Here is a 288358-nt window from a genome sequence, read left to right as displayed (position 1 = left end):
TGAGCATATAGTGATATGGTTTGGCTGTGTTCTCACCCAAATCTCATCTTGAATAGTAGTTCCCATAGTCCCCATGTGTCTGTCTTGGGAAAGATCCACTGGGAGGTAATTGAATCATGGGGGCAGTTATCTTCATGCTGTTCTCGTGATAATGAGTGAGTTCTCACAAGATCTGTCAGATTTATAAGTGCCTCCCCGACCTTCACTCTGCACTTTTCTTTCCTGCTGCCATGTAAAGAAGTACGTGTTTGCTTCCCGTTCTGCCCTAATTGTAATTTTCCTGAGGCCTCCCAGCCACGTGGAACTGTAAGTCAATTAAACCTCTTTTCTTTATAAATTACGCAGTCTTGAGTATGTCTTTATTAGCAGTGTGGGAATGGACTAACACATATAGTAAGCTCTTTGTTGAGACAAAGGGTGAAAGGATCAGTCCCGTTCCACCTTGATTTTGAACTCTTATTGAGCCAGAGCTATATATACTATGTAATTAGCAACAAGGAAAAGTTGAAACACAAACACCAGTTCGTGTTGAAGCAGTGGTCTAAGAATATGCTTCCATCTTCCCTCCTCCTACTTTCCTGACTTTTCAACTTGGTTCTGCCTGTGACTGCTAAATGTTGACTCTATTACTCTCACCTCAATCTCATCTGGCTTCTTTTACCATTTGTTCATTTTTCTCTATTATCTGGACTTTGGGCTGCCTTTATGAACCTTTTCTTAATTAAGCCATCCAGTTCTGAGCACCCCTTATAGTCTTGGGTAAATAGAGATTCCCCAATCTAGCCTTGGCCTAGGAAGAACCTAACCACCCTTCCCCAGTCACACTACAAGACAACTCAGTAGAAAATAGTAACAGTCATTTAACTAAGCTATTTAGAAAACACTGACAGGGTTGTTTCTGCTTTAATTACTTAAAGATAGAATACAAAATCCAAGGCTTTGGTTCCTGCGGTGGTATTTTGAAAAATAATTTACAACATTTCAAAGTTTACAATCTTTATTGAATCTCCAGTATGTAGGGCACATTAGTGCTTAACAGAGTGTGGGAGAGTACAAGGCTTCAAACAGGGCACATTCGTGCTAAACAGTGTGGACGGGTACGAGGTTTCAAATATAAAAGCATATATGAATAACTTTCACCTCTCACCTCTTTCCACAACCCTTTTTTCATCCTTCCTTTTTGCCATCAGCTGTGCTCTCTGTTGGGTGATGCAGGAGCTGGCATTCCCCCAGAATGGAAATGGACAAAATAAGAAGGCAGTGGAGGACGAAATATTGGAGGAGGAGCAAAAGGAAGAAGCATAGCAATAAATGGATTGAAAATCGGAGGTCGAGGAGGGATGAAACAATGAGCAGCAGAGCAAGGAGGTAAACCTGGAGTACTGGAAGACAACGGGATAGGCCTTGGCCAATTATGTATGGGGTGGCATGGGTCCCCGAGTGGGAAAGAAACATGAGCCAGCTTTCCTCTGCAGGCTATTCGTGTATTTCTGGGAGGCACCTCCATTACTATCCCTGATCTAAGGGTGGTAATATGTGAAGGGCCTCTCACTTGTGGGCCCCTGGGTGAACAGAACCCTTTACCTCGTGGCAAAGCCACATACAACCTTGCATTATTACTCCCTCTCTCAGTGCCCTCATTGTTGACCTTTGTGCCCCCTACTATCAGCGCAGGAGGGCTGCCAGAGACTTCCCAGGACACATTAATAGCATCCTGTCCCTCCTGCCTCCAGCCTGCCAGTGCATCAGAGCTATTTACTTCTGCTGTTGCTAGGGACTCTTCTGCAACAGCAGGTGGTGGCCCATAGGGGTGTCTAAGAGCTCTCAAACTATGAACAGGAATGCAGGATCCTGTTCTCTCAGAGGGGCACTCCGGTTGCTCGCTAGCCAGATCAGTCAGCACATTGACGGAAGGTCTCAGCAGTACTTGAGGTAGACCCCAGGGCTCTGTGTCATCCTCCGGCTTGGAACTCAGACATTGCAGGGGCATATCGAGGTGCAGCTCCTGGTTCCCATTTTTGTCCACAGCTACTACCAAGGGTGAAGGGGCGTGCCCTCCAAGGCTTGCAAAAAAAGAAATCAAACAGCTAATAAAAATGGAAATGCAGTGACCAGAAAATAGATAAAATATGTAATTGACTGAGCTCACTAAAATATACCAGGGAAAAAGGGAGTGCCCTCTCCCCTATGTGTAGCCAAATACTTGCTCAGTGCACTGGCCTCTTCCCAGGTGGCTTCTTTAGTACTAGGCTACAAGATTACCCTTCATGACTACTCAGTGACCTATTTCCTCATTTCCCCACCTCCACAAGGCAGCAAGGAAACTTAGAAGACGCACATAACTCAATAGTAAGCATATAATAGAAAATACCAGCTTTTTCAATTCTCTCTAGGATCTATGATTCACTAATCCTGGCATTCAGATTCTGGCAAGATTGTTCTGGTATGTCTTCCAAAGTAAAATATATTTTTCTTCACAGAAGTCAAAGAAAAGTTAATTATGTTAACAAACACAAGTTTCTCTTCTTGAGGTATCATTCAACACTCACACCAAATTTTGTTAAAAATTCCTTTCATTCAACCAACACCACACCCTAGAGTAACAATTTCCTCATGTTTAAACCCCACTGTTTAGACTAGGGCTTTGCAAATTTTCTTTCAAAATTACACTTCAAAGTTGCCACTCTTAAATCCAGTATTCTTCGTAACTAAATTTATATCCTTCAAGTTTTTGTCTCTGATTTCCTCCCACATTTCCTCCAATCCACTCATCCCTGTCCCAGTTACACAATAAAGCAATTCAAACTGACTTTGCCTTCAAAATTAAACAGTTGTACTCGGTTTTGTACTTACACGTTTTCAATACAAGCCATGCAGAAATTTGATCAGGATAGCTTTCCTGAGGTGGTGGAGATAACCCGCTGAACAGGCCAGAAATGACTCCTGCTTCTGCCTTAGAGGCTTGGCAACTCGAATGAAGCCAGGGACCAACTGCTTCTTTCTAGATTTGGAGTTATCTTTCTGGGGTTACCAGTTGCTAAGGAAGGGAGGGAGAAAAGGAGTGGGGAGGGGTGGGGATGAATCTGTGACACGCCTTTGAACTTAAATGTGGGACTGGTGTTTGCACAGTAGTAGATGGATGGTAAAGCCATTCACTACAATAATTCTGATGCAGGGCAGTTGGAAAGACAAATCGTTTCAAGAAAGATTTAGAAGAATCATGGAAGCGTGATATTTTTTAAAGAGCTATTTATGAAGTTTTAGTTTATACAAGGTAGTTGTCAAGTCTCCTCAAATCTGGAAACGCATTCAGCAGAGGACTGTGCCTAAAATTGTAATTTAAACTTCCAGTTTGGGGATGCATATTATTAACTTGATGGGGAACGAAAGTTTGGGGGCTAAATTGCTTTTCTATCTGTGAAGATGAAACAAGAACTCTTCTAAGAATCATTGTGACATTATTTTTTAGCCTCTCACGTTGCAGTTATATCCTTCATCTTGCCTATTAGTTTATAAACTCTCTTTCTGTCTCTGTCTCTGTCTCCCTCTCTGTCTCTGTGTGTGTGTGTGTGTGTGTGTGTGTGTGTGTGTGTGTGTGTGTATTTCCTGTAATACAGCTCTGGAAGTTTCTCTCAAGTTGGGAGGGTCAGAATAAATGGCATAACAGTTATCATAAATTTATAAATATTAGCTCAGATTTGGCCTTTTAACTTTTTTGGCTAGGGAACTTTCTGTTTGTCCTGCCTAAATTTCATCCACTTCCCTTACTTTAAGCAAGTGTACTTTCCCAGCTTTCTTTTCTGCCATTGATCTACAGATTAATTGCTCTGAAATTACAACAACCATTCCATCATCCAAGATAACTAACGTTGCTCCAGGACAAAGCCATAAACTTGGCAAACCTGCCTAAATTTACATAAAATTTATGCTGTGCAGGCTAGACCTGGGAGATTGTGTCTTCCTTATTTTCAATATTAGCATATGCTGCTAAAGTTCAACAGTAATGTATATTTCTTTTCTCTTAAGGAAATATAACAGACTCAGACATCATGTGCTTCAATTTTTAGATATGTGGTGTCTGTGTATCTGTGAGAGAGAGAGAGAGAGAGAATAATGCATAAGTACAAAGTACTAATGTAAAGGAATGGTCACTATTGCAAATCAACACAACTCATATAGAAGTGACCTTTGGGGTCTCCAAGTTCACATCTTCCTGTCAGAGTGTGTTTTCTCCATCTATACAAGAAAGTGGCATGTTTCCATCACATTTTCTAGAAGAATCAGTTCACTTGCCTAGCGTGGTTCACTATTAAGTAATCTCTTGATTCCCCAGATTCTGTTTCTATTCTTGCTTCAGTTTATTATGCACCTTGTCCTCATGTAAAAATAACAGTATTATTAGCAATATTATTGCTGTGGAGTGCTAAGGCTCTTTTACTTCTTGTCGTATCAGAGAGGAAATTGCAACTTGGGTTAATGCCTGCTAATAGTTGGCAAATCACATTTAGATAAATAGTTTCAGTATAATAGGTTGCATATTTTTTTCCTGATAATAGCAACAAAGCCTGAGGAATGTCTTTTGTTCTTATCAAATTATTATAATAATAAACTGTTTTTTACCTAGAAATAGCTGTTTGGTAAGATATCATCTTAATTGGATTACATAAGAGTACAGTGTAATATAGGAACCAAATTGCTGGGGACAATGACAATGACCATGGCACTAAGAATTTTCCAAAGCCATGAAGTGTATAATTTATGGATATTACCTCATATTTTGTTTGTAACTTGTTTTCTCTTGTGCAAATAGTCCATATTTATTGAATTCCTACTGCATGCATTCACTAGTGTGTTAAGTGTTGATTTTACTAAAAATGTTAAATACTCAATCCATATTGATTTCAGGGAATGTTCTAATTCTCTTGGGAGGCAAAGTTACATCTATAAAATTATTGAAAAATTGTATAATTGTATAAAAAATAGACACAGACCATTAGCTGCATGGTATAAGCTAAGACTGCAATAGAAATTCAGAAGAAGGAACTATAATTGTGGTTTAAAGTAGTTGTGACACAGTTTATGTGGGATTAAAACTTCAACTGTGTTTTGAGAAATGGATACAATATACATGGGCAAAAAAGGAGATGCCATTCTATGGGAAGAACAGTTATCAAAGTGGAAATAAAGAAAAAAATTTGGCATTTTGTAGTTCATATTTTAAATCAAAACTAGGGCTCATATTTGGCAGAAATAGAAATATAAAGTACCAATTAGACCCCTTAGAGATAGAGATCAATCAGATAATTCAAGAAGTTTTACCCATAAATAAATATTTGAAGACATTCAAATTTCAAAGTTAAAGAAAGCTATCTCAAAACCTACCTTTTTGCAAAAAGCTGTCAGGCTAACTCAATCATCCACCGAGCATTGAAAATTCAGTAATAAAGTATATGCCTTTTTCTTTACTTCATTTAAATAACAGCTTTGGGGAGGGAAACATGGGTAATGAAGGTTGAAGATTTGCCAAAAAGTAACCTAGTTGGCAAAGCAGCTGTTTTAGTCCATCTTCTGCTGCTATAACATAATACTTGAGACTGGGTAATCTATAAACAAAAGAAATGTATTTTTCACAGTTTTAGAGGATGGAAAGTCCAGTATCAAGGAGCTGGTTTCTGGCAAGGACCTTCTTGCTGTGGCATCCCATGACAAAAAATGGAAGCACAAGGGAGTGAGAGAGAGCAAGGAAGAGAGGGCCAAACTCACTTTCATACCAACCCACTCTAGCAATACCAAACTCACTACTGCGTTATCAACATTAGTCTATTCATGAGAGTGGAGACCTCATGGTCTGATTCATCTTAATAGTCTCACCTCTTAATATTGTCACAGTGGCAATTAAATTTCAACAAGAGTTTTGAAGGGGGCCTAAGAAGTAGCTAAGGTATAAAGTCCTTTCATTACCCATAGTCTCTTTATTCATGACACAGTTCCAGATACCATTGATGTACCTCTCAAGAAATTTTGATGACTGTATTGAAATACTAAGTAAGGTCTGTAGAAAGATATATTCACTTTTCCACAGCAATTATGACTTTAATAGAAATGTGATTGCTGGGCATGGTGGCATACACATGTAATCCCACCCACTCAGGAGGCTGAGGCAGGAGGATGGATTGAGCCCAGTTGTTGGAGACAAGCCTGGGAAATATAATGAAACCCCATCTTAAATTTTTAAAAAAGTGTGATTGATCTACCAAAATTATGTTACTGTGGGTTTTCTAAAGAAATTTTGCAGATGTGTAAATGAAGGCAAAGTATCATTTAAAATACATCCTTTCTCTTTTGCTTCAAATAAGAATTTAGGATATAAAGACATAAAGATGAATTTCTCTGTTTCCATCTAGCTTATAAGGAAATTGTCATGTTGTCCTCTGGGGAGACAGTCATCAGAAAATCCTATCCATTTGCTCACTTTCCAAATGTAATTTGGTTATGCATGTGAAAAACTCTCTAAGTTTATGATGTCCAAAAAGTGCTTCTGGCAGATATACCAGGTTTTTGAGGAGTCTGTAGCCATTTATTCCATGTATTAAAGCATGAGAATCGTGAAAGCATGATACTTTCCAAAAATGGGCCAGGCAGCATTATTCTATTACACAGTTATAGGCAGTAGTCCTGTCTTCTCTGCCCCCAGCTGTCCTGCAAACTCTGTGTGGTGATTGATGAGAATGAACAGGTGAGAGTGTGGCTATTTCACCACCAGTACTGGCAAAAGCAACTAACAATATATGCTTCACTGCTGGATCTAGCTGTATGAAGTTCAGTAGACTATTATTGCTTTTATGGAGTTTTTTGTTTCAGATTTAAATATTTACATATTTGTTTTAAGATGGGTAACATGGCAATTACTTCCAAATAGGTTATTTCCTTGTACAAATCAGAAGCTATCGGAAGTTTCCTCAACATATATCACTCATTTTTCTTACTCTCATGGGGGTCAAAACCAGAAATTTAGTAGCAGCAGGGCAAGTGAGATGAAAATAAAAAAAGGAAGAAGCAAAAGAAAATCTATTTTTTAACCGCTTACTGTATACCAGACATTTGATATGCATTGTCGCATTTAATGGTCACAGTAAACTTTTAAGGCAGCTATTATTATTATACTCATTTTATAAATGAGGAAGAAGAGAGTCAGGGAAAATAAGTAGAAGTTTCCCATGGTAGTAAATGACAAACAATATTCAGATACAGTCAATTTGACACCAAAGCCAATATTTCATTCATTTAACCACGTGGCCTCCAAATTATAGTTCTAGGTCAATCACAAAAGTGGATCAGATAAAAACATGTGTACTAAATATAGGTTTAGGTTTTTTTTTTAATGCATGGACTCGTTGACACTCATCCAAAGGTAGTTCTGCAATGAAGAAATCATCCAAGCTATAATGCTCACATCCCAGAAAGTCTGCCTCCGCAGGGATGTGGCAGGTGATTGAAGTGTTAGTTAATAATGCAGCAAGGTGGTGAGGACTGAAAACACTGTCTTGGAGCAATTGGGGTGGGGGACAGATAATAAGAATTAGTTATAGGACAGCATCAAGTGACCATTACTGAGGAACTAATAGCAATATGAGCCCAACATTATCGATATTAAGATTTAATTAATGTTGAGCTCTTGAGCTGAACATATAGAAGATATGGGGTTCCCCATATTATTTCCAGGGTACTGTGTGTGTGTGTGTGTGTGTGTGTGTGTGTGTGTGTGGTGAAAAGGGGGCAGGGCTTGAGTCGTCCAAGTGAGATATTAATGATAACCCTGGAGAATACCCTTCTGAATTAGATAAATATATAAATTAAAACATAAAAGCAATATGTTTATGTTCATAGATGGCATATAATATAAATTAAGATGCAAACATGGACTAACAAAATGAGAAGAGTTAATGAAAACAGGTTAAAGTTTACAGAAAACGTCAGGCCATACGTTTATAATGGTGTCATATATGTATTTGCCATGTCAGATTTAATTGCTGGGCCCAGAAGTTGAGGGCACGCTTAATTTCTTGAGCACTTGGTTTGAAAAACAAAATATATTTCAGATTAATTTCATCGTGCTTATAAACAACACACTGGAAATTCATGTTGGAAACCTTTTATTGGTTTAATAAAAATGAATCTGTTTTTCAAAATTGTTAAGAGCTTTGACTCTGGAATCATAAGGGCACAAATCTGCGTTCAAATCTCAGCTTTACCACTTATCAACTGTGTTATCTTGGATAGGTTTCTTAACTTCTCTGAACCTCACTCTCCTTATCTGTAAAATAGGATTAGAGAGAGAATTATGTTAAGTAATGTATGAATAATAACTGTCACATACTAGGTGGTTTAAATATAATAATTTCCTTGTATATATTAGAATCAGTGTTTTTTATGTAAAATAGAGATGATAATGTCCTTCCTAACTATTTCAGAACTGTTGGGAAAATTAAATATAGTTATTTGAAATTGTTCTGCAAACTGTAAGTCACTTCACACATGTTAGTTTCATATAACTATGGGTGATATTTCTAGAGCAAGAAGACTTCTTGGCACAAATTAATTAGCACTGTGTAGGTGGCCACCTATCCCTCCTACATGTAAGGTCGTTTTTCTTTTCCTAAATCATTAAGGTGGTGAGGCTTAACCACACTATTAAAAAAACCCCATGGCGTATAATGCTTTAAACTTTTCAATTGGCACTACATAAATCACCCATTGTTATATTTAATGTAGTAGCTGTGTTCAAATAAAGAGGGCATTTTTGTATTTGACCACATATTTAATTGGGCTTTAGAATCTTGTGTTTCACAACAGAAATCACTGAAAGTGTGTGATGATTAAAGAGAAAGGGCTGGGGAAAAAAGAATGTTGCATGGTTTCCTGATAGTGAAGATTTGATTGATGGATTCTCCAAACGATTTGTTACTTTAGAGGGAAAAAAAATTTCCCACCCAGAAGCCCTCCCTACATCCCTCTCAAGTGGTCAAATAAATAGCTTGCTGGAGGAAGTGTAACACTTTTATAGACTATATTTCAGTGTGCAGGAAAATTTGCTGATGAAACTCAAAATTAAAATAATAATAAAGCCTATCTAGAAAGACCATTCTTAATTCTTGTCTAAATTATGCTGTATGCCCATGTTGCTGACATAAGTGTTTGTTTAAAGGTCCTGGATAGTTGCAAGTGCTATATAGTCATCTATTTGCCTTATTTTTGAACTATTTCAGATCTTCTACCTCTAGTTCTTAGAGTAATGAATTGATATGTGTGTTTACTTAGTGTGGGAGTTCAACGGGATGAAAGATCAGATTGTTGAGGGCAAGGCAATAAGAGAGGGCCTCTTAGAAAATTTCTACAGGAAATTTCTAAAGGAATATCATTCAGGTAGCAAAGTCTGAACAGCCCTATAATAAGATCTGAGCCAAAGTGACGAACCTTTATAGAGGTACTGGGTCTTTTGGCACATGGTCAAATGAGAGCAAATAAAGGTATGAAGCATTGTACCACTTCAGGGTGAACTGAACACTTGGTTATTTCTGTGGTTTCTAGGTTTATTGAGCAACAGACTGACCTGGGTATCTTATTAAAATAGCAGATTCCTTGGCTCCACCCCTGAGATTCTGATTCAATTGATCTGTACTGGGGCCCAGTTATCTGTAGTTTATTTACTGATTCTAATGAGGTGATATTCTGACCACATCAGAGAAATACTGACAAGGTGATGTAGCCTTGTAGTCTAGGCTTGAGGGGTTAGGCCTGGAATTCTAGTGGGCACTATTTTTTCACTAGCTCTAAACCACTGACTAGATAGAGGGACAATAGAACATAAAATCTTTTTGACTACATGCCACATTCCAGTTCCGTTTTGTTCCATAGACCTCCAGATATCATGATTAGTTTTTTAAAAGATAGGTAACATTTAGTTCATTAAGAGTAGTAGTTCTAAAATTTGGTTTAGGGAAAAATGACACCCTCCCCATATCCTTTCAAAGGGCCCACAGAGTCAAGATATTTTCATTATTATATGATTATATTATTTGACTGATTCAGTCTAATTCTCTCCTGAGGGTGCAGTGGGAGTTTTTCTCAGGCTACATTGTATGTGGTGTCATTGCTTTAATGATCAATGGAATACGTGCTTGTATATTCCTGTGTTTTAAAATTTTCCCAGATTTAATTTCTAATATGGTGTTGGGCTCAGAAAACAATGCCCCCAAATTAAATCCTCAGAAGTAGCTTCAGAAGCAAAAGATTTTCTCTGATCTTCCCCTGTTCTCCTGTCTCTCCGTTCCAGTCTTCTCTAAGGCTAGGCATAAAAACTGGGGTCCCTCTTCAAGGCAGGGAAAGGAATTAGTGAGATTCGAGACAGGCTATTTGAAAATACAAAGTTAGAGGAGACAAAAGAAAAAAAAATTCATGCCTTGGTAAATAGCCTCAAAACAGCGTATTTAAGTTATTGGCCATAAATAGGAGTTAGAGAGAGAGAGGGATGGAAAGTTCATTCAATGGGATAATAACAACTTTGCAAACCTAGAGAAAGAGATAAATAACCAAATACTAAAAGGATGTAGAACACCAAGCAGATTTAGCCCTAATAAGACCACCTCAAGGCATTTAAAAAGCAAATGCCAAAAGGTTAAGGATAAAGAAAGGATTCTAAAAGCAGTAAGAGAAAAGAACAAATACCACATGATGGGGCTGCAATATATTTGGCAGCAGACATTTCAGTAGAAACCTCACAAGTCAGAAGAAAGTGGCATGACATATTTAAGGAATTAAAAAAAGGTATTCTATGAAAATGAAAAACAAGAAAGACCAGGAGAAGCTATACTTAAATTATATTTTGTCTGAAAAACTATAGAGACAAAGAGGGTCATTATATAATGATATAGGGTCAATTCTGAAAAAGGATGTAACACCTGCAAATATAATGCACCCATCACTGGAGTACCTTGATATGTAAAGTGAATACATAGGACCAAATGGACCTAATAGATATTTGACAGAACACTTCATTCAACGAGTGTGGAATATACATTCTCCTAAGCACATGGATGATTCTCAAAAGTACACCATATGTTAGGCCACAGCACATTTTAAGAAATAAAATAATAAGAAATATCTTCTCTTAACAAAATAAACTAAAATCAGAAATCCATAGCAACAGGAATTTTGGAAACTATAGTAACACATGGAAATTAAACAATATGCTCCTGAATGATCAGTGGTCAATGAAAAGATTAAGAGGTAAATTTTAAAATTTCTTGAAACAAATTATAATACAAAAACGACATTCTGAAAGCTATGAGATATAGTGAAGGCAGTACTGATAGGGTAGTTTATAGCCAAAAGTGTCTACATCAAAAGAGAAGAACAGCTCAAATCCATAACCTAATCATGCATCTTAAATAAGTAGAAAAAGAAGAGCAAATTAAGCTCGAAATTAGTAGAAGACAATAAATACAAAGGTAAGTGTGAAAATAAATAAAATTAAAATGAAGAAAATAATATAAAAGACCAATAAAACAAAAAGCTGGCATTTTGAAAAGGTAAACAAAATATACAAAATGTTAGCCAAACTGAGAAAAAAAGACAAAATGCCCAAATAACTAAAATAGAGATGAAAAGGGAGACATTACAACCAGTACTGCAGAAATACAAAGGAATACAAAGTTGCTATGAGCAACTATATGCCAATGAATTGGAAAATAAAGAATAAATCAATAAATTCCTAGGCACATATAACTTACCAAGATTGAGCCATGAATAAATTGAAAACATAAACATAAATAACAAGTAATGAGATCAAAGTCACAATAAAAAGTATTTCAGCCAAAAGTGACTGGGTCTGATGGCTTTACTACTGAAGTCTACCAAACATATAGAGAAAAAGTAATATGCATTCCACTTAAACTATTGTAAAAAATACAGGCAGAGGGAATACTTTCAAACTAGTTCTAAGAGTTCAGTATTACACTGATACATAAACCACACAAATACAAATAAAGAAAGAAAGAAATTACAGGTCAATATATCTGATGAATATTGATGCAAAAATCCTCAACAAAATATTACTGAACTGAATGTAAATTTATATTTAAATGATTGTTTATCATCACCAAATGGATTTAATTCCAGCAATGCAAGGATGGTTCAATATACGCAAATCAATGTGATACATCATGTCAAGAAATGAAAGATAAAAATCATATGATCATTTCAATTGATGCTGAAATAGCATTTGATAAAATTCAGCAATGCTTCATGATGGAAACTCTAAAAAAACTGAGATAGAAGGGACATTTCTCAACAAAATAGGAGCCATATATGACAGACCCACAGTTAGTATTATACAGAATGGGGACAAATTAAAACCTTTTCTCCAAGATCTGAAACAGGACAAGGATGCCCACTATCACAACTGTTATTCAACAGAGTACTGGAAGTCCTAGCTATAGCAATCAGATGAGAGAAAGCAATATAATACACCCAAATTTAAAAAAAACAATGTGTCCTTGTTTACAGATATGATCTTATATTTGGAAAAAACTTAAGGATTCCACCAAAAAAAAATTAGAACTGATCAACAAATTCAGTAAAGTGGCAGAACACAAAAGCAACACACAAAAGTCACTAGCTTTTCTATATGTCAACAGTGAACAATCTGAAATAGAAATAAAAAGTAATCTTATTTTAATAGCTGTAAATAAAATTACATACCTAGAAATTAACCAAAGAAGTGAAAGATCTCTATGATTAAAACTGTAAAACAAAGTAGTAAGATATTGAAGAGAACAAAAAATGGAAAAATATTCTATGTTTATAAGTTGGAAGAATAAATATTGTTAAAATATTCATACTTCCCAAAGGAATCTACAGATTCAATGTAATTCTTATCAAAATATTAATGACATTCTTCACAGAAATAAAAAAAGCAATCCTAAAATTTAGATGCAACCACAAAATACACAGAATAGCCAAAGTTATACTGAGCAGAAAGTACAAAACTGGAAGAATGACAGTACCTGACCTCAAATTGTCCTACAGAGTTATAGTAGCCAAAACAACACGGTACTCAATACAAATAGACACATAGACTAATGGAAAAGAATAGATAACTCAGAAACATATCCAGACGTCTGCAGTGAGCTCATTTTTGACAAAGGTGTCAAAAACATACTTTGGGAAAAGGACAGTCTTTTAATAAATGCTAAGAAAACTGGATGTCTTTAGGTAGAAGAATGAGAGTAGATTCCTATCTCTCACCACATACAAAAATCAAATCAAAGCAAATTAAAGACTTAAATATAAGCACTCCAACTATGAAAGTTCTAAGGGTAACACTGGGGTAACTGTCCAAGACATTGGACTTGTAAAAGATTTCTTGATAATACATCAAAAACACAGTCAACAAAAACAGAAATAAACAAATGGGACTACTTCAAGATAAAAATCTTTTGAACAGCAAAGGATATAACCAACAAAGTAAAGAGGCAACCCACACAATGGGAGAAAATATTTAAAAACTATCCATCTGACAAAGGATTAATAAGCAGAATATATAAGGAGCTCAAACAACTCCATAGGAAAAAATCTAATAGTACAATTAAAAATGAGGAAAAGATCTGAATAGCTATGTCTCACAAGAAGAAATACAAATGGCAAATGGATATATGAAAAGATGCTCAACATCATTGATCATCCAAGAAATGCATATAAAAACTAGTATGAAATGTCATCTCATCACAGTTAAAATGGCTTATCTCCAAAAGACAGATAATAACAAATGCTGGTGAGGATGTGAAAAAAAATAGAAGCCTTATACGGAGTTGGTGGGAATCTAAATTAGTACAATCACTATGGAGAAAAATTTGGAGGGTCCTCGTAAAACTAAAAATGGAGCTACCACATGCTTCAGCAATCCCACATTATCTATTTATCTGTTGATGAACACTTAGGTTGCTTCCAAATCTTGGCTATTGTGAACAGTGCTGAAACAAAGATAAGAGCATAGATACCTCTTCAGTATATTGATTTCCTTTTATATGGTTGTATATACCAAGTTGTGGGATTGCTGGGTAATATTGTAGCTCTATTTTTGGTTTCTTGAGGAACCTCCAAATTGTTCTCAGTAGTGGTTGTACAATTTACATTCCCACAAAACAGTGTGTGAGGGTTCCAGTTTCTTCACATCCTTGCCAGTATTTGTTTTACCTATCTTTTGGATAAAAGTCATTTTTGCTGGGTGAGATGATATCTTATTATAGTTTTGATTTGTATTTCTCTGAAGATCAAGGAAGTTGAGCATCTTTTCATATGCATGTTTGCCACATGTATGTCTTCTTTTGAGAAATGCCTATTCAAATATTTTGCCAATTTTTCAGTCAAATTATTAGGGTTTTTTTTTCCCTATACAATTGTGTATTAGTCTTTTTATGCTGCTGATAAATACACACCTGAGGCTGTGTTATTTACAAAGAAAAGGAAGTTTAATGGGCTCACAGTTCCAAATGGCTGGGGAGGACTCACAATCATGGTGGAATAAGGAGAAAGTCATGTCTAACATGAATGTTGGCAGCCAAAGAGAGAGAATTTGAGCAGGGGAACTCCTTTTTATAAAACCATCAGATCTCATGACACTTATTCACTATCATGAGAACAACATGGGAAAGACCCATCCCCGTGATTCAATTACCTCTCACTGGGTCACTCCCATGACACATGGGAATTGTGGCAGCTACAATTCAAGATGAGATTTGGATGGAGACACAGCCAAACCATATTATTTAACCCCTAGCCCTTCCCAAATCTCATGTCCTCACATTTCTAAATCAATCAATCTTGCCTTCCCAATAGCTCCTCAAAGTCTTAACTAATTTCAGCATTAACTCAAAATTCAAAGTCCAAAGTCTCGTCTGAGACAAGGCAAGTCCCTTCTGCCTCTAGGCCTGTAAAATCAAAAGCATCAACTAAACTTACTATATTATTTTTGTCTTTCATTGTGTTGATAGGATGTGTTTCATTGATTGATTTGTGTATGTTGAACCATCCTTGCATCACAGGGATAAACTCCAGTTGATCATGATGAATGACCTTTCTAATGCATTGTTAAATTTGATTTACTAAAATTTTGTTGAAGATTTTTGCCTCAATATTTATCAGATATATTGGGCTGTACACTTTTTTTTTTTAAATGTGTGTTTGTCTGGCTTTGTTTTCAGGATAATACTGGCCTCATACAATGAGTTGGAAAGTAGTCCCTCCTCCTCTATTTTTAGGAATAGTTTAAATAGGATTGCTATTAGTTCTTCTTTAAATGTTTGGTAGAATTCAGCAGTGAAGCCATAGGGTCCCAGACTTTTCTTTAGTGGGAGACTTTTTATTATGACTTCCATCTCATTACTTGTGATTGGTCAGTTCAGATTTTGGATTTTGTTACAGTTAAATTTTGATAGGTCATATGTATCTAAGAATTAATCAATTTTTTTCAAGATTTTTCAATTTATTGGTGTATAGTTGCTCATAGTAGTCTCTAATGATCATTTGAATTTCTACAGTATCAGTTGTAATTATTATGTCTCTTTTTGCATTTCTGATTTATTTATTTGAATTTTTCTCTATTTTTTTCTTAGTCAGGCTAAACTACTTCCTGTCTACTGCCTATGTTTGGTCAAGGCCCTGGGGCTCTACGTTAATCAGGTGGCAAAGCCAGCTAGGCCTATGCCCTTCCCTTCAGGGCAGAAAGGTCTCTTAGGCTTTCGGTGGGTCCAGAAGTGCTAATCAGGAGTCAGGGATAGAACTAAAAACCTTATAACTCTACCTGGTTTTCTATTGTACTGTGGCTGAGTTGGCACTCAAACCCCAAGATGCACTTCTTCTCTTGCCAGACTACCACCAGTGTTCCCTTAAGGCCCAAGGTCTCTTATGTCACCTTTTGTGAATGCTGCTTGGCCCAGGATTCACTCTTCAGGGCAGTGGGCTCCCCTCTGGCCCAGGGCAGGTCCAGACATCTCATCCAAGTGTGAAGTCCTGGAAACAGGAACTGCCAAAGCCCTCTTGGCGCTCTACCCCTCTGTGGCTTTGCTGGTACCGGATGTTCAAGACAATGTCATATTCACTTTCCCCTCTGCTTCTCTCAAACAGAAGTTTTGTCTGGTAGCCACTACAACTGATAATTTTCTGAGTCTCACCTGAAGCCAGCAAGTCTCAGAGTCTCACCCAGGTTTCTCAATGTAGATCTGAGTACTGCTGTGGATTACTCAGGGCCCAAGGGCTCTTCAGTTAGCAGATGATGAATGCTACCAGGATTGAGTCCTTTTCTTCAAGGCAGTGAGTCTGCTTCTGGCCCAGGTTGTGTTTAGGAATGTCATCTAGGCACTATGGCCTGGAACCAGGGCCTCAAAACTCTGACTGGTGTCCTATTCTGCTGTGACTGAGCTGGTATTCAAAATGCTAGACAAAATCCTCCCCACTCTTTCCTCTCCTTTCCTCAAGCAGATGGAAGGGATATCTTTTGGAGCCATGAGCTATGCCACCTGCTGTTCGGGGAGGGTTGATGTTAGCATTTCCCTGGCTGCCCCAGCTGGTGTCTCAGTATGTTTCATGACCCCAGTTCACTGTCTCTGGGCCTATTTCAGCACTAGAACTTATATAAATGTTGCAGTCATTATAGCTTAGACTGCCTTTCAAGTTCATTTAGAGACTTGGAGCACTGTAGCCCTTGGTGGTGAAATTTGTAGGAACCTAAGTTCCTGGAATTGGTGATTCTCTTCTGGCTAGGGATCCTTTAAATGATCCCTCAGTGCGGGGGTGGTGGGGGGGTGTCAGCTCAGTTTAGTTGGGTTTTCCTTTCTGCTCTTACAGGACAACACTGAGTTCAGTGCCTCACAATTGCTGTGTTCTTCTTTCACCAGCACCCAGAGATTTTGTACGTACTAGTGCTCTGCTGCCAAGGGAGGGGAATGGGTGACCTCTGTGATTCAGGCCTGTTTTCTTTCTCTTCAGTGCCTCTTTTAGCAATATGAAGTTAAAATCAGGTACTGTAAGTGCTCACCTGATATTTTTTCTTATGAAGCTGTTTTTGTTTTGTTTTTGTTGTTGTTGTTTTCTGTGTAGATATTTTTAAACCTAGTGTCCTTCCTGTAGGGCAGGATTGGTAGAGCTTTCTATTCCGTCATCTTGCTCCACCTCTGCTACACACAAACTTTTAAATTAAAATAAAAACATTGAGCGTGAGCGACACAGAAGACCGGTGATTTCTGCATTTTCAACTGAGGTACTGGGTTCATCTCACTGGGGACTGCCGGACGATCGGTGCTGGTCAGCTGCTGCAGCCCGACCAGCGAGAGCTGAAGCAGGGCGAGGCATTGCCTCACCTGGGAAGCGCAAGGGGGAAGGGAATCCCTTTTCCTAGCCAGGGGAACTGAGACACACAACACCTGGAAAATCGGGTAACTCCCACACCAATACTGCGCTTTAAGCAAACAGGCACACCAGGAGATCATACCCCACACCTGGCCGGGAGGGTCCCACACCTACGGAGCCTCCCTCATTGCTAGCACAGCAGTCTGTGATCTACCGGCAAGGCAGCAGCGAGGCTGGGGGAGGGGCGCCCGCCATTGCTGAGGCTTAAGTAGGTAAACAAAGCTGCTGGGAAGCTCGAACTGGGTGGAGCTCACAGCAGCTCAAGGAAACCTGCCTGTCTCTGTAGACTCCACCTCTGGGGACAGGGCACAGTAAACAATAACAAACACAGCAGAAACCTCTGCAGACGCAAACGACTCTGTCTGACAGCTTTGAAGAGAGCAGTGGATCTCCCAACACAGAGGCTGAGATCTGAGAAGGGACAGACTCCCTGCTCAAGTGGGTCCCTGACCCCTGAGCAGCCTAACTGGGAGATATCCCCCACTAGGGGCAGTCTGACACCCCACACCTCACAGGGTGGAGTACACCCCTGAGAGGAAGCTTCCAAAGCAAGAATCAGACAGGTACACTCGCTGTTCAGAAATATTTTATCTTCTGCAGCCTCTGCTGCTGATACCCAGGCAAACAGGGTCTGGAGTGGACCTCAAGCAATCTCCAACAGACCTACAGCTGAGGGTCCTGACTGTTAGAAGGAAAACTATCAAACAGGAAGGACACCTACACCAAAACCCCATCAGTACATCACCATCATCAAAGACCAGAGGCAGATAAAACCACAAAGATGGGGAAAAAGCAGGGCAGAAAAGCTGGAAATTCAAAAAATAAGAGCGCATCTCCCCCGGCAAAGGAGCGCAGCTCATCGCCAGCAACGGATCAAAGCTGGACGGAGAATGACTTTGACGAGATGAGAGAAGAAGGCTTCAGTCCATCAAATTTCTCAGAGCTAAAGGAGGAATTACGTACCCAGCGCAAAGAAACTAAAAATCTTGAAAAAAAAGTGGAAGAATTGATGGCTAGAGTAATTAATGCAGAGAAGGTCCTAAACGAAATGAAAGAGATGAAAACCATGACACGAGAAATACGTGACAAATGCACAAGCTTCAGTAACCGACTCGATCAACTGGAAGAAAGAGTATCTGCGATTGAGGATCAAATGAATGAAATGAAGCGAGAAGAGAAACCAAAAGAAAAAAGAAGAAAAAGAAACGAACAAAGCCTGCAAGAAGTATGGGATTATGTAAAAAGACCAAATCTACGTCTGATTGGGGTGCCTGAAAGTGAGGGGGAAAATGGAACCAAGTTGGAAAACACTCTTCAGGATATCATCCAGGAGAACTTCCCCAACCTAGTAGGGCAGGCCAACATTCAAATCCAGGAAATACAGAGAACGCCACAAAGATACTCCTCGAGAAGAGCAGCTTCAAGACACATAATTGCCAGATTCACCAAAGTTGAAATGAAGGAAAAAATCTTAAGGGCAGCCAGAGAGAAAGGTCGGGTTACCCACAAAGGGAAGCCCATCAGACTAACAGCAGATCTCTCGGCAGAAACTCTCCAAGCCAGAAGAGAGTGGGGGCCAATATTCAACATTCTTAAAGAAAAGAATTTTCAACCCAGAATTTCATATCCAGCCAAACTAAGTTTCATAAGTGAAGGAGAAATAAAATCCTTTACAGATAAGCAAATGCTTAGAGATTTTGTCACCACTAGGCCTGCCTTACAAGAGACCCTGAAGGAAGCACTAAACATGGAAAGGAACAACCGGTACCAGCCATTGCAAAAACATGCCAAAATGTAAAGACCATCGAGGCTAGGAAGAAACTGCATCAACTAACGAGCAAAATAACCAGTTAATATCATAATGGCAGGATCAAGTTCACACATAACAATCTTAACCTTAAATGTAAATGGACTAAATGCTCCAATTAAAAGACACAGACTGGCAAACTGGATAAAGAGTCAAGACCCATCAGTCTGCTGTATTCAGAGACCCATCTCACACGCAGAGACATACATAGGCTCAAAATAAAGGGATGGAGGAAGATTTACCAAGCAAATGGAGAACAAAAAAAAGTGGGGGTTGCAATACTAGTCTCTGATAAAACAGACTTTAAACCATCAAAGATCAAAAGAGACAAAGAAGGCCATTACATAATGGTAAAGGGATCAATTCAACAGGAAGAGCTAACTATCCTAAATATATATGCACCCAATACAGGAGCACCCAGATTCATCAAGCAAGTCCTTAGAGACTTACAAAGAGACTTAGACTCCCATACAATAATAATGGGAGACTTCAACACTCCACTGTCAACATTAGACAGATCAACGAGACAGAAGGTTAACAAGGATATCCAGGAATTGAACTCATCTCTGCAGCAAGCAGACCTAATAGACATCTATAGAACTTTCCACCCCAAATCAACAGAATATACATTCTTCTCAGCACCACATCGTACTTACTCCAAAATTGACCATGTAATTGGAAGTAAGCACTCCTCAGCAAATGTACAAGAACAGAAATTATAACAAACTGTCTCTCAGACCACAGTGCAATCAAACTAGAACTCAGGACTAAGAAACTCAATCAAAACCGCTCAACTACATGGAAACTGAACAACCTGCTCCTGAATGACTACTGGGTACATAACGAAATGAAGGCAGAAATAAAGATGTTCTTTGAAACCAATGAGAACAAAGATACAACATACCAGAATCTCTGGGACACATTTAAAGCAGTGTGCAGAGGGAAATTTATAGCACTAAATACCCACAAGAGAAAGCAGGAAAGATCTAAAATTGACACTCTAACATCGCAATTAAAAGAACTAGAGAAGCAAGAGCAAACACATTCGAAAGCTAGCAGAAGGCAAGAAATAACTAAGATCAGAGCAGAACTGAAGGAGATAGAAACACAAAAAACCCTCCAAAAAATCAATGAATCCAGGAGTTGGTTTTTTGAAAAGATCAACAAAATTGACAGACCACTAGCAAGACTAATAAAGAAAAAAAGAGAGAAGAATCAAATCGACGCAATTAAAAATGATAAAGGGGATATCACCACTGACCCCACAGAAATACAAACTACCATCAGAGAATACTATAAACACCTCTACACAAATAAACTGGAAAATCTAGAAGAAATGGATAATTTCCTGGACACTTACACTCTTCCAAGACTAAACCAGGAAGAAGTTGAATCCCTGAATAGACCAATAGCAGGCTCTGAAATTGAGGCAATAATTAATAGCCTACCAACCAAAAAAAGTCCAGGACCAGATGGATTCACAGCTGAATTCTACCAGAGGTACAAGGAGGAGTTGGTACCATTCCTTCTGAAACTATTCCAATCAATAGAAAAAGAGGGAATCCTCCCTAACTCATTTTAGGAGGCCAACATCATCCTGATACCAAAGCCTGGCAGAGACACAACAAAAAAAGGGAATTTTAGACCAATATCCCTGATGAACATCGATGCAAAAATCCTCAATAAAGTACTGGCAAACCGGATTCAGCAACACATCAAAAAGCTTATCCACCATGATCAAGTGGGCTTCATCCCTGGGATGCAAGGCTGGTTCAACATTCGCAAATCAATAAACATAATCCAGCATATAAACAGAACCAAAGACAAGAACCACATGATTATCTCAATAGATGCAGAAAAGGATTTTGACAAAATTCAACAGCCCTTCATGCAAAAAACGCTCAATAAATTCGGTATTGATGGAACGTACCTCAAAATAATAAGAGCTATTTATGACAAACCCACAGCCAATATCATACTGAATGGGCAAAAACGGGAAAAATTCCCTTTGAAAACTGGCACAAGACAGGGATGCCCTCTCTCACCACTCCTATTCAACATAGTGTTGGGAGTTCTGGCTAGGGCAATCAGGCAAGAGAAAGAAATCAAGGGTATTCAGTTAGGAAAAGAAGAAGTCAAATTGTCCCTGTTTGCAGATGACATGATTGTATATTTAGAAAACCCCATTGTCTCAGCCCAGAATCTCCTTAAGCTGATAAGCAACTTCAGCAAAGTCTCAGGAGACAAAATTAATGTGCAAAAATCACAAACATTCTTATACACCAGTAACAGACAAACAGAGAGCCAAATCAGGAATGAACTTCCATTCACAATTGCTTCAAAGAGAATAAAATACCTAGGAATCCAACTTACAAGGGATGTAAAGGACCTCTTCAAGGAGAACTACAAACCACTGCTCAGTGAAATAAAAGAGGACACAAACAAATGGAAGAACATACCATGCTCATGGATAGGAAGAATCAATATCGTGAAAATGGCCATACTGCCCAAGGTAATTTAGAGATTCAATGCCATCCCCATGAAGCTACCAACGAGTTTCTTCACAGAATTGGAAAAAACTGCTTTAAAGTTCATATGGAACCAAAAAAGAGCCCGCATCTCCAAGACAATCCTAAGTCAAAAGAACAAAGCTGGAGGCATCACACTACCCGACTTCAAACTATACTACAAGGCTACAGTAACCAAAACAGCATGGTACTGGTACCAAAACAGAGATATAGACCAATGGAACAGAACAGAGTCCTCAGAAATAATACCACACATCTACAGCCATCTGATCTTTGACAAACCTGAGAGAAACAAGAAATGGGCAAAGGATTCCCTATTTAATAAATGGTGCTGGGAAAATTGGCTAGCCATAAGTAGAAAGCTGAAACTGGATCCTTTCCTTACTCCTTATACGAAAATTAATTCAAGATGGATTAGAGACTTAAATGTTAGACCTAATACCATAAAAATCCTAGAGGAAAACCTAGGTAGTACCATTCAGGGCATAGGCATGGGCAAAGACTTCATGTCTAAAACACCAAAAGCAACAGCAGCAAAAGCCAAAATTGACAAATGGGATCTAATTAAACTAAAGAGCTTCTGCACAGCAAAAGAAACTACCATCAGAGTGAACAGGCAACCTACAGAATGGGAGAAAATTTTTGCAATCTACTCATCTGACAAAGGGCTAATATCCAGAACCTACAAAGAACTAAAACAAATTTACAAGAAAAAAACAAACAACCCCATCAAAAAGTGGGCAAAGGATATGAACAGACATTTCTCAAAAGAAGACATTCATACAGCCAACAGACACATGAAAAAATGCTCATCATCACTGGCCATCAGAAAAATGCAAATCAAAACCATAATGAGATACCATCTCACACCAGTTAGAATGGCGATCATTCAAAAGTCAGGAAACAACAGGTGCTGGAGAGGATGTGGAGAAATAGGAACACTTTTACACTGTTGGTGGGATTGTAAACTAGTTCAACCATTATGGAAAACAGTATGGCGATTCCTCAAGGATCTAGAACTAGATGTACCATATGACCCAGCCATCCCATTACTGGGTATATACCCAAAGGATTATAAATTATGCTGCTATAAAGACACATGCACACGTATGTTTATTGCGGCACTATTCACAATAGCAAAGACTTGGAATCAACCCAAATGTCCATCAGTGACAGATTGGATTAAGAAAATGTGGCACATATACACCATGGAATACTATGCAGCCATCAAAAGGATGAGTTTGTGTCCTTTGTAGGGACATGGATGCAGCTGGAAACCATCATTCTTAGCAAACTATCACAAGAACAGAAAACCAAACACTGCATGTTCTCACTCATAGGTGGGAACTGAACAATGAGATCACTTGGACTCAGGAAGGGGAACATCACACACTGGGGCCTATCATGGGGAGGGGGGCGGGGGGAGGGATTGCATTGGGAGTTATACCTGATGTAAATGACGAGTTGATGGGTGCAGCACACCAACAAGGCACAAGTATACATATGTAACAAACCTGCACGTTATGCACATGTACCCTACAACTTAAAGTATAATAATAATAAATAAATTTAAAAAAAAAAAAAGAAAGAAAAGATTACGTTGAAGTCCTAAAAAAAAAATAAAATAAAATAAAATAAAATAAAAACATTATTCAATATGGAATTTCAGGGGATTTTTATTTTTGTTCTTGTATCTTTCTATATGGATTTATTTATTTTTTACAGTGAGCATGTATTATTTTATAAGAGTAGCATAATTTAAAAATAAAAATATGTTATCTAAGTGACTGATATGGTCTAGCTCTCTGTCCCCACCCAACTCTCATTCTGAATTGTAATCCAAATTGTAATCCCCACATGTTGCAGGAAGGACCTGGTGGGAGGTGACTAGATCAGGAAGGCAGTTCCCCCATGCTGCTCTTACAATAGTGAGTTCTCACAGGATCTGATAGTCTTATAAGGGGCTTTTCCCTTCTTTGCTCTGCACTTCTCCTTCTTGCTGCCATGTGAAGAAGGATGTGTTTGCTTCCCCTTCTGCCATGACTGCAAGTTCCCTGAGGCCTCCCCAACAATGCAGAAATGTGAGTCAATTAAACCTCTTTCCTTTATAAATTACCCTGTCTTGGGTATGTCTTTGTTAGCAGTGTGAGAACAGATTAATACAGTGACCTAAAGTAATAACCAGATAATTTGTGCCTAAAACAAGCTCAAAATTTGACTCAGGTTCTTACAATTTAAGGAGGGATAAATTTTCCAATATAATTAACTCAGATAATTGTCATGTAAATATATTCAATTAAATATATTATATATATCAATATCATAACATATAATATATAAAAATAAATATTAAAATATTTCATTATTACAAAACATATAAATATATAATACATAAAACATTATAATAAATTCAATATTAATTAAAAAATACCATCACAACAAAAGGCTTTTGTTTTCACCTCTAGCCTTTGACTAGAGTTGTATAGAGAATTTTCAACAAAGCATGGCTTTGAAATTAGCCTTTGCCTCTGTTTTTAACTTTGTGTGGCCACCTCATTTTCATACCCTATGGGTATTTTTACTGTTGTTTGGGTTTATTCCCTCTTTCATATATTTATATCTAGCCAGATTATTTTGCACTGATGGTCATTTGCTAAGATTCAAGCACTGTCTAGGGAGCTTCAGATAACCTTACTTATGGAATGCCCAGTTGTTGGATTGCTGGAGCTGAGCTCTTTCCTGAGCTATTGGATGCTTTGCCAATTGCTCCAGAAAAGGAGCCAATGTCTTTTCTCTATTTAATGCTGATACTTATTTGCAATTTGCTTCAAATTTTCCTCACAAAGATCCTTAATATTAGAGTAAATGAAAGCTGTAATTCCCGTTTTTGCAAAATTTATCACACTTTATTTTTGTAATGGGGGAAAATAATCACCCTTATTTCTACATCTGGATTCCTTCAGCCTTGTTAAGAAAGGTCCTGAAAGTGGAATTTCTTAATGATCTCTGGCTATCCAGTTAAAAGTATACTGCTTTGCTGTGTTTACTGTGCATGGCATTGCACAACTGTGAAGTTTCCATAAGATTACAACAACAGCAATTTTTATTTTCTGTCTCATAACTCTTGTATTTACAGGAAATTTCCACCTTGATTTCACTGAACTTAAGGAAACAATAGGAAAATAAATTTTTAGTTATGCAAATATAAAATTTATCAAAGGAGGATGCATACCAGCTGGATTTGATGAAAGCTCAGACTGGTTTTCAATATTTACTGCTTGTCACCAAATTAAATTTCAACTTATATTTAGTAAGAGGATTACAACATTTAAACAAATAATAAGTTTACACAGCAAAATCTAATTATGTTTGTTTAGCCTTGTGCTTTGGATCACTCACAGGAAAGGGGTTTGGAAGAGCCAATATAAAGTGCTCAGTATTCATTATCTCACACACTGTATTATTTGATCAAAGGCCACATTTTAGATTCCACTACCTTCTAGACCCAAACTAAGAAGCAATAGATCTGCTTACTCATTTTTCTTCCAATGACTTAGGTGAATTCACAAGAGATACTATTTTACTTTTTGTATTAACAATATTTCAGTACAAATTAACTTCAAGATTTCATGATAATGTAATGTAGTTTAACTAAAAATGTATTTCATGGCCATTACTTGACAACATATTGGAATACACCGCTACAATACTCAAGAAATTACAATAAAAAGAAAATTGATGTGATAGCATCTTTGAAACTTAAAGGGACACAGAGAACTTATTAAGCAAATGTGCCATTATATTTCTCTCCTGTAAGCTTAATATTTGCATGAATTTAGGCATAAACACAGTCCATATATCTTTCAAATATCAAAATGTTATGTTGAGTACTATCTCATTGTTTGAATTTTTGGAAGATGTCCAAAAACATTATATATACATGTTTTATCTAAATTTTAGAACCCAGAAGCAGTGATATGAAAAAAATATACAAACACCTGTTGTCTAGAAAGCTAAACATATAAAAAGAGATCTTCCCAAGATTATTATAGAATTAAGCAATAAGCATCCTAAGACATTTTCTTTGGAGAATGTAAAATAGTGTAAGTTATACCATGACTAGGAATATAACAGAAGTCTTGAGAGTTGCAAGGTGTGCTGATAAATAACTTACATACTTCCAAATCAAGGAACAAAATGTTATTGTCATTTTTTATGAAAATTTATTTTTTAACCGAAGTCTTTGAAATTGCCTGCTCCCTCCCACCCTCACCACTGACACCACACACACACACACACAAACTACTGGAAGTTATTTTAAAAACCGGGCTACTGACCTTTTAAATATCACACACTACTTTAAGAACAAGTGAGAGAGAAGGAAATGAGCTACTGATGTTGAAAGTGATAGTCAGTGTAAAAGCTCCTGCCTTGTGCCAATCCTATTCTAAACATGTACCTATTGTTTTCTCTTTGGTGTGTGTGAAATCAGGTAGGACCTAGAAGACAGGAGGTGAATATGGTAAGAAAAAGTGCAGAGAAAAACAGAGCCTGCTCAAAAGAGAAAATGGCAGATACTTAATTTGTCTAAAAATGTTGAGGAAGACAAAAAACTAATAGAGGTTACAGGGCAAATTTAAAAAAATGTTTATTCTGTTATTTATATGAATATGAATAATAGAATGTAGGACATTCTCACAGTTGGCATAGAAATAGCAATATTGTCAAAGGGAGGATGCTTCTTAGTAATTCATAAATGTTTCCACAGTTATGAGAATTAAAGTGCTATGCTCAAGATGATTTCTTGATTGGAGGCATACTAACATGGGTGTTTTTCCACATTTGTTTATTCATCAAATATTTATTGAATACAGGGTATGAAACTGTCATTTTTCCTGAGACTGGATGGCGAACAAGTCTGACAAACTCCCTGCCTTCATGAAGCTGCCAATTCATGAATATGGATGATTGTTTACAAGAAGCAGAACCAACGTAGTTGGTGTTATTTCAGTAACTCATTCCTTTTTATTGCTGAATAGTACTCCATTTTATGAAGGTAGCACTGTTTGTTTATACCGTCTCTTGCTGTTAGACTTTCGGATTACTTTTAGTCTGGGTTATTATTTACAAATGTGTATGAAAGACTGTTGTACCAAGCTTGTGTATGTACATATGTGTATGCATTTGTTTTAGAAGCCCTGAAACTGCTGCTGGATGAGGAGGAAGTATGACTGATACCATGTGTAACACTAACAGTAATACAAAGAAAGTAGGTCTACTTATATTCATTTTGGACAAAGAAGACATTAGAAAGAAGAAAATTACCAGAGATAAAGGAAAAAAAATACATAATAATAAAATGTCAATTTGCTGAAACATAACAATCCTTAATATGTCTGCACCTAACAAGACAGCATGAAAACATGTGAAGAAAAATCTAATAGAACTGTAAGAAAAAAAATAGACAAATCCATTATTATAGTTGGGGACTTCAACAACATTAATTCAGTTACTGATAAATCAGGCAGGCAGAACATAAGTAAACACATATTTGACCAGAGCACCACTATCAGTGAACTTGATCTTAGCGATATTAATAGAATACTCCATCCAACAATGGCAAAATACATATTCTTTTCCAGCTCACACTGAACATTCACCATGACAGATCACATATTTGGCCATAATGTTCACATTATGAAATTTAAAAGAAATTGAAGTCATACAAAGTTCTCAAAACACAATCGAATTAAACTATTAATCAATAACAGAAAGATAAAAGGAATATTGCCAAATATTTGGAAATTATGTAACATTAATTATTTCAATCAAGTTAATTAATTAAATAACACATGGCTCAAATATTTCTCAAAAGAAATTAAAATTATCTGAATTAAATGAAAATAAAGGTTATCAAAACATGTGGAATATAGTAATAACAATGTTTAGAGATAAATTTATGACATTGAATACATGTGTTAGAAAATAAGAAAGATCTAAGATCAATAACCTTAGCTTTCACCTTAGGAAACAAGAGAAATAATAGCAACTTAGGACTAAAGTAGCCAGAAGAAAAAATTTAATAAAAATTAGAGTAGAAATCAATGAAATTGAAAGCAGGAAAATGATGTAAGAAATCTAGAAAACCAAAACCAAATGCTAGTCCTTTGAAAAGATCAATACAGTTCATAAGCCAGGAGCCTGCCTAACCAGGAGAAAGGAGAGAGAGAAAGAGAGTGAGAGAGAGAAAGCGAGAAGTTACAAATACTAGTATCAAAAAGCAGAGTCATTACTATTGATGAAAGGACCTTAATATTATAACAAAAAGTTCTATAAACAACTCTGTGCCCACAAATTTTATGATATGATGAAATTAACCTATTCCTTGAAATAAATAAATTGGCAGCATGCACAAGGAAAAAACAGATAATCTAAACAGGTACATATCTATTTTTAAAAGTTCAATCAATTATTTATAAATTACAAAGAGAAAAGTCTTAGTTCAGATGGTTTCACTGAGAAATTCTACCAAATATCATGAAAGAGATATATAAATTCTCCATGACTTCTTCAAGTAAATAGAAGCAGAGGAGATATTTTCTAACTTATTCAATGAGGCCAGCATTACCACATTTGGAAAACATGTCTGGTAAAGAGCTTGCATCAAAAACACACAATTGAAGGAGTTAAAACTATACCATTGGGCCTATTGACTATTTAAGTTAAAGGCACTTGAAAAACAGTAGGTGCAAAAAGATCACTGTGACCTTAATGCTGTTTCCTAAAAGCAGATGAAATTATCATGTGAAAAACATCCTTCCTATATGAAAAGAAATAACATCATTATCTTCAAGAAGAAGTTGAGACCAAAAGAATTCTATATAGACCTGGTTAAAATAACTCTTAACTTTTCATCATCATGTATAACACATCAAGTAATTTATTTTTATTGTACATTTTGTTCTTAGGTTGAACTTATAATTTCATAAACTTAAACGTACCTATGGTTTTTGATTAGTAAATCCAGGTAGAACAAGCTGTATGTCCACAGTATAGATAATGATTACAACTCTGAAGATATGCCTGCTTTAACTAAATCAACAAACTTAAACTAGCTTTTTATTTACTAATGATTTTCCTAGATCATTTGAATAATTTGAGTAACATTTAAATTAGTTTTGATTTTTCAGAAATAACACTTAATTTTTATAAGTGCTTCTTTTCTTTTTTTTTTTAAGTCAAATCTTCTCATAGGACCAATAAGACAGCTGCTTAGGATGAAAGCTCTTTAAAAAAGACTTTTAGATACAGAAGTCCAAATTTTCAAAGGTTTACCTACTTCTGTTGTGACACAAAACCAATAAGTCTTTTTTATGGCTTAAAACTAATAAGTCTTTTGTGGCTTAACCATGGATGTATGAAGTGTGCCTAAAGAGGGTCCAAAAGACCCAATCTCCCTGAAGATCTATAGAAGTGGAGGTTGCAGTGAGCTGAGATTGCATCACTGCACTACAGCCCTGGTGACAAGGCAAGACTCCGTCAAAAAAGGAATGAAGGAAGGAAGGAAAGAAGGAAGGAAAGAAGGAAGGAAGGAAGGAAGGAAGGAAGGAAGGAAGGAAGGAAGGAAGAGAGGGAGGGAGGGAGGGAGGGAGGGAGGGAGGGAGGGAAAGATAATTACTATGAAGAGAAAATCTGAGAAAAGATAAAATGCTCAAAATATATCCAAATCTAATGTCTCAAGAATGCAAAGACTCTCTTCCAGCTTACTCGTGTTCCCAGAAGAGCAGCAAGAATACATAAAGGATAACATGGCTTAAAGCATGAGTTGCACAACAATGTGGTGATCAGAAAAGTGTCATACATCAAGAAGCTAAAAGCAGATGGCAAAGGTTAGCGGTTATTAAGCAGTGACTGTTACATCTGCTGGAGAATACTATAGCTTATTCAAGAAAAGTTATTTGAAGCATTCTGCTTAAAGTATTAAAAGGACATCTATTTCCTTCCCGTAAAACAGTGTCATTTTAAACACACAAGTGCTGTTGGAGATGTCTCACCACTTTTAAAGACAAGGCCTAGACTAGGGTGAGGCAAGTGAGGCAACTTGCAAACAAAATTGAAGAAAGTGCTTGCTCTCAGAATCAGGGTCTTCTTAAATTTGCACCTTACACACCTCCTTTGCCTCTCTCTATGCCTGGTCAGATTTAAAGAGTCTTCCTCTTTGTGCTAGACATTATCTGACAACTTAAGAGAAAAAATATTACATGGCTTAATATTTCAAAGTCAGTTTGTGGTCTTTCTTGTGAATGTTTTGTACAATATGCTACTAAATGCTTCTGAAGTGCTATAAAATGAAGAAAATATATGTTCCTTCACAGAGTGTACATTTAGAGGAACAAAGCATACATACGAAACATAAAGCATCTAGGAAGAAACATCTAAATATTGTATAACACATTCAGAACAATAGGAAATTTACATCTGTATACAGGCAAACTAAAACTTCAAACAACAGAGCTTGAGAACGGAGACTCAGTGAGTGAATGGGGATTTGAAATTTGTATATCAGCTTATATTTGTGTGTATTTTATTTATAAAGAAGCTTATGAATGAGTATGGAACTTCAAGTGAATTTCTTGTTTTAGGAAAGCTGCAGGTTCATTTGCTTTTTAAAAATTTATGTATGTATGGCTTTGACTTGCTATAGGTAGAGTTGAATTGTTTAAGTATGATTCCATGAGAAACTGCTCTACTACACAAACAGTGAAGAAATAGTGTATTAGTTTCACTTGAGACTGATATTCCTTTATTTCCTATGCAGGACCTTGAATACAAGTCATTTTTGGACACTATATGCCTACTAAGAATTTCAGTTACAACCATTTTACAGTTCTTAGGCTGTGGTTTTTTTGAAATAAATTACTGTTTGAAGTCAGGTAGCATGATGCCTCCAGCTTTGTTCTTTTGGCTTAGGATTGTCTTGGCAATGTGGGCTCTTTTTTGGTTCCATATGAACTTTAAAGTAGTTTTTTCCAATTCTGTGAACAAAGTCATTGGTAGCTTAATGGGGATGGCGTTGAATCTATAAATTACCTTGGGCACTATGGCCATTTTCACGATATTGATTCTTCCTATCTGTGAGCATGGAATGTTCTTCCATTTGTTTGTGTCCTCTTTTATTTCATTGAGCAGTGGTTTGTAGTTCTTCTTGAAGAGGTCCTTCACATCCCTTGTAAGTTGGATTCCTAGGTATTTTATTCTCTTTGAAGCAGTTGTGAATGGGAGTTCACTCATCATTTGGCTCTCTGTTTGTCTGTTATTGGTGTATAAGAATGCTTGTGATTTTCACACGTTGATTTTGTATCCTGAGACTTTGCTGAAGTTGCTTATCAGCTTAAGGAGATTTGGGGCTGAGATGATGGAGTTTTCTAACTATACTGCAAGGCTACAGTAACCAAACCAGCATGGTACTGGTACCAAAACAGAAATATAGACCAATGGAACAGAACAGAGCCCTCAGAAATAATACCACACATCTACAACAATCTGATCTGTGACAAACCTGACAAAAGCAAGAAACGGGGAAAGGATTCCCTATTTAATAAATGGTGTTGGGAAAACTGGCTAGCCATAAGCAGAAAGCTGAAATTGGATCCCTTCCTTATACCCTATACAAAAATTAACTCAAGATGGATTAGAGACTTAAATGTTAGACCTAAAACCATAAAAACCCTAGAAGAAAACCAAGGCAATACCATTCAGGACATAGGCATGGGCAAGGACTTCATGTCTAAAACACCAAAAGCACTGGCAACAAAAGCCAAAATTGACAAATGGGGTCTAATTAAACTAAAGAGCTTCTGCACGGCAAAAAAAAAAAAAAAAAAAAAAAAAAAAAAAAAAAAAAAAAAAAAAAAAAAAAAAAAAAACAATCAGAGTGAACAGGAAACCTACAGAATGGGAGAAAAGTTTTGCAATCTACTCATCTGATAAAGGACTGATATCCAGAACGTACAATGAACTCAAACAAATTTACAAGAAAAAAACAACCCCATCAAAAAGTGGGCAAAAGATATGAACAGACACTTCTCAAAAGAAGACATTTATGCAGCCAACAGACACATGAAAAAATGCTCATCATCACTAGCCATCAGAGAAATGTAAATCAAAACCACAATGAGATACCATCTCACACCAGTTAGAATGGAGATCATTAAAAAGTCAGGAAACAACATGTGCTGGAGAGGATATGGAGAAATATGAACACTTTTGCACTGTTGGTGGGACTGTAAACTCGTTGAACCATTGTGGAAGACAGTGTGGTGATTCCTCAAGGATCTAGAACTAGAAATACCATTTGACCCAGCCATCCCATTACTGGGTATGTACCCAAGGGATTATAAATCATGCTGCTATAAAGACACATGCACACATATGTTTATTGCAGCACTATTCACAATAGCAAAGACTTGGAGCCAACCCAAATGTCCATCAATGACAGACTGGATTAAGAAAATGTGGCACATATACACCATGGAATACTATGCAGCCATAAAAAAGGATGAGTTTGTGTCCTTTGTAGGGACATGGATGCAGCTGGAAACCATCATTCTCAGCAAACTATCCCAAGATCAGAAAACTAAATACTGCATGTTCTCACTCATAGGTGGGAATTGAACAATGAGAACACTTGGACACAGGAAGGAGAACGTCACACACTGGGGCCTGTTGTGGGGTGGGGGGAGAGGGGAGGAATAGCATTAGGAGATACACCTAATGTAATTGACGAGTTAATGGGTGCAGCACACCAACATGGCACGTGTATACATATGTAACAAACCTGCATGTTGTGCACATGTACCCTAGAACATAAAGTATAACAAAAAAACTTTATTTAAATTTTTAAAAAATTATTGTTAAAATTCCAACAGAATATGAAGAACATTAATTGATATCTTTCCAGCAGAATAGTTGTAGAAAATCAAGTAAAATATTAAAGAAACAATGTGCAAATAAACACTAGAAAGAACAGAAATATGTATGTTTAGATATATATATATAGAGAGAGAGAGAGAGAGAGAAAGAGAGAGAGATAAGACAGTGAGAGATTGACAATCAGAGAGACAGACAGAGAGACTGCATTTAATTTAAATACAAGTTTCCTTTCCATTCACGTCAGATACCTCTTGTTTTGTCACCTCTTCGGGGGCCTAGGTTTCCAAATGTTCCTTCCTTTTGATCCTGCCCTTTATTCATAGATAATTGCAAGCAGTATTTATCCTTTAGAGATTTGGAATTGAGTGTAGTTCTGGGTTTGTTATCTCTGCTGAAATCTCCCTGATTAGTCTCTTCCTGTTCTTTCAATGCCAAATCTTCAATTCAGTATTAACCCTAATTTGGAACTGTATGATGCTTGTTATTGCAAGGCTTTGCTAGACTATTTTACTTACCAAAGTAACCCTTTGAAGTAAGGTTGCCAGATAAAATACAAAACAGCCAGTTATATTTGATTTCCAGATAAATTTGCCCTCCTTCTGCCCCAAATATTGTAGGGGACAAACTTATACTAAAAATTAAATCATTTACCTGAAATTCAAATTAAACCAAGTTTTTTTTGGTTTTGTTTTTTGTTTTTTTGCTTTTCCATGGATTTTTAATTATTTTAAATTTTTGACTAAATCAGACAACTTCACTTCCGGGTAAAATAAAGGAGCATTTACACAACACTCATATGCTAGTCCCACTTATACAAATCTTCTATTTAATCCTTACAGCAGCCCTATGATGTACAAATACCCATCCCCATTTAACAAATGACAAAATAATCTCAGAGATTCGTAAGAGGCCATAAAGCTAGTGGCTGACCCATGTAAAATCCAACCTCTGCTCTGGTATGAAACACAGTACATCTTTCCTTACACAACGCTGTCTCTCTGCCTTTTCTGTTTCTTCTTGCAGAATAGAAAACGGGTTAAAAGAAAGGTTACAGCTGCTTATACCACATATTTTAAATTAATTATATTTTTGCTTCAAACTTTAAATTATGAAAATTTTCAAGCATTCATGACAGAAGCATTTGAACAAGAGCAACTTCATCTTGAATAGGCGCTGGGTAAAATGAGGCTGAGACCTACTGGGCTTCATCCCAAGGAGGTTAGGCTTTCTAAGTCTGGATGAGATAAGAGATTGGCATAAGATATACGTCAGAAAGACCTTGCTGATTAAACAGACCATGGTAAAGAAGCCATCCAAAACCCAGCAAAACCAAGATGGTGACAAAAGTGATCTCTGGTCATCCTCACTGCTCATTATACACTAATTATAATGTATTAGCATGCTAAAACACACTCTCACCAGTGCCATGACAGTTAAGAAATTCCATGTCAACATCAGGAAGTTATCATATATGGTCTAAAAAGGGGTGGAACCCTCACTTCCAGGATTTGCCCAACCTGTATCCCAGAAAACTCATGAATAATCCACCGTTTGTTTGGCATATAATCAAAAAGTGGCAACAAGTATAAGCAGCTGAGTGGTCCATGCTGTTGCTCTGCCTATGAAGTAGCCATTTTTTATTCTTTTACTTCCATAACAAACTTGCTTTCACTTTACTCTATGGACTTGCCTCAAATTCTTTCTTGCACAAGATCCAATTACCTTCTCTTGGTATGTGGATCGGGACCCCTTCCCAGTAACATTCATGTAGGTAAAGAGAATAGTGTAGAGCATTCCCATCTATGCATCACCCAGTCTCAACAATGATCAACATGTTTTGTCAATTTTTTTTATGTGTCCATCATCCCTCTATTTTTTTCCTAGAGTACTTTAAAGCAATTCCAATATATCATGTTATTTGAACTCTTACCCTATCATTTTCCCACACTTGGTTCATAACAAAATAGTTGACTAAATTACCATTCATATTCACCTTATACTAACAACTTCTTTACTCCCTGTTACCTCATTTTCCCTTCTGTCAGCCTAATGATTTCACTAATTTGGAATTTGTTCTTTTTGAAACCAGTACACTTTAGCAGTTTCAACTATCTAAACTACTACCAAGACTTTACTATAGGTTGCTTTACTTTTTAAAATTATAATAAAATTAAACATATAAAACCGCACTGTATTAATTCATTCTCTCATTACTATAAAGGACTTCCCAAGACTGGGTAATTTATAAAGGAAAGAGGTTTAATTGACTCACATTTCCACAGGGCTGATGAGGCCTTGGGAAACTTACAATCATAGTGGAAGGGGAAGCAAACACTTCTTTCTTCACATGTCGGCGGAGAAAAAGGGGGAAAAGCCCCTTATAAAACCATCAGATCTCATGAGAACTCACTCACTATCATGAGAAGAGCAGCATAAGGGTAACCATCCCCATGATTCAAGTACCTCCCCACCAGGTCCTTCCCATGACACGTGGGGATTATGAGAACTACAATTCAAGATGAGATTTGTGTGTGGATACAGCCAAACCATATCATTCAGACCCTGTCCCTCCCCCAGTCTCATGCACTCACATTTCAAAACACAACCATGCCTTTTCAACAGTCCCCCAAACTTTTAACTCATTCCAGCATTAACCCAAAAGTCCTAGTCCAAAGTGCCATATGAGACAAGGCAAATCTCTTCCACCTGTGAGCCTGTAAAATCAAAAGCAAGTTAGTTATTTCCTAGATACAATGGGGGTACAGGCATAGAGTGAATACACCTATTTCAAATGAGAGAAATTGGCCAAAACAAAGAGGATAAAGGCCCCATGCAAGTCCGAAATCCAATAGGGCAGTCATTAAACCGTAAAGTTCCAAAATGATCTCCTTTGACTCCATGTCTCACATTCAAGTCATGCTGATGTAAGAGGTAGGCTCCCATGGCCTTGGGCAGCTGCATCCCTGTGGCTTTGCAGGGTACAGCCCCCTTTGCAAGCTTCCTTCACGGGCTGGCATTGAGTGTCTGCACCAGGTGCATGGTGCAAGCTGTTGGTGGATCTACCATTCTGGGGGCTGGAGGATGGTGTCCCTCTTCTCACAGCTCCACTAGGCAGTGCCCCAGTGGTGACTCTGAGTGGGAGATCCAACCCACATTTCCCTCCTGCACTGCCATAGCAGAGGCTCTCCATGAGGGCATCACCCCTGCAGCAGACTTTTGCCTGGATATCCAGGCATTTCCATACATCCTGTGAAATCTAGGAAGAGGTTCCCAAACCTCAGTTCTTGGCTTCTGTGCACCTGCAGGTCCAAAACCATGTGGATGCTGCCAGGACTTGGGTCTTGCACCATCTAAAGCCATGGCCTGAGCGGCACCTTGGCCCCTTTTAGCCATGGCTGGAATGCAAGGCACCAAGTCCCAAGACTGCACAAAGCAGCAAGACCCTGGCCCAGCCTATGAAACCATGTTTTTCCTCCTAGACCTCTGACCCTGTGATGGGAGGGGCTGCCGTGAAGACCTCTGACATGCCCTAGAGACATTTTTCTCATTTTCTTGAGGATCAACATTTGGCTGCTCATTACTTAAAATTTCTGCAGCCAGCTTGAGTTTCTCCTCTGAAAATGGGTTTTTTCTTTTCTATCACATTGTCAGGCTTCCTTTTACACATGAGTTGCAATTCCAAACCATATCTTTGTGAATAAATAAAACTGAATGCTTTTAGTAGCACACAAATCACATTTTGTATGCTTTGCTGCTTAGAAATTTCTTCTGCCAGACACCCTAAATCATTCCTATTAAGTTCAAAGTTTCACAAATCTCCAGGGCAGTGGCAAAATGCCACCAGTGTATTTCCTATAAGAGTCACCTTTATTTCAGTTCCCAACAAGTTCCTCATTTCCATCTGAGACCACCCCAGCCTGGACTTCATTGTCCATATCACTGTTAGCATTTTGGTCAAAACCATTCAACAAGTCTTTAGGAAGTTCCAAACTTTCTCACATCTCCCTGTCTTCTCCTGAGTCCTCCAAACTGTTCCAACCTCTGCCTGTTACCCAGTTCCAAAGTCACTTTCACATTTTTGGGTATCTTTACAGCAGCAGTGCCTCACTACCTGGTACCAATTTACTGTATTAGTCCATTGTCACGCTGCTATAAAGGACTGCCCGAGATTGAGTAATTTATAAAAGAAAGAGGTTTAATTGGCTCACAGTTAGCCAAGTCTGGAGAGGCTTCAGGAAACTTACAATCATGGCAAAAGGGGAAGTAAACACGTCCTTTTTCACATGATGGCAGGAAGGAGAAATGCCAATCAAAAGGGGGAAAAGCCCCTTATAAAACAATTGGATCTTATGAGAACTCACTCAGTATCACGAGAAGAGCACCATGGGGGCAGGATTCAATTAGCTCTCCATTGGGTCCCTCCCACCACACATAGGGATTATGGGAACTACAACTCAAGATGAGGTTTGTGTGGGCACACAGCCAAACCATATCACACACAAACTAAAACATAGTTACTGTTTTTTCCAAATTGTTTTTTTCAAATTATGACAAGACGATTTATATAGAAGTTGGTTTTGGGCTACCTCTGTACTTGCAGAAGCTATTGAACACTCTAGGTTTGAAAATAGGTTTCCACCTTTCAAAAAGTGATGAACTGGATTCCTTTCCTTTTCTCTTTACAGAAATAAACTCATCAGAAAAATAAATGGTATATAAAATTTTGGCCTTAAATATAATGTGGGAGAATTTTACCAGCAACAGAAAGTAGAAGCATGGCCTGCAAAAATTGTCTCCACCCTTAGTTTAGTGATACTAGAGAATCATTAGACTGATGGTAAAGAGGAATGAACTTAAACATTGTATAACATGTATAGTATATAACCTGCCACTGCACTTAATCAGATAAAAAAGATGGGGGAGGGATAAAATGTATATTTTGCAAAATGCTTAGACATTCTTTAATAAATAAAGTTAATGCTATCATTAGTGGCAGCTCTAAGCAAAACTTTTATCTTTTTTCCCTATGAATAAGCACTCTTTGGGGAGATGAATATTGCTGCAGTCATATTGTGCTTTCAGTTAATGAGATATGGGTTCTATTTGTTAGAGTTTTATGGTAATGAAGCTTATAATTTACTGACAAACTGGCTTGCTTTCAAAACATTCTCTTATTGCACTGAATTTTTTTTTTTTCATCAGAAACATTGATGTGCTAATTTGTGTGTTTATGGCAGCAGATGTGCACCTTCACTAAAAGGCTGCCAGAGTGAGGGAAAGGACAGGAGAGCAAAGAAAGAAGGGGAAAGGTGTTCAGAGCTTTCAATGGGTGATAAACTATAGACATAAATGAAAAAATGGCACAGTTTGTTTGAACATTCATGAACTCATCAAGTATGTTATCTGAAGTATCAAATATTTATCACTAAAATCTGGTTGAGTTACAAATATGCTGAGTGTCAAATCCCTTTATCCAGTGTGAAAACTGAAGGACAAAATTTTTCATTTAAAATTTAATAGCTGTAACAGAAAGCTGTTAAATTAAAAGTAGGTGAAAACCACTTTTCTCCCCTCAAAGAGAAGATTTTTTTTTTCTAAATAAGAAACATTGTAATTATTAGCGATGACTTTCCTGCACAGACCTTCTGAGTTCTGTTTTTTCTCCAGCTCTAAAATTTTATGGCTCGTAGGAGGAAAAACATTGTGCCCACGTTTCAACACTATCTTTGTTAATGCCAGCTAAGTAAGGTGTGTAACAAAAATCACGGTATCTTGATATTTCCTTTCATAGGAAATTGAAATATTCTAATCACAGGTCTATAATCTGTAATGGAGGACATAAAACCTTGATGATTTTGCAGACACTCTCATTAAACACAAAACAAAACACAGATCTCTATGCAACACATGTAATGAGAAAAAATGAAGGGAGGGTAAGCTGTTTATAGTGCTTTTTATCTTACCAGGGTTTAAGAAATACGTAGGAGACACAGATGGAAAACATGAATTCACTCATGGCTAGACACTGTAGGTTGAGAGGCAGTTGTTGATAATATCAGTGAGTTGAAAAGTAGTTTCCAGAAGGTGCATCATAGTCACTTGAGGAAATTAGACACAGAAATCTCAGAAAAGAGTATTCTGTTTTATCTTTATGCTTTGGGGTAAATGTGCAACCATATACTAACCTCTTATTTTCAGCAAATGCCTGGACATTTAAAATCAATAGAAAACAGTTACTAAATAGTTCCAAAACATTTATAGTAGGCATTATCTCTACCCTCAAACACCTTGCAATCTAACTGGAGAGAATATATATTTGTATAATAAGTGCACATAAGGAGAGCAATAAATACTAAAATTTGAACAAATAATTGCTTAAATAAGAATATAATTTAGGCAAAGTAGGGCATTTGAAAACACAAACAATTTTTATTTTTCTTGTGCTCCAGCATCAATTTCTTCTTCTTAAGACTCCATTCAGGCCGGGCGCGGTGGCTCACGCCTGTAATCCCAGGACTTTGGGAGGCGGAGGTGGGTGGATCACTTGAGATCAGGAGTTCAACACCAGGCTGGCCAACATGGCAAAACCCTGTCGCTACAAAAATACCAAAAAAGAAAAAAAAATAGCTGAGTCAAGTGGTGGGCACCTGAACCCCCAGCTACTTGGGAGGATGCAGCAGGAGAATTGCTTGAAACTGGGAGGTGGAGGTTGCAGTGAGCTGAGAGCATGCCACTGCACTCCAGTCTGTGTCCAAAAAAAAAAAAAAAAAAAGACTCCATTCAAACATGTATTAATTGCATAACCTTTTTTGAGATTCTATTTTATACGGTGTCTGGCAGACAATAGGCACACAACATATGTTTATTAAGTGAATAGTATTATCTAGATGTTGGAGATACTCAAAAGAGAAGACACCAATCCAATACTTAAAGCACCTTGGTTTAAAAAAAAAAATAGAGAGAAAATGTTTCTGCCCTCACAAACGCTAGGCAGATGAAACTTTTTGAATGTCGTATCTCTTTGCTGCTGTGCTGTGAAAGTATTTTCTTCCTCCTCCTTTCACTCTTTCTTTTCTCCCTTTTCTTCCTAAAATGTTTATCTTACCACCTTGAGCAGGAGTAGAGACTTTCTCTACCCCCATCTCCCCCTTTAAAGATTATCGATTGCAAGAGAAAAACAAATTGTTACATGGACTAATTAATTTAATGTTGTGTTCACTTTCTTAGCTTCATATTACGGATTTAACATATGGAGTTTTAAAGTAAAAAATAGAAACCTGAACTTAGATGTAATGGGTAAAATAAAGATAAAATCTCAATTTTTTTGTTATATATCATGCTCATTTAGGGATTAATGGGAAATAATAATAATTATGTTACTAATGATAATATACTAATAACAGTTAACATTTATGGAAAACCTATTATGTGAAAGGTGTTTTTCAATGTGATTTTTTAAATTTCCATATATTTTTGGAGAACAGGTGGTTTTTGGTTACATGAGTAAGTTCTTCAGTATTGATTTGTGATATTTTGGCGCACTCATCACCCAAGCAGTGTATACACTGTACCTAATTTGTAGTCTTTAATCCCTCACACCCCTCTGATCCTTTTCCCCAAGTCCGCATACTCCATTGTATAATTCTTATGCCTTTGCATCCTCATAGCTTAGCTCCCACATATGAGTAAGAACATACCATATTTGCTTTTCCATTCTTGAGTTACTTCACTTAGAATAATGGTATCCAATTCCATCCAGGTTGCTGCAAATGTCATTATTTTGTTTCTTATTGTAGCTGAATAGTATTTAATGGTGCATATATATATGTGTGTGTATATATATGTGTGAGTGTGTGTATCTACATATATATATATATGTACACACATCACAATTTCTTTATCCACTCAATGATTGATGAGCATTCGGGTTGGTTCCATATTTTAGCAATTGCAAATTGTGCTGCTATAAACATGCTTGTGCGAGTATCTTTTTTCGTAAAATGACTTTTTTTTCCTCTGGGCAGATACCCAATAGTGGAATTGCTAGATCAAATGGTAGTTCTACTTTTAGTTCTTTAAGGAATCTCCACATTGTTTTCCATAGTGGTTTTACTAGTTTACATTACCACCAGCAGTGTAAAAACGTTTCCTTTTTACCTCATCCCCGCCAACATCTATTTTTTTTTATTTTTTGATTGTGGCTATTCTTGCAGGAGTAAGGTCAAATCACATTGTGGTTTTGATTTGCATTTCCTTGATCACTAGTGATGTTGAACAATCTTTCATATATTTGTTGGCAGTTTGTATATCTTCTTTTGAGAATTTTCTATTCATGTCCTTAGCCCAGTTTTTGATGAGCTTGTTTTTTTTGTTTTGTTTTGGTTTTTTTTTGGCTAATTTGTTTGAGTTATTTGTAGATTCTGGACTTTAGTCCTTTGTTGGATATATAGATTGTGAATATTTTCTCTCACTCTGTGGGTTTTCTGTTTAGTCTGCTGATTGTTTCTTTTGCTGTACAGAAACTTTTAGTTTAGTTAAGTCACATCTATTTATTATTGTTTTTGTTGCATTTGTTTTTGGGTACTTGGAATATGAATTCTTTGCCTAAACCTTTGTCTAGAAGGGTTTTTTTCAATGTTATGTTCTAGAATTTTTATGGTTTCAGGTCTTAGATTTAAGTATTTGATCCATCTTGTGTTGATTTTTGTATAAGGTGAGAAACGAGGATTCAGTTTTATTCTTCTACACATGACTTGCCAATTATCCCATCACCATTTGTTGAATATAGTGTTCTTTCTCTACTTTATGTTTTTGCTTGCTTTGACAAAGATCAGTTGGCCCTAAATATTTGGCTTTATTTCTGGGTTCTCTATTCTGTTCCATTGGTCTATGTGCCTATTGTTATACCAGTACCATGCTGTTTTGGTGACTATGACCTTATAGTATAGTTTGAAGTCAGGTAATGTGATGCCTCCACATTTGTTCTTTTTGCTTAGCCTTACTTTGGCTATACAGGCCAATTTTTGGTTCCGTAAGAATTTTAGGATTGTCTTTTTTAGTTCTATGAAGAATGATGCTAGTATTTTAATGAGAATTGCACTGAATTTATAGATTCCTTTTGGCAGTATGGTCATTTTTACAATATTGATTCTACCTCCCCATGAGCATGAGAAGTGTTTCCATTTGTTTTTTTTGTATATCATTTCTTTCAGCAGTGTTTTTTAGTTTTCCTTGTAGAGGTCTCTCACCTCCTTAGTTAGGTATATTCGTTTTTTGTTTTTTTGTTTTTTGTTTTTTGGGTTTTTTTTTTTGCAGCTATTGTAAAAGGGATTGAGTTCTTGATTTGATTCTCAACTTGGTCACTGTTGGTGTATAGAAGAGCTACTGATTTGTGTACATTGAATTTGTATGCTGAAACTTTGCTGAACTCATTTATCAGTTCTAGGAGTGTTTCGGAAGGACCTTGAGGGTTTTCTACGTTTGCAATCATACCATCAGCAAACAGTGACAGTTTGACTTCCTCTTTACTGATTTGGATGCCTTTTATTTTTTTCTCTTGTCTGATGGCTCTGGATAGGACTTTCAGTACTATTTTGAATAGAACTGGTGAGAGTGGGCATCCTTGTCTTGTTCCAGTTCTCAGAGGGAATACTTTCCACTTTTCCCCCTTCAGTATTATGTTGGCTGTGGATTTATCATTGATGGTTTTTATTACATTGAGGTGTGTCCCTTGTATGCCGATTTTGTTGAGGGTTTTAATCATAAAGGGATCCTGGATTTTGTCAAATGCTTTTTCTGCATCTATGGAGATGATAATGTAATTTTTAAAAATTCTGTTTGTGTGGTATATAAGATTTATTGACTTTCATGTTAAACCATCCTTGCATCCCTGTATGAAACCCACTTGATCATGGTGGATTACCTTTTTGATATGCCATTGGATTCAGTTAACTAGCATTTTGTTAGGGATTTTGGCAATGATATTTGTCACTGATATTAGCCTGTAGTTTTCTTTTTTTGTTACGTCCTTTCCTAGTTTTGGACTTATGGTGATGCTGGCTTCATAGAATGATTTAGGAAGGATTTCCTCCTTCTCTATCATGTGGAATAGTGTCAATAGGAACTGAACCAATTCTTTGAATGCCTAATATAATTTAGCTGTGACTCCATCTGGTCCTGGACTTTTCTTTGTTGGCAATTTTTTTATGACCACTTCAATCTCACTGCTTGTCACTGGTATGCTCAGGGTTTCTAATTCTTGCTGGTTTAAGCTAAGAGGGTTGTATATTTCCAGGAATTCATCCATCTCAGCTAGATTGTCTAGTTTTGTACATAAAAGTGTTTATAGTAGCCTTGAATAATCTTACATATTTCTGTGGTGTCAGTTGAAAAATCTCCTGTTTCATTTTTAATTGAACTTACTTGGATTTTCTCTTTTTTTCTTGGTTAGTCTTTCTAATGATCTATCAGTTTTATTTATCTTTTTCAAAGAATCTACTTTTGTTTCATTTCTCTTTTGTATTTACTTATTTGTTTGCTTCAATTTTATTTAATTCTGTTCTGATCTTCATTATTTCTTTTCTTCTGCTTGGTTTGTGTTTAGTTTATTCTTGTTTCTCTAGTTCCTTGAGGCGTAACCTTAGATTGTCTCTTTGTGCTCTTTTAGACTTTTTGATGTTGGCATTTAAGGCTATAAACTTTCTTCTTCACACTACCTTGTCTGTATCCCAGAGATTTTGATAGGTTGTGTCACTATTATTGTTTTAAATTTAAATAATTTTTTATTTGTATCTTGATTTCATTGTTGACACAATGATCATTCAGGAGCAGGTTATTTAATTTCCATGTACTTACATAGTTTTGAGGGTTCCTTTTGAAGTTGATTTCCAATTTTATTCCACTGTGGTCAGAGAGAGTACTTGATGTAGCTTCAATTTTCTTAAATTTTTTGAGACTTGTTTTGTGGCCTATCATATGGTCTATCTTGGAGAATATTCCATATGCTGATGAGTAGAATGTATATTCTGATGTTATTGGGTAGATAGTTCTGTAAATATCTGTTAAGTCCATTTGTTCTTGGATATAGTTTAAATCCATGTTTCTTTGTTGACTTTCTGTCTTAATGACCTGTCTAGTGACGTTGGTGGAGTACTGAAATACCTCAGTATTATTGTGTTGCTGTCTATCTCATTTCTTACATCTACTAGTAATTGTTTTATAAATATTGGAGCTCCAGATGTGTATATATTTAGGATTGTGATTTTTCCTGTTAGACAAGATCTTTCATCATTACATTATGTCCCTCTTCATATTTTTTAATTCCTCTTGCTTTAAAGTTTGTTTTGTCTGACATAAGAATGTCCTGCTTGCTTCATATTTTTTAATTGCTCTTGCTTTAAAGTTTGTTTTGTCTGACATAAGAAACTCCTGCTTGCTCTTGGTGTCCATTTGTAGGGAATTTTGTTTTCCACCACATTACCTTAAGTTTATGTGATTCCTTATGTGTTAGGTAATTCTCTTGAAGGCAGCAGATACTTAGTTAGTAAATTCTTAACCATTCTGTCATTGTGTGTCTTTTAAGTGGAGCATTTGGGCCATTTACATTAAATGTTAGTATTGAGATGTGAGGTACTATTCTATATATCATGCTATTTGTTGGCTGAATACCTTGTTTTTTTAAAATATATTTTGTTGTTGTTTTATAGGTACTGTGAAGTTTGTGCTTTAAGGAGGTTCTATTTTAAAGTATTTCAAGGATTTGTTTCAAGATTTAGAGTTCCTTCTAGCAGTTCTTGTAGTGCTGGTTTGGTAGTACATATTCTGTTAGCATTTGTTTGTCTAAAAAAGACTATATCTTTCCTTTATTTATGAAGCTTAGTTTCTCTGAATATAAAATTCTTGGCTGATAATTGTTTTGTTTAATGAGGCAGAAAGTGGGGCCCTAATCCCTTCCAGCATGTAGGATTTCTGCTGAGAAATCTGCTGTTAATCTGATAGGATTTCCTTTATAGGTAACCTGGTGTTTTTGCCTCACAGGTTGTGATATTTTCTTCATCTAGACTTGGGATAGCCTGATGACTATGTGCTTAGGTGATGATGTTTCTGGGATGCATTTCCCAGTTGTTCTTTGAGCTTCTTATATCTCAGTGTCTAAACCTCTAGGAAGGCCTGGAAAGTTTTCCTTGATGATTCCCCCAAATATGTTTTCCACACTTTTAGATTTTTCTTCTTCCTCGGGAATGCCAATTATTCTTTGGTTTGGTCTTTTAACATAATCCCAAACTTCTGGGAGCCTTTGTTCACTTTTTAAAAATTCTTTTATCTTTGTCTTTGTTGGATTTGGTTATTTAGAAAACCTTGTCTTCAAGATCTGAAGTTCTTTCTTCTGTTTGTTCAATTCTATTGCTGTGATTTTCGGGTGCATTTTGCATTTCTATAAGTGTGCCATTGATTTCCAAAAGTTCTGATGGATTTTATTTATGCTATCTATTTCCCTGAAGATTTCTCCTCTCATATCTTGTACCTGTTTTTTATTTCGTTGAATTGAACTTTACCTATCTCTGGTGCCTCCTTGATTAGCTTAGTAACCCACCTTCTGAATTTTATTTCTGGCAAATCACGAATGTCTTCACGGTTTGGTTCCATTGCTAGTGAGTTAGTTTGATTTTTTGAGGGTGTTAAAGAGCCTTGTTTTGTCATATTACCAGAATTTTGTTCTGCTTCCTTCTCATTTGGGTAGTCTATGTTAGAAAGAAGATCTCGTGCTCAAAGTTTGCTGTTCAGATTCTTTTGTCCCATGGGGTGCTCCTCTGATGTATTACTCTCCCCTATTTCCTAGGGATGTGGCTTCCTGAGAACCAAACTGTAGTGATTGTTATTTCTCTTCTGGGTTTAGCCACCCAGTGGGGCTAGTGGGTTCTGGGCTGATACTGGGGGATGTTTGCAGAGTTCTGTGATGTGAACAATCTTCCAGTCTCTCAGTCATAGATAGCAGCACCTGCTCTGGTAGAGGTGACAGGGCAGTGAAATGGACTCTGTGAGGGTCCTTCATTGTATTCTTGTTGTTTACTGCACGGAGTTTTGTGCTGTTTGGCCACCTGCCAGGAGGTGGCACTTTCAAGAGAGCACCAGCTGTGGTAGTATGGGGAGAATGAGGCAGTGGGCAGAGCCCTAGAACTCTCAAGAGAATATGACCTTTGTCTTCATCTACTAGTCTGTGTAGAGAAAGACCATCAGGAGGGGACAAGATTAGGCATGTCTGAGCTGATTCTCCTAGGGTGGGGCTTGCTGTGGCTGCTGTGAAGGATGAGGTTGTGGTTCCCAGTTCAATTATTTTCCCAGGAGGATTAGGGCTGCCTCTGCTGTGTCATGCAGGTCACCAGGGAAGTGGGGGAGAGCTGGCCTCACTCAGCTCCTTACCCCATTGTGATTTATGCTTAATCCTAATGTCAACTCTATGGAATAGGTATCGTTATGGTCATACCCATTTTACAGATTAGAAAATTGAGGTACAGAGAGTTTAAGTAGTAAATTTAGAATTGTTGAGGAAGATAAAAGAAAATAAATATTTTAGGTTGAGCATAGTATATATAAGAAGGAAGAGAAAAGGGAGATCATTGAAGTCTAAAGTGAATACTATGGATGTATACTTCAACTGAGAAATTCACGGTGCTGTCACTCAGTGTCCTGTGTTGTATTATAAGTAGTAAAAGCCAAAGGTATTCCTTGAATGTTCTTAATGGTTTCTGTTAGCTACCTGAGATTGCTTGAGTTCCTCATGTCACTTCAGGGTTAGCCAAGATAGCTTCATTTGCGGGTAAGCATACCCTCTCCTGGAGAGTGTTGGAAATGCACTAGACTTTATGATGCTCAAGCAAGAGAAAAGCCAGGGGACAGAGAGGGGCAAATCGTAGAGGCATTTGAATTTAGGTACAGAGGAAAAATTAAAAGTAGTATCCCAAAAACTGGGTTTTAGGAAGATGAATCTGACAGCTAAATTCAGAAACAAAAAGAAATTAGAGGCAGTGCGATTGGTTAATAAACTATTGCAATTACAGTGAAAAAAAAATGTGAGAACAGGAGCAATAATCTTGGGAAAATTTTTAATATTATCTAGCTATTATACCTCATGTTAAACATCAGAAGCATGCATGTTCCTGGTTATGAACAGATGCAAAGTATGTGACAATTCATTTTAGTTATTTTTACTAGGTTGTATTCCATAACATAAAACGATTTTAGATAATGCAAAGTAAGTTAAATCATGTTGATTGCTGCAAGAATACATGAACATAATCTACCCAATCAGAAATTGGGATCTTTATTTAGAGTTGAACATTTCATCTTAAAAGGGTTAGAGTTTTAAATGTTAAATTTATAGGTCATATGTACACAAGGTTGCTATTCATATAATTATTGAGAAATAGTTCATACTGACATGTTCTGATAATCACAAATGCATCAAATGAATCCCCAATGCTTTTACATTAAGAGCATCAACTTGATAGTGACAGAATTAGAAAATATAAGAATGTAATTTACAATGAAAATAATGTTATTTTTTCTAGTGAAAAGGACTCTGAATTCATTTAATCACTCTATTTGGGTACTGACTTTTTCATCTATCATTAATCTAATATTTTATATTAATATATATTTTTTGTTCAAACCTACATGTTGCAATAGCATGAGGAAAGATTTGGATGATCTGATGGAAAGAGACTTGATTGGCATATAAAATAGCAGAATTATATTTCCAGCTATACTGCTAACTGTGTGAACTTGGGCAAGTCACAGCACCTCTGTACCTCATTTTCTTTATTTGTAGGTACTGTTTAAATCCTCTTCCAACCCTAATATTCAAGACGCACCTTGAAACTCTGCCTAGTGTTAAAAACAACAACAACAGGCTGATATGTCTTGGCAAAGAGATAAAATTAAATGAGAAATTCTGTCTAATCTGTTTGGCCAGTCACTCAGTTGGGCTTTATTACATGCATCATTGGTACTGTGAAATTTGTCAAAGTGATAAGCCTAGTAATATATCCTTGTCTGGCCTGTAAAAGAGAATTGACATCAATTTCAAGGTTTTAAGCCCTCCCAATCTTATTCTTCAGCTCATTAAATTATTATTTCTTAATGGTATATAGGAAAGAATCAGTAGTCTTGGAGTCAGAAGACCTGAACTTAAGTTTTCTCTCTGCCGCCTACTCACTAGGCTCAAATTTTCTCATCTGTAAAGTGGAAACAGAGATGACAAAATGAGCCTTGCCTACTTCACAACATTGTGGTAAGGAAGAAAGTGTTTTATAAGCCATAAAGAAATATAATGTAATATAGTAGAAATCCACATATTATGAGTAAAGGGACTATGCCCTAACTATATGACAGACCACAAAATCTCTCAACAAAATGCTTTGATTTTCTTGTAAGAAACAAATTGTTGAACTATCACTATTTGATATAAATCACCTCTGAAGAATTCTATATCTCTCCGTGAATTTTCTAGCATCCTAATATTTAGACATTTACCTGGGGATTATTTAGTGTGTAAAACATAATCCTGAAAGAAGGCAGGTTTAAAATTTTGGAATAGAGCGTTCAAAGATTTTTTTTCCCAACAACCACCCTGGAGTCATATATTCAAGAAAGGTTTCCTCTTTCTTGTTAAGGAGCTACTTTTGAATGACCATATAATAGCATGCACATTAGACAAGAAATATGAGTAGTCTGCATAGTTTACATTCTTCCATTAGTTTTCCAACCTCAGGACAAGTTGCAGATGAACAGAACATTATTGGTTTGGAAAAATATATTGATGCAGTCAAGTAGAGACAGAATGTGTGTATTTACAAAGGATAATATTAGGATATAAATTTTTTTCCTTCTAATTATGAACTTAGCACTTTCTAAGACAAACATCTTCTAATTATCTTATTTTATGCTTCATCCATTATACAATTCTGTCAAAAAAGCTCTCTGTTCCTCCAACTGATTGACATTTACCAGTTTTTCCTCACTTTCAGTTCAAAGTAATGTAATAAGATTAACAACACAATTATTTGCAGTGGGTTGAATCTGTTATTTAATTAAAATAAAAGTTGTCCAAGAGGAACAACTTGTTTGCACAAACACAACAGACTAGAACTTATTCTTTAATTACAATTTATGGAGAAGCAATTTTATGCATTTTATTTTTATTTTTTGTAGTTTTAAATATTTTTATTGTTTTTTTCTGATGGAATCAGGGGAAGATAGGGTAGTTTTGCTTCATGACCTTTTTTGTAAGAGAGAATTTGCTAACTGACATGGTAGTAAAAGCATAACATTTCCCTAAATAATCGTGATGTGAGCCTGCAGTACCTAATTATTTGTTTAATCATTCCGCTACAAATTGCATTCTGCATTCGTTGAGGAAAAAACGGGGGCAAGGGGAGGATAAAATAAAAAAGAATTCACTAAAAAGAAATATCTTTAACTACAATTTCAATTGCCATTCTGTTACTAAAATCAAATTAGCATTTCTGGAAACAGTGTTTTTACCCCTCCTCTAAAGCCACCCTAAAAAATCTGAATGTTAATTATGTTTGCACATGTTTATCTTTAAATGCGAATAGAAAGAATATGTACAGCTTCCCAGAAAGTGGACAGATTCCAGAAGGTTTTAGTGATGCTTTGATAAGGTTTCCTTCCCAGAAGTTACATTTGCACTTTAATTATATTTCTTTTATAGAAATGCAATCACACACGAGCAATGAGGGTCTAACTGTTTGAGGGGAAATAGTGCTTTACAATAACTGCCTTTGGTTGACAAGTTAAGCAATTGATACATTTTTAATTATAACACCTTGGAGCTTTTAAAGAGGTATTGTAGCTGTAAGCAATGAGAACCTCTGAAGCAAGACCTTCTATTGCTTTTGGTCAGGTTGATATAAATTTGCCTCAGGTAGTGCTAGTGGCCAAAAAATACTTTGAGTAGATTAAAAACCAAGGCAGATGGGAGTCTATAAATTGAGAGTGATCAATTTGTAGATAGTTTCCACTGTAACTAGTTTTGACTGTAATTTAAAGTATAATGTATTATTTAACTAAACTCTTTTTTATTAGTGGCTCATTTTTATGAATTCCTTATTAACGGTTCAGGAAGAGCTGGATGATACTACAGAGGAGTTACTATTAACAAGTGAAAATAAATCCTAAGGTTTATTTGCTAACTCACTCACTCTCTCCCTGTCTGTGTGTGTAAGATATGTGTGCATGTGTATATATAAATATATACATATGTGTGTATTTAACTATATTTAAAAGGTATGCATACAGCAAGTGTCTATTTTTCTACCAGTCAAATGCCACTTTATGGCACAACCCTGATTGAATCCATAAACTTTCTTAAAAGCCCTGGGGACTGTAAAAACAATGTGGAGAAAAGGAAAAAAAAAATCCAGTTTAGTAATAAGGAGGCAGTCATGCTCCAGTGATTTCCTTAAAATATGGATACTCCCTGGATATACCAGAAGGGATAGCTCATATCTTAAGAAACGTTAAGAGAAAGAGAGCTGTGTCACAAGGAGTGTAATTATAATTGGAACACCATTTATTAGGGGAGTAAATCATAATGTATACCTCGATCTTAATTTGGTGTCCTACCACTAAGAAAAATTACGAAGTAAGCAAAGATTGTCTTTAGAGCCTGCAGCATCCTTTTCTAGTATCTCTTCCAGATACTCCAGAATAGCCCCTTTCCCATATCCTCAATGTATAGCCAACATTCTTAAGCATTTAAACTTAAGCCCAATCCTTACCAAAACTTGCTATTAAGGAAAAATCTAACAAATATTTTTATCCCAAAGTATTTAAGGTATTTATTCATTTTAAAATTATTTCATTAAAAAATATTTATTGAGGGCTCATGAGGTACCAGGCACTAGATGCTAAGCTGGGGTTTAGTGAAGTCTAAAGCTTACACAAACTTGATAGACCCACTTAGGAAAGTAAACTGCAAATCATAACTACAGTATTGCATGCAAGGCCTTGAAAGGGTCCTATACAAGTAAAAGCCCCTGGAATGTAAGTTTCATTAGCTTCATAGCAGTAATTCCAAATCTGATGTTAGTGATACAAGTTGACACAACAGACAGAAAGCTCTGTCTTCATGGAGCTGATATTCTAGTAAAATAAAAAACATATTCAATAATGTCTTATACAAAGAAAAAACTGATAAGGTGCTATAGAAAAAAGGGGGTGCTGTCTTTGATAGGGTTTCAGAGAGGTTATCTCTGAGAAGGTGACATTTGAACACAGACTTTAATACTTTAGTGAATTAAGGGAATGAGCCATAATTGCAGGCAAAGAGGACAGAAAGTCTGAAGGCCCAGAGATGACACTGACTTTAGCATATTCCAGGGAAAATGCAAAAGGCAGTGTAAGGATGAGGTTAGTTTTAGTAAACCTTGTAAGCCACGATAAGGAGTTTAGATTTCATTCTAAATATGAAGGAATACAACTGGAAGTGTTCAGTAGGGGAGTGAAATGCCTTGATTTCCAGTTACAGTGCTCACTCTGGCTGATTTTGACATAAGGCATACATTCTGATGAGTTTTCAAGTATTACTTCAGAAATAATAATCCTCATGTTACCTGGATCAGAAGCCATTTATCTTTGCCATTAGAGTCCTCTCTGACCTGACTAAAGGCATAGTCCCTCTTCGGACGTGAGACTGCCCCCTGCTGCTCTATCGGCCACCAGTTGTCACTATGCATTAATCATGGACTTTTTGACACCTCAGCTCTGAGATGCTAAGTGGGGCCTTAGCGTTCCACTTCTGTATACCATATCTTATTGAGTTTCATTGCTAAGTGGGGCCTTAGAGCTCCACTTCTGTACACCATATGTTATTGAATTTCATTGTCTACTCATATGCCAAGACCTTTCAACACTAACTATTCACCTTAATGAACCTTGCTGTTACTCCTGATACTTGCATCTACCAATGTTAACTGTCTAAGTATGTGATCTATCTTAATAAGAATCTCTGCCACTGCCTCTTACTGTCACTAATATTCACAGTCTATGAAATTCAAATGCTGATATAATTGGCTGAAAAATGGGAGACCTAAAAATGGGAGACAAGAAGAATGCATGTGCTTGTGTGTGTGAGAGAGACAGAGAGCAGGATATGTCCTTGTAAATATTAATAGTAATCAATTAGCACTATGTATGCTAACTACTTATATTTTTGCCTAATTATCCTGCAAACAATTCATGACTGCCATTATATACATTAGATTAACTGGGTTATAAGTGTTATTTGATTACAACAGTAAGTAGCATATATGCATGGTCAGATTTCTTAGTTTCCTATTCAGGTACTAAAGTCGTTTGTCAACAAGTTAAAAAATAAAGGAAATAATGATATTAAATAGTATCAACATAACTGAAGGACAGCACGTTTTTTTTTTAGGAGCCAAGACTGGAATATGTTGTTTCTTGCAGTGAATAGAGTGAGTTCTATATTTGATTTGTGATATTCTTTCTTTAGTCCTTACAAAATCTTTTAAAAAAGAAAAAGGTCACATAAAAAGTATACTATTTTCTTTTTCTCAGGGGTGGTTTTCTGGAACCAGCTTTATGTCTTTGTTTCAAGCTGTTTTACATCTTATGCGGAGATTCTTTTCCTTATAAGTGCAATAATTACAGAAATAGCTCTCGGGATCTTGTTATGTTAATTGCATTATTGATTTGTAATGAAAAAGAAATAGAAATGCAATTATTATCTGAAGTGAAATAATAAAGTACCAGTATCTACTGCCATCACTGAAGCAAAATCTAAATTGCCAAAGAAGGTGAATATTATGTTGAGTCAAATAATGTGAAAGGAATATGACAACTTTATGCTTTTGTGCATGAGATATCTATAAAATATTGCATGGAACCCATTTTAAATAACGAATATTTGGTGATTCTAGCCAAAATAATCAGATAGATACTTTTCTTTTACTTTTTCTGAATTTATTGAACAGTTTCAATCATCCAGTGTATTGGGTTCCTGCAGACATAGACATCAATTTGGTATAAACCAGGAAGCATACACTTGGACATATCAGTCTTCTCTGAGTCTGACAGGGGAATAATAGATTGCTTTTCAGATCTGGGCTGTCTTAAAATGTAATTAAGAATAGAATCATTATATAACTGTAAGAGTTACATGTGCTGTTCTGTGAGCTATTTAAAAGCCGGGCGAGGTGGCGGGCGCCTGTAGTCCCAGCTACTCCGGAGGCTGAGGCAGGAGAATGGCGTAAACCCGGGAGGCGGAGCTTGCAGTGAGCTGAGATCTGGCCACTGCACGCCAGCCCGGGCTACAGAGCAAGACTCCGTCTCAAAAAAAAAAAATAAATAAATAAAAAAAATAAAAATAAAAAAATAAATAAAATTAGAGTATTTTAAATTGGATTAGGCAAAGCAGGTAAAAACATTTTCTTAGGAAAACACAGTATTGTGGTCTTAGAATAGGTCTGGTTTCTAAATCTAAGTTGGCATGACTTATTCTATTGATTAGCATGTAGATTAAAAAGGTAGTGGGGATGTAAAACTGAGAATTCCTTAACATATCAATTCTTATGTCTTAGAACCAGTAATTATGATCTAATTATTAATAATGCTAGAGAGAAAATCAATTATAACACATAACATGCTGAACCAATGTAATGCTAGTGTTTAATGCTACATTATCTTAGCATTCAGACCATCTACATAGATGATTTTAATGTATTGAAATTACTAGTGACCTCAATTTATTACATTTCTCCAAAAATTAGATTTCAATTACAACATCTGTCTAAACAATTGAAAAATATTTCTGTCCACAATCAAATTTATCATAAGTCTCTATGAGCTTCTTTTGTGTTTGGCCTTTTACTTTATTGTCTTGTAACAATTGGGCAACAAATTGATCATTTGCTAGTACAGGATTTGATTTTCCAAGAGAAATATGATACTTGATTTTTTTGAGGTAAATTTTAAAAATAATGATTAAATGATATGTTGCAGAGCTTGACTCATTCTTCCGTATGTTTGAATCCCAACTGAGCTCTGTTTTGTTGAAATTTCTGTTAAGATAGTGCCATATCTGTCACTGTGTGATGTTGTTTCTTGTAAGCTCCGGGACAAATAAGTGTTACAGAAAATGAAGAGGAAATGGTAGTTCACCCAGTATGAGCCAAGGCAGTACTATGCATGAGAAAGTTAGGCAATGAAACTAGGTGCCTAATTATTACTAAGCTTGAAGTTTTACTCCCAAAACTTTTCCTGCTCAACTTTTGTTCTGTTTTACGTTCAGCAAATTGCTTTATCTCCTATATCATATTCAGTACTGGAAAACAAGGACAGCAAGTATTTCATTCTGAGGTGCAGGGCTAAGAAAAACGAGTGTCTTTCAAACCTTTTATTTTATGCCAAACAAAGCAGACTGAAATCCTTGCTATGTTGTTATTAATTATAATAAGTAATTATTTTCAGTAATCACTAGCCCTAACCCATGATCCTAAAATGTGCCTGTGTAGTCAACATGCAAAGGATTGACATTCAGCTAAAATATATGGAGGTTTCAAATCTGGCAATAGGAAGCACATGTATCATAGCTCTTCTATAGAAAATGACCTGTTTGTTCAGAGTCTGGTCTAATGAAGACCAATCAGTCTGCTCTTAATGAAGAGAGAGCGTTAGGGTCATAGAAAACCATTATTACTGTTGGCTCTGATTTCAAATGAACAAGGAAAACAAACCCCTGTCCAAGTGGAAATTAGTTTTTCTCTCTTCCTTTGCCTTTTAAATAATCAAAACCGAGTCCCCAAAGACTGACTGTTTCACAAGTACTTTCACAAGTACTTTGTTGTGTTTATTGGAAGTATAGCTTCACATTTGTTGGAAGTATAACTTCACATTTGTTAGACAAAGCATGTTGTCAATTCATGTATATAGATGGAGTCTCGCTCTTGTTACTCCATGCTGAAGTGCAGTGGCACAATCTCTGCTCACCGCAACCTCCACCTCCTGGGTTCAAGCGATTCTTCTGCCTCAGCCTCCTGAGTAGCTGGGATTACAGGCACCCGCCACTGCGCCTAGCTTTTTTTTTTTTTTTTTTTTTTTTTTTTTTTGTATTTTTGGTAGACACAGGTTTTCACCATGTTCTCCAGGCTGGTATCAAACTCCTGACCTCAGGCAATCTGCCCACCTCGGCTTCCCAAAGTGTTGGGAATACAGGCGTGAGCCACCGCACCCAGTCCATAAGGTTTTAAAATGAGTATTTGCATATGAGATGCCCCCACATCATTGAGGCCCATTCAGATTGCTCACCTGGTTGTATGCATACTAGCTTCAATGCAGTCATCTTAAAATGAACACTATCAGTCTCAGAGACTAATTTTTCAACGTGCGAATTGTTCACAAGACTGCTAGCAAAATGTGTGGATTTTGCAAATGCATTATCGTACCACTATGTTTAAATTAGCAATGATAAAATGTCCTTACCTTACAAATGCTACTCTTTTTTTATTTTTTTTTTATTTTTTTTTCAGATGGAGTTTTGCTCTTGTTGCCTACGCTGGAGTGCAATGGAGCAATCTCAGCTCACGGCAACCTCCGCCTCGGGGATTCAAGCTGAATTCTCCTGCCTCAGCCTCCCGAGTAACTGGGATTACAGGCATGCGCTGCCATGACCGGCTAATTTTGTATTTTTAGTAGAGATGGGTTTTCTTCATGTTGATCAGGCTGGTCTTGAACTCCTGACCTCGGGTGATCTGCCCGCCTCGCCCTCCCAAAGTGCTGGGATTACAGGTGTGAGCCACCGTGCCCGGACTCTTTAGCCTTACTTCCACTCCTCTTTCTGACCTCCCCATCTCCCATAAATACTCTGCAAGGGAAGAGATAAAATTAAGGGACAGATGTGGAAATGTGGGAATATCCATGAAAGATATTTGAAAAGCTTGTACCACGGAGTGGCTGACACCATATGAAAGCTCTGCTCCATCTTACAGCAAGCTCTGAATCACTGTATTATTACTACAAGAACTTATATAATTGTTATTGCTTGAATGTCCTAAAAAAGCATTCACTGTGTGACTTTTCACTCAGTGTTAAACTTAATATACCCATTATTGGTAGTTTTATTAATTTAAGGTCCAAGATGATACATTTACAAAGGAAAAGGGACAAAGATAGTATTGCAAAAAAGTCTAAACTTTCTCAATCAAAAATTGTCTAATGAACTTAAATAATAGCAAATAGGAAATAGAGTATGAACTCACGAAGTCAACGGGGTCTTATAGTGACTAGCCTCATGGAATCTTTTTTTTTTTTTTTTTTTTTTTTAGACAGAGTCTCTATGTGTCGCCCAGGCTGGAGTGCAGTGGCGCGATCTCGGCTCACTGCAAGCTCCACCTCCCAGGTTCACACCATTCTCCAGCCTCAGCCTCCCGAGTAGCTGGGACTACAGGCGCCCGCCACGACGCCTGGCTAATTTTTTTGTATTTTTAGTAGAGACGGATTTTCACCGTGTTAGCCAGGATGGTCTCAATCTCCTGACCTCGTGATCCGCCCGCCTCGGCCTCCCAAAGTGCTAGGATTAGAGGCGTGAGCCACCGCACCCGGCCACCTCATGGAATTTTTCTAAAGAAAGAAATATTCACTACATGTTCAGAAATTTTGAGTAGGTGTTTGGGTTTGGCAAAGGGAGAGTTGTTCTAATCTAGTGGCTTCTTAGGTTTTTTAAAATTTTTGGACTTCTAAGAGCATTACTTCCAAATTGTTATTCAAACCTTTTATAATTAATTAGTAAACATATTTTAACTAAAGCTTTTAATTATCTATACTGTTTTTAGTTCACTTACATGAATCCTTAAGAAATTAATTTATATTTATTTTGCCATAGGAAGATTTCCATACAGATAGTGATATTTGACTTTTGAAATCTTCATAGTAACCGTTTTTATTTGCATCAGTATTATCTCATCATCACTACCTTTGGATGTTTTGGTATCAAATATGTATAGAATCTCACTAGTTCTATACCTCTGAGTTATTAATAACCCACACATAAGTTAGAAGATTACTTTTTTAACTACCTATGTAGAAAAATATTTCCCAAGTAAATTATATAAACTGGATTGTTCGAGTTTGTTTAAAATAGTCAAGAAAATTTCCAAAGATTCTCAGGTATGTCAGTGTGCTTTTGAGCATCAAACATATTAATTACAAAGAGTTCTTATGTATTCACTAAAATCTCACGCAGTATATAATAGCCAAATTTTTACTAGCTTTTTTTCCTGACAATGCAAGTACTTTTTTATTGATTAACATGACAGCTTTAATGCCTGCAGTTCATGAGACCAAGCTAGATTCTCTGTAAGAGGCTGTGGATGATACAAAGGCAAATAAGACATAGTCCCTAGACTCAAGGAGCTTGCGGCCCAAAAGTGAGAACCAACAGACAAACAAAGCTTCTCTAAACACAGAGTTCATTGTAATCTCCCTCTGGCCACATATGTTGTGTTCCTTGGTTGTTTAACAGCTGAAGACTGAAACTAATTAATAGTTACAATAATACAAGAACAAAGAACAAGTCCATGGTTTTTTTCTAGATTTCTCTTTTAAAATCTAACTTTATTTAAAAAGATCATCTACCCTGATTGAGAACACTAGTGCATGCAATGAGTGCGTGTTTTTGTTTTTTTTTTAAGTTGGCCTTAAAAGTTTTTTCTGTTCAGGGTCCTAATGCCAAGATCAGCAAACACAAAGTCCTAATAAGGCAGAAATTCTTACATAGCCAAATATTTCTTCTATTTCAGTGCATCCTCTTCTGTTTGTGTGTATGACCTTCCAATCTTCATCTTGCTTCACTGAATTATTGAATCTCTTTCCATTAATTATGATTACCCAGTTATCAACTGACTATAATACAGCAATCTGCAGTGCCTTTTATTGCAGGGAGGAGCAAAGAGTTATTTTTTTGTAAAATATTAATAGTACAGAATTACTATTCTATTTCCTATGATGAGCTAATTGTTTCTTCAAAAATTCCATTTTATTCTGGTTTCTTACCAATGTTTTGCTGTTTGTTTTGCTTCTAATAGGACTTGTTACTTCTCCAGGCTATTTCTTTGACTATAGCATGGACTTTGCTATTATTTTTAACAGGGTCAAAGGATCATAGAGCTCTGTATCTAGAAAGACCATAGAGATCATCTAATTGATTCCCTTTATTTCACAAAAGGTGAATCTGAGACCAAAAGGTGAAACTGAGACCGAGAGAGAGAGAGAAGGGAGGGAGAGAAGGAGGAAGGAGAAAGAGAGAGAGAAAGAGAAAGAGGGGAGAGAGAGAGAGAGAGAGAGAGAGAGAGAGATTGAGAGGATTGCTGAAGGTCACACATGTAGTTAATGGCAGAGGAAGGACCAAAACATAAAGTCCTGATTTATAGTTCAGTGCAATTTTCCCCAGTGCATGGCTGACTTCTGTTTTGCTATGTAATTCATTAATAATAGGTAAAACTTAGCTTCACAAACATTTTTAATATGACTACTGAGGTCTGAGTTACAGTTATTTTTTGGGTAAACAAAATGATGGGATAATGGATTGAATGGGGATTTTAGAAAGGCACTAAAAAGTAAAAAAAAAAAAAAAAAAAAAAAAAAAATTCACAAGGATCTAACCTTAAGGTAGATGTTATGTAGATTTGTTTAGTTGTTATATTTATTGGCACACAATAGAAAATAGGATGTGATTAGTTCTGTAAATTTGTTTTTGTTTGTTTGTTTTTTTGTTTGTTTGTTTGTTTGTTTTTTTGAGATGGAGTTTTCACTCTTGTCACCCAGGTTGGAGTGCAATGGCATGGTCTCAGGTCACTGCAACTTCTGCCTCCTGGGTTCAGCCTCAAGTAATACTTGTAAGCCTCCCAAGTAGCTTGGATTACAGATGCTTGCCACCATGCCAGAATAATTTTTGTATTTTTAGTAGAGACGGTGTTTCACCATGTTGGCCAGGCTGTTCTCAAACTCCTGACCTCAGGTCATTTGCCCGCCTCAGCCTCCCAAAGTGCTGGGATTACAGGCATAGTTCTATAATTCTAAAATATAAAGATCAGCTTCACCTCTCGCTGTTTATTTCTATTCTAGATATTACAAATTCTTTGTGACCCATTCCATTTCCCCATAAATTTCTACTGATATTATTACATAGCTCTAGCCATGTAACAGGGTTCTGGGGAATCTGTTCACTGAACTATTTTCAAATGCCAGTCCAAGGACCTGCCTCTCCTACCTACAGAATTTCTAATAAGCTAAAGCTAATTTTTGAACCATTTAAATTAAAATAGGTGCTACAATGCAAAGACAAATTTTACATGAAGTATTTGAATGTCCCATTATGATCATGAAAGCTTTCTTAGATATGCTGTGTTAAAATAAAACCTACCACTTAACCATCAGAACAGTACAAATGCTTTTATCCAATTACCACACATTCCACGTTTCCCTTCTCTACTACTAGCACTTTCAAATTGCATTCTACCTGCTAAAAGAACCTCATTCCACCAGGAAATCCTTCTGTAGATAATTTGGGGCTATACTAATATACATTGTCCAAGAGGCTTACACCTTGTTTTCTTTACTAATATTCTGCTTTGGGAAAATCTATTATGAGGTGTTTCCTTTTGGAAATTTTCAGACTTAGCTGTTTTTAAATCTTATAAAAGGAAATATGTTTCAATGGCTTACGAAGGGCCAACCAAGGGAATTACTGACCAATTTCTATGCATCTCCAGAGAAGAAGTAGCTGGACAATGCTCCTCTGTGTTGTGCAGATGTAAAGAGTGAGGCTATAAACATCACTGTCAATTATAACAGTACCCCAGAGAGAACTACATGCAAACTGAGGGACAGAAGTTCTTCTGACTTTTCCCAAGACTCAAACTGAGTCTTACCTAAAATATTTATTGGAATGGTCTTTTTACTTTGCTATTTTATTTTATTTTATTTTATTTTATTTTATTTTATTTTATTTTATTTTTTGAGACAGAGTCTCGCTCTGTTGCCCAGGCTGGAGTGCAGTGGTGCGATCTTGGCTCATTGCAAGTTCCGCCTCCTGGGTTCACACCATTCTCCTGCCTCAGCCTCCCAAGTAGCTGGGACTACAGGTGCCCACCACCACATTCAGCTAATTTTTTTGTATTTTTAGTAGAGACGGGGTTTCATCGTGTTAGTCAGGATGGTCTCGATCTCCTGACCTCGTGATCCACCTGCCTCAGCTTCCCAACGTGCTGGGATTACAGGCGTGAGCCACCACACCCAGCCACTTTGCTCTATTCTTAATAGAAAAATCAAGTTAAGGCTTTTCTATCACTCTTTCTCAGTCTGAAATTTTAAAAATGGAGTGTAAAGATTCAGTCCTTGAGATCTAGTTTTTTTTCCCTCCCTGAACAAATGAGGTGGACTTGAACAATTAAAGAAAAAATGGAATGGAGCAGGGGGTGAGGGGAAAGTGTCATCCCTTCTGAGTTATCAAGGAGATGGGCTCAATTTACCAATCTAGTTGCCCTAGTATTTACACTGCCATGAGCATCAAGATGTATGTAATAAGGTGGGGGCAGGCGAGTTGTGTGAATTTATAACATGCTCGTGCTTAAGGTTCTGGCCCATGTTTAACATTCCTAACACGGACCATGGATGTGGAATCCTGAGCTAGCTGGAAATTTTACTGAGAAACAGAGACTTCAGTCTTATATTAAAGATTTAGTAGTATAGCCCTCATATGCAGCTATTATTGCTACAATTTTTTTATTTCGGAGGGAAATTTCGAAAATAGGGCACCTCTTTTATTGAATAACATATGTTTGTTAAAATTTACACTATACTAAGAGCAAGAACCCTGTTTGGGGTTTGGAGCTTTAATCCCAGTTTCAGCACTTACTAGCTGAATGCCCTTGGTCAAACCATTTGAGTTTCTGAACCTTAGTTTCTTATTTGTAAAAGGGGATTGTACTTTGCAGTAACCAGTTGAGAAAATTAGCATGATATTTCTATATGAACTAAAGTGTGTCAGGAAAATAAGAGGAATAGTATATGAGAGGGGTAAATACCTTTCTGAGACTCCAAAATGTTTAACATTTGTGTAACATTTGTCACTTACTCTGCTACCTCTGTAAGAGCCAGTCTCAGATTAATTTTTTTGAAAAAACTGATATTTTAAAAAAACTAACAGAGTGACTAACATATATCATCACTTAATATGGTAGATCATTAAGAGTAACACTCAGATTAAAAAAAAAACTAAAAACTAAAAAATTGACTGAGGAATTGGAAATGCATGAAGAAAACCAGGATATTATTACATAATGAGCAGAAAGATACTTAAGAATATCTTTACAATCATGCATAGCCGCACAATTTAAGAACTTACTATGAGAAGATCACGTTATGTAGTGTTCTGCAGAGTTTCATTGGAATGAGTTCCTTTGGGGGATGTGTGCTTAACAAACTTAAAGGGTGATGAAAACAAGCAGCAATCCAAATAAGAAAAATAAACTAAATATAAATAATTGATAATAATAAATAGAATAGAGAATATGGAATTAATTACAATGGGAGAGTGCAACAGGTAAAATTTATTGAGCACATACTAAGCTAGGCACTAGGATGTATGTTTTCTCACTGGTCTATCTTACAGGAAAACCTTTTTTGAATTCTACAAATAACAGTTTATTTTTTTGTGTGTAGGTCCTTTAAAATAAACCATTTTTTTTCTTTCATCTAATATGGTTCCAGATTCCAGGTATATGACCAATAAATAAATGTCAAATTGGATCAACAGAGATCTTAGTGATAGGGACAGGAGGCAGAGAAATTCTAGGCAGAAAAAGGTGGGGTCCCTGGCAAAGCCCCACCATCAAGCCTAGAAAAACTGCCCAAAGTGAGACCATCCCCATTTTCCCACTTGAATGCTGCCTTTTCCAAAACCACCCTGGCCCACTCCACCTCCCGTCCTGTATCCATAAAAACCCCAGGCCACAGTGGCAGAGGAGCGGCAGAGAAGGAGAGAAGAGAAGAAGCAACCAGACGTCAGACAGAAGCAGCTTGACTTCAGAGGGATGGCTTGACGGTGGGTCTTCAGAAAAGAGCCTGGCTGGGGATGGCCAGATTCCAGGAGAAGACCACTTTCCCACTCCTTCCCCTTTCTAGCTCCCCTTCCCAGTGAAAGCCACTTTAATTGGCACCAAAAATCTCCATATTCATCACCCTCCAATTCATTAGTGTGACCTGATTCTTCCTGGACAAGGAACAAGAGCCTGGGAGCCACGGGTTTAGATGCTTGAGCTGTTTAACACTTAAGCTATTCACAGATGGCAAAGCTAAAAGAGTAACACATGCCGTCTGGGGCTCCAGGGGCTGTGGGGGTACCCTGTCCTAGACACTGCCATGGGGCTGCATGGAGTTCTGCTCCTACCAGCACCCAGAAGTACTCGTACCAGCTCCTGCACCCGCTCACCTGCACCTGCTCACCTGCGTGCTCCCCGTCCCATGAGGGGTTAAGATCTATGGGCTGAGTAAGCGAGGCATCCCTGTCAGGAGGACCAGGAAGGGGTCAGGAAAAATTTCTCATTTCATCAGCAAATGCAAATTTCACATACAAAAGAGGGGAGCAGACAGATTAAATGCATCAGAAAGGGGATTATAAGGTAGAAACAAGAAAACATACAAGAGTCCCTGTCTACATAGGAAAATATCTAATGTTATATGTGGATGAAAGCAAGGTTTTGTGAATGCATGGCTTTTATATTATATCTACATTATTCTCCAAATTCTTATAAAAGGCATAACAACTCTAGATATAATGATTTTTTAAATGTTTCACAGTTCTACAGTAAGATTGGAGATACTTGATGAAAGGACTCTCACCTGGAGGATTTCAGGTACTATGACTCACTTTGAAATCTAGGCCAAATTTAGGGAAAAAGCAGCAGCCTAAGATTACAGTCCCTAAAAGTCATTTTTTAGGTGCCTAAAAATAATGGATACATGTCAAGATATGCTGCACATGCAATGCTATATATTTATTCTCTGATATACTCTTTGGTAATGTTAAACACTTGAGGATTTCAATCACTACAATGGAAGCTATTTAAATACACTATAGTAAGTATCAACAGCTTTTCCCTAAACTGTTAGAGGAGATAAATAAGATTTAGAAAATACCATTCCTGTAGTGACTAGAGGCTGAAACAACGTCGTAAATAATTCATTCATAAGAATAAATTTCAAATTGGAGTGAATTTAAGAAATAACTAAAATATAGAGACCACAATAGAGAGTGGTCTCTAATGTGTAGTATATTGAGCACCTTGCATATGTTATCTCATTTAATACTCACGTTAACTCTAATGTAGGTATTATTCCCTCCCACAAGCTTCCATCCCACATTATATGGATGACACTGAAGCTTAGGTTAAATGATTTATCTAAGTTTTTTCATGACCAAATTGGATTGAATCCAAGGTCTAGTATGATACCAAAGCTTGTGCTTTGTCTACTACACTGACTGCTGAAACACTGTAAAAGCAATCTCGCTAAAATGAATATGGAGCACTACATTGGCACCCAAAGGATGTCAGAGTTCCCTCACTCTAGGCTGTTTTTTATACCATCCTCTCCCATACAGTATACACATAAAGTACCCAAATTATCACATATGAAATCTCAACTCTTCTGTCTGTGTAATAGTTTAATGAAAGCCGGTTTATAGTTTGTAGTTTTTATTAGAGTAGTGTCCTTCATAGGAAGAGTGGTAAGAATTTTAGATAATAGAGGTGTCACCCATCTACTTGGGCCAACAAAGAGCAGTGAGTTTTATGGGCACCACAATAGAAAAATTCCTCAAAAGGACATTGCCGAAGCTAAAAGTTCAATGTTTACTTTGGCAATTCAAAATTATTTAACAGCAATCTCTATCACTGGTATTTTACTAGCTTAAAATCTCACTTTAGTGAGCAAAATATTTTAAAAACTTGCTAGATTATTCTGCAACAGCTTATATTATTTTAATAAAAGGTGACTAGCTTCTTCATACCAATGGTATAGTTATCTTAAAACTGGGATAAGTTGGTGTTGAGATTCAAAAGTAAATCCCTTTGAAGTCACCATATTTCTTTTTTATGTAGTTTTTATTTTTATAAATAACACATGACCACTGCATTAAAAGTCAGAGAAAGAAAAGCAGCAGTCTACTTCGGTACCCCATCTCAATACTCAGTACAATTCCCCAGGCTAATTGCTTTCAACTCTTTTAGTTATTTTATTGATATTTATTTTGTTACTTTGAAATAACACACATATTTTTATTTCTTAATTTTTAGTTTTACATATTATATCCTGACTTTTTAGTTTGAGACATAAGAAATTTTCTTAAGCATCATTTTTAGGTTTGTGTTTGCCTCATTCTTCTATTTCCTGGATCTCCATTCTCTCTCAATTCCATGGAATACATATTCAAGTAGCTCCTTGAGAGACCCTGTATTTTTTTTTTTTAAGATTTTTCATGACTGAAAAGGCATTTACTTTCTTTTTTTGATACTTTAACTAGATATAAATTTTTATGTTGCAAACAATTATTCAATTATTTCTTTGAATTTTGAAGGCAGTTTTCAAATACCGTCTACCTTCCAGTGTTCCTGTTGATTAATGTCATTTTTGTTTTTGATCCTTTGCATGATACTTGGTTTGTTTGTTTTATTTTCTCTAGGGAAGCTTTTAGAATCTCCTATTTGCCCCAGTTCTCTGAAATTTCACAATAATGTGCCATTGTGTAGGTTTTCTTCATTTGGGAAGCTCAAGTCCTTCATTTATGAGACATTCGATTTTATGATTTTATTGATAATTTCCTCCTCTGTGATTTATTGTCATGCTTTTTCAGAAATTATATTCTGATGGAGTAGGACCTTCTGAACTGATCTGCTTTGTTAACTCTTCTATTGTTTCCAGGTTAGATATTTTATCTATTTTCTGTGTAGTTTTATCAACTTATTCTTCCAAACATTCTATTGATTTATTTTATTATGATGTGATCATGATGACCATGATGAAGATGATGATGTTGATGACATTCACTCTTGCTCCTTGTACTATCTCCGTTTCCTCTAAATTCCCCTTTTTGTTTGTTTTGGTCTATTTTTTGTTTTAGAAGTTTTTCACAAACTTATTCTTGGTAGTTTCTTCATATTTAGGGGTGACACTGAATTGCTGATTACAATCTCTGCATGTGCATTATCTTTTCTAGGTTAGCCAATCTTCCCAGGTAGAAATGTATCCAACAATCACTTTCCTGAGATTTTTAATCTTGATTGCCAGTGCTCTAGAAATTGAAAGACAGAAAGAGCTGAGAGGATTTTATCACTCAGCATGTAGATTCTCAGATTGTATCTTAGTTTTAGTTGTGAAATCCTCATTCTAAATTATGCAGTAATCCCCAGGTCCAGAATCCCCTCATTTTAATCTCTGTCATTTTTTCTTTTTTGAGTCAGAGTCTTGCTTTGTCACCAGGCTGAAGTGCAGTGGTGTGATCTCAGCTCACTGCAACCTCCACCTCCCAGGTTCAAACGATCCTCCTGCTTCAGCCTCCCGAGTAGCTGAAACTATAGGTGCGTGCCACCACATCCAAATAATTTTTGTATTTTTAGTAGAGACGGGGTTTCACTATGTTGGCCAGAATGGTCTCGATCTCTTGAACTCATGATCCATCCGCCTTGGCCTACCAAAGTGCTGGGATTACAGGCGTGAGCCACCACGCCTGGCCTAATCTCTTCCATTTATAGTGGGTCTGGAGGTCTAACTACTCCTACACAGACTGTTAAACAATCTTCTTGTTTGTGTGCTTGTTTTCTTCAACCATGCCTGCATCCAGACTTTCAGAGCTACCAGGTAGTTATAACTTCTGAGAATTCTCTAGGTCCTAGAAACAAACATGTGCCTGCTTCATTGTTATCCTCCATCTCATTCTCACATTCCTTTTGTGGCTGGCCATGTCTCACTAACAGCTGAACAGGCAGGCCTCCATGAAAACTGGTTCAGCAGTGACTGGATGGTTAAGTTAAATATTAAAAGCTGATACAGACAGTGCCCTTATATCAAGGCTGGAATGTAACGAAAGCCCACCAAGAGTTTTGCCTAGGCCTTTCCCGGGCCTTGAAGCATGACAAGATAATGAAGGAATTCTTAACAGGACCCATTGAGGATTAAGCAAGTTTTATTGGGGGTCTGAAAAAACTCTCTAGCCTTCCACAAACAAGTTTTATTGGGGGTCTAAAGGAACTCCCCAAGCCTCTATGATTTAGCAGGAGACAAGATAAGTGCAATCACCTCAGCACCCAGACCCATTTAGATTAAGTAAATTTACTGAGGCTCCAGAGGAAGGTCTTCAAGACTGCAACGTTAGTTATAGATTAGAAGAAGTTAATCACCTGTGTCCTTAGATGAATGCACACTTACACATAGTCATATGGCTTAGGAGGTATATAAGCTCTGACAAACTTTTTAATTTTGAGTTGGTCTGGTGACATTTTCCTGGCCTTCTCCCTGTACCCAGTTGCAGAAATAAATATTCTTATTTCCCAATTCATCTGCATCTCGTTATTGGGCCCTGCAAATAAGCAGCCCAACTCTCGGTTTGATCTGGGAACACTCTCAGGCATTTAGCTTTCAACTTTCTATCTGCCACTGCTCTCCCATCTTATTTGCATGTCTCCTCTGTTGTTGTCGTTGTTGTTTTTTCCTTCCATATTTTTTGATCAAATGATTTTTATCTAATTTTCATGATTTTCAAAGAATTATTGAAGGGACCAAAGGTACATCTTCAGTGCACACCTTCAATCTTCCATGCTTAATGAGAAGTCATCATCATATTTATTTTTCCTTTTTAAAGCACAAATATTGCACCTTAGCTGTTTTAAGAAAAAAATATAAATCTTTGAAAACTTAAAAAATAAAGTTATTTCACTTCTGCCATAATTTCAGTATTTCTTATGTTTTCTTTAAACCTTAAGCATCATATCCCTCTAATATATGCAATGGGTCTTCTCTTCATATTTTCCAAAAACGAGACTATCAGAGAAGGTACTGCTGACTTAAATGATTTCATTTTAGAACCTATAAGAAGCAGGTGCCATGTAGACCAGGATATGATCTGTTTTTAAAATGCTTGACATTTCTAAAGTAAAATTAGAGATGCTTAATGAAGGGAGCCTCATCTGAAGGGTTTCAGATACTAAGATTTACTTTGATATTTCACTATAGTAATTTATACCTTAACTAGCCAGAAGAACTTAAGAATCAACATTTATTGGTATTTATTCCAAACACTGCTCTGTATGAGGGGTTTGGTTTGAAAGCTTTCATGTAGAAATGATGGAGTACAGAGTTTACCATGAAAGTTCCTGGCTATATCAAATTGTAAATCCTTTTCCTAGAAGATATTCACTCTTCACTCCAGCAAAAACAATCTGGACAAAATCCTGTTAGTGGTCTGTATATATAATTGGAGAGGAAGCCATAGATACATTTGGCATTCCAGTTGAGAAGATGGCACATTCAGAACCTAGTTCTTGTGACAGAAGATATTTGCTTCTTACCAATAGGAGAGATATTTTACTGTGCAGCTTTTCAAAGGATAATGAATTCACAAAGACATTAATAAGACACAGGCAGTTTAGTAGCCCATAGGTATGGAAGCAATGCAGAAGCATTTTTCCAAATAGGGTACTTCAAGCTTTAGGGCATTCTTATAGATGCAGAAAGAAGACTACTTCCAGAGAATGTCAAAAAAAGTGTGAGTGGCAGTTATCAACATTAAATATAATAATATAATATATAATATCCATCTTTCTTTTTTTTTTTTTTTTTGAGACAGAGTCTCCCTCTGTCACCCAGGCTGGAGGCTGGAGTGGAGCGGTATGATCTTGGCTCACTGCAACTTTCGCCTCCTGGGTTCAAGTGATTCTCCTGCCTCCCCCTCCCGAGTAGCTGGGATTACAGGTGTGCACCACCACATCCGGCTATTTTTTTTTTTTCTCGTAGAGATGGGGTTTCACCATGTTGGCTAGGCTGGTCTCGAACTCCTGACCTCAAGTGATCTGCCCACCTGGACTTCCCAAAGTGCTGGGATTATAGACATGAGCCACCGCCCTCAGCCTATAATATCCATCTTTTTATGTATGTATGTATTAAAGATGTATGTATGTGACTATTCATATATCTATCATCTATCTATAGCACAAGTTCATCAACTATGAAAAATATTTTTTAAAAATTGGGTGTAAGAATACTTCTGTTTGTTAACAAACAAATACAATGTTTAGTAATATCAAATTTGTCCTTTCCTTGGCTCCACCTCTGCCTGAGAACACATTTGGCCTAAAATAAGGAGACAGCTGAACAGATGAATGTCTTTATGACAATCAGCTGTAGGCCAGAGACAGCTTTGATTAGAATAAATACTGACATCTGCAGATGAAATGAACTGCAGGGCAATGCTTAATATATCTCAGCTTTTCTTGGTTAGCATTTATTGAAATTGGACAATGTGCTGGCAGCTTGTGGAAAGTGAGCAAAATGTGGTTCTTTTCTTTAACGGTGGAGTTAAAAACTATCCCCTGGTTAAAGAGAGGTTGATGTGTACATCACTTGTATGCCTTTGCCTGCTGAATTCAAGAAGCCCACCTTTATAAGATAAAATGAAGTTAAAAAGTAAGTGACCACCCCCTGTGTTCATAGTATAATGATAAGGTTTTTTAAAAAAAATACTTAGTCTTATTAAGAAAACAAGAATAGTTTATATGAAATAATAGGAGAACAATGTATCAAGTAAAATAGAAACTGGTATGTCAGTCAAATGCTAAATTGTAGAGGGATTTAATAAGACCAATGTTAAAGGATGTCAAAGAAGCAAGAGGTAACTGTGAGCTAGAGTATTCAAGAGAGATTTATACTGGAAATGAAAATAGATTGGCCTTCTAATGTGCAACGTATCACAAATAGTCTTAAATTCTATAATTTAGAACATAAAAAGATATCTAAGATGTATTATGTAAGAAAAGTTTTCAAAGAGTGTATTCGCTATGCTATATTTCTAGAGAAATAAATACATGAATAATATTTGGGAAGAATATATTGCAAATTATTAACAGTGGTTAAACCTAGGGCAAAGACAGTAAGAAACTAGAACTTTTAAAATTATGTACCTTTATATCACTTATTTAAACAAAAATAATTTATTTTTGGAATCAGAAGAGAGTGAGGTTGCACGAGACTTTCTGATAATTCATTTCTTCCTCAATTTCCAACATACCTGCAGTCCAGGACAGAGCTTTACCTAGATGTACACTGGAAACAAGTATTCCTGGATCAGAGATATATTATTAGAAAATAAGAAGAGGCATAAATATGAATCCAGCTGATATTAAAAGATAAATGGATTATCCTAATAATTTTGAAAACATTTGAAATGGAAGAAAGAAATCAAATGAAACCGATGCAAGAAAATACATCTTATTTGTCTTCTAAAATTATTAATGGAATTAAATCAGTATTTAAAATTTCTACACAGAAAGACTATTAAACCCAGGCAGTTTTAAGAATGTGTTATATCAAATATCAAAAAATAGGATAGTCTAACCTTTAAAGGAATAGGAAAAGAAGAAATATTTCAAACTAATTTTTGAAGCTAGTATAACTTTATTACCAATATAAGAAAAAAATAAAATGAGAAGCTATAAATACCTTATTCATTAACATTAATGTAAAAATTCCAACTAAGGTATTTACAAACTGAATTTTGGACATGCATAAATAAGTCAAACCATAATAGTCTAGCTGTATTTATCCCAGGAATGATGGCTTGATTCGGTATAAGAAATCTGCTGATGAAATTTACCACATTAAAAAATTGAGGTGAAAAAAATACATATGATTACTCAATAAATGCAGAAAAGTGGTAAAATCCAACATGCATTCATAATTTTAATATAAATGACCAAAACTAGAAGTGGAAAGAAATTTATTTAACTTAATGAAAGCTACTTACAAAACTACAGTGCAACTGCTTTGGAAAACAGTTTGGCAGTTCCTCAAAATGTTAAATATCGAGTTGTTATGTGACCTAGATATACAAGTGAAAAAATTGAAAACACAAAATTTCTATGAGAATATTTAAAGCAGTATTTTTCAAAATAGCCAAAAAGTAGAAACAACCAAATTGGCCATAAACTGTTGAATTTATTTTTTAAAGTAGTATGTTCATACAACCAAGTATTATTCAGCAATAAAAACTAATGAAGTACTGATAGTTCCTACAACATGGATGAATCTTGAAAACCTTATGCTACGTGAAAGAAGCCAGATACAAAAGGCCTCTGGCTATTGTATGATTCAATTTCTATGGGATGTCCAGAATAGACAAATCTATACAGACAGAAAGTAGATTACTGGTTGCCAGGGGATAAGAATGGGGAAAGTGAGTAGTGAGTGCTAATGGTTAAATAATTTATTTTGGGGGTGACAAAAATATTCTTGAATTAGATTGTGATGATGGTTGCACAACTTTATGAATATGCTAGAAATTGCTGAATTGTACACTTTAAAATGGTGAGTTTTATGGCATGTGAATTATATAGCAATATTGTATTTTTAAACCTAATTTAAATATATTCAATGGTGAAATGTTAAAAGTATTCAGGAATAACATAGGATTCACTCTCTCACATCAATCCAACAAAGTACTGGAGGTCCTAGCCAGTGTATTGGGAAAATATATAGAAAGAACATAGAAAGTTAAAAGAGGAGAGACAAACTCTTGTTATTGCATGACGACATGACTATCCATATAGAAAACTCAAAATATTCAAAAGAAAAAGCTGAAAAATTGTTAATATATGCAGAAAGGTTTTCATCAAATGGTGCTGAGACAACTGACTATCCACATGCAAAAGAAAGATCTAAAGACAAAACTTAGCAGCTTTTATAAAAATTAACTCAAGATGAATTATAGACTTAAGTATGAAAGGCAAAACTATAAAACTCTAGAAAGTAATGTAGGAGAAAATCCAGGTGTTCTTGGGTTTGTTGATGACTTTTTAGATACAATGTCAAAAGCACAATTTGTAAAAGAAAAAATTAAAAATTTAGATTCATTAAAATTTACAATTCTGCTCTGCAAAAAATAATTTTTATGTTAAAAAATTATTTAAAAGATAAGCCATAGACTAGGAGCAAAAGACACATTAGATAAAGAAATAGTATTCAAAATGTACATTTTTTTTTTCTTGAAACAGCCACGCTCTGTTGCCCAGGCTGGAGTGCAGTGGTATGATGTTAACTCACTGCAACATCCACCTCCTGGGCTAAAGCAATTCTCCTGCCTCAGCCTCCCGCGTAGCTGAGATTACAAGCACATGCCACCGTGCCCAGCTAATTTTTATATTTTTAGTAGAGATGGAGTTTCACCATGATGGCCAGGCTGGTCTGGAACTCCTGACCTCAGGTGATCCGCCTGCTTCAGCCTCTCAAAGTGCTGGGATTACAGACATGAGTCACCACGCCTGGCTGATAATTCTTAAAACTTAACAATAAAAACAAAATGATGAAATGAAAAACAATTTAAAATTGATCACAAGATTTGAACAGAAATCTTCCCACCCCAAAGATATACAAATGTCAAACAAGCATATAAAACGATGTTCTCAACCTCATATAACATTAAGGATTGCAAATTAAAACAATAAGATACTACTACTTACCTATTGGAATAGCTAAAATTCCAAACACATCACCAATGTTATTAAGGATGTGGAGTAACAGGAGGTCACATTCGTTTCAGGTGGGGATGCAAAATGAGACCATCAGTTTCAGATGACAGACTGGCAATTTCTTACCAAGCTTAATGTAGTCTTATATAATCTAACAGTCGTGCTCCTTAGTATTTACTGTAATGAATTGAAAGTTTATGTCAACACAAAAACCTGCCCATTAATCCATTAATGTTTATAGCAAGTTTATTCATAATTACCAAAACCTGGAAGAAACAAAGATGTTCTTTAATTGGTGAATGGACGAACAAATGCGATATTTCCATTAAATGGAATATATCATTCACCAATAAAAATAGATGAGCTCTCAAGCCATGAAAAAAATGCGGAAACCTGAAATACATATTGCTAAGTAAAAGAAGTGAATCTGGAAAGGCTACCTACTATATGATTCTGATTATATGACATTCTGGAAAAGACAGAACTATCAAGAGAGTAAAAAAATCAGTGATCACCAGAGCTTCAGGGCTGGGGTGGGGGACAGCAAAGAGGGAAGTATAGGTGAAGCCTAGGGGATTTTAAGGCAATTAAACTATTCTACAATGGTGGATACATGCATATACATATATATACACACACACACATTCTATATGTCAAAACTCATAGAATTTTCAACACAAATACTGAATCCTGATGTAAACTATAGATTTTAGTTTATGATAACATATTAATATTCACCTATCAATTGTAAAAAATTCATCAATTAGTGCAAGATGTAAACAGTAGGAGAAACTGTGTGTTTATGTGCCTGTGTGTGGGTAATATGAAAACCCTAATTTCTGCTCAATTTTTCTGAAAATCAGTAAATACTCTAAAAAATAAAGTATATTAATTTCAAAAATATTATGGTAAAAGAAAAATATAAGGAAATTTTTAGCAAGAAACCAGATATAAGATCACTGTAAAAGTTATATTTCATTTATATACATTATCAACAAATAGAAAATGCCATTTTAAAAGATACTATTTTCATTTTCAATGACATTACTAGAGCCTAGGAACAAAGATAACAAATATATACATGGCCTTTGTGTGTAAAATGATAAAAATTTTATTTAAAGGCATTAAAGGTAGAGAACTCAGAGTCTTAAATTTATCAATTATCATTGAAAATATCTAGCCATGTTTCTCAACTCGGAGTGCATAAAACATTTCCTGAACGTGTTAAAAATCTCTATGTTTGACCACCTCTCAACCTCTCGAGATTAAGCAAATACGATAATCTCATAGATAAAATTTAATTGAAACACAGCCATCCCAACAGACTACAATTAGAAGTCAAAATATATAAAGCACTATGATTCAAAAAGAACAGACAAAAATATCAAGTTTTAAAATAAATATTTGAAGGACAAAATAAGCATTTCACAGAACAGAAAGCACAACATCCATAATCCTGAAAATATGGTTAACTGAGAAATTCAGAATAAAACCACAATAAAATACAGTTTTTATGATATCATATATCTCTTCATTTAAATGTATATATTTAATGCTTCTTATTACCTTTAATGTTTACAGAAAAATTAATGTAAATGTATCCTAAACTGTTTGGATTACCGCTTTTTATAAAATATTCCAATAGTTTTCGGAGTACAGGTGGTTTTTGGTTGCATGGATTAGTTCTCTCGTGGTGCTTTCTGACATTTTAGTGAACCGATCACCTGAGCAGTGTACACTGTATCCAATGTGTAGTGTTTTATCCCTCACCCCCAACCTTTCCCTGAGTCCCTAGAGATTATTATATCATTCTTATGCTTTTGCATCCTCATAGCTTAGCACTCACTTATCAGTGAGAACGTATGATATTTTCTTTTTCATTCCTGAGTTACTTCACTTAGAATCATAACCTCCAGCTCCAAGTTGTTGCAAAGTACATTATTTTTTCTATATCAACCAAATTGAAATAAAGTTTAAAATCCAGAGAAAGATAGTGATGATGTTGAGAAACTGGAATTCCCTTCCACTGTGGGAATATATATTGTTATACCAACTCTGGGAAATAATTTGACATTACCAAGATGAACATATCCTGCAACCTAATATTTCACCCCTTAATATATTCCTTCCCTGGAGAAACTCCTACATTTTAACTAGGAATCATGTAGTAGAATGCCAAGAGAAACACTCTATTACAAACATACACACATACACAGAGACACACACACAAACACACACAGTCCTATCAATAGTAAAACAAATATACAAATGGTGGTCTCTTCATACAATAAAACAGTGTGTTGAGAGAAGGATGACAAGTTTCCTGTTAATGTGGAGTGTGGTAGTTAGAAAGTATAAGCATGAGGTGAGATTGGAAAGGGATGTTGGAGCCAGATAATGACTGACTTTGTTAAGAAGTTTAACATTTTTCCTATAGGTGAAGGGCAGCTTTGGATATTTTTAAGCAAGAGACAAGATCCAGTTGTATTTGAAAGGTTGCTCAGACAACAGTGTTTAAAATGACTGGGAAAAGGGGACAAGAGTACTAGTTAGAAAGGTGTTACAATTAATCAGTAAGGAAATACTTTTGCCAATAGGGACTTATTCACAACTGTTACCCTAAAACAAACAAACAAACAAAAAAAACCCTACTCTGTCTTGGGATGCTAAAGGGCTACACTCTAGAATAGTGAGTGGATACTATTCCAGCACCTTCATGCATTGGTCTTGGACCATTGGTGACCACAGGTGTTAGGCAGGATGAAAAAATTACCTGAACCTAGGACATCCATGGGCATTTTCTCCACCTGGTAAACTCATTCCTTAATAGCCTACTGAAATTCCTGTCTTTTGAAAAATCTGCACTAGTATTCCAAGCAGAATTAATGTCTCCCACTTCCAGGCTTTCATCATAGTACAATAAAATTAAAACAAATTATTTTTAAAAGACATTTGGGAAATATTTTTCAAACTGTTAAATTGGCATAACCTGTGATACAAAACTTCCACCACTAGGAAGGTATGTGCACAATGATGAATACACAATTTTTAAAAATTAGAATATTCTTTGTTTGCTTTGTAATAGCAATCTCCTGGAAACCACCAAAATGTACATGAGGAGGCTGGTTAAGTAAATGTGGCTACATCCATACAATAAAATGTCAATTAGTTATTAAAGACAATGAAGAGTGAATACCGATTTGGAAAAAAATATCCAAAATATACCCAATGACGGAAGCAAGATATAGATAAAAGGGTGCAATGTGTGAGCGTTTACATATCTGTAAAGAAAACTTCTGGAAAGAAATACAAGAAACTGTAAATAGCATTTGCCTTCAAGGAGGGCAACTGAGCATTTGGAGTGGTAGTGTCATTTCTTTTTCATAATGCTTTTTGTATTACCTGGATTTATTTCATTACATGCATTATTTTATTTTAAATAACAAGCTTTTTAAAATGGAAATTATTGTACTCTTTAAAAATGAAAATCCTACTTATGTACCACATCTATTACACTGTAGTTTATTTGTTAATATGCTACATTTTCTCACTTGACTATGAGCAACTTAAGGACAGAACCTGTCTTATTGGTCTTCATATCCACAGTGCCTAAGCACAGTGCCTGATAGTAATGGACACCCAAGCAACTGAATAAAAAGATGAATAGATATTGATTGAATGAATGAATGGATACAGGAATCAATGCATGAATAAATAAATAAATGCATTAGTGAATGAATGGCAGATAGTAAAGTCAAGTTCAGTAAAGGACAACAATTGTAGTCCTTCACAAACTCATCTATGGCCCTTCATCTATGTTTTGAGGATTCATTATGAGAAGAAATTCAGGAAAAACACAATTGCTTTACATTCACAGGTGACCTAACTGATCGAGTACAGAATCATATTAATTATGCACGAGAGCAATGAAGTACATTTTATCCTAGGCTGCATCAAAAGCAAGTCACTGTGAAATGAACTGAATGATTTAACAACATCCAATGCATAAAAGGTCCTCCTCACCTTAAAGGTCTTCAGGACAGCCTCTTAATTTGATTTCTGTTTTGTTGTGCTATCTTCATTTTATGGTCTTTAGTTCTCCTTATTACAAATGTAATTTTTAAGGGTCAAATTAATTTAATTTCACTTTGGCTTTGGGATGGTTGAATGCAAGGTTGTGAAAACCACTAGCTTAAAACAGGTGCTCTGCAAAACTTTCTGCCAAGCCTCCCTAAGTCAGCAAGACACCAATAGAAAAAAGTGTAAACTGGAGAGTTCACAGCTATTCTGTAATAGTAAGGAGAAATGATGGATGTTCCAAACATTGTATCAACGCCAGAGGGTGGCATTGTCATTGCTTACACCCCGTCCCCCATCCCTGAAGCCCGAAAGGCTTGCCTTACACTTTTCTACAAAAGCAAACTGAATGGATAAATGTGCAAGTGCACAAAGTGAAGCTTTCCAGGGGATTTCAAGGGTGCATGATATTACATCTAGCTCGGGTTCAATTAATATTGACTAAAATTAGGGAGGTAACATCATCTGCACAGATGAGCTTGGAGTTAAATCCCTTGGTTTTGTATGTCAGCTCTGCTGCTTACTAACTAGGTGAATTTTGACAGTTTACTAAATCTTTCTGTCTCTTGGTATACTCTTCTGTGATATGGGAATAATAATAGCACCTTCCTCTCAAGATTATTAAGAAGACTGAAAAAGAATATCAATTTAGCATAGCACTTGGCTTTTAGTATGCACTTTATTAATGACTTTATGTTTTTTCCACATTCATAAAACTAAATACGTTGTGGAGCCAAGATTTGAAGCAGGTTTTGTCTGACCAGAACAAACTGGAGCCAGGCAGATAAGGTACAAATACAGGCTTCATCAGTTACTAACCATTTTACTTTGGTCAAATCTATGGGATGGTCTTTAATATAATGCATATTCTGGCCAGGCTCAGTGACTCATGCTCGTAATCCCAAAACTTTAGGAGGCTGAGGAGGGAGAATTGCTTCAGGACAGGAGTTCAAGATCAGCCTGGGTAACATAGCAAAACCTGATCTCTACTAAAAAAAGATAGCCAGGCATGTGACACTCACCTGTAATCCCAGCTTCTCAGGAGGCTGAGGTAGGAAGATTGCTTGAGCCTTAGAGGAGATATATATACATATAAACACATTATATTATGTACATATGTATATATGTATATACGTATATATACATATATATGCATATATGTGTGTGTATATATATATTACACATTCCTTCACCTAGCACATCTAACATTTAGTATCTTGTTGAATATAGATAAAAGTAAGGAAAGTGTCTGAGTAAACAAGGAGAGAAGAAGGAAGGCATAGGCTTTATCCTCAATGATTTTACAATCTTCTAGGGAGAAGATAACATTGAAGCGATAAATAATAAGTAAGGTTTAATAAGTGAAGTGTAAATGACTGGTGAAGGCTGTAGCTTGAGAATCAAAGGAAACAGAGGAGGAGATCTAAAAAGCCTAGCTGGGCTGATAAGGGGCAGGCAAGGCTCTCTCTCACACTGGTCATTTCACTACATCATTATGCATTCAGGACTTATTTTCTCACTTTATCCACTTATTTTCAGATTTTTGGTGTCGCTTTCATTGTTAGACTCTTATCATGTTTTCATTTGATTGTACTGATTTTTTGAGACTGCTGCATAGGCTCAAAGCTGAGTAAACTGCTACTTCAGCATGTCACCACAAAACATAAAGATATATATTGACTCTGTGTCAAACATCAAACTGATCTTTTAAATTGCTTTGATGACTTACAGGGCTATGCTTAGTGTAGGTCTAGTTTTATTGTACAATGACTATCTCAGATTGCCAAGATGAATTATACAGATTTTCCAGAATAAGGTGAGATATTTCACCAGTTGTAAAGAAACTAACTCCCTATTTGACTTCTGTCTTGATTAGAGAAAAAAAAAAATACATCTGTCAATCAACAAAAACAATATCCGGAGGCCAAAGAGATTGGGGTAGCATGGATGAACCACAATGTATAAATGGGGATATTTTCTATTCCCATTTGTGTTATTGTCCTTGGACAGTGAAATAAATTATTAAAACAAGGAATTGGAATCACAGCCCTTCAGAAAAATAGAGGTTATTATAGGGTAAACATTGTCCAAAAGAAGATTTGGATTATCCGCATAAACTCTAATCTTTACTCAAATAAAGACTAATTTTTCCTGGGTGACTTTGCTAACTTAACCCAGCCAAAGTGCTGTTAATTCAGTCTACAAATGTGTCCTCTTTTATTGTCTTCATACATGCTACTCCTTGTGCCTGGAATTCTACACCCTAAACTATTTGCCTATGTAACTCCTTCTCACTCTTCACCCCTTGGTTCAATCAATATAGAAACCTTCCTTGATCCACATGACTATATCAAATATATCTATTATAATCTCAACACATAATTTTTTTCCACAACACATGGAAGCATTGCAACTTATAATTTGCCATTTATGTTTATGCAATTATTTTATTAGTATCTTCCTTCTTTCACTTTAACTATAAGTGTATAACAGCAGGAACCAGAGCATATAGCATAGTTCCTGGCTTACAGTTGGTGCATAATACTAATATAGTGAATAAATGAATAAATTTCAGTTTTACCTAATTAGATTATGTTATACCTAAAGGTAAATGCTTTGCTTTAAGAAAACTCAATATACATAGATTTTAAAGTTTCACTTGTGAAATTAAGAGCTAGCTAAGAATGGAGGTATATTTACTTGTTGAGGGCAGAATTAATCAGATTCCCACGTTTAATTTATGCTTCAAAGAAAGTTTCTCATCCTGTGACTTACCATTCTGCTCTGTGCTATATGAGAAGTATCAAATCAGTATTTGAGACACTACAGCAGAGTACGAGTCTGAGGCGGAGGGAGTCATGGCAGGACAAGCGTTTAGAAAGTTTCTTCCACTCTTTGACCGAGTATTGGTTGAAAGGAGTGCTGCTGAAACTGTAACCAAAGGAGGCATTATGCTTCCAGAAAAATCTCAAGGAAAAGTATTGCAAGCAACAGTAGTCGCTGTTGGATCGGGTTCTAAAGGAAAGGGTGGAGAGATTCAACCGGTTAGCGTGAAAGTTGGAGATAAAGTTCTTCTGCCAGAGTATGGAGGCACCAAAGTAGTTCTAGATGACAAGGATTATTTCCTATTTAGAGATGGTGACATTCTTGGAAAGTACCTAGACTGAAATAAATCACTATTGAAATGGCATCAACATGAAGCTGCCCATTCCACTGAAGTTCTGAAATCTTTCATCATGTAAATAATTTCCATAGTTCTCTTTTATAATAAACTAATGACATCAAGTGTCTCCAAAATTATTTCCTTGTGCTGATATAAACATTTACAAATAAAAATATGTAAATGAAAAAAAAAACAAATCAGTATTTGAGTTTTTAAATCCAAGAACCGAGTAATTCCAGAAATATAGCCCTTATACTATTCAGAGGTCTTTGGAGAGACATAACCAACAGGATACATATGGATAGATAGATACAGATATAAATGTAGATATATGAAAGGATACTTGCTAGGAGAATTGGCTCACACAATTACAGAGGCTGAGAAGTCCCATGACAGAACATCTGCAAGCTGGGGACTCTGGAATGTCCATAGCATAGCTTAGTTCAAGTAAGAAGGCATCAGAATCATGGAAGTTAAAGGTATCTCTCTCAGTCTGAGGTTGTGGGTCTGAAAATGTAGGGGGGCTGCTGGTGTATGTCTTGGAGTCTAAAGTAAAGAGAGCTTGGAGTTCTAATGTCCAAGGTCAGGAAAAGAAAAGTGTTTCAGCTCCAGCAGAGGAAGGGAGGGAAGGAGGGAGGGGGAGAGAGAGAGAGAGAGAGAGAGAGAGAGAGAGAGAGAGAGAGAGAGAGAGAGAGAGAGAGAGTTTGCCTTTCTTTTACCTTTTGGTTCTATCTAGGTCTTCAGCTGATTAGATGATGCCCATTCACATTGGGTGAGTGTCAATCTTCCCCACTCAGTCCACTGACTCACATGCCAATCTCCTACAGAAACATTCTCACAGACACACCCAGAAATAATGCTTTACCAACTCTCTAGGTATTCTTCAATCCAGTCGGTTTGACCTCTAAAATTAACAGCCACAGTCCCCTACTTTTAATAATTTTATGTCAGTGTTTGGAATCTCAATTTCATAGTAAAAATAGTATTAGAAATTAGAGACTGATAATGAAATATTTTTTAGAGACCCTAAAAATAAGCTGTCTTCACAACAAAAAGAAATGCCTAAATTCAAATATAAAAATCAGACTGTCTTTTCCCATACTTCTTTGAGGACAGAGAACGATTTATTCATAAATATAGCTAAAGCAAATTTCAAAGTTCCTGGCCTATAACAACTGACCCCCCTTCATGTGTATTTCTATCTCTTCATCTGTCTCTATCTCTCTGTACATATGAAATTAGACACACCGATATGACTTGGATGTTTATCCCCTCCAAATCTCATGTCAAAATGTGATTCTCAATGTTGGAGGTGGGGCCTTGTAAGAGGTGACTGGATTATGAAGGTGGATTCCTCATAAATGACTTAGAACTATCCCCTTGGTGATAAGTGAGTTCTTGTTCCAAGTTCACATGAGATCTGGTTGTTTAAAAGAGTATGGCATCTCCCCACTCTCTCTCTCTTGCTCTAGCTCTCACCATGTGATGTGCTGACTCCCCCTTCTCCTTTCACCATGATTTTATAGTTCCTGAGACCCTCCCCAGAAGCAGATGCTGGCACTCCACTTCATACAAAGCTAGCAGAACCCTGAGCCAATTAAAAAAACTCTTTTATTTATAAGTCATGCAGCCCCAGATATTTCTTTATAGCAATGCAAAAATGGCCTAACATGGAAAATTGGTACCAAGGAGTGGAGCATTGCTATAAAGATTCCTGAAGATGCGGACGTGGCTTTGGAGCTTGGTAATGGGCAGAGGTTGGAAGACTTTAGAGGGCTCAGGAGAATACAGGAAAACAAGGAAAAGTGGAACATCTTAGAGACTTGTTAAGTGGTTGTGACCAAAATCCTGGTAGAAATATAAACAATGAAATTCTGGCTGATGAGATCTCATATAGAAATGAGGAAGAGATTGAAAACTGGATATAGAAATGAGGAAGAGATTGAAAACTGGATCAAAGGTCAATTGTGTTACACCTTAGCAAAGAGCTTGGCATAATGCTCATGTCCTAGGGATCTGTGAAAGTTTAAATTTAAGAGTGATTACCTAGGGTATCTGGCAGAAGAAATTTCTAAGCAGAAAAGTGTTAAAAAATTCTGTGTAGTTGCTTCTAACAGCCTACAATAAGACATAGGAGCAAAAGAATGACGTAAATTTGGAACTTATGTTTAACAGGGAAGCAGAGCATAAAAGTTTGGAAAATTTGTGGCCTGTCCATGTGGCAGAGAAAGAATAAACTTTTTTGGGAGAACAATACAAGCAAGCTGTGGAGCAGCCACTCACTGGACGGAATAGCATGACTAAAAGGCAGCCAAATGCTAATAGCCAAGAGAATAGGAAAAAGGTCTCAGAGGCATTTCAGAGATCTTGGAGACAGTCTCTCCCTTCAGAAGCCCAGAGTCCTAGAAGGAAAGAATGCTTTTGAGGGCCAAGCCCAGGGCACCAATGCCCTGGGCCACCTCGGGACACTGCTCTCTGCATCCTAGCAGCTCCAGCTCCAGTCTCAGCTCAAGGGGCCCCAGGTAGAGCTCATGCCACTGCACTGGAGGGTACAAGCCATAAGCCTTGGAGGCGTCCATGTGGTGTTAAGTCTGTAGGCACACAGAATACAAGCATGAAGAAGGCATGGCAGCTTCCTTCTAGATTTTAGAAGATGTATCAGAAAGCCTGGATGCCCAGGTAAAAGTCTGTTGCAAGGGTGGAGTCCTCACACAGAACCTCTACTAAGGCAGTGTAGAGGGGAAATGTGGAGTTAGAGCCTCCACACAAAGTCTCCAACAGAACACTGCTTAGTGGAGCTTCAGGAAGGGGGCCACTGCTCTCCAGACTCCAGAATGGTAGAGTCACAGGCAGCTTCCATCCTCATCCTGGAAAATCCACTGGCACTCAGCTTGAACTTGTGAAAGCAGCCATGGGGGCTGCAATATGCAAAGTCACAAGAATGTAGCTCCCCAAGGCCTTGGAAGCCCACCACCTGAACCAGTGTACTCTAGATTTGGGACATGGAATCAAGATTATTTTGGAACTTTAAGATTTAATGATTGCACTGCTGGGTTTCAGACTTGTGTGGGGCCTATTTCCCCTTTCTTTTGGATGATTTAATCCTTTTGTAATGGGAATGCATGCCCAATGTCCGTCCCACCATTGTGTCTTGGAAATTAATAACTTGTTTTTGATCTCATTGGCTTATAGATGGAAGGAACTCAACTCTACATGAGACTTTGGACTTAAGACTTGAGACTGAAGACTTTTCAGGTAATGCTGAAACCAGTTAAAACTTTGAGGGACTATTGCCAAGGCATGACTGTATTTTGAAATGTGAGAAGGACATGAGATTTGGGGGGCTGGGATGGAATGATACGGTTTAGTGTTTATTCCCTCAAAATCTCATATTGAAATTTGATTTCCAGTGTTGGAGGTGGGGCCTGGTGGGAGGTGATTGGATCATGGGGGTGGATTCCTCATGAATGATTTAGCATCATTCTCTTGGTGATAAGTGACTTCTCACTCTGAGTTCATGCACGATGTGGTAGTTTGAAAGAGTGTGACACCTCCTCACCTTGTTTCTGATCTTCCCATGTGAATATACCTGCCCCCTTTTGCCTACTGCTATGATTTTAAGCTTCCTGAGGCCCTCATCAGAAGCAGATGCTGGTACTATGCTTCATGTAAAACCTGCTGACCCATGAACGAATTAAACTCCTTTTCTTTATAAATTACCCAGCTTCAGATATTTCCATTTTTGTTTATTAATTTTTTATTGACATCTTCTGAATAAGCGTTTTCTCTTGGTTGGTTTCAAAAGGAGTCTATTCTTGAATATAATTAGAGGCAGTTCACATACTATGGGCTTATTAAGACCCAAATTTTTTTTTTAATTTTAGCCTGTCTGATATCCCTTTTTGATTTCACTTAAATTTGCATTACTCTAAATATAATCTGAGCATATTGACTAGGTATTTCTTTGTAACAGTGCAAAAAGGGCCTATTGTACACGTAGACAGTATGTGCATTGAAAATTTCATAGACTGGAAGTCAAGAAACCTTGATATTCTTCTAGCCTCAACTCTATCAATAATTAACTATAGGATTTTAGAAAAGTTACTTAATCTCTCTTTGCCTTATGTTCTTTATCTTTGAATTTGGCTAATCATACATGTCCTGCATACTTAATCATTGTATGGAGAAGAATAAATGAAATGGCAAATGTGAAAAAATTTTAAAAAGTATTATTCAAATACAAGTGTGATTGAGGGTGTGTGTTATGTGTAGCAGAGCATATAACTAGGGTACCGAGAGTGTTAATCTCAAACAGAGTGAAGAGACTGAGATTCATTCTCTGGAAGCTCAGCACACATAGGCTAACTTGCATAATCACCCTTTTATTCATCAGCATGGCTCTATCCAGTATTGAAGGAACCCTATAAATCTCTCACTTCCCCTCTTACTTCACATGCTGAATCAGCCTTTGTGAACGTATCCCCTCCAGTGTGTAATATTTTGAAGAAACTTTCAAGAAAACTCTGTGCTCAGAGAGTGCTGATTCAGCACAGTGAATGAGGTGACCAAGATGTATTTTGGAACGTTTCATTGGCATTTTCAACACCAACTCTACACAAATAAGGAGGTGCCTGTTTGGTCAAAGGAAACACATTGCTTACAAATCACTATATATGTTCCTGAACTTGAAGGCACATGGCAAATGGGAAAAAAAAAATATATCACCATGTTTTAAAGGCACCTTCCTGTGCATTCACATAGTCCATATTTAATTTATGGTATGTAGTAATCCCTTTCCTTCTTATACCTCCATACATAATACAAAAGCTTCTAGAAAATGTACCCTCCAGTGTGATATGTCACTGTCCCACAGGACATGAAGTAAGAAAGTATCCTTTTCTATAATATATAAAAAATAAATCAAAATTATGCATAAGCATGATTGAAGACAAATAATTCTATCTGGCTTAAAATAATCAGTTGCTGTAACTGCTTTACTCACACACCTGGAGTTTTGACTGGCAGAAACTTACATTTTGGTGATTCTAATTTTCAGTAACACAGAGCTTTCCTGACTTTTGTTCACACTTATTAGCTGCTGGAAGCAAGACACAGAAGATGATTTAAAGTATTATTTCAAAAGATTTCACAACATGATAGAAAAACATGTGTGCCAGTAATAGGTGGTAGATTGTGGATGATAGTGTTGGGATTTAGTTGAAATGATACTTCCTCAAACAAACTTGCAAAAGAAAGCCACTCAAACTAACTAGACTACATACATGAATTACTTGCACTCTTCCTGGATGCGACAGGTATTTATCTTTTATATAGCAGGCAAGCAAAATACAATCCAGTTAATCATTTAAGTGAAATAACACATCAGTTTTTTATTAGCATCAAATCTGAACTTTTCCACTGGTTTCTGGTTGAAAAGAAAGTAAATAATTTTTGCTTTAAAATAATATTTCCATGTCTTTCCTTTTCAAATCATTCATTTTTACATGGCATAGAGATAACAGACTTACTAAAAGTAATCTAAGGAAAATAAGGGGAAGCTCAAGGAGAATAGAGGTAAACACCTTTACTAATTATACTTAAATATACATTGAATATGTGTAGTTTTTCTAATGAGTTGATTTTCACGTGGGCTTCAAAAGTCAGCCAATATTTAAAATCTGCCAGAGCTAATAGAACATTTGATTGTCCAGCATTCCATCTCTGTTCCCGTCTGTCTGTGAAGTCTAATGATTGTTGTGAATGAGATCTCAGTTGTTTTTCATCTTTATTTTGAGTAATATATTTTTATTCAGACTTATTAATATGTATTTTCACTTCCTGAAGTTATAGCAGCAACTTAGATGGAGCTATTTGCAGCTGGAAGGGCAGCACTTCTTTCTTCTGAGGCACAGCTGAATGATATGAAGTCTGTTTACAAGGTCATACTTCGATAACTGGCATATAGCTGGCCTATTTTAATTTAATTTATCCTTATCTTAATTTTCAGTGCTCCTTTTCTCAACCATCCCACCCCGCAATCCTTGTCAATTAAATGTCTTTCCCAGATTTGCCATTTCTTGACTGTACCCATGTTACTCTTAGGTTGATACAAAAGTAATTGCAGTTTTTGCCATTGGCAGTAACGGCAAAAACCACAATTACTTTTGCACCAACCTAATGTAATCCCTCTTCTGCTACAATCTCCCATCATAGTTTACTATTCCTACAACTCCGTGCTCTTCACGCTCATTGCCACAGATTATGTGAATTAGTCCATACTATAAATTAGCCAATACTATAAATTGTGCAAAGATTGCTAGTATAAGTGATAGGTTACTGCATTCTTTTTCCCAGGAACATTGCATTTAAACATTTCCTAATGTAGCTACCTCCAAATCATGAAATATTAGGACTCATTGTCAAATATGAAGGATTATACCACTAAAAAATAAATGTTCCTAAGAGACAATTTGGGTGAACATCCTAATAAGAAAAATAGTTTTTCATAAATGGTTACTGTGTTCTACAGATTTATGACTTTAAAATCAGAATGCAGGATATAATTTAGAACAAGTAGCCATATGTAGCAAATTGACAGATTTTTCTGATGGAGAAAATATCAACTGCCTCATCATTTTTCTGGATTTAATTCTGTCATAATTAGTTCTAGTAGAACAAAGTATGTAAGTACCTTAAAGACTATCTACCCTTTTTCTTGATCTGTGCCTTCACTGCATCACAAAACATGTATTTTTTTAAACTAACATCATTTCTAGGTGCTTGCATGTGTAATCTTACTAAGAGCTAATAGAAAGGCCAGGACCAAATCTATTTGTTTATGGGGTTGTGCAGACCCATCTAGACATTTTCAGTGTCTTGCTTTGAAATAATTAAGCTACATTAACTGTATAAATATTTAAATGTAGAATTAAAATATGAGAAAGAAAGAGAGAGAGGAAGGAAGGAAGGAAGGAAGGAAGGAAGGAAGGAAGGAAGGAAGGAAGGAAGGAAGGAAGAAAGAAAGAAAGAAAGAAAGAAAGAAAGAAAGAAAGAAAGAAAGAAAGAAAGAAAGAAAGAAGGAAGGAAGGAAGGAAGGAAGGAAGGAAGGAAGGAAGGAAGGAAGGAAGGAAGGAAGGAAGGAAGGAAGGAAGGAAGGAAAGGAAGGAAGGAAGGAAAGAAAGAAAGAAAGAAAGTCTTACAGTTCTGGGAATTCAGGATTTTAAAGTTGAATTGGCAGAGGTTGAGTTTAGAGAATTACTCGTAATTAGAGTATAATTTATTTAGGATATAATATATGGGGTAGCGCTTTCAGAGGGATATGCTCAACATGTTATATTAGTATTAGGGTGGAAGTTTAGTTATTGTATTTACTATATAAAATGGAGGTTTAATTTAGTAGAAGGGTCTTAAGATTTTTAGAAAAATTACATCAATCGAGGGGTAGCCGTTGGGGTATTCATGGTTAGAATATGATTTCTGAGTTCTGACTGGGTTGCATTTTAGTCTCTTGTCTTTGGGGTTTGGCAAGAGTACATTTACCTAGGTTGATGGTAAAGTCAGAGATGGGGGCAGAGGGGTTGCAGATTTAATCAGAAATAGTTCTTGAAAGCGAGCGCACGTGCGTGAGCGTACGTGCCTATTGATTAATTGTTATGTCCTCCAAGCATGGATTAATTAACACCTTATGCTTATTATTCTAGCTTAAAATATTCAATATAAGCTCAGATTCTACAATTGATTTTGCAGGAATCAAATCCAAGTTCGTCTACAGCAGATTCGGAAGGGACCAGACCTTCCGCGATGGTGAGTGATAGCATCCCCCAAAGTAAAAAGTACCAAATGCACGATAGTACTCCTGTGACTGGTTAATAGGGTGGTAGTCATTAGTCCATCGAGATGTCTTATTTAAGGGGAACATGTGGGCAGTCTTAGTTTTATGGCCCTGAAGTAAGAACTAGATACCAGGTATAATTTCAGGATAGTCATCCCTAAGTTTTATGGGCCCAGAGCGAGGAGGGTAGCACTCCCTAGCGGGATGATGATTTCTCGGACATTGGTAGATTAAGAGACCAAAATTTGGTAGGCGATATCCATGTTGACAAGGGGTTTTTGGACTAAAATGTGCTATGTCTGGTGAACGAATGCATGTACTATGTGATATTAAGGATTTATAGTATGGATCAATATTTGTATGGATTAAGTCTGTGTTGTATGGTCAATAATAGTAGATGTGCAATAGTTGATTAAAGAGTTGTTAATACGTGCTTATATGTATGTGGACTGGATTTGTAATGTACTTTAATGTATGAATGTACTATGTATGAATAAACAACTATAGTACTATATATTATTCATGGGGACTAGCAGTAATGCATGAATTACAGAAGAGTACTAATGTATTAGTGCTAATTGATTAATACTGACATAGTAGTTAAAGTATGTTTTGAGAAAAATTCAGGGAGTAGATTAATTAGAATTTCAGCTTTGGGTGTTGACAGTGAAGCGGAAATGCTTTTTCCCTGAGTTGTGCCAGCGAGGGGATTCTCCATTTCTGGTTTACAAGGCCAGAGTATTGAATTGTACTACAAGAACATTGTCATTTAAGTAATTTATTTTCAATTAGGGTAGTGTGTGGTATAAGGGTGAGGATGGTAGAAAAGTACGTAATAGACATTGTCTGTCTGATGGCAATAAAATGGTATTCGACTGGCTGCCCTCTGATTCATGTGAGTGTAAGCAGGTCAGCCGCTAGGACTCACAATAGGCGTTGGCTTAATGGCTGGAATATTATGCTTTGTTGTTTAGACATGTGAAGTACAGGAAAAACTTGCAGAATGAGGATGGAAGATATTAGGGCTAGTATGCCTCCTAATTTGTTAGGGATAGATGGTAAAACTGTGTATGCAAACAGAAAGTACCATTCTGTTTTAATGTGGAGTGGGGTATTTAGGAGACTGGCTAAAGTGTAATTATCTGGGTCGCTCAGGAGGTCAGACGAAAATAGTATCAGAGTTATTAGAAGGAGGAGGAGAAAAATTAAACCTAGACTATCTTTGGTTGTATAGTAGGGGTAGAAAGTGATTTTGTCGGGGTCTGATGAAACCGCTGAAGGGTTGTTAGATCCTGTTTCATGTAAGAATAAAAGGTGAACAGTTGCTAGAGCTGTAATGATGAAGGGTAAGATGAAATGGAAGGCAAAAAATCGTGTAAGGGTGGCTTTGTCAACTGAGAGTCTTCAAAGGATTTATTGTACAAGGCCGGCTCCAATATATGGGATGGCTGATAGTAGATTTGTAATTACTGTAGCACTTCAGAATGATATTTGGCCTCATGGGAGCACATAGCCTATGAATGCTGTTGCTGTAGTTGTTAAGTAGGAGGATAATGCCAATATTTCAGGTTTCTAGAAATAGGAATGACCCATAGTATAAGCCTCAGCCAATGTGTAAGAAGAGGCAGATGAAAAATATTTAGGAGCTATTAGCATGAAAATAGTGGACGATTCAGCCGTAGTTTACATCTCAGCTCATATGAGTGACTGAAGAGAAGGCAGTTAAGGTGTTGGATGTATAGCGTATGGCCAAAAATAATCCTGTGATGATCTGAGGAATTAGGCAGGCATCAAGAAGTGAGCCAAAATTTCATCATTAGAAATGTTAGATGGTGTGGGAAGATCAATGAATGAGTAGTTAATAATTTTTATTAGTGGGTGTGTTTTGTGGGTATTGGTCATTGGTGTTCTTGAAGTACAACAATGGTTTTTCATATCAGTAGTCATGGTTGTAGTCCATGTGATAGCATAAAATTTTAATACTAACAAAGACTTTATTGGCATGCACTTTTTTTCCCACTTTTAAAAATTAGTCCTCTGTTTTTTGATTGTTCCTTTTTTAAAGATGGATTGATGGTTATAAGGTAAGAAGTTACTTTGCTTTCTAAATTAAGATCATGTAATGGGCAAATGGAGACAATTTTGCTTCTTCCTTTCCTATTAGGATTCTTTTTAAATTTCTTTCTCATGCCTAACTGCTTTGGCTACAACTTCTATTACTATGCTTAAAAAAAAAAAAAAAGCAGTGGTGAGAGAGCATGCTTGTCTTTTTTCTTATCTTAGACAAAAAGTTTTCAACTTTTCTCCATTATGTATGATGCTAGCTATGGGTTTGTCATATATGACTGTTTTAGATGTTGAGATACATCCCCTCTATACCTAATCTGTTGAAAATTTTTAATCATGAAAAGATATTGAATTTTGTCAAATGATTTTTCTGTATATATTGAGATGATTTTATGACTTTTGTCTTTAATTCTGTTTAATATGGTGTATCACATTTAATCATTTCCTTTTGCTGAAACATCTTTGCATCCCAGGGATAAATTCCACTTGTATGATTCTTTCAATGGGTGCTCGAATTCAGTTTGCTAATATTTTGTAAAATATTTTTGCACTTACATTCAACAGGGATTTTGGTCTGTGATTTTCATTTCTTGTAATGTACCTGTATGGCTTTGGTAGCAGGGTAATGCTGGCCTGATAAAATGAATTTTGAAGAATTACTTCCACTTCAGTTTTTTGTGAAGAGTTTGAGAAGAATTGGTATTAGTTCTTTTTTAAGTGTTTTTTTAGAATTCAGTAGTGAAGTTTTCTGGTCCTGGGCTTTTCTTTAATGGGAGAGTTGTATTATTAATTGGATCTCCTTACTCATTATTAGCCTCTTCAGATTTTCTATTTCTTCATGATCCAGTACTGGTAGGTTGTATATTTCTAGGGATTTATTCATTTCTTCTAATTTATCCAAATTGTTGACATATAATTGTTTACAGTAGTTTTTAATGATCTTTTGTATTTTTGTGGTATCAGTTTTGATGTCTCTTCTTTCATTTCTGATTTTATTTATTTGAGTCTTCTTTTTCATTCCTGGTTAGTCTAGCTAATCGTTGGTTGACTTTGAAATATTGCAATTTTGTGACAGTTAATGTATATTAGAAATACTTATATTACAACTTTTCTATCTAGGACAGATAGTAACCATAGATGCAGGGTCAAACTATGTTTTTGGTGGGTTTTTTGACCTTAGAAAGTATGCTTATTAGCATCTAAATTAGTATACATTTAAAGTTAGTTTTTTTTGTATAGCTATGTGTATTTCAAAAACATTAAATACAAAAAACATGTGTGATCATTTGATTTTGATGTGCTAGTGCTTTACGTTTTCAAGGCATCAGAGAAGCTATTTACGGAAAGATGTTGAAATAAGCTAGTGGTTAAATGGAACATCTTCTGGGTTTGAACTTAGACTTTTGTTCAAATCTCAGATGACATATTTTCTAACTGTTTGACTTTGGAAATAATTTCCATTTCTAAGCATATTTTCTCTTCTTTAAAATGGGAAGGATGATGACAACTAAATAACCTTTTATGTACATTAATGGAAAAATATATATTAAATATATGTAATAGGGTGATTGATGGGTAATGAACTCTAACAATATCATTACTTTATAACTTCACCATTATTTCTATGAGCTTATCAAAGCAGAATAGGATTCTCACATCATTATCTGAGAGCTTTAGGCTCAGATTTTCTTGCTATATTCATCTTAGCCCATTTTCTGCTCCCATAATATATTACCACTAACTGGGTAATTTATAAACAACAGAAGTTTATTTAGCTCCTGGTTCTAGAGGCTGGGAAGTCCAAGAGCTAGGTGTCAGCATCTGGTGAGTATCATCCCATGATGGAAAGCATCACAAGGCAAAGAAGCACAAGGGGGAAATATAAAGAAGAAACTGTGCCAAATTCATTCTTCTATCAGGAGTGCACTCTCAAGACAACAAATTCACTGCTGTGATAATGGCATTAAGCCATTCAGAAGAGTAGCCCTTATGATCTAGTCATCTCTTAAAGTTTCTACCTCTCAAGAGTACTGCATTGGAGATTAAGTTTCCAACATATAAATGTAGTAGGACATAACAATATGCAAGAAATAGACTATTTTAAGTCCAACAATAGCAAAAACACAAAGAGACAAAATAATCCACAACAGGATTTTGGGTAAATGTAGTAAATTTCAAGTCAGCTTGAGGGTCGGGACTGGGGAGGTATATGTCGTTGGAAACCTCTCTCGAGTGTTTCCTGGATGTGGTATCTTTTATTATTATCTGCCAAGTATATTAGCCCTTTATTGAGCTGACATTGCACTGACCTTAAAGAGACAAATCACATGCTGGATGAATAGAAGGAAAAGTATAACAAAAATGTGGCCTAGTGATAACTTGGCTCAAGTCAGAGATTCAGAACACTTAGAAAAACCACATTGACAGAGCAGTCAAATGAAAGCATAATCTAACACTTATAAAGTAGTTCAGGGTGGCAAATTTTAGTTTACTTTTTATTAATATGCTCTTTATGGGCCCCAACTATTTAAAGAAATTAATTCCTAAAATAAGGTTTTAAGTTCAGCCTCCCTGACTTACAATATGTGACATTTTACAAAGAGATTTTAAAAAAATGATATACAGCTGTTTTTCTGTGTTGTTGGATCAAACTTTGATTTTTATGGATGCTACTTCCTCCAAGGGCTCTTTCACCATAGGAAGGTAACACAGCCCAGGAGCAGGTTTCCGAAAGATTATAACCAACTGTTACATATTTAGGAAGCAAGCTCCAAAACAAACCCTTATTCTGTTTTTCCCATCTGCTGAAACTGGTTTGTCTAGTTACATAGATTTTTCCCCATTCAATAAGATTATTGTACATATTGCATGTGTCTATGTAAACGTGTACAATATATTATGATATGCAATGCAGGCAACTATTGGTAATATTGGAATGTGATTAAAAAAAAAAACCTATCCCTTCCACCTAGGTAACAGAGCTGACATTATCCTTTCACCATACTCACAATATCTGATAACCCTCATTTTCAATGAGTACTATACTGAGATATAGGCTATAGGAAGTTAGTTTCTAGCCTTGAGTTAAAAAAAAAAAAAAATCTTCATCTAATATCCGTGGCATTGAGATCACTAGTTCACCTAATACTTAGGGATTAATAATAATGAAGCTGATATCTCTTTAGCTTAACTAGCTTCTAGGATACTTTAGGATATAAATATACTTATTTTAATGCTGGAAATATAAAAAGTATTAACTTATATATTAATTTTAAAGGTAGTTTACCATGTGGCTGGTGAATGGATTTGCTATTTGAATTTTGTCATAATTCTAGCAGTATGAGAGTAACAATAAAGCCCTAGGCCTTACTAGGAGTTAATTTAAAAGTTTATATATTTCATTTCCTGCTCAGAGTCCCATTGCACCTTCAACCTCTGCCATTAGAATGATTTATGGGCACTGTTAGACCTCAGAGTGATTCCCAAAAGTTAAAACTGAGCATAGTACTTCAATAAACCACTATAATAAGATATTTCATTATTATGGTTATAAATGTCCTGCGGTGTATGTTAATTTAGATATAAAATAATTAAAGACAATTAAAGCCAATTATACTAAGGATTACTTTGTGCTAATGATACAGAGATTACTTGCTTCAAGGAAGAATTCCCTCTGAAATCATTCAGAAAAGAAGCTGAAGTAGGTGGTGCTAGAAGAAAGGGATGTGTGTGAATGTATTTATACATATATGTATGTACACACACACATATACACACACATACATACATATATACATACACACATTTAGGAATAGGAAATGCTTTCTATATCACTTCTGTGTGCGCGATACAGATACACACACATACATAAGTGATATAGAAAACATTGACAATTCTGAGAATACAATGACTTTATAAATTATTTTCATTAATAGTATCTCAAACTGCTTTTCACCGATGGTCTGAATAAAGTGCATACTGTGGTCTAGTGAAACAAATGAGATTAAGAAAAACATTTTCCATGGAGCCCTCAGGTCTCAAGGAGACCTAGAGATGGTGAAGATGAGCTTTCTCCCTCTTTCATGGGTCTGGAGTAAGCCACACCTACACCTAGACAACCATGAGCAGGAAACCACTCATTTATCAACATATTTTTTTTAATTAAAAACTTACTTATTCCAAATCTCATGTTAAAAGCTTTTTAGCGTATTGATTGAGAGGGTGAGCTTTCAAGATAGGTAGTCTAGCTTTGAATACTGGTCTACTAATTGGGGGAAAAAAACTTAATAGAAATAATAATAGGAAATCAATTTTGAACATGTTATTCTATGTTTTTTTGCCTCTACTTCCTAGTCTTTAAACCGAGTTATAGTAATATCGAAACGGGAAAAACTCCCTTATCAACCTCACAGGGTGGTGCCCGCTGCTCAAACCCCTAGGGGTAGTATGGCCGTGAAGCAGACGGGCAGGTTGTGGGGCTCCAACCCCACAGCAGTGTCTAGGGGTGAATGTTTACAGCTGAAGCCCCAGTGGGCGTCTGTTACAGGGTGCTTTTTCAGTTTAGCCATCCATAAGCAGCTTGTGTTACCCTTGTCAGCTCAATTACACTCTCTGCCTTATTGCAAGGATAGAGGGCTTTCTGTACCCTGGGGGTTCTTGGCTTGGTGTACCGGAAGAATGGATCGCACCTGGGATTGGAGAATGAGTGCAAGGTTTTATTGAGTGGAAGTAGCTCTCAGCAGATGGGGGACCCAGAAGGGAAATGGTTTTATCCTGGAGTCAGGTCGCTTGGCACTGCAGGCTCTTCTGCAACCGTCCTGGCCAAACTCCACATTGTTCCGCCAGTCAATGACCTGCCGGCAAGCAGGCGTCTGTCGGTGTGCTCTTCCTGGGCATGCTCTCTTGGACGGCCTCTGGACATCTGGCTGCTTGTGTATTATTCCGCGGACGTGTTCCTCTTGACGTCCAGCTGCTTGTGTCTCTTCCCGCTTGGGTCATGGTTTTCTTTTTTCTTTCTTTCTTTTCCTTTTCTTCTTTTCTTTTTTCTTTTCTTTTCTTTTCTTTTCTTTTCTTTTCTTTTCTTTTCTTTCTGACACAGTCTCGCTCGCTTTGTCACCCAGGCTGGAGTGCAGTGGCACGATCCTGGCTCACTGCAAGCTCTGCCTCCCGAGTTAACGCCATTCTCCTGCCTTAGCCTCCCGAGTAGCTGGGACTACAGGCGCCCGCCACCATGCCTAGCTAAGTTTTTGTATATATATATATATATATTTTTAGTAGAGACGGGATTTCACAGAGTTAGCCAGGATGGTCTCGATCTCCTGACCTCATGATCCACCCGCCTCGGACTCTCAAAGTTCTGGGATTACCGCACCCAGCCTGGGTCTCATAGTTTTTACAAGCACAAGATGGCACGTGGTGGGTCAGGGTGGTCTTGGGAAATAAAACATTTGGGTGTGAAGGCAGGAGTACTTGTCCTCACCCAGGTCCATGGGCACAGGCCCAGGGGTGGAGCCCTCGCCAGGGACCCATCGTTCTCCCAGCACTTTCCTGCCTCCCTTCCATATCAAAACCTCACTCATAGAGTTATTGTGGCATTAAGTAAATATATGTAAAACATTTACAACAGTGTCTGCTATAATTATGTTCTCCATAAATTTGAACTGATATTCTTTTTACAATATCCAAATGCCTACTCCCTTACGAGAACCTTAATTACAGGGACACATCTATTTGAGAGACTGAATCAGAATATTAATCTTTTCTTTCTGCAAGTTTTTCATCAAAATGCATTCATTTAACCACCAGATATCTATTGAACTCTAACTAGATGAGTGCCAAGCACTCATCTAGGTTTAAGAACTGAATATTTAATGGTGAACAAAACAGACAAGGCCCTTGTTCTCACGGGTTTTACATTTCAGTTGAGGGAGTTACAAAATTTAAAAAAAAAAGAAAAGCAACAAGTGAATGTGATAATTACGGTCAATGATAAATGCTGTAAAGTGATAAGTGTTATGAAGAAAAACAAAGAAGTTAACAGGATAGGGAATGATCTGAGTAGGCATAATATTAAGTCAGATGGTAAACGTATACGTTATTATATTTAATTCAATCATTGGATATTTACACTGTGCAAAGTACTGGTCTAGTTATGGAGATACAGCAGTGAGTTTGGCAAACAACATCCTTGCTGTCATGGAGATTACATTCTCATGTTGAGGCACGCATTAAAACAAATAAAGGAATAAGCATTTTGTACGAGGACAGTAATACATGTTATAAAGAGTGGGAATGGGATGAAAAGTGACTGGGGACTATTTAAATTAGGTGGCCAGGAAATGACTCTCGAATTAGAGGTTGGTTACCTGAGATCTTACAGACGAGGAGCTGTCCTTGCAAATATCTAAATGTTACAGGCAGAGAGATGGCTAAGTGCATAGGCCCTTAATTGGAAATGAGATTTACATATTCAATGAAAGAAAGAAAAGCATGGGTAGATCAAACAAAGGCTTTGCCAGGCATGATTTACAGTTTAGAATTTATCCTTGTTGTAATAGTCATTGGAACACTTCTCAGCCTAGGAGCAAAGGAACTATTTTACTTTTAAAAAATCACTCTGGATATTGGGTGGAAAACGTAGAAGATTTTCCAATGGGACCAGGGGAATACATTAGCAGACTATTGCAGTGCTATGAGTAAAATGTGACCATGGCTTGGATGAGGTTGGTAAGAGTGGGAGTACAAATAGTAGATAGATTCGAGTTATATTTTAGAAGAATCAACAGCATTTGATAATGGACTAGAAAGTTTAGACATTAGTGAAATACAATAATCAAGAATATTTCCTGGATTATTTAGCCTGAATAAGTGGGAAGATAGTGGAGATATTAAATTTGAGATCCAACTAGAGTTGTCAAATAAGGAAAAGATAATTGTGTATATAAGTCTGGGGCTCGGGAGCGATTTCAGAGCTAAAGGGAGACTTGAAGGTCACTGGTATATAGACTCTATTTTAAAACTTGGGGTTGGATATGATCATCTAGGTTTAGATAGTATAAACCTATTCCTATTTTATACTTTATTCATACAGGGCATTGATTATTGACTGACCAGTGAATGTCATAAAACATACTAAAGTACAGATGTCCATAAAACTCTTCATACTAAGTGATTAATGATTATAGACCAATCCTTTTTCCTTTCAAATTTTTGTTGCAGCAAGAAGTATACCAAAGAAGCTATTTAGATGCTGAGATTTTCCAGCCCAGCATCACACAGATGGGCTTTAGTTCATGGCTGGGATGTGCAAGGCAGTAGTGGTGGATTTGGCACCTCTATAATCCAGCTGCTTGTGTTATTCTGCTGATCCACAAAGGTCCAATCTCACAGAAAACTGCTGGATAATTTGTTTCTGGCTTTCTGTTTAATTTGGGGCCTTTAAAAATTCTCTCTGTTGCTATTTTATTTTCATATTCCTGCCTTGATCTTGCTGTCTTTCCTTGTTCCTAAACTGAAGCCAATTGTCAGGCAACCTCTGGATGGCTCACCAAGATTGTATGCTTCTGTGAGGTTCTTCTTGTTTTTTAATATTGTGCCTCAGGCATTAGTGTCTTGTCATAGTTACAGTTGTCACCTTCCTGATTGCCTCCTTTGAAATTCATCAGTATGTCACTTGTTAATTTATTTATTTTCTAATACTTGAACTGCTGAGGTTATGTTTAGAATGAATTGAAAGTAGACACGTAGCTATTCATTTCTCCTCACCCTGTGAAAATTTCCAAATTGAGAGACCCAGTTCTCTCTGGGATAGGATTTTTGTATTTATTTTTTAATTTGGAAAGTGAGAGTGTGAAGTATCCAGTCTCTCACCTGTATGCTCCCAGAGTTTTGCTTTACAATGTGATATATAATTATTCAAGTAGAGAAGGTCAGTGGTCCTATTAAAGAGAGAGAAAAGAGAGAATAAGAGAGAGAGATTTAAATACAGAGTTCTCTTAATGAGACTATATCAAAAGAAGATGTTTCAGCTTATTTTATTTTAAAAAGTGTCTGTAGTTTTCATTTTAACTATATACATCTTACGTTTGGCAGTTTGACATCATTGATATTGTTTAAAGATAGGTTTTTATATTCAATGTGAGTCTTTTCCAGTCAGAGACATCAGCTGGAATATGAAAAATAGCTTCTCTCATTTTTCTTTTTTTCTTCTCCCAAAATAAATTTCATTACAAAGTGTGTCTGTAATTGAATTCTTTTGGTGGGTGATGATATAAAACCTATGTTTCTTCATTGAAAATTTGATCCAATAGGTCCACAGGGTTTTGCGCCTTCTTGGTGGCAAACATCTCTTTGGTTAATGCTGAATTCTGATATAATTATAGAGAAACTGGGATGGCAGTGGCTAATGATGTTTGCAATAGGAGTAGCTAACAATGTAAGAAATGTCATTCTGTGAAGTTACTACACACTAATACCAGAGAACTGGGTTGTGTCTCTTCTTCATCCTTCCCAAAACTTCATCTGTGATACAAAAATGTCCTTCTTCTGCTCTGACTTTTCACAGTGATTCTTAAATGATGAACACGCCTAATCTCTGAATCTCTTATGTGACACTGACAATCACCCCACTGAAACCAAAAAGAAGATACAAATTGAAAATGCAGTGAGACATGCACTCAGAAGGTGGGCTTTTCAGGAAAAGCCAATGTTGCAGTTCCTTAGCCTTGGTAGCAAACTTCTCTCTGACTAATGCTGAATTCCTAAATAGTTAAAGGGACATGGGGATGCAGGCGGCTACTGAGGTTTGTAATAGAAGTAGCTGCCAGGGTGACAAATGTGATTCCAGAAATTACTATACACTAACCCCAGAGAAATGACATTAAAGGGAAATAATTTTTGTTTTATTTTTGGTCCCATATTTGGAGAAATAATAGAGCTACAAGGCCTAAAAGGCAAAGATTATTCTACTGATGGCTCGGTGGATAATGTACAGATTCCTAAGCCTGTTTTTGCAATATCTATAGATGTCTTCAGTGTCATCAGGGAGTGTTATGATATCCTTAAAACATTCCGAAATCTGTATTCATGTTACTAATATGTGGGGAGGACTTTCACAGAATCCAGTGATAACAGCACTCTAACTTCAAGAAGATTGGAGTTCAATGAATTTTTTTAAAATGATATATTTATCTTTCCTTTTGTTACCCATTTTCTCCACAGTAATCCCCTAAAAATGGTCTTATCTGAGCTTTACTGTTCTCACGAAAGAATTCAATTATATATTAGTTTGGTTCAAAAGTAATTGCGGTTTTTGCCATTACCTTTAATGGCAAAATAACTCTGCAAGGTTTCTCTTATGGTTTAGTATTAAAGGCCTTTACTTTAGAGAAATAAAATAATCATTGGCCAGAAGATCTCATGAAGATTACCTGTAATGGCAAAACCGCAATTACTTTCACATCAACCTATATAATAAGCCTTGCTTCCATCTAATATGAAGTATTTTACAAATTCAGTATCAAAATACACAAACTATGTACCATCATTATCTAAGAGATAACATGCATTTTTGTAGAAAGGTGTCTAATTTTGTAATAATCTCTCTACCTCCAAACCCAGTCTGACACTAATACAGTTGACCCTTGCACAATACAGGGCTTAGGGGCATTGACCCACACAGTTGAAAATCCACATATAACTTTTGACTTTCCAAAAACTTAACTACTAATAACCTACTGTTGACCAGAAGTCTTACTGATACCATAAACCTTCGATTAGCATTTTTTTGTGTTATAGATATTATATACTGTATTCTTAAAGTAAGCTAAATAAAATGTAATTTTAAAAATCATAAGAATGAGAAAATATATTCATTATTCCTTAAGTAGAAGTAGGTCATGATAAATGTCTTAATCTTTGTCTTCAAGTTGAGTAGACTGTGTAAGAACAAGAGGAGGGGTTGGTCTTGCCATCTCAGGAATGGCAGAGGTAGAAAAATGTTCACATATAAATTAACTTACACAGTTCAAGTTTGTGTTGTCCAAGGGTCAACTGTACTTAGTTATATATTTTTAAAATATATATGTGTCCGGCTTGGGTTTTCATTCTACAAATCAAGACACTTGTGAGTTTTATCTCTTTTTTGGATGATCTAATTTTCTGCCTCAATAAAACTGTTCCTACAGTTGACAAAGACTTTGTGTTAAGGTCTTTTCATGCAAGGTTTTCATCTATAAAGTGGTAGTCTTAGCTAATGTTAGCCTATCTATTTTATCTTACATAAGTGTAATCTGAAATTCATTTATGCGTTTAGGAATAAGGTGACAAAATAGTTGTATGCGCTTTATAAATCTCACATACAGTATGGCAGCCTATGAGTCATTGTTATAAGTGGTTTAGACTTTATTGTCTTTCATGACTTATGTTTATAGCCATACATAAATCACACAGAACCACCAGAGGAATTTTAGTGTTTAGTCATCATAAAAGAAGGGATTTCACAGATTGTCTCTATCAAGTCTGAATGAGGTCTAAGAAGAAAAGGATCACCAATAAATAATTGGTTTCAACTTGATATCAGCTAATAATGACTATTTCTATAGAAAATAGCAACAAGAAAACTTCATTTTGCTTTACATTTCCTTCAAGTCTGTGAAATGAAGCCTCTGAAGAACTCTGCAAGGTTTCTCTTAGGGTTTAGTATTAAAGGTCTTTAGAGAAATAAAACAATCATTGGCCAGAAGACCTCATGAGGATTTAGTTTAGTATAAGTTCAGCCTAATAAAGAATTCATTATTTGTTTAACAAACATTTACAGATAAATACTGACAAATTTTGCATGTCAAAATATAAACAAAATCAAGTAAACTAAAATAACAAATTTAGAAAATAGTAGAAATTGTTCATTCATCCTTTCATTTTTTAAAACACTTAATAGAAAGAAACCCATAATTTTTATAACATGTAAAGGCTTTCTACAAATGTCTAAGTAATGGATAACTCAGGTTTATTAATTGCTAAAGAATATCATACAGCTCACAGAAGCTTAATGTTAATAAATGAGAAAAATACAGAACTTCACAAATAATTTTCAACATTGAATATTAAAACAAAACCACACATTTTTACCTATCAGATTGACAAATGTGAGAAAGTCTAAAAATATAAAATGCTCAAAATGTAGTTCAATTATAAACTTCTTTGGAGAGCTATGTTGCAATATCTATGTTTATACCCCTACTATTTGATTCAGCGAAGTTTACTCTGGGAATATATCCTACCAATGTATTTGCACAAGCTTGAAAATGTAGGCATTTAAAAATATATGTCTTTGTATTTTTTATTTTTTTAATTTTTGTCAGTACATAGTAGGTGTATGTATTTATAAAGTACATGAGATGTTTTGATACAGACATGCAATGTGAAATTGAGCATGTCGTGAATAATGAGGTATCCATCCCCTCAAGCATTTATCCTTTGAGTTACAAACAATCCAATTACACTCTTCAAGTGATTTTTAAATGTACAATTAAGTTATTATTGACTGTAGTCCCCCTATTGTGCTATCAAATTAATGGGTACCAAAAAAATAGAAAGAATGAATAAGTCTTTGTTTCTAAATGAAAACAAACAACATGCCCCTTAATAAGTGAATGAGAACCTAAATGCTTATGGTACATCCACACAATGGATACTGTAACATTGTTTTAAAAATGTGTTATATCTACATTTGCTTTCAAAAGAATGTTAAATCTATCTGTGCTGATATGAAAGGTCAAAATATATTAATTAAAAAATCCAAAGTGCAGTATTGAAATTGAATTATCTTGTTAGTTTTAAATGGATACAAATGCATTCTTATAGGATATATATTCATATACTATATTGGAGATTTAAAAGTGAGATTAGGGGAGAGAAAGAGGTATTTTTGCTTTCAATTTGAAGAATTCAGATTGTTTGAAATGTTCACCTTGTGCAAAATAAGTGTGACATTTTGAGAAGTTAGAACAATTAAATGAGAAAATAGAGAAATTGAAGTAAGATTTATTGAACAATCATGAAATTTTAGGTATTGTGTTTCTTGCCATATATCTGTCTCTACTTTCATTCTTTCAACAACCTTTCATGGTGAATATTAATTTAACCACTTCACAAATGAGTAAACTGACATTGAAAAAGTAAAAAGGGAAACCTGGTGAAATAAATTAATGTTAATATATGTTATTTAACTATTTAATCCAAAATCTTATTTTTTTAACTTTTCATCAACATAGAAAATTAATAATGAGCTGTTTTATATATCTTTCGTAATAAATCGTCGAAATCTGGTACGTATTTTCATACTTATAGCACATCTAAATTTGGATTAGTCACATTTCAGTTGCTAAATAGCCACAACTGGCTAATGGCTACAATACTGAACAGTACCCACTAGACTGTAAGCTCCTTAGGTATCCTCAAAAGCTACCATGTAGGTACTCACTTCTGGATCGCCACTGCCTAGCTCAAAGCTTAGCACATAGCAGTTACTAAAAAAAAGTTTGATGAATAGGAAATGTATTTTGTGATAGTATGGAATAGACTTTTTACATGTAAGAAGGTCAGTTTTAGATATTATGGAAAGGAATAACAATGAGGAAGGGAGACAGGAAGCAGTATTTCATTTATATATGTGTGTATACTATAAGGTGTGTGTGTGTGGGGGGGGTGTGCGGAAAGGTGTTTACCTTTGTCTTGTTGCTATTGCATTGGCATTTAAATCTTCAGATTGAAAATCCCCTTTAGAATATTCCCCTTTTGTTAATGCATGGTATGTTCATGCAGCTTTTTCATCACTTCTACTGGATAACAGGAACATTCAAATGCAATCTCTTTTTCTCATTTATCTTGTTACCCACCACAGTACAGGTAACAGAACACTCACTCCATAAAGAAGTATGCCAATCTTTACAGTAGATTTCCTCAGGTCTGCCTTCCTCCCTACAGTTTATTCACCAAAACCTATGAGGAGTCAGCCTGCTGCTGGCATAGTTTTCAATGATGACATATAGAGGTAACCTCAAAGAAGGTGGCATAGTGCAAAAATGATAATTTTCATACATAATCAAAGTGTATGTAAATGAAAGTTATGAGAGAAGGTTTTGGGTAAACTGGATTGTATACTTTGTACCCAATAGGTAATTTTTCATCCCTCACCTGCCTTCCACCTTACCACTGTTTGAAGTCTCCAGTGTCTATGATTCCACCCTCTATATTCAGGTATACACATTGTTTAGCCACCACTTATAAGTGAGAACATATGATATTTTGCTTTCTGTTTCTGAGTTTTCACTTGGAATAATGGACTCCAGGTTCATCTATGTTTTTGCAAAGGACATAATTTCATTCTTCTTTATGGCTGAGTAGTATTCCACAGTGTATATGTACCACATTTTCTTTACCCAATCGTCCACTGATGGATATTCAGGTTGATTACATAACTTTGTTATTGTGAATAGTGCCGCAATAAACATATGAGTGCAGGTATCTTTTTGATATAATGATATATTTTATTTTGGATAGAAGCCCATTAGTGGGATTCTTGGGTTGAATGGTAGTTCTATATTTAGTTATTTGATAAATTTCCATAATGTTTTCCATAGAGGTTGTAATAATTTACATCTCCACCAACAGTGTTTGAGAGTTCCCTTTGCTCTACATCCAAGAAAGTTATTTTAAATGGTAGTGTTACTTTATTCATTCACAAATTAAAATCTAAGTATACTAATTATAACTCAGTTGACATTATAAAGTAACTTACATTATGGGGCTCAGGGTATACCAGTAATGTGGGCTTATGAATAGAAGGACCTATGTAATAGCTTAATCTTATTAAACATATTATTGCCATCATACCTTTGGTTTGAAAAATAAACCTAGTGCTTATGATTTAGATGCAACCATTTGAAGACTAAAAATAATTGCTTTTTTCCCCAGGTGCAGTTTGAAAACAAAGTTAATTGCCAAACTCCAGAAAGTGCAAAATACTCTAGCTTTTAAGCTTTTTCTTGCCACCAACATAGGATGTTGCATTCGAGTGACAAGCAGGTAATAGAAAATAAAATTAACGTGGAATTTTATTCTTGAAATTTAGAGAAACTTCTTTTAGTATTCCATGCATACTTTTTTATCTTGCTGTTCAGGTTGTCCATTTTGGATGGGTGGTATGCTATCAGTACATGTCATATACTGCTAATAAAATACCTCAGAGGCTCTTTTTTTCTCTACAATTTCTACCTTATGGTTGTGAGACTGTGTAGAACTTTAATTTGAAGATGACTCACTAACATGCAATTCTCTTGGCAAGCCTCCAAAGTAAAAATTATGTTTAACAGAGTCACAATTTGATCTTTAAGAAATTGTTGTTTTGGCAATGAGGTCCTTTTCAGGATGCAAAACTTAAAAAGGCACTTTACATTTTACCAAAATAATTGTTATAATCTTTACAAATGTAAGGGCATAAGAAATGTGAAGGAATACTAGTAATCAAAAATATCTCAGCTTTTGTCCTCCATTAAAGAACTTTTAAAGCAACACAGTTATCTCAGGAGATCCATTTTAGTTTAATGCAAGAAATAATATTGGTTAAGATAGAATAGTATAAAAGAAATGGAAGGAAATAACATGTGAGCTAATAAGATATGAAGCCATTAAAAAAATTAACTGTACTGTATCTTCATAGGTGTTTCCAGACAATAATGCCTTGTAATTTCCTTGTGTTTACAAACAAATACATCAATCATTTGCCAGTGCAGCATGCAGCTACCTCTAGGATAAAATTTGGGAGAACTGAAGCTGCATAAAGTAACTCTGTACAATATTTAGTCAGAGGCAATAAAAGAATACCATAGACAATTAGAGCACACTAATATTCAATTGTCGCACACAACCAAATCCATCATCATTTTGTTTTGTCTCTGAAAATACTGCCATTGAAATACTTACAATTCAACTGCAGATTTATGCAGCCTAACAACTCATTAATTTTAAAGATTCTATCATGGAAAATATATAAAATCAGAAATATCTGTCTTCAAACCAATAATTTTGAATTGAGTGTCATTTTGTTTTAAGTTGCTAGAGCTTTCTTTTCTTTTCTCTTTCTTTTTCTTTTTCTTTTTTCTTTTTTTTTTTTTTGAGACGGAATCTCGCTCTGTTGCCCATGCTGGAGTGCACTGGCGCAATCTTGTCTCACTGCGACCTCCGTGTCCCGGGTTCAAGCCATTCTCCTGCCTCAGCCTCCTGAGTAGCTGGGACTACAGGCATGCGCCACCATGCCCAGCTAATTTTTGTATTTTTAGTAAGGACGAGGTTTCACCATATTGGCCAGGGTGGTATTGAACTCTTTACCTCGTGATCTGTCCGTCTTGGTCTCCCAAAGTGCTGGGATTACAAGCGTGAGCCACCCCACCCAGACGCTAGAGCTTTCTTCTCTTCAAAATGTGTTCAAGTTAGGCTTGATATAGTGTGGGTGGGGAAACATAAAAGATTCAAGAATACATTTTAAGCTTGTAAAAGTGTAAGTTTTTTTCTTTTAATATTACTTATATATGTGAATGTGTGTGTGGGCAATTTTGTTTTTAACTGAGTTAGTTTAGTTATAGCAGTTTAAGAATATACATGTGTCTGTTGGCTGTATGAATGTCTTCTTTTGAGAAATGTCTGTTCATATCCTTTGCCCACTTTTTGATGGGGTTGTTTGTTTTTTTCTTGTAAATTTGTTTGAGTTCTTTGTAGGTTCTGGATATTAGCCCTTTGTCAGATGAGTAGATTGCAAAAATTTTCTCCCATTCTGTAGGTTGCCTGTTCACTCTGATGGTAGTTTCTTTTGCTGTGCAGAAGCTCTTTAATTTAATGAGATCCCATTTGTCAATTTTGGCTTTTGCTGCCGTTGCTTTTGGTGTTTTAGACATGAAGTCTTTGCCCATGCCTATGTCCTGAATGGTACTACCTAGGTTTTCCTCTAGGATTTTTATGGTATTAGGTCTAACATTTAAGTCTCTAATCCATCTTGAATTAATTTTCGTATAAGGAGTAAGGAAAGGATCGAGTTTCAGCTTTCTACTTATGGCTAGCCAATTTTTCCAGAAAGGATGAGTTTGCGTCCTTTGTAGGGACATGGATGCAGCTGGAAACCATCATTCTTAGCAAACTATCACAAGAACAGAAAACCAAACACCGCATGTTCTCACTCATAGGTGGGAACTGAACAATGAGATCACTTGGATTCAGGAAGGGGAACATCACACACAGGGGCCTATCATGGGGAGGGGGGAGGGGGGAGGGATTGCATTGGGAGTTATACCTGATGTAAATGATGAGTTGATGGGTGCAGCACACCAACATGGCACAAGTATACATATGTAACAAACCTGCACGTTATGCACATGTACCCTACAACTTAAAGTACAATAATAATAAATAAATTAAAAAAAAAAAAAGAATATACAACATTCTTGCATACATCAAATTTCTTTGTTGCGTTATATCTGAAAATGAATAGACTTTAAAATACTTCTTAAATTGATAATGGCAGAATCTCTAGTCAAACTCCAACTTCTACTGCCTTATACTTGATTTGCTTTAATATGGCTTATGGGAAAGAAAAACTATTGGGACTCCATTTAGAGCTGCCTCGCAACAGATAGGTAGAAAGGACTTCAAATTTCTACTTTTCATTACCGGAAGGCCCCTTAGGACTACATTGGAAAGAATTCGATCTACTCCAGAAAAGAGTCTCCTAGCAGTTTAATGTGCTGATCAGTTGTGCTCAGCAGCCCAGAATCATCAAATTGCAGCTATTGAATAGTTCCAGATGAGATGATATGTTTCAAAGGATAGAGAATGCAATATGTGACACATTTCTAAAGAATGGTGATGAACAGCATTAATATGCTGATGAAGGAAAAGTGGAAATGAAAGGGACTGAGTTGTATGGGATCAACAGTGACTTGGGATAGAAAAAAATATATATATAAGCAACAGGCACCTCACGAAGTCTTTGATTATATGTCTGCTCCAGCCATATTGTTCATTCAACACTAAATTGCACAGTTCCTCTTCCTTTCATCTTTAAACAGCATCCTTTGGAATAGTAGAACACACAAATACACTAAAGAAAGACAGATGATAGAGACTAGTAGCTTCTCTAACAGTTCAGATTCAGTACATTTTATGTCCTGTGGAGTCACCTTTAAAGTAAATCTAGAATAAGATTAACTACAGTCTGATTAGTATCTGTAGTTACCACCAATTTAAAAACACAAAACAAGATCCTGAATATGATAGCTTTAAAATAAGGAAGTGAGGGAGGATATGTATTTAAGGGTCCCCGTCTTGTAAGATAAGGAAATCAGCATTATTCATTTTAAATGGCTAAATAAAATGCATGTTGTATACCTATATGCACTTAGCATGGAACATGCTTTTTAAAAGAATGATGACAGTTTTAGGGTAAGAGTAACATCTTTTCTTTTTATTTTTTATTATACTTTAAGTTCTAGGGTACGTGTGCACAACGTGAAAGTTTGTTACATATGTATACATGTGCCATGTTGGTGTTCTGTAAATGACGAGTTCATTATGTATATCTCCTAATGCTATACCTTCCCACTCCCCCCACCCCACAACAGGCTCCAGTGTGTGGTATTCCCGTTCCTGTGTCCAAGTGTTCCATTGTTCAGTTCCCACCTATGAGTGAGAACATGCAGTGCTTGATTTTCTGTCCTTGCGATAGTTTGCTCAGAATGATGGTTTCCAGCTGCATCCGTGTCCCTACAAAGGACATGAACTCATCCTTTTTTATGGCTGCATAGTATTCCATGGTGTATATGTGCCACATTTCCTTAATCCAGTCTGTCATTGATGGAGTAATATCTTTAGAGATCTAAATCAATAAAAACACAATAGTTCCTACTTCCATTCCTAGGTGCAGCAAACCACCATGGCAAACATTTACCTATGTAACAAACATGCATGTCCTGCACATATATCCTGGAACTTAAAATAAAAATTAAATCAAATAAAGTAAGTTTAAGGAAGTCTCATGGTGACTACTTTGATGACATCGAATTACTTTTTAAAAATGTTTTGGTGACCCTATATTGCTGGTGCTCTTAGTATGTATGTTCAGCATATAATTACCAATGTTACAGCTCTGGTTAAGGGATAGAGTTGAAACAGTAGGGTAGAAATATTTTCCTTAGGATGTATATGTACACCTCTCTGGTGACAAGAGAATTAAAAGAAGTGAGGAAGTTTGCCATGTGGGTAGCTGGGGAAATTTCCTAAGCATCAGGAACAGCAAATGCAAATGTCCTGAGCTTGGAGCATGTTTGATTTGCTTAAGGAACAGCAAGTAGCTATAGCAGAGTGAGCAAAATGAGTGCAGGAAGGGAATTAAGGTTAGAGAAACAATAGGCAAAATACTCGAGGGTAACAGATGGCTCTCCATCACCAGTATTATTTCACTTCTGGAGTGAGACAGCCATCATTAAATGCCACACAGAATCCGGGTATGTAGCTAAATCCATGTCAAGTATTAACTGCATAACTATGGCTTCTTTGCCTCTCTGAAGGTCGCTGAGTAGATTGGGAACACCAGGGAACCCGGATGGCTAACATAAGTGGCATAAGATTTATAAGAAGGAGATAAATGGACAAAAGTTTGAATTCTGGAAACAAGACAAATTTTTTAAAAAATAATTTTTTTCTGCTTTTTAAGTACATGACAACAAATGCTGTGTTATTAGTTCAGAAATCTCACAATATGATCATAAATATCTAGAAGATATATGAAAATTGATAGTTCTATTAAAGTACAAAAACATGGAATAGCCCACAAAGGAGACTTAATGAATAGTAAAACCACATTGACAAAGATGGCAGCTGACACATCTTTATTATCTCACAATGTTTTGTGAGTGCAATGACATATGGACATGGTCAAAAGCTATAAAGCCAGAAAAGAGCACAAAATGTCAGCTGAATATATGGTATAACCACAGAGGGATACTGAATTTATCATTTTAAAATATAATCAAATAATTACTTTGTACAATTTTTGTCTTAACTGGAGACTGAATAGACCATATTAACTAATAGTTTGGATTGCAGGTACATGAAAGAGCATTATATCAATATTAATCAAGTCAGGTTCAAACAATTGGTGAAAATTGGTCAAGAAAATGATTTTTAAAAGTCTAATTGATAGTGTGAAGTTATAATCAAAATATTGTCTTCTATAATACCTAATATATTTTAATGAAAATACTTACCCACCAGTGCAAATATTAGCATATTGATTTAATTTATCTTCTTAGATCAGGAGTCTAGAACTGTACTATAGCATCATCTTAGGTTCACATATTATTCTCATGTTTTTACAATACTTTTATATATATTCACCTTGTTTATGAGATCTTTATATTCCCCTATTTAAATTAAAACTCTTCTCACCTTTTCCTTTCCCTGTTCTATGCCTTGAGTCCCCTAATTGTGATCTTTTCACTGACCATATTTTAACATACGGTATCAATTACATTTTTAATTTTTATTGTCTGCATCTCCTCTTTAGTATGTAAGCTCCACGGCAACATGAATCTTTTTTATTTACTGATGTATCTCAAATACCTGGAATAGTGCCTAACACATAGCAAAGAAACAGTATTTATTAGTTGAATGAATAATAAATAACTGTTTCCCAGTTTGAACTTCAGGTGTGGTAAACCTCAGTTATATGTAAATAGGGTAGATATTAAAATTTACATACAAAAGAGATAAGAAAACCAGAGTGGCAAGATGACTTGCAGATGTCACAGGAAAAACTAATAGAGAACTAAAGTAAGGTCTCCTGGACCAATATATTTCCACTTGGAGAATCTCATTTCCCTTTTTAGTCATTCTCAATTCTGGCTACACCCTGGAATCACTTTTGGCACTTTAAAAAGTTATAATGCCTGAATCCATTCCTCAAAAAATCCTGATGCAAATTTGGCATGAGATTTTTATTACTATCTCCTGTTTCAATAAATTAAGTTAGGTTTTCCAAAAGCACTTAAACAGCATAGTAAATGGGATCAGAAACACCTGGGTTCAAATCCTAGTCTCTGTTTTATTATGGCAAGTTTCCTGAGCTCTCAAATAGGGATAATAATACCAAACTTGCAAGGAAATGAAAGGATCAAATAAGATAATGTATTTGAAATAGGCTAGCACATAGTAGATACTCAATAAATATTATGTTTTGCCTCTTTCCACTTTTGTTACTTTCTTCCTGACTGCAAAGTTTTGACTATTTCTACTGCACATCCACGTAACACTGTAGAGGTAAGATTCGTTAATTGTTGATGTTGTCAATGTGATTTTATTATTCTTCAGTCTCTGTTACAACAATGTTTGAGATTTTATTTTAATAAGAACTACAAATTCTCTCATGCCTTGAGTATAACTATGCTAGGGTGTTCCCAACCCCTGGGACAGAGACAGTGCAGGAATCTGGCTGTACAACAGGAGGTGAGCAGTCAGTGAGCAATGGAAGCTTCATCTATGTTTACAGCCACTCCCCATCACTCACATTACCGCCTGAGCTCCACCTCCTGTCAGATCAGCAGGGGCGTTAGGTTCTCAAAGGAATGCGAACTCTATTGTGAACTGAACGTGGAAGGGATCTAGGTTGTGCACTCCTCATGAGAATCTAAAGCCTAATGATCTGTCACTGCCTCCCATCACCCCCAGATGGGACCATCTAGGTTCAGAAAAACAACCTCAGGGATCCCACTTGATTCTACATTATGGTGAGTTATATAATTATTTCAACATATATTGCAATGCAATAATAATAGAAATAAAGTGGACAATCAATGTAATATGGTTGAATCATCCCAAAACTATCCACCCCCACACCATGGTTTGTCTTCCATTAAACCAGTCCCTGGTGTCAAAAAGGTTGGGGATTGCTGATTATGATCATATACTGAATTTTCTGAATCAATAGCACAGCATTTATTTTCACAATTTAACAAATAGTAAAATGTTTGTTCTGTATGCTTGATTTCATTTCCCTACTTGCATCTTCTTTCATAAATTATTTCCAGTATTAATACCTATTGTGAGATTACATTAAGGTGTTTCAAACTTTTAATATGAATTTTAAAAATCTCTAGGACTAACATTGATGAATAACATTTGGTGCTGTTACAAGATTGGCATATGTTTATGTATGTCTTTCTAAAAAAATATGTGACTGCATGAGATAGTTAAAATTATGCCTCTTAGATTGATTGGAAAGGTTCATCAGAGGAATACCTACAAAGTGATAGTGGCTAGAAAGTGGAATACATGAGTCTTGTTATTTCTTTTTATCTTAAACATCATTATTTAGGAACAATTATATGCCAAAAATTCACCTCTTTTTAAGTGTATAATTCAATAAGGTATAGCAACTTTACAAACATGTGAAAACAATTCAGTTTTAAAACACATCTTTCACCACAATGAAAATTAGTCATACTCATTGCAGTGAATCCCCGTGGTCACTTCTAGGTAACCACTAATATGCTTCCTGTCTCCACAAATTTTCTGTTTCTGGATATTTCATATAAGCAGATTCTAAAATATGTAGTCTTAGATACATCTTTTAAAATGTAGCATACTCTTTTTGAGGCTCTCCCATGTTGTAGCATCTATCAATATTTTATTCCTCTTTATTTCTGAAAAAGGTATAATAATTATATGGATATATAACTGAATTAGTTGCTCAGAAAGACAGTAAACATTACCATATACATGGTGTCTTAAAACAACAGAAATGTATTCTCTTACATTCTGGAGGCTAGAAGTTCAAAATCAAGGTGACTGTAAAGCCATGCTCCATCTAAAGATTCCAGAGAAGAAATCTTCATTGCTTCCTATATTGTCAAATAGTCTATCTTCAAGCTCACTAATTCTTCTGCTCATTCAATACTGCTATTAAAGAACTCTGATGCGTTCTTCAGTATGCCAATTTCATTTTAGAATTTCTGATTTATTCTTAATTATTTCAATGTCTGCTAAATTTATTTGATAGAATTCTGAATTATTTCTTTGTGTTATCTTGAATTTCTTTGAGTTTCCTCAACACAGCTATTTTGAATTTTCTGTCTGAAAGATCACATATCTCTGTTTCTCCAGGATTAGTCCCTGATGCCTTATTTAGTTCACTTGATGAAGGTCTTTTTTGAGGAATGATGTTGATGCTCATAGACGTTATTCAATGTCTGAGCACTGAAGAATTAGCTGTTTAATATGGTCTTTATAGCCATTTATAGCCATCTTTTTTTGGTGAGGGTTTCCAGATACTTGAAAAGACTTAGGTGTTGTGATCTAAGCTGGTTCTGCTTTCAACACCTCTCCACCCCCACCCCCAAGCCTAGCAATGCTGTGGTTTATGCAGACTTGTAGAGCGAACATCTTGATTATTTTGGACAAGATCAGGGAGCATTCTCTGGATTACCAGGAAGAGACTCTTGTTCTCTTCCATTACTTTCTCCTAAACATACAGAGTATCCCTCTGTGTTCTTAGCTGCCTAAAGCTAGAGATGGAGTGGCAAAAGCACCCCTGTAACCACCACCACTATGACTGTGCCGAGTCAAACTTGAACCCAGCACAGCACTGGGTCTTGCCCAAGGCCTGCTGTAACTATTCCCTGACTACTGCCTATGTTTACTCAAGGCATTGGGGTTCCACAATCAGCAGGTGGCAAAGCCAGCCAGGCATGTGTCCATCCCTTCAGGTCAGCAAGACTCCCTATATCACGTGTGGGTCCAGAAGTGCCTTTCAAGAGTCAGGGACTAGAGTCAAAAACCTTAGAAGTCTACCTGGTATTCTACTGCATTGCTGCTCACCTAGCACAAATCACAAGAGGCAGCTTTTCCTACTCTTCCCTCTCCTTTCCAAAGGAAGAGAAGCCTCACCTCATGGCCACCATGACCTCTGGTCATGACAAGTGAAGAATGTCATCAGTATTTTGATAGAGATTAAATCTATAAATTGCTTTTGGTAATATGGACATTTTAACAATGTTGATACTTCCAATACATGAACATGGAGTATCTCATTTTTTGGTGTCCTCCTCAATTTCTTTCATCAGTGCTTTATAGATTTTATTTTAGAAATCTTTTACTTATTTGGTTAATTTCTTGGTATTTAATTTTATTTGCAGCTATTATAAATGGGATTAATTGTATGATTTCTATTTCAGATTGTTCACTGTTGGCATATAGAAATGTTGCTGATTTTCATATGTTGATTTTGTATCCTGAAACTTTACTGAATTTGTTTATCAGTTCTAATTGTTTTTTGCTGGAGTCTATAGGTTTTCCCAAATGTAAGATCATATCATCTGCAAACAAGAATATTTTAATGGCTGGTTGCAATGGCTCACACCTGTAATCCCAGCACGTTGGGAGGCCAAGACAGGCAGATCGCGAGGTCAGGAATTCAAGACCAGCCTGTCCAACGTGGTGAAACCCTGCCTCTACTAAAAATAGAAAAATTAGCCAGGTGTGGTGATGTGCTCCTGTAATCCCAGCTTCTCAGGAGGCCGAGGCAGGAAAATCAGTTGAACTCGGGAGGCAAAGGTTGCAGTAAGCCAAGATCACACCACTGCACTCCAGCCTGGGTGACAGAGCAAGACTCCATCTCCAAAAAAAAAAACAAAAAAAAAAAAAAGAAAGAATAATTTAATTAATTCCTTTTTAATTTGAAGGCCCATTATTTCTTTCTATTTTTTGATTTCTCTAGGTAAAACTTACAGTATTATGTTGAATAACAGTTGCGTAAGAGGGCATCCTTGTTGTGTTCCAGATCTAAAGGGGAGGGATTTCTGTTTTTCCTCCTTCAGTGTGATACTAGCTGTGAGTCTGACATACATGTCTTTTACTATGTTAAGGTATGTTCCTTCTATACCCAATTTTGTGAAGGTTTTTTATCATGAAGCAGTATTGAACTTTATCAAATGCTGTTTCAGCACCAATTGAGATGATCATATGGTTTCTCTTCTTCATTCTGTTGATATGGTGTGTCACATTGATTGATTTGCATATGTTGAACCATCCTTGCATCCCTTGGATAAATCCCACTTGGTAATGATGAATAATCTTTTTAATGTATCATTGATTTCTGTTTGCTATTAACAGTATTTTATTGAAAATTTTGCATCAGTATTCATCAGAGTTATTGGCCTGTAATTTTCTTTTTTTTTTTTAAATGTTTCTTCGTCTGGTTTTGGTATCAGTGTAATACTGACTTCATAGAATTAGTTTGGAAGTACTACCTCTTACTCTGTTTTTCAAAACAGTTTGAGTACAATTAGTATAAATTATTTAAATTTTGGTGGAACTCAGCAGTGAAGCCAGCAGAATCTGGGCTTTTCTTTACTGGGAAACTTTTTATGAAATATTCTATTTCATTACTTGTTATTGGTCTGTTTAGGTTTTAGATTTCTTCATGATTCAGTCTTGGTAGGTTGTGTGTATCTAGGAATTTATATATTTATTTTTGCTTTTCCTAATAATGGGCATATAGTTGCTCATACTAGCCACTAATGATACATTGAATTTCTGTGACATCAGTTGTAATGTATCTTTTGACTTCTGATTTTATTTATTTGGTTCTTCTCCCTTTTTTTTCCCTGAACTAGTCTGGCTAAAAGTCTATCGATTTTCTTTATCTTTTCAAGAAACAATTTTCTTTCATTCATCTTTGGTATTGCTTTCTTAATTTCAAATTCATTTATTTGTACTCTGATCTTTATTATTTCTTTTCTTCTACTAATTTTTGGTTCAATTTGTTCTTTCTTTTCTAGTCCTTTAAGATACATTATTAGATTATCTATTAAGTTTTTCTTTTTTGATGTAGGTACTAATTTATCTTTTTGTACTGCTTTCCCTCTATTCCACAGGCTTTAGTAAGTTGTGTTTCTCTTGTCATTTGTTTCAATAATTTTTTTCAATTGTATTTTTAATTTGTTTATTGACCCACTGGTCTTTCAGGAGCATTTTGTTTAATTCCTATATGTTTGTTTAGTTTCCAAAACTTCTCTTGTTATTAATTTGTAGTTTTCTTCCATTTTAGTCAGAGATAATGCTTGATATTATTTTAATTGTTTTTAATGTTTAACACTTGTTTTGTTACCTAACCTATGGTCTATCCTTGAGTATGATCCATGTGCTGGTAAGAAGAATGTGTATTCTGCCACCATTAAATGAAATGTTCTGTAAATATCTATTAGGTCCAATTGTTATGTAGTGCAGATTATGTCTGATTTTTCTCTGTTGATTATCTGTCTGTGAGATCTGTCCAAAGCAGAAAGTTGAGTGTTGAAGACTCCAACTGTTGTATTGGGACATATCTCTTTCTTTAGCTCTAATAGTATTTGTTTTATTTATCTGGTGTTTCAGTGTTCAGTGCATATATATGTGTGTTTATATATAGATATAGATATAGATAAAAGCATTATATCCTCTTGATGAATTTACACCTTCATTTTTATATGGTAACCTTCTTAATCTCTTACAGTTTTTGTCTTTAAATCTATTTTGTCTAATATAAGTAAAGATTCTCCTGCTCTATTTTGGTTTTCATTGGCATCTAATATCTTTTTCTGCCCTTTGATTTTCAGTATATATGTATCTTTATAGGTAAAACATGTTTCCTGTAGGCATCAGATCTTTGAATCTTGTTTTTCATTCATTCATCCACTCTATGTTTCTTGATTGGAGAGTTTAGTCCTTTTACATTCAATGTTTTTACCAATTAGTAAGGACTTACTTATCAAGAAAACTTATTTTCTGGTTGTTTTTCAGTCTTCTTTCTCTCTCTTTTCTTTCTCTTTCTTTCTTTCTTTCTTTCTTTCTTTCTTTCTTTCTTTCTTTCTTTCTTTCTCTCTCTCTCTCTCTCTTTCTTTCTTTCCTTCCTTCCTTCCTTCCTTCCTTCCTTCCTTCCTTCCTTCCTTCCTTCCTTCCTTCCTTCCTTCTTTCTTTCCCTTCCTTCCTTTCTTTCTTTCTTTCTTTCTTTCTTTCTTTCTTTCTTTCTTTCTTTCTTTCTTTCTTTCTTTCTTTCCTTTCTTTCTTTCTTTCTTTCTCTCTCTTTCTTTCTTTCCTTTCTTTCTTTCTTTTTCTTTCTTCGTTCCTTCCTTCCTTCCCTTCCCTTCCTTCCTTCCTTCCTTCCTTTCTTTTCTTTCTTTCTTTCTTTCTTTCTTTCTTTCTTTCTTTCTTTCTTTCTTTCTTTCTTTCTTTTTCTTTCTCTCTTTCTCTCTTTCTTTCTCTCTTTCTCTCTTTCTTTCTTTCTTTCTTTTCTTTTCTTTTCTTTTCTTTTCTTTTCTTTTCTTTCCTGTCTGTCTTCTTTCAGTAAAGGTGAGTTTCTCTGGTTTCCTTTAATTTCTTGCTTTACATTTTTTGTGTATCCATTCTATATTTTTCTATTTAAGATTACCACAAGGCTTGCAGATACTATCTTATAAACCATTGTATTGAGCTAATGATAATTTAACACTGTTTGCATAAAAAACTCATGAACAAGCACATGTAAAGAAAGCTAATAAAAACTCCATACTTTAACTTAATCCTCCCACATTTTAACTTTTTGTTGTTTCTCTTTATGTCTTATTGTACCACCTGTTTTAAAATGTTGTATTTTTTGATTCCTTCCTCACTCTTTCTACTTAAATCAAGAGAAGCTTACATACCACAATTACACTGTGATAATACTCTGCTTTTCTGTGTGCTTGCTATAACCAGTGAGTTTTGTACATTCATATGATTTCTTCTTGCTCATAACATCCTTTTCTTTTAGATTGAAGAGCTCCCTTTAACATTTCTTACAAGACAGGCCTGCTGTTGGTGAATTTCCTCAGCTTTGATTTGTCTGGGAGGGTCCTTATTGTTTCTTCATGCTTGAATAATATTTTCACAACATATACTATTCAAGGGAAAAGTTTTTTTCCTTTAGCACTTTAAATATGTCATGCCACTCTCTCCTGGCTATAAGATTTCCATTGAAAAGTCTGCTGCCAGACATATTGGAACTCCGTTATATAATGTCATTTATTTCTTATCTCTTGCTGCTTTTATGATTCTCTCTATAACTTTGATCTTTGGAAGTTTGATTATTAAATGTCTTCAGGTAGTCTGCTTTGGGTTAAATCTGCTTGGTGTTCTACAACTTCTTGAACTTGAATATTGTTATCTTTCGCTATGTTTGGGAAGTTCCCTGTTTTCCCTTTGAATAAACTTTCTACTCCTATCTCTTTCTCTAACTCCTCTTTCAGGATAATAACTCTTAGATTTGCTCTTTGAGGGTATTTTCTATGTCTTATAGGCATGCTTCATTGTTTTTTGTTATTTTTTTCTTTCATCTCCTATAACTGTGTATTTTCAAATAGCCTGTCTTCAGGGTCACTAATATTTTTCTTCTGATTCATCAGTTTTGCTATTGAACAACTCTAATGCATTCTTCAGCATGTCAATTACACTTTTCAACTCTAGAATTTCAGCTTTTTAAAAACTATTTCAATCTCTTTATTAAATTTACTGATAGAACTCTGAATTCCTTCTTTGTGTTATCTTAAATTTCTTTGAGTTTTCCCATAACAGCTATTTTGAGTTATCTGTCTGAATATTCATATATCTCTGTTTTCCAGTATTTGTCAATGGTACCTTATTTAGTTCATTTGATGAGGTCATATTTTCCTGTATGGGGTTGATGCTTGCAGATGTCCATCAGTATCTGGGCATTGAAGAGTTTAGTATTCGCTGTAGTTTTCATAGTCTGGGCTTGTTTGTGCCTATCCTTCTTAGGAAGACTTTCCAGGTACTAAAAGGGACTTGGGCCCTAAGCCCAAAAGCACTGTGGTTTTTGCAGCCTCATAGCGGTTCCACCTTGGTGGTCTTGGATAAGATCCAGAAGAATTATTTGAATTAGCAGGAAGAGAGTCTTGTTCTTTTCCCTTGCATTCTCCCAATCAAATGGAGTCTCTGTCTCTGTGCTGAGCTACCTGGAACTGGGGGTGTGGTAATGCAAGCATGCCTGTGACCACCACCAGTGGGACTGTGCTGGGTCAGACCTCAAGCAAGCACAGCACTGGGCCTTGTCCAAGGCCCTCCTGTTCAGTGTGTTGAGGTTCCCTAGGCTCCAGGTGGGTCTAGAGATGCTCTCTGGGAGCCACGGATTGGTATAACAACCTTCTCAATTTACCTAATGTGTTATCCTACTGTGGCTGTGGTTGCACTCAAATCATAATACAAAGTTCTTTTCACTCTTTCCTCCCCTTTCAACAGGCAGAGGAGCCTCTTGCTATGGCTACCACCAACACTGGGTCATGGGGAGTTCTACCAGACCACCACCAATGTTCACTTAAGGCCCAAGGGCTCTTCATTCAGCTTGTAGTGAATGATGCCAGGCCTGAGACTCACCCTTTAGGACAGTAGGCTTCTGTCTGTCCCAGGCCAGGTCCATAAATATTATTCAAGAGCCTATCCCTATACTCAAGGGCCCCAAGAGTCTGTTTGTGTCTCTACCCCCCTGAGGCTGAGCTTGTACCTAGAGTACAAGATAAACTCCCCTTTACTTTTCCCTCTTCTTTTCTCAAACAGAAGGAGCCTTTCACCATAGCCACCACAGCTGGGAATATGCTGAGTCACCCCTGAAGGCAGCACATCTCAGAGCCCACGGACTGTGGCATACATCCTGGATACTGCTGGTGGTTATTCAAGGCTCAAACGTTCTTTAGTCAGCAGGTGATTAATCCTGCCAGGACTAGTTCCTTCCTTTCAAAGTATTCATGTCCCTTTTGGCCCAGGTGTGTCTAGAAATGTTGTCTGGAAGGCAGGGCCTCACAACTCTGCCTAGTGCCTTGTCCTACTGTGGCTGAGTTGTTATCCATAATTCAAGACAAGGTCATTGTAGTCTTTGCTCTCCTCTGATTAAGTAGAAGGAAAGAGTCACTTTCGTTGCTGTGAGCTGCACTGTTTGAGGTTGGAGGCAGGTATCAATCTAGCATTCCTTTAGCCACACAAGCTGTTATCTCCATAGGTCACATGCCACCTTAGTTCACTGGCTCTAAGCCCAGCTAGCAGTAAGAGTTTCCTAAAAATCATAGTCCTTGCACCTAGACTGCTTTTCACATTTACCTAGGACCTCAGAGCACTTCAGCCTGCAGTGGCTGAAACTCATGTTCTGACTGCTGGGATGGGTGACTTCCCTATGGCTAGGGCTGGTCCAATTCCTCTCTCTGTGAACCCAGAATGTCTTTATTCTCAGTTGTGACAGGGCAACACTGAATTCAATGTAAAGTCCCCCAGTCACTGTGTTCTCCCTTCCCAAAGTGCAGAGATTCTCTCTCTGGACGTCGTGGCCACTGCCAGGTAATGGAAAAGGATTGGTGTTGCTGATTCAAAATTGTCTCTCCTACTTTCCTCAATGCGTCTTTTCATGACATGAAGTTAAAATCAAGTACTGTAATCACTCACCTGATTTTTTGGTTCTTGTAATGTTGCTTTTCTATATGAAGATAGACTTTTTATTTTCCTCTTACACATTGACTATGACAATGTAAAATAATAATAGGCCTTCTGGTGTCTGTTGTTCCCGATTAGAAGTCAACTGTTAATCTTCCTTTATTTCTATTTTATGTAATGAGTTATTTTTCTCTTGGCGCCTTAAGATTTTTTCTGTGTCTTTGTCCTTCAACTACTTGTTTATGATGTGTCTCGACATGGGTCTTTTTATGTTTATCCTACTTTGATTTTATTGAGCTTCTCAGATATTCAGATTAACATCTTTCTTCAAGTTTGGTAATGCTTTCTTTGGCCATGATTTCTTCGAATATTCTTTCTGCCCCCCCTCTGTCACTGTTCACATTTTAGGAATTCCAAAATGCATGATACTGATGCTGTGTTTCATGTTGTCCCCAGGTCTCTGAAACTCTGTTCATTTCTCTTTTGTTTTACTTATTCTTCCAAGTTTGTAATCTTTATTGTTTTATCTTCAACTTCATTGATGTTTCCCTCTATCCGATAAAATCTGCTATTGAGTCTAGTGAGTTTCTCATTTCATTTATTGTTTCTTTCAACTACAAAATTTCTATTTAGTGTTGTTTATTAAATAAATTAAGTCTCTATATTGATACTCTCTATTAAGTGAGTCATTTTCCACACATGCACCTTTAATTCTTTTTGCACTATTTTCATTATTTCTTTGAGCACCTTTAAAATGAATACTTTGAAGTCTTTTTCTACTAAGTCCAACACCTGGACACCATTAGAGACAGTTCCTCTTGACTTCGTTTTGCTTTTACTTATGTATGGGCCATATTCCTGTTTCTTGAATATCATTTTTTTAATGATCATCTTAAATAATTTAGTTTAGTGTCTATGGATCTGGATTTCCTTCTATGGATTGTTTTGTTACTATTATGTTTTTGTTTGACTTATTTGATTGGTCTTACCTATACTAATTCTGTAGAGTCTGTTTCCCATGCAGTGTATGGCCATTGATGTCTCTGCATTCGTATCTTTTGTAAAAGATAATTTTATTGTTTATATTGTTAAGACTGGCTTCACAGGGTTTACCTCAGGGTCAGTATAACTTAGTAGTAAATCCGTCATTGATCAAAGTTTGCACATAAACTCTTAAAGTGAATAAGGCTTCCACTCTTTGTTAATGGATCTTTGTGTGGATTGGGGTACACATTCAAATCACTCAGTGGAAGTTTTTCATGGGTATTTCTTTCTGGATGCACAAAGTCCTCATATTCAGCAGAAGATGAGAGGCCTTTCCTGAATGTTTGTCAGCAAGACTACTCGGACCGGGTGTGGTGACTCATGCCTGTAATCCCAGCACTTTGGGAGGCTGAGGCAGGTCATCACGAGGTCAGGAGTTCGAGACCAGCCAGGCCAACATAGCGAAACCCTGTCTCTATGAAAAATACAAAATATTAGCTGGGCGTGGTGGCGGGCACCTGTAATCCCAGCTACTTGGGAGGCTGAGGCAGGAAAATCACTTGAACCCAGGAGGCTACCACAACATGGAGGTTGGACTTGAGAATGAGAGTTACCTCAAGTTACACTGGCCACACATTCCCATTGTCCTTGCTAAGGTTTGATTTTTCTTGAATATTTTTTGTCAATTTGTTGTAGGCCTTTGGCTAACTTCCAACTTTGAGATATATATATATATATATTTGATAAATTGAACCAGTTGTATCATTTTTTTTTTCTTTGATACGAAGTCTCGCTCTGTCGCCCAGGCTGCAGTGCAGTGGCGCAATCTCGGCTCACTGCAAGCTCCGCCTCCCGGGTTCACGCCATTCTCCTGCCTCAGCCTCCTAAGTAGCTGAGACTACAGGCGCTCTGCAACATGCCTGGCTAATTTTTTGTATTTTTAGTAAAGACGGGGTTTCACCGCCTAGCCAGGATGGTCTGAATCTCCTGACCTCGTGATCCGCCCGCCTTGGCCTCCCAAAGTGCTGGGATTACAGGTGTGGGCCACCGTGCCCGGCCCGTATCATTTCTTTTTGCTGAGTTCCTTACTTTGCCATTCCAAAAGTTAAGTAGCATCATGTCTTCCTGCTCTTTTGAAGGACAAAGTGATGAGTTATTAGCAAATGTATATTTCAATTGAGTGGACATAGTTTAATGGAATCATTTGTCATAGGAATTAAGGGTTAGTTTAACAACTGATTTTTATATTCTCCATTTCTGTACAGGAATTTCTAAAATCATCTTACTATTTCACACATTTTAGACCTTTAATATCTTATATTCAAAGGAAGTTTTTTTCCAACAAATATGACATATAGGACTTTATAAAATTATGCCTCATTTCCCTGAATTTCTAAGATTTTGTTTGTTTGTTTTGATTTCTGCTGTATTGCTGCAGGCTTGGGGAAATATCTGATGTCCTAAGAATATATAAATATTTAGTCAAGTCTAAAAAATGCAAGGTTTTTAACAAGTTTTGCTAAATTTTACCACCTTTATCTATAAATAACTTAAAATACCAACTAAATAATAATACTTATGTAAAGCTAAAAAAGATCCTACTGTATTTAAAGCTTAATAAGTTACTTCTGTTAGTAAGACATTCTAACTTGCTAAACATGAACTAGAAGGTCTTATTGTAGATACCTTTCCACACAAAGATGGGAATGGTGTGAGGACAGCTTGTAAATAAATCTAGAAGCAAAGATTAAAAGACTAGAATTATTTAGACTCTTCCGATATTGCTTCAGGATATTTCCACATAGAAATAGCCTAGTTATATACAGTTGGGTTCTTTAATCTTGAAAGTCCACACTTATTACTTCTGTTGTGCAGTGAAAAACTGCTCTAGAATTACTGAAATATTATTTGCAGTGGAAAATGCCTCACAGAAAATAATTTTTAAAATAATGGTTGTAAAAAGAAAAACACAATCAACCTCAGTTTGTATTGCCTGCCAAAACTGATGAAGCCAAATCAAGAAAGATCATATGGATTTTAATTTGAACTAATTAATAGTAGTCCATTTCTGTTCCCCTTAGTTCTTTTTGTATTCCATATTATTAATGTGACTATAATTTTTACTTGTGGGTGCTACTTTTATAATTGTGAATAAATGAATCATTGAACTTTAGAATTACAGAGGAACCCCTCTGTCCATCTAGTTAGGAAAGCTACCATATGTAAAACTTTATGCCTTACACAACTGATAATTGTAAAATAATATTTTGTTAGGAGAATGGTACAAATAAGATTTCTATTTTCATTCCAAGTGAGTGCCTTTTAATCATATATAGCACCTTGAATAATATATCAGGTAATTATGACTATAGATAATTCTGGCACTTTATAAGTTTCATAATTCAAAATTATCAAGCTAGAACATAGAAATTTTTCCTCCTCCTCCTCCTCCTTCTTCTTCCTTATCTCTCTGTCTCTTTCTCTCTCTGTAGGATAACGTAGGGACTAACAATTTAGCCACTGTCTACACTGTAATCCTGACTTTTCTTTCTCACCAGCTGTGGGAACTTCTGTCTCAGTTTTTTTTTTTTTTTTCTGTAAAATGGGTATAATAGAACCTCACTGATAGAGTCATTACCAATATATGTAATCCACTTAATAGAGTTTCTGGCCCATGCTAAGTGCTTATAGAAGGATATATTGTCTTTGTCAAACATTTCCTTCAATATGATGCTATTTACACTAGAGGTGAAAGCACGTTTTGCAAATATGATTCTTAAAATACGTAAATACTATGTCGACATTAAACTCAGATATAGGAAGCATTTTTTAGATTAAGCAGGCAATTTGGATTTTCAGTAAATTTGACCAAGCCACGTAATCAAAAGTCTACTTTAAGACATAGGCAACACATAGTTCTCTGTGTTGAATATACGAATTAAAATTTACCAAATATCGGCTGGGCGCAGTGGCTCACGCCTGTAATCCCAGCACTTCGGGAGGCCGAGGCGGGCGGATCACGAGGTCAGGAGATAGAGCCATCCTGGCTAATGCGGTGAAACCCCGTCTCTACTAAAAATACAAAAAAATTAGCCAGGCGTGTTGGGGGGCGTCTGTAGTCCCAGCTACTCAGGAGGCTGAGGCAGGAGAATGGCGTGAACCCAGGAGGCGGAGCTTGCAGTGAGGTGAGATCGCATCATTGCACTCCAGCCTGGGCAACAGAGCGAGACTCCTTCTCAAAAAAAAAAAAAAAAAAAAAAAAAAATTACCGAATGTCCATCCAACATTGTGCTTTGGTTATTTAGACACAGTTATGTCCATTTATCCATTACATAGAACTTAAAACATCAACTTAACTGAGCTGTTTTTCCAATTGTAAAAGCTGTTACCCTGGTACCTAGAGGAGTTACTAACAGATAGCATGCACTCAATAGTTACTGAATAGATGGATGGAAAGATGAATAGGATTCAAAATCATGGAGAAACATTCAAAGTTTTACTTAAGTCAACATGCTATTGTAAATTTAAAATTGTCTTCCGAAGTACATATTAAACCAAGTACATAGTAAACCAGTGCTAATTCATCCTCCTAAAAGTTAGGTATATGACAAATATGTAAAACATCTGGTAGATTTTTGTGAGTTCAGTGCAGGTTTTTGGCACAGATGACATCAAGGGGATAAGAAACAAGACTGTGATTTGACAGAAAGTTTCACTTTCTGAAAGGTTATATCGCAATCTTTTAGATGTGGTTGATCGAACATACTACAGCTGTTCTTACCCTTCATTGTCTGTCTTCCTTAAATCTGAATGTCGCTTAAAGATTCCTATTTTAGCAGCACTCTAAAGGGAGAGTTGTCGTGGGGAATTTGAGTCAATATACTGTATCAAGGATGTCATCAGATATTTGACCACAATTCTGTGTGTCTATAGTGATGTGAATGTGACATCTCTTAACATACTTGCAATTATCTATTTCTCTGGAACACATAGCTTCATAAAGCCCTGAATTAATCTTCAGGGAGAAGAATGCCTAATAAAGGACACAATAATGTGCAGCAACTCTGGCAATAAATTTGATGAAGGGTTTCCTGAAAGCCACAGCAAAGGATAATATGAGTCCACTTATTAGCTCTCTGTTAGTGTTATTTATGTTCTGTGACCCACAGGGAGATGAGAGATTTTATTTTGCTGCCTGGCCCTCCTCCCCAGTATTTCAGCACTTGGTGCTTTGGGACCAGTGTTGGTATACTGACTGGGACATATTTGACATCTTGGGAGATATGCTTTTTTCTTTACAAAAGAATCTTACAGGATTTCTGTTGTTGTTGTTATTATTGTTTGTTTTTTATTTTAGTTTTGGTATCTTGAAGTTTTGGAACTGTTATGCATTTCTCTGGCTTGAGGGTTTTGTACAGAGTTATAAGAGAAAATGAGTTTATGATGCACGGACCCTGCAATAACTCTGGGAAGCATATTTTGGGAGCGCAAATTCAAAGTTCATAAAGTGCCTGTTTTGTTAAACGTCTCTATGAATATTTTGTTTTGGTTTTATGTAAATTAAATGTCTGATAAGTATATAAAATATTTAGTATCTTTTTTACTAATGACTTTTGGAGACTGTGGTATGTATTCAAAATTTGGCATTTATATTTTACAGTTTATTTTCTAAATGGATAGTTTTCAGAGTCGAGGGGATAACTATGTTTCATTATGCTTTATGCTTACAATTGACTTCAGTTCATGGCACAGGTGAAAAAAGAGAACAGTGACTCAGGAAAACCTTGTCCTTAGATCCCTTATACTTTTAGAAATATTGCATTGATCCGTTTTCTTCACTACCAAACTCTTAGATACCTGAGGTCATTAATACATTTCCCTGAATATTGTGTTCTTTATTCTCATTACTGTCAGCACTGCCTTTAACCCATTGTTTGTGGCTTGTTGATGTTGTTATTGTTTTTGTTGTTCATTCTTTTGAGAAAATAAGGAAGATAATGTGTAGTAGAACTTTACTTGAGTATTTGAGTATTTGAACTTATATTATTATCTTCTGATACTACATTTTAATCATGCAGAATTGTGAGCCGAGGAAAAAGAAGGGGAGAGAGACATTAAGAGGATGTAATTTCTATTATTGATCATTACGGGTCAAGGTTTTAATTTTTACATTAATGTCTTATTTATCCTACCTATTCCATGCCAGTATTCATTTCATTTGATAGTACAAGGAAAGAAACTATCCATAAAACACAGACAAGGAGAATCTGGTGCTATTTAATTCAAAATATAATTCAATTAAAGGATCATCGAGGGAATATTTGGAAAGAAAATACATTAACTTTTTCTAGAATAACAACTCAGGGTTGTGAAGATATACAGCTTAAATAAAGAAAGGTATACAACCTAAAGACAGAGCAATATAGGTTGGAATAAATTTAGGATTTTATTACTCCAAAAATTTAGAAATTAAGTGTGTGTCTTTCTGCACTGGAGTAAATAGATCTCACTTCAAATTTAAATTTACTGACATTTGCTCGATCAACAAATGAATATTTAATATCCAGTTTGTGGAAGGAACTGCTCTACATAGTATAGAGAGTAATTCATGTTCTCCTGTTCTCAAGAGGTTTATGGTCTATAAACACAGGAAAAACAATTTTAATAAAAGTTAAAGTTAAACATGGGTTTAAGCAGAACTATTATAGATGTATAAGCAATATTCTATGAAAATGCAAATAAGTGAGGGATGTATTAAAATAGAAATTAGGAAATACATTTAAGAGGAGATGTTATATATGAAGCAAACTGAAAAATAAGTTTTATGTTAATTCAAAAGGTGAAAAATGGGGAGATGTGTTCTTTCTAGAATGAACAGAAGAAATTGAGGCACAGATGTGTGAAAATTTTTAAGGAGATACAAGTAGACTATCTAAAATAGGCTTGATGGGATTATCAGCCAATTGACAGTTTGGCAGTGAAATGAAAATGAGAGATAGAACTCTTGTGGAGAGTGGAAATAGGGACAAACAAAGGAATTTCAGAATAAATGAAAAACTTTATTATTAAACTGGCAAACTGGCGTGATGGAGGCAGTTGTTGCCTGTTTTAGTATCCCTTTATGTTTTCTTGAATCAACACGAAACTGTTACCTTTTGAGGGGAAATAGCATTTTTTACAACATCACTTTTCTAAAGAAAAAGTTCATGAATAATAAATTAGTTTGGAGATAGGGGAAAAAACTCAGTTTTTGAAATGGGCACTGGCCTCCTATTTTGGTTTAGGAAAAAAATAACTGTTTCCATCAACATTTTTCATAATGAATTCTTCAGGACTAATAAATAAAAGTCACATTGTGTGGGTGAGAGGAATGTTATGTTAGACAAACACATTTGATGATCTCTGGGATCAGTGAGTTTAGATGTTTTATTATTGCTGTTCTTGGGTTTGTCTTTAATACACTAGTATCAATGTAAATCTTCTAGAGAAGAATGTCCAACTCAGGATCCCTTGCAAATAGAATTTGACAGGTGGACTTTTTTTTTCTTTTTTTCCTACATAGCATCTCACAGAACAAGTGATCCACAGGAAAATATTTTGGGAAACATGACCTTGTAAAAATGATGGAAAAAAGCAATCTGCCTAAAATATTCAATAGCTATATGATAGTCTTTAATTTGAAACATTTCATTAAAAAAACACAATGTGCAAAATACTTTAATTCCCACCTGAAAGTTAATATATTGTCTTTTGCTTTGCTCATTTTATGCCTAGCAGGTATAGCATTCTTACTGTATTCAGGCTATTTAAAAGCTCCTGAAGAAGAATTGGAGGTAAAATGATTAAAGTTCTCAGATCTACAAAATATGATGGCTCCCTGGTGGAATTTATTTCCAATGAGTCTGGATGTCTGGTATCATCTGACTAGCAATTTAGAAATATCCAGATTAAAAGCCCATCAAAATGAAAAATTGTAGGAGGAGGAAGATAGACAATATTTATGTAGAGACTGTATTTTTAAATTTGATTTTTGTAGCAAAGGGAACTGTGCTTAAACATCTATATTTTTCTTGTTCTTGAGTGTTGGTTAATGTTTTATTTTCTTTAGATACCTATAGTTGTATCCTGCTATGGTTTCAAGTAGGCTTAACACAGACTAGTATGCTACTGAAAGAAAGAAATGTTAAGTTACATTATTGTTCTTGATTTATGGTAAGAAGTAGAAGATTTTAACAAGAAAGTAGGATAGGCCGGGCATAATGGCTCAAGCCTGTAATCCCAAGGTGGGTGGATCATTTGAGGTCAGGAGTTCGAGACCAGCCTGACCAACATGACAAAACCCCGTCTCTACTATATACAAAAAAAAAAAAAAAAAGTAGCCAGCCGTGGTGGCACATGCCTGTAATCCCAGCTACTTGGGAGGCTGAGGCAGAAGAATCACTCAAGCCCAGGAGGTGGAGGTTGCAGTGAGCCGAGATTGCACCACTGAACTCCAGCCTGGGCAACAAAATGAAATTCCATCTCACACACACACAAAAAGGAGGATTACAAAAGACAATGTATGTCTATTCTCAATACTCCTAGCAAAAAGTTGAATATGGAGCCCTTCATGAAACTGAGCTCACAAAGTATTTAAAATTACTTGCTCTTGGCACAGTGAAGATTTTGATGTCAGGCTATCTGCCTAGCAGGACTAATACACTATGTGGCTTTAATTTTATCTTGGAACCAAAAAATACAGCCATAACGACTTCCTGGGTGCTAATAAATTAAAATAATTGATTAAAATGTTGAGTTTTAGGGCGGAGCAAGATGGCCGAATAGGAGCAGCTCCAGTCTCCAACTCCCAGCGCGAGCGACACAGAAGACCGGTGATTTCTGCATTTTCAACTGAGGTACTGGGTTCATCTCACTGGGGAGTGCCGGACGATCGGTGCTGGTCAGCTGCTGCAGCCCGACCAGCGAGAGCTGAAGCAGGGCGAGGCATTGCCTCACCTGGGAAGCGCAAGGGGGAAGGGAGTACCTTTTCCTAGCCAGGGGAACTGAGACACACAACACCTGGAAAATCGGGTAACTCCCACCCCAATACTGCGCTTTAGGAAACAGGCACACCAGGAGATCATATCCCACACCTGGCCGGGAGGGTCCCACACCCACGGAGCCTCCCTCATTGCTAGCGCAGCAGTCTGTGATCTACCGGCAAGGCAGCAGCGAGGCTGGGGGAGGGGCGCCCGCCATTGCTGAGGCTTAAGTAGGTAAACAAAGCTGCTGGGCAGCTCGAACTGGGTGGAGCTCACAGCAGCTCAAGGAAACCTGACTGTCTCTGTAGACTCCACCTCTGAGGACAGGGCACAGTAAACTAAGACACACAGACACCTCTGCACAGACGCAAACGACTCTGTCTGACAGCTTTGAAGAGAGCAGTGGATCTCCCAACACGGAGGTTGAGATCTGAGAAGGGACAGACTCCCTGCTCAAGTGGGTCCCTGACCCCTGAGTAGCCTAACTGGGAGACATCCCCCACTAGGGGCAGTCTGACACCCCACACCTCACAGGGAGGAGTACACCCCTGAGAGGAAGCTTCCAAAGCAAGAATCAGACAGGTACACTCGCTGTTCAGAAATATTCTATCTTCTGCAGCCTCTGCTGCTGATACCCAGGCAAACAGGGTCTGGAGTGGACCTCAAGCAATCTCCAACAGACCTACAGCTGAGGGTCCTGACTGTTAGAAGGAAAACTATCAAACAGGAAGGACACCTACACCAAAACCCCATCAGTACATCACCATCATCAAAGATCAGAGGCAGATAAAACCACAAAGATGGGGAAAAAGCAGGGCAGAAAAGCTGGAAATTCAAAAAATAAGAGCGCATCTCCCCCGGCAAAGGAGTGCAGCTCATCGCCAGCAACGGATCAAAGCTGGACGGAGAATGACTGACTTGACGAGATGAGAGAAGAAGGCTTCAGTCCATCAAATTTCTCAGAGCTAAAGGAGGAATTACGTACCCAGCGCAAAGAAACGAAAAATCTTGAAAAAAAAGTGGAAGAATTGATGGCTAGAGTAATTAATGCAGAGAAGGTCCTAAACGAAATGAAAGAGATGAAAACCATGACACGAGAAATACGTGACAAATGCACAAGCTTCAGTAACCGACTCGATCAACTGGAAGAAAGAGTATCAGCGATTGAGGATCAAATGAATGAAATGAAGCGAGAAGAGAAACCAAAAGAAAAAAGAAGAAAAAGAAATGAACAAAGCCTGCAAGAAGTATGGGATTATGTAAAAAGACCAAATCTACGTCTGATTGGGGTGCCTGAAAGTGAGGGGGAAAATGGAACCAAGTTGGAAAACACTCTTCAGGATATCATCCAGGAGAACTTCCCCAACCTAGTAGGGCAGGCCAACATTCAAATCCAGGAAATACAGAGAACGCCACAAAGATACTCCTTGAGAAGAGCAACTCCAAGACACATAATTGCCAGATTCACCAAAGTTGAAATGAAGGAAAAAATCTTAAGGGCAGCCAGAGAGAAAGGTCGGGTTACCCACAAAGGGAAGCCCATCAGACTAACAGCAGATCTCTCAGCAGAAACTCTCCAAGCCAGAAGAGAGTGGGGGCCAATATTCAACATTCTTAAAGAAAAGAATTTTAAACCCAGAATTTCATATCCAGCGAAACTAAGTTTCATAAGTGAAGGAGAAATAAAATCCTTTACAGATAAGCAAATGCTTAGAGATTTTGTCACCACTAGGCCTGCCTTACAAGAGACCCTGAAGGAAGCACTAAACATGGAAAGGAACAACCGGTACCAGCCATTGCAAAAGCATGCCAAAATGTAAAGACCATTGAGGCTAGGAAGAAACTGCATCAACTAATGAGCAAAATAACCAGTTAATATCATAATGGCAGGATCAAGTTCACACATAACAATATTAACCTTAAATGTAAATGGACTAAATGCTCCAATTAAAAGACACAGACTGGCAAACTGGATAAAGAGTCAAGACCCATCAGTCTGCTGTATTCAGGAGACCCATCTCACACGCAGAGACATACATAGGCTCAAAATAAAGGGATGGAGGAAGATTTACCAAGCAAATGGAGAACAAAAAAAAGCGGGGGTTGCAATACTAGTCTCTGATAAAACAGACTTTAAACCATCAAAGATCAAAAGAGACAAAGAAGGCCATTACATAATGGTAAAGGGATCAATTCAACAGGAAGAGCTAACTATCCTAAATATATATGCACCCAATACAGGAGCACCCAGATTCATCAAGCAAGTCCTTAGAGACTTACAAAGAGACTTAGACTCCCATACAATAATAATGGGAGACTTCAACACTCCACTGTCAACATTAGACAGATCAACGAGACAGAAAGTTAACAAGGATATCCAGGAATTGAACTCATCTCTGCAGCAAGCAGACCTAATAGACATCTATAGAACTCTCCACCCCAAATCAACAGAATATACATTCTTCTCAGCACCACATCATACTTACTCCAAAATTGACCATGTAATTGGAAGTAAAGCACTCCTCAGCAAATGTACAAGAACAGAAATTATAACAAACTGTCTCTCAGACCACAGTGCAATCAAACTAGAACTCAGGACTAAGAAACTCACTCAAAACCGCTCAACTACATGGAAACTGAACAACCTGCTCCTGAATGACTACTGGGTACATAACGAAATGAAGGCAGAAATAAAGATGTTCTTTGAAACCAATGAGAACAAAGATACAACATACCAGAATCTCTGGGACACATTTAAAGCAGTGTGTAGAGGGAAATTTATAGCACTAAATGCCCACAAGAGAAAGCAGGAAAGATCTAAAATTGATACTCTAACATCGCAATTAAAAGAACTAGAGAAGCAAGAGCAAACACATTCGAAAGCTAGCAGAAGGCAAGAAATAACTAAGATCAGAGCAGAACTGAAGGAGATAGAGACACAAAAAACCCTCCAAAAAATCAATGAATCCAGGAGTTGGTTTTTTGAAAAGATCAACAAAATTGACAGACCACTAGCCAGACTAATAAAGAAGAAAAGAGAGAAGAATCAAATCGACGCAATTAAAAATGATAAAGGGGATATCACCACCGACCCCACAGAAATACAAACTACCATCAGAGAATACTATAAACACCTCTACGCAAATAAACTGGAAAATCTAGAAGAAATGGATAATTTCCTGGACACTTACACTCTTCCAAGACTAAACCAGGAAGAAGTTGAATCCCTGAATAGACCAATAGCAGGCTCTGAAATTGAGGCAACAATTAATAGCCTACCAACTAAAAAAAGTCCAGGACCAGATGGATTCACAGCTGAATTCTACCAGAGGTACAAGGAGGAGTTGGTACCATTCCTTCTGAAACTATTCCAATCAATAGAAAAAGAGGGAATCCTCCCTAACTCATTTTATGAGGCCAATATCATCCTGATAGCAAAGCCTGGCAAGGACACAACAAAAAAAGAGAATTTTAGACCAATATCCCTGATGAACATCGATGCAAAAATCCTCAATAAAATACTGGCAAACCGGATTCAGCAACACATCAAAAAGCTTATCCACCATGATCAAGTGGGCTTCATCCCTGGGATGCAAGGCTGGTTCAACATTCGCAAATCAATAAACATAATCCAGCATATAAACAGAACCAAAGACAAGAACCACATGATTTTCTCAATAGATGCAGAAAAGGCTTTTGACAAAATTCAACAGCCCTTCATGCTAAAAACGCTCAATAAATTCGGTATTGATGGAACGTACCTCAAAATAATAAGAGCTATTTATGACAAACCCACAGCCAATATCATACTGAATGGGCAAAAACTGGAAAAATTCCCTTTGAAAACTGGCACAAGACAGGGATGCCCTCTCTCACCACTCCTATTCAACATAGTGTTGGAAGTTCTGGCTAGGGCAATCAGGCAAGAGAAAGAAATCAAGGCTATTCAGTTAGGAAAAGAAGAAGTCAAATTGTCCCTGTTTGCAGATGACATGATTGTATATTTAGAAAACCCCATAGTCTCAGCCCAAAATCTCCTTAAGCTGATAAGCAACTTCAGCAAAGTCTCAGGATACAAAATTAATGTCCAAAAATCACAAGCATTCTTATACACCAGTAACAGACAAACAGAGAGCCAAATCAGGAATGAACTTCCATTCACAATTGCTTCAAAGAGAATCAAATACCTACGAATCCAACTTACAAGGGATGTAAAGGACCTCTTCAAGGAGAACTACAAACCACTGCTCAGTGAAATAAAAGAGGACACAAACAAATGGAAGAACATACCATGCTCATGGATAGGAAGAATCAATATCGTGAAAATGGCCATACTGCCCAAGGTAATTTATAGATTCAATGCCATCCCCATCAAGCTACCAATGAGTTTCTTCACAGAATTGGAAAAAACTGCTTTAAAGTTCATATGGAACCAAAAAAGAGCCCGCATCTCCAAGACAATCCTAAGTCAAAAGAACAAAAGCTGGAGGCATCACGCTACCTGACTTCAAACTATACTACAAGGCTACAGTAACCAAAACAGCATGGTACTGGTACCAAAACAGAGATATAGACCAATGGAACAGAACAGAGTCCTCAGAAATAATACCACACATCTACAGCCATCTGATCTTTGACAAACCTGAGAGAAACAAGAAATGGGGAAAGGATTCCCTATTTAATAAATGGTGCTGGGAAAATTGGCTAGCCATAAGTAGAAAGCTGAAACTGGATCCTTTCCTTACTCCTTATACGAAAATTAATTCAAGATGGATTAGAGACTTAAATGTTAGACCTAATACCATAAAAACCCTAGAAATTATTCTCAATAATTTTCCACAGCTTAATGAAAATAGTTCTTTTAGAATTCTATGCATGGTATCCTGATCACTGGATCAATAAAGTATAAATTTATAGGAAGACTTAGGAAGTTCCTCATTCTCTTTCTCCAACCTCCTCCTATTTTACTTTTTTCCTCTTTTCTTCTTCTCTCCCTCTTCCCTTCTCCTTCTTCATGCTCTTCATTTAATAAAACTTACAGCTACAATTTATTGAGCATAATCATTGTTCTAAGTGCTTGTATCCATTCTTTTTTCATTCCATAAATATGTATAGAGCACTCCTAAAACACAAAACTTTTCTAGGACTCTTGTGATATTGCAATAAATAAAAGAAGCGACATCCTTGCTTACACAGAACTTACATTAGCTTATATTTTACTCAATGAAACAGATAGCAAACACATGAATGAATGACAACTACATTACATTAGGTACTCTAAAGGACATCAACAGGGTAATCAGATAGTAAAACTAGAAAGGAAGAGTTAAGAAAGGCCTCTGAGGAGATGACATTTGAACTGAGATGAAAAGGAGTCAGCCATGAAAGGATCTGGGGTCAAACCATTCCAGTAATAGGTTAGAAAGGAGTTTCAGATGTTAGAGCAGAAAAGGGGGCCTGTTTGGCTAAAGTTCAGTAAGAAAGGAGGAAAATGACATGAGATGAGGATGGAGAGGTGGCCAGGAACTAGATCATTTAGAAACTCTAAAGTCCAAGGTAAGTAATACGGATTTTATCCTAAGAGCAACAAGACTCCCTTGAAGTGTTCTAAGCGGGGACAATAAATGACCTGATTTGCATTATAAAAATTTTCTTCTGTCTACTGCAGGGAGAATGGATAGTAAGAGTAAACAATGGCATTAAGGGAGCCTATTAGGAGGCATTTGAATCAGTCCCAGGTGACAATAGATGTAGGATTGGATAACGATGATAGTATTGGAGATAGAAGTAAACTGGGAACTTGTTTTGGAGATAAATCCACAGGATTTGGTGATGCATGGACTTGCAAAATGGAGGAAAGAAAGTAATCAATTATAAATTGTAGGCTTTCAGTTTGAAAAACTGGGTTTACAGTGGCACAGTTAGTAAACTGAGGACAATTTAGTAAGCAACAAGTTTTTTGTTGTTGTTAGTTGAAAATCAAGTGTTCTTTTTCTTTTACATATTAACTTTAGGATGCCTATGAAATGTGATGTCAAAGAAACTATAACATACAAATCTAGACTCACACTATAGGTCTGGAGTTTCAGTAAATATTTTAGAATTATCAAAATATAAATGTCATTTAAGGTTATGATGCTAGAATTGATTTACCTAGAAAGTGATTATAGATGACCAAAGAAGAGAGGGGAGAAGGAAAAACTAGGATCTCAAGATTGTACCTTCAGTCAATCTTGAATACAAGGATTCGATACTGCACAGAGAAGGGTGAGCTCTCAGATGTGGCTGAGAAGTATCATGAAATGGTATACAGGCAAATGTCGTGACTCAAAAGTAAAGAGAGGAGAATGCTTCAGGAAGACCCTGTCAATCGGGTTGGATGTTGCTGAGAAGGCAATATGGAGATCATTAATAACCTTGACAATAGTTTATTAATTTATTTATTTTTACTTTTTTATTTATGGGGGCACATAGTAGGTGTATATATTTATGAGTGACATGAGATATTTTGATACAGGCATGCAATATGTAAAAATCACAATAGAGTAAAAGGAGTATCCACCACCCCAAGCACTTATTATTTGTGTTACAAGCAATCGAATTATACACTTTGTGATGGTTAATGTTGAATGTCAACTTGATTGGATTGAAGGATGCAAAGTATTGCTCCTGGCTATGTCTGTGAGGGTGTTGCCAAAGAAGATTAACATTTGAGTCAGTGAACTGGGAAAGGTAGACCCACCCTCAGTTTGGGTGGGCACAATCTAATCAGCTGAAAATACTAGACTGGCTTAGTCTCCTGGCCTACATCTTTCTCCCATGCTGGATGGTTTCTGTCCTCAAACATTGGACTGCAAGTTATTCAGCTCTGTGACTCTTGGACCTTTGACCACAGACTGAAGGCTGCAACTGTCAGCTTCCCTGCTTTTGAGGTTTTGGGACTCAGACTGGCTTCCTTGCTTCTCGGCTTGCAGACGGCCTATTGCGGGACCTCACATCATGATTGTGTGACATAACACTCCTTAATAAACTCCCCCTTATATATACATCTATGCTATTAGTTCTGTCCTTCTAGAAAACCTTGACTAATACACTCTTTTAGTTATTTTAAATACAAATAAATTACTTATTTACTGTAGTCATTCTGTTGTGCTAGCAAATACTAGATTTTATTCATTATTTCTATTTGTTTTGTACCTATTAACCATTTCCACTTCCTCCGAAACTCCTCGCCCCGCCCCCCGCCACTACTCTTCTCAGCCTCTGGTAACCACTTTTCTACTCTTTATTTCCATAACTTCAATTGTTTTAATTTTTAGCTCCCATAAATAAGTGAAAACATACAAAGTTAGTCTTTCTGTGCCTGATTTATTTCACTTAATATGATGAAGTACAATTCTATATATGTTGTTAGAAATGACAGGATCTCATTCTTTTATGGCTGAATAGTACTTCATTGTGTAAATGTATCACATTTTCCTTATACACTTATCTATTGATAGACACCTAGTTTGATTCCAAATCTTAGCTGTTGTAAATAGTGATAAACATGGGAGTGCAGATATCTTTTTGAGATACTGATTTCCCTTCTTTTGAGTGTATAATTAGGAGTTGGGTTGCTGGATCAATGTCAGCTCTGTGTTTCATTTTTGAGGAACCTATAAATAGTTCTCTATAGTGTCTGTACTAATTTACATTCCCACCAACAGTGTGCAAAGATTCTCTCTTCTCCACATCCCTGCCAGCATTTGTTATTGCCTTAATTTTGGGTAAAAGCCATTCTAACCAGGGTGAGATGATATCTCATTGTACTATTTATTTCCATTTATCTTATGATCAATGATGTTGAGCAACTTTTGCTATAGATGTTTTCCATTTATATATCTTCTTTTGTGAAATTTCTATTCTGATATTTTGCCTATTTTTAATCATATTGATAGATCGTTTTCCTATAGAGTTATTTGAGCTCCTTATATGTTCTCGTTATTAATCCCTTGTCAGATAGGTAGTTTGCAAATATTTTCTCCTGTTCTGTGAGTTGTCTCTTCACTTTGTGGATTTTTTCATTTGCTGTGAAATAGCTCTTTAACTTGCTGTGATTCCATTTGTCCACTTTTGCTTTGACTGCCTGTGCATGTAGGATGTTAAGAAATCTTTGTCCCCAAATGTCCTGGAGAGTTTCTCCAATGTTTTATTTTGGGAGTTTTAGAGCTTGAGGTTTTAGATTTAGGTCTTTAATCCATTTTGATTTGATTTTTACATAGAGAGAGATAGGGGTGCCGTTCCATTCTTTTGTATATGGATATCCAGTTTTCTCAACACCATTTATTGAAGAGACTGTCCTTTCCCCAATGTATGTTCTTGACACTTGGACAATAGCTGTTTTATAGGAATTATAGATTCAGAATATTGGAATATATAGACCAGTGAATTGTAGAAGGTAATATGAACTCAAACCTTAAAATAAGCCTGAGGATTATTACTATTTATTAATAACATGAAAAAATTGAGGTTCAGGGAGATTATTTGCTAAATGTCACAATAAATTGGTGGAAGGACAATTCAAACAAAGATCTCCCTGACATCAAAAATTCCTGTCTTTAATCACCACATATCAGTAATTTAGGTTTTGGGGGGAAATACTGACAACTTGAATAACTTTAGTCTATTGAATCAGTGCTACTCACGTTCATGTAACAAAATTTATAATGTACCTATTCCAAAAGAAAAAAATGGATCTTTAAGCTGTCTTTAAAAATAGATGGGATTCAAGAGAGTGCTATCACTATTCAATATATCAATTTTATTTTATTAAAGTCAGCTTCTGTTGAGCTACAGCCTACTTGGGTTGTAGGAGTGGTGTTGCCTGATATTCTATGGTATTAAATTTCCAGTGTTAGGTTTTCCTGGGGACTAGTCAATAGTTATTGACTTTTGAACTTGTGCTGGTATACTATAGAGAACATAAATCTCTGTTTTTTTGCAAATGATGTTTCACCTTATGCTTTTGGACATGTGTCTATCAACAAAATACAAGATGATGTTGAAGTACGTATTGCTAGCTACTCAAGGTTAATGTCATGCACAAAATAGAAATAAATAGAAATTGATAAAATAAGTCCTTCCTATCGTTGTAAATCTCAAGACATTCTGTAATGTCATCAATGGCTATGTGTTCACATTTTGTAATAATTATAAGTCTCTCTGGAGATTCTTTATAGAGTAAATATGCGATGTCAATTATGCCACCATAATGGTAGTACCCGAGTGTTTTAGACAAAAGAGTCTGCCACTGCATACCTCAGATGATTATATGTCACCTCTGTAGAAGTGTTGATGTTGAAAGATCTTTCTGACTCACACCTTTAGGCTAATCAAATTGCACAGATAATGGAATTTCATATTAGGCATGGTTTTAATTTAATTAAGGAGTAGGTGTCCCTTAGAGGAACTTCCTGACATTAAAGCTGTATCTTATAGTTGGTCACATGGCTATTGCAAAAAAAAAAAAAATAGTTGATACAGTTGTGTTTTGGCCACATAAACTTAGTATGTCTGTAAATTGTCTATATGAAAACAATGGCAAAAAGATGAATCTAGCAGTCTGTATTTTATTCCTATATTTAAAAACAATTGTACTGGCATGTAGTACACGGGAGAATACCTGGTCTAAACTGCTAAAGGTGGGTGGGATGTCTTAGTAACTAATATTGATTGAGTGCCTGTTTGTGTCAACCTTGTGCAGGAGTCTTTCATATTTACCTAACCTGTTCACCACCACAACCATATAATCGTGGTATTATTATCCTCATTTTGCATAGGCAGTTAAATAACTTGTGCAAAGTCTCACAGTTGGTCACTGTCAGAAATAGAATGCACAGTTATGGACACTAAAACGTAGATCGTATTCACATTCTTTGCCAAAATGCAGATTGGTTTCACTGGATTACTACTAAGTGGCTAATAACAGGTTCTTGTCTCAAACCTTATCCAAACCCAAATTACAAAATCCACAAAATGAAAGAATGTATAAAACAAAGATGTCACTAAAGTTATAAAGTTATATCTTTGTAATATAACATTCTTCTGATAGTAAAAGAACATATGCTTATTGTAAGAAATTGAAAAAATTTTGAAGAAAATAATAGCTAACAGTGACTGGGCACTTACAATGGCTTAAATATTCTACTAATTGTCTTTCATGCATCATTTTGTTCAATGCTCATGGAAACCAGAGGTATACAATGCTATTATTTTATTTTTACAAATGAAGAAATAGAGACATAGTGAACTTAACTATTTTTCCTAATGTTTCACACAGGTAAGTGTGAAAATCAGGATTCAAAACAAGCAGACTAGCTTGAGAGCCTACACTTCTCACCACTATGCTGCCACTCATGATCCCAAGGTCTACAGACATTGTCGATATTTTGATCCCTTTCCTTATCTGTGCTCATTTTCTGAAGATTGATACTAGAATTGGCTTTCATTTTCTTACTCCCAAAGCTGACATAAAATAATAAATATTTCATGAAGCCTACCTTTTCTAACCTCCGATATATATACCAATGTATATATGGAGAGCACAGAAACAGACTCTAACATTCAAGGTTTAAAAACTCACAAGTCAAGTTTTCTTTTTTTCAAAAAGTGTATATACTACATTACTGTATTACAATAAGAGTGCCTAACATTTGTAAAAGGCAAAAAGTTCGTGGCTGCAAATTCCCAGTTTCCAATTTTCTGCTCTTCTCTCCGTATTTTTGTCATCCTATAGAAAGCCCAAGGCTTTAATTAGCCCTGTGCTATCCCTCTGCTGATGCTTCACAAGCTTTTGCCTTTCCAAGGTCATTCACCATGATATACATTCTTCCAGAAACCACAATTTCACCAACAAGAAGCACTAGTCAAAAATGTTTTCTTAGTGCAAGAGCCTTGATCCCCATATGGGACTTTGTCTACAAAAATGCAACTTCACTAACAGTTTGAAGTCACAAATGAGTTTGCCCTGGACTATCTTTGTTAATATCAGATATTTTGGTGCTTGTGAGAAGTTACCAATAGCAACTGTAAAATGTGCTTTCAGTTTAAAATAGTGACTCTAAAATAAATTACTCCCCAGAATAGAAACACACACATTTTTTTCCAGGCAAAACATTGCACTCCAAATCTCAGTTTTGTGCTTGTATTCCCTCTATTGTATCCATTGAATATTAATTTTGGTGGAAATCTGAATTTTTATGTATCGCAATTTCAAAGGAACTGATAGTCCTAACCATTCTACATTCATTCCATCCTCTATGTGTTAGTCTGTTAGGGCTACTATAACAAAGCACCACAGCCTGAGTAGCTTAAATAGAAATATGGTTGCTAATCTAAGATCAAGGTGCCAGACAATTCAGTTTCTGGTGAGGGCTTGTAAATTGCCACCTTCTTGCTGTGTCCTCACAAGGCAGAGAGAAAGACAAAGAAAGACAGACAGAGTGAGAGAATGAGAGAGTAAGAGAGACAGAGCGAGTACTTTCTGGTGTCTCTTCTTAAAAAGACATCAGAATTCTACTATATGATCTTATTTAACCTTAATTACCTCCTTATAGGCCCTTTTTCCAAATACAGTAACATTGGAGTTTAGGCTTGAGTATATGGATTTTTGTGAGTCATAGCTCAGTCGTTAGCACTCGCAACCCCACCACCCCAAACTACTTACTGATAAGAGTTTACACCCATGTACTCTAGAATATGTTGCTCAGGTCTTTTTGCCCTGGCCCTCTCATCCTCCCCTTTCCTTCTGCTTCTACTGGTCTGAATGCCAAAGATCTGTATTTTACAGGACACAGATATCTTTACAAGTGACCACTACTAATGCCCACATCAGCTTCATGGAAGGGACATATTTATCTTCATGTTTGGTGTACGCCGTTATCTATCACAACTTGCCAGTATGGTCAGATTTCAGATATAGATTCTTGAAGCTAGAATACTTCATAACTGCTGCCAACATATTGGCTATTGGCTGCTCTTCAAACTGTCCACTTTCTTACACTTTTCGTTCTGCCACTAGTTCTGCTACTTCCACTGAAACTTATATCAAAACATGTGTGTCCAGGAATGACATTTTATTTTCTGTGATTGCACATAATTGAGGAAGCTCATATGTGTACACTGGAATCTAGATTCTGAGATGGGAGTTAGGTCCCTACAATCAGTTGAAAAGGCCTATTTTATTTTATTATCTAGGATTAGTCAGTGCTCTTTAGAAGAAAAGAGTTTTCCAGTCGCCTGATTGTGGTACTGCTCCTGTGACCAACTACACAAACAAAAAATATTACATTGGTATGTGTCCAAGATTGGAATTTTCCTGTTTTGTTCAAGGTCTCTGTATTATACACAACATTTTTACTAGCTGTCTACAATGTCTGCAGCCAATATAGAAAAACAGACCCAAGGCTCAGGAAGGTAGAAATGATAATAATTAGTATAGTGTAATGACTAAATTTGCTCTGGTACTTGGCTCTTTTTCCCTACATATCTTCCAGGGATGCAGTGAGTTGCAACAAAAGATACCTATTGCCAACTCCTTTTCCTAGACAGAGAGGCACCAAGTGTCTCAGAAAATGCCTCCTATCCCCTGGAACTCATCCTGGTTTCAGTTTGGCCTTTCCAGGGAAGGTGCTGTGGTACCAAACACAGAAGACTTGGGCCTGATTTGGAAATAATTTGTTATTTCAGATGTCATTAAGGATACTTGTGATTCATGGAAGGAGGTCAAAATATCACCATTTTAATAAGCATTTGGAGGAAGTTGATTCCAACCCTCATGAATGACTTTGAGGGGTTCAAGACTTCAGTGGAGAAGGTTACTGCAGATGGGGTGGAAATAGAAAGAGAAATAGGATTAGAAGTGGGACCTGAAGATGTGACCACATTGCTGCAATCTCATGATAAAACTTAAATAGATGAAGAATTGCTTCTTACAGATGAGCAAAGAAAGTGGTTACTTGAGATAGCATCTACTGCTGATGATGTTCTGAACATTGTTGAAATAACACAGAGTTTAGAATATTCCATAAACCTAGTTGATGAAGCAACGACAGAGTTTGAGGAAATTGATTGCAGTTTTGAAAGAATTTCTACTGTGGGTAAAATGCCATCAAACAGCATCTCATGCTACAGAAAAATCTTTGGTGGAAGGAAGAGTCAGTCAATGTGGCATTCTTCATTGTTGTCTTATTTTAATAAACTGCCACAGACACTGTAAACTTCAAAAACCACCTGACTGCTCAGTTAGAAGCCACCATCATGGAAACAAGACATTTCATCTGTGAAAGGTTGATGACTAGTTAAAATCTCAAATAGTTGTTACCATTATTTAGCAATAAATTATTTTTAATTAAAGTAGGTACATTGTTATAGTAGACATAATGCCATTTCACACTTAATAAACTATAGTATAGTGTAATAATAACTTTTATATTCACTGGGAAACCAAAAAATTCAAGTGATTTGCTTTATTGTCTGGAATCAAGCCTACAATATCTCTGAGGTATGCCTGTATTTAGAGAAGACTTTTTTCTTTTTTTTTTATTCAAAAAAATAGCTGTTATATTTAGCAGTGCAATTGTTCCTCACATTGGTTTCTACTTTTGTCTTTATTGTTCCTTTCATTTGCTTTTCCTTTTGTATTTGGATTTTTTGTTCACTTTGCTAATTTAGTTGAATGCTTAGCTTATAATTTTCATTTTCATTAGTAAGTAATTAAAATATTTGCAGGTTACTTCCAAGAACATTTTTTTAACCACATCTTACAACTTTTGATATGCACTGTTCCTCTTTTCTTCATTTTCTAATTCATTGATTACAAACATGTTTTCTCCTAATCTTCAGCACACTAAAGGACATGGCTTAGGCCCACCAGTAATGCTGGCATAGCACACTAGAGTAGTAATTTTCAAAGGGATTAGGAATGAGGGGGATAGAAGGAGGCTATATTTCAACTGAAGTGGATTTCAAGATGTCTTTGATAAGCTCACTCTCTCTATAACCAACAAAACTGGCAATCTGCTAATGAAAATTATTTCTATAAATACTCTGTAATCATGCATTTTTTTATCCTCAACTTTTATTTTAAGTTCATGGGTACATGTGCAGGATGTGCAGGTTTGTTACATAGGTAAACGTGTGCCATGGTGGTTTGCTGCACAGACCATCCTATCACCTAGGTATTAAGCCCAGCATCCATTAGCTATTCTTCCTGATGCCCTCCCTCCCACTACTCCCACCCCTGACAGGCTCCAGTGTATGTTGTTCTCCACGAATGTGTCCATGTGTTCTCATTGTTCGGCTTGATTTATAAGAGAAAACATGTGGTGTTTTGATTTCTGTTCCTTTTAGTTTGCTAATGATAATGGCTTCTGACTCCATCCTTGTCCCTGCAAAGGACATGATCTTGTTCTTTTTCATGGCTGCATAGTATTCCATGATATATGTGTACCACATTTTCTTTATGCAGTCTATAACTGATGGGCATTTGGCTTGATACAATATCTTTTCTATTGTGAATAGTGCCGCAATGATCATCTGCATGCATGTATCTTAATAATAGAATGATTTATATGTCTTTGAGTATATACCCAGTAATGAGATTGCCAAGTCAAATGGTATTTCTGCCTTTGAGGAATTGCCACACTGTCTTTCACAGTGGTTGAACTAATTTACACTCCCACTAGTATAAAAGCCTTCCTTTTTCTACACACTCTCACTAGCATCTGTTAATTTTGACTCTGACTTTTTAATAATCACCATTCTGACTGGCATGAGGTGGTATCTAATTGTGGTTTTGATTTGCATTTTTCTAATGATCAGTGATGTTGAGCTTTATTTCATGCTTGTTGGCCACATGTATATATATTTTTTGAGAGGTATCTATTCATGTTCTTTACTTAATGGGGTTGTTTGCTTTTTTCTTGTAAATTTAAGTTCCTGGTAGATTCTGGATATTAGACCTTTTACAGATGGATAGGTTTACAAAAATTTTCTCCCATTATTCAGATTGTCTGTTCACTCTGATGATAGCTTCTTTTGCTGTGCAGAAGCTCTTTAGTTTAATGAGATCCCATTTGTCAATTTTTGCAATTGTTTTTGGCATTTTCCTCATGAAATATTTGCCTGTGCCTATGTCCTGAATGGTATTGCCTAGATTTTTCGTCTAGGGTTTTTATAGTTTTACATTTTACATTAAAGTCTTCAATCCATCTTGAGTTAATTTTTGTAGGAGGTGTAAGGAAGCAGTCCAACTTCAATTTTCTGCCTATGGCTAGCCAGCACTCCAAGCACCACTTATTAAATAGGAAATCCTTTCCCCATTGCTTGTTTTTGTCAGGTTTGTTGAAGATCAGATGGTTGTAGGCATGTGATCTTATTTCTGACTTCTCTATTCGGTTCCATTGGTCTATGTGTCTGTTTTGGTACCAGTATCATGCTGTTTTGGTTACTGTAGCCTTGTAGTATAATTAGAAGTTGGATAGCATGTTTGTTCTTACTGGTTAGGATTGTCTTGGCTATTCATCCTCTTTTTTGGTTCTACATGAATTCCAAATTAGCTTTTATTCTAATTCTGTGAAGTATGTTAATGATAGTTTCATGGGAATAGCATTGAATCTATAAACTACTTTGGGTAATATGGTTATTTTTACAATATCAATTTTTCCTACCCATGAGCATGGAATGTTTTTCCATTTGTTTATGTACTCTCTGATTTATTTGAGCAATGGTTTATAGTTCACCTTGAAGAGGTCCTTCATGTCCTTTGTTAGCTGTATTCCTAGGTGTCTAATTATTTTTGTTGCAGTCTTTAATGGGAGTTCATTCTTGATTTAGCTCTCTGCTTGCCTGTTTTTGGTGTATAGGAATGCCAGCTATTTTTGCACATTGATTTTGTATCCTGAGACTTTTCTCAAGTTGCTTATTAGCTTAAAAAGTTTTTGGGCTGGGGCAATGGGATTTTCTAAATATAGGATCATGTCATTGGCAAACAAAGATAATTTTACATCCGATTTTATTATTTGAATATCCTTTATTTCTTTCTCTTGATTGATTGCCCTGGCCAGAATTTCCAATACCATGTTTAATAGGAGTGGTGGGAGAGGGCATCTTCATCTCTTTCCAGTTTTCAAGGGGAATGCTTCCTGCTTTTGCCCATTCAGTATATTGGCTGAGGGTCTGTCATAGATGGCCCTTCTTATTTTGAGTTGTGTTCCTTCAATGCCTAATTTATTGAGAGCTTTTAACATGAAGGGATGTTGAATTTTTTAAGGCCTTTTCTGCATTGATTGAGTTAATCATGTGGTTTTTGTTTTTATTTCTGTTTATGTGATGAATCATATTAATTGATTTGTGTATGTTGAGCCAACCTTGCATCCCAGTGATGAAGCCAGCTTAATTGTGCTGGATAAGTTTTTTGATTTGCTGCTAGATATGGTTTGCCAGTAATTTTAGGATTTTTGCATTAATGTGCATCAGAGGTTTTGGCCTGAAGTTTTCTTTCTTCTTTTGTTGTATCTCCACCAGATCTGGGTATTGGGATGATGTTTACCTCATAAAATGAGTTAGGGAGGAGGCCTTCCTTTTCAATTGTTTGGAATAGTTTCAGTTGAAATCCCAGCAGCTCTTCTTTGCACCTCTGGTAGAATTCAGCTATACATCCATCTGCTCCTGGGCTTTTTTGGGTTGGTAGGCTATTTATTACTGCTTCAATTTCAGAATTAACTGTTAGTCTATTCAGGGATTCAATTTTTTCCTGGTTCAGTCTTCGGAGGGTGTATGTGTCCACGAATTTATCAAGTTTTTCTAGACGTTCTGGTTTATGTGCATAGAAGTGTTTATAATATTCTCTAATGGTTGTTTGTATTTCTGTGGGGTCAGTGGTGATATCCCTCTTATCATTTATGATTGTGTTTATTTGATTCTTCTCTTTTTTTCTTCTTTATTAGTCTAGCTAGTGATCTATTTTATTAATTTTTTCCAACATCCAACTCCTGGATTCATTGATTTTTTTTGAAGGGCTTTTTGTGCCTCTATATCCTTCAGTTCTGCTCTGATCTTGGTTATTTCTTGTCTTCTGCTAGCTTTGGGGTTTGTCTGCTCTTCGTTCTCTAGTTCTTTCAGTTGTGATGTTAGGTTGCTAACTTGAGATCTTTCCAGCTTCTTGATGTGGGCATTTCTTGCTATAAATTTCCCTCTTAACGCTGCCTTAGCTGCATCCCAGACATTCTTGTACATTGTCTCTTTGTTATCATTAGTTTCAAATAATTTCTTGACTTCTGCTTTAATTTCATTATTTTCCCAGGAGTCATTAGGGAGCGGGTTGTTCAATTTCCATGTAGTTGTGTGATTTTGAGTGAGTTTCTTAATGCTGAGTTCTAATTTCATTGCACTGTGGTCTGAGAGACTGTTTATTATGACTTCACTTCTTTCGCATTTGTCGAGGAGTGTTTCACTTTCAATTATGTGATCAATTTTAGAGTACACTCCATATGGCAATGAGAAGGATGGATATTGTGTTGTTTGGGGGTAGAGAGTTCTGTAGATATCTTTCAGTTTCACTTGATTCAGAGCTGAGTACAGGCCCTGAATATCTTTGTTAATCTTCTGTCTTGATGATCTGTCTAACATTGACAGTGTGGTGTTAAAGTCTCCCACTATTATTGTGTGGGATTCTAAGTCTTCTTATAGGTCTCTAAGAACTTGCTTTATGAATCTGGGTTTTCCTGTATTGGGTGCATATATATTCAGGATAGTTAGCTCTTGTTGAATTGAACCCTTTACCATTATGTAATGCTCTTCTTTGTCTTTTTTGATCTTGGTTGGTTTAAAGTCTGTTTTGTCAGAAACTTGGATTGCAATTCCCGCCTTTTTTTTTTTTTCTGTTTTCCATTTGCTTGGTAAATTTTCCTCTATCCCTTTATTTTGAGCCTATGTGTGTGTTTGCATGTGAGATGGGTCTCTTGAAGACAGTATGCCAATGGGTCATGGCTCTTTATCCAGCTTGCCAGTCTGTCTTTTAATGGGTCATTTAGACCATTTACATTTAAGGTTAGTATTGTTATGTGTGAATTTGATCCTGTCATTATGATGCTAGCTGATGATTTTGCATACTTGTTTATCCAAGTATGCAGTTTTGTTTTTGTAGTGACTGGTAACAGCTTTTCCTTTCTATATTTAGTGCTCCCTTCATGAAGTCTTAAAAGGCAGGCCAGGTGGTGATGTATTCCCTTAGCATTTGCTTGTCTGACAAGCATCTTAGTTCTATTCACCTATGAAGCTTAGTTTGGCTGTATATGAAATTCTGGGTTGGAAATTCTTTTCTTTAAGAATGTTGAATATTGGCCCCCAGTCTCTTCTTTTAGGGTTTTTGCTAAGAGGTCCACTGTTAGTCTGATGGACTTCCCTTTGTAGGTGACCTGGCCTTTCTCTCTGGCTGCCCTTAGAATTTTTTTCCTTCATTTCGACCTTGGAGAATCTGATAACTTTATGTCTTGGGGTTTATCTTCTTATAGAGTATCTTCCTGGGGTTCTCTGCATTTCCTGAATTTGAGTGTTGATGTTTCTTGCTAGGTTGGGAAAGTTCTCCTGGATGATATCCTGAAGTATATTTTCCAACTTAGTTCCATTCTCCTTTTTCAGGTACCCCACTCAGTCATAAGTTTGATCTTTTTACATAATCCCATATTTCTTGGAGGTTTATTTTTTTTTCATTTGTTTTTATTCTTTTTTCTCTATTCTCATCTGCCAGTCTTATTTCAGAAAGATAGTCTTTAAGCTCTGAGATTCTTCCTCCACTTCATCTATTCTGCTATTGATACTTGTGATTGCACTGCAAAGTTCTTGTGTTGTAATTTTCAGCTCCATAAGTTGGTTATGTTCCTCTCTACACTGGCTATTCTGGATATCTGCTCCTGTGTTGTTTTATCATGATTCTTAGCTTCTTTGCATTGGGTTACAACATGCTCCTTTAGATCAGTGAAGTTCTTTATTACCCACCTTCTGGAGCCTACATCTGTGAATTCTGCCATCTCAGTCTCAGCCCAGTTCTGTACCTTGACTGGAGAGGTTTAGCAGTCATTTGGAGGAGAAGAGGCATTCTGGCTTTTGGAGTCTTCAATGTTTTTGTGTTGGGTTTTTTTCTCACCTCTGTGGGTTTATTTACCTTCGATCTTTGAGCTTGCTCATGTTTGAATGGGGTTTTTGTGGAGTCTTTTGGTTGTTGTTTTCTGTTTGTTTTTCTTTCACAGTCAGGCTGCTGACTGTTAGCAACCATAAGGCTGCTGTAGTTTTCTGGGGATCCACTACAGACACTGGTTGCCTCAGTTTTTCCCATACCAGAAGGTATCACCAGTGAGGGCTGCAAAACAGCAATGATGACAGCCAACTTTTTCCTCTGGACATTCCATCCCAGGGGGTTATTGACCTGTTACTGACCTGAATGTTCCTGTCTGAGGTGTCCGGAGACCCCTGTTGGAAGGTCTCACCCAGTCAGGATGAATGGGATTAGGGACCCACTTACAGAAGCAGTTTGGCTGCTTTTGGCAGAGCAGGTGTGCTGCATTGTGGGTTGGGGTGGGGGGACCCTTCCTTGTCCAGAGCTCCCAGACTCTCCAGAGCCAGCAGGCTGGAAGCGCTGAGTCCACTAACCACAGTGAGGGCGGGCTGCCCCTCCCCCCGGATGTTCTCTCCCTGGAAGAGGTAAGAGTTCTGTCCATATAGACCTGGCTGGAGTGACTAAAGGTCTCCTGTCCAATGAGGAGGAATGGAAAGAGGTCCTGCTTAAAGAAGCGGAGAGAAGAAAGAAAGAAAGAAAGAAAGATGAATAAATAACATAATAAATAAAGTAGAATAAAATAAAATAAAACAAAATAAAATTTCCTTTAAGAGTAAATACATTTGGGGCATGATCTGGCAAAGCAGGTGTGCTGCATTGCTTGAAACCTCTCCTCATGGGGTCACCTGGACTTTTTGGAGCCAGCCTGGCTGGAAGGCTGCGTTGACTGAACTGCAAAAATGGCAGTGGCTGTCCTTCCTTCACCCCCAACCTCCCCCCAACCCCCGCCCCTGCCCCGCTCCCCCAGCTGTTTCCTGTCTCTAGCAGGCTCAGTCTGTTGCTGTTGGCTGGCTGGAATTTCAAGCCAGTAGGTCTTGTGAGGTGCCGTGGAAGTGGGACGCACAGAATGATGCTTCTTGGCCCTCCCTGAATTCATCCCCCTTCTTAGGGGAATCTATGGTTGGATCTGCCACCTTGCTGGTAATCCTGGGGCCACAGTATGTAAAACTTCTGGGTCTCTGTGTGTGCCGGAGCAGCTGCTCTTCTGAAACTCCACACAGCTCTGTGCTTCAGACCCAAGGCCCTGGTTACCTGGACTCAAGAGGCATCTCCGGATCCCAAGTTGCAAAGACCCCTGGGTGAAGAATGGTTTCCTGGCAGGGTCGCACAATCACTCACTGCTTCCCTTAGCTAGGGGTGGGTAGTCCTTTGGCTCCATGTTTCTCCTGGGTCAGCTGTCACCCCATCCTGCTTTTCTTTGTTCTCTGTGGGTCCAGTTGATAGCCTAGTCGTTCCCAATACAAGAACCTGGATATTTCAGTTGCAGGTGCTGAATTCACTTGCCCCTTTTCATTCCTCTCTGTGAGTGCTGTGGACTGTAGCTGCTTCCAATTGGCCATCTTCAGTGCTGCTCCATAATCATACATTTTTAAAAATCATTTTGCAGTTGATCTGAAGACCATGCAAAATGAACAAGCAAACTAAAAACAAAGCCCACCAAATCAACAAACATATATATAGATATATAAACATATTTTAAAGAAAATATTATAATTTGTTCTTTTCATTTAAGACTACTAAATAAACACGTTTTGTCATCAAATTTTTTCTATATATTTTATATGACTATTTATTATTATAGTACTTCAGGAAACCACAGTTCATTTAAGTAGTTTACTATTGTTTTAACATTAAGGTAATTTTTTCACTTTTATCATTATAAATAATACTGTTATTTATTATTCTGTTGATACATAAATCTTTTTGGTCAGTTCGTTATTTCTTTAGAATAAATTTCTAGAATTGAAACTACTGAGCCACAATTATGAAAACTTTTAAGGTTCTTGATGTATATTTTCAAATTTTTCTCCAGGAAGGTAATGCTAATTTATATTCTTATAAGTATTGTATTAACTTTTCCTTTTCCCTTTACTACTTCCAGATATAAGTATTCTTATCATTATTATTATTGGTAGTGTTTTTAATCCTTGCCTAGTTGACAGTCAAAAACTGATATTGTACTTTTGTTTTAATTTTACTATGAAATTCCCTTTAAAGCCGGGTGTGGTAGCTCATGTTTGTAATCCCAGCATTTTGGGAGGCAGAGGTGGGCGGATCACTTGAGGCCAGGATTTCAAAATCAGCCGGGTCAAAATGGTGAAACCACATCTCTACTTAAAATTCAAAAATTAGTTCTTTGTAGGTTCTGGATATTAGCCCTTTGTCAGATGAGTAGATTGCAAAAATTTTCTCCCATTCTGTAGGTTGGCTGTTCACTCTGATGGTAGTTTCTTTTGCTGTGCAGAAGCTCTTTAGTTTAATGAGATCCCATTTGTCAATTTTGGCTTTTGCTGCCATTACTTTTGGTGTTTTAGACATGAAGTCTTTTCCCATGCCTATGTCCTGAATGGTACTACCTAGGTTTTCCTCTAGGATTTTTATGGTATTAGGTCTAACATTTAAGTCTCTAATCCATCTTGAATTAATTTTCGTATAAGGAGTAAGGAAAGGATCCAGTTTCAGCTTTCTACTTATGGCTAGCCAATTTTCCCAGCACCATTTATTAAATAGGGAATCCTTTCCCCATTTCTTGTTTCTCTCAGGTTTACAAGAAAAAAACAAACAACCCCATCAAAAAGTGGGCAAAGGATATGAACAGACATTTCTCAAAAGAAGACATTCATACAGCCAACAGACACATGAAAAAATGCTCATCATCACTGGCCATCAGAGAAATGCAAATCAAAACCACAATGAGATACCATCTCACACCAGTTAGAATGGCGATCATTCAAAAGTCAGGAAACAACAGGTGCTGGAGAGGATGTGGAGAAATAGGAACACTTTTACACTGTTGGTGGGATTGTAAACTAGTTCAACCATTATGGAAAACAGTATGGTGATTCCTCAAGGATCTAGAACTAGATGTACCATATACCCAGCCATCCCATTACTGGGTATATACCCAAAGGATTATAAATCATGCTGCTATAAAGACACATGCACACGTATGTTTATTGCGGCACTATTCACAATAGCGAAGACTTGGAATCAACCCAAATGTCCATCAGTGACAGATTGGATTAAGAAAATGTGGCACATATACACCATGGAATACTATGCAGCCATCAAAAAGGATGAGTTTGTGTCCTTTGTAGGGACATGGATGCAGCTGGAAACCATCATTCTTAGCAAACTATGACAAGAACAGAAAAGCAAACACCACATGTTCTCACTCATAGGTGGGAACTGAACAATGAGATCACTTGGACTCGGGAAGGGGAACATCACACACCGGGGCCTATCATGGGGAGGGGGGAGGGGGGAGGGATTGCATTGGGAGTTATACCTGATGCAAATGACGAGTTGATGGGTGCTGACGAGTTGATGGGTGCAGCACACCAACATGGCACAAGTATACATATGTAACAAACCTGCACGTTATGCACATGTACCCTAGAACTTAAAGTATAATAATAATAAATAAATTTAAAAAATTAAAAAAAAATTAAAAAATTAGCTGGGCATGGTAGCAGGCGCCTGTAATCCCAGCTACTTAAGAGGCTGAGGCATGAGAATCATTTGAACCCTGGAGGCAGAGGTTGCAGTGAGCTGAGATTATACCACTACATTCCAGCCTGGGAGACAGAGCAAGACTCTATCTCAATAATAATAATAATAATAATAATAATAATAATAAAATTAAATTCCCTTTAAGAGTAAATACATTTTTATATACATTATCTGTTTGAATTTTTTGAATACCAGTTTTATATAGAGTTTTTCCATTTTTATATTAAATATAAAGGCATTTTAGACATAGTGGATATTAAAGTGTATTGAAAGTTTTGATCCAAATTAATGGTTTACATTTTTTTTCCTTTTTATTGTGTATTTTGACATGCAGAACTTTTATTTTTAACCTGTAAGTATATTCAAAACTATTGCTTCATTCTTATCTTTCTTTGACCAAATACATATCCCTTTGCTAGCATATCTGGAAAAACTTCCTCCACACCAAGATAAAATCTTTCACCTATATTTCTTTCTCTTTGTGTAGTTTAATTTTTTCACTTTCTTAAGTGAGGAATTTATTTTGACATATGATGTGAGAAAAATGGGCTAATTTTTCTTCCAATAGTTAACCAATTGCATTTGTTGAATAATGTATCTTTTACTCTCTGGTTGGAAATGGTACCTTTATCAGATGTCAGTATTTGACTATATAGTGTATCTGCCTCTAATCTATTTCCATGGTCTGCATATTTATTCTTTAACCAGTAGAATATTTTAGGTGCTACAGCATACAGTGGAACCCTGTTATTCTCTGCTATGTAGTTTTTAGTTCTGCTATTGCAACTCTAATTTTCTAAAACACTTCTTTATTTTGTCCAGCATTTTTATATCTATATACTTGTCTCTGCATCCCTTTAAAAAAATTAGATTTTTATGCTCCCTTGTGATTCCTTATAGCTCATTCTTATGTAACATATTAACCTGTTGATGACACCAAAACATTTTCTAACTTTTTTTCTGGTTTCTTTTTCAGAGGTGTGCTTTTCTGCAACTTGAATGATGTAATATTTTATATAACCTAAATTATTGTTTAATAATTTCCAAATTGACTTTTTACTATTTTATCAGTGTTAATGTCAGGAAAGATTACCCAAACATAGTGTTTGACTCCAGGCAGCACATATGGGTTGCCCTTAGTCCTGCATGCTTGCCATCTCAGGACAGGTGGAATCACTTCTCAGATGTGTTACTGGAAGGAGAATGGTATAGAGCCTAATATAACTTCTAGTGACTAACATGCTTTCATTTTGTGGATTTTTGCTTTATGCAACTGAGATTATTTCCAATTTCATGACACTTTGGCATTATAAACTAATGATATTCAAAGTGTGGTTCTGAACATATAGTATCAGCATCACTTGTAGACTTGTTAGAAATGCCAATTATCAGTCTCCACCTCAGACCTACTAAATTAGAAACCCTAGATGAGGAGTATGGCCTTATGTGGCTTAACAAGCCCCACAGGTGATTCTGATATACAATAAAGTTTAAGAATACTGTCCCAAACCAATGAATTTCATATATACACATGTGCCAGTGCACACACACACAATTACAATCCAGCTTAATATGCTATTTATGGTCTTTCCACCTCTGCCCTGAGCTGCAGGCTTTTATTATGGAAATACACTTCCTTCCTAAATTATCCTGATTCCTACACATAAAAAAAGCTCACCAGAGACAACTTAACCATATTTCTTACCTGGTCATTTCTGGGGAGTCAAAGTCTCCAAACAGGTATAGTTGGGATCTATATTGACAGTGGGTATGGGGAGTACAGTAATCACGGTTTTTCAAAAAATCAGTATCTCTATGATATCAGTAGTAGAAAAAATGTTGCCCAGTTTTCTGTTTGTATGGACTCTGAGAGAAGTCGTAACATATTTTCTACCTTCTTTCCACCTGATAGATTTTTTCTGTTTCAAATGTCAAAGTATATATGGGCTATCAATTACTTTCTTAATTCCACTCCATAGACTTCACTGTTTGTGAAATGGACTTCCACATTCTAAAACTGGGCTGAGTTTCAGCCTACTTTTGGTGTTATTTTAATTTATATTACCCTCAAGCCCACATGTAGTTTTATAGATATTTTTTGTGTCAGAGTTAATATTTTTGCTTTCAGTGTTACTGCAGTTTTCTGGGCCTTATCCAAGACCTATGGAATCTGTATCTGTGTTGAATGAAATTTGGAAAATCTGCATTTTACCAGAACCTGCAAGTGTGTATTATGTACACTAAAGTTGGATAACCCCATGGTCTGAAAGAATTTTGTGTCAAAAACCTTGAAAGTTTAGCATTTCATGGCTGAAAGAACACGTGTAACATTGGAGGCTACTGTTTATTTTTCCGTTCACTGTCAAATGACTTACTAATAGAGATTTTTTCTCTTACATTTCTTTAGACATATACATTTTGTGTTTTGATACCCTCAGTGGCTTCACACCACAGTAATTTACTGAAAATTTAGTTCTGCATTTGTATATGTGGTATTTCCTAGCTATTTTAAGTAGACAGAGCAATGAGCTGGGCCCAGGAGAATGGATTTTAGTTGTGATCATGCCTTGGTTTTTCTCATTTGTGGTCTTGGAACAGTTTATTTGCTATTTCTTATGACATAGATTGAAATGGGATGAGCTGAAAATGTCAGGAGAAAAATGACAGGACCTAAAAATTGATCTGCACACAGAATACGAAAGAGTTGGTGTAAGCATTTGTTCTCATGGATAATCTGGAGCATAGGTGAAAGGTGCGTGACAACATAGCTGGTTCCTAGAAATGAGGTACAAGATGATGACTGAATCTTAAAGATATTCTAAAGGCAAAAGCCCAGTTATGAAAAAAATATGCTTGATTTAGGATAGGATCACATGATGATTCATGCTTAGAGTTCCCTAAATCTCCTTTACCTAAATTAAAGATTGATTCCATATTGATTATCTTTCAGGGGGGAAAAGATATTATTATGATGGCTGTTGATACAAGTAGTCTGGCAGAGCCTGACATATTTAAACATTCTATATTAAGGTATTATTTTGACCTGTATTCAGAAAGTAAACCCCCTGCAGAGGGCATCTGTGCTGTTGTTTTGTTAGGGGGTCCTATCGCAAGGAACAAGGATGAGGGACAAGAAGAGAAAATCAGGGATAGAGAAAGAGCTAATATGAAGATATGTTATTGAGCTGGCCACTGCTAAATGTGACTGAATACCTGATGCTTGGAACTGATTACTTATACTCCCATCCCCCATGTTATACATACTATTTATAAACCGTCCCAAGAAAGGAAAGATGTGGGAGAAAACAGAAGAAATGATTTATTCCCTGGCTCCTATCTTCCATTGCTCAAAGGTTGACTCATTTGGCTTTATTTCTTCTATATTTCTAGGTTGCTCCCGTGTGGGAGAGGGCACTGATCTCATTTATGGCAGTGTCGACAGAAAACCCTTGGGCAGGAGGCAAGAGACATGTTCTGAGGGAAGAATACTAGGGACTCTGAGGTTGTATTTGTGAAAAGTTGGTCAGAACTAGGGTGATCGTATAATCTATAGCCCATACTGGAACACTTGTAACAGTGAAAGGGGATAATGTTAATTATTAAAATGAGACAACATGTTTATAAACTCTTCCAGGCAAATCAGGATGTGTGGTCATTTAATCAGATCTTAGAGGTCTCAGAAAAAAAAAGGGGGAAGGGAAGAGGACCATAAGTGATTTATAAGAAATGTTTATTCAGTTTATCTTGTTCATAAATACACAAATTTTGAAACAATTAATATTAAGGCTTTATTTTCTTAGCAATCTTGTTTTTTCAAATTCCTAAGCAGAAGCCAATTATAAGGAACAAATTAAATCAGAGCTGCCCTGGTTGAAACATGAGAATACAACTCAAACACCTGCCTTTTGATCTTCTCTTAACAACTTATCCCCTACTTTGAAGGAACCTTTAGAGCAACACTCATTCTCCCATGAAAATGTAATGTGAGGTTGGGCATGGTGGCTCATGCCTATAATCCCACCATTTTGGGAGGCCGAGGCAGGAGGATGGTTTGATCCTAGGAATTGGAGACCAGCCTGGGCAACATAGGAAAACCTTATCTCTGCAAGAAAATAAAATAAAAATTAGCTGGGCATGATGGCACCAACACCCACTCCCAGTAGCTGATGGTTCCAGCTACTTGGGAGGCTGAGACAGGAGGATGACTGGAGCCCAGAAGTTTGAGGCTGCAGGGAGCCAAGATCATGCCATTGCACTCCAGCTTGGACTACAGAGAGAGACCCTGTCTCAAAAAAAAAAAAAAAAAAAAAAAAAGAATAAGAAAAAAAGTAATGTGAGCCAAAAGTATTATTTGTGTATGTGATTGTAAATTTTCTAGTAGCCACATTAAAAATTAAGAAAAAATAAGTGCAGTTAATATTGGTGATTTAATTAACCTGATTATCTAAAATATTGTCATTTCAATATTTAATAACTATAAAATTGAGTCAGTATATGCTTACATTTTGGTGCTAAATCTTCAAAATATAATGTATATTTGGAATTCTAGCATGTGTCAGTTTGGACAAGCCATATTTCAATTGCTCAATATCCACGTGTGACCATTAATGACCTTGTTAAGACGGTAGCACAAGAGCTCCAGAGAACACCATTTAATACCTTTTGCAATAATAAGATACTTTACCAAAGATTCTTATTTCTTTCTGATGTATTACTATCCATGGAATAAATAAACACTTTCAAGTATTATATATTAACTCCAATAGATAGCAAGAAAATATATGAGAAAGGTTTACTTTTTTCTTTAAGTTCATTTTCATATTTGAGAAGAATTTGCAATTTTGATCTTCTTACTGATTGAGAGTCTCAATGTAACAGAAAAACATATTTGATGGAATCAAAGTCTTTAATTTTAATATCATTTACATAATATGATAGAGCACTAATTATGACCTCAATTTTATTGATCCAAATGTTTTTGGCATGACAGTTCTAGCTTCTAAAGTTTCAATACTTTAATAGGATGTACTTTTTAGGACTGTTTTAAAAATCCATAAGAAATCCACATTTTTACTTTCCATATTTGTCTGGTGAAAACTAAATGATTTTTTTACCATAATGAAAGGACCAAAAAAATCAAAGGGAAGTCCCCCTTTGAGTTTCTACACTTACCCTTAAATGGCAAACTCTAGTTTATTCTGTTATTCTTGGGAGGGCTTCAATTCCTGTTGTTTATTCAATAATGAGGATAGGTTGCTCTAGATGAGTGGTTTTCAATTTTTTAAACCCCAGGAGCACTTTATAGAAATGAAAACTTAGAAGTATAACATATCTAGCTATAAAAAGCCAATCATTTAAGAAGGGGTCAAGGAATCCCACTTTCCACTTTTATTTTTCTCCTTGAGGACACTCTGTGTAACCCCAGGTTTTTCCAAGCGCAGATTGACAAACACTACTTTAAATTATGAACATTTTTCTGGTACATTCATTTTAAGATCAATAGCACATCTTTATGAGGCTTGACATAAATTATGTTTAAAGAAGAAGCCTATGAATATGCTATGTGTGAATTCACACTGCATGGTCTTAGTCACATTAGTCCCTTTCTCTACTCACTTAGTTCTATTTGGTTAAATTAAAAATTGTTTTATTGATGCATTCTTGTTCAATGAACTATGTAAGGAGGTAAGAAAAATATAGAGATGAATTAGACAAGGCCCCTGTCTTCAAACAGAGTAAAATTTTCTAAATAGCTCTATTACTGGTAACATAGCTATATTATTGAAAACGTTATGGATTATCTGGATTGTCATTTATTCAGAAAATATTAATTGGTGCCTAGTATATTAGAGAAAATGCACTGCATAAGACTTGGAATGAAAGGATGGAAAATTGAACATGATAGCATTTACATCATCAAAAAACCCATAATCAAGGAAGACAGAGTAAAAACCTACATATCGATGCTGATTCATGACTTAGGTTATTACTATTATTGTGCAATATACAAATATACTGTTTTATGTATGGGTTATACCTTCAGCATTGTTTGCTGTTTTACTCTGAAAACAATAGTAGCCTATTATTATATTTTGCTTTGTATTGTCAGTGGTGGAAGTGGTGAGGGAATATATATTTTTATATCTGTGCAAAATCAAAATGGCATAAAATCTCCAATATTAAGATTTTGTGGTTGACTTATTATCCTGATAACCCAAACATAATTAGTATAGTTAATACTTCCATTCATCACTTTTCATATTTCAGCTATGAGTTTCACAGGAATCAAAATAAACAAAACATTCCACTGAGCAGTGAAAATGCTCAGAAGCTTGATCCAAAGTACCTCTCTCAAGTCATAATGAGTCAGCGAACTGACTTAGCTTTAATTTTAAAAGTACATTTGCTCATGTAGCGATTTTTTTTAGCTGCTTTATAACAGCTCATACTATAGTGTATTTGAAGATATAGCTAAGAGAAGGTATATTAGCAAAAGTTGATAGATTGAGCAGTGAAAAAGGAGAAGCTAGAAGTAGCCAAATATAGAATTCTATGTTGTAAGTTCTCATGTGATAGCAAACTTTCCTCAGCAGCTCAGTAACAACAGCTAAGCACAAATGAATGAAAAAGAAAAAGCATAAAATTTAAACCTCGTAAGTCTGTCTGCCTTTTATAACAATAGATCGTTTAACGTAAATGGAGCATTAATTGATGGCATTTTTCAGTTTTGGAAAAGTCTGAAGGGGAAACTAGAGTCCCTTACCTACTGAATTGGCATACTTTCTCTATTCTCTGCACCCACCTTGCAGAAATAACGAGGCTCATCAGGGCTTGTCAAGGCACTTCAAGATTCCTCAACTTCTCTGCTACACCTTTCAGAATGAACATCTGACAGCTGCAACTAATAACGAGCCTTAATTTAAAAAAAAGTAAAAGAATGTCTAAAGATGTAGTATGACAAATTGTTATCCAACAATGTAAAGAAATTAAGTATTTTGAGGAATTTAAAAGTCTATTTAGTGGGGGGGGGGGGGGGGGGGGGGATGGGGGGGGGGGGGGGGGGGGGTGGGGGGGGGGGGGAGGGGGGGGGGGGGGGGGGGGGGGATGGATGGAGGGGGGGGGGGTGGGGGGGGGGGGGGGGGGGGGGGGGTGGGGGGGGGGGGGGGGTGAGGGGGGGGGGGGGGGGGATGGGGGGGGGCGGATATTTATTATAAACAATATATATATAACATTATTCATAGAATTTGAATACAAATAAGATAGATTGAATACAAACTTTGTGCTATTCCATGTTGATCACAGAAACACTTCAGTATGGTATATATGTGTCAGTGTTTCAGTCTATAATTGTGAATATAAGTTCTCCCAGTAACTAGAGCATTCCAGTTGGATTTTCTCTATTTAGACAATTGCATTTGTTTTATGATAGATAACCAAATAAATAGGAGCAAAATTAAACAACAAATAAATAGGAACAAAATAGATTATCAAGAATAATCCATCATAACTTTTCATCTGAATACTGGGTATCTGTCTTTGCTATAAATATGAAACAATGAAAATATAATTTCTAGGCAAATGGTTAGGTATACAGTATTCCTTACTAAATTAAAGTTTGGCTAAACTTTTTCTCGCTTATACTTAATTGTAAAATATAATAATAACATAGTTTCATTCTACTATTGATCTCATACACAGGAGAAAGTTTTCCAGTATCATGATTCACTATGCATAAAACTCAGGAGACTGTTGTAAAATCTTTAAATCACAAATCCTCGTGGATAAAAATGAACAGTAGAACCAAAATTCAAGGTTATAAAAGCTACTATCAACAAGTAAATGTCATGAAAATATAAATTATTTTTCACTGAGCAGGATAACAACACGAATAAGAGAACATGTAATAAATAACTTGTTATGATAAATTCAGTACAATAAAACAATTCATTCAAAGCTTGTGATAAAATATTCAGTGTAAAACATACATAAATATACCTTAGCACTTTTTAAAAGGCCCCTTTAATAACAAGTCACGTAAATTGCCAATACCGATTAAAATAAATATAGAGAGAACTGAGTTTAAATACTTATACTTTTATCTTGATCTATTTTTTAATTCAAAAGACCAGAAAAGCTTGCATTTTAAAATTATGAAATGTTTTCAAGTCCCCAATGTATTCCTGAATATGATATTTAAATTAATTGGGCTGTGGTGGCCCTTCTCACAAACAGCCATCCTTTAAAAATCAGAGCTTCCATAGCATTTTATCTTATTTTGGAGGAACCTAAAAGGAGAAATAATGTCTTGAACTTTACTATGTGACTTATTTACTTTGTTAACTTGTTTAGAATATTATTAAAACCAAAGTCTTCAATTATTTACTAAATCAACACTTGGATGATATATGCCAGTGTTTTCCAGCCTGCCTCTATCATAAAAATCACCTGGGGCCTTGAAAAATGCAGATTTCCTGGCCACATAACAAACCTACTGAATGCAAATATCTAGGTAAAGAGACTGGAGCAAATTTGAGAAACACTGCTAAAACAATGGCCAAAGCAGACCTTTATTTTAAATACATGTTTTTCCTTCTAAAAGAGGAATTACTTCTCATGAAGTTCCACAAACAATTTAATATACATTCAATGAGTGTTTATTCAATGGACCATATAGCATAGTGGTTCTTAGTGTTGAACAGACTCTGGAACCAGACCACCCGGATTCAAAATCTGACACTGCTATTTACTAGCTGTTTGACTTTGTCTGTGATACTTAAACTCGTTTCCTCCTCTGTAAAATGGGACTAGCAGTTCACCTAGTTCATAATGTGCAAATTAAATTTATTCTTGCATGTGATAAACTTAATATCTGACACAAAAATACTCAATAAACACTAGTCAGTAATTTATTGACTACTACTGACAATTATGAATATAGGCTGCATGCGGTGGTTTGGTTGGGGCGGGGTAGTTAAAATGAATAGCAGCTCTTTAGCAACCCATAATTTAGTTCAGGCTACAGACAAGTAAATTGATGAATTATTTATTTATTGTTGCCGTAACAAATTGCCACAAATTTGGCAACTTAAAACAACATGCATCGATTTTCTCATAGTTTCCATGAGTCAGAAGTCCATGCACAATAGGGCTCAGCTGAGTTTTTTGCTTAGGGTCTCACAAGGCCAAAGTCAAGGTGGCATGCCTGGCGAAGCTTTTAGCTGGAAGCTGTGAGAAAGATCTGCTTTCAAGCTGCTTCAAGTTGTTGGCAGAATTCATTTCCTTGAGGCTGTAGAAATGAGGTAGCTGTTTCTTTGCTGGCTGGCTGCCTGGGAGCTACTCGCTGCTACTAGAACATGCCTGTATTCCTACTCATGTGGCCCTTTCTATCTTTAAACCAACAATGATGTGTTGAGCCCTTCTCATGTTTGGGATCTCTTTGACCTCCACATCTGCCTTTCTCTTCTGTTTTTAAGAGCTAATGTCATTATAGTGGACCCACCCTGATAATCCAGGATAATCTACCTATTCCAAGGTCAGCTCATTAGTAAAAATAATTATATCTGCAAAATCTCTTTTGGCATGTAACTTAACACTTCCAGGAGAGTAACACCAGGGAGTAGAGGTCATGGTGGCCAAAATTCTGCCTACCACTGTGAGAATTACAATCAATAATATTTAGTAAATTGGCATAGAATTTTCATTAAAAGGGTTGGATTCAAATCTCAGCTTCATCATGCTTACCAGTGATCTAAGTGTTAGTTTCTCTCATCTGTACCTAGGAGTTGAGAATATAAGCCTTAGCTGAGATAATGTATAAAGTCTTTATAAACTTAAATAGTTGTATTAGTCTGTTTTCATGCTGCAGATAGAGAAATACCCGAGACTGGGAAGAAAAAGAGGTTTAATTGGACTTACAGTTCCACGTGGCTGGGGAGGCCTCAGAACTAAGGCAGGAGGCGAAAGGCATTTCTTACATGGCAGCAGCAAGAGAAAACAAGGAAGATGCAAAAGCGGAAACCCCTGATAAAACCATCAGATCTCATGAGACTTAATCACTACCATGAGAACAGTATGGGGGAAACCATCGCCGTGATTCAAACTATCTCCCACCAGGTTTCTCCCACAACACATAGGAATGATGGGAGTACAATTCAAGATGAGATTTGGGTGAGGACAGAGAGCCGAACCATATCAACAGTCCTCAAGTGTTAGTCCATTTTAGTGTTATTGATAGAGTTATGTATAAGTTCAGTGAGGAAACAAAAGTGATTAATTTGGTCTAGAAGAGGACATGTACACTTTAGAGAGGAAATGCAATTTAAATCGGATGATAAAAACGTATAGGCATGTAAAGCTGCCTGTTTTATAGAAGCTACTAACTTATATTTAAAACATATTGCATGCCAGAAGTTGTACTAAATACCTTATATGCTAAATGATCGTTGAACTCTACTAGCCCCAGAAGGTGCATAGGTTTTAACTCCACTGTATAATATGAAGTTGGTTTTGATCAATAGTGTTGATAGCAGGAGTGGTGAGTGCATGTTGAATCACTTGGAACACTTCCAAACTATGTGCAAAAAAAAAATAAATAAAGTATCTGGAAGTCTACAAAAGAAATAATATACTGTGCTTATACACGAGAAAGAGGAACTTGAGACACTTTTCATTTTGTGGCAAACATTAGCAGGATAGATGGCTGTTCAGAAAAAAGACTTATGTTCTTGGCCTTATTGAAGTTAGAGTTGTCCAAGGAATTGAATATTATCTAGCTTGTGTGATGTAAGAAGAAAAGTTTCTGTGTGATATATTAATCTTGTAGGGTTGCCTTAACAAAGTACCACAAACCATATGGTTTTAAGAGTAGAAATTTGTTGTTTTACAATTCTGGAGGCAAGAGATCCATAGTCAAAGTTTCAGAAGGGTTGGTTCATTCTGCACCAAGCCTTTCTCCTTGGCTTATAAATGGCTGTGCTCTCCCTGTGTGCACATCTGCTTGTGTCCACATTTCCCATTTTTATATAAACACCAGGCATATTGGTTTAGGGCCCACCCTAAGAATCTCGTATTGACTAATTACATTTGCAATGATCCTGTTTCCAAGTGAGGTCACATTCTGAGGTACTGGAATTTTGAGGACACATGATTGAATCCATAACAGGTGACTTCTGAGAGATGTCTTTAAACAAGGAGGGGAGGTAAATGCTTTGCTTCAGCGTTTCCTCCTTTCTGTAGGAGAGAATGTAAATGTCATGGCTGCAGATCTAGATGATTTGGGGATGCAAGTCACAGATGACAGAAAAATCAGATAGAAAGAGCCTAGGTCCTTGAAAATGTAGAAGTATCCTAACCAAGTCTAAACTACTAACCTTCATACTTAGTTTACAAAATAAGGAAATAGTCTTCTATCTTATTTCAATGACTTTTACTTTGAATTTTACTAAAAATACAAATGAAGAAATAGTATGTATTTTAAACTTGTTATTATGTTTTGAATTATTTTTTCACATGCATTTTTTTAACTAAAAATATTTTTATTTTCCTTTAATGAGCTCTTCTGGTATGTTAAAGACATGATTTTTAAAAATGCAACTGACATTTGGGAGGCCGAGGTGGGCAGATCACAAGGTCAGGAGATTAAGACCATCCTAGCTTACATGGTGAAACCACGTCTCTACTAAAAAATTTAAAAAGCCAGCGTGGTGGCGGGTGCCTGTAGTCCCATCTACTGAGGAGGCTGAGGCAGGAGAGTGGCATGAACTCAGGAGGCAGAGCTTGCAGTGAGCCGAGATCACGCCACTGCACCTCCAGCCTGGGCAGCAGAGCGAGACTCCGTCTCTAAATAAATAAATAAATAAATAAATAAATAAATATGCAACTGACATTCATTATTTTTGGTGGAATATGACATTGTTCCATATCACAATTGTTTTTATGTAATGGATTTTTAAAAAAATAAGATCACTAAGTTAAATTTCATTTTGTCTTCCTTCTGTAATTTACTTATGTAAATATTTTCCCTTTTCTCTTTTGGTTATATGCATATATTTACCCGGTGAAAGTCAGCATTTGTCCAAGTTACTGATCCTTCATTAGAGAAACATTTATTTTGCAGTATGAAACCTTTTGTAGAATGGAAAAGAAGCTCTTTCTTAGCTGCCTTTTCCTTCTGCCTTTGTTTTCAACTGATGGCATAAGTAGAAAATGGCAGCCAGGTAACAGGTTAAAGATACTGGCTTGCGCTAGATAAGCAATAGGCTCTCTGTAACATGAGTAGCTTCACTGATGGGCTGAGTGCTACTTTTGCTGTTGCAGGCTTTAGCTGCTTATATAAGAAATATTTTAATTCTATATGCCAGTGGTTCTTATGATTTTTTTGTTCATGAACCTATTTGATAATCTGTTGAAAGCTATAGATTATCTATCCCCTGAAATGCACATATCTGCAAACCATTTGCATACAATTTCAGGAGTTTTAGTGATACTGCAAATTCATCCATGGAAACTAGTTAACCACCCTGGGTTTGTGCAATTTTGAAACATACTTCCACTACTTATTTCTATTTTTCATAACTAACCTAACCTTAAAAAGTAAATTTTGAAATGCAGTGGAATTGTGCCAAACATAGAAAAAAATTAAAATTAGTGCAGTTTTCCTTGAAACCATGGCTTCTCTTTTCTGACTATTTGTTTCCTTCTTTTTTTTTTTTTTTTTTTTTTTTTTTTTGATGGACTCTCGTGCTCTGTTGCCCAGGCTATAGGGCAGTGGCACAATTTCGGCTCACTGCAACCTCTGCCTCCTGGGTTCAAGTAATTCTCCTGCCTCAGCCTCCTGAGTAACTGAGATTACAGGCGCCTGTCTCTACACCTGTCTAATTTGTTTGTACTTTTAGTAGAGATGGGGGTTTCATCATGTTGGTCAGGCTGGTTTTGAACTCCTGACCTCAAGTGATCCGCCAGCCTCGGCCTCCCAAAGTGCTAGGATTACAGGCATGAGCCACCAAGCCCAGCTGTTTCCTTCTGATGTTTCTCTCAACCCATCTCTTCAACATCTTGGCACTTTCCTTCAGGAATCGAGAATCTCTACTTATTTTCCTCTCAAAATAATGTTTTCTTGAAAGGGCATGATAGAGCATTTATACTCAAAATATAAATGTATAATGAAAATTAAAGTGATATCACTCCTAGAGATAGTTGCTAAATAGCAAAGGACAAGGAATATGTATCTAAGTAAATTCATCTCTAATAGTAGATACGGGCATCTGGGATAGGTGAGCAAGGTGCATCATTGGAGTGAGAAGACTTCTGGGAGACTATTAACCTTACCATGAAGCAGTTCACCATTCTCCAACGAGTAAGCCTAGCCATGTAATGGAATAATACTTTATAGTGCAGATTTTACCTCTTACATAGTGCTGTGATACAGTTTTCACTATTTTGACCAATTTGTCCTCTAACTTATATAATTTTTTATAATAATTAAGTTATCCTGTAATGATATTGTAGTGTACTTTATTTGTAGAAACTATAAATTCAGTAATTTTTTCATCTCAATATTTCACGTTGTCAGTGCTTCATGACTCTGAAGTCATGACTCTTTCATTCATTCTGTCATTGAATGCAAAATTATGTGTTTACTTATTAGAAAAGAACTTTATTACAAAATTTATATTGCATAAAATTAAGATCAAGCCCGGGAGTCAAAATGCAATAGTACTAGCCCTGCTAACTTAAAGAGAAAACACGATGATACCATTTTGTTTCAATGTGTAAATGCAAAAATACTCAATATCGTTTGTACTTTAAGAATGTTCTTTTGCTTTACTGATGAAAAATCGTTACAGTTAGCATATTCCTTATAGATTATTTTTGTGATTGTTCCATTGCTACAGTGCAGTAAAATGCAAAGCAAATGATTAGGATGGAAATACACATAGTTTTTATAATTCAGCAGTGTACCTTTATTTACAAATGTAAGGCTAGCCAGTAAGAAAGGGTATTTTTTTATTCCCTTCTTAAGAGATTGCTCATAAAAGTATGTGCTTAGGATGCTACATCAGTCAACATAGGCTAGGCTGTGCAAATCAAGTAACACAAGGATCTAACTGGCTTATATATTAGTTTTCTATTGTTGCATAACAAAAAATCTTGGCAACTTAAACTATTCTCATTTATTATCTGACAGTTTCTATAAGTAAGTTTGTATGAGTCATAGGTCCTGGCACAGTGTACCTAGTTTCTTTACTCAGGGTAGCACTAGGTTGAAATCCAACTGTCAACTGGGTCTGTGATTTCATCTTAGGCTTGAGGTTCCTTTCCAAACTCTTTCAAATTATTGAAAGAATTCAGTTCCTAGAAGTTGTGGACTGAGGTCTCAGTTTTCTTGCTGGCTGCCAGTTAGTCACTCTGAACTCCTACATGTTGCCCTCAGGTCATAGCATGTGGCTGTCTTACAATATGGCAGCTTATTTCTTCAATGCCAGCAGGAAAGTCTCACTTAGTCTGCTACAGATTAGTCTGTCTAATGTAAAAAATGTAACTATCCCATCACCTTTGCCATATAAGGTGACTAACCATGGGAGTGACTATCTCATCACAGTCATGGGTTCTCTCACACTCCAGTATACAATTAGACAGATGATGTACACTAGGGAGCAAGGCTATTAGGAGCCAGTTTAGAATTCTGCTAAACGAAGCTTATTGTAACAAATACTGATTCTGGCTTAATAAAAATCTATTGCAGGTATGTGTGACTCTTCAGAGCAGCTATCCTTCCTACTTAGTAATTCTGGCTACTTTAATCTTTTCTACCATTATATTTACATGAGACTTCTTCCTCAACTGCCTTGGTGGGGAAAGAAGCACTAAAGAGATAATAACAAGGATTTAAGTATTTCCAGACTGAAGTGAAATACCAGTTCCAATCATATTTCATTAGCCAAGAACAGTCAAACATTTATGCCTTACTTTAAGGGAGCAGGAAAATAAAATCTTCTTACTGATAAAGAGTTTCTCCTTAGCCAAATTCTAGTCAGGTTCTTTTGAATTATCTTCCAGACTAGACCTCAACATTCAGATCTTCATGCTCATCTTTGCATCACCAGATTTTAGCAAGAATATGGTGAAATTGGTTTACTCAGAATTCCTCAACTTTAATATCTTATCAACTTTGATATCTGATTGGGTTTCTTATCCTGCACCACCCCCAGGTGATATCTGATCACTGTGGCCTGCCTTCAGCAAGAATCTTGTTAGTTCAGTTTAACAAAGAATTACCCTACACTCTTAGTATGTAATTTTCCATCCACCACCACCCAAACTCCTGTGCTCCTTGACCATAAATCCCTAACTTTTCTTTGTTGTATTTGGAGTTGAGTCCAATCCCTCTCTCCTACTATAGCCCCACTGCAGTAATTCCCTGAATAAACTCGGTCTAACCATTTTAGCAAGTATTTCTAATATCATTTTTCTTTAACATCACATACCTAGAAGTAGAGGAGAACTAGATAACTAAATGTTGGTAAATAATATAAATGTCTATCCCAAAATTGTTATTAATCTCAAGATATTTTCTCATTGCTGGATCATATAGTAGTATAGAATGAGTTCTTTTTATTTTTAAAGAGATTTGAGGTATAATTTACACACCATACATTTCACCCATTTGAAGGACACATTCAATGGTTTTGAATATATGTACCAGATGAGTTCTGGAATGCAAACCATTAATAAGCATTTCTTAAGTGTCTATTGTGTATGTAATACAATATTAGATTCAATGCAGAGAAAAATGAAAGAAATGTTTTTTAACATTGAGATCACAATCTAATTGGGAGGGAGAAAGTAAGTATATAGGAAATCACTAAACAACAAACTCAAGTATTTTAATATATAACAAAATATTCCAAACAGAATTTCAAAATGGGAAGAGAAATTATATTTATTGAATATCTACTGTGTGACAGCCAGTGTGCTAAATGTCTTTTGCATACAATCTTACGTAAGTTTCATAATAACCCTGTTTCCCCAAATTTTACAAATGTGAAAGCTCAGGCTAATAGAAGTTAAATGTCTTGGCCAATTTCACATAGCTAGAAAATATGAGTTAGAATCTAATTCTAATTTATTCTTAATCTAAAATCCATGTTTGTTGTATTAAACAATATTTTTATATGAAAAGATATAAACCCAGTGGAGTGTTGTGTAAAAAGGGCTAGACATAAGTTGGTAAATTACTGGGTTCTCTGTGTGTGTGCATGTGCATGTGTGTGTGCGCATACACACGTGTCCATTTGTGCCTGTGTATATGTTGACTCCGCTTCATTTTCCTTCAAATAAATAAACGTTAAACCTTCAGATAACACCTGAGGAATTTCAAGCTTCTTTCCATTTACTCTTCTGTTGTAAAACATTTATGTATTTATTTATTCAACCAGAAATTATTTATAATGGGCCTACTATGTCTCTAAGCACTTACTCTGCTAAATCCTGAGATAAATACAGTTTGGATTTATTTCTCAAGAAATTGCTACAATAAAGATGATAAAAGATGATTATAAAGTGCTACTGAAGCTTAGTAGATAAAGATGATTGGTAATTGTGCTGATCAGGGAAGTCTTCATGAAAAAATAGTTTGAAAGGCAGGACTTGAAGAGTAGGTAAGATTTTTGGACAGAGAAAGAAATACAAAGAATAGCAGAAAGCATGACATGAGCAAAGTAGGAAAAGCAAAAAGGCAAAGGTAGCATTTGGGATAATAAAAGCTATCAAGTTTTTTGGAATGCAAGGAATATAAAGAGGAGTGGTGGACGATCACGGAAGGCTTTGCTGGGTTAAAGAGAATCATACTTGACAAGGAGTTTGTGGCTTTCTGTTAATGCTAGGACACATTCATAATCTCTAGTGGGGAAAAAACACCCAGAAATTAGGGAAGATCAGATGGACTCAGTGTCTTTCAAGACCAAGATAATGGAAGATGGCTTTGTAATGCAACCCCCAGTCATGAAAGAGAAAAATGTTTTTCTGACATTATAAGATTGAAGTTAAGCTAATCAGAGATTATGCCTCTTATGTAGATCTATTGAAGGATTTTGGCAGAAAACTAATCTTCGCAATGTGAAATGTGTCTAAGTTTTTAGATATTTGAGGAAATGCAAACTGCAATTTGAAATATGAGGTCTGACATTTCTACCAACGTTCACCCCTTTCTTCTAGCTAGCGGCAGAAAATGTGTTGACGAGACAAAACTTCTGACTCACGGTAGTACCTGAATGTGTGCTTTTTATAAAGCATATGAGGGTACTTTGAATTTGTTTCTTGAAGACGAAGTAGCATATTTTAATGGAAAAAGGCAGGAGAAAGGACTTCTTCAGGAAAGACATTTATCAAAGCAGGAACTGCAGGAAGAAAGAAGAAAGGATAACATAAGGAATGAGGGAGTGGCCATGAGTGGTACCCTGAATATACAGGCAATAAGATCGCAAGCATTTTTGCATGGTAAAATGTGAAGTGTAAGCTAGACCAAACGTATGAATCTCACATTTTCACCACCCTTTCTCTGTATGTTTGAATATAACCTTACTTTTTTCTTAAATCAAGTTTGTGTGTATTTAGAAAAATGAGCAAACTAGCCTACTGTCCCAACCTATACCTTGATCCCTCTCTGGCATAGTCATCGGACAATATCAGAAAGAGCACCATGGTAAACTGGAGGGTGATAAGTGTATCTGCCCCTAGACAATATCTTGATTAGAGAACAGGCACCCTCCCACCTTTAAAGGCTAGATGGAGACACTTTAGGTGATAAAAGAGAAGTGCCTATCACATTGGTTTAAATTTGTGGTAGTTCTTGTGCTTTCTGTGATCTTTGGCACATTATCTGGCTAAATCTGCTTCAAACTATATTCTAAAACAGAGCTAGGAATGTCCCCCACCCTAGTCACTAAACAGTTTTCAGAAAGATGACAGAAGACAAAATGGGCCAAACAATATAGTGCTTATATTAATCTGTCATAGCAAGAGGAATGTGGTAAAGGGAACCCTCACGTTGGCAGTTCAACGGGGGAACTGAGTTGTGCCATCTGGGAATAAATATTCTATGTAGAAGTCTGGGATCTTACAGTGTCACATACTTTCCCCATTTTTTTTTCCTGGGGGGGATGGATCATAGACATTTGTAGTTTTTCATATTCTGACAAGGAGTTTTGGGTTGCTTGTTTTAGTTTTTATCTTTAATTGGCAAATAATAATTGTATACGGTTGTGGGGTAGAGTGAGACGTTTTGATATATGTATATATCATGGAATGACTGTATTGAGCTAATTGACATATCTACCACCTCACATACTTATCTTTTTTTGTAATAATAACATTAAAAATCTACTCTTTTAGCAATCATTTTTCATTTGTTTTTTGTTTTAAGAAATTCAAATGGCTAGAAGAGAAGATATAAAATGTTCCAAACACAAAAAACTATAAATATTTGAGGTGATGTGCAGCCTAAATACCCTGATGTGGTCATTACACACTGTATGCTTGTATACCATAAATATGTGCAAATATTATTTATCAATTAAGAAACTAAAAACAAATTTACATGATCTGAGCAAGCACTGAGAGGCTGGTGGCTGCCTCTGGATCTTGAACTGATGGTGTTGGATAGACAGCGGGAAAAGACAATAAAACAAAACCACTAGATATGGAAGGTGGAAACTATTTCCACAGGAATTTCAACTATGGTTTGATTATATTAAAGAAGTATGCCGGGAATGGAATTCTTCACAATTTGAGAAATGAAGAAGGGTCACCGAGTGCTTGAAACATTATGCCTCCTATAACGTATTCATGTAAAAGATTTAAAAGTTCTAAACTTACACAGTAGTTTCCCTTTACCCACAAGAAATACATTCCAAGGCTACCAGTGGGTACCTGAAACCTTAGATCTCTTAGTATATATCATACCGAACCATATGCATACCAAGTTTTTTTCCTACACTTACATGTCTATGATAAAGTTTAATTTGTAAATTAGGCACAGTAAGAGATAAACAATAATGAGTAATAAATTAGAACAATCAGAGAAATATACTGTAATAAAAGTTAGGTGGTCTCTCTCTTTCCCTCTCTCAATATCTTATTGTGTTGTACTCACCCTTCTTGTGATGATGTAACTTGATAAAATGCCTAGGTGATGATAGGAAGTGAGGTGAATGATGAAGGTATTGTGACGTAGCATTAGGCTATTTTTGGACTGACAATAGGTTAGGAGGATTATCTGCTTCAGGTAATCCTGGATCATCAAGCCATGACTATTTTGATGACCAATAAAGCAGTTAGCATAGACAGTGGTGAGTATTCTGGACAAAGAAATAATTCATGTCCTGTGCAGGGCAGAATGAAACAGCCAGGGATTTCATCACACTACTCAGAAAAAAGCACAATTTAAAATTTATACATTATTTATTTCTGTAGTTTTCTATTTAATATAATTTTTTACTGCTGTTGACAGTAGCTAGCTGAAACCATGGAAAGCAAAGCCATTGATGAGAGAGGACTACTGTACTTTTGGTGACTTGTTTTGTTGCTTTAGAATAAGTCTTTGGCAGTGCGGATAACTTCAAGGGAATGTTTATTACTTTTTTTGACGACCCAGCAGAAATGATGGAAAAAGATCTGTTAATATCAACAATATGGTGGGCATTATTATGGAAGACTGCAGAAAAGTGAACTGTAGAATACAGCTTCAGGTTTCATGAACATTTGAGAATCCTTTTATGAATTTTACTACTAATTTTTGTAGATTAAACTGATTCAGGTGGAGAAAGAAAAAGAAGAGGAGGAAGTTAAGTCTATAGATATTTACAGAAAGCCAAATAAATTGGTTGATATTGCATTTTAGACTGAGCTCAATTTTGGTGGCTGAAGCAAAAGAGCCATAGCAAGACAGATTGGGGTGTTTGTGGAAGATCAGAAAATGAGTAAACGCAACCCTCAATTCCAGAGAACACTTTTGTGAGTTTCTTTTTTGGCTTTTGTTTTCCCTATTAGAAAATGGGTATCTAATGGTAAACTATGAGCTCATGAAAGATCATTCCCCAATCATAATTGTATTTTGATATATTGATAACTGAACACCGTGCAGGTTTTGAGGATATGATGTTGCTCTCTAATGTGACTAATATGTTCATTTGCCTAATAACCGTCCAAGTAGTATGTCGTTGTTATGTTTTTGTTTGTTTTATCACATGAGTAGTCGTGGTTAAGTACCTTAGAAATCCAACATCATGTGAATTTGGCCACCTTAATTCCAGGTGGTGTATTTAACCCTTTACTGATTGCATTGGGTGAAAGAGTGGGTAAGAGAGCAGAGATTTAGACAATAGAAACTCCATTCCTACTCTTTCTTTCCTGAACCAAATGATGACTTCCAATTCAAATCAACTTAGCTGTTACATTTTCTGTGGCATATCAGCTTGGGTGTAATAAATATATGACTGCTTATATCCTAAGGCAGTATGTTATGTTTAATAAGTGTTTAATTCAAAGTTATTTAATTGCCTTGAAAAGATATGTTATATTTATCCTTTTTGGCTTTTTAATTTGAAAACTCGGAAATTTTCATGCTACGCTTCACTGTTCTTCTCTTTGTTTCCTAACTATAATTCTCCCTGTTTTACAAGTGGAAACAATTTACTTACACAGAGATTGAAAAGGTACTGGCAGCTAGCACAGCAGGTTGGTGACCGAAAGAGAAAGTGAAATGATTCCCTGAGCTCAATTCCATTTATTACCCAGTTTCAAAGTGAAAAAGTGAATCTATTTTTAAGGAGAATAAAAAAATTAAACATATCTTTGTGTCAAATATGAAGAGAAATTTTGTGTCTGCCTATGCTAAAACCATCAAAGTTAAGCCTTTTGATTTTTCAAACGCATTTCACAGATCTGTATTTACACATATAATAAAGGTCAAAACAGTAACTTATTATCAGATGCCATTTTATTTAAACAGCTAGAGAAGAGACTATTTATCTTATTAAGCTTTTCAAATAATTTGCTTTCCTGAATGTGGAACTTGTGATGTGCTATGTTATTTCATTTGAGCAGTGCAGTGGATAAACAAACAAACAAACAAGCAAACAAATTTGGGATGTATATTGGCAGATGAGTACACAACCTGTTTGAAGGGGCATTAAAATTTTCCAGGAAGAGGACTAGTTGAGTTAACTTTCAGTAATCTATGAGAGGCAGTTCATTTCTTGGAAAGAGCTTGGGCTTTGGAGTTAGAAAGATGTGGGTTAAAATCTTGACTTGGATAATACAGTGTAAACAACCTTGAGAAAGGTAACCTAGTGATTCTAAGACTTTTAGGTTTCAAGAACCAGCAAAATTAAAAAAAAAAATAGTGTCATAGAGTAATGTGTGCTTCCAGCTTCTTATTTCACCAGGTAAAGATGTAATAAAACTCCACAAATAAATGCATGAAAATGTAACAATTAACATCACTATCTAAGGTAGATAATTGCTATTGGCCTAAGCGATATCCATATTCTTCCTTACTAATTTATAGAACCTCAATTTTGTTCATGAAAGCAACATACCCAACTAAAATATTACATTTACTACATTTTCCGGTCTCCCTTGTACCTAGAAATAACCATAAGATGTAGTTTTGGGCGATGAGACATGAGGGGGATTCTATTAGGATTTCCGGAAGGGTTTTGCATTCCTGATATAAATGCCACTCCTTCTTCCTTATTGATTCCTCCTTTTTTTCCATACCTGGACATGAAGCTGGAGGTAAAGCAGCCATCTTATGATCTTGCAATGACTATAAGGATAGAGGTTATATGCTAAGGAAGTCAGAGGAGAAGAGGAAAAGGAGCTTGGGGTCCTAATGGCTTTGCGGAACCACCTTATCACCTTTGGATTACCCAATGCAGGAATTCTTATGTGAGAAAATTACTCCTTATTTGTTAAACCATTATTTTCTAGGTTTTTGTTACTAATAGTTATATGTAATCCAAAGAAGCATATCACCGTTTTGTGAAGTAAGGGACATTGTAATATTCTAAAGAGTTTTGCCTTGCTTTCTCCATTAAAAAAAAAAATCATGTCTTCTTTTCTCTATATTTTTCCATCTTCATTAGCTTGTCAGGGCATTTTTAGTCCCATGTCACATTAGCTAGTGCTTCTACTTTTTGTTATGAGATTGCTTAGGTTTATTTATTCTATCTTCTACACGAGTCATTCTCCACTTCCAGATGTTTCTTTCAGTGGAAAATCTCCTTCAGGACTTTTCAGATGAAGGCTCCTTTTGATGCTTCCAAACCTGTATTCTCATGGGCTAAGAAATGATGAATATGTCCTTTGTCATTTATTCCTTGAAACCTTGTTTTTCCTTAGCTTTAGAGTTTTCTAGGTTTTGTGTAACTTGTGAAAAAGAATGGAAGAACACATCCTTTTTACCAGTTCTTTCCCTGAAGCATTAGGATATGCCTAAAGATTTGAATGTTGTTGTCTTACTTCACTACCCCTTTGAAGCAGTTTCAGCTAAGTTGTATTTCAAAGAACATTTTCTTTTTATATTTTATAGTATATTATTTAAAGAATGAACACTTATGGTAATGATGACAATTATAGCTGCGTTGTGTATTGTATTATTTGTCTAAAAGTTGAAAAGTTGTCCCAATTCATCTTTTTACCTTGAATTTATTTTATAAAATATTAATAGTCTGAATCTCCTTTCTTGTGAACATATCTGGCTGTCTGTTCCTAATATGTAATTTTAACCTTCACATTTCATTAACTTTAGAAGTACATCTTGTAATATCCTATAGATAAATTTATCTCTAAATCCAATCACAGAGCCTTTTCTTTTTTAATAGAGAGCAACTAACTTTAAAATTATTTATGGAAATAGTAAGTTTGTTCTTATTTTATCATCATGTTTTATGATTTCTTTCATATCTATTTTCTTTTTTAGTAGAAAATGTTTATTTATATTTGATTCCTTTGTCTTCTGGAAAATATGCATTTTTGTTTTTATTTGTATTCATGGTAAACATTAATCATGGTTAAATATACCTGAATCTATCATTACTTAATAATTAATGCCATAAATGATATATGATTTATTGATGTTATTTATATGCTAATTGTTTTATATGTAAGTTTTCTGTTGCCTTCAGAAATATCTTAAAGCTTTCTTTACCATTTTCCTGATTGTTTATTTCACCCAGTATTTAAAAGTTACTTCTTTCTCTTAAACAGCTCCATTTTCACTTCAGACTAACTCAGTTTTATTTATTCTTATATGTGTTCCATGCTTTATAGAATTTCAGAAAACAGAAGCAACAAGCCCGAAGTACAAAACAGGAGTAAATTTAGTGAGGAAGAATCTCCCAAATTTGTTGCTTGGTGTTCTTATTATGAGATATGGAATAATCCATTTCATTGTCCCAACTTATGGAGGGGGATTTTAAGCCATGTCTGCTAAGTTTTTCCAAGTCATTGGATGGGAGGTTGACTGATGTTGAATTAGGAAAGGAACACCTCTGGATGACCATTACTGAACCTTTGAACCAAATGTGTTAAGGTCGCAGTAGTCAAGTAATCATAGTAAACTTGCTATTCATTCTTCTAGCAAACTTGTTCCCCAGATAATTGCATATTCACTCCCTCACTTCATTAATGTCTCCACTTAAATATCACTTCCTCAGGGAGATCTTCTCTAACACATCTACTTAGAGTTATAACTATCATTCTCCATCTCCTTACCTCATTTTATTATTTTTCCATAGCACTTATTGCCTGAATTTCTATTATCTATTAATGTATTTATTCTTCTTTCCCAATTTTTCTTCTTTTTAATAGCTGTATTTCCAGGACCTAGAACACTGCATGATACACACACATTTATTTATTGAATAAATTAATTATCTCTTGTTCCCTGAAGCAGTGAAACCATAAATATAGGACTGAATTGGGTAGGGGTGGTAATTAGAAAAAAAAAAAAAACTTGTTATAACTTCAAAAAGTGTTTGGTCACACATGAATACTCTGGATCAGTCTATAGGTGTCAACTTGTTAGAAAGAATTTAGTAACTATAACACTCAAGATACAGTATTCGCATAGCTCTTTTATGCTTAGTATTCACCTATGCTTATTTAACATTCTAAGTTACAAAGCTCCACTTCCTATCTCCTTTACTAAGATCACATAGCATATCTGAGAATTAGAATTCAGGACAAATAATAATGGAGAATGGTTGTTGTTCAATAAAATATCCCTGACCTCCCTAGAAAGACTGAGAAGTAGAAGGTGGTTTATTTTCTTAAGATCACTTAAATATCCATCATTATTTCAGGGCATTGTTTTAACTTTCTGTAATAGAAACTACTATCGTCTGCTAGAACTTTGGTCACTATTTCATAGTTGTTGATATTTTGCACCACTTAATATGCTTTTACTACTTATTCAGTGAGAAGTTTGAGGAATTAAGACCACTAAAACTGTTAAAATGAGTAAATGGATTTGTTGAATTTTCTTTATTTAAAATTTTAACTTTTATTTTAGATTCAGGGAGTACATGTGCAGGTTTGTTACATGGGTATATCATGTGATGCTGAGTTTGGGATATGAATGATCCCATTACCTAGGTAGTGAGCCAGATACTCAATAGTTTTCCAGCCTTGCCTCCCCTTCCATTTCTCCTCCCCAGTAGTCCCCAGTGTCTGTTTTTCCCATCTTTATGTCCACGTGTGCCCAATGTTTAGCTCCCACTTATAAGTGAGAACATACGGTATTTGGTTTTTTGTCCCTGAATTAATTTGCTCAGGATAATGTCCTCCAGCTGCAATTGCACTGCTGCCTGCTGCAAAGGACATAATTTTGTTCTTTTTATATACCTGCCTAGTATTCCACTGTGTAATATGTACCACATTTTCTTTATCCAGTTTATTGTTGGTGGTCACCTAGGTTGATTCCATGTCTTTGCTATTGTGAATAGTGCTGAAATGAACACACAAATGCATGTGTCTTTTTGGTAGAATGATTTATTGTCCTTTGGGTATGTACCCAGTAATGTGATTGCTGGTCCAAATGGTAGTTCTAAGTTTTCTGAGAAGTTTCCAAATTGTTTTCCACAGTGGCTGAACTAATTTACATTCCCACCAACAGTGTATAAGCATTCCCCTTTCTCCAAGGCCTTGTCAGCATCTGTTGCTTTTGAGTTTTTAACAATAGATATTCTGATTGGTGTGAGATAGTATCTCAATGTGGTTTCGATTTGCATTTTGCGGATGATTATTGATGTTGAGCATTTGTTAATATTTTTGTTGGTTGTATGACTTCTCTTGAGAAGTGTCTTTTCATGTCCTTTGCCTGCTTTGTAATGCGGTTATTTCATTTTTCCTTATGGAATTGGTTAAGTTCCTCGTAGAATCTGGATATTAGATATTTGTCAGATGCACAGTTTGTGAATATTGGCTCCCATTATGTAGGTTGTCTGTTCACTTTGTTGATGGTTTGTTTTCCTGTGCAGAAACTCTTTAGTTTATTTAGATCCCACTTGTCAATTTTTATTTCTTTGCAACTGCTTTTGAGGACATAACCATAAATTCTTTCCCAATGCCCATGTTCAGAATGATATTTCCTAGGTTTGCTTCTAGGATTTTTATAGTTTGAGGGCTTACTTTTAAATCTTTAATCCATCTTGTGTTGATTTTTGTCTATGGTGAATGATATCTGTCCAGTTTCATTCTTCGGCATATGGCTAGCCAGTTATCCTATCATCACTTACTGAATAGGGAGATCTTTTCCCATTGCTAGTTTTTGTTGACTTTGTTAAAGATCAGATGGTTGTACATGTGTAGCTTTATTTCTGGGTTCTCCATTCTGTTCTATTGGTTTATGTGTCTCTTTCTGTACCAGTATCATGCTATTTTGGTTACTATAGCCTTATAGTACAGTTTTAAGTTGGGTAAGTTGGTATAATATAGTTTTAAGTTGGCTAAATGCCTCCAGCTTTATTCTTTTTGTGTAGGATTACACTGGATATCCAGGCTCTCTTTTTGATCCATATGAATTTTAGAATAGTTTTTTTCTAATTTCATTTTAGAAATAAAACATTTTCCAAACAAGCAATCACTAAGGGTATTTGTTATCAGTAGACCAGCCTTACAAGAGATCCTCAAGGAGTTCTAACAGGCTACCACAAAAACACACTGAAGTACATAGCCCACTGACTATATAAAGCAAAAATACAATAGAAGCTACAAAACAATCAGCTAACAACCTCATGATAAGATCAAACCTCCCATATCAATAGTAATTTTGAATGTTAACTGGTCTAAATGCTCCATGTAAAAGGCACAGTGGCAAGTTGGATGAAAAAAAGACCCATCTTTCAGCTGTCTTGAAGAGACCCATGTCACATGTGACAACACTCTTTGGCTCAAAGTAAAGGGTTAGATATATGCAAATGGAAAACAAAAAAGAGCAGGGGTGGCTATTCTTAAATAAATAGACATTAAACAGAAAACAGTGAAAAGGGACAAAGAAAATAATTACATAATAATAAAGAGTTTAATTCGAGAAGAAGACTTAATTATTATAAATAAATATGCACCCAACATTGGAGCACCCAGGTTCATAAAACAAGTATTTCTAGACCTACAGATTTTGAATGTCTAAAGAATGCTCTGGTCATAATGTGGAGGAGAAATTGCAAAGAGTTGAAATTAGATGGAAGAGGATTGATTAGGAAAATTTTTACAGTATGAAAGAAATGATTAAATTGTGAATGAATTGTATTATAGTGAGAATGGGAAGGAGAGGAGAGATTTGAGAAATATCTAGAGGGAAATCAACAAAAAGTTTTAATTTATTAGATGCATTGAGGAGTAAAAGCTAGAATTTGTTTTAAGGATTACTTTGATTCTTTCTCCTGAATGATAGGGGTAATTGATGGGGCCAGTGACTGAGGAATGATATATATATAAGGAAAGATAAGCTTGAGAAAATAATCAGTTCCACTTCAGATAATTGACTTTAAAGTGCATTTGAATATTCAAGTGAATGTAGGAAATAGACCATAGACTATAAGTGTTTGGAGGTCACTGGAGAAGTTAGATGCAGAGATATAAGACTTGGGTGTCATATTATCAGCGACAGTTAAAACCATAGAAGTGGGAATGATTACATAGTGAGAGGCTAAAAGATGATAGTGGCTTAGAAAAATTCCAACTTACCTTAGTTATTTATTTTTTATTTAAAGAGATAGAGATGATAAGAAATAATTGAAGTATTTTATAAAGTAGTCAATGGCATTTGGAAAAGAAGAGGAGTGAAAGTCAAGAGATAAGAAAGTTATAGGAAAGGTCAAGAAGTTTAAGAATTTTGAAATGTCTATGACATTTGGCAAATAAGAAATCATTAGTGATATTGTTGAGAGCAGTTTCAATGGGATAGTGGGAGTAGCACCCAGAATTTAGTGGGAGGGAATTAATGGAAAGTGAATATTTTACTAAAAATTTACAGGGCATTAAAATATCCTTGAACATAAGCAGCAAGAAACCAAACCAAAACTGTCATAAATGTATTATAATACGTAACAAGAAGATGTGAAATAGAACATTTCCGGAAAAATAAAGACATTATCATGCACCCAACTTCTTTCCATAATCATGTTCTAACATCTTCACACTGTTGACTTTTGTCCTTAGGTTCTGTTCCCTCATAGCTACAATATATTTGTGATAGAACTAAGCATCACATTCTCCCACACTGAGACAACGTCCAAAAGCCAGGAGGAAGATGGCACATCTCTTCTTGTATAATGTTTTTAAGAGTGAAGAAAACATGTCCAAAATTCCCTACCAAATTTCACCCATATCTCATTGGCCATCGCTGTGACACAGTATTATTTCTAAATTAATAATTGGCATAGGTCATGGAGTAATTTAAACAAATGAAGATTCATGCTCCCTCTGAACATATGGGTTGGCTGGAAGAGGACAAGAGAGGGTTTCTCAGGTTCTGGAAAAAAATGTTTCTTGGTTGAAATGGTACTTATAAAAATGTGTTAACTTTGTGAAAATCTAAATAACTATACATTTAGGATTTGCACTCTGCTGCATATATATTATACTTCAATAAAAATTTACATACATGGCACAAGTATACATATGTAACAAACCTGCACGTTATGCACATGTACCCTAGAACTTAAAGTATAATAATAACAATAATAAAAAATTAAAAAAAAAAAAGAAAATAAGAGGGGTGAGAGAAGGGAAAAAATATATATATTCATCATCCCCCATGGGTCTTGCTGAGAGCAAGAGTCAGCTTCACTGAAGGCAATTGTCATCAGAACTCAAATTTGGGTTCTGGTTAGCAAAAAGGAAAGTAGAAAATGGCTATAGGTTAGGTAATCAATAATCTCTGTCTTTCATCCATGTAAATAATACAATTTGGTCAAAACAATCTGTTAGCAATAAGAAAAAATAAGAGACAAGTATTAAAAACAACAAGATTTATTCTTTTTTTTTTTTGAGACGGAGTCTCCCTCTGCCTCCCAGGCTGGAGTGCAGTGGCCAGATCTCAGCTCACTGCAAGCTCCACCTCCCGGGTTTATGCCATTCTCCTGCCTCAGCCTCCCAAGTAGCTGGGACTACAGGCGCCCGCCACCTCGCCCGGCTAGTTTTTTTTTTTTTTTTTTTTTTTGGTATTTTTTTTTTTTTTTTAGTAGAGACGGGGTTTCACCGTGCAAGTTTTATTCTTTAATAGCACTACCTTTAAGAAAGCAGTTGATTTATTTGTCCAATATTTTTACTGTCTCAAAAGAAGTTAGTATAATTAAGCTACAAAAAGAAATGTGCCATTGAATTCATCATGTCAGTGATTCTCAATCCTATCAGAGACAACGAATCCTATAACTATCATTTTTATAGCAACCCTTTTACTATCCTTAAAAGGAATTCATAATGTAACATTTTTGAAAATATAATAGGCATGTAAATGCCCAGGCTTGACTACATAGAAGGTTTAATGGAGGAGTGAGATACTTGTATTAAAAGGAAAACTTTAGTTGAGTTAAATTTAAAAGAGTTTAATTGAGCAAAGAATGATTTGAGAATTGTGGAGCCTCCTAAGCTAGAGTAGGTTCAGAGACTCCAGTGCAGCCACGTAGTGGAAGAAAATTTATGGACAGAAAAAGGAAAGTGATATACAGAAAAATGGAAGAGGCTTATTTAAAAATGGTTTGAAAAGTTGGCCACCTTTGATTGGCCAAAACTTGGTGATTGTCACAAGAAGAGGCTACAGTCTGTATACGACTCCATTTAGGTTATAGTTCATGATGTATATATGTATAGAGTACATGTATAGAGAAACCTTTAGGCCAAACTTAAAATATATAAGGAGACAACTTTAGGATAAACTTGATTTAACACTTGTATGAACATATAAGGAATACATTTGATTTTGTGTAGTCAGAGGAAAAGAAGTCAGTCTACATAAAAATTACAGAAACTGACAAAGAGATTTGTATAGATGCTAAATTACAAACTAGTGTTAACTTTGTGATAACAGAGCACCATTACTAGTGTATGATAAAAGAAAGGGAAAAGCATTCCATGAAACTGATCCCTTGTGCCCAAAAGTTTGGGGACTGCTGAACTAAATGACTGGGACCTAATCATACAACTATAATATGCTTCCTCTCATAAAAATCTAACCAACATATTAATAGAGCTCCTATTAATTATAGCGAAAGGCAATAGAATGAATTGCACATCTCAGATCCTATTTAAGATGTCTCTAAAGAGACTAAAACACAACAGTGGAGAAGAAAACCAAAACACCAGAAGAGTGTTTTAGTCTCTGGCTCTTATAGCTACATCAAATAGTAAATTCAGCCTAACCCTTAGCCAGTTTAACATAAAATCTCACACTAAAGGCCTATTTATTTCAATTTATTTTACCTAGTACACAATATCCATCTTTCAACAAAATATTATAATTACAAGGAACACTAAAAGATAACACACACACACACACACACACAGCTTGAGGGGACAGAGCAATAATGCATGAATGAGTGTCCTTGACAAAAGGTCAATAGAAACATACAAAATGGAAAATCAAAGAGAAAAATTAATGAAAAAAAAAACAGAAAGGAATATCTGAGAACTGTGGGACAATTTCAAAGATTAATTGTTAGAAGAAAAGTTATGCCAAGGACTTTGCCCTAATTATCTGCCTAGTTGACTTCTTTCTTCTTTCTCTCTCACTGGGGTGGAGGAACGGGTTGAGGGAAACACCTTATGTACTAGTTGAGGTTTACTAGAGAAACATAACCAATAGAATACATACACATGGTGATATTTGTTTTAAATAATTGTCTCATGTGACTATACAGATTTGGTGAGTCCAAAATCTTACTTGGGAAGCATTAGGCTGTCAACTCCAGAAAGAGTTGCAGTTCCAGTCCAAAGGCAGTTAGGGTGAAGGCCAGAAGAGAAAATGTTGCAGGTGAAATCTGAAGGTCTGTTACTGGCAGAATTGCCCCTTGCTCAAAGGAGGTCAGTCTTTTGTTCTATTTAAGCCTTCAAGTGATTGGATGAGACCTGCACAAAATATGGAAGGCAATCTTCTTTAATCAAAGTCCACCAATTTATTTGTACCTCTTATTCAGAAACACCCTTACAGAAACATCCAGAATAATGCTTGACAGAATATCTGGGCACCAGGAACCAGCCAAATTGACAAATAGCATAACTTGCCTATGGGGAGCAAGTGTATAAGTTACATCATACATCTTTTCAAAAGCCACACCAGCGTGGAGAGTGGAGTGAAAAATTTAAGTGCTGAAAGAAAGAAAAAAAAAAAACACCAATCAAGAACTCTGTATCCAATTAAATTATCTTTCGAAATTTAAAGAGAAGTACATTCTCAGTCAAACAAAAATTGAGGTAATTTGTAACCAGTACACTTTCCTTGTGAGAAAAGTTAAAAGAAATTCTTCAGAAATAAAATAAATCAGAAACTTAGATTTACATAAAGATAGAGAAGTAATAAATGAAGACAAAATAAAATATTTTATTTTCCTAATTCTTAATTGATCTAACATATAACACTTGTTCAAAATAATGAGAGTAAAAATGTATTTGAAGATTATGGTTTCTGGGTAAGTAAAATGAAAGTGAATAATGTAAGACATGATGGGAGACAATAGCTTGGAATAAACTGTTATAAGGTATATGCAATACCCATGAAGTAGTATAGTGTTATTTGACAGGGGCATTGGTTGTCAATATGTTAGTAGCGGTGAATTCATACCAGTCTGCAGCAACTTGATTCTTGCCTCCTTGGAAGAAAGAATTCGATTGAAGGGCATAAGTCAGAGGCAGAGACTGAGGCAGGTTTTAGAGCAGGAATGAAAGTGTATTAAAAAGTTTTAAAGCAGGAACAAAAGGAAGTAAAGTATGGTTGGAAGATTGCCAAGCAGGCAACTTGAAAAGTCCAAGTGCACTGCCTAACCCTTGCTTTGGGGTTTTATACATTGACATCATTATGGGACTCGCCTTTATTTTTCCCTGATTCTTCCTTTAGGGTGGGCTGTCCACATGCACCGTGGCCTGTCAGTGCTCAGGAAGGGCCATGTTCACAGTGTGTTTACTGAAGTTTAGTGTGTACTCATTTGAGGTGTTTTTCCCTTACCAGTCAAGTGTTCTTGGAGGATGATTATATACCAGTTAAACTCTGCGATTTTGCCTCTTAGTGTGCATGTGTGAGCCCACTTGCCCAAACCCTTAGATCTGATCGGGAAGCTGCTTATCACCAGATTTAAGTGCTTTCTATCTCTTGGGAGACTGCCTTTCCCTGGAACTGGCTGCAACCAATTATTATTTTAAAAAGTCAGTTTAAAACCACATGACCATCACCTAATGGTAGCCTGACATTCCTGGTGGTGGTACTTCCAACATGAAGAAGAAATGAAGACTTTCCAAGACAAATACAAATGTTGAGGGATTTTATCAATACCAGAACTATCCTACAAGAAATGTTAAGAAAGTACTTTATTTAGAAAAATGAAAGGATATTAATGAGCAATAATCACCTGAAGGCACAAAACTCACTGGTAATGGTAGCTACACAGAGAAACCCAGATTACTATAATGCTATAACTGGGGTGTGTCAATTACTGTTATCTTTACTAGAAAGAATAAACAATGAACTAATAACAATAATAAGTTAAACAGCTTTTCAAGACATAGTACAATAAGATATAAATATAAACAACAAAAAGATAAAAAAGCAGGGGGATAAAGTTCAGGCATAGAGCTTTTCTTAGTTCAATTTTTGCTTGTTTGTTTATGCAAACAGTGTTAATTTGTTATTGTATCAAAATAATGGGTTATATGATAGTATTTGCAAGGTTCATGGTAACCTTAAACCAAAAAAAAAAAAAAAAAAATACATGGATACACAAAAAATAAAAAGCAAAAGCTAAATCACATCGCCAGAGAAAACTACCTTCACTAACGGAAGATAGAAAGGAAAGACAGAAGGAATAGAAGACAATAAAACAACCAGAAAGCAAACAGGAAAATGACAGGAGTAAGTCCTTACTTATCAATTATAACACTGAATATAAATGAACTGAGCTCTCCAATCCAAATACATAGGGTGGCTGAATGAAAAAACAATGCCCACTGATCTATTACCTGCAAGAAACACACTTCACCTATAAAGACACATGTAAGCTGAAAATAAAGGAATGAAAACGTATATCCCATGCCAATGGAAACTCCCCAAAAGTAGGAGTAGCTATACTAATATCCGACCAAATAGATTTCAAGACAAAAACTATAAGAAGAGTCAAAGAAACTCACCATAAAATGATAAAGGGGTCAATTTAGCAAGAGGATATAAAAATTGTAAATATATATGCACCCAACACTGAAGCACGCAGGTATATAAAGAAAATATTATTAGAATCAAAGAGAAAGATAAGTGTCAATATAGTAATAGCTGGAGACTTCAACACCCAACTTTCAACATTGAACAGATCTTCCAGACAGAAAATCAACAAAGAAACCTAAGACTTAATCTGCACTGTAGAACAAATAGATAGAATAGATGTTTACAGAACACTTCACCCAACGGCTGCAGAATACACATTCTATTCCTCAGCACATGGATCATTCTCAAGGATAGACATATGTTAGGTCACAAAACAAGTCTTAAAACATGCAAAAAATTGAAATAATATCGGCATTTTTTTTTCTGATCACAATGGAAAAACACTAGAAATTAATAAGAGGAATTTTGGAAATTACACAAATACATATAAATTAAACACTATGCTTCTGAATGACCAGTGGGTCAGTGAAGAAGTTAAGAAGGAAATTTCAAAATTTCTTGAAAAAAATGAAGATGAAATAACAACATCCCCAAACCTATTGGATACAGCAAAAGCAGTACTAAGAGGAAAGTTCTTAGCTGTAAGTGCTTACATCAAAAAAAGAGGACAAACTTTAAACAACCTAACAATGCATCTTGAAGAATGAGAAAAGCAACAGCAAACTAAACCTAAAATTAGTAGAAGAAAAGAAATAATAAAGATCAGAATAGGAATAAATAAAATTGAAAATAGAAAAACAAAACAGAAGATTAAACAAAAGTTGGTTTTTGAAAAGTTAAATGAAATAGACAAACCTATAGCCAGACTGACTGAGAAAAAAAGACAAGATACAAATAAATAAAATCAGAAGTGAAAAAGGAGACATTACAGCATACACTGTAGAAATTCAAAGGATTGTTAGTGACTACTATGAGCAACTATATGCCAATAAATAGGATAATATAGAATAAATTAACAAATACCTAGTCACATATAACCTACCAAGATTGATCCACGAAGAAACCCAAAATCTGAGCAGACCAATAACAAGTAGTGAAATGGAAACTGTAAAATAAAAAATTAAAAAAACCTTCCAGTAAAGAAAAGTCCTTAACCTGATGGTTTCACTGCTTATTTCTTCAAAACATATAATGAATAACTCATACCAATCCTACTCAAAGTATTCTGAAAAGTAGAGGAGGAGGGAATAGTTCTAAACTCTTTCTACAATGCCAGTATTACCCTGAAATTAAAAGCAGTCAAGGAAACATCAAAAAAAGAAAATTGCAAGCCAATATCGCTAATGAATTTTTTTTTTCTTTCTTTTTTTTCTGAGACAGAGTTTTGCTCTGTTGCCAAGGCTGGAGTGCAGTGGCACAATTTCAGCTCACCACAACCTCTACCTGTCTGGTTTAAACAATTATCATGTCTCAGCCTCCTGAGTAGCTGGGACTACAGGTGCACACCACCAAGTCCAGCTAATTTTTGTATTTTTTTGTAGAGATGGGTTTTTACCATGATGGCCAGGCTGGTCTCAAACTCTTGGCCTCAAGTGATCCACCTGCTTCGGCCTCCCAAAGAACTGGGATTGTAGGTGTGAGCCACCAATCCCAGTCTCTGATGATTATTGATGCAAAAATCCTCAAGAAATACTAGCACACAGAATTCAACAATACATTGGAAAGATCATTCATCATGATCAAGAGGCATTTATTCCTGGGATGCAAGGATTGTTTAACATATGCAAATCAATGTGATGCATCATATTAATAAAATAAGGATAAAAATATATTATCATTTTAATAGATTCTGAAAAAGATTTGATAATATTCAACATCCCTTCATTATCAAAACCCTAAAAAACCTGGGTACAGAAGGAACATACCTCAACACAATAAAAGCACATATGACAGTCCTACAGCTAGTCTCATACTAAATTGGGAAAAACTGAAAGCCTTTCCTTTGAGATCTGGAACATGACGAGAATATGCATTGTCACTGCTGTTATTCATGTCACCACTGATATCACTGGAGATATCATCTCGCTCCAGTTAAAATGGCTAACAGCCAAAAGACAGGCAATTCCAAATGCTGGCGAGGATGTGGAGAAAAGAGAACCCTTGTATATTGTTGGTGGGAATGTAAATTAGTACAACTACTATGGAGAACAGTTTAGAAACTCCCCCAAAAACTAAAAACTGAGCTACCATATGATCCAGCAATCCCACTGCTGAGAATATACCCCAAAGAAAGGAAATCATTATATAAAAGAGACATCTGCACTCCTATGTTTGTTGTAGCTATTGTGAAGCTAAGATATGGAAACAACCTAAATGTCCATCAGTAGATGAATGGATAAAGAAAATGTACATGTGCACAATGAAGTACTATTCAGCCATAAAAACAAACAAACAAACAAACAAACAAAAAAACAATGAGATGCAGTCATTTGCAACAACATTAATGGAACTGGAGATCCTTATGTTAACCAAAATAAACCAGGTACAGAAAGACAAACATCACATGTTCTCACTTACTTGTGGAATCTAAGTATCATAACAATTGAATTCATGGAGATGGAGAGAAGAAGGATGGTTATCACAGGCTGGGAAGCATAGTGCGATGCTGAGGGTGTTTGGAGATGGTTAAGTGATGCAAACAAAAATGGAACTAATGAACAATGACTACTACTTGATACCACAAGAAGGTGATTATGGTCAATAATAACTTAATTGCTCATTCTAAATAACTAAAAGGTTATAATTGGATTGTTTGTAACTCAAAGGATAAATGCTTGAAGGGATGGAATCCCCATTATCCATTATGTACTTATTTCATATTCCATGCCTGTATCAAAACATCTTATATTTAATATATATACAGACACCCACATATATACACATATATACACACATATATATACATATATATACACACACATATATACGCACATATATATACACACCTACTATGTACCCTCAAAGTTTTAAATTTAAAACCATGAATAAAAGCAGTGGGAACACTTTGTATATTATTCTGTGAAGTCAAAATTACTTTAAAACCAAAAGTAAAGATATTACAGGAAGGGAAATTTATAGGTCAATGTCTTTCATGGGCATAGATGCAAAAATCCTGAACAAAGTACTCATAGTAGCAACCAGAATCCAGCAACGTATAAAAAGAATTAAATACCGCAACGATGTGGGATTTATTTCAGGTATGCCAGTCTGTTTCATCATTCAAATAATGTAATACATCACATCAGCAGTCTAAAGAAGAAACATTATACAATAATATCAATCGATTTTAAAAAGTATTTTACAAAATCCAGCATCCATTTACGATAATTTTAGTCAAACTAGTAATTAGGGAAACTTCCTCAACTTGATAAACAACAATTAAAAAATTGGCAACTAGCATCATAATTAATGATGAGAAATAATATCATCCCACCAAGATCATGAAAAAGAAAGGTTGTCTGTTCTCACTACTTTTATTCAACATTTTAGTTAAGTCTGGATAAGACAGTAAGATAAGAAAAGTAAATCAAATGTATATAGATCAAGAAGAAATAAGTAAATTTATCCTTGTTCAGAGCTGACAGTATTATCTATGTAGAAAATTCCAGATAATCACCAAAAGCATCCTTGAACTACTTAGTGATTACAGCAAGATTACAGTATGCAAGGTTAATATAAAGTCAATTGTATTTTTTTCTTATTTTTAAAGCATAAAATAACTTATTGAGATATAATTATTACCTTTGAGAAGCTTGCACTGTACATGGGGAAACATGAAAAAAGAAACTTGTAAAATAGTATGAATATGTTATGTTTTCCCCCACTTTCATTGAAGTATAAATGAAAAATAAAATTGCATATATTTGAGGTATACAACATAATGTTTTGATATATGTATACAGTGAAGCGATTACCATAATTAAGGTAATTAATACAGCAATTACTTCATATACTTACCATTTTTGTGGTAAGAACATGTAAAATGTACACTCTAAGCAAATTTCAAATATACAGTACATTACTATTAACTATAGTTATCATGTTGCACATTAGGTCTTCAAAAATTATTTATTTTATAACGGAAGTGTTTGACCCATTGACCAAAATCTTTCCATTTTCCCTACCTCATAACACCCAGCAATCACATTTCTACTTTCTTTTCCTATGAGTTTGACTTCTGTAGATTCTACACATAAGTGAGATTATTCAGTATTTGTCTTTCTGTATCTGGCTTATTTCACATAGTATGATATCCTCCAGGTTCATCCATGTTGTCCCAAAAAGGAGGTTTTCCTTCTTACTTGAGCTGACTGATTACACACACACACACACACACACACACACACACATATATGCAAAGATTTGATGAATATGACTGCAAAAGCACAGACAACAAAAGCAAAAATAAAGAATTGGTGCCACATTCAACCAAAATTTTTCTGCACAGCAAAGAAAAAACTCAATAAAATAAAAAGGCAACTTACCAAATGGAAGAAAATATTTGCAAACTATATATCAGATAGGGTGTTAATATCCAGAATATATAAGAAACTCATACAAATCAAAAGTAAAACAACAGCAACAACAGCAAATAACCTATTTTGAATAATGGACAAATGAACTGAACAGACATTTTTCTAAAGAAGTTATACAAATGGCCAGCCGGTACATCAAAAGGTACTCAACATCACTATCAGAGAAATACAAATAAAAAGCACAATGAGATATCACTTCATTCCTGTTAGGATGGTGATATGGTTTGCCTGTGTTCCAACGACATCTCATCTTGAATTGTAGTTCCCATAACCCCCACGGGTCATGGGAGGGACCAGGTGGGACTTAATTGAATCATGGGGGCAGTTACCCTTATGCTGTTCTCCTGTTAATGAGTGAGTTCTCACAAGATCTGATGATTTTATAAGGGGATTTTCCCCTTTGCTTGGAACTTCTCACTCCTGTCATCTTGTGAAGAAGGATGTGTTTGCTTCCCCTTCCACCATGATTGTAAGTTTCCTGAGGCCTTCCAGGCTGTGCAGAACTGTGAGTCAATTAAAACTCTTTCCTTTATAAATTAGCCAGTCTCAGGTATTTCTTCATAGCAGTGTGAGAAGGAGCTAATACAGTAAATTGGTACCACAGAGAGTGGGGTGCTGCTGTAAAGATATCTGAAAATGTGAAAGTGATTTTGGAACTGGGTAATAGGCAGAAGTTGGAAGAGTTGGAGGTCTCAGAAGAGAGGAAAATTTGGGGAGGTTTGGAACTTCCTAGAGACTTGGAGGGCTCAGATGACAGAAAGATGTGGGAAACTTTGGAACTTCCTAGAAACTTGTTGAATGACTTTGACCAGAACGCTGATAGTGACATGCACAATGAAGTCCAGGCTGAGGTGGTCTCAGATGGAGATGAGGAACTTCTTGGAAACTGGAGTAAAGGTCGCTCTTGCTATGCAAAGTGACCGGTGGCATTTTGCCCCGCCTTAGAGATCTATGCAACTTTGAACTTGAGAGAGAAGATCTAGGGTATCTGGCAGAAGAAATTTCTAAGCAGCAAAGCTTTCAAGTGGAAGCAGAGCATAAAAGTGTGAAAATGTGCATACTGACAATGCAATGGAAAATAAAACCCCATTTTCTGGGAAGAAATTCAAGCCGTCTGCAGAAATTTTCATAAGTAATGAGGACACAAATATTAATCACCAAGCAAATGGGGAAAATGTCTCCAGGGCTTGTCAGAGACCTTCACAGCAGTCTCTTTCATCATAGGTCCAGAGGTTTAGAAGGGAAAAACAGTTTTCTGGGCTGGATCCAGTAACCCCCTCCTCTATGCGGCCCCAGGACATGGTACCCTCCATCCCAGCTGCTTCAGCCCCAGTCATGGCTAAAAGGGGCCATGTATAGCTCAGTCTGTTGCTTCAGTGAGTGCAAGCCCTAAGCCTTGCTGGCTTACACATGGTGTTGGACCTGTAGGTGCACAGAAGTTAAGAATTGAGGTTTGAGAACCTTGGCCTAGATTTCATAGGATTTATGGAAACACCTGGATGTCCAGGCAGAAGATTGCTGCAGGGACAGAATCCTCATGGAGAAATTCTGTTAGAGCAGTGTGGAAGGGAAATGTGAGGTTGGAACCCCCACATAGAGTCCCCACTGGAGCACTGCCTAGTGGAGCTGTGAGAAGAGGGCCACCGTCCTCCAGACCCCAGAATGGTAGATCCACTGACGGTTTGCACTGTGTGCCTGGAAAAACCACACTCAATGCCAGCCTGTGAAATCAGCCAGGAGTAGAGCTGTACCCTGCAAAGCCACAGGAGCAGAGCTGCCCAAGGTCATGGGAGCCCACCTCTTTCTTCAGCATGCCCTGGATGTGAGACATGGAGTCAAAGGAGATCATTTTGGAACTTTAAGATTTAATGACTGCCCTATTGGATTTCGGACTTGCATGGGGCCTGTAGCCCTTTGTTTTGGCCAATTTCTCCCATTCGAAATGGCTGTATTTACCCAATTCCTATACTTCCACTGTATCTAGGAAATAACTAACTTGCTTTCGATTTTACAGGCTCATAGGCAGTGGGGACTTGGCTTGTCCCAGATGCGTCTTTGGACTTGGAATTTTGAGTTAATGCTGGAATGAGTTAAAACTTTCAGGGACTGGTGGAAGGACATGATTTTGTTTTGCAATGTGAGGACATGAGATTTAGGAGGGACCATGGGCAGAACTATATGGTTTGGCTGTGTCCCCAGCCAAATATCATCTTGAATTGTGGTTCCCATAATCTCCACATGTACTGGGAGGGACCTTGTGGGAGGTAATTGAATCATGGGGTTGGTTACCTTCATGCTGTTCTCATGATAGTAAGTGAGTTATCATGAGATCTGACGGTTTTATAAGGGGGTTTTCCTCCTTTGCTCAGCATTTCTCTCTCCTGCCCCACTGTGAAGAAGGATGTGTTTGCTTCCCTTTCCACTGAGATTGTAAATTTCCTGAGACCTTTCCAGCCATGTGGAACTGTGAGTCAATTAAACCTCTTTCCTTTAAAAATTACCTGGTCTTGGGTACTTCTTCATAGCAGTGTAAGAAAGGATTAATACTGGTGGCTGTTATCAAAAAGTTAAATGATCGCAAGCATTGGTGAAGATATGGAGAAAAGCGAACATATCCCCCTTTTCTCCATATAGAGAACAGAGTTGGTGGGTTTGTAAGTTGATACAGCTATTATGAAAAACAGTATGAAGGATTCTGAAAAAAAATAAATAAAACTACCATGTGATACAGCAGTTCCCCTTCTGGTTTTATATCCAAAGGAATTTAAATTAGCATTTTGAAGATATATCTGTATTTACATGTCCATTACAGCATTATTCACAATAGCCAAAACATAGAACAAATTGTATTCTTATATGTCAACAATGGACAAATAAAATATAAACTTAAAAATACAATGCCATTTACATTGGTGCCAAAAGATATGAACCTACCAAAACAGACAAAATATGTATTTGAGGAAAACTGTGATCACTGACGAAAGGAGTCAAAGAATATCTAAATGAATGGAGAGATATTTCACTTACATGAATAAGAAGGCTCAATGTTTTCAAGATGTCAGCTCTTTTCAAATTGGTCTAATTTCAATGCAGTCCTAATAAAAATCCCAGAATGATTTTTAGTGGATATCAACAATTTGATTTTAAAGTTTATATGGACAATTAAAAGACCCAAAATAGCCACTATAATATTGAAAGAGAACAAATTCAGAGGACTGACATGACCTGACTTCATGCCTTACTATAAAGTTAGTTTCAAGACTGTGATTTTGGTGAAAGAATAGACAAATAGACCAACAGAACAGAATTGAGAGCCCATAAATAGACTCAGTCAAATATAATCAACTGATCTTTGACAATGGAGGAAAAATGACTCAATAAGAAAAACATAGTCTTTTCAACAATGGTGCTAAAAAGACCGTGCATCCACATACAAAAATATTAGTTCTAGACACAGATATTACACCTTTACGTAATTAACTGAAGTGCTCACAAAAATTAAAAATGGGCCATGAGGCCTAAATGTAAAACACAAAGCTGTAAAACTCCTAGAAGATAACAGGTGAAAATCTCAGTAGCCTTGAATTTGTCAATGATGTTTCAGATATAGCACAAAAAAATGTGTTCCATGAAAGAAATAAATAGTTGGACTTTATTAAAATTAAAACCTTCACTTCCAAAGGAATTAAGGTAATGAAAAGAAAATCCACAGACTGTTAGAAAGCTTTTGCAAAACATATATCTGATAAAGAATTGGTATAGAAAAGACCTCTTATAACTCAACAATAAGTAAACACAAAAAAAGCCAATTAAAAGAGGGGCAAAAGATCTGAAAAGACATTTTACTAAATAAGATAAACGGTTGACCAATGAACATATGAAAAGATGTTCATGTGCCATTAGGGAATTGCAAATTAAAACAATGAGATAGCACTATACAACTATTAGAACAGCTAAAATCCAAAATACTGACACCACCAAATGCTAGTAAAGATGAGGAGCAACTGAAACTCTCATTCATTGCTGATGGGAATACAAAATGTTATAGCTACTCTGGGAGACAGTTTCACAATTTCTTTTTTTTTATTATTATTATACATTAAGTTCTAGGGTACATGTGCATAATGTGCAGGTTTGTTACATATGTATACTTGTGCCATGTTGCTGTGCTGCACCCATCAACTCGTCAGCACCCATCAACTCGTCATTTACATCAGGTATAACTCCCAGTGCAATCCCTCCCCATTCCCCCCTGCCCATGATAGGCCCCGGTGTGTGATGTTCCCCTTCCCAAGACCAAGTGATCTCATTGTTCAGTTCCCACCTATGAGTGAGAACATGCGGTGTTTGGTTTTCTGTTCTTGTCATAGTTTGCTAAGAATGATGGTTTCCAGCTGCATCCATGTCCCTACAAAGGACACAAACTCATCCTTTTTTATGGCTGCATAGTATTCCATGGTGTATATGTGCCACATTTTCTTAATCCAGTCTGCCACTGATGGACATATGGGTTGATTCCAAGTCTTTGCTATTGTGAATAGTGCTGCAATAAACATACGTGTGCATGTGTCTTTATAGCAGCATGATTTATAATCCTTTGGGTATATACCCAGTAATGGGATGGCTGGGTCATATGGTACATCTAGTTCTAGATCCTTGAGGAATCGCCATACTGTTTTCCACAATGGTTGAACTAGTTTACAATCCCACCAACAGTGTAAAAGTGTTCCTATTTCTCCACATCCTCTCCAGCACCTGTTGTTTCCTGACTTTTTAATGATTGCCATTCTAACTGGTGTGAGATGGTATCTCATTGTGGTTTTGATTTGCATTTCTCTGATGGCCAGTGATGATGAGCATTTTTTCATGTGTCTGTTGGCTGTATGAATGTCTTCTTTTGAGAAATGTCTGTTCATATCCTTTGCCCACTTTTTGATGGGGTTGTTTGTTTTGTTCTTGTAAATTTGTTTGAGTTCTTTGTAGGTTCTGGATATTAGCCCTTTGTCAGATGAGTAGATTGCAAAAATTTTCTCCCATTCAGTAGGTTGCCTGTTCACTCTGATGGTAGTTTCTTTTGCTGTGCAGAAGCTCTTTAGTTTAATGAGATCCCATTTGTCAATTTTGGCTTTTGCTGCCATTGCTTTTGGTGTTTTAGACATGAAGTCTTTGCCCATGCCTGTGTCCTGAATGGTACTACCTAGGTTTTCTTCTAGGGTTTTTATGGTATTAGGTCTAACATTTAAGTCTCTAATCCATCTTGAATTAATTTTCGTATAAGGAGTAAGGAAAGGATCCAGTTTCAGCTTTCTACTTATGGCTAGCCAATTTTCCCAGCACCATTTATTAAATAGGGAATCCTTTCCCCATTTCTTGTTTCTCTCAGGTTTGTCAAAGATCAGATGGCTGTAGATGTGTGGTATTATTTCTGAGGACTCTGTTCTGTTCCATTGGTCTATATCTCTGTTTTGGTACCAGTACCATGCTGTTTTGGTTACTGTAGCCTTGTAGTATAGTTTGAAGTCAGGTAGCGTGATGCCTCCAGCTTTGTTCTTTTGACTTAGGATTGTCTTGGCAATGAGGGGTCTTTTTTGGTTCCATATGAACTTTAAAGCAGTTTTTTCCAATTCTGTGAAGAAACTCATTGGTAGCTTGATGGGGATGGCATTGAGTCTAATACTAAACATACTTTTACCATAGGATCCAGCTTTCTTGCTTCTTGGTATTTACTCATATGAATTAAAACTTACATCCCCACAAGAACCTGATCATGAATGTTTATAACAGATTTATTCATAATTGTAAAAACTTGTAAGCAATCATGATGCTCTTCAATCCGTGAGTAGATAAATAAACTGTGATATATCCATACAATGGAATATTATTCGATAAAGTAAGGAAATGAGGCATCAGGCCAGGAAATGGCATATTGAAACTTTAAATGCATACTTACATGTAAATTTAGTCAATCTGTAAAGGCTACATCCTGTATAATTTCAACTATATTACATTCTGGAAAAGACAAAACTATGGAGACAGTAAAAAAAAAAATTCCATAATTGATAGGGATTCCAAGTAAGGGAGAGAGGAATGCACAGGTGGATCACTGGGATTTTTAGGGCTGCAAAGCTAATGACAAATAGGTATCATACATTTCTCAAACTCCGTGGAATGTACAACACAAAGAGTCAATCCTAATGTAAACTATGGACTTAATAAAAATGCATAAATACATGCTCATCAACCATAACAAATGTACCATACTAATCAAGATGCTAATAATATGAGAAACTGCTTGTGGGGTAGCGGGGTGAGGGAATATATGGTTACTTTCTGGATTTCTTTTTGTTTGTTTATTTATTTATTTATTTATTTGAGACAAAATCACTCTTGTTGCCCAGGCTGGAGTGCAATGGCACGATCTCAGCTCACAGCAACCCCGCCTCCCAGATTCAAGCGATTCTCCTGACTCAGCCTCCCAAGTAGCTGGGATTACAGGCGTCTGCCACCATGCCTGGCTAATTTTGTATTTTCAGTAGAGACGGGGTTTCTCCATGTTGGTTAGGCTGGTCTCAAACTCCCAACCTCAGGCGATCTCCCTGCCCTGGCCTCCCAAAGTGCTGGGATCATAGGCATGAGCCACCGCGCTCGGCCCCACTTTTTGGATTTCTTGCACAATTTTTCTATAAAGCTAAAACTGCTCAATAATAAAGTCTACTGATTACAAAAAAAGACAGTTATAAAAAGAATAAAATAGAAATCTCATCAGTACAAAACACTTTCAAAAATAAATGTAGAGAAATGTCAATAACATGAATTTTAAAACAAATTTCAGTTATTGAAATTTAGCAGTATAGCTGGGTATCTGCTCTTTTAGACATATTTGGTCTTAAGTTTACTTTTTAAAAAATCTCCATTACATAGTTGCAACTCACTTAACTTCTTTTGCAGTTGCTATATCATTTCCCAGAAGTTTTTTTTCAACTAAATATGAGGTTGAAAATGATACAGTACATAATTTATTTCAAAAATGGCTATGAAATGTTAAGAGCATGAAATGTTTTTTGTAAATATACAGATTAAACTGTTTTTCCTCAAATCATTTTTTAAAGAGCAGCTAACTCTTTCTGCAAATAAATACTCACATGTTGTATATCAATTTAAAAGGGATGATCACTTAAACTGGTACCTTAATTTCACATAGATATTTAACTCTACTCATCATGTATTTCAATAACATGGAAATGAGAGCAATGTATTTCCAAATCAATATTTTAAGCCCCTTCTTATTTAATTGAAGCAAAGATGAAATCTGAAATCCTTAGCACACAATATTATTTTTAAATAATGTAAATTCTTCTAGAATCCCATATTTTCCTCCCAATAATAAAATCTAATTTCTTTGACATTTAAGAAGGACTTCATTTTCTTTTACAAATATCAATATATGAATCACATGTAATTTTGGATTAAGCAGATGAGAAATTGGATATATGCAATTTCTCATGGTTTAACTTAATATAATTCAAAGATACATCACATTATCTTCAAGCATTTTAATCTCAATGTTTGATTTCATAACTAAATTTTATAAATTCCAAAGTACTGTATCTAATAGTAAACACAGTCTTTGCAACAATTTTCTTTGGAAAATTATCTTGCTTGTAAATTGAAGTACAGCATTCCAATTTTTCTTCACTGCTATTGTGCAATTTATGAAGTAATCAATAATATTCGGGTTTTCTCTTAGTTTAATTACCAGCATTGATAGCATTTTTTTATTTGTGCCACTTTCACCAATATGCTTATGTCTAATTGTAGACAGTGAATAATAGGCTGTATAACTGAAGCACCTGGTACTATTATTTTGGTTTACTATATACCTATGTTGCCTAACGGCCATGTTTGGTGCACCAGCTGTTTCATGAGCAATGAAAATTGAAAAGCTTTTTTTTTCCACAGAATTTGTTAAGAATTTAAAATGTTGGCAATCCCTTGGCATCCATTGTCACTAGTTTAAAATAAATTATTCTTTAATCATTTTATCCCTTACAAATCTCTGTGGTGAACAGTACAGCTTAATTATTTGTGCAGAAAGCTTTCACTTATTTGTAATAAAATTTGTTTACTATAGTTTATTAAATAGTCTACTTTCAATACTTTAATCAACTAATCAATTCTTCTCAAAGCACTAAAAATTCTCAGTAGACTCTAAGAAATATTTTAGCAAGATTTCACACAGATTATCATTCTACTAGTAACCTCTCATAGACTTGGTAAGATACATTTTTTCACCAATATTGTGTGTCTTCCCACACTTTACAATTATCTGCGTATTTTGTAAAAACAATGAGAACTTTATTCTTTTGATTAGAAAATTTTAAAATTCCAGTTAAAGTATTACACCTTTCAAACTTTTCCTTTTTTTCTAAGAATTTTGACATGTCTTTGCCAACATTATCAGCTCACTTTCTAAAATAAAATATTCACTTAATCTTGATGATTTTGTAACTCAGGGGAAAAAGGTACAATAGACATTACTAGAAATATTTTGTTCAAGCTATACAACCAAATATCAAATATTTAAGCGTTTTTGTTTTATTTTTGCTCCTTACATTTGATCATTTAAAATCAGGGTTAAAATACAGAAATATATAAGTCACTGTAAGAATGACAGCTACAAGTACAGGTTGTTACAGGTATCCTCTGGTAGCCACTCATGTATCACAAATTAAGGTTAACATTGGTGAAATGTTTTTTCAAAATTATAAATAAACATGATAAAATTACATAGAAAACCAGATATTTGACCGACTTCGTAATTGCTTTTGTTGAAATTTATGGCCAAACGTGGTGGCTCATGCTTGTAATTCCAGCACTTTGGAAGGCTGAGGTGGGAGGATAACTTGAGCCCAGGAGTTACAGGTTGCAGTGAGCTATGATCATGCCACTGCACTCCAGCTTGGGCAACAGAGCAAGACCATATCTCTAAAAAAACACAAAGAAAGAAAATAAAACAAATTTCAGGGTATTAAAATTTTGCTGAGCTACATTAAGTTTTAGTGTAACAGGGAGGCAGGCTCTAGACTGACATAACTTATAGACAGAGTTTTCACCTACATGAATATGTGATGGGACATTCAAAAGGCATTCAAGGTCAATATTCAGCATTTTCCCTAGGCTTGCAGGTAATCTAGCATTCCTTACCTCTAACCAAATTCCAAAAGCTCGCTCATTATTATGACAATCAAACGTACTCATAATGCTTTCCAAAATTCCCGCTAAAGTTGTCACTGATTTTACTGAGAAGGACGCTGGACTAACTGCAAGTCATAGATTTTATGGACTATTTTATCGAAAGTATCCATTGTTTCAATATATTATCACCTCTTTTTTTCTTAGTTGATAAGTGTCTCTGTTGGAAAATCAATTCAGAATTTCCTTTGGAATGCACATCTTACTACTCATTCCATAAAAATTATTTGGGTTTCTGTTTCATATAATACCTTGAACTGGTTGCAGGGAAAGACATCTGACACAGAAGGCCAAAACATGCTGAATAAAATATTTAAAATGTCTTTAAAATCAGGAGTTACTGTTCAACGTATATAAAGCCTCATCAGTTTTGCTGGAGAAATAATTTCTAGAAATCTGGTGTAAAACATAGTGCCTACAGTTAACAATATGGTATTGTGAACATCAAAGTTTGTTAAGAGAGTGGATCTTATTTTATGTATTCTTGTCATGCACACACATGTACACACAAACAACAAAAAAGCGGGGCATGAGAAAATTTTAGGATATGTTAAATATGTCTATCAGTTTAAATATGATGATGGTATCACGGTGCTGCCTATGTTCAAACTCATGAAATTGCACACATTAAATATGTGCAGTTCTTTGTGTATCAATTATACTTCAGTGAAGCTGCTTAAAAAATAAAATAAAATGTGTAACTGTGACTGAGCTGGTGGGAAGGTCAGAGACAGATTTGAGACCAGAAACTATGAGACAATGTTAATTCTGAGAGGTAAGCAGGTGTTTTCCCTTAAAATTAAGCTTTAAAGTTTAATGAGCTCTTCCAAGAGGAAAGCAGAAAAACACTGAGATGTGTAAAAGATGGGAGAAGTTTTAAATTGAAAGCTGTCTTTAAAAGGCCAAAATATCCCTCAAAGAAAACATTCTCAAGTGTTGAGCTACAAAATAAAATCCAATTTGAAGAAAGATATTATGGAGATATTGAACTAGCAGCCTTAGTTATGTAGAAATGCAAAAGAAAGAAAAGAAAAGAAAAGAAAAAAAGAAAAGAAAAGAAAAGAAAAGAAAAGAAAAGAAAAGAAAAGAAAAGAAAAGAAAAATATTTTCCTAGGAATTCCTAAGCTCAAGCCCAACCTAATGTGAGTCTGGAAACACAATCCACGTTACCTGCATGGCACAAAAATCCTCCAAGCTGAAAATTTTGTTTAAAGTGATCATGATGAGTAGTGGTCCTAACAGTATGGTGGATACCTGCCTCTACAGAAATGGTTCTCTACTTTGCCTGTACAACAAATTTATGTGGAGCTTTTCAAAGTAAAAATAAGCAAAACAAAATTTAAAAACCACAACTGGCTATGTTAAACAATATATTGTTTGGTGATACACGCACTGGTAGTGAAATTATAAAGAAAAGAAAGATGATCAATACAAAATTCCCACAGAGGAGAGGAAAATAGATATAGTCATTCATGGAGTATAAAAGGGTTTCAAAGGTACTGAAGTGGAAGGCTGGACATGTCTCCAGAGTTGGAGTTTGAACACCAGACGAAATTGAGGACTAGCTAAAAGACGGACAGAGTGCAAGCAGCTTTTCATAAGATATGCCCCAGTATGCCATGTCAGTTTACCATTGCCGTGGCAATACCCAGGCATTACTACCCCTTTCCATTTCAATGACATGATAACCCTAAAGTTAGTACCCATGCCCTGAGCTTCTCTGTTGCCCAGGCTGGAGTGCAGTGGCACAGTCTCAGCTCACTGAAACCTCCGCCTCCCAGGTTCAAGTGATTCTCCTGCCTCAGCCTCCTGAGTAGCTGGGACTGCAGGCACGTGCCACCACACCCGGCTAATTTTTTGTATTTTTAGTAGAGACGGGTTTTCACCATGTTAGCCAGGATAGTCTCGATCTCCTGGCCTCGTGATCTGCCCACCTCGGCTTCCCAAAGTACTGGGATTACAGGTGTGAGCCACACCCTCTGGCCCCTGAGCTGCTACTCTTAGCACACTGCCTATGGGGTAGCCCTGTTCTGCAGGAGTAGTCCCAGAGCTGTAACACCACCACAGCTGTAACACTGCTGCTTCAATAAAGCTGTTTTCTTCTACCCTACTACCAATTTGCCCTTGAATTACTTCCTGGGCAAAGCTAACAACCCTCATGGGCTAAGCCCCACTTTTGAGCTCATCTGGCTGGCACCAGTACTAGAAATGTTCTATTTCTTAAATTGGGTTATGTGTATATGAGTGTTGGTTTCTTCACTATTCTTTTATTATACACAAAAGTAATTCAGACAATTTTGAATGGATAATATATTTTCATTATTTAAAATATACTTGATATTCTGAGAATAAAATATCTACTTTAAAAACTAGTAGCATATTATTAACATATGCAGGAAATCTGAAAATAGGGCAAGAGTTCTTAAATAGCGATAAAACTGATTTTATCACAAAATAAATGAAGCTTTTTTTTCTCTCACCACTAATTGAACTTTGAAAAAAAGGTGGAACTTGTACTTACTTCTAGCAAAAGACTGGCAAATCCTCTTCACCAGAACCAACTATAGAGCAGGAAAAATTGACAGAAATAACCATTTCAATGCTTTGTAAATCTTTGTAAAATGGTATTCAACAATCTCAAAAGCACTTATGTTGGAAAAACTGATGAAATTTGAGTAATAACAGTAGGAATCTGTGCTGTTTCGGTCCACTCTTGAGTCCAGTTGAAATAAGAATTCTGCCAAGAAAGGGGAGTTTCTAAGGAACAGCATGTTCTTTTCTGTGATAGACAAGGTGGAAATAATGTTTCCCAAGGCAAGGGAGGAGGGAAGGCCCAATGGCTCTAGTATCCCAAGGTTACTATAGTATGTGGGATACAACATATTCCTGACTGAAACCATGTGCATGTGAAGTGAAGGCCAGAGAGGGCCACCACATAATTCTGGACAAACCTGAGGCTGCACATCAGATATCAAGAAAGGGTCCATGGAAAATAAAAGATGAGGCAGGCTTGCAAATGATCTGAACTTTGAATGTGCTCCCCTACCCTTGTACAGATTTGTTTGCAGAAGACCAAAGGGTTACTGTCTCAAAGTTGTCACAGACAAGCTCTGTAGAGGTATTGTCTGATCATTAAATGATCCAGACACAGAGGAAACCCCTAGAAAGTCGGGTTTAAAAATATAAATGAGAATATAAGTAAGTAAATAAACAAAGAAATTAATTCATTTAAAATTGAGTTGAGACAACAGCAGCCAATTTTGGCAAGGAAGACAGATTTCACAGAATTAGCTTAGGTGGGTCGCTAAACAAATAAACAGCAACAACGAAAACCTCTAGGAGCAAAATTAGTAACAAATTTGTTATATTACCTAAAATATTATTTTTCAGCAAAGAATTGAAAGGCATGCAGGAAAACAGATATTGTGCCCTATACACAGGGGAAGAAATGTCAGCAGAAAACTATCTCTCAGCATACTAGAATGTTGTATTTACCAGACAAAAACTTCAAGGCAGCAGTTATCAATATGTTACAACGTTTTTAAACAGCATACTTGAATAACTAAAGGAAAATATGACAACAATGATTCAACAAATATAAATTCTTATATTTAAGAATATAAGAATTATGTCTATATTAAGTAAATTATATAAAGAGTAAAGTGAATATTGTAAAATCAAAAAGGATAAAAATTGAAATGCAAAATTAATTAGAAGATGTCAACATTAGAATAGAGATAACAGAAAATTCAATGAACCTGAGGATAGATCAATAGAAATTATCCAATCTTAAAAACAGAGAAAAATTATTCCAAAAACATAGAGCCCTCTGAGACCTGTGGTACACGTCAGCTGTACCAAATATGAGTCCCCGGAGGATAGAAGAAAGAAATATGAAAACTTTTATTCCTGTAAATTATACTAATTAGATGAAATGAACAAATTCCTAGAAAGACACATGATAATAACTGACTCAAGAATAAGTAGAAAACACAAACAAACTTATAACATGTAAAGAACTTGAATTAGTGATTACAAATGTTTCCCAAAGTTAAAGTCCAAGAGGAGATGGCTTCACTGGTGAATTCTTTCAATTAAAGGTAAAATAATATCAATTTTCCATAAACTCAGGAAATAGAAGAGGAGGAAGCACCCCATAACTCATTTTCTAGATACAAAAATCTTTAAGAAAAATTTAGCAACCCCAAGTCAGGAATGGATTTTTTAAAAAGTATACACACTATGATATGATCAAGTAGAATTACCAGAAAGGCAAAGTTCATTTAAAATCTGAAAATGAATGCATGCAATGCACTATACTAGTAGAAAAAAGAATGAAAACTCACATTACCATCTCAATAGGTACAAAAAATTATGTAACACAATTAAGCACACTTTCTTAATGAAAACATTCAAATAGCTAGGAATAGAAAATATTTCCTCAACCTGATAATGAGTAACTATTTAAACTCATAGCCAGCATTTTACCTTATTGTGAAAGACGGAATAATTTCCCCTACAACTGAAAGAAGAAAAGATACCTGCTTTTGACAGATCTAGTCTAAATTATACTGGAGATCCTTCCAGTAAAATAAGGCTGGAAAAATAAAGGCACCCACATAAGGAAATAAGTAGCCGTAGTTCAAGACCAGCCTGAGTAACATGGCAAAACCTGTCTCTACAAAAAAAAAAAAAAAATAGCCAGGCGTGATGGCACACACCAGTAGTCCCAGCTGCTTGGAAGGCTGAGATAGTCTGAGCCTGGGTAGGCCAAGGCTGCAGTGAGCCATGATCATGCCACTGTACTCCAGTCTGGGTGACAGAGTAGGACCCTGTCTCAAAGAAAGAAAGAAAGAAAGAAGGAAAGAAAGAGAGAGAGAGAGAGAGAAAGGAAGGAAGGAAGGAAGGAAGGAAGGAAGGAAGGAAGGAAGGAAGGAAGGAAGGAAGGAAGGAAGGAAGGAAGGAAATAAAATTTCTTATTAAGCATACATGTCATAATTTTTGCTTCTAAATTATTATTTTTCGTTTTAGTTTTCATTTGGTCATTGCTAATTATTGATTTTAATTGGTTATTTCTCAGTAGAGGAAAAGTATTGATAAATTTTATTACATGGGGCCTCATTACTGTGTTCTCTTATTATACTAATAAATGCTATAGTATAGGGGTTCAGAAAATAGATTCTAGGGCCATATTTCCTGGATTTAAATCCTAGTTCCATTATCTACTAGCTGTGTGGCATTAAACTAGTCACTACCACCATTAGTGCCCCTATTTCCTTATTTGTGATATAGGGATGATAATAATTGTATTTCCTTCATAGTTTTGTTGGGAGGTTAAATTATTTTATGTGACGTTTTAGAATGCATATTTAAGCATTAGCAATCATTACTTTCATTCTCAGAGAACATTTAGGTAAATACTCTAATTATCAATAAATATGTAAACTTTGACTTACATATGTTTGATAGTTACACTAACACTCTATTTAATTAAATTCTTATCACATTGGCCAGAATTTTCTAGGTAATATTAACTTGCTTCTAATTTAATTGGGATTACCTTTATTTATTTTTTTTTGACGTTCAATAAAACTTTACATTCAAATTTACATAACTGCATTTGTCTTTTAACAATAAACAATAATTTTCAAGGCATGAGAAAACTTCTGGACTTACAATCAAATGTAACATTTTAATTGTCAACTTCTTTTTATCTTTTTTCCGCATTATTGAAATATGATTGATAAATAAAAATTGCATATATCTAAGGTATACAAACTGATGATTTGATAGGCATATACATTGTGAACTTACAACCACAGACAAGCTAATTAATATATATTCATCACCTCACCTATTTACCCTTTTTTGCTGGTGAGAACTTTTAAGATCTATTCTCTTAGCAAGTTTCAAGTATTTAATACATTATTATAAACTATAGTCACCATGCTATACATTAGATCTCCAGAACTTATTCATCTCATAACAGAAAGTTTGTACCGTTCGACAAACATTTCCTCATTATGATCCAGCAATCCTGTTTCTGGTATATATCCAAAGGAAATGAAATCAGTATCTCAAAGAGATATCTGTACCAACATGTTCATTGAAGCGCTAGTCACAATAGCCAAGATATGGAAACAATGAGTGTCTGTGAGTGAATGAATGAATGACTGGAGAAAATGCAGTAAATATGTACAATGGAATATTATTCAGCTTTAAAAAAAGAAGGAAAGGCCGGGCGCGGTGGCTCAAGCCTGTAATCCCAGCACTTTGGGAGGCCGAGATGGGCGGATCACAAGGTCAGGAGATCGAGACCAGCCTGGCTAAATATGGTGAAACCCCGTCTCTACTAAAAAATACAAAAAACTAGCCGGGTGAGGTGGCAGGCGCCTGTAGTCCCAGCTACTCGGGAGGCTGAGGCAGGAGAATGGCATAGACCCGGGAGGCGGAGCTTGCAGTGAGCTGAGATGCGGCCACTGCACTCCAGCCTGGGCGACAGAGCGAGACTCCGTCTCAAAAAAAAAAAAAAAAAAAAAAAAAAAAAAAAAAAAAAAAAAAAAAAAAAAAAAAAAAGAAGGAAATCCTGCCATTGAAACAACATTGATGAACCTGGAAGACATTATGCTAAGTAAAATAAACCAGACACAGAGAGACAAAAACCATATGGCCTTATTTATATGTGGAGTCTTTAAAAATGGCAAACTCATAGAATCAAAGAGTAAAAAAAAAATTATATTATTGATATCTTCTTACTTCAGTGAGATCTATAATCCACTATATTTTTGCAATGCATTATCTGACTTCATATCTAGATATTTAAAGATTAGTTTATTAATGATTCCTTACCTAGTATGGACAATCTAAATATGTTCTCATTATTTAACAGTTATTTTAAAGACCTTATTTAAAGCATTAATAGTCTTTATTTGTTTAATAGCATATTAAACTTGGGGAAGCTTGTCTAAATTCTAAATCCATAACGATTTGACTGAATTCAGGTTTTCCATTAAAATGTGAATTTAAGTGACAGCTTTGGTAATGAAATGACTAGCTACACTTAAAATCTTTCAGTTGATTTGGGAAACCCTAAAGAAAGATAAATTGAAAATACACACAGCAAAATCATTATGTTGACAAATGCCATCTTACAAGTGTTCATATGTAAAACATAGTCAACATAATCTTCTGAGCATCATATTTTCATGAATAGCCAAGCAATATCTCTTTTTAAAATCTTTTTATTACTTTTTGTAAGAGTCAGGGTCTCCCTCTGTCAGTCAGGCTGAATTGCAATGATGCAATCAATCATGGCTCACTGCAACCTCAAACTCCTGGACTCAAGTGATTCTTCCACTTCAGTCTCTCAAGTAGTTGTATACACCTGTATTTCCTGTAACCAGTAACAACCTGTGGACTCAGATAATTTTTTTTTTTTTGTGACTGACTGCTAAACGAAAATATTGATTTCCATTTATTTTATCTCTTGTTGACACAAAATAGTGGTCACAGTCATGACTGTTATACAATGGATTGGGGAAAAGTTGTTAGGCAATGAACTGAGCATAAAGTGATATTTTTTGTTGCTGCCTCAAATTTGATTCATTATTCTGAGTCTGAGTTTATAACCTAACCTAAAATGTAGACTCTCAGAGCCAGAGTAATACAATCCAGATTGAAATCTATCACTTGTTAATATATAGCCATTCTTGCTAAGATGGATCAATTTGTGATGCTCTGACAAAATAGTTTGTAGTCCTTCGAACATCAAAATTTAAACTGTGCTGACATAGCTAAGATAATTTTACTTTTATTTATTTATTTATTTATTATTATTATTATACTTTAAGTTCTAGGGTACATGTGCATAACGTGCAGGTTTGTTACATATGTATACTTGTGCCATGTTGGTGTGCTGCACCCATCAACTCGTCAGCACCCATCAACTCGTCATTTACATCAGGTATAACTCCCAATGCAATCCCTCCCCCCCCACTCCCCCCTCCCCATGATAGGCCCCGGTGTGTGATGTTCCCCTTCCGGAGTCCAAGTGATCTCATTGTTCAGTTCCCACCTATGAGTGAGAACATGCAGTGTTTACCTTTATTGTTTAACAGAAAGTGAGATGTTGTCCATTGACTAAAGAGTTAATCTTTGTCAAATTAAGTATTATTTCTTTGGTATCATGTGTGAAATGGAATTCATCAAACACTTTCATTATCTTATAATATTGCCCCATCCAGATTTAAGCTATTAACACGACTGAGAGATTTCTTAATATTATGTCAATTTTGGGTTTCTAGGGGAAAGCATTCTGGTAATTTATATTTTCCCAATATAAGCATTCCTTTAGTTGAGATTTTCAAATTTAGTAGCCTAAGGTGACAATATAACTCTGGAGTTAGATGCCTATATTTTGTGGGGCATTATTTTGTTCTGTTGTATTGTGTTTTTGTTTTTGTTTGTTTGATTTTGTTTTACTTAGGGAAGTTACTTAGCCAGTCTTAGCCACAGTTGCCTAATGTGTAAAATGTTACCTATCTTACAGAATGTTTGTAAAAATTAAATGAGACATTCCCTAAGAATTTACCACAATGTCTGGCACCCAATAAACAATAAAAGTTAGTCTTGTCAGTTCATGTCTCATATTTACTGCTCTGTGTGTGTCTACCCCATATAAAATAAATCTCTTTGTCCCATTCAATGATTTGTTGGTTTAAATTGTTTTTGATCTAATATTAATACTTTTCCTGCTTTCTTTTGGTTGGAAATTATTTTTTTTCCTTTTTTAGTCTTTCATGTGTACTCTTTACAAATTGTCCTCTTTATACTTAATATCATTAAGTCATACTTTCAACATGTCTTCAAGCCATACTTTGAGATTAGAGGCAAATTAAATTATTTTCAATGCATGTTTTCTGAATTGCTTGAAACTACATCTGCCATCTTATATTTTGAGGTTAAGAGGTAATACTACTGAAATATTTAACTTCTGTCTTCAAGGGGCTTACACTCTGAAATATATTGAGCATAACTATATCTGCTAACAGTGTTTTTAAAGATTTGCTCAACAATGTATTCTACATAAGGCAGTTGCTTTATGATATGGTTGTGTATGAAAGTAAAGAAATAGAAACTCTTGCCTAGTTTTCATACTCATAATTTGTATGCATTGATAATACATTTTTTTCCAATTTCAAGAGTCTTCATGTAGTCAGATCTAAAAGTTTTGCTGCTCTGCCAACTTCAGTGACATATATGGTGGGTGAAAAAATATAATATCTTATTGTACTCAAATGGAAACTTAATTAGGTATTTCTGTATGAGTGGATATAAAAATTCCGACTTTACAAAGAAAGGCAATTTGTCTCTCAGTGAGCTTGGAGTTTTTATAAATTTATATGAGCTCAAAATTTTTGAATGTTTCCTGGGTCCTACTGAATTAACAAGCTAGAATTTCTGACTACAACAGCTGTCTCCGGTTAAGCCCCTATGTCATTACTAAGATTTGGACATGAGCCACTTCCAGTTTCTTTTGAATTAATACATCTAATCATTATTTTATTTTCTAAAGAAATAAGAGTTTCCCTCTTAAACATGAACTTATTTTCTGATTTTTAAAATTTCACACTGAAGAAATGTGTGTTCTCTTCAGGATGAGAAAGATAATCATGACTGTGTTATTAAAACACAGAAAAAAAGAAGGAAAATATTTCTAATTTATATGGAGAGGTTTATTTATATTACATTACTATTCCATCATATTCAACCTATCCTGCCATTTGGGTAAGTTACTAGTATAGGAAGCAGGTTAGACAATCCATGATGTACATTAACTCTTAAGCACATGGAATTATAGAGTGGCATTTTGCTGTGAAAGGATATCATTTTATATGTTTGTTTTGCAAGTGGCTTTTCGGGGATATATTCCTCATTTTTTTTCTAAAAATTAAGTTGAGGAAAAGGTAAAATTTTCAAGTTCTTATTTTTCAATACTATCTGTTTAAACTAAATATAGCAAATCTATAATTGCCTGGTAAATAAGCCTAATGGAATTTCTCTCTCCTACCTTCTTTCCACCTGTCTGTCCTGGATTCCTTCTTCTACTTCTTTTATTCTTTCTTACTCTTTTTATACAAAAGTACTAATTTGTTTTTTCTTTTGTTTCTATATGACATGCAAGATTTTGATATTCAGTGCATGAAATTTTATGACTGTCCACATTTTTCAACATGAAAAAATGAAATATTTGAGAAAAAACAGGGAAATTGATATCCAAACAATCAAGTTGTTTTTTCTAATACATCGTTATCTTTCTTCTTCAAAAGACTACTTATTATATATTAAAAGATATGTATATATATACATGTATCTACATATAATTATATATATACACATAGTTACATATTATATGGGTATACACACATACATATACACATGTATACATATATAATTCATTATGATAAAAATCACTCTCCTTTTATTTTGGTTTATAACTTATAAAGTAATTGCACATATGTACTTTACTCCTACTTTACAATGGTCAGACTACCGAGTAGTCTTTTACTAAGGGAGGTATCATTTACCCTTACTTTCATGCTAAGAAACTAATTCTTTTTTTTTTTTGTTTGTTTTTATTTTATTTTATTTTATTTTTTAAAAAATTTATTTATTATTATTATACTTTAAGTTGTAGGGTACATGTGCATAACGTGCAGGTTTGTTACATATGTATACTTGTGCCATGTTGCTGTGCTGCACCCATCAACTTGTCATTTACATCAGGTATAACTCCCAATGCAATCCCTCCCCCCTCCCCCCTCCCCATGACAGGCCCCTGTGTGTGATGTTCCCCTTCCTGAGTCCAAGTGATCTCATTGTTCAGTTCCCACCTATGAGTGAGAACATGCGGTGTTTGGTTTTCTGTTCTTGTGATAGATTGCTAAGAATGATGGTTTCCAGCTGCATCCATGTCCCTACAAAGGACACAAACTCATCCTTTTTGATGGCTGCATAGTATTCCATGGTGTATATGTGCCATATTTTCTTAATCCAGTCTGTCACTGATGGACATTTGGGTTGATTCCAAGTCTTTGCTATTGTGAATAGTGCTGCAATAAACATACGAGTGCATGTGTCTTTATAGCAGCATAATTTATAATCCTTTGGGTATATACCCAGTAATGGGATGGCTGGGTCATATGGTACATCTAGTTCTAGATCCTTGAGGAATCGCCATACTGTTTTCCATAATGGTTGAACTAGTTTACAATCCCACCAACAGTGTAAAAATAAATGTCTGAACATATGAATGAAACTAATTCTTAAAGAGGTCTTATGGCATGTCAAAGTCCATAAAGCTAGAACACATATCATCTATCCTCAAATCCAGTGTCCTTTCTCCAGTACTAGTATTTCCCCTTATAGTCCACTAAACATCAGTAGGTGTGAAAAAGCTGGGTGAAATAATTAAATGTTTTCTTTTCTGTGGAACTACTCCAAGACTTTAATATGTTAACAGGTTTTGTAAATCTTCAAGAAGGGGAATGTAGTACAGCATTTTCCGTATTTTAACTACTACAGAATTTTTTTTTTTTCTGTGCCACTTCTAATAACATTTCCAACAAGAGTGTTTTCATCATAGTTTAGTAAACATTGCATGAGACAACACTGTCACTACAATAATATCTTACAAGTGTATGATACTTTACATTTTGAAAATAATTTTTATACTATATTCTGTCCTTTAAAATGTTCTGTGGTCATTTCAACCCTATTATGAAGAGAGAGATGATTTAGATTCCGGGCATGTTAAGAACAATTAATTTTTTTCTAGGATTAGCTGGATGTTTTTCTTGATGATTTATGTTTGGAGTAACTTTTCCATCAACTTCACTGTGGACTGCAGGAAACAATGAACAATGTGCATTCCCATTAGCATTTTTCATTTCTGATTGTAATTATTATTAGTTATGTAATTATTAGTTATTTTTATATAATAAAAATAAAATTGCATTACATAATTTTATTGCACAAAATTTTACCTTTTTCCCATGTAGTACACTAAATGTTTGAGCTTCAGACAACTCCATTAGATTACATGATCTCATTTTTTCAAAGATCTTGTGATACATGTCCTATTATCATATGTGTTGTGTTTTGACATTTTTGATAACATTCTTCATGTATAATTGGCAAAAAATAAGCTGTACATAGTTACAATATAACATTTTGATAGATTTTGACATAGAAATACACTCATGGAACCATCATCACAATCAAGATAATGAACTTGTCTACCACCCACAAAAGCTTCCACTTAACTATTTGTAATTTCTACCTCCAGCCAAACCTCCAACTCCTGTCCCCAGGAAACTACTAATTTACTTCCTATCAATATACATTAATTTGCCTTTCTAGAATTTTATATAAATGGAAAAAAAAATTGGTCTAGTTATTTTCAATCAGCATAATTTTGAAATTCATTTGTGCTTTTTTTTTGTATGTATAGCTCATCCCTTTTTATTGTTCAGTAGCATTCTATTGTATGTATGTACCACAATTTATCAATTCACTGTTATAGACATTTGGATTACATGTAGTTTTGGCCCATTACAATTAAAGCCACAAAAAATTTGTCCACAATTTGTTATCTGGACATATGCTTTCATTTCTCTGGTGTAAATACCTAGGAGTGGAAGTATGCTTAAAATCATTAGAAACTGTGAAACTGTTTTCCAGAGGCTGTGCTATTTTAAACCCCCGCCAGAAGTCTTTCCATTCTTCTACATCTTCAGCAATACTTGATATAGTGAGTGTTTCTAAATTTAGCCATTCTAATAAGTCTGTAGAGTTAACTGTGGTTTTATTTTGCATTTCCCTGATGACTACTTTATGTACTTATTTGCCATCTGTACATGCATTTCAGTTAATTTTCTGTTCAAAATATTTGCTGCCCCCTTTTAACTGAGGTGTTTGTTTTCTTTTTGAGTCATCATAGTTCTTTATATATTCTAGATGCAAGTCCTTTGTTTATATATATAACCCGTATATCTGTATATGTATATATATATGTAAATTTTTTTCTCATTCTGTGGCTTGTTTTTCTATTTTTAATAGAGTCCTCTAAGGAGAAATCATGGTTAATTGTGAAGTCAAAATTATTGAGTTTTTTCTTTTATAATTAATTTTGTGTTATAACTAAGAAACTCAAGATTACTAAGATATTCTCCTTATGTTTGTCTATAGAAATCTTACAGTTTTAACTCCTAATTTCATGTTTATAATCAATTTGTGGATTTGAGTTACTTCATATACCCTCTGTTCCTTTACTTTTTTCACCTCCCTTATAATATTAGTCTTTTTGTTACTGATTTCTTTTTTATTATACTTTAAGTTCCAGGGTACATGTGCACAACGGGCAGGTTTGTTACATATGTATACATGTGCCATGTTGGTGTGCTGCACCCATTAACTCGTCATTTACATTAGGTATATCCCTAATGCTATCCCTCCCCACTACCCCCTCCCCACAATAGGACCCGGTGTGTGATGTTACCCTTCCTGTGTCCAAGTGGTCTCATTGTTCAATTCCCAGCTATGAGTGAGAACATGTGGTATTTGGTTTTCTGATCTTGGGATAGTTTGCTGAGAATGATGGTTTCCAGCTGCATCCATGTCCCTACAAAGGACATAAACTCATCCTTTTTTATGGCTGCATAGTATTCCATGGTGTATATGTGCCACATTTTCTTAATCCAGTCTGTCACTGATGGACATTTGGGTTGATTCCAAGTCTTTGCTATGGTGAATAGTGCCGCAATAAACATACGTGTGCATGTGTCTTTATAGCAGCATGACATATAATCCTTTGGGTATATACGCAGTAATGGGATGGCTGGGTCAAATGGTATTTCTAGTTCTAGATCCTTGAGGAATTGCCACACTGTTTTCTACAATGGTTGAACTAGTTGACGGTCTCACCAACAGTGTAAAAGTGTTCCTATTTCCCCACATCCTCTCCAGCACCTGTTGTTTCCTGATTTTTTAATGATTGCCATTCTAACTGGTGTGAGATGGTATCTCATTGTGGTTTTGATTTGCATTTCTCTGATGGCCAGCGATGATGAGCATTTTTTCATGTGTCTGTTGGCTGTATGAATGTCTTCTTTTGAGAAGTGTCTGTTCATATCCTTTGCCCACTTTTTGATGGGGTTGTTTGTTTTTTTCTTGTAAATTTGATTGAGTTCTTTGTGGGTTCTGGATATTAGCCCTTTGTCAGATGAGTAGATTGCAAAAATTTTCTCCCATTCAGTAGGTTGCCTGTTCACTCTGATGGTAGTTTCTTTTGCTGTGCAGAAGCTCTTTAGTTTAATGAGATCCCATTTGTCAGTTTTGGCTTTTGTTGCCGTTGCTTTTGGTGTTTTAGACATGAAGTCCTTGCCCATGCCTATGTCCTGAATAGTATTACCTAGGTTTTCTTCTAGGATTTTGATGGTTTTAGGTCTAACATTTAAGTCTCTAATCCATCTTGAATTAATTTTCATATAAGGAGTAAGGAAAGGTTTCAGTTTCAGTTTTCTACTTATGGCTAGCCAATTTTCCCAGCACCATTTATTAAATAGGGATTCTTTTCCCCATTTCTTGTTTTTGTCAGGTTTGTCAAAGATCAGATGGCTGTCGATGTGTGGTATTATTTCTGAGGGCTCTGTTCTGTTCCATTGATCTATATCTCTGTGTTGGTACCAGTACCATGCTGTTTTGGTTACTGTAGCCTTGTAGTATAGTTTGAAGTCAGGTAGTGTGAAATCTCCTGCTTTGTTCTTTTGGCTTAGGATTGTCTTGGCAATGCGGGGTCTTTTTTGGTTCCATATGAACTTTAAAGCAGTTTTTTCCAGTTCTGTGAAGAAAGTCGTTGGTAGCAGAATGGGGATGGCATTGAATCTCTAAATTACCTTGGGCAGTATGGCCATTTTCACAATATTGATTCTTCCTATCCATGAGCATGATATATTCTTCCATTTGTTTGTGTCCTCTTTTATTTCACTGAGCAGGGTTTGTAGTTCTCCTTGAAGAGGTCCTTTACATCCCTTGTAAGTTGGATTCCTAGGTATTTTATTCTCTTTGAGGCTATTGTGAATGGGCTATAGTTCATACATGATTTGGCTCTCTGTTTGTCTGTTACTGGTGTATAAGAATGCTTGTGATTTTTGCACATTAATTTTATATCCTGAAACTTTGCTGAAGTTGCTTATCAGCTTAAGGAGATTTTGGGCTGAGACAATGGGGTTTTCTAAATATACAATCATGTCATCTGCAAACAGGGACAATTTGACTTCCTCTTTTCCTAACGGAATAACCTTGATTTCATTCTCTTGCCTGATTGCCCTAACCAGAACTTCCAACATTATGTTGAATAGGAGTGGTGAGAGAGGGCATCCCTGTCTTGTGCCAGTTTTCAAAGGGAATGTTTCCAGTTTTTGCCCATTCAGTATGATATTGGCTGTGGGTTTGTCATAAATAGCTCTTATTATTTTGAGATACGTTCCATCAATACTGAATTTATTGAGAGTTTTTAGCATGAAGGGCTGTTGAATTTTGTCAAAGGCCTTTTCTGCATCTATTGAGATAATCATGTGGTTTTTGTTTTTGGTTCTGTTTATATGCTGGATTACGTTTATTGATTTGCGAATGTTGAACAAGCCTTGCATCCCAGGGATGAAGCCCACTTGATCATGGTGGATAAGCTTTTTGATGTGCTGCTGGATTCGGTTTGTCAGTATTTTATTGGGGATTTTTGCATCGATGTTCATCAGGGATATTGGTCTAATATTCCCTTTTTTTGTTGTATCTCTGCCAGGCTTTGGTATCAGGATGATGTTGGCCTCGTAAAATGAGTTAGGGAGGATTCCCTCTTTTTCTATTGATCAGAATAGTTTCAGAAGGAATGGTACTAACTCCTCCTTGCACCTTTGGTAGAATTTGGCTGTGAATCCGTCTGGTCTTCGACTTTTTTTGGTTGGTATGCTATTAATTTTTTCCTCAATTTCAGAGCCTGCTATTGGTCTATTCAGGGATTCAACTTCTTCCTGGTTTAGTCTTGGGAGAGTGTAAGTGTCCAGAAAATTATCCATTTCTTCTAGGTTTTCTAGTTTATTTGTGTAGAGGTGTTTATAGTATTCTCTGATGGTAGTTTGTATTTCTGTGGGGTCTGTGGTTATATCCCCTTTATCATTTTTTTATTGGGTCTATTTGATTCTTCTCTTTTTTCTTCTTTATTAGTCTTCTAGTGATCTATCAATTTTGTTGATCTTTTCAAAAAACCAACTCCTGGATTCATTGATTTTTTGGAGGGTTTTTTGTGTCTCTATCTCCTTCAGTTGTGCTCTGATCTTAGTTAGTTCTTGCCTTCTACTAGTTTTTGAATGTGTTTGCTCTTGCTTTCCTAGTTCTTTTAATTGTGCTGTTAGCGTGTCAATTTTAGATCTTTCTTGCTTTCTCTTGTGGGCATTTAGTGCTATAAATTTCCCTCTACACACTGCTTTAAATGTGTCCCAGAGATTCTGGTATGTTGTATCTTTGTTCTCATTGGTTTCAAAGAACATCTTTATTTCTGCCTTCATTTCGTTATATACCCAGTAGTCTTTCAGTAGCAGGTTGTTCAGTTTCCATGTAATTGAGCAGTTTTGACTGAGTTTCTTAGTCCTGAGTTCTAGCTTGATTGCACTGTAGTATGGGGACAGTTTGTTATAATTTCTGTTCTTGTACATTTTCTGAGGAGTGCTTTACTTTCAACTATGTGATCAATTTTGGAATAAGTGTGATGTGGTGCTGAGAAGAATGTATATTCTGTTGATTTGGGGTGGAGAGTTCTGTCGATGTCTATTAGGTCCACTTGGTGCAGAGTTGAGTTCAATTCCTGAATATCCTTGTTAACTTTCTGTCTCGTTGATCTGTCTAATGTTGACAGTGGAGTGTTGAAGTCTCCCATTATTATTGTATGGGAGTCTAAGTCTCTTTGTAAGTCTCTAAGAACTTGCTTTATGAATCTGGGTGTTCCTGTATTGGGTGCATATATATTTAGGATAGTTAGCTCTTCCTCTTGAATTGATCCCTTTACCATTATGTAATGGCCTTCTTTGTCTCTTTTGATCTTTGATGATTTAAAGTCTGTTTTATCAGAGACTAGGATTGCAACCCCTGCTTTTTTTGTTCTCCATTTGCTTGGTAGATCTTCCTCCATCCCTTTATTTTGAGCCTATGTGTGTCCCTGCACGTGAGATGGGTCTCCTGAATACAGCAAACTGATGGGTCTTGACTCTTTATCCAATTTGCCAATCTGTGTCTTTTAATTGGACCATTTAGTTCATTTACATTTATGGTTAATATCGTTATATGTGAACTTGATCCTGTCATTGTGATATTAACTAGTTATTTTGCTTTTTAGTTGATGCAGTTTTTTCCTAGCATTGATGGTCTTTGCATTTTGGCATGTTTTTGCAATGGCTGGTACCAGTTGTTCCATGTTTAGTGCTTCCTTCAGGGTCTCTTGTAGGGCAGGCCTGGTGGTGACAAAATCTCAAACATTTGCTTGTCTGTAAAGGATTTTATTTCTCCTTCACTTATGAAACTTAGTTTGGCTGGATATGAAATTCTGGGCTGAAAATTCTTTTCTTTAAGAATGTTGAATATTGGCCCCCACTCTCTTCTGGCTTGGAGAATTTCTGCTGAGAGATTTGCTATTATTCTGATGGGCTTCCCTTTGTGGGTGACCCGACCTTTTTCTCTGGCTGCCCTTAACATTTCTTCCTTCATTTAAACTTTGGTGAATCTGACATTGATGTGTCTTGGAGTCGCTCTTCTCAAGGAGTATCTCTGGTGTTCTCTGTATTTCCTGAATTTGAATGTTGGCCTGCCTTACTAGGTTGGGGAAGTTCTCCTGGATGATATCCTGCAGAGTGTTTTCCAACTTGGTTCCATTTTCTCTGTCACTTTCGGGCACACCAATCAGACGTAGATTTAGTCTTTTCACATAATCCCATATGTCTTGGAGACTTTGTTCATTTCTTTTTACTCTTTTTTCTCTACACTTCTCTTTTCACTCATTCGATCTTCAGTTGTTGATACTCTTTCTTCAAGTCAGTTACTGAAGCTTGTGCATTTGTCATGTAGTTCTTGTGTTATGGTTTTCATCTCTATCAGTTCTTTTAAGGACTTCTCTACATTGGTTATTCTAGTTAGCCATGTGTCAAATCTTTTTTCAAGGTTTTTAGTTTCTTTGTGCTGGTTACATAGTTCCTCCTTTAGCTCTGAGAAGTTTGAATGACTGAAGCCTTCTTCTCTCAACTCGTCAAAGTCATTCTCCGTCCAGCTTTGTTCCGTTGCTGGCGATGAGCTGCATTCCTTTGGAGAGGGAGATGCACTCTGATTTTTTGAATTTCCAGCTTTTCTGCACTGCTTTTTCCTCATCTTTGTGGTTTTATCTGCCTTTGGTCTTTGATGATGGTGACGTATTGGTGGGGTTTTGGTGTGGGTGTCCTTTCTGTTAGTTTTCCTTCTAACAGTCAGGACTCTCAGCTGCAGGTCTGTTGGAGTTTCCCCGAAGTCCACTCCTGACCCTGTTTGCCTGGGTATCAGCAGAGACTGCAGAAGATAGAATATTGCTGAACAGCGAATGTTGCTGTCTGATTCTTGCTCTGGAAGCTTTGTCTCAGGGGTGTACCCAGCTGTGTGAGGTGTGAGGTGTCGGTCTGCACCTAGTAGGGGATGTCTCCCAGTTAGACTACTCAGGGTTCAGGGACCCACTTGAGCAGGCAGTCTGTCCGTTCTCAGATATTGACCTCCGTGCTGGGAGATCCACTGCTCTCTTCAAAGCTGTCAGACAGGGACATTTACCTCTGCCGAGGTTTCTGCTGCTTTTTGTTTAGCTATGCCCTGTCCCCAGAGGTGGAGTCTACAGAGGCAGGCAGGCCTCCTTAAGCTGTGGTGGGCTCCACCCAATTCGAGCTTCCCAGTGGCTTTGTTTACCTACTTAAGCCTCAGCAATGGTGGGCGCCCCTCCCCCAGCCTCGCTGCCACCTTGCAGTTAGATCTCAGACTGCTGTGCTAGCAATCAGGGAGGCTCTGTGGGCATGGGACCCTCCAGGCCAGATGTGGGATACAATATCCTGGTGTGTGGTTTGCTAAGACCCTTGGTAAAGCGCAGTATTAGAGTGGGAGTTACCTGATTTTCCAGGTGTTGTGTGTCTCAATTTCCTTTGACTAGGAAAAGGAATTCCCTTCCCCCTTGGGCTTCCCAGTTGCGGTGATGCCTCGCCCTGCTTCAGCTCTTGCTGGTCAGGCTGCACCCGCGGACCAGCACCAACTGTCCCACACGCCCCAGTAAGATGAACCCAGTACCTCAGTTGAAAATGCAGAAATCACCCATCTTCTGTGTCGCTCACGCTGGGAGCTAGAGGCTGGAGCTGTTCCTATTTGGCCATCTTGAGTGCGCCCCCTTTGTTATTGATTTCTAAAAACATTAAACATGTTAACATTTCATCATGCATTACAAATGAAGTATCATATTTTCCCATTTATTTTACTGTAATACTTTGTTTTTTGGTTGCACAGAATTTATGTATTGAAATATAATCTTTTTTTTTAAACAAATGTTCTGGAATTTTTATTGGGATGATGTTGATCAATTTGAGGGAATTAATATTTTAAACAATAATTGAGTCTTCCAATCCATGAAGATTATATTTTTTAATGTATTAAGGTCTTCTAAATATTTCTCTTTATATTGTTATATAGTTTTCTATGTACAGTTCCTGCAAATATATTGTCAAATGTATCATATTTTCATTCTATTATATTAGTATTGTTTCAATCTCTGATTGTTCATTGCTAATGTATAGAAATAATTTTTGTAGATCTTTTATCATGCAATTTGCTTAACTCTCTTGTGATATTTTGTATTTTTGTAGATTCTTTAGGATTTTATATGTAGTTAAACATGTGTGACAAATAGACTGTTTTTACTTCTTTCTTCTCAATATGCATGCATTTATTTCTTTTTTATGCCTTGTTTCGCTGACTAGAACTTCCAGTGCAATATGAACTGAGTTGGTGAGAGTGCACATTCTTTGTTAGGTGATCTTAGGCGAAAAGCATTCAATACTTTATAATTAAGTGTGCTGTTAGCTGTAGGTTTTCCGTCAAACTACTGTGTAAGAACAAAGAAGTTCCCATCTACTCCTATTTCACTGAGAATTTTTGTCATGAGCGGGTGACAATTTTTGTCAAATATTTTTTTCTGCATCTATTGTGATGACCATTTTTTCTTCTTTTTAAATCTCTTTTTTAGATGTGTTGCATTGATTTACAAATGTTAAATTAATCTTGCATTTCTGTGACAAGCCGAAAGTCATCATGATGTATTCTTCCTTCTATGTGTTTATGGATATAACTTGCTAACAATTTGTTGGTAAATGTTGTGTTGACATTCATGAGAAATATTGTTTTGTGCTATTTCTCACATAATGTGTACAATCTGGGTATCAAAGTAATACTGACTTCATAGAATACATTGGGAAATGTTTCCTCTTATTCAATCTTCAGGAAAATTATATGTAAAATTGGTACGATTTCTTCTTTAAATGTATGACAGATGTGCTAATGGAGCACGTTTTTCCCACGATTTTTCAGTTGTTTGTAAATTTAATTACACACTTCTAAATAACCCATGGATCAGAGAAGAAATAGTAAAATAATTACAAATCATTTTTAACTGAATAAAAATGAAAATGTGAAATATATAAATTTACAGGATGCAGCTAAAGGAAGACAGAGGGAAATTTGTAGCAAAAAGGTCTCAAATTGATGACTCCAGTTTTCACTTTAAATAACTCAAAAAGAACAACAAATTTATTAAATAGGAAAAAGAATTGTATTATAACATTCACCCAAATTTTCCAACCGTGAATATTTTACCATACTTAGTTACCAAATCTCTCTCCTCTCCTTCTTTCTAGACATTTCAGGGTAAATTGAATACATGATGTCTCTTTAACACTAAATGCTTCAGTAGTAATTCCTTCCAACCTTCATAAAAAAGACATTGTCTTACCAAACCAGGGTGCAATTATAAAAGTCTGAAAATTAACGCTAACCTTATTCAGTTATTGCCCTTGTCCTCTTAATATCCAGGACCCTATACAAGATTATGAATAACATTTAGTTGTATTGCATGCTTTTTTAGTATCCTTTAATATGGAATAATTATTTGAGATAGTTTTCTCAATTTTTGGAAAGGCAGAAACTTAAGCTCAGCGGAGAGGTGACATGACTTGCCCAATATCACAATTGAGTAGTGCTGGGGCCAAAGTTAAATTATCATTTGACCCATCTTCAATAGGTGCTATTTTTTTTTGAAAATATATCCCTTTGTTCTATTGTTGTGTCTGTGTGTATCTATGTATGTATGTGTGCCTGTATGCATGTGTTTGTTCCATAAGTTTCTCACCTACATGACCAATAAAAACTGTTGTATCTTATCATATCACCTAATTCAACATAGTAAAGATCATCATGCAACAGTCCACATTTGACTGTAAGTTAACAAAGTGACCTGCATGCTTGCAATATGAACAAAATTTACTTCTAATTCTTTTAATATGTTGGCTGATGACAGCTAGCTTCCAATCCTTTGATTATAATGAATTTTTAGGGGAAAACATCTATGATAAAATAACTTTATGTTTGTCCAAACAAATGGAATGATAAGACTCTGCATCTATTGTCTTCCTACCTTATTTAAACAAAATTATGCGTTGTTAAAGAAAAACACTATTTGTTTTAAACTTGCATGAATGTGAAATTGTTCTTGTGAGTTTTAAGCAATGTGATTTAACTGACATTTCAGGTGTTATTTTTTTCAGATGAACATCACTTTTCTATTGTTGAAATGAGGATTGTTTTCCACATCCAAGTAATGACATGGGCAAAATATGTTTGAAATCAAGTAGTCACAAGGAATTTATTATTGAGAATGAAAAAAAATTCTTAAAAAGCTTCAATTCATTCTCCCACACAAACATATAAACCCACCCATATAAACTTTCTTGCAATGCAAGTAAGTTCTACAATGGAGAAATAAGCCTCTTAACAAGATTGAATTTTCTATCGTGCATGTTACAAGCTGAACAAACAGAGATTGTGAAAGGCTCTGTTCATTCATGTGCCTCCTTTAAAAAACAAATACCAGTTTAATATAAATGGAAATGAGGGCAACATTAGTATGAACACAAATCTTGATCTGTTGTAACCTAATAATGAAAACTATACTTTTTTTCAAACTTGGATAAATGGATAACGTCATATATTTTAGAATTTGAGTCATCACTGTTTCTGTTAAGATTTTCTCCATTTCTGAGTTTTGCTTTACGTGTTGGGATGACTATACACTCTAATACTGAATGTCTTGAATGCTGGGGTGCACAACTGAAGTAGAATGATTAGAAATAATAATGTAAGAATGTACAAAGATTACAAAATAAATCTGAAGACCAGGGTTGTAAAATTCTGTCTTTATAACTTTTGTATTATTGGAATGCCATAGCTAATAGTCATACTCAAACATTTGTCCTGATTCAAAGGTGTGATCATAGCAGCATTATTGTAGAAGTTTTATTTTGCAAACAAGCAGGACTGAAATGGTTCCTTTAATTTGGGATGATAATTTCTGAAGAGTACGGGAACATGGTTTGTTTCTAATTCCCAAATGAAGGACTTCATGTCATTCTGTGTCTTGCTAACAGTTTTAAAAACATAAATCAAAAGTAACCAACTTATCTGATTTGAAAAACGTGAAACTCCCATTCCTTAAACACACTTTCTATCTTTTTATAAGCCGTAAATAACTTACATTAAGATATTATTTAATGGTCATTATCAAAAAGATGAAATATATTAAGTGTTGTGGAAGATGTGGAGAGAGAAAAGGCAACCCTTGTACACTGTTGGTGGGAATGTAAATCAGTACAGTCATGGAAAAGAGTATGGTAGTTCCTTAAAATCTGAAATAGAACTACCGTATAGTCCAACAATCCAAATTCTGGGCATATATCCAAAGGAAATGAAATCAGTATCTTGAAGAGAGATCAGTATCTTGAAGAGATATCTGCACTGTCATATTCATTGCAGCATTATTCACAATAGCCAAGGTATAGAATTAACCTCAGTGTCCACCAATGGATAAACTGATAAAGAAAATGTGGTATATATACACAGTGGAATACACAGTATTTTTAAAATACACAGAAATACACAGAAAATTTTAAATGCATTTAAAAAATAGAAAATGCTGTTATTTTTGACAACATGGATAAACCTGTGGGACATTATATTGAGTGAAATAAGCTATGCACGGAAAGGCAAAGACTGCATGATCTCACTTACGTGTTAAATCTAACAAAGTTAAATTCATGGAAGCAGAGAGTATAATGTTAGTTATCAGAGATTATGGGGACAGGGGTAGGGAATGCGGAGATGTTGGGCTAGCTGTGCAGGCCCAGGCTAATGTGTGTATTTGTTTGAGTCTTAGTTTTACCAAAAAGTTTTAAAATGTAAAAAAATGCTTATAAGTCAGGAACGGTGGCTCACGCCTGTAATCTCAGCATTTTGGAAGGCCGAGACGGACAGATCACGAGGTCAGGAGATCGAGACCATCCTGGCTAACACGGTGAAACCCTGTCTCTACTAAAATACAAAAAATTAGCCGTGCATGGTGACGGGCTCCTGTGGTCCCAGCTGCTCCGGAGGTAGGCTGAGGCAGGTAAATGGCGTGAACCCGGGAGGCGGAGCTTGCAGTGAGCCGAGATCTCGCCACTGCATTCCAGCCTGGGTGAGACAGCAAGACGTCATCTCAAAAAAAAAAAAAAAAAAAAAAAAAAAAAAAGAAAGAAAGAAAGAAAGAAAGAAAAAAGCTTATAGAATTAGGTTGTAAAGAAAGAAATACTGTTGTACAGTTGTACAACGTGTTCGTGTTTTAAGCTAAGTGCTACTACAAAAGGGTCAAAAAGTTAAAAAAATAAAGAGTTTATAAAGTAAAAAAAACTTACCATAAGCTAAGGTTAATTTATTATTGAAGAAACAAAAAATGTTTTCTATAAATTTACTGTAGCCTGAGTGTACAGTGTTTATAAAGTCTATGGTAGTGTACTGTAATGTCCTAAGCCTTCACATTCATTCACCTCTCACTCACTGACTCACCCAGAGCAACTTCTAGTCCTGTAAGCTTCATTCATGTTAAGTCCCTTACACAGGTGTACCCTTCTTTTTGGTCTCTTCTACTATATTTTACTGTACTTTTTATGTTTAGATACAAAAATACTTAGCATTGTGTTCCAGTTGCCTACAGTATTCAGTGCAATATCATGTTGCACGTATTTGTAGGTTAACAGCAATAGACTATTCCATATAGCCTAGGTGTATAGCAGGCTATTCCATCTAGGTCTGTGTAAGTACATTCTATGTTGTTCATCCAACAATGAAATTGTCTAGGGAAGCATTTCTTGGAATATTTAAGCAATGCATGACTATAATTTAGTTAGTTTTTTTTTTTTTTTTTTTTTTTTTTTTGAGAGAGAGAGACAAGGTCTTGCTATGTTGCCTGGACTGGCCTGAACGAACACTTGGGTTCAAGCAGTCTTCCCTTTTCAGCTTCCCAAGTAGCTGAAACAGCAGGCATGTACCAGTAGGTTGGCCAATACTCTTGGGTTCAAGTAGGCTATCCACAAAAGCAGCCCATGGGGAAGTGATCTCAATACTATTTATCTGAGGAAAGAGTTTTGGCAAATTCACTGTCCATCTATTTACTCAGAACTTTGTTATAATTTTGCCAGTTGATTGTTTTATAAACTGTATAGAATTTTTAATTTGTAAAATTGAGCCCAGAAAAATCCATAAATTGTGTTCCTCTTCTCCAGAATATTACACTCAAAGTAGTGTTTATTTAATCACAACACATTTCTGAATATATTCATGAAGGTGCTAAACCACTATTAATGTATGAATAACAGTTATATGATGTTTATTTTTTCAATAAAAAATCCCCAAAATAGTTGCAAGAAAATCTTTTTTTTTTTAAATGCACGGTTCTTTGAATATTTTTATTATAGTTGATTAAAAAACCATTTATCACAGCTTTTATGTTCTAGAGGTTTATATATTAGCCTTCTGTTCCTCCTACTTCCTCCTAAACTCCTCTGCCACAGTATTTATAAATACCATTGAACACTTCAATGCAAAGGACCTTGATATTTAAATAAATAATGCATCAATTTACAAGTGGTATTTGAGAATTTTTGTTTCTGACACCAAAGTGTTAACTTTTTGCAGGGTCCAACTTCTGTACTTATTTAAGTGAGTCAAATGTTAAATTTACTCTAAACATCTCAAGAAAGACTGTTAAGAACCTCATTAATTCAGTTAGGCTGGGGATTTCTGGCTACTGTGTTGTTTCTTCCTAAGAAACATAATAAAACAGTTAGGATTAATTACAAATTTGCCTGATGGATCAGGATACACAAGCTAGTATGTGACTGTCACAGCAAATACTCTGGGCTTGTCAGTGCTACTCCTTGCCCTTGCCCTCATGATACAACTTGACCATTTCAAAACATTGCTGAAGTTATGGTACTATAGCCCACATTTCCTAACAGGGTTTTGTAACACCCAGGTTTCCTGCTTTGCTTCAGGTACTACAATAGTGGTTCATTCTTGTGCTCCATATTATCTGAGATAAATTTCAACACTACAAGACACTTTGGTAACCTGTTTTCATTAGGCTACAGAGAATTGTGCACCAATGCATTGAAACTCAATTCAGAATGTAGACTGCCTACCAAAAAAACCTTAAAAGTAAAACTCAAGCCAAACCAAACATGATAACAAGGAATCACAATAAAGTATAAACTCTAGCCGCCAGAAGTTTATTATACATTTTCACTCAGACCCTCACATTTTAAAGGGTTAATTCATACACATCTAGATCTATGATAAGCAAAGATAACTAACCTCATGACTTTTATTTTCCTAACTTGATGTTTTTAGGACCAATAAGCACAAGTTATATTCTTCATAGTTTTTCTACTCTTTCAGAGTGATTTTCTGAAAATAAGCAAAGGACAATTTAAAAATTATGCAAGAGTCAATTGTAGAGAACCCTTAAAATGTACTTTAATGGAGAACACCTAAAATTGACTTAGGGGCTCTCTATCATGTTGACAGTTTTGTTTTTCCTTTAACTTTCTTTCAGAAATTCCTTTCTTTCAGAAATGCCCCAAATCTCAACTTTCCTCAGTCCACCATACCCCTTCCCCTAATGACAAACCAGACTCCTATTATCAGATTCTAGGTGGTTCTGAGATTCCTTGTCCTTCCTATACCCTTAGTTGTGTACCCTAAACCTATAACTGCAAATTTGCTATCTTACCTATTGGGAATGATTGAAAGAGCATAAAGATTTAGCTCCACCAAAATTAGCGTTCAAGACACATTAAAAAAGAAAAACAACAAAGAACACACAATCCTAACACTCTAAGACAGCAACTGTTTTTGTTAATGCAGATTGTCTTTCACAGTGCACATTTTCACATCATTGCTCTCAGAGTTTATATATCAGTTTATGTTCTATTATTTTCCCTTACAATTATGTCATGATTATTTACATACATTCACAGCCATGACGATTAGCATTTTAATGTACTCTTTTTTGATATGCTGACATACCAAAATTTATTAAATCCTTTTATGAAAGGTACACAATTAAATTATTTCCAGTATTTTCCTCTATGGATAATATTTCAATGCACGTTTTACTGCACATTTTTTGTTTTCTACTGTTAAATTATTCTCTTAAGAGAAATACCTAGCAGTGGAGTTACTGGGACAAAAACGTGTATATACTTTTTGGAGTATGTTTCATATTGCCATATTGCTTTTTTTATTATTATTATTATACTTTAAGTTCTAGGGTACATGTGCATAACGTGCAGGTTTGTTACATATGTATACTTGTGCCATGTTGCTGTGCTGCGCCCATCAACTCATCAGCACCCATCAACTCGTCATTTACATCAGGTATAACTCCCAGTGCAATCCCTCCCCCCTCCCCCCTCCCCCCTCTCCATGATAGGCCATGGTGTGTGATGTTCCCCTTCCCGAGTCCAAGTGATCTCATTGTTCAGTTCCCACCTATGAGTGAGAACATGCGGTGTTTGGTTTTCTGTTCTTGTGATAGTTTGCTAAGAATGATGGTTTCCAGCTGCATCCATGTCCCTACAAAAGGACACAAACTCATCCTTTTTGATGGCTGCATAGTATTCCATGGTGTATATGTGCCATATTTTCTTAATCCAGTCTGTCACTGATGGACATTTGGGTTGATTCCAAGTCTTTGCTATTGTGAATAGTGCTGCAATAAACATACGTGTGCATGTGTCTTTATAGCAGCATGATTTATAATCCTTTGGGTATATACCCAGTAATGGGATGGCTGGGTCATATGGTACATCTAGTTCTAGATCCTTGAGGAATCGCCATACTGTTTTCCATAATGGTTGAACTAGTTTACAATCCCACCAACAGTGTAAAAGTGTTCCTATTTCTCCACATCCTCTCCAGCACCTGTTGTTTCCTGACTTTTGAATGATCGCCATTCTAACTGGTGTGAGATGGTATCTCATTGTGGTTTTGATTTGCATTTCTCTGATGGCTAGTGATGATGAGCATTTTTTCATGTGTCTGTTGGCTGTATGAATGTCTTCTTTTGAGAAATGTCTGTTCATGTCCTTTGCCCACTTTTTGATGGGGTTGTTTGTTTTTTTCTTGTAAATTTGTTTGAGTTCTTTGTGGGTTCTGGATATTAGCCCTTTGTCAGATGAGTAGATTGCAAAAATTTTCTCCCATTCTGTAGGTTGCCTGTTGACTCTGATGGTAGTTTCTTTTGCTGTGCAGAAGCTCTTTAGTTTAATTAGATTCCATTTGTCAATTTTGGCTTTTGCTGCCGTTGCTTTTGGTGTTTTAAACATGAAGTCTTTGCCCATGCCTATGTCCTGAATGGTACTACCTAGGTTTTCTTCTAGGATTTTTATGGTATTAGGTCTAACATTTAAGTCTCTAATCCATCTTGAATTAATTTAAAGTTCATATGGAGCCATATTGCTTTTTAAAAGGGTTCTTGCAATTTGTATTACCACTTGAGTTGAAATATATTAACACCTTACCATTACTGGCTATTATTATTATAAATATGTTTGTGCCTTCATAAACATATCAAAGTGAGTCCAGTTTGACTACACTTTGTGAGAATTCACATTTTCCAACATGTTCGATTACTAATTTTCCATTATGATACATATTTCTTCAAATTCTTTTCCATTTTTCTACTGAGATCTTGATATTTTTTCTATAAATTTGAATAGATTATTTATATATTATGGATACAAATCCTGTGTTATAAGAAGTGCAAATACTTTTCACAATTTCTAGTTTAGTCTTATTTTATAAAAAAATTTAATTTTTATATTCAAATATGACAATTTTATGCTTTTGAATTTCTATTGCTTCAAAGATAAAACGTTTCTGCACAAATAGGATAAATTTTCTAATTTGTTTTGTTTGATTTTCGATAATTTGATTAACTGTTTCTATTCCATGTGTGTTATTGCAACTGCAAGGCATATATAGGTTACATGGCTTCCTACTAGTAATTCTAAAAGTTCTTATAGTTCACAGCTTTTACAATTGCATAAAGTTGGTTTCAGATCTGTGTTGTGTTACAACAAACTGTGCTGTGTTGGCTAGGTTATTTAATCTCACTCAGCTACTTGTCTATAAATTTTGGACATATAATACTTGATTTGCAAGATCATTGAGAGGACAGAATTATGTAAATAAAATTTCTGACATAAAAGATACTCAGGAAATGGTTGTTTTTATTATGACATGCATCATGCTATTTGAAAACTGTTCTATTTATGGACTTTATGTTTTGCATATCTGTATTTCTGTGTCTGTCCTGGAAAAAAATTATTTTGTTTTAAAATTTCCACACTCTCCCCATTGTACTATTATTTAAAAATTTTTATTATACAATAACTTTAGATTTTCAAAAAAAATTGCAAAGATGGTACAGAGAGTTTCCATATAGCACATCTAATTACTTTTATTAGCATCATCTGACATTTGTAGGCTCATTTGTCATAATTAGTGAACCAATATTCATACATTATTATTAACCAAAGTCCATATTTTCTTTAGCTGTCTTTAGTCTTTACCTAATGTCCTTTAGTCCTCAATAGCTCTTATTAATTTGTGTAAATATATATACACACACACACATATATAATACAATACCATGTATATATGGTCACTTTATATATACATATAAATTTATATATATTTTTATTACAGAAAATATTTATATATGCTATTTTAGTCATTTTTAGTGGCACTAATCACATTCACAATGCTGTATTACCATCACCATTATCTATTTCCAAAATATTTTCATCCCAAACAGAAACTCTGTAACCATTAAGCAATAACTTCTCATTCCTTTCTTCATTCAGCTGCTGGTAAACCACTAATCTACTTCCTATCTCTATGAACTTGCCTATTCTAGATATTTCATATACCTGCAATCATAAAATATTTTTCTCTTTATATCTAGCTTCTTTCCTTAGCACATATTTTCAAGATTCATCCATGTTGTCACATTTATCAGAATGCCATTCCTTTTGGTGACTGAATAATATACCATTGCATGTATATACCAGCTTATGTTTCTTCATTGATGTGTTGATGTACTCTAGGGTTCTTTACAATGTGTGGCTATTGTGAATAATACTGCAGTAAACATTGGTATACAAATATCTCTTTGAGTCATTAAGATTTTAATGGGTATATACCAACGAATGAAAATGCTGGATCATGTAGTCATTCTATCTTTAGTGGTTTAAAAAATTCCAAACTGTTCTCTACAGCAGCAGCACCATTCTACATTCCCACCAGCAATATATGAGAATTTTAATTTATCTGCTCCCCACCAACACCTGTTTTTTTTTCATTATAATCATGCTAGTGCGTATGAATGTATATATCCTCGTGAATTTAGTTTGCATTTTCGTAGTGACTAACGATGGTGAGTATCTTTTCATGTGCTTAGTGATTATTTGTATATCTTATTTAAAAAGAGTTCTATTTAAGTTCTTTTGCCCATTTTTAAGTTCAGTTCCTGCTTTTTGTTGTTGTTGAGCTGTAGTTCTTTGTACATTATGGATATTAAACACTTATATGATACACGGTTTGCAAATATTTTCTCCCATTCTTTCTCTCTCCCTTTTTATTATTATTATTATTATTATTTTTTGAGGCACATCTCACTCTGTCGCCTAGGCTGGAGTGCAGTGGTGCGATCTTGGCTCACCGTAACCTCTGACATCCAGGTTGAAGCAATCCTCGTGCCTCAGCCTCCTGACTAGCTGGGATTACAGGCATGCGCCACCACGCGTGGCTAATTTTTGTATTTTTAGTAGAGACAGGGTTTCACCATAGTGGTCAGGCTGGTCTCGAACTCCTGACCTCGTGATCAGCCCACCTTGGCCTCCGAAAGTACTGGGATTACAGGCGTGAGTCACCATGCCTGGCCCATTCTCTCATTCTTTAAGTCTTTTTACTTTATTGATAAAGTCCTTTGAAGCAAAAATGTTTTTAATTTTGCTGGATTCGAATCTATTTATTTTTTATTTCTCATGCTTTTGGTGTCATGTCTAAGACTATATTGCCAAATCCAAAATCATGAAAATCTAAGAGTGTTATGATCTTAGTTCTTGTATTTAAGATGTTGATGCACTTTCATTTAAGGATTGTATATGTTGTGAGGTAGTAGTCCAACTTAAATCCGTTGCATGTGGATATTCAGTTGTCTCAGAAATATTTATTAAAGAAACCATATTTCCCCATTGAATGCACTTTACATGCTTGTAAATAGTCAACTGGCCATGAACTTACGAATTTATTTCTGGAGTCTCAATTCTATTCCATTGCTCTATATGTACATACTTATGCAAGTACTGTCTTTATTACCATAGTTTTATGGTATGTTTTGAAATTGTGAAGTGTTAATCCTCCAACTTTTCTTTTTTAAAAGTTAGTTTTTCAAGTTAGGGTCCCTTGCAATTCCATACGAATTTCAGAATTTTCAGCATTTCCAATTCTGTAGAAAAAAGGCCTCTGGAATTTTGATGGACATGCACTGAATCTCTAGAATACTTTGTATAGTACTGACAACTTAGCAATATCAAGTCTTATACATGAACACAGGATGTATTTTAGTTTATTCAATTCCTCAATTTCTTTCAGCCAAGTTTTGTAGTTTACAGTGTATAACTCATTTCTCACCATGGTTTTATTTATTCCTTTGTATTTTATTCTTCTAGATGCTATTGTAAGTGGAATTGCTTTCTGAATTTCCTTTCCAGATGGCTCATTGCTGGTGTCTTTAAAAAAATGATCTTAAAGTGTTTATCCTGTTTGTTGTAACATTCATGAATTCATTTATTAGCCTTCATATCTTTCTTGTGGATTTTGGGGGATTTTCTGTATATAGGACCATAAATAGGACCATATCATGTGTGAGATTATATAGTTATGATTCCTCTTTTATAAGTTGAATGCCTTTCATTTCTTTTTATTGTACTGGCTACAACTTATAGTACAATGTTGAATAGCAATGGTGAAACAAGCGTCCTTGTCTTATTTCTGATCTTAAAGGGAATGTTTTCATTCTTTTACTACTGAGTATGTTCTTAGCAGTGAAGTTTTCATAAATGCACTGTATCAATTTGAGGAAGTTCCCTTCTATTCTTATTTTTTTCTGAGTGTTTTTACCATGAAAGAGTGTTTGCTATGTCAACTGTCTTTTCTGCATCAGTTGAGATAATAATTTTTGTGTTTGTTGTTATTATATCAAAGTAATATACTAATACTATATTGATTGATTTCTTATGTTGAACCACCTTCACATTCCTGGAATAAGTATCACTTTGTCGTGGTAAATAAGGTTTTTAATGTGAGGTTGGATTGGGTCTGCTAGAATAATGTTGAGGGTTTTTGCATTAATATTAATAATACATTTTTTGTAATTTTCTTGTGATGTCTTTAGATTTTATATCAGAATAATGCTGGTCTTATAGAATGAGTTAAAAAGTGTTCCATCTTATTCAATTTTTTGGAATAGCTTAAGATGGACTGATGTTACTTCTTATTTAAGTATTTGGAATAATTCACCAGAAAAGCCACCTGGCCTAGGATCTTATTCATTAGGAAGTATTTCATTACTGATTCAGTCTCATATTTGTTATAGGCTTGTTGAGATTTTTCTATTTGAAATTGAGTCAATTTTAGTAATTAGTGTGTTTCTAGGACTTTGTTCATTTCACATAGATTATGTAATTTGTTGGTATACAATTGTTCGTAGTATTCTAGGATATATTTTCTCTTTCTGTAAGGATGGTAGTAATGTCCCCATTTTTTGTGACTTTAGTTATTTGAGTCTTCTCTTTTTTCCTTTGTCATTCTATTTATCTATTTTTATTTATTATACTGTTAAGTACTATTATACTGATTATATTTTAAAATATTAATTATGAAAATTTAAATTGTTTTTCCTTCTGCTAGCTTTGGATTTAGTTTTGTCTTCTTTTTCTAGTTTCTCTAAATATAAATATAAGTTATCGATTTGAGATCTGTAATTTTTAAAGTAAGCATTGTAGCTACAAATTTCTTCCTGAATATTATCTTCACTGCATTCGTAAATTGTAGTATGTTGTGTGTTTGTTGTCACTCATCTCTAAGTAATTTCTAATTTTCCTTATGATCTCTTGATCTCTTGTTTGACTCATTGACTCTTTAAGAGTCTGTGGTTTTATTTAAATATATTTGTGAATTTTTCAGTTTTCATTCTTTTATTGGTGTCCAACTTCATTTCACTGTAGTCAGAAAAGATACTTTGTATGATTTCAGTATTTTAAAATTCATTGAGACCTGTTTTGTGGCATAATCTGTGATCTATCACAGAGAATATTACATGTGTACTTGAGCCAAATGTGTATTCTCTTGTTATTCAGTGGAGTATTCTATACGTCCATTTTTACCCTGCTATTTTGCTGATGTAACTCATTATACTATTCATTTTTTAAGTCTTTATACCCTTTTCCACTTTCCAGATTTACATTAGAATTATTTTTTTGAGTTCCAAAAGAAAAATACGCTTTCTTTTCTTCCTTTCTTCTTATTGTATCCTCCCATGGCAAAAGGGACAAGAAACTCTCCTGTCTTTTCTTATAAGGTCACTGATCCCATTCATGAAGGCTCTACCCTCATGACCTAATCACCTCCCAAAGGCCTCCTAATACTTTTTAATACCATGAAATTAAGGGTTATTATTTTTAGCATATGAATTTGGGGAAAGCATAAACATTTAATTCATATTGAATAAATTCGAACCATTCAGGTCTATTACCTGGACAGCTACACAGGGGTAAGGATAGTAGTCAGTCAAAAGATGTTTTCTTTTTGAGAATATACCCCATAATCTAGCACTTAAAATATAAACAGTATTTAACTAGTTGAGGAGGAGTGGAGGATTCCCCGGAGAGGTAATGTCATGAACCAAGGCCCTGAGGTGAGAGAATAGACAGATTTGTTTTATGAAAAGACTCTAGTTACAGTGAATACACAAAATTAAAAGTTCCAGATTGTATATACAGAAGACCAGTTTAGGTTTGGTCCCTTTGTTGTGTGAAAATATAAAACCAAGAACCAAGTTTTTCTTCATTATACTTCTCTTATTTTGCAACTTTACATTTGTTTGGTTGACTATTTAATTAATGTCTGCCTTTCCTGCTAAATCATAAGGTTCATGTAGGGAAAGCCTGTGCCTACTGTTGCTCTCTACTATGTCTTCGGTATCTATAATGGTTTCTATCACATAAGATCTGGTAAAACAATATATGCCAAATGATTTAAATGAATGAATGAGAATAAACAGAGAAAAAAATATTTTAAGCACTAAGTAGCTAGGTGATATTAATTTGAGATTGGATACTCTTGTCTCTGAAAGATCTCTCTTAAGTATTGAAAATAGATAATAATTCCTCTTCCATTCAACCTGCTCCTCAGTAGTTATTGTCTTGATAAATTTAATTCCTCTTCTTATTAATATGTTCTTCTCTCTAAAAGAATAATGCTTTCCCCGATATCATTTTTAGTTCGTATTTCCGTCACTTCTTCTTCCACATCCCTCTGTTATATCAAATCAATCTATTTCCGTACAATATTTTCAAATAGTAGTGACCTTTTACATTTTTAAAATTTTAATAAACAATTTTATGTGAGAAAATTTTTTAAAGTCAAATGATGCTAAAGATTTATAACAAAAAACACCATTTCCTTTAACTTGCTTCTCCTTACCTCATTCCATTCCCCAAATATTACCACTTTCAGTTATTTTAGCTGTTTCTTTAGGCATTTATCTCTGTATTATTATTATTCTTTTTTTTTCAAGATGGAGTCTTGCTCTGGCACTCAGGTTGGAATGCAGTGGCCTGATCTCAGCTCCCTGCAGCCTCCACCTCCCGGGTTCAAGCAATTCTCCTGCCTCAGCCTCCCGAGTAGTTAGGACTACAGGCGCGCGCCATCACGCCCGGCTAATTTTTGTATTTTTTGTAGAGATGGGGTTTCACCATGTTGGCCAGGATGGTCTCGATCTCCTGACCTCGTGATTCTCCCGCCTCGGCCTCCCAAAGCGCTGAGATTACAGGCGTGAGCCACTGCGCCCTTCCTATCTCTGTATTTCTAATTAACGGGTATACACTTTTCTCTCTTTAGTCTTCAATTCTGGAAAGTATCCATCAACTTCCTGTTATGGCAGATGAATATTTTATTAACAGTTTCCTTACTCTGTTCAATGACTGTAATTATTCCTTAATTTCAGTTAAATACTTATATTTTCATTCTTATGACTGTGCAAGCATTGTTAACTTCTGAGCCACATAGTGTACTAAGTAGTATTTCTTTTCTTAGACAACATTTTTGTTATAATTTCTGAATTTTTCAGAGTTTTTATCAGAAAGTCTTTCATGTAATAAGATAGCTCTGTAAGATGCCATTCAACATATTTTTTCATACAGGTTGACATGCAAAAAACACGTCATTTCTATTTTTCTTTATGGATACATTCCTCCTAGAGACACCAGTCTTACTGCTCTATTTGTTATTGGGTGCACCCTAGTACTGCTGTGCACTTGACATCATAGGACTTCCTTTCACTTGGGAACTATTTATCTTCTGTGCTAGATTCCCCGTTAACATAATATCAGGTCGTATTCTTTATGTGTTATTTTCTACTTGTTGACACACATAATCCAATAGCTTCCTGATAAGGAATACATGGAGAGTAAATATTTTTTCAATAATTGTATATTTAAAAAGGTCTACTCTACAATCATCCCTTTTTTTTCTTTTTTTTTTTTTTTTAGGTGTTCTTGAGTTTTTATTATTTTCTACAGTTTGAACTAAATCCTGATTTTTTTTGTGGGATGCAAGTACCAAAACTAATGCTTTCAGATGTTCCCTCCACTTTTCTGTCTTGCGCTCAATGAAATAAATTGCTACTACCTGTTAACTGAGGCCAAGCAAGCTTGAGCTTATTCCTTATAATATAGGTGGCAAAAATGTGTCAGATTGCCACCACCTTCCTCCTCTATAACTAAAGAGACGTAACCTACTTGCATGCCACCTCCTGATACAGAAAACAGCTGTTTAACTGAACTGATCTAGTTTCAGAACTAGGAAACTAACTGAAAAGATATGGGACAGTATATTTAAATGTGCTGTTTCCTGTCTAACACATCTGTCTCTGCTAGTAACCACACTACAATAATCTTTGATTGGTAGTGTGGCTGAATCTAGAATTCCTTGTTAAAATTATTTTTATCCAGACATATGAAGGTATTGCCCCATTGTTTCCTAAATACAATGTTGCTCTTGGGAAGTCTGCTAAAATCTTTATTCCTTACTCCTTTCAAATGACCTACACCTTCTTTCAAGCTTTTAGAGTCTTTTCCAAAAATCTAAGGATTTTGGTACCTAAGGAATTCAGTACCCTGAGGGGTACTGAATTTCACAATAATGTGATTTTGTTCCTGCCTGAAAGGCACTCAGAGGGCTATTTCTATCTGGATGTTAATATCTTCCACTTCTGATAAATGCTCTTGATTATTCTTTAATAATTGTCTCCCTACATGATTTTATTTTTCTGGGATGCCAATTATTCATAAGCTGGTCCTCAAATAAATAATTTTATTATCTGTTCACTTCAGTTGCTCTAACTATAATTTTCATACTATCTTTAGAATATTTCATGATTTTAATATTCAGATTATTCTGTTGGATATTTTATTTCAACTATCATAGCATTAATTTCCAAATACCCATGCTTGTTCTTACATGATTCCTTTTGAAACTATCCTGGTCTTGTCTTATGGGTGCAGTATTTGTAATGCCACTAAACATATTAATGCTACTAAACATATTGTTTCAAGAATTTTTTTTCTCCTCCTTAAATTGTCTATATTTCATCTGGACTTTTTTTTTCTCTTCCTTTTTTTTTGTTTCTTTCTTTCATGTTGGATTCTTTCTGGAAATGTCTAGTGATGTTTTGTTGTTAATTCATGTCTAAAAGTGAATTCTGTTAAGCTTTTGTGTTTTATTGCATCATGGGGTTTGCTATGACCATCATCTGGTCAGCTGACTTCTTTGCACTTTGGGACCTGTAAGTGGCAATGCCTGTATATTATCTTGGCAGTAGGTGTGTAGCTTCAGAGAACAATCTTCCAGTATCTGGCTGTGCTTATTAACCTGGCTTGTGGCATTTTGCAACTGGATGTGATAGGAACTGAGAGTTCCATCTTTCCATATGAAGACTTTTACTTCATTCCCTGTTTTCCATATGGTATCTCACGCATTGCAGAGAATAAATTTAACTGTCATGGGGTTGAGGATAGAGAGGTTTCATTATTGGCAGTGAGAGACAAGAGAGGACATCTGAATATGGGGAAAATCTAAATTATCCTTTTTTTTCTGACATTCAAATAGTGTTTTTATATTTTGCCCTCACGGAATCACTCACACATTCTGAAGTATTTGGGATTCTAATGCCTGAGTCTTCCTGAGGTTCTGTGGAAAATCACTTCATATTCATTTCGCCCCATTTCCCACCCAATTATGAAACTTAGCTTTGTCTGCCCTCCTCATTGCTACCTTTAATACTTTCTCAATTTTATTTTTAATGTGGTTCATGCTTAGTACTTCTAGATTTATTGAATATTGTGTTTCTGGTCATTGTTGTTGCTGTTATTGTCCTTTTAGTTTGGGGATGATTTCTAGAAAAGAGGCAAAAAATTCTTTATTATACAAGAAGTTTCAAATTCTCATTTAAAAGAGTTACTTGATAATTAATTACATTTACATTAAACACTGACAAGAAATTTTGTCTATAGCTGCTTGTTATAGTATACAAAGTAGAGTCTATTTATGTGATTTAACAGCTGCATGTGTCTCTTAGTCGTTTGTATGTTAACATATTGACTTTTTAGACATATTAACTTTTAAAAAGTCATTTTGCCATAATAAACTTGGTGATACTAGGAAAAAAATTCCATAATTTTTTACTTGGAAATGATTCCTAATTAAATTAGTTTATTGAATAAGCGTTAATTTGACTATTTATATGAATTTTCCAAAAACAGAGGATAGTCCCGGGCACATCATAGACATTAATTAAATATTTACTTAAAACCTCATATATGCCAGCAAATTAGATCAGTGCTGTGAGACTATCAATATAGGATGATCTGTTTGAATCTTAGCAGGGATAGTTGGAAAGGAGGGAATAGCAAGAGAGGAAACTGGATAAGTAGACAGGTGCCAGTTAAATGCTATGGGATATTAATAAGCAGCATATTAATTTGATCATATTTGGATATTAGAAATATCACTCTAGTTACCACACCATGGGTAGCTTTAAATGGGACAAGACTGGAAAGCCACCCTTGGATTTGGCATCTGGAAGGTCATTGGTTACTTTAACAAATAAGGAGTTGTTTCTGTGTAATGGCAGGATGGGAAGCTAATTTGAAGTCATTTGAGGAAAAAGGAGGAAAAAATAGATTAATATTTCAAGAAGGCTGGCTGTGAAATATAGGAATAATAAGAAATATGTAGAGCCAGGGAAATTTTAGTTGGTTGCATATTTATTTAAGATTAGAGAGCCTTGAATGTGCTTAAATAGTATGGAGAACAAACTTCCAAAGAAGAAGTTGAATTCAGCTTCTAATTTGATTCAGCAAAGTTACTAAAGAATCAGGGCGGGATTAAATCCAGGTGCTTTCAGATAATAGTAGATAGTCATAATTAGGTGAATGATCCATAATTTTATTGAAAATGTTCTTAATTTTATAAATAACTTCAGACTTACAAAAAATAGCAAAGGAATTATAAATATTCTTTTCCTTAATCAATTGAGAGTACATTGATGACACATTACACAGGAATCCATTGATACTTATTTACTATGAACAAAGACACTCTATTATATAGCAATAATAATAGAAACATCAAAATCACTGCGAAGACATTAATAGATTAAAGCTCGCCCATGTACCACATTAAAATGCCATCAGTTGTTTCAATAATATCCTTCATAGATAAAGGATCCAAATCCAGATAGCTCATTGCATTAAGGATGTGATTTTCTTTATATTCCAGTCTCTTTCTGAGACTGGGATAATACCTCAGTCTTTTCTTGACTTTGACAGTTTTGAAAATTACAGGCTATTTATTTGATAGACTATACCTCAGTTTGGGTTTGTCTCATGCCTCCTTGTGGTTAGACTCAGGTTTCGCCTTTTTGGCATTAATAAGATAGAAAAGAAGCTGTGTTTTTCTCAGTATATCTTATCATATTTTATAAGATAGTGTAAGATTTTAATTTATCCCTTTACTGGTGATGTTAATTAGATAATTTCATTAAAGTAGTGTCTGCCAGAGTTCTCCATTGTAAAATTACTTGCTCTTATTGTATTTAATGTACATTTTTGAAGCACTACTTTAATACTATGTACATATTTCTCTTCTCATCAAATATTCACCCAATAGTTTTAGCATCCACTAATGTTTCTTGTCTGAATTATTACTCCAAAGATTGTCATACGGACTTTCTAATCACATCCTTGCTTCTATATTTATTAGTTGGCATTCTTTTCTATGATAATGCTTTTTACTATCCTTCCTTCCTCCCTTCCTTTTTAATCTTCTTTCTTCCTTACTTCCTTCTTTCCCCCCTCACTCTTCTTCTTGTTTTCCTGTTTTCTTATTTTGTTTCTTCCTTTCTATGTCAATATGTATCATGGATTGAATATTTCATTTAGTTTATCTATATATTTATTAATTATTGCACATTTTGAAACTCATGTTGTCACATCTCTGTCCAGTGACAGTCTCTTCAAGATGGCTCCTGTGTCTTTTTGAGATATGCTTATCAATCTTTGAGCATTTTCTTACTTTCTGGCACAGCAAGATTTCCCAGGTTCATCTTATACTTTTTCTGCCCCATCCACTCTTCCATTTCCCCAAGGAGTTCTGTCTTCTTGGTTCCTTTTATTGGAGAGTGTTAAGTAGCATTACAAGCCAAGATATGGACTATGGATAAGCTCATTACTCTCAGGATTTCTCTTTGGATAAAATTATATATATATATATATATATATATATATATATATATATATATATATATATAAACATATTTAAAACTTATTTAAAACTATGAGTATCACCAATACCTCTCATTCTAAAATCTAGCCACAGTGTTTATTCCTAGTCTCACTGTTGTCATATTTTCATATATTATAACTCTCTTCTCTGACACTGGGAAATCTGAGTACTGTTATCTTCTATATAGGTACATATTGTTCTAGTCCACCTATATGAAACCAATCTTTTGGCTCTGCAAAGCCACAACCCCATTTCCTTGAGTGGTCCAAAACAGTGCTAACCTCACTGGACATGCCTTCCTCATGTAAAATTTTGGATTTTTTTTTTCAGGTAGAAATAAAGGAAGAAAATCAGGGTATAGGTGTTTTTAAGTAGGAAATAATGAACTCATAAACCGAAGATATTGCTTTAAGGTTTTAAGTAATATGAGACAAGCAATCACAAAGCTAGTCAAATGGATATGATCTTAGGAACACACAATCCATTACCCAAAATTATCGAAATAGAGCAGATAGGAGAGAGAGGCAGACCAAAATGGTAGAAGAAATGGCTCCACTAATCATTCCCTCTGCCAGGACACCAATTTAACAACTATCTACACAATAAAAACACCTTTATAAGAACCAAAAATCAGGTGAGCCCTCATAGTCCTTGTTTTAATTTTGTATCACTGAAAGGCACTGAAGACATAGCAAAAACAGTCTTGAATGACAGATGTCACCCCTCTCCAAAGCCCCAACCCCAGCAACAGCAGCATGGTGCCAAGAGCATCTCTGGGTGCTGGGGGAGGGAGAGAGAGCACAGCAATTGTGAGGAATTGAACTCAATACTGTCCTGTTAGAGTAGAAAGGAAAACCAGACCAAACTCAGCTGACACCTGCTCATGGAGGGAGCATTTAAACCAGCCCTAGTCAGATGGGAATCTCCAATCCCAGTGCTCAGAACTTGAGTTCCTGCAAACCACAACACCTAGGGATAAACTGCTCCAGATCTCTCAGAAAACTTGGCAGCCCAGGCCACAAATTTCTAGACACACCCTGGGTCAGAAGGGAACCTGCTGCCTTGAAAGGAGGGACACAGTTCTGGCATCATTCACCACCTGCTAACTGAAGAGCCCTTGGGTTCTGAATAACCATGAGTGATACCAACCAAGGTTTGCTTGAAGGCCTTGGATGAGCCTCTGAGACTTGCTGGCTTTAGGTGCCAGCACAGCCACAGTGGGGTAGAATACCAAACAGTCTCTTGGGGCCCCCAATTACAGTACTTGAGTCTTGCAAGACATTTCTCAACCTGTCCTGAGTCAGAGGGGAGCCCACTGCTTCAAAGAGTGCGTTCCAGGCCAGGCAGCATTCAGGGCAAGCTGACTTAAGGACCTTTGGGATTTAAGGGAACATCAGTGGTAGTATGGAAGTACTCTCTGTGGCCTGGAGTGTCAGGGCTAACAAGTGAGGCTCCTCTCCCTTCAGGAAAGGAAGATTGAGAAGGACTGCATCTTGTGGTTTGGGTGACAACTGAGTTACTATACAATAGAATACTATGTAGAATTCTAAGGTTTTTGACTCTTGTCCCTGACTCCTAGATGGCAACCCTGGACCCACCCAGGGCATAAGGGAACTCACTGCTCATAAGAGAAGGACACAGACATGGCTGGCTTTGTTATCTGCTGATTGTAGAGACCCAGATACTTCAGCAAACATAGGCAGTAGTTATGAAGTAGTTACAGCAGGCCTTGGAGGAGACTCACTGATGGGCTGGTTTCTGGTCTGATCCAGCATAGTCATAGTGGTGTTGGTCACAGGGGTGCTTGTGTCACTCCAATCCTATCTTTAGATGGTTAGAACAGAGAGAGAGACTTTTTTTTTTTTTTTGAGAGAGAGAAAGTAAATTAAGAGAACAAAAGTCTTCACTCGGTAATCCAGAAAATTCTCCTGGATCTTATGCAAGACCATCAAGGCAGTATCTCCATGAGCCTGCAAGAACCACAGTGTTACTGGGTTTGGGGTGACCCCTGAGGTAGCAAGCTTAGATCACAACATCAAAGTACTTTCAAATATCAGGAAAGGCTTCCCAAGAAGGATGGGTACAAATAATCCCAGACAGTGAAGACTACAATAAATACATAACTCTTCAATGCCCAGACACCAAAGAACATCTATTAGCATCAACAGCCTCCAGGAATATCTCACCAAATAAATACACACCAGGAACCAATCCTAGAGACACAGAGATATATGAATTTCAGCTGAGAATTCAAATTTCTATTTTGAGGAAACTCTAAGAAATTTAAGATAACACACAAGTAAATCAGAATTATATCAAAGAAATATAACACAGAGATTGAATAATTTAAAAACATCAAGCAAAAATTCTGACCATGAAAAACACAATTGGCATACTGAAGAATGCATCAGAGCTTTTTAACAGTGAAATCAATCAAGCAGTATAAAAATTCAGTGAACTTGAAGACAGACTATTTGAAAATATACAATCAAAGACGTCAAAAGTAAATATAATTAAAATAAAAAGGAAGCATGCCCACAGAATCTAGAAAATAACTTCAAAAGGGAAAACGTAAGAGTTATTTACTTTAAACAGGAAGTAGAGAAATATATAGGAGTAGAACGTTCATTCAAAGGGGTAATAACAGAGACCTTCCCAAACAATGACAAAGATACAATACCTAAATACAATAAGGTGATAGAAAACCAAGCAGATTTAACTAAAAGAAGACTACCTAAAGCCATTTAATAATGAGACTCCTAAAGATCAAGGATAAAGTATTCTAAAAGCAGCAATAGAGAAAACATACAATACAGCTCCAATACATCTGGTAGAAAACTTTTCAATAGAAGTCTAGAACTAGAAATACCATATGACCCAGCAATCCCATTACTGGATATATAACCAAAGGATTATAAATCATTCCACTATAAAGACACCTGCACACATATGTTTATTGAAGCACTATTCACAGTAGCAAAGACTTGGAACCAACCCAAATGTGCATCAATGATAGACTGGATAAAGAAAATGTGGCACATATACACCATGGAATTCTATGCAGCCATGAAAAAGGATGAGTTCATATCCTTTGCAGGGACTTGGATGAAGCTGGAAACCATCATTCTCAGCAAGCTATCACAAGAACAGAAAACCAAATACCACACGTTCTCACTCATAAATGGGAATTGAACAATGAGAACACATGGACACAGGGAGGGGAACATCACACACCGGAGCCTGTTGGGGGTTGGGAGGAAAGGGGAGGGATAGCATTAGGAGAAATACCTAATGTAGACGACAGGTTGATGGGTGCAGCAAACCACCATGACACGTGTATACCTATGTAACAAAACTGCACGTGCTGCATATGTACCACAGAACTTAAAGTATAATAAAAACAAAACAAAAAAAATAAACAAACAAACAAAAAGAAACCTTACATGTCAGCAGAGACTGGCATGACAAATTTAAGGTGCTGAAAGGGAAAATAAAAACAAAAAAAACTTTTATTCAAGAACAGCATATCCAGCAAAAATGTCCTTCAAACATGAAGGAGAAATAAAGGCTATCACAGTCAAACAAAGGCTGAGAGATTTTTATCAACACCAGACCTGTCCTACAAGAAATGCTAAAGAGAGTATTTCAATCAGAATGAAAAGGGCATTAATGAGCAACAAAAATCATCTGGTGGTACAAGCTTCACTGGTAATCATAAGTACACAGATAAACAAAGAATATTATGACACCGTAATGTGATGTTTAAACTACTCTTATCTTAAGTAGAAAGACTAAACAAAGAATCAATTGAAAATAATAACTACAACAACTTTTCAAGAAATAAACGATACAGTAAGATATAAACAGAAAAAAAAACAAAAAATTAAAAAGCAGGGGAACAAAGTTAAGGTGTAGAGTTTTTATCAGTTATCATTTTGCTTGTTTGTGCAAACTGTGTAAAGTTGTTATCAGAATAAAATAATGGGTCATAAGATAATATTTAAAAGTTTTATGGTAAACTAACCAAAGAGCATACAATGTATATACAAAAAATTAAAAGCAGGAAACAAAATCATGCTGAATAGAGAAAAACTGAAAGCTTTTCCTCTAGAATCTGGCACATGGCAAGAATGCCCACTTTCACCACTGTTATTCAACACAGTACTAGAATTCCTAGCTAGAGCAATCAGACAAGAGAAAGAATTAAATGGCATCCAAAATGGAATTAAATAACTCAATTATCCTCATTTGCAGATGATATGATCTTATATTTGGAAAAACCTAAAGACTACACACACATACACACACACACACACACACTATTAGAAGTGATAAATGAACTCAGTAAAGTTTCAGAATACAAGATGAAAATACAAAAATCAGTAGCATTTCTATATGCCAACAGTAAACAATGTGAAAAAGAAATTGAAAACTATTCTTATCTATAATAGTTACACAAAAAATTAAATACCTAGGAATTAACAAAATAAATGAAAGATCTCTATAATAAAAAGTACAAAACACTGATAAAAGAAATTGAAGAAAACGCCAAAAATTGGATAAATATTCCAATATTGTTAAAATGTCCATACTCCCCAAAGCAATCTACAAGTTTGATGCAATCCCTATCAAAATACCAATGACATTTTTCCCTGAAATAGGAAATAAAAACTTCTAAATTTTATATGGAATCCCAAAAGACCCAGAATAGCTAAAGCTATTCCAGACAAAAAGAATATAATAGGAGGAATCACCTTACTTTTTTTTTTTTTTACCATACTATCACATTACCTGTTATATAAATTATACTACAGAGCTATAGTATCCAAATTAGCATGTTACTGGCATAAAAACAGACACATAGATAAATGAAACAGAATAGATAACTCAGAAAGAAATCCACACACTTACAGAGAACTCATTTCTGACAAAGGTGTCAAGAATGTACACTGGGGAAAAGACAATTTCTTCAATAAATGGTGCTGGAATAACTATATCCATATGCAGAATAATGAAACTAGGCCCCTGTATCTCACTATACACACACACACACAAAAAAAAAACAAATAAAAATGTATTAAAGACTTAAATCTAAGACCTCCAATAATGAAACTACTACAAGTAATCATTGGGGAAAATGTCCAGAACATTGGTCTGAGCAAAGTTTCTTGAGCAATACCCCACAAGCACAGATAACCAAAGAAAAAGTGGACAAATGTGATCACATCAAGTTAAAAACTTCCGCACATCTAAGGAAAGCATTGATAAAGTGAAGAGACAACCCAAAGAATGAGAGAAAATATTTACAAACTTATCATCTCACAAAGGATTAATAACCAGAATAAAGAGCTCAAACAACTGTGTAGGAAAAAAAATCTAAGAATTCAATTTAAAAAGGCAAAAGATTTGGAGAGATACTTTTCGAAAGAAGACATACAAATAGCAAATAGGCATATGAAAAGGTTCTCAACATCGTTGATCATCAGAGTGATGCAAATCAAGACGACAATGAGATATAATCACACCCCAGTTAAAATGGCTTATATTTAAAACACGGGCAGTAAGAAATGCTGACAAGGATATGGAGAAAAGGGAACTGTCCTACACTGTTGGGGGGAATGTAAATTAGTACAACCGCTATAGAGAACAGTTTGGAGGTTCCTCAAAAAACAAAAAACAGAGCTACTGTATGATCCAGCAATCCCTCTGGCGATTGAATATACTCTGCTGGGTATATATCAAAACAAAGAAAACCTGCATATCAAAGAGATATCTGCACTCCCATGTTTACTGCATCACTTTTCACAATAGCTAAGATATGGAAGCAACCTGAGTGTTCATCAATAGATGAATGGATAAAGAAAATGTGGTACATATACACAATGAAGTACTATTCAACCATAAAAGAAAATGAAATCTTGCCATTTGCAACAGCATTAACAGAAGTGAAGATCATTATGTTAAGTGAAATAAGCCAAGCACATAATGACAAATATCTAATGTTCTCATTTGTTTGTGGGATCTAAAATCAGAACGACTGAATTCATGGATGCAGAGTACAAGGATGGTTTCCAGAGGCTGGGAAGGATAGTGGGTAGCTGGGGGGAAGTGGGGATGGTTAATGGGTATAAAAATTAGTTAGAAGGAATGAATAAGACCTACTATTTGATAACACAGCAGGGTGACTATAGTCAATAATAACTTAATTGCACATTTTAAAATAACTAAAATATTATATTTGGATTGTTTGTAACAGAAAAGATAAATGCTTGAGGGGATAGAATCCCCATTCTCCATGATATGATTATTATGCATTGCATGCCTGTATCAAAACATCGCATGTGCCTCATAAACATATACACCTAGTACATATTCAGAAAAATTAAAAATTAAAAAATTAAAAATAGAGCAGTAAAATCATAGAATATTTTTGAACCTATTCACTATTGGGGGCACTTTAGTTTGGAGGTAGTGATAAACAGAGGGATCTCAGATTAAGGCACAAGCTCTAGTTTTGAGAAATGTATAGCCTTATCAGAGACAAAGACATTTATTCATTTATTCATTCACCAAATATTTACTAATAGACTACTATTTGTCAGGAAATTTTCCAGAACCTGAGGAAACAGTGGTAGACAAGATAAGCATAGTTTCACTGTTGTTTGAGGGTTACGCTTTAATGGAGCGAGGGCAGACAATAGCCTAATTAGTTATCCTTTTTGTTGAGTGTTATGAAGAAAATGAAAGATGTGGTAATGGCTGGGTAACTATTTAAACTGGAGTTATTAAAAGAGGACTCTTTCAGAAGGTGATATTTAATTGTAAGCCTTAATGACGAGAAGGAATGGGCAATGTAAAGAACAGAAAGAAAATCATTCCTGGCACAGGGAACAGCTAAAGTGATAAGCTCCCAATGCATGCATGATCTTGCTGGATACAGAAGTAAATAATATAAAGAAAGCAAGCATTAGTAGACTATGACAGATTCTGAAGAAGTATGCAAAGGTCAGATTGTGTAAGGCTTTGTAAACCAATGTAAAAAGATTGGATTTTATTCTAAGGTAATTGTAAGTCACTGAAAGTCGTTTAATATAACATAGTAAATGAATTAACAGAGGTATCTGGGGTTTGATTTGAGAATATAACCTAGAATAGGAGTTGGGGTACCTGGAAGAGAAAACTGAGCCTGAAAAGATCATGAGGGGTTAAACAGGTCACTCATTGAGCCAAGGTGTAGGGAACGGAGTTGGAGTGGGTATTTTGTAAGGGACTGGCAGAAGACACTGGCATGCTAGGCACAGAAATAATATTCCTGGGAAAGGGAATATAATAAAGCAAACTCATTAAATCATAAAATCTGTGATGTATGTTGAGAAAAAAAAAAGTCTGCCTGGAAGGCCTAAGGCAAGGAGGAGTGAAATTACAGTCAAGGAGCAGGGGAATCAGTTAAACTGCAAATATTATAAATGAAGCAAAAGATGATGAGAGCCTGAATTACAACCATGGGGATGGGAATAAAATTGGAAGAAGCAATGGACTTAATTAAGGGTTAGTGTATAAAGCTGTCAAGAGGTACTAACTGATTGGATGGGGAGTGAGGAGAGGGAAAGTGTGCATTCAAGAATGATTTGTGGGTTTGTAGGCCTTAGTGATAAACAAAGACCAAACAAAATTTTACTTTGTTATATATGGTTTATGGAGATAAGATATATTTTTCCTTTTTGCTTTGCACCTTCTAGTGTTGTATGTATTTTTTTACTAGTTGTAGTGGATCCTGGTTGAAACACCCACTTGTGTATGGGGCATTCACTCACCCAACTACTAGAAATGTTGGTAGATGAGGACACAGCTTATTCCCTTCTCAGGAATTGTAGTCATCTTAAAGCGTTCCTTTACTAAAGGTTACACTCATTCCCTGGAGTCATCTTGCATCCAGTGACTGGTTAATGAAAGAGTGACAAAGACTGGACACCCTTGCTTCCGTTTGCGAAATCTGTTAAGACCATTCCAACTCCAGGGCTCTCTCTGAGATCAGTTGAGCCCTCTGGTATAAATTCATGACAGTTCAAGTTTTCCCTCTGTCCAGTCTTTTTTCTTCATTCACTCATAGGTGGTATTTCTGAGAGCACTTCCCAATAAGTCACCTGCATCTCAGAGTTTATCTCTTAGGGACTCAGAATATGACTTTTATAATCTGAAAACAATTTATCAACAAAAATCCATTTTACTTAGGAAAATTAAGATGCTTAATACTAGGTAAAAGATGCTTAGATTTTCTCAGCCACTGTAAGAAATAGCTATTTCTAGCCATGTGCCATGGTATGTACAAATAGTCCCAGCTACTCAAGAGGCTGAAGTAGGAGTGCTGCTTGAGCCCAGGACTTCAAGGCTGTAGAGTTATATGATCATTCCCGTGAATAGTCACTACACTCCAAACTGAGCAGCAAAGTGAGACTCCCATCTTTATATATATATATATATATATATATATGTGTGTGTGTGTGTGTGTGTGTGTGTGTGAAATAAATTTAAAAATTAAAAACCCATTTTGTTAACAAAAGGGAAATAGCTACTCCTTATAAGTACCTGACAAAAAAGGTTGAACATTGGGAAGAGACGTTCTACATAACATGCCTAACACTATTTGTAAAAGAAGTAATGTTTTCGTGTTGTTGTACATGCCGAAATACCTATTGAAACCTGTGGATGCATTTGCATGTATATAAGAGTAAGCTTAAATTTCTCCAAATAGGCTAAAGAACATTCATTTTCAATTATTATATATTTCTTATGGTAATTAAACATGATTTGTCAAGAAGTAATTTTCTATGATATTACATAGTATCTCTACCTCTATTTATAATTTATAATTCCCACTATTCATTACCCTTAAACACATTGGAATAAAAGAGTTTAGAATAAACTTTCTTATATATTTTTTTAAAAAGACTCTTGATGGGCATTGCACATTTCCAATAAGGATTTAATCAATCTTTAAATATCTTTTCCTGCTTATTATAACATCAAGCAACTTATGAATATGCCAAAAAGAATTGAAAATGTTAGTTGAATTTTCATCAACTAGCCTGCCAGTTGGAAAGTTAATAGCTTACCTCAAGTAACATCTGTAAAGTAAAAGTAAAATTAATTACAAATCTTTACTCCTGAAAGGTTAGACAAACACGTCTCTTCTTATCTTGTCTCTTTGACAACCATCTGCCTTGTATATATGAGCAATAAATGTAAGAAAATAATATTTAAAATTAAAATTGCATACACACGTACACACAAACTGTGAAAAGGCAAGTTAATTAGAATACACTTATTTTCTTTGTATGTTTTGAGAATTGTCTGTTAACCTTAGAAATGGAAAACACAATTCTGTTACTGACGGAAAATAAGTGATAGAAAATACATAAATATTATTCAATCTCTTTTTCTCCATATTTAATTATCTTTAGTGTTGTTTAATTACTTGGTATAAGAAATTAGGCATTTCTTCACATTAATTTCAAAATAAATTGGTTTTGAAAATAGCATATTCTGTTTTACAGAATGAAAGAGCTTTATATTTTCTGTTTATATCAATCACATATTTATATTATAAAAATTGTTATAGAAAATGTATGAATAGAAAAATAAAATTTACTTTGAATTCTAACTCCTAAAACAAAATGTTGTACCTATCTTTACCTATCTTTTTATCAATATGCTCTATTTATGTATCTATCTACTACTTACCTCTACATAAATAATATTCGTATATAATGAGTCACAATACATTTGCTATTTTTGTTATCTTTTTTTTCAGATGGAGCCTTGCTCTGTTGCCCAGGCTGGAGTGCAGTGGTGCTATCTCAGCTCGCTGCAACCTCCAAGTCCTGGGTTCAAGCAATTCTCTTGCCCCAGCCTCCTGAGTACCTGGAATTATAGGCGCCCACCACCACACTCAGTTATTTTTATATTTTTGGTAAAGACGGGGTTTCACCATGTTGGACCAGACTGGTCTCGAACTCCTCAGGTGATCCACCTGCCTTGGCCTCCCAAAGTGCTGGGATTACAGGCACGAGCCACCACACCTGACCTACATTTGCTATTTTTATATATGTTTATTTTCAGTGAAAATGTCATGGACATTTTTTCATGTTAATAAACGTAGATCTACAATCTAGTTTTAAATGGGTTTATACTTTTTCATTATATTGCCATATCACATTTTATTCAAATGTTCCCCAAATGAAAAATTTTCAAATTTTTCCTCTTTTTAGAATGTATTAAAAAACACTTTAAAAAGTTAAATGTTATGAAAGAAGAAAGAAAAAGAAAGAAGGAAAAGAGAGAGAAAGAAAGAAAAAGAGAGAGAAAGAAAGAAAGAAAGAAAGAAAGAAAGAAAGAAAGAAAGAAAGAAAGAAAGAAAGAAGAAAGAAAGAAAGAGAGAGAGAGAAAGAAAGAAAGGAAGGGAAAGGAGAGAGATAGATGCAAGTCTGAAAAACCATTCACATATCTCCTTGGAACACTTTGTTATAAATAGAATTTTGGGGTCAAAGGGAACATCATTTTTTAAGAAACTAAAAGAATCTTGCATTCACTGATCCCATTATTAATTAATTCTGTTTACAGATATATTATCTTATGTAAAATTTAGTTACAGATAAATGCAAACATTCTAAGTGTACAATGCACAGAAAGACAAATACTGCATGATCTCACTTATATGTGGAATCTAAAAGGTTTGATCTCAAAGGAATAGGGTTACCATGGGCTGGAGTGGTTGCAGGGAGGGATCAGGGAGGTGTTGGTCAAAGGATGCACTGAGTGTTGACAAATGATTACACCCAAGTAACTCATATTATGACAACAATGTAGAACATTTCTCTCATGAAAGTTCCCTCATGCCCCTTCCTAGTCAATCCCACCCTACAAAACATAGAAAGCAGCTTTTCTTTTTTCACCATAGATTGTTCTTGTTCTTTTACAACTTTATGCGAACAAATCATACAATATTCTCTTTATGTGTTCAGCTTCTTTTCTTCAGCATAATGTCAGTGACATTCTTTTGTGTATGCTATTGTATGAATAAATATTTTTTTAACCCATTCTCTGCTGATGGATACTTGGGGTGTTTCCCTGAGATATTTATTTTTGCCAGCTTTATTGAGATACAGTTGAAAGCAAAAATTATATATATTTAACATGTACAATGATAAAATTTGATATATATATATGGTAAAGTGATTATCACGATCAAGTTAATTAACACATCCATCACCTCACATAGTTGCCAATTGTGTGTGTGTGTGTGTGTGTGTGTGTGTGTGGTAACATTTAAGATTACTCTCAGCAAATTTTAATTATATAATACAGTATTAATAACTATAGTCACCATACTGTATATTAGATTCCCAGAACTTATTTCTCTTATAACTGAAAGGTTATACCCTTTGACCAAAATCTCTTTATTCCTCCCAATCCCCAGGTCTTGTAACCACCATTCTGTTCTCTGCTTCTGTGAATTTGACTTTTTAAAATTCCACATATAAGTGAGATTATAGAGTAATTTGTCTCCGTGTGTCTTTCTTATTTCACTCTGCATAATGTCTTCTAGGTTCTCCCATGCCATTTAAAATGACAGGATTTCCTTTTCTATGGCAAAAACAATACTCTGTTGTATACGTAAACCATATTTTTTATCTACTCATCTGTCCATAGACACTTAAGTTGTTTCCATATCTTAAGTCTTGTGAATAATACTGCAATTAACATGGGATTTAGGTTGTCTATTTGAGATACTGATTTCATTGCTTTTGGATATATACCCAAAAGTGGGATTGCCACATCATACAGAAATTTTATTTTGAAGTTTTTAAAAGAACCTCCACACTATTTTCCATAATAGGTGTACTAATTTACATTCTCATTAACAGAGTACAAGGATTCCCTTTTCCACACACTTTCACCAGCACTTGGTATCTCTTGTGCTTTTGATAATAACCATCCTAACAGGTGTGAGATAATATCTTACCATGATTGTGCTTTGCATTTCCCTGATGATTAGTGATGTTGATCACCTTTTCATATAAATGTTGGCCAATTTTATGTCTTCTTTGGAAAAATATCTATTCAGGTCCTTTGCCCACCTTTAATCAGGTTATTTGTACTTTTGCTATTGAGTTGTATGAGTTGCTTATGTATATTAAATTTTAGCCCTTCATTAAATATACAGTATGGAAATATTTTATTCATTCCATAGGTTGCCTTTTCATGTTGTTGATTCTTTCCTTTGATGTTTAGAATCTTTTTCGTTTTATGAGGTCTCACTTGTTCAATATGCTTTAGTTGCCTCTATGTTTGGTGATATATTCAAGAAATCATTGCCAAGATCAAAATATCAAGGAATTTTTATGCTGTTTCCTTCTATGAGTTTTATAATTTAAGGTCTTACATTTAAAGATTAAGTATTAAATCAATTACAAATTAATTTTATTCGTGTGTAAGATAAGCATCAAATTTTATTTCATTTTTGCATGTGGTTAACCAATTTTTTTTTTTTTTTTTTTTTTTTTTTTTTTTTTTTTTTTTTTTTTTTGAGACGGAGTCTCGCTCTGTCGCCCAGGCTGGAGTGCAGTGGCGCGATCTCGGCTCACTGCAAGCTCCGCCTCCCGGGTTCCCGCCATTCTCCTGCCTCAGCCTCCTGAGTAGCTGGGACTACAGGCGCCCGCCACCGCGCCCGGCTAATTTTTTGTATTTTTAGTAGAGACGGGGTTTCACTGTGGTCTCGATCTCCTGACCTTGTGATCCGCCCGCCTCGGCCTCCCAAAGTGCTGGGATTACAGGCTTGAGCCACCGCGCCCGGCCCTGGTTAACCAATTTTACCAAAACAATTTTTTGAAGAGATTATCTTTTCATCATTGTGTATTCTTGACACTCTTGTCAAAGATTAGTTGACTAAATATGCATGGGTTCTTTTCCGGGCTCTCTAATCTGTTCTATTGATCTGTATGTCTCATTTTTATACCAATACCATACGTTTTGAGTACTATAGCTTTTTAATATAACTTCATTGTGATGCCTCCAACTTTACTCTTCTTTCTCAAGATTGCTTTGGCTATTCAGAGTCTTTTGTGATTGCATATGAATTTTAGGATTGTTGACTCTATTTCTGTGAAAAGTGCCATTTAAATTTTGATATAGTTTGTGTTGAACCTGAAGATCACTTTAGGTTGTCTGAATATTTAACAATATTCTTCTGATTCATGAACATGGGATATCTTTCAACTAATTGGTATCTTCTTCAATTTCTTTCATCTGTATCTTATAGTTTAGTGTAGATACCTTTCGCCTCTTTGGCTAAATTCATTTCTATATGTTGTATTATTTCTGATGCTATTGTCCATGGAATTGCTTTATTAATCTCATTTTTGGGTAATTCTTGTTAATATATAGAAACACTACTCATTATTGGATGTTGATTTTGTATCTTACAACCTTCCATATTATTTCTAACAGTTTATTAGTCCTAACAGATTTTTTTGAAGTGTTTTGGCTTGCCTATGTGTAAGATTCATCACATAATTGGCAAATAGAGAAACTTTTTTTCTTCCTCTCTGATTTGGATGCCCTTCCTTCTCTTCTCTTCTCTCCTTCCTTTCTTCCTTCCTTTCTTTCTTTTTCTTTCTTTCCTTCTTTTTTTTCTTTATTTCTTTCCTTTCTTTCTTCTTTCTTTCTTTCTCTCTTTCTTTCTTTTCTTTCCTTCTTTCTTTCTTTCTCTCTTTCTTTTCTTTTTTCTTTCCTTCTTTCTTTCTCTCTTTCTTTTCTTTTCTTTACTTTTTTTTTCTTCCTTCTTTTCTTTTTCTTTTTCTTTTTTTTTTTTTTTGCCTAGTTTCTCTGGCTAGGACTTCCACTGCTAGGTTGAATAGAAGTAGAGATAGTGGGAATCCTTGTATTTTCTGAGTGTAGAGGAATATCCTTCAGCTTTTAATCATTGAATATGATGTTAGCTGTGGGCTTGTCATTTATTGTCTTTACTGTGTTTGAGTGTACACCTTCTATACCTAATTTATTGAAAGTTTTCATCATGAAAGGATGTTAAATTTTGTCATATGCTTTCACTGCATCTATTGTGACATTGCTTTTATGCTTCCTTGTGTAAGTAAATCTGGTATACTACATTTATTGATTTGTGTATGTGAAACACCTTTAATTCACAGGGATACATTCCACTTGAGCAGATGCATGATTTTTGAAATATGCTGTTGAATTCAGTTTGCCAATATTTCATTGAAGATTTTTGCATTTATGTTCATCAGGAATATTGGCTTATGTTTTTCTTTTCTTGTAGTGTCCTTATGTGACTTTAGTATGAAGGTAATCTTGGCCTTGTAAAGTGAGTTTGGAGGTGTTCTGTCCTGTTCAATTTTGGGGGACAATTTGAAAAGGATTAGCATTGATTCTTCTTTAGATGCTTGTTAGAATTCACCTGTGAACCCATAGGGTCCTGGGCTTTTCATTGTAGGGGTGTTTGAATTATCACTTCAGTCCCCTTAGTTGTTATTGATCCGTTTTGATTTTCCATTTCTTTATGACTGATTCTTGGTAATTTGTATATTTTTAGGCATGTATACATTTCTTCTAAGTTATTCAATTTTTGTGTATAATTTTGCAGAGCAGTTTCTTATGACCCTTTTTATTTCTGTGTCATGAGTTATAATGTCTCCTGCTTTTATTCTTTTTTATTGCTATAAAAGAATACTGACATTGAGTAATTCATAAAGAAAATAGTTGTATTTAGCTCATGGTTGTATAGACTGAGAAGTTAAAAGACATGGTTCCGGCTTCTGGTGAGGGCTTTTGTTCTGCATCACAACATGGAAAAGATCAAAGGGGAAGTGGACCTATGTGAAGAGAGAAAAACATTAGGGACATTCTGGCTTTATAATAACCCATTCTTTGTGGAACTAATTCATTCCCATGAGAACTATTAGTTTCACAAGAATGAGGACTCACTACCATGAGAACAACATGAAGACACTCATGAGGGATCCACCTTCATAACCCAAACACCTCCTACTACAGCCCTTCACTTCCCAGGGTCTCCACATTGGGGATTAAACTTCAACATGAGTTTTGGTGGGGACAAACAAAAGGTATCAAAATCATAGCATTCTTCTTTAATTTATAATTTTATTCACTTGAGTTCTCTCTCTAGTTTCTTTGTCTACCTAAAGGTTTGTAGATATTTTTTCCCTTTCAAAAAATCAACTCTTAGTTTTGTTGATCTTTTGTATTGTCTTCCTAGTCTTTACTTCACTTATTTCTGCTCTAATCTTTATTATTGTTTTCCTTCTGCTACATCTCAGCTTAGTTTTTTCTTTTTCTTAAGTTCTTTGAGGTGTAAAGTTAGGTTGTTCAGTTGGGATAATTATTTTTCTTAATCTAGGCATTTATTATTATATACTTTCTCTCTGAACTACTTTAGCATGCATGTTTCTATGTTCATTCATCACAATATAATTTTCAATTTCCCTTTTGATTTTTTCTTTGGCCCATTAGTTGTTCAGGAGTGTGTTGTTTAATTTTCACATAATTGTGAGTTTTCCAATTTTCCTCCTGTTATTAATTTCTAGTTTCATAGTATTGTGGTCAAAAAGATACTTCATATAATTTCCATCTTCTTAAGTTTGTTAAGACTTGTTTTGCAGCCCAACATATGATCTATCTTAGAGAATGTTCTATGTGTGTTTGAGAAGAATGTATATTCTTCTTTTGGGTTGAATGTTCTCTATATATGTCTATTGGGTCCATTTGTTCTAAAGTGTAGTTCACATCCAATGTTCCCTTATTGAATTTTCATCTGGATATTGGAAGTGGGGTGTTGAAGTTCCCTACTATTATTGTATTACAATCTATTTCTCCCCTCAGATATATTAATATTTGCTTTTATAATTTGGGGATCCAATATTAGGTGCATAAATACTAATAATTATTATATCCTCTTAATGAATTTACTCTTTTATCATTATATAGTGGGATCTTGGTCTCTTGTGACAGATTTTGATTTAAAGTCTATTTTGTCTCATGTAAGCATCTCCACTCATGCTCTTTCGGTTACCACTAGCATAGAATAATGTTTTTCATCCCTTTACATTCAACCTATATGTGTCCTTAAAACAAAAGTGAGTCTCTTGATGGCAATATCTAGTTGGATCTTGTTTTTCATACATTCAGCCACTCTGTGTCTTTTTGATTAGAATATTTAATTAATTTAAATTTAAGTAATTGTTAATAGAGAAGCATTTACTGTGGTCGTTTAGTTAATTGAATTTCAACTATTTTTTTTAGTTCCTTTATTCCTTACTTCCTCTCTTGCTATCTTCCTTTGTAATTTGATGTTTTCTGTATTAGTGGCTATAATTTTTTTTTCTTTTATCTTTCTTGTAATCTACTACACGTGTTTTCTTTGTGGTTACTATAAGGCTTTCATACAACATCATATAACAATCTGTTTAAAGCTAATAACAACTTAACTTCAATTCCATTAAAAAAAACTCGTAAAATTCTGTTTCTCCCCTTTACATTTTATTATGTGACTCATAATTTTCTTTGGATTGATCCAGCTTGGGATCCTTCCAGTATCATGTAGTTAGATGTTATTATCCCTCCCAAGATTTGGAAAGTTTTAAACCATTATTTCTTTAAATAGGTCTTTGCCCCCTTTTTCTTCTCTACTCTTCCTAAGAATATAATATTTCGTATATATTTTTCACTTGACGGTGTTCCATAGGTCCTGTTTGGTGTCCTCATGCTTTTTATTCCTTTCCTCTCCTTTGTTCCTGTAACTGGTTAATTTCAAATGATCTGCTGTCATTTTTGCTGGGTTTTTTTTCTGCATGATCAATTCTGCTGTTGCAGGTTATATAAATATTCAGCCAATTCTAATAGACACTCCAAATAATATCTTGAGAAAAATCCCTGTCTGTTCTTTTCTTTAAAAAGACTGCCACTGTCATTCTCATCAAGAAAATACAGTACACTTTATTTTATCTGGCATGTTTATAGAAGCCCGTCTCTACAATAATTATAATTAATCAAATATTTTTGTTAAAAGACATTTTCCATGTACTTAATAACGTTTTTAATAATGTAAGTATGTCAGTAAGATAAATATAATATAAATATTCTTCATATTTATTTTTTATTGTGGTAAACCCACATAATATGAGATTGCAAATTTTAACCATTTTTAAATGTACACTTCAGTGGCATTAAATACCTTAACATGGTGCAATAATTATCACCATTTATTTCCAGATCTTTTGTTATCTTTTTAAATGAAAACTCTGTACCAAATAAACAATAACTCCTCACAGCCCTCTCCCCCAGCATCTGACAATCATCATTCTACTTTCACTGTCTATCAATTTCACTGCTCTGGGTACCTCGTATAAGTGCAATCATACAATATTTGTCTTCCTGTGTCTGCTTATTTCACGTGGAATAATGTCTTCAGGGCTTATCCATGTTGTAACGTGTCAGAATTTCATTTCTTTGTAAGGCTGAAAAAATATTCCATTGTGTGTACATACCACGTTTTATCCAGTTATCCGTTGATGGCCATATGGGTTGGTTTCCATCTTTCCTTTATTGCTGCTGTGAAAATGAGCATACAAATATATGTTAAATTATTGATTTCAATTCATTTGGATATATACCCACAAGAGGAATTGTGTTATATAGTAATTATATATATATTTTTTTGTAACTTCCATACTATTTTCCATAGTAGTTGTGCTTTTGCACTTTTTTTTTTTTTTTTGAGAAGGAGTCTCGTTCTGTCACCCAGGCTGGAGTGTAGTGATGCGATCTCGGCTCACTGCAAGCTCCACCTCCTGGATTCACGCCATTCTCCTGCCTCAGCCTCCCCAGTAGCTGGGACTACAGGCGCCCACCACCACCCCCAGCTAATTTTTTTTTGTATTTTTAGTAGAGATGGGGTTTCACCGTGTTAGCCAGCATGGTCTTGATCTCCTGACCTTGTGATCCGACCGCCTCAGCCTCCCAAAGTGCTGGGATTGCAGGTGTGAGCCACCGCGCCCGGCCAGTAGTTGCACAATTTTAAGTTCCTACCAACAATGTACATGTGTTCCAATTTGTCTTCATCTATACCAAGACATGCCGACATTCTGTTTTGTTTTGTTGCAATTAGCTATCCTTACAGGTGTGTGGTTTGAGAAACTCCAGGCTTCTACAGGTCTGTAGTCCCCCTTCAATTTTTATGAGTAGTACTTGCTGCTCTCTGTCACTTTTCCAGGCTGAGATCTGAGTTACACGTAACAGAGACTAGTCCTTTAGGAATCCCCCAGATAAATTAGAATCTTGCAAATAAGTTCTGCTCTGCTCCCTCCAGTTTAAAGGAGAGAACTGAGAAATGGACTGCTGCCTTAGATGGTCAATTGAATATCTTCACCTTAAATATCTGGCCTCAGGTATCTGTGGGTGATAGTTTTCCAGCAGCTTTACCAAAGATCATCAAAGTACTTTTCCCTGACTGAACTCCAAGTCAAGTGAAACAGATACTAGTCACTCAGAAAGCCCACAGACAAGTTAAAACATTGTTATGCTGTCCCTGCTTTGAGGGAGGGAACTGGAAACAGGGAAGCTGCCTCCTCTAAACCAACACTGTGCAATACTGGGTATATGAAGGTAACAATCAATAAAAACAAGTGAGGAAATTTCCCGCCGTTTGAATTCTGCTTTTCTTGATTGGGCATTCACGTGGTTGCTGTACACTTTTGGCTATTTTCCCGAACTCCTATAAGTACGTTTAGCCGGTCTCTACTTTTTTGTTTGCTTGTTTTAATGTTTCCATGGGGAAAATAGATACCTAGAGCTTCCTAGTTCACTGTTTGGCTGATGTCACTTCAAAATAATTATTTTTTTAAGTTTTATTTTTTTAATTGAGCCACAATAATTGTACATGTTTATGGAATACAGTGTGATGTTTCAATACATATATACATTGTGTAATAATCATATCAGGGTAATTAGCATGTCCATCACTTCAAACGCTTGTCATTTATTTGTAGTGAGAAGATTCAAACTCCTCTGTTCTAGGTATTTTGAATTATATATTATCATTAACTATAGTTGCCTGGCTGTGCAATGGAACACCAGAACTTATTCCTTCTGTGTAACTTTGTACCCATTGATCAACCTCTCCCCATACTCCCATCCCCTCTATTCCCCCTAACATCTGGTAAACACTGTTCTACTTTCTAATTCCATAAGATTAACTATTTTTTAGATTCAGGTGAATGAGATCATGTGATATTTGTTCTTCTGTGCTTGGTTTATTTCACTTGACATGATATCCTCTAGGTGTGTCCATGTTGATGCAAATGATAGGCTATCATTATTTTTTTTAAATTTATTTATTATGATTATACTTTAAGTTGTAGGGTACATGTGCATAACGTGCAGGTTTGTTATATATGTATACTTGTGCCATGTTGGTGTGCTGCACCCATCAACTCGTCATTTACATCAGGTATAACTCCCAGTGCAATCCCTCCCCCCTCCCCCACCCCATGATAGGCCCCGGTGTGTGATGTTCCCCTTCCTGAGTCCAAGTGATCTCATTGTTCAGTTCCCACCTATGAGTGAGAACATGCGGTGTTTGGTTTTCTGTTCTTGTGATAGTTTGCTAAGAATGATGGTTTCCAGCTGCATCCATGTCCCTACAAAGGACACAAACTCATCCTTTTTTATGGCTGCATAGTATTCCATGGTATATATGTGCCACATTTTCTTAATCCAATCTGTCACTGATGGACATTTGGGTTGATTCCAAGTCTTTGCTATTGTGAATAGTGCTGCAATAAACATACGTGTGCATGTGTCTTTATAGCAGCATAATTTATTTTTTTATTTTTATTTTTTTTTTTTTATTTATTTTTTTATTTATTTATTATTATTATACTTTAAGTTGTAGGGTACATGTGCATAACGTGCAGGTTTGTTACATATGTATACTTGTGCCATGTTGCTGTGCTGCACCCATCAACTCGTCATTTACATCAGGTATAACTCCCAGTGCAATCCCTCCCCCCTCCCCCCTCCCCCCACCCCATGATAGGCCCCGGTGTGTGATGTTCCCCTTCCTGAGTCCAAGTGATCTCATTGTTCAGTTCCCACCTATGAGTGAGAACATGCGGTGTTTGGTTTTCTGTTCTTGTGATAGTTTGCTAAGAATGATGGATTCCAGCTGCATCCAAGTCCCTACAAAGGACTCAAACTCATCCTTTTTTATGGCTGCATAGTATTCCATGGTGTATATGTGCCACATTTTCTTAATCCAATCTGTCACTGATGGACATTTGGGTTGATTCCAAGTCTTTGCTATTGTGAATAGTGCTAGCAGCATAATTTATAATCCTTTGGGTATATACCCAGTAATGGGATGGCTGGGTCATATGGTACATCTAGTTCTAGATCCTTGAGGAATCGCCATACTGTTTTCCATAATGGTTGAACTAGTTTACAATCCCACCAACAGTGTAAAAGTGTTCCTATTTCTCCACATCCTCTCCAGCACCTGTTGTTTCCTGACTTTTTAATGACCGCCATTCTAACTGGTGTGAGATGGTATCTCATTGTGGTTTTGATTTGCATTTCTCTGATGGCCAGTGATGATGAGCATTTTTTCATGTGTCTGTTGGCTGTATGAATGTCTTCTTTTGAGAAATGTCTGTTCATATCTTTTGCCCACTTTTTGATGGGGTTGTTTGTTTTTTTCTTGTAAATTTGTTTGAGTTCTTTGTAGGTTCTGGATATTAGCCCTTTGTCAGATGAGTAGATTGCAAAAATTTTCTCCCATTCTGTAGGTTGCCTGTTCACTCTGATGGTAGTTTCTTTTGCTGTGCAGAAGCTCTTTAATTTAATGAGATCCCATTTGTCAATTTTGGCTTTTGCTGCCGTTGCTTTTGGTGTTTTAGACATGAAGTCTTTGCCCATGCCTATGTCCTGAATGGTACTACCTAGGTTTTCCTCTAGGATTTTTATGGTATTAGGTCTAACATTTAAGTCTCTAATCCATCTTGAATTAATTTTCGTATAAGGAGTAAGGAAAGGATCCAGTTTCAGCTTTCTACTTATGGCTAGCCAATTTTCCCAGCACCATTTATTAAATAGGGAATCCTTTCCCCATTTCTTGTTTCTCTCAGATTTGTCAAAGATCAGATGGCTGTAGATGTGTGGTATTGTTTCTGAGGACTCTGTTCTGTTCCATTGGTCTATATCTCTGTTTAGGTACCAGTACCATGCTGTTTTGGTTACTGTAGCCTTGTAGTATAGTTTGAAGTCAGGTAGCGTGATGCCTCCAGCTTTGTTCTTTTGACTTAGGATTGTCTTGGAGATGCGGGCTCTTTTTTGGTTCCATATGAACTTTAAAGCAATTTTTTCCAATTCTGTGAAGAAACTCATTGGTAGCTTGATGGGGATGGCAGTGAATCTATAAATTACCTTGGGCAGTATGGCCATTTTCACGATATTGATTCTTCCTATCCATGAGCATGGTATGTTCTTCCATTTGTTTGTGTCCTCTTTGATTTCACTGAGCAGTGGTTTGTAGTTGTCCTTGAAGAGGTCCTTTACATCCCTTGTAAGTTGGATTCCTAGGTATTTGATTCTCTTTGAAGCAATTGTGAATGGAAGTTCATTCCTGATTTGGCTCTCTGTTTGTCTGTTACTGGTGTATAAGAATGCTTGTGATTTTTGCACATTAATTTTGTATCCTGAGACTTTGCTGAAGTTGCTTATCAGCTTAAGGAGATTTTGGGCTGAGACAATGGGGTTTTCTAAATATACAATCATGTCATCTGCAAACAGGGACAGTTTGACTTCTTCTTTTCCTAACTGAATACCCTTGATTTCTTTCTCTTGCCTAATTGCCCTAGCCAGAACTTCCAACACTATGTTGAATAGGAGTAGTGAGAGAGGGCATCCCTGTCTTGTGCCAGTTTTCAAAGGGAATTTTTTTCCAGTTTTTGCCCATTCAGTATGATATTGGCTGTGGGTTTGTCATAAATAGCTCTTATTATTTTGAGGTACGTTCCATCAATACCGAATTTATTGAGCGTTTTTAGCATGAAGGGCTGTTGAATTTTGTCAAAAGCCTTTTCTGCATCTATTGAGATAATCATGTGGTTCTTGTCTTTGGTTCTGTTTATATGCTGGATTATGTTTATTGATTTGTGAATGTTGAACCAGCCTTGCATCCCAGGGATGAAGCCCACTTGATCATGGTGGATAAGCTTTTTGATGTGTTGCTGAATCCGGTTTGCCAGTATTTTATTGAGGATTTTTGCATGGATGTTCATCAGGGATATTGGTCTAAAATTCTCTTTTTTTGTTGTGTCTCTGCCAGGCTTTGGTATCAGGATGATGTTGGCCTCATAAAATGAGTTAGGGAGGATTCCCTCTTTTTCTATTGATTGGAATAGTTTCAGAAGGAATGGTACCAACTCCTCCTTGTACCTCTGGTAGAATTCAGCTGTGAATCCATCTGGTCCTGGACTTTTTTTGGTTGGTAGGCTATTAATTATTGCCTCAATTTCAGAGCCTGCTATTGGTCTATTCAGGGATTCAACTTCTTCCTGGTTTAGTCTTGGAAGAGTGTAAGTGTCCAGGAAATTATCCATTTCTTCTAGATTTTCCAGTTTATTTGTGTAGAGGTGTTTATAGTATTCTCTGATGGTAGTTTGTATTTCTGTGGGGTCAGTGGTGATATCCCCTTTATCATTTTTAATTGCATCGATTTGATTCTTCTCTCTTTTCTTCTTTATTAGTCTTGCTAGTGGTCTGTCAATTTTGTTGATCTTTTCAAAAAACCAACTCCTGGATTCATTGATTTTTTGGAGAGATTTTTGTGTCTCTATCTCCTTCAGTTCTGCTCTGATCTTAGTTATTTCTAGCCTTCTGCTAGCTTTCGAATGTGTTTGCTCTTGCTTCTCTAGTTCTTTTAATTGTGATGTTAGAGTGTCAATTTTAGATCTTTCTTGCTTTCTCTTGTGGGCATTTAGTGCTATAAATTTCCCTCTACACACTGCTTTAAATGTGTCCCAGAGATTCTGGTATGTTGTATCTTTGTTCTCATTGGTTTCAAAGAACATCTTTATTTCTGCCTTCATTTCGTTATGTACCCAGTAGTCATTCAGGAGCAGGTTGTTCAGTTTCCATGTAGTTGAGCGGTTTTGATTGAGTTTCTTAGTCCTGAGTTCTAGTTTGATTGCACTGTGGTCTGAGAGACAGTTTGTTATAATTTCTGTTCTTGTACATTTGCTGAGGAGTGCTTTACTTCCAATTACGTGGTCGATTTTGGAGTAAGTACGATGTGGTGCTGAGAAGAATGTATATTCTGTTGATTTGGGGTGGAGAGTTCTATAGATGTCTATTAGGTCTGCTTGCTGCAGAGATGAGTTCAATTCCTGGATATCCTTGTTAACTTTCTGTCTCGTTGATCTGTCTAATGTTGACAGTGGAGTGTTGAAGTCTCCCATTATTATTGTATGGGAGTCTAAGTCTCTTTGTAAGTCTCTAAGGACTTGCTTTATGAATCTGGGTGCTCCTGTATTGGGTGCATATATATTTAGGATAGTTAGCTCTTCCTGTTGAATTGATCCCTTTACCATTATGTAATGGCCTTCTTTGTCTCTTTTGATCTTTGATGGTTTAAAGTCTGTTTTATCAGAGACTAGTATTGCAACCCCTGCTTTTTTTTGTTCTCCATTTGCTTGGTAAATCTTCCTCCATCCCTTTATTTTGAGCCTATGTATGTCTCTGCGTGTGAGATGGGTCTCCTGAATACAGCAGACTGATGGGTCTTGACTCTTTATCCAGTTTGCCAGTCTGTGTCTTTTAATTGGAGCATTTAGTCCATTTACATTTAAGGTTAAGATTGTTATGTGTGAACTTGATCCTGCCATTATGATATTAACTGGTTATTTTGCTTGTTAGTTGATGCAGTTTCTTCCTAGCCTCGATGGTCTTTACATTTTGGCATGTTTTTGCAATGGCTGGTACCGGTTGTTCCTTTCCATGTTTAGTGCTTCCTTCAGGGTCTCTTGTAAGGCAGGCCTAGTGGTGACAAAATCTCTAAGCATTTGCTTATCTGTAAAGGATTTTATTTCTCCTTCACTTATGAAACTTAGTTTGGCTGGATATGAAATTCTGGGTTGAAAATTCTTTTCTTTAAGAATGTTGAATATTGGCCCCCACTCTCTTCTGGCTTGGAGAGTTTCTGCCGAGAGATCTGCTGTTAGTCTGATGGGCTTCCCTTTGTGGGTAACCCGACCTTTCTCTCTGGCTGCCCTTAAGATTTTTTCCTTCATTTCAACTTTGGTGAATCTGGCAATTATGTGTCTTGGAGTTGCTCTTCTCGAGGAGTATCTTTGTGGCGTTCTCTGTATTTCCTGGATTTGAATGTTGGCCTGCCCTACTAGGTTGGGGAAGTTCTCCTGGATGATATCCTGAAGAGTGTTTTCCAACTTGGTTCCATTTTCCCCCTCACTTTCAGACACCCCAATCAGACGTAGATTTGGTCTCTTTACATAATCCCATACTTCTTGCAGGCTTTGTTCATTTCTTTTTCTTCTTTTTTCTTTTGGTTTCTCTTCTCGTTTCATTTCATTCATTTGATCCTCAATCGCTGATACTCTTTCTTCCAGTTGATCGAGTCGGTTACTGAAGCTTGTGCATTTGTCACGTATTTCTCCTGTCATGGTTTTCATCTCTTTCATTTCGTTTATGACCTTCTCTGCATTAATTACTCTAGCCATCAATTCTTCCACTTTTTTTTTCAAGATTTTTAGTTTCTTTGCGCTGGGTACGTAATTCCTCCTTTAGCTCTGAGAAATTTGATGGACTGAAGCCTTCTTCTCTCATCTCGTCAAAGTCATTCTCCGTCCAGCTTTGATCCGTTGCTGGCGATGAGCTGCGCTCCTTTGCCGGGGGAGATGCGCTCTTATTTTTTGAATTTCCAGCTTTTCTGCCCTGCTTTTTCCCCATCTTTGTGGTTTTATCTGCCTCTGGTCTTTGATGATGGTGATGTACTGATGGGGTTTTGGTGTAGGTGTCCTTCCTGTTTGATAGTTTTCCTTCTAACAGTCAGGACCCTCAGCTCTAGGTCTGTTGGAGATTGCTTGAGGTCCACTCCAGACCCTTTTTGCCTGGGTATCAGCAGCAGAGGCAGCAGAAGATAGAATATTTCTGAACAGCGAGTGTACCTGTCTGATTCTTGCTTTGGAAGCTTCCTCTCAGGGGTGTACTCCACCCTGTGAGGTGTGGGGTGTCAGACTGCCCCTAGTGGGGGATGTCTCCCAGTTAGGCTACTCAGGGGTCAGGGACCCACTTGAGCAGGGAGTCTGTCCCTTCTCAGAGCTCAACCTCCGTGTTGGGAGATCCACTGCTCTCTTCAAAGCTGTCAGACAGAGTCGTTTGCTATCATTATTTTTTGTGGTTGAATAATGATGTCCGGAATATATAAGGAACTCAAATAACTCAGTAGCAAACCAAAAAACAAACAAAAAAACAACAACAAATAACCTAGTTTAAATATGGGCAAAATATATGGATAGACATTTCTCAAAAAGACATACAAATGGTTAACAAATATATGAAAAAAATATTCAACATAACTAGTAATCATGGTAAAAAATCAAAACCACAGTGAGCTATCATCTCACCCATTAGGATGCCTATTAGACAAAAAATTAAAAAATGCTAGCAGTAATGTGGAGAAAAGGGAACACTTGTATGTAACTGGTGGGAACATAAATTGGTACAGCCATGATGGAAAACAGTATGAAGGTTGATCAAAAAATTACAATCTGAACTACCATATGATGCAAGAATCTCACTACTGGGTATATAACCAAATGAAATGACATTAGTATGCTGAACAAATAGCTGCATTCCCATGTTTATTGCAGTACTCTTCACAATAGCCAAAATATGAAATCAACCTAAATACCTATCAATGGATTAATAGACAAAATGTAGTTATAATTATACAATAAATTACAAATTTTTAAACAGGCTCAATATAATTAAAAGCTTTACTGTATTGGTTATGACTTGATTATTCTTTATTTATTCAAAAGATGCTAATGAATCTTGCTTAAACTGAGAGACATTGGTATCAACATCATCCACTATAAACATCAGTAGGCTCATTGATAGATCAGACTCATTTTAGGCTATTGTGTCCCTTCTACCATTTTTGCATTTTTTCCAATCACCCCAATACAATATTTAACAATGAGTCTAATATCAGTCATTTATATCTCTGTGTTAATTTAAGATTATTCTCTAGTTTTTGAAAAAAGGTTTTTTCCTCATTAAAAGAACATCAAATATTTGGTGAGTTTGTAAATGAGACAGATTAATTCACAGCATATAAGTTATTATTCAAGGCTTACATACTAAAACTCACAACCTCATCAGCCCATGAGCTGGCTCATCAATTGTATGCTTTTCTAATATACAAAAGAAAAGAAAATTATTGATCAAATTATGGTTTTATGAAAGTTAATATTTCTCACTGAATCACACTCAGGGGAATTATAGGTATTGTCCAAATCATTCTACCACATTTCTCCCTATCTTCCAGGGTCTATCATATAATCAGATATACTAAATCAATTTACCATCTGAACTCTTACCAATTATTACCATATCTCTAGCATTATTTCAACAATCCAGGCCCATAAGCAAGAATTAGTATTGCTTCTCTTCATATTTTCACCTATTTTCTATAAATGACTTTTTCATACTCAATTTTTCCTCCTTTGGAATGTCTCCAAGGACCTCAGGACCTTATACTACCTCCTAAATTTTATGTAGAATTTTATATGTCCAGCTCTCAAGTTCTATCTGTAGATTTTCATAAGGGGCAATTTAGTCTACAGATTGGACACTATAAAAAATAACATAAAATAAAATTTGTGTGTATAAACTAAGTCATTTAAAATTAATTTGAGCTCTATCTTAAATATAGATGCCAAATTAATAGTGTTTCTTTCCTGATCTATGGAATGTGGCTAGCCAACCTTTGTATAATCATACTAATAAGCTAATGCTATGAATATTTGGATATTGGAATACTTCACATGCTTTGAAACATTCTGTTATTCTTTATTATTAATCTCAAGTGTAAGAATAAAGATTTTTCTGCAAGTTTCCTCACCAATAGCATCATATTGTCCAATTGAGATCCTGTACTCAGCTTGTGAAATCTAAGTATTTCAAGTCAGTTAGAGTGAATTTTAGTTTGGCCTCAATTACACTATCGATTTAGTAATTTGGTTTTCATTAGTTATATTCACTTAATTGTTTTGAGGTCTATCATGACATTTAAAAATGGAGTTACAGAAACTTATTTCACACTCTGAAGGGTTAAGTGTGTGTGTTTTTTAAATTTACTCACTTCTACGCTGAAACTTTTGTAGAAGCTTTAGTCATATGAATCTCTTGCAGTTGTTTTTCACATGTAGGTTTGTTTTAAAGAGTGAGTGCCTTCAACAAAGTTCTTTAGCAGCAGACGTAATGACTGTCATGTGCTGCAGTGATACAATAATGTCCATTGTGTACAGTAGTCAATTTTCTAGATATTTAAAAGCCCCCTATGATGAGGGACTTGTATTTCAATTAACTTGCCTTTGTGCTTCATATAATAATAATAATAAATAATAGCTATCACAACCATCATGACTATTATTTATCTTGCAAGATGTTGAACATTAAGCATATAACACTTAAACATGATATGACATTTCAATACCATCACTGACTCCTGCCTTAGCTTTTTCATCCACTGACAGAATAAAAAATGAAATGCAATTAGGATTTTTCTTTATGTTCATTTCTGTTGGCCTAGTAACATGTTATATGTTACCTAGATTTCCAAAACCTAGAGTCATAATCTCATTCAGGAAGCATTTAGAGAGAAAAGAGCATGACTGACAGAAATGTAACATTTCTCAAAGCGTGTTCAGTGGAAAGTTGTTTAATATTACCACAAGTTTGGAAAATACTAACTGAAGTAAAATAGGTTTTTTTTCTGCAAATGTCTCAGATAAGCTGCATTTCAAATTTCTCTGAAGAGAACATGCATACTCTTTTTGTAAAGCACTACACAAATGATTCTTCATAACATATTTTAGAAACTATTGCAAAGAAAAATATTAATGTTCTTTCAGGTGCATGTTATGGACTGAAAGTTTGTGTCTCTCACAAATTTAAATCCTGAATCCCTAACTCCCAATGTGATGGTACTAGGTGGGGCCTTTGTGAGGTAGTTAGTTTTGGATGAGGTCATGAGAGTGGAGCTCCCATGATAGGATTATTGCTCTTATAATAAGAAGAAGACAAACCAGAACTTCCTCTCTCCACCACGAGAAGACACAGAGAAGGGGCCCCCTGCAAGTTAAGAGGAGGCCACTCTTGAGAACATGACTATACTGGCACCCTGTTTTTGAACTTCCAGCTTCCAGTATTGTCAGAAATACATTTTTGTTGGTTAAGACATCCAGTCTGAAATATTTTGTTATGACAGCCTGAACTAAGATAATATTGTTGAAGAATTTGGGACCAAACTGAATTTACTCTTCATCTTTGAAACTTACTAGAAGTCTAACACTACCTCTAAGTCTATGACTCATCAGTAGAGTAGGGATACCAATAACTTGCAGAGTTATTGTGATGATTGTATGTACATGGCTTATAGTAAGCTACAAGTAAATGGCAGCTGTTATTATGTTTATTATTATTCCCTATTATTATAGGTTTCTCCTACTCAGGCTCAAATTTTAAACTGAATTGAAAATTTGGAAAATTATAAATTCGGCTGCTCAAACTGGAAAATTCTGGTCAAAATATAATATCCCTGTGGATCTTTTTAGAGAGGGCAATTATTCATAAATTGTGGCTGTTAAAACTAGGTCCAGGATAGTTAATCTTGGAGTTTACAGGGTAGTATTAATAATAAATCAGCTGTTTGGGTATGATCAATACCTACTGATAAGCCTAGGTAAAAGTTTGCTCTCCTGAGCTTACTGATTTTATACTAACTTTTGCAGCTCAGCAGTCTCAACTGGGTCAAGTAATATGTTAGACGCATTAGGTAGGCACTCCATCGAGCTCCAACACACTAAGAAATTTTCCTGCACTGAACTCCCATATTCTGGATTTTAAGTATAATTTTTATACCCATAGCATCTCAAGGTAGCTCTCACAATCGCTTACTTCTCCCAATTTACCATTTTTGCTGGAGAACTGTATTCATGTCTGGTCAATCATTTTGTTTCATAAGAAAGTATCTTCAGATATGGATAACTAAATCATTTTGCGTATTTGCTTTGGAATGTCTACGTGAGGATTTATCCTAGGATCTTAACTCTAAGAAATAAATACGTAGATGCTGAATTGTTTTGACATGACATAGAGTGACAAAATCATGATTTAATATTTATGCTACAACATACCATCCTTTTAAAAATCATTTTTAAAAAAATCTAGTCTTACTAACTTGTAACCTTTTTAAACTTACTAACTTAAAATCATTTGTGCTAGCTATGGTATAATTTTTTTAAGTTATTGAATTGGACAAGGCTTCTTGCCGCCAGAGACCTTATAACTTACCACATAGCACATTTTATGTTTTCACTTGTAGGCAATATATGTATTGAAAGGCACTGAGTATGTTGTGCCTTTTTCTGCTTCCTATTTTCATTTCATTTATCCATAGGAGTGCATTCTGCTATAAAGGCGATTAAGTTCTCTTAATATAAGAAGTTAATGTGGGAAAATACTTCTGATCAGTTCTGCTTTAATTTTATAGTGGAATAACAATGCTTATAAGACATTTCGATAAGCGATAATGGAAGAATGTATATGTATTCACATGAAATTTTAATGGACTAAATTGCAACACACACTAAATGCCAGCATATTCCTCTAAAATGTGCCATTGGAGATTGCAGAACTTGTAAATAAATGTCAAGCTTTTAGAAAAAAAATATAGTAACCAAGAATAGCATCGTTCATTCACCAATCAGCCATATTCTGAGTTCCTTTTAGTACTATTATTGCAGTACTCTGCAGTGTTGCTTAATTCAACTCCATCTGCTACTTTTTTTTTTTAATTAGGGTTTTCAAAATTCCATCCTAGTGTAGATGCAGCAAACTCATGATAAGTTCATGGCAATTGGTACTCATTACATAGAATTACTGATACTGAGAATCTTGTTGTCTCAGCTCAGTTTTTGACCTATGATACAGTCACCTGTATATGTATATGTTGATTTATAGTCATCCTATGCCTACATCTGGTTCAATCATCTGGAACTAGGAGCACAGAGCCATGTGATATAAAGCAAGACCAACAAAAGGCTTCTTGTAGAACAACAGTTATGAGTGAAACAGGTGGCCATCAAAGGTGCTGTGGGAAGGCAGGTGCCATGTACATTCTCTATACCTTTGTTCAGAATAACTTAGTGGTCGTCAACAAGGAATGAAAGGAATAGATTCCTTGTTGATGTGTGTTGATCTTATAATTCTATGTGTTAAGAATTAGGGAAGGTATAAGAAAACTGATACTGAAGATATTACATATTTTCTCTGCTTCTTACATATTTGAAACTGCATGATACTATATTTCAAATGTTTGAGATAATCAAGACTGATTTAATGGGTCCAAGAAAATTCTCAGCAAGTAAAACTGGACACTTGGATAAGATTTCAATATATTTTAATTTTATCCTAATAGTTTTCAGCATTTTGTTCATGTTTTTTAGCTGAATTGTACATTTAGCATTGTATTCCTATGTTCTACCTTAAAAATGAAAGCAGTTCTTCAAAACAAAATAAAACAATACCTCACTATATCACTTGTTTTATAAGCAAAAATTCAACACAAAATACAAAGTATAGGTTGTGCAGTCTTAGGAAGCAAGCAAAGGTACATTTAAATCCCAGCTCTTTCACCTAGGAGCTGTGCAAATTTGCTGAGTTGTCTTCAACTTACTATACTTTCTTTTCCTAATACATTTAATGGAAACAAAAATACATGTCTCCAGTTGTTGTGTAGGTATTAAATTAAATACTTTATGTAAAGGACTTGGCACAGTACATGGCTTATTAATAAGCACTCAATAAATAATAGTCCATTAGACCAGTGGTTTCCAACCTTTTTGACACCAGGGATCGGTTTCATGGAAGACAATTTTTTCCATGAACCATGGAGGGGAATGGCTTCTGGATGAAACTGTTCCACCTTAGATCAGGCACTGAATTCTCATGAGGAGTGTGCACCCTAGATCCCTTGCATGAGCAGTTCACAATAGAGTTCCTGCTCCTATGAGATTTCAATGCTGGCCAGGCATGGTGGCTCACGCTTGTAATCCCAGCACACTGGGAGGCCAAGGTAGGCGGATCACCTGAGGTCAGCAGTTCAAGATCAGCCTGGCCAACATGGTGAAACCCCTGCTCTACTAAAAATACAAAAATTTGCTGGACGTGGTGGTGGGTGCCTGTAATCCCAGCTACTCGGGAGGCTGAGGCAGGAGGAGAACTGCTTGAACATGGGACGTGGAGGTTGCAGTGAGTCAAGATTGCGCCATTGCACTCCAGCCTGGGCGAAAAGAGAGAAACTCCATCTCAAAAAAATGAAAAAGAGAGAGAGAATTCAATGCCTTCACTGATCTGGCAGGAGGCGGAGGTCAAGTGGTAGTTCTGGCTTGCCCACTGACTCGCTCACCTCCTGCTGTGTGGCCTGATTCCTAATAGGCCATTAACTGGTACCAATCAGCAGTCCAGGAGTTGGGGACCCCTGCATTAGACCACATCTCCAAAGCAGTATTGCAAGACAATCCACTGAGTTACCAAATAAAACACTAAGCATTTAATTTGTAATATTACTTTCTTTTAATTTAAAACTACATTAATACTATATATATGTAACTTTAAATAATACTATATATATAACTTTAAATAAGCATACAAATGTAATCATATCATATATGCCAAGTTTTTGTGGTATATATATTTCTTCCTTTTTTGCTTGTCTCACCCCTATCTCTTTCTCTCTCCTTTGCCCATATCAGCTCCTTTGCCTACCCCCAAGAAACACATTCCAGATATAGATCTGTATCACTCAGCAATGCTCTTGGCTGCAACTAACAGAACACTCATTTAATAGTGTCTTAGATAAGTAAGAAATTTAATTATATCACTTAAGAAGAGAGCTGGAAGTAGTAAGGCAGTTTTAGAGTTGCTTCATTGATTCAATGACATTTTAAGGCCAGATGGATAACTCTTTCTTTTTCCTTCATTTTAGTAAGATGGCTGCAATGATGCCAACCTCTAAAATCTCATGTGAAACCATGCCGAGTGGCTTACATGTGTCATCCAACACTTTGGGAGGCTGAGGTGGGAAGAAGGCTGGAGGCCAGGAGTTTCAGACCAGCCTGGTCAATATAGTGAGACTCATCTCTACAAAAGTAAAAATTAAAAACAAAATAGCTAGACATGTTTGTGTGTCACTTTAGTCCTAGCTACTTGGGAGACTGAGGTGGAAGGATTGCTTGAACCAGGAATTTTAGGATACAGTGTGCTATGATCATGCCATTGCACTCCAGCCTGGTTGACAAAATTAGACCATGTCTGAAAAAGAAAACCCTAAAAACTCAAAAACAAAACCCAAAAATCTCATGTGACAGCCTTATAAGAAGAAAGGAGAATTCAAAAGGAAAAAATGTCTTTGCCATGCATCTTATACACACACACACACACACACTTACACACACACACTCACAGGGAATTGGTCAGTTTGTTTCTAAAACTGGTATCACGCTGTACACGCTTTTAGCATCTTGCTTTTCTCACTCAACAATGTGTACTGAAAATTTATCTGGGTCAACTACCAGAGCTCAAATACATATTTGTTAATGGTTGCATAATATTCTATATTGTGACTATAGTATCATACATTCAATCATTTCTCCACTGAGGGAAATTCACTTTGCTTCCAGAAGTTTTATTTATTTTTATTTATTATTATCATCTTTTTACCACTTTTGAAAAGTTCTGCAGTCATCATTTTGGCTGATACAGTTTTCTATGTAACGGAGGTTTTATTTTATTGGGTAGATTCCTAGAGGTGAGATTACTAGGTAGAAGACTATATGTATTTTTAATTTCAGTAGGATGGGCTAGATTGTGTCCCCCCAAAAGGTGATAATATCTTATATTTCCACCAGCAATATATCAGATAATTTTTTTTGCATTCTTGATAGCAACAGATGTTATTATTCTTTATACATTTTTATGTGTCTTATAAATGAAATGGTACTTTATTTTGAATTTATTTTGAATATTTCTATTGGTGAATGTGAAACATTTTTTCATATATTTGTTGGCTATTTATATCCTTTGTCCTTTTTTACTCTTTGGTTGTTTGGTCTTTTTCTTGTCAGTGTGTTAAGACACATTTACGTATTATAGACTTCAGCGTTTCGTTTGATGTATTCAGTACAATGTTTTCCAAAACTATCATTTGTCTAATGGTTTTGTTACACAAAATTTATTTTTCAGCTTTTGTATTGTTGAGTGTATATAGTGAAGGTTACTCTCGACCACTTAGATTGAATGTGATTCTACATCTACTCTATTAGACTTTCTTTCAAGATTTTGTTTTATTTTTATATCTGTGTCAGCTGACATTATATTTTGCTATAAAAACAATAAGACAAAATGGTGGCTTACGAAGATACCAGTTCTCTCCGGTGAGACTCAAAGAGTATAGCTGCCTATAGACTCCAGTAGACATCTGACTCAGACATAGTTTGGAGGTCAGGGGAAAGGAACCATATTCAGGTTGCCATGTTTCCAGAGTCCTCTTCTAATAGATACTCTTAGTGCCCTGCCAAGTTCCTCCTTAGCGAGCTGGTTCACCCATCCCCCAGTTACCTGGCTGTTACTATGTCAATTGCTCACAGCTGCAACTTTCTCTTGAGAATTTCCCTGGGCTTAGGAGGGACACCTCACTGAAAATGACTGGATTGTTGTGTCCTCCCCAAGACAACTTTGGTGGTAACACTCATTCTAAATCCTCCTAAGGAATTGAAGACAGGGTGAATGAACTCACATTTGTGCAGAGCTTCTTCCTCTGCCCTATCCTGTTTCCCTTATGCCTTTATATGTCTTACCTAAGAGCACTTTCTTAATAAATCACATATAGTGTTGTCATAGTTAGCAAATAAAAATACTGCACACTCATTAAAATTTTAGTTTCGAGCAAAGAAGGAATAATTTTTAGTATAAATATGTCACATGAAATATTTGGGACATATACGCACTATAAAATTAATCACTGTTTATCTGAAATTCAAATTTAACTGGGCACCTTGTATTTTAGCTAGAAATCTTATTTCACTTGAACAAAAATTCTCATCTCAGGCCCTGCTTCTACAGAACTCAACCTAAGTTACTGCTCACTGTTGACTATATTCAATTTTTTATACATTAGAAAATGAAATTAAGCTTTACTATTTAATATACAGATAGGCAATCTCACTAGATCCATTTGTCAGTCTGTTATACAAAGGGTTAGAGAAGCACCCTGAGTCAGAGGATTAGATGATAGCACTTTAAACCCATTTTGATATATGCAGTTTATGTAAGAGAGTAGCCCCCTCTTATCCACATTTTCATTTTCCATGATTTCAGTTACCCATGGTCAAGTATGGCCCAAAAATATTAAATGGAAAATTCCAGAAGTAAGTGATGCAAAAGTTTAAAATTACATTCCATTCTGAGTAGTGTGATGAAATCTTGCCCCTTGCCACTCCATCTTACCTGAAAGTGAATCATCCCTTTGTTTGATGTATTCACACTTTCTATGCTAACCACCTGTTAGTCATTTAGTAGTCTTCTCGGTTATCAGACTTTTAAAAATTGTAAATACAGTCAGCCCTCCATATCTATGGGTTCCACATCCATGGATTCAGCCAAGCTTGGATTGAAAATATTCACAAAAAAATTCCATCCGTACTGAACATGTACAGATTTTTTTCTTGTCATTATTCCTTAAATAATTCAGTAAAACAACTTTTGACATAGCATTTACATTACATTAGGTATTATAAGTAATCTATGCAGGATTCAAAGTATATGAGAGTATGTGTACATGTCAAATGCAAATACTACACTATTTTGTGTAACATACTTGAACATGCTCACATTTTGGTATCCCCACCGGGTTCTGTAACGAATCCCCCTGAGAAACTGAGGGACGATATGGTTTGGTCCTATGCACAGTTTCAGGCATCTGCTCACTGTGTGCCTTAGAACAGTTCTCCCTCTGATAAGTTGGGGCTACTGTACTGAATATCACTGATGAAGATTTTTCCATGATAATAGATTTACAGTAACTTAAAGATGTATTATATATTTGTATTTTGTTAAAAAAACAATTGTATCAAATTTGTCCACTTTTTCTTTAATGACAACTGGTTTTCAATATCATGTTAATAGATTTTTTGAAAACAAAACCAAAAAATAAAAACACTTAATCTGACCCTTCTAGACATTGATAATTTACCAAAGAGTAAATTCTGATTTTGAACAAAATGTTTTGTTATAAAAAGGGAATTTTGAAAAGAACTATTTAAAATGTTTTTATCTTTATATGATTTTTCTTCTGAGTACAACTAGAGTGTATAACTTAAAAAAAAAAATAAACCTATCATCATGAGCATGTTAAAAAACAACTTTGGAAACAGTGTTTCTTTCTTTTTTTTTTTTTTTCCAGAGTGGTTGAGTGTTTTGATGAGGTCACACAGCAAACAGGTGGTGATGCTTAACATTAAACACAGGGTGACTGCAGGAGGCATATATGAACCCATTGTGTAAGAGGACATAAGTATTGGTTTTCCAGTTTTACTGAAAGCAATTTCAGGGGAATGGAGCTAAATAAGACACTTTTTAAAAATTTTTTTTCACTTTTTATTATGAAGTAACATTAGGAAAATAACATAAGATATCATGCAACCCCAGATCTTGGTTTCTTTCTTTTCTTTTCTTTTTTTCTTTTTCTTTTTTTTTTGAGACAGAATCTTGTTCTGTTGCCCAGGCTGGAATGCAGTGGCACAATGCCAGCTCACGGCAACCTCAGCCTCCCAGGTTCAAGCAATTCTTCTTCTTATGAATATTTTACTTTAAGTTCTGAGATACATGTGCAGAACATACACGCTTCTTACATAGGTATACACGTGCCATGGCCATGGTGTTTTGCTGCACCCATCAACCAGTCAGCTACATCAGCTGTTTCTCCTAATGCTATCCTTCCCCTAGCCCCCACCCCCCGACAGGCCCGGGTGTGTGATATTCCCCTCCCTGTGTCCATGTGTTCTCATTGTTCCACTCCCACTTATGAGTGAGAACATGCGGTGTTTGGTTTTCTGTTCTTGTGTTAGTTTGCTGAGAATGATGGTTTCCAGCTTCATCTATGTCCCTGCAAAGGACATGAACTCATCCTTTAGAAACAGTGTTTCTAAACTGTTTATAAAATATTCCAAATGAAGTGCTGTAGTAGATACCTTTTTTTTTTTTTTTTTTCTTCCTTTTGAGACAGAGTTTCGCTGTGTCACCCAGGCTGGAGTGCAGTGGCACAATCTCCGCTCACCACAACCTCTGTCTCCTGGACTCAAGTGATCCTCCCACCTCAGACTCTGGAGTAGGTGGGACTACAGTCGTGCACCACCAAGGCCTGCTAATTTTTGTATTTTTAGTAGAGGTAGGGTTTCGCCATATTTCCCAGGCTGGTCTCAAACTCTTGGCTAAAGCGATCCGCCTGCCTCCACCTCCCAAAGTGCTGGGATTACAGGAGTGAGCCACCATGCCCAGCAATATCAAATCTTTCATAAAAGTACAAACTGCAATGCTGACCCATAAATTTGCAGGAACAACTAATGGGCTTCAAAGAAGTTGAAACTTTATTAGCAGTGTTTCTTTTCAAAGTGTATGCATAATTGGTAGGTGGGATTAAAATGTGAATAATAATTTACTGCACTCAGTCAATAACACTCTTCTTCTAATTAAACCTATGTAACTTCATGAAGTGTCTTTTTCAGCTATGAAAGCCACTTAATCCAGACATGGGAAAAATAATAAACTTAAAAAAAAAACTGAACATAAAACCAAATATTTGAATGGCTGCATCACCAAGAATAATCAAATTTTAAAAATAATAATGATATATATTGAAACAAAACAATATGTTTAGCTCAAAGACATTTCTTAAACCATACATTTTAGGAGGGTAATTTTCAATGATATTTATTAAATTTGATTACTTCTGGTCTAAAGAATCATGATTCCAGCACCTCGCTGAAGTTATTAGCTTGCAGCCTCCTTAGATATACTTACGAGGTGTCTGTAATGCTAAACAGGCTGTTTCTGTTAATTTATATTCAGTACCTGGCAGTTGTATATGGTGGAGTGAAGAGTGCAAAGGAAGCAGAATGGCACTGCACTATATTTTTCTGTTTCTAGCACTCAAATGTTCTAATGGTCTCTCCCAAGTCAAAAAATGAGGCCTCACAATTGAAGGCACAGAGTCTTGTATGTTAACATTAGGCCTACTGACAGAAGGGTGCTTATAGTTTTTTTTTTAATTTTCTGTCTTGATAACAATATAACTTCATATTTATATATATTACATGATTTATTCCTTTGTTTTAATATACTTTAAGTTCTAGGGTACATGTGCACAACGTGCGGGTTTGTCACATTGGTATACATGTGCCATGTTGGTGTGCTGCACCCATTAACTCGTCATTTACATTAGGAACATCTCCTAATGCTATCCCTCCGCTTTCTCCTCACTCCATGACAGGGCCCCAGTGTGTGATGTTCCCCACCCTGTGTCCAAGTGTTCTCATTGTTCAGTTCCCACCTATGAGTGAGAACATGCAGTGTTTGGTTTTCTGTCCTTGCAATAGTTTGCTCAGAATGATGGTTTCCAGCTTCATCCATGTCCCTACAATGGACAGGAACTCATCCTTTTTTATGGCTGCATAATATTCCATGGTGTATGTGTGCCACATTTTCTTAATCCAGTCTGTCATTGATGGACATTTGGGTTGGTTCCAAGTCTTTGTTATTGTGAATAGTGCCACAATAAACATACGTGTGCATGTGTCTTTATAGCAGCATGATTTATAATCCTTTGGGTACATACTCAGTAATGGGATGGCTGAGTCAAATGGTATTTCTAGTTCTAGATCCTTGAGGAATCGCCACACTGTCTTCCACAATGGTTGAACTAATTTACAGACCTACCAACAGGGTAAAAGTGTTCCTATTTCTCCACATCCTCTCCAGCACCTGTTGTTTCCTGACTTTTTAATGATCGCCATTCTAAATGGTATGAGATGGTATCTCATTGTGGTTTTGATTTGCATTTCTCTGACGGCCAGTGATGATGAGCATTTTTTCATGTGTCTGTTGGCTACATAAATGTCTTCTTTTGAGAAATGTCTGTTCATATCCTTTGCCCAGTTTTTGATGGGGTTTTTTGATTTTTTTCTTGTAAATTTGTTTAAGTTCTTTGTAGATTCTGGATATTAGCCCTTTGTCAGATGGGTAGATTGTAACAATTTTCTCCCATTCTGTAGGCTGCCAGTTCACTCTGATGGTAGTTTCTTTTGCTGTGAAGAAGCTCTTTAGTTTAATTAGATCCCATTTGTCAATTTTGCTTTTTGTTGCCATTTATTTTGGTGTTTTATTCATGAAGTCCTTGCCCATGCCTATGTCCTGAATGGTATTGCCTAGTTGGAAGTAAAGCACTCCTCAGCAAATGTAAAAGAACAGAAATTATAACAAACTGTCTCTCAGACCACAGTGCAATCAAACTAGAACTTACAATTAAGAAACTCACTCAAAACCACTCAACTACATGGAAACTGAACAATTTGCCCCTGAATGACTACTGGGTATATAACGAAATGAAGGCAGAAATAAAGATGTTCTTTGAAACCAATGTGAAAAAAGACACAACATACCAGCATCTCTGGGACACATTTAAAGCAGTGTGTAGAGGGAAATTTATAGCACTAAATGTCCACAAGAGAAAGCAGGAAAGATCTAAAATTGACACCCTAACAGCACAATTAAAAGAACTAGAGAAGCAAGAGCAAACACATTCAAAAGGTATCAGAAGGCAAGAAATAAGTAAGATCAGAGCAGAACTACAGGAGATAGAGACACAAAAAAAGTGCAAAATATCAATGAATCCAGGAGCTGGTTTTTTGAAAAGGTTGACAAAATTGATAGATCCCTATCCTACAGAAATACAAACTACCATCAGAGAATATTATAAACACCTCTACACAAATACACAAAACACCTCTACCTAGAAGATAATGGATAATTTCCTGGACACATACACCCTCCCAAGACTAAACCAGGAAGAAGTGGAATCCCTGAAGAGACCAATAACAGGCTCTGAAATAGAGGCAATAATTATAGCCTACCAACCAAAAAAGTCCAGGACCAGATGGATTCACAGCCATATTCTACCAGAGGTACAAAGAGGAGCTGGTACCATTCCTTCTGAAACTATTCCAATCAATAGAAAAAGAGGGAATCCTCCATAACTCATTTTATGAGGCCAGAACCATCCTGATACCAAACCCTGGCAGAGATACAACAAAAAAAGGGAATTTTAGACCAATATCCCTGATGAACATTGATGCAAAAATCCTCAATAAAATACTGGCAAATTGAATCCAGCAGCACATCAAAAAGCTTATCCACCACGATCAAATTTGCTTCATCCCTGGAATGCAAGACTTGTTCAATACATGCAAATCAATAAATGTAATCCATCATAGAAACCGAACCAATGACAAAAACCACATAATTATCTCAATAAATGCAAAAAAGGCCTTTGACAAAATTCAACAGCCCTTCATGCTAAAAACTCTCAATAAACTAGGTATTGATGGGATGTATCTCAAAATAATAAGAGCTATTTATGACTAACCCACAGTCAATATCATACTGAATGGGCAAAAGCTGGAAGCATTCCCTTTGAAAACTGGCACAAGACAGGGATGCCCTCTCTCACCACTCCTATTCAACATAGTGTTGGAAGTTCTGGCCAGGGCAGTCAGGCAGGAGAAAGAAATAAAGGGTATTCAATTAGGAAAAGAGGAAGTCAAATTGTCCCTGTTTGCAGATCACATGATTGTATACCTAGAAAACCCCATCATCTCAGCCCAAAATGTCCTTAAGCTCATAAGCAACTTCAGCAAAGTCTCCAGATAAAAAATCAACGTGCAAAAATCACGAGCATTCCTATACACCAATAACAGACAAACAGAGAGCCAAATCATGAATGAACTCCCATTCACAATTGCTTCAAAGAGAATAAAATATCTAGGAATCCAACTTACAAGGGATGTGAAGGACCTCTTCAAGGAGCACTACAAACCACTTCTCAATGAAATAAAAGAGGACACAAACAAATGGAAGAACATTCCATGCTCATGGATAGGAAGAATCAATCTCGTGAAAATGGCCATACTGCCCAAGGTAATTTATAGATTCAATGCCATCCCCATCAAGCTACCAATGACTTTCTTCACAGAATTGGAAAAAATTACTTTAAATTTCATATGGAACCAAAAAAGAGCCTGCATTGCCAAGACAATCCTAAGCCAAAAGAACAAAGCTGGAGGCATCATGCTACCTGACTTCAAACTATACTACAAGCCTACAGTAACCAAAACATCATGGTACTGGTACCAAAACAGAGATATAGACCAATGGAACAGAACAGAGCCCTCAGAAATAATACCACACATCTACAACCATCCGATCTTTGACAAACCTGACAAAAACAAGAAATGGGGAAAGGATTACCTTTTTAATAAATGGTGTCGGGAAAACTGACTGGCCATATGTAGAAAGCTGAAACTTTATCCTTTCCTTACACCTTATACAAAAATTAATTTGAGATGCATTAAAGACATAAATGTTAGACCAAAAACCATGAAAACCCTAGAAGAAAACATGGTTTCTTTCTTAATGGTTTTCAAACAATTTTTTAAATTTTGAAAAAAATTGTATTCATATACAATGTTTAGAAGTAATATAGAGATCCAGTATACACTTTACCCAGTTTTCCACAATTAAAAAATAGCTATATATTTGGCAGCTACAGGCGGTTGGATCATGACATCAGGAGATCGAGACCATCCTGTCTAATATGGTGAAACCCTGTCTCTACTAAAAATACAAAAAATTAGCTGGGCGTGGTGGCAGGCGCCTGGAGTCCCAGCTACTTGGGAGGCTGAGGCAAGAGAATGGCCTGAACCTGGGAGGCGGAGCTTGCAGTGAGCCGAGATTGTGCCACCGCACTCCAGCCTGCGCACACTACAGCCTGGGCGACAGAGCGAGACTCCGTCTAAAAAAAAAGCTATGTTAAAATATCATCATCAGAATACTGGCATTGATAAAATAAGCTATAGAACATTTCCATCACTACAGAGATACTATGACCCTTTTATAGATAAACCCACTTCCCTCTGACTCCCACTCCCCTCCTTAACCCCTGTAACCACTAACTTGTTCTCTAGTTCTATAAATTAGTCATTTCCAGAATTTTGTATTAATGGAATCATACTGTGTTTAATCTTCTGATACTGGCATTTTTTAAATCAACATAGTTCCGTTGAGATTCATCTTAGTGGTAGCATGCATTGACAGTGTGCCCTTTTTGACTGTTGAGCAGTAGACAATATATGGATAAAGCACGTTTGTTTAATTATTCATCCATTGAAGGATAGCAAGGTTGTTTCCAGATTTTGGCTATTACAAATAGAGCTGCTATAAACATCCATATGTGGGACTTTGTGTGAAGATATGTTGTAATTTATTTAAGACAGATCAAACCATAGACTAGGAGGAAATGTATGAAAACTGTATCCTCAACAACGGACTAGAATCTTGATTATATAAGAACTCTTGAAACTCCTCTTTAATTAAATGCCCGTTTTTGTCATTTACCCATTTTCTAATTGATTTTTTTGTTTTTGTTTTTTGCTTGTTTGTTTGTTTTAGACGGTGTCTTGCTCTGTTGTCTGAGTGGGAGTGCAGCTTGACCTTGGGTCACTGCGACCTCTGCCTCCCGGGCTCAAACAATTTTCCTGCCTCAGCCTCCCGAGTAACTGGGATTACAGATGCCCACCACCACGCCTGGCTAATGTTGTATTTTCAGTAGAGACTGTTTCACCATATTGGCCAGCCTGGTCTCGAACTCCTGACCTCAGGCAATCTGCCCGCCTCAGCCTCCCAAAGTGCTGGGATTACAGGCTTGATGTTTTGAGAGTTTTAAGAATACTTATATATTCAAGACATGAGTCCTTTGTTCCGTATACAGTTTTCATACATTTTCTCCCAGGCCATAGCTTGTCCTTTAGTCCTCTTAAGAGGATTTTTCGCAGAGTAAAAACTTACAATTTTGATGAAGTTCAATCTATCAGTTTTTCCTTTTAAGGATGAATCTTTTGCGTCTGAGTCTATGGACTCTTTGCCTAGATGTATATCTCAAAGATTTTAATCTGTGCTTTTTTTCTAAGAGATTTATGATTTTATGTTTTAAATCTGTGTGGAATCTATTCCTAGCTAGAGGAGTTAGACTAGAGAAAGAAATAAAGGGCATCCAAATCGGAAAGGAAGAAGTCAAATTTGTTTGCAGATGATATGATCTTATATTTGCACTCCAACAAAAAACTATTAGAACTGATGTCTAAAAATTACCCTGAATTGTCCACTGTTGGCATATAGAAATGCTCCTGATTTTTGTATGTCGATCTTGTATCCTGCAACTTTACTGAATTTGTTTAAGAAGTGAGGTTTGGGTCAAGGTTCATTTTTTTTTTTTTTTTTTTTTTTTTTTTGCCGATAGATGTTCAGTTTCTCAGCTGTTTATTGAAATTGCCTTTGTACCTTTGTCAAAAGTCAGCTAGGTGCATTATTGTGTGTCTACTTCTGGGTTATTTATTCAATTTTTGGATGTATCTATCACTGTGCTAATATCACCCTGTATTGATTATTGTGGCTATGTAGTAGGACTTAATGTGGTGTAGAGTGATGTTTTCACCTTATTCAAGATTACTTTAGCTATTCTAGGGCCTGTGCCTTTCCATATCAATTTTAGAACAAGCTCCAAAAATACCCTGCTGAGATATTGATAGCAATTGCTCTAAAACTATAAATCAGTCAGGAATGTTGACATATTTAATATGTTGTGTCTTCCAATGCATAAACGTGGCATGTATTTAGGTCTTAATTGATTTCATTCATTATTATTTTGTACTTTTCAGCATACAGATCCTGCCTGTACATGTTTTTGGTAAATTTACATGTAATTATTTCATTTTATTTATGTGATTTAAATGGTATTTTGTTTTTAATGTCATTCTCCATTTGTTCATTGTCAATATATAGAAATGAAGCTGATTTCTGCGCATTCACTTTGCATCCTATGAACTGGTTGACCTGACTTATTAGTTCTAAAATTTTTGTTTTTCTTTTTTAGATTTCTTGGGATTTTCTACATAGGTAATCATTACATCTGCAAGTAGAGACAGTTTCATGTCTTTCTTTCCTATCTGTAGGGCTCTTATTTCTTTTTCTTGCCTCATATTACACTGGGTAAAAATTCCAGTTACAGTTGGGTAAAAGTGGTGAAAGCAAAAAATCCTTGCCTTGTTTCTGATCTTAGACATAAGGAATCTAATTTCTCACCTTCAAATATGATATTTGATGTAAGTTTTTGTTCATGTTCTTTATAAAGTTGATGAAGTTCTCCTTTATTCCCAGTTTGCTGAGAGTTTTAAATTACAAATGGGGGTTGGATTTTGTTAAATGCTATTCCTGTGTCAGTTGATATGATCATATTATTTACAAAATATTGTTGAGATGGTAGTTTACACTGTTTGATTTTCTAATGTTGAACCAGACTTGCATACATGGAATAAATCCAAATTGGTCATGCCGTATAATTCCTTTTATAGCTTGCTGGATTCAATTTGCTAATATTTTGTTGAGAATTACTAGCTAACTAAAATTCATTGGACAATATTCCCTCCTGCTATGGACTGCATTGTGTCTCTCCACAATTTATGATGTTGAAGTCCTAATACCCAATGTGACTGTATGTGAAGAGGGAACCCTTAAGAAAGTAAATAAAGTTAAATGAGGTCATAAGGATGGACTCCTAATGTGACAGTATTGGTGGCTGTATAAGAAGAGGAAAAGATGTCTCTCAGCCCTCAAACAAAAAATAGGTCATGTGAGCACACTGTGAGAAGGCAGCTATATATAAGTCAAGACAAGGGACCTCAGAATTAAACCTACCTTTCTGGCACCTTCTGGCTTCCAGAAATGTGAGAAAATTATGTTGTTTAAGCCCCCCAGTCTATGTTATTTTGTTATGGCAGCCTGAGCAGACTAAGACATCTCCTTTTATAATTTTCTGGGAGAGATTGTGTAAATTTGGTGTTAAGTCTTCTTTAAAAGTTTGGTAGATTTCTCCAGTGAAAGTATTTGTGTATGGAGGTGACTTTTTAGGGGGAGATTTTAAAGTATTACTTCAATTTCTTTAATAGTAACAGTGCTCATAATATTCCCTTATTATCCCTTCATGTCTGCAGGGCCTATAGTGATGTCTTCTACTTCATTCCTGATGCCAGTAATTTGTGTTTTCTTTCTTCCATTCTGTCAGTCTTGCTAGGTGGCTATTAATATTTTTTTTTTTTTGAAGAATCAACTCTTAGGTTCATTGATTATCCCCATGTTTTTTTGTTTTCAATTAAATTCATTTCTGCTTATATCTTTATTAATTCTCTCCTCCCGCTTGTCTTGAATGAATTTTGCTCTTATCTGCTTTAGTTTCTTGAAATAAGAACTTACATTCCCTGAGACCTTTGTTTCTAATGTAAGCATTTAATGCTACAAATTTCCCTTTCAGCACTGTGTGGTATATATTTTCATATGTTGTGCTTTTACTTTCACTGAATTCTATACATTATTTCATTTCCATTGAGACTTTCCTCTCTGACCCAGAGATTATTTAGAAGCATGTTGTTTAGTCCTTACAGATTTATTGTTTTTCTTTTTTTTCTTTCTTTTTTTTTTAAATTTATTTATTATTATTATACTTTAAGTTGTAGGGTACATGTGCATAATGTGCAGGTTTGTTACATATGTATACTTGTGCCATGTTGGTGTGCTGCACCCATCAACTCGTCAGCACCCATCAACTCGTCATTTACATCAGGTATAACTCCCAATGCAATCCCTCCCCCTTCCCCCCCCCTCCCCATGATAGGCCCCTGTGTGTGATGTTCCCCTTCCTGAGTCCAAGTGATCTCATTGTTCAGTTCCCACCTATGAGTGAGAACATGCGGTGTTTGGTTTTCTGTTCTTGTGATAGTTTGCTAAGAATGACGGTTTCCAGCTGCATCCATGTCCCTACAAAGGACACAAACTCATCCTTTTTGATGGCTGCATAGTATTCCATGGTGTATATGTGCCACATTTTCTTAATCCAATCTGTCACTGATGGACATTTGGGTTGATTCCAAGTCTTTGCTATTGTGAATAGTGCTGCAATAAACATACGTGTGCATGTGTCTTTATAGCAGCATAATTTATAATCCTTTGGGTATATACCCAGTAATGGGATGGCTGGGTCATATGGTACATCTAGTTCTAGATCCTTGAGGAATCGCCATACTGTTTTCCATAATGGTTGAACTAGTTTACAATCCCACCAACAGTGTAAAAGCATTCCTATTTCTCCACATCCTCTCCAGCACCTGTTGTTTCCTGACTTTTGAATGATCGCCATTCTAACTGGTGTGAGATGGTATCTCATTGTGGTTTTGATTTGCATTTCTCTGATGGCCAGTGATGATGAGCATTTTTTCATGTGTCTGTTGGCTGTATGAATGTCTTCTTTTGAGAAATGTCTGTTCATATCCTTTGCCCACTTTTTGATGGGGTTGTTTGTTTTTTTCTTGTAAATTTGTTTGAGTTCTTTGTAGGTTCTGGATATTAGCCCTTTGTCAGATGAGTAGATTGCAAAAATTTTCTCCCATTCTGTAGGTTGCCTGTTCACTCTGATGGTAGTTTCTTTTGCTGTGCAGAAGCTCTTTAGTTTAATTAGATCCCATTTGTCAATTTTGGCTTTTGCTGCCATTGCTTTTGGTGTTTTAGACATGAAGTCTTTGCCCATGCCTACACCAGTAACAGACAAACAGAGAGCCAAATCAGGAATGAACTTCCATTCACAATTGCTTCAAAGAGAATCAAATACCTAGGAATCCAACTTACAAGGGATGTAAAGGACCTCTTCAAGGAGAACTACAAACCACTGCTCAGTGAAATCAAAGAGGACACAAACAAATGGAAGAACATACCATGCTCATGGATAGGAAGAATCAATATCGTGAAAATGGCCATACTGCCCAAGGTAATTTATAGATTCAATGCCATCCCCATCAAGCTACCAATGAGTTTCTTCACAGAATTGGAAAAAACCGCTTTAAAGTTCATATGGAACCAAAAAAGAGCCCGCATCTCCAAGACAATCCTAAGTCAAAAGAACAAAGCTGGAGGCATCACGCTACCTGACTTCAAACTATACTACAAGGCTACAGTAACCAAAACAGCATGGTACTGGTACCAAAACAGAGATATAGACCAATGGAACAGAACAGAGTCCTCAGAAATAATACCACACATCTACAGCCATCTGATCTTTGACAAACCTGAGAGAAACAAGAAATGGGGAAAGGATTCCCTATTTAATAAATGGTACTGGGAAAATTGGCTAGCCATAAGTAGAAAGCTGAAACTGGATCCTTTCCTTACTCTTTATACGAAAATTAATTCAAGATGGATTAGAGACTTAAATGTTAGACCTAATACCATAAAAATCCTAGAGGAAAACCTAGGTAGTACCATTCAGGACATAGGCATGGGCAAAGATTTATTGTTTTTCTATTTGATTTTATTATGGACAAAGAACATACACTGTGGTTTCAATACTTAAAATTTGTTAAGGTTGTTTTAAGGCTCAGAATATGGTCTATCTTTGTGAATGTTCCATGTGTGTTTGAAAAACATAATGCGTGTTCTGCTATTGTTGAGTAGAGTGTATTATGTATGTCAACTAGATCCAGTTGATTGGATTATTAAGTTCTTCTACATGCATGCTTATTTTCTGGTTAGTAGTTCTATCAGTTACTGAGAGTAGGATATTGATTTGTCTATTTCTCCTTTTAATTATACTCATTTTTATTTCATTTTATTCAGAAGTCTCTTTAGTTTGGAACATTTAGGATTGTTATGTCTTCTTTATGGATTGATCCTTCTAAAATTATGTAATGCACCTCTTTGAATCTTGTAATCTTCTTCACTTTGAAGTCCATTTTATCTGACATTTCTATAGCCTTTCCTGATTTCTGTGATTAATGCATGCATCATTTGTTTTTCTATCCTTTTACTTTTAGACTATCAATGTCATAGTTTTGGAGGTTACTTATTGATAGCATGTCTTTGAATCATGTTTGCTTTTTAATCTACTCTGCCAATTTCTGTCTTTTGATTAGTATACTTAGACAATTTATACTTATGTTAAGTTTTGATATGTTTGGGTTTAAGTCTGCCACTAATTTGTTTTCTATTTTCTCTATTTCTTCTTTCTCACCTTCCTGTGGGTTATTTGAAATCCCCTTTTTCTTGGGTTCTATCTTCATTTTTACAGCATTTCTGAGTATATCAATTTGTATTTTTGTAATTGCTCTAGGTATCAATATATACAAATGTAATTTATCATAGTATACTGTTGTCAGTGTTTTAACACTTTGAATGAGGTGGATAGACCTTACTTTCTATAAAGTCCTTTTATTTCCCATACTTTAAAATATCACTTTCTTAAATATTCCTTCTACATACATTAAGTACCATATCAGGTAGTGTCATAATTTTCCTTCAATAATCAAATAGGATTTTAGAAACTCATGAGAAGTAGAAAATCCTATTATGTTTAATTGTGTTTTTACCCATTTGATATTCTTCTTTTCCTTTTAAAATTCCAAGTTGTCTTTCATGATTACCTTTCTGCTTAGACAACTTCCTTTAGCCATATTTCAAGGGTAGCGGGTTTTTTTTTTTTTTTATTTTTTGGCAACAAATTCTTTGTTTTCCTTCATCTGAGGATGCCTTTATTTCACCCCATTCCTGAATAATTTTGCCACATGTGGTATGTGTGGTTGGCACGTTTTACTTCAGCACTTCCTTCTGGCCTTGTGGTTTCAGGTAAGAAATCTGGCGTCATTTGATCTGGTTTTGCCCTGTAGTCAGTGTGCCATTTCTCTGTTTTATTTTATGTTTTTTTTTCAGAGATTTAATTATAATGTGTCTTGGTGTGGATTTATTTGGGCTTATGCTATATGTGTTCACTTCGTTTCTTGAATCTGTAGGTGTATGCATTTCATTATTTCTTTGGAGCAAGACTTAACCCTGCTTCCCACCTCCTTATTCAGTCTTTTTTCCTGCTGAGTGTGTATACAGGTTCAGCTCCTGCTGACACCAGTAGTCAGGAAGAGTGGAGAACTGACTAGCTCTGAATCTCACTGCTTTATTCAGACTCATTGATACTAAATGTGATTGGAAGATCAGCTTGTCACTGAGCTTTACTGACACTGGCAAAGAGGAGGGGTGTGAAGCATAGTGGTGATGAGGCACTTCTCAAATCTTTTCCTTGCTGACCAGGTGTGTGGAGGCTGAGTTTACTACTGGACCACATTGACACTACCCCTGCAAGTAGTATAACACCTACTTCTGTCATTGAAAGAATGGAAGATCAACTCCCCACTTGGCCACACACTGAAACAATCTGTAGTAGAGTGAGGTAGGGTAGTTTTTCTGTTGATGTTTAGCTGCAGTAGGATGGGTATTGCCAAAAAAAAAAAAAAAAAAAAAGTTTTCTGTAATTAGACCTCTGTGTTCCAGATCCTTTGCCTATGGACAACAGGCTTTTGTTGGAGCTTTTATTATCTGTGCCTATTCATTGTTCTGGGTTAGAGGTGCCCGCAACTTTCAGGCCAAGATATATGGGACACAATAAAGACACCCAGGGAACTCACTACCCTGAATTTCCTCAAATTCTGTGGTCCTTTGTTCATCCAGCTTCTTTTCACCTTTCAGAGACTCCTTAAAGTTGTGCTATGTCCTTTAGTTTGAAGAGGGAGGACCTTGAAAGAATGGGTCTACTCTATCTTGGTCAGAGCTGGAAATCCCTTTTCTTCTATCTCCTTGTTTAAGACGTTTATAATATGCACCCTCCACCACTACAAACAGAAGAGCACTGCATTATGACTTGGGGACGGTGTTAAGTTCTAAGGCGTTGCCAGTCTACTATCTGTGGTACCTCATCCCTCAGAGCATAGAAAACCCTCTCCTTTTGTAAGCCTTGGGTAATGGATATTATCTTGTTTTGTGAAACATAAGAGGAATGTATGGCACATTTCTTTATTTTCCTAAGTCAAATTGCATTTGAGTTCAAGCTACATACACTTGCCTTGTGGAAAGTCCAATATCAGTAAAATTTCAAAAGTTCCTTCCTTTCTCTATGGGATCCTATTAGACTTGTGATGCTTACTTGGTCCCAGGAAAAATAAGTTGATTGTGGTCCTTAGTTTTTCTTGTTTGTTATGGATACCCTTACTGTTCCTCTGCTGCTAGATGACATCAAGATGACCTACACTGGTCCTTCCTGCTCCTATGGAGCAGTTCTTTTCAGCAGGCCTTGACACTAATCACAAAATCAATCTCCAAACTCCTGACAGCTGGCTTAGTGTTTTACTCCTGGTACCCAACTTCAACAGATGTTCCATAGTCATATCCCATCATCTGTGCTGCAAGGAAGTGAGGCTTATCAAATTTCTATCAATCACTAGCAGAATCTTTTACTCAATCCCTGGAATTTCTCCAATCTCTGGGAAGTGAATAAGAACATGGAATATGGAATCAAGCTACTTGGGATCACTTAATAATTCATTTACTCTGGACAAAATCATAACCTCTCCAAGCCTCAATGTCCTCACCTACAATATGGGGCTAATAATATTAGTGGTTACTATGATAAGATTGGATTAAATGAGATAATATTTGTTCTTGTGTTACTAGTAGAGGGTCTTGACTGCAACTTGTCCAGGTTCTTGGCATTCTGAACAAATAATTGGACAAAACACATAGCAAAGCAAGGAAAGAATGAAGCAATGAAAGAACAAAAGCAGGGATTTGTTGAAAATGAAAGTACACTCCACAGTGTGGGAGCGGGTCCCAGAAGCAACTCAAGGGCCCCAGATACAGAATCTCCTCCTGTCTAAATATGCTCTGGAGGTTTCCCAATGGCCACTTGGCATTCACCTCATGTAAATGAAGTGATGACCCACAATCAGTCTGATTAGTTGGAGAAAGTAACCAATCAGAGGCTGAAGTGAAGTTACATAGTTATACTCCTATGCAAACATCTGACTGGTTGCAAAAAGCAACCAATCAGAGGTACTTTAAATTTCCCATCTGAGGACACAGAAAAAGTGGGGGTATGTATAGGGAGTAGCCTCTGTTCCTTTTGTTATTTAGGCGTGGAAAGTTAGGGTTTCTTTTCAGTTTGATTCCAGGAAGTCAGCGTGAAACGGCCTTGGGTTCCCTGCCTCCAGACCCTATTCTCCTACCTCACTCGCAGCAATGCCTGTTAATATAACAATATAGTAAAGGTGTAAGGTAATATAAAGAAGAGTAAGTTCTATATGCATAATAGGTACAGTTTTCCTCTCTGGGTCACTCTTTGCTCTGACATCTACATCATCATAACCTTTCTAATTCCCAATTCTTGCACAATATTCACCTGGATAAGGCCAATTTTCAGGGTAACCCTGAAGTATATGAAGATATTTATCTCCTCCTACCTGCAACACATCCTGTCCCCACCTGAGTGAGAGGACTGTAGACCAGTGTTTCTCAAATAATTGTCCACTGATCATTTGCATCAAATCTTTAGGGATAGAATCAAAGGATATGCACACCTATTAAGCCGCTCCTGAAATGTTAATGTACACTAAAATTCATGAAACAATCCTTTACACTATCTGTGCCTTTTCACATATGGTTGCCTCTTTCTAAAATGTCCATTCACCCTATTTGTGTCCACATGTGGAAACAAAATGCAGCTTCCTCTATGTACCTGTCTCTAATTTCATGTTCACTACCACCAGCAGATGGAACCTTTCTGTTGCTGTAGGATGAATGATATGGGGAGGAATCAAAATTGAGGTGCAAGAGAGTGTTGGGGTGCACTGGAAGGCAGCAGTTGGATTGGAGTGGTGAGAAGGACCTATGGCTTTTACTTGGAATTTGTGCACTTGAGGTGAAGTTGCAAAAAGGGATGGGGGAAGGGGACAGAAAATCAGAAAAGTAAAAAGGGGGTTGGGGAGAAGCAGCAAC

At 35.9% G+C, this 288358-nt stretch overlaps 2 protein-coding genes across 2 annotated transcripts; one reads left to right on the top strand and one right to left on the bottom strand.

Moving 5' to 3' along the window:
* Window positions 1-1186: 1186 nt before the first annotated feature.
* PRR32 (proline rich 32) lies at window positions 1187-2873 on the bottom strand. Its single transcript, XM_050777477.1, has 2 exons — window positions 2854-2873; window positions 1187-2063 (listed from the first exon to the last, which is right to left on the bottom strand). The coding sequence occupies exons 1-2, from the start codon at window positions 2871-2873 to the stop codon at window positions 1187-1189; spliced, it is 897 nt and encodes a 298-aa protein (XP_050633434.1).
* A 75581-nt stretch (window positions 2874-78454) lies between these two features.
* Window positions 78455-78926, top strand: LOC126946804 (10 kDa heat shock protein, mitochondrial). The gene has a single exon (XM_050777481.1). The coding sequence runs from the start codon at window positions 78497-78499 to the stop codon at window positions 78803-78805; it is 309 nt and encodes a 102-aa protein (XP_050633438.1). The 5' UTR covers window positions 78455-78496; the 3' UTR covers window positions 78806-78926.
* The last annotated feature ends 209432 nt before the right edge of the window (window positions 78927-288358 follow it).

The sequence above is a fragment of the Macaca thibetana genome, chromosome X (assembly GCF_024542745.1).
Source record: "Macaca thibetana thibetana isolate TM-01 chromosome X, ASM2454274v1, whole genome shotgun sequence".
Classification (NCBI taxonomy): Eukaryota; Metazoa; Chordata; class Mammalia; order Primates; family Cercopithecidae; genus Macaca; species Macaca thibetana.
This window is presented reverse-complemented; position numbering and strand designations above follow the sequence as displayed.

Bases quoted from the DNA above. Each gene is read 5' to 3' on its own strand.
- PRR32 (XM_050777477.1), bottom strand. From the start codon at position 2,873: ATGGCTTGTATTGAAAACGT. The intron at 2,064-2,853 runs GTAAGTACAAAA...TTTTTTTGCAAG, and splicing joins ATGGCTTGTATTGAAAACGT to CCTTGGAGGGCACGCCCCTT.
- LOC126946804 (XM_050777481.1), top strand. From the start codon at position 78,497: ATGGCAGGACAAGCGTTTAGAAAGTTTCTTCCACTCTTTGACCGAGTA.